The sequence below is a fragment of the Prinia subflava genome, chromosome 4 (assembly GCF_021018805.1).
Source record: "Prinia subflava isolate CZ2003 ecotype Zambia chromosome 4, Cam_Psub_1.2, whole genome shotgun sequence".
Taxonomy (NCBI): Eukaryota; Metazoa; Chordata; class Aves; order Passeriformes; family Cisticolidae; genus Prinia; species Prinia subflava.
In genome coordinates, this window is record NC_086250.1 from 73,321,603 (window position 1) to 73,586,455 (window position 264,853).

General features: G+C 64.4%; 17 protein-coding genes and 2 long non-coding RNA genes across 39 annotated transcripts in view; 9 read left to right on the forward strand and 10 right to left on the reverse strand.

Moving 5' to 3' along the window:
- Positions 1 to 2,503: 2,503 nt before the first annotated feature.
- Positions 2,504 to 5,017, reverse strand: LOC134550462 (uncharacterized). Of its 2 annotated transcripts, none has more exons than XM_063397177.1 (4): positions 4,738 to 5,017; positions 4,529 to 4,631; positions 3,761 to 3,995; positions 2,504 to 2,909 (listed from the first exon to the last, which is right to left on the reverse strand). In XM_063397177.1, exons 1-4 carry the CDS (start codon positions 5,015 to 5,017, stop codon positions 2,643 to 2,645), a joined length of 885 nt encoding a protein of 294 aa, XP_063253247.1. In that variant the 3' UTR covers positions 2,504 to 2,642. The 2 variants fall into 2 exon arrangements, with proteins under 2 accessions (XP_063253247.1, XP_063253248.1); XM_063397178.1 differs by having other exon boundaries at positions 2,510 to 2,909; positions 3,761 to 3,887.
- On the forward strand, positions 4,972 to 18,631 carry CHKB (choline kinase beta). The gene is given in 12 exon segments (XM_063397179.1): positions 4,972 to 5,342; positions 6,932 to 7,040; positions 8,464 to 8,635; positions 8,638 to 8,779; positions 9,707 to 9,811; positions 10,758 to 10,776; positions 10,778 to 10,817; positions 11,438 to 11,522; positions 14,128 to 14,236; positions 16,660 to 16,763; positions 17,411 to 17,492; positions 18,109 to 18,631. Coding segments are annotated over 12 exon segments (1,131 nt in total). The 5' UTR covers positions 4,972 to 5,235; the 3' UTR covers positions 18,166 to 18,631.
- LOC134550464 (uncharacterized) lies at positions 8,433 to 17,509 on the reverse strand. The gene is made up of 4 exons (XR_010080340.1): positions 17,390 to 17,509; positions 16,681 to 16,783; positions 9,711 to 9,785; positions 8,433 to 8,559 (listed from the first exon to the last, which is right to left on the reverse strand). It is a non-coding gene; the product is annotated as an uncharacterized LOC134550464 (long non-coding RNA).
- A 2,529-nt stretch (positions 18,632 to 21,160) lies between the features above and the next one.
- Positions 21,161 to 35,289, forward strand: CPT1B (carnitine palmitoyltransferase 1B). Its single transcript, XM_063397180.1, has 19 exons — positions 21,161 to 21,278; positions 22,608 to 22,770; positions 22,842 to 22,981; positions 23,617 to 23,788; positions 24,780 to 24,881; positions 24,958 to 25,095; positions 26,042 to 26,119; positions 26,205 to 26,312; positions 26,849 to 26,933; positions 27,050 to 27,245; positions 28,370 to 28,555; positions 29,464 to 29,569; positions 30,534 to 30,650; positions 31,079 to 31,243; positions 31,707 to 31,841; positions 33,032 to 33,184; positions 34,143 to 34,256; positions 34,533 to 34,625; positions 35,116 to 35,289. Exons 2-19 carry the CDS (start codon positions 22,630 to 22,632, stop codon positions 35,203 to 35,205), a joined length of 2,319 nt encoding a protein of 772 aa, XP_063253250.1. The 5' UTR covers positions 21,161 to 21,278; positions 22,608 to 22,629; the 3' UTR covers positions 35,206 to 35,289.
- Positions 35,290 to 37,332: 2,043 nt separating this feature from the next.
- On the forward strand, positions 37,333 to 44,368 carry CIMAP1B (ciliary microtubule associated protein 1B). 3 transcript variants are annotated; one of them, XM_063397183.1, is made up of 10 exons: positions 37,333 to 37,411; positions 37,846 to 37,923; positions 38,277 to 38,371; positions 38,449 to 38,628; positions 39,091 to 39,196; positions 41,745 to 41,975; positions 42,053 to 42,358; positions 43,146 to 43,261; positions 44,018 to 44,155; positions 44,234 to 44,368. In XM_063397183.1, the coding sequence occupies exons 2-10, from the start codon at positions 37,857 to 37,859 to the stop codon at positions 44,306 to 44,308; spliced, it is 1,314 nt and encodes a 437-aa protein (XP_063253253.1). In that variant the 5' UTR covers positions 37,333 to 37,411; positions 37,846 to 37,856; the 3' UTR covers positions 44,309 to 44,368. The 3 variants fall into 3 exon arrangements, with proteins under 3 accessions (XP_063253253.1, XP_063253254.1, XP_063253255.1); XM_063397184.1 differs by having other exon boundaries at positions 37,371 to 37,411; positions 37,833 to 37,923; XM_063397185.1 differs by lacking the exon at positions 37,846 to 37,923 and having other exon boundaries at positions 37,388 to 37,411.
- LOC134550469 (uncharacterized) lies at positions 42,282 to 43,139 on the reverse strand. The gene is made up of 3 exons (XR_010080341.1): positions 42,748 to 43,139; positions 42,451 to 42,717; positions 42,282 to 42,395 (listed from the first exon to the last, which is right to left on the reverse strand). It is a non-coding gene; the product is annotated as an uncharacterized LOC134550469 (long non-coding RNA).
- Positions 44,369 to 44,526: 158 nt separating the features above from the next.
- TYMP (thymidine phosphorylase) lies at positions 44,527 to 50,837 on the forward strand. The gene is made up of 10 exons (XM_063397181.1): positions 44,527 to 45,117; positions 45,162 to 45,343; positions 45,919 to 46,121; positions 46,196 to 46,294; positions 46,814 to 46,943; positions 47,055 to 47,173; positions 47,920 to 48,082; positions 49,184 to 49,414; positions 50,087 to 50,227; positions 50,649 to 50,837. The coding sequence occupies exons 1-10, from the start codon at positions 44,756 to 44,758 to the stop codon at positions 50,819 to 50,821; spliced, it is 1,803 nt and encodes a 600-aa protein (XP_063253251.1). The 5' UTR covers positions 44,527 to 44,755; the 3' UTR covers positions 50,822 to 50,837.
- A 282-nt stretch (positions 50,838 to 51,119) lies between these two features.
- LOC134550468 (protein SCO2 homolog, mitochondrial) lies at positions 51,120 to 52,855 on the forward strand. The gene is made up of 2 exons (XM_063397186.1): positions 51,120 to 51,289; positions 52,065 to 52,855. The coding sequence occupies exons 1-2, from the start codon at positions 51,135 to 51,137 to the stop codon at positions 52,834 to 52,836; spliced, it is 927 nt and encodes a 308-aa protein (XP_063253256.1). The 5' UTR covers positions 51,120 to 51,134; the 3' UTR covers positions 52,837 to 52,855.
- A 1,429-nt stretch (positions 52,856 to 54,284) lies between these two features.
- NCAPH2 (non-SMC condensin II complex subunit H2) lies at positions 54,285 to 64,309 on the reverse strand. Of its 4 annotated transcripts, none has more exons than XM_063397192.1 (21): positions 64,181 to 64,309; positions 62,664 to 62,878; positions 62,486 to 62,587; positions 61,762 to 61,817; positions 61,253 to 61,328; positions 61,012 to 61,083; positions 60,185 to 60,264; positions 59,368 to 59,510; positions 59,188 to 59,259; positions 58,596 to 58,690; positions 57,650 to 57,721; positions 57,489 to 57,555; positions 56,653 to 56,760; positions 56,399 to 56,452; positions 55,898 to 55,968; positions 55,735 to 55,795; positions 55,523 to 55,606; positions 55,360 to 55,403; positions 55,151 to 55,252; positions 54,538 to 54,687; positions 54,285 to 54,463 (listed from the first exon to the last, which is right to left on the reverse strand). In XM_063397192.1, exons 2-21 carry the CDS (start codon positions 62,769 to 62,771, stop codon positions 54,314 to 54,316), a joined length of 1,767 nt encoding a protein of 588 aa, XP_063253262.1. In that variant the 5' UTR covers positions 62,772 to 62,878; positions 64,181 to 64,309; the 3' UTR covers positions 54,285 to 54,313. The 4 variants fall into 4 exon arrangements, with proteins under 4 accessions (XP_063253262.1, XP_063253259.1, XP_063253261.1 ...); XM_063397189.1 differs by having other exon boundaries at positions 59,188 to 59,262; XM_063397191.1 differs by lacking the exon at positions 64,181 to 64,309 and adding an exon at positions 63,323 to 63,364 and having other exon boundaries at positions 59,188 to 59,262.
- Positions 64,258 to 75,623, forward strand: LMF2 (lipase maturation factor 2). Of its 2 annotated transcripts, none has more exons than XM_063397187.1 (14): positions 64,258 to 64,405; positions 65,098 to 65,351; positions 66,003 to 66,031; positions 66,643 to 66,839; positions 67,921 to 68,099; positions 68,874 to 69,012; positions 69,861 to 69,995; positions 70,102 to 70,207; positions 70,788 to 70,884; positions 70,990 to 71,172; positions 72,136 to 72,304; positions 72,817 to 72,940; positions 73,021 to 73,129; positions 74,684 to 75,623. In XM_063397187.1, exons 1-14 carry the CDS (start codon positions 64,303 to 64,305, stop codon positions 75,020 to 75,022), a joined length of 2,163 nt encoding a protein of 720 aa, XP_063253257.1. In that variant the 5' UTR covers positions 64,258 to 64,302; the 3' UTR covers positions 75,023 to 75,623. The 2 variants fall into 2 exon arrangements, with proteins under 2 accessions (XP_063253257.1, XP_063253258.1); XM_063397188.1 differs by lacking the exon at positions 74,684 to 75,623 and adding an exon at positions 74,651 to 74,674.
- A 92-nt stretch (positions 75,624 to 75,715) lies between these two features.
- Positions 75,716 to 79,448, reverse strand: MIOX (myo-inositol oxygenase). The gene is made up of 10 exons (XM_063394965.1): positions 78,806 to 79,448; positions 77,864 to 77,926; positions 77,600 to 77,680; positions 77,187 to 77,349; positions 76,911 to 76,978; positions 76,712 to 76,821; positions 76,535 to 76,602; positions 76,228 to 76,277; positions 76,025 to 76,137; positions 75,716 to 75,931 (listed from the first exon to the last, which is right to left on the reverse strand). Exons 1-10 carry the CDS (start codon positions 78,821 to 78,823, stop codon positions 75,823 to 75,825), a joined length of 843 nt encoding a protein of 280 aa, XP_063251035.1. The 5' UTR covers positions 78,824 to 79,448; the 3' UTR covers positions 75,716 to 75,822.
- A 150-nt stretch (positions 79,449 to 79,598) lies between these two features.
- On the reverse strand, positions 79,599 to 83,121 carry ADM2 (adrenomedullin 2). Its single transcript, XM_063397194.1, has 2 exons — positions 82,814 to 83,121; positions 79,599 to 81,576 (listed from the first exon to the last, which is right to left on the reverse strand). The coding sequence occupies exons 1-2, from the start codon at positions 82,903 to 82,905 to the stop codon at positions 81,165 to 81,167; spliced, it is 504 nt and encodes a 167-aa protein (XP_063253264.1). The 5' UTR covers positions 82,906 to 83,121; the 3' UTR covers positions 79,599 to 81,164.
- A 6,184-nt stretch (positions 83,122 to 89,305) lies between these two features.
- On the forward strand, positions 89,306 to 161,793 carry SBF1 (SET binding factor 1). Of its 4 annotated transcripts, XM_063397196.1 has the most exons (42): positions 89,306 to 89,484; positions 118,320 to 118,405; positions 124,190 to 124,327; positions 125,086 to 125,220; positions 126,698 to 126,808; positions 132,587 to 132,692; positions 133,120 to 133,252; positions 133,653 to 133,761; positions 134,560 to 134,673; positions 135,412 to 135,489; positions 136,007 to 136,120; positions 137,058 to 137,186; positions 138,365 to 138,463; positions 139,243 to 139,447; positions 140,076 to 140,188; positions 140,819 to 140,968; positions 141,073 to 141,141; positions 141,663 to 141,821; positions 142,127 to 142,386; positions 143,715 to 143,887; positions 145,434 to 145,507; positions 145,595 to 145,790; positions 146,626 to 146,753; positions 147,533 to 147,708; positions 149,085 to 149,224; positions 149,503 to 149,710; positions 150,952 to 151,148; positions 151,896 to 152,033; positions 153,146 to 153,241; positions 153,866 to 153,943; positions 154,527 to 154,711; positions 155,481 to 155,657; positions 156,070 to 156,171; positions 156,239 to 156,424; positions 157,219 to 157,345; positions 157,418 to 157,548; positions 158,055 to 158,282; positions 158,717 to 158,827; positions 159,212 to 159,423; positions 159,540 to 159,627; positions 159,708 to 159,839; positions 159,951 to 161,793. In XM_063397196.1, the coding sequence occupies exons 1-42, from the start codon at positions 89,430 to 89,432 to the stop codon at positions 160,047 to 160,049; spliced, it is 5,745 nt and encodes a 1,914-aa protein (XP_063253266.1). In that variant the 5' UTR covers positions 89,306 to 89,429; the 3' UTR covers positions 160,050 to 161,793. The 4 variants fall into 4 exon arrangements, with proteins under 4 accessions (XP_063253266.1, XP_063253267.1, XP_063253268.1 ...); XM_063397197.1 differs by lacking the exon at positions 153,866 to 153,943; XM_063397198.1 differs by lacking the exons at positions 153,146 to 153,241; positions 153,866 to 153,943.
- A 3,685-nt stretch (positions 161,794 to 165,478) lies between these two features.
- Positions 165,479 to 167,094, forward strand: LOC134550477 (ribosome-binding protein 1-like). The gene is made up of 2 exons (XM_063397208.1): positions 165,479 to 165,763; positions 165,844 to 167,094. The coding sequence occupies exons 1-2, from the start codon at positions 165,479 to 165,481 to the stop codon at positions 167,092 to 167,094; spliced, it is 1,536 nt and encodes a 511-aa protein (XP_063253278.1).
- A 6,020-nt stretch (positions 167,095 to 173,114) lies between these two features.
- On the reverse strand, positions 173,115 to 233,697 carry PPP6R2 (protein phosphatase 6 regulatory subunit 2). Of its 2 annotated transcripts, none has more exons than XM_063397202.1 (24): positions 233,543 to 233,697; positions 212,068 to 212,200; positions 204,196 to 204,441; positions 201,255 to 201,441; positions 199,540 to 199,677; positions 198,179 to 198,244; positions 197,245 to 197,357; positions 194,556 to 194,669; positions 193,213 to 193,339; positions 192,029 to 192,181; positions 190,926 to 191,297; positions 189,631 to 189,695; positions 187,653 to 187,768; positions 186,585 to 186,670; positions 186,210 to 186,290; positions 185,602 to 185,699; positions 183,726 to 183,783; positions 182,518 to 182,645; positions 181,539 to 181,690; positions 180,169 to 180,322; positions 179,419 to 179,507; positions 178,905 to 179,079; positions 173,929 to 174,078; positions 173,115 to 173,296 (listed from the first exon to the last, which is right to left on the reverse strand). In XM_063397202.1, exons 3-24 carry the CDS (start codon positions 204,420 to 204,422, stop codon positions 173,245 to 173,247), a joined length of 2,901 nt encoding a protein of 966 aa, XP_063253272.1. In that variant the 5' UTR covers positions 204,423 to 204,441; positions 212,068 to 212,200; positions 233,543 to 233,697; the 3' UTR covers positions 173,115 to 173,244. The 2 variants fall into 2 exon arrangements, with proteins under 2 accessions (XP_063253272.1, XP_063253270.1); XM_063397200.1 differs by having other exon boundaries at positions 178,905 to 179,136.
- A 1,567-nt stretch (positions 233,698 to 235,264) lies between these two features.
- Positions 235,265 to 239,581, reverse strand: LOC134550480 (collagen, type I, alpha 1a-like). Of its 3 annotated transcripts, none has more exons than XM_063397215.1 (3): positions 239,442 to 239,581; positions 239,259 to 239,341; positions 235,265 to 238,490 (listed from the first exon to the last, which is right to left on the reverse strand). In XM_063397215.1, exon 3 carries the CDS (start codon positions 238,036 to 238,038, stop codon positions 236,917 to 236,919), a length of 1,122 nt encoding a protein of 373 aa, XP_063253285.1. In that variant the 5' UTR covers positions 238,039 to 238,490; positions 239,259 to 239,341; positions 239,442 to 239,581; the 3' UTR covers positions 235,265 to 236,916. The 3 variants fall into 3 exon arrangements, 2 of the variants coding, with proteins under 2 accessions (XP_063253285.1, XP_063253286.1); XR_010080342.1 differs by lacking the exon at positions 235,265 to 238,490 and adding an exon at positions 238,497 to 238,995; XM_063397216.1 differs by lacking the exon at positions 239,442 to 239,581 and having other exon boundaries at positions 239,259 to 239,434.
- DENND6B (DENN domain containing 6B) lies at positions 239,471 to 257,672 on the forward strand. Of its 3 annotated transcripts, none has more exons than XM_063397205.1 (20): positions 239,471 to 240,077; positions 243,104 to 243,142; positions 243,222 to 243,264; positions 243,998 to 244,110; positions 245,031 to 245,111; positions 246,174 to 246,279; positions 247,131 to 247,210; positions 247,696 to 247,758; positions 248,323 to 248,378; positions 249,216 to 249,338; positions 249,875 to 249,970; positions 250,054 to 250,148; positions 251,349 to 251,414; positions 251,502 to 251,566; positions 252,937 to 253,026; positions 253,248 to 253,301; positions 253,655 to 253,764; positions 254,765 to 254,867; positions 255,727 to 255,801; positions 256,919 to 257,672. In XM_063397205.1, the coding sequence occupies exons 1-20, from the start codon at positions 239,766 to 239,768 to the stop codon at positions 257,039 to 257,041; spliced, it is 1,893 nt and encodes a 630-aa protein (XP_063253275.1). In that variant the 5' UTR covers positions 239,471 to 239,765; the 3' UTR covers positions 257,042 to 257,672. The 3 variants fall into 3 exon arrangements, with proteins under 3 accessions (XP_063253275.1, XP_063253276.1, XP_063253277.1); XM_063397206.1 differs by having other exon boundaries at positions 245,073 to 245,111; XM_063397207.1 differs by lacking the exon at positions 245,031 to 245,111.
- A 1,506-nt stretch (positions 257,673 to 259,178) lies between these two features.
- LOC134550478 (uncharacterized) lies at positions 259,179 to 263,261 on the reverse strand. 5 transcript variants are annotated; one of them, XM_063397210.1, is made up of 12 exons: positions 263,080 to 263,261; positions 261,875 to 261,918; positions 261,717 to 261,780; positions 261,198 to 261,338; positions 260,862 to 260,960; positions 260,580 to 260,635; positions 260,380 to 260,505; positions 260,248 to 260,290; positions 260,082 to 260,162; positions 259,860 to 260,016; positions 259,657 to 259,727; positions 259,179 to 259,373 (listed from the first exon to the last, which is right to left on the reverse strand). In XM_063397210.1, exons 1-12 carry the CDS (start codon positions 263,122 to 263,124, stop codon positions 259,218 to 259,220), a joined length of 1,083 nt encoding a protein of 360 aa, XP_063253280.1. In that variant the 5' UTR covers positions 263,125 to 263,261; the 3' UTR covers positions 259,179 to 259,217. The 5 variants fall into 5 exon arrangements, with proteins under 5 accessions (XP_063253280.1, XP_063253279.1, XP_063253282.1 ...); XM_063397209.1 differs by lacking the exon at positions 260,248 to 260,290 and having other exon boundaries at positions 260,082 to 260,247; XM_063397213.1 differs by lacking the exon at positions 260,248 to 260,290 and having other exon boundaries at positions 259,231 to 259,373.
- Positions 263,262 to 263,544: 283 nt separating this feature from the next.
- The window catches only part of GCC1 (GRIP and coiled-coil domain containing 1), a 6,284-nt gene continuing 4,975 nt past the window's right edge, over positions 263,545 to 264,853 (reverse strand). For both annotated transcript variants that reach the window (XM_063397204.1, XM_063397203.1), the window contains one exon: positions 263,545 to 264,853. This exon is cut by the window's right edge and continues 2,199 nt beyond it. The gene's annotated coding sequence lies outside the window, so the exon portion shown is untranslated.

The following is a 264,853-nucleotide window of genomic DNA, read 5'->3' on the forward strand; positions in this document are numbered from 1 at the left end:
CCACTCCGGGTGTTCCGGGATTCCTTTGGCCCCTGCCAGGGCCTGGCACCCTTCCCATGGAAAACGATCCCAAATGTCCAATCCAAACCTCCCCTGAGGCCGCTCCCTCTTTTCCCAGAGCTCATTCCCTGGATAACCGGGATGTGCTGGGAATTCTCGTGGGGCTGTGGGTACAGAATTCCCAGATTATCGAGGCCGGGAAAGAATTCCAAGGGCACCGAGTCCCAGCTGTGCCCGATGCCCTCCAGAGCCCCGAGTGCCACCTCCAGGAATTCCTTGGATTCCTCCAGGGGTGGCGACTCCAACCCCTCCTGCCAGGCCTGGCGCCCTTTCCATGGAAACGATCCCGAATATCCCAGCGGGGCTCCCCCGGCGGGGCTGAGGCCGCTCCCTCTGTTCCCGGGGCTCGTTCCCTGTGCAGATCCCGATCCCCGCTGGCTCCAGAGGGACATTCCCGATCCTGCCCCGTCCCAGCACAGATCCCGCTTTTCCCGGCCTCTCCCTGCACAGCCCCGGCAGCCCCTGCCCAGCCCGGGGACCCTTCCCGAGGCGCTGCCGGCATTCCATGGGCCGGGATTCCAGAATTCCCAATCCTGCCGTGGTCGGGGTGGGAAGGAGCTCAAAGCCCCCTCCCGAGGATCCCCCAGGATCCAGGAGATCCCATGGGATTACAGCGCAGGAAGTTTTCCAGGCGTTTCCATTCCCAGTGTCCGTCAGTCCCCACCCTGGGTGGATCCCAAACCTTCAGCTCCCGGGATGGATCCAGAGGATCCACCTGGAGCCACGAAAGCTCAGGAAAACGGGAGAAATTCCCGCTGGGACCATCCAGCCTGAGGAAAATTCACCACAAACTCCTTCCTGCCTTCCTTATTCCAAGTTTTCCTCATCCCTCTCCTTTCCAGCCGAGCCCTCCCCCACGGAGCCGCGGGGGTCTCCTCATTCCCAAATCCGCTGCTCCCTCATCCCCACCCAAGCCTGGCTCCCGGAATGGCTGGGGGTGCAGATTCCACGAAAAACAAAAAGGATTTTCCCTTTTGAAAACCAGGAAGAGCCAAACCAGGAAAATCCCTGCATCTGTGTGCCCAGCATGACCCAATCCCAAACCCGGCGTGGAAATCCGGGCAGCAAAGGCGAATCCCATGGGAAGGAGGGAGCCTGGAGCTGTCCCAGGGGCTTCCAGAAGTTTCCCAAGCTCCCGAGAATCCCAGGATGAGCCAGAGCCCAGAGCCCATCCCGAAAGTGCCCCTGGAGCCCCTTCCCAAATCCCTGTAGAATTTTCCAGCCCCTCCCCAAATCCCCCAGGGGTTTTCCAGCCCCTTCCCAAATCCCTCTGGAATTTTCCAGCCCCTGTCCCAAATCCCTCCAGACTTTTCCAGCTCCTTCCCAGCTCTCTCCAGGCTTTTCCAGCCCCTTCCCAAAACCCCCAGGAATTCTCCAGCCCCTTCCCAGCTCCCCCGGGAGTTCTCCAGCCCTTTCCCAAACCCCTCTGGAGTTTTCCAGCCCCTTCCCAACCCTCTCCCATTCTCCAGCCCTTTCCCAAACCCCCTCTGGAGTTTTCCAGCCCCTTTCCAGCTCCCCCAGGAATTTTCCAGCCCTTCCCAGCTCCGTTCCCTTCCCTGGCCCCGCTCCAGCCCCCCCAGGATTCCGGCTCGTAGAAACCTTTGGAAAACTCAGGAAAACCCCTGGGAAACGTTGGGAATGCCCAGCCCTGCGGACGTGACAGGGGGTGGCACCTGGGGACACAGGGGTGGCGCCTGGGGACACAGGGGTGGCCTTGACCGCTTGGATTCCCAGGGATTTTCCAGCCTCAATTCCCCAGTGCCCCCCCGGCAGCTGGCACAGATGCCACCACCCCCCCTGTCACCTCCAGCAGCTGGCACAGATGCCACCACCCCCCTGTCACCCATCTGTCCCCCCCAGGCCCCCCGGCAGCTGGCACAGATGCCACCACCCCCCTGTCACCCATCTGTCACCCCCCGGCACATCCCCAGGCTCCGGCATAATCCGGGCTCAGGGCTGGGCATCGCTGCCACCCCCCCAAACCCCCGGGCACAGGGGGTGGCACGGGGGGGTGACACGGGGGGGTGACACGGGGGGGGTGACACGGGGGGGGTGACACGGGGGGGTGACACGGGGGGGGGTGACACCAAGAGGTGACACCAAGAGGTGACATGGGTGGGTGACATGGAGGAGTGACACAGGGGGTGGTGACAAGGGGAGGTGACACGGGGAGGTGACACCAGGTGACATGGGTGGGTGACATGGGGGTGGGTGACACTGGGAGGTGACACCAGGAGGTGAAATGGGGAGATGACACAGGGAGGTGACACGGGGAGGTGACATGGGGAGGTGACACAGGGTGGGGGGGGTGACACAGGTGGCCCGGGGTGGCCTGAGGCCATCGGGACAGACAGAGCTGGGCACGGACACGGGGTGGGCACTGAGTTTATTGGGGACCGAGGGGGGGCTGGGGGGGACAGGGTGGCCCTGGGGGGGACAGGGTGGCCCTGGGGGGGACAGGGTGGCCCCTGAGGGGGACAGGGTGGCCCTGGGGGGGACAGGGCGGGGGTTTCTGTAGGGATATTTTGGGGCAGGGTGTCTGTGGGGTGGCACAGGTTGTTTATGGGGTGGGCACAGGGTGTTTATAGGGCAGGACAAAGCACAGGGTGTCCCTTAGGCAGGCACAGCCTGTCCCTGTCCCTGTCCCTGTCCCAGCCACCACACCGCCGTGCCCTCAGCCCTGCTGTCCCCGCGGGCTGTCCCCGCTGTCCCCCCCGCTGTCCCTGTGCCAGCAGCAGGTCCAGGTAGGCCCCGCACACGAGGTCCTGCTCGGGGACCCCCAGCGCCCGCAGCAGCTCCTGCGCCACGCGCTGCCCGTCCTGCACGCTCTGCTCCGGCCGCAGCACCACCTGTCACCGCCCAGGGACACCGGGGTCACCAGGGGGACACCCAGGGGACAGCCAGGGACACCCAGGGACACCCAGGGGACACCCAGTCCAGGGACACCCGGGTCACCAGGGGACAGCCAGGGACACCCAGGGGACATCCAGGGGACATCCAGGGGACATCCAGCCCGGGGACACCGGGGACACCCAGGGGACATCCAGGGGACATCCAGGGGTCACACAGCCCGGGGACACCGGGGGTCACCAGGGGACAGCCAGGGGACACTGGGGTCACCCAGGGGACAGCCAGGGATACCCAGGGGACACCCAGGGGGTCACCCAGCCCAGGGACACCGGGGTCACCCAGGGGACAGCCAGGGGACATCCAGGGGACACCCAGGGGACACCCAGGAGACACCCGGGGTCACCCAGGGGACATCAAGGGACATCCAGGGGTCACCCAGCCCAGGGACACCGGGGTCACCCAGGGGACATCCAGGGACATCCAGGGGTCACCCAGCCCAGGGACACCGGGGTCACCCAGGGGACAGCCAGGGGACATCCAGGGACACCCAGTCCAGGGACACCGGGGTCACCAGGGGACACCCAGGGATACCCAGGGACCCCCGGGGGCACCAGGGGACACCCAAGGTACACCCGGGGACACTCAGGGACACCCGGGGGACACTCAGGGGACACCCAAGGAACACCCAGGGGATACCTGAGGTCACCCAGGTCACCCAGGGGACACCCAGAGTGCCACCCCCGCCGTGTCCCCTCACCTCCAGCTCCAGGAAGTCCCCCAGCCCCTGCACCCGGTCCAGGGGGACACCCAGGGGACACCCAAGGGTGCCACCCCCCCCGTCTCCCCTCACCTCCAGCTCCAGGAAGTCCCCCAGCCCCTGCACCCGGTCCAGGTGCAGCCGGGTCTGCCCCAGCAGCAGCAGCAGCCGCTCCTTCCTCACCGTGGCCCAGCACGCCCAGGGACTGTGCCAGCACCTCCTGGGGACACAGGGGTGACACAGGGACCCCCCAGAGCCCAGGGACTGTGGCAGCACCTCCTGGGGGACACAGAGGTGACACAGAGCCCAGGGACCGTGCCAGCACCTCCTGGGGACACAGGGGGGACACAGGGGTGACACAGGGACCCCCCAGAGCCCAGGGACTGTGCCAGCACCTCCTGGGGACACAGGGGGTGACACAGGGGTGACACAGGGACCCTAAAGAGCCCAGGGACTGTGCCAGCACCTCCTGGGGACACAGGGGTGACACAGGGGTGACACAGGGACCCTAAAGAGCCCAGGGACTGTGCCAGCACCTCCTGGGGACACAGGGGTGACACAGGGGTGACACAGGGACCCTAAAGAGCCCAGGGACCGTGCCAGCACCTCCTGAGGGCACGGGGGGGACACAGGGGTAACACAGGGGTGACACAGGGGACAGGGACTGTGCCAGCACCTCCTGGGGGGTGACACAGGGGACAGAGGGTGACACAGGGACCCCCCAGAGCCCAGGGACTCCGCCAGCACCGCCTGGGGGGGACAGGAGGGACAGAGGTTGATAGGGATGGCACAGGGACCCCACAGAGCCCCCCCAGCCCCCAGGACACCCCCCCCAGGACCCCCCAGCCCCGTGCCCCTCACCTGCAGCCCCTCGGGGTCGGCCGTGGGGGGTGATGCTGAACTGGGAGAGTTTGGGGCCGGCGCTGTCGGGGCGCTCGTAGAAAATCAGCTCCCCCCGGCCGTCCTGGGGACAGGGACAGGAGGGGGACAGGGACAGGAGGGACAGGTGAGACCAGGGACAGGCACGGACACGGCCAAGGCCATGCCCAGCCCCTGCAGCCACCCCTCACCTGTGTCCTGCGCAGCTTGAGCCGCCCCCGCGGCACTCGGAAGAACGTGTCGGTCTGGAGGAGCACCTGCCCTGCCGCGGGGGCACACCTGGGGCGGCTCCTGCCCTGTCCCGGGGCAGCCCGGGCACGGTCCCCCGCCCCCTCCCCGGTGCCCTGCGCTGTCCCGGGGCAGTCCCCCGCACGGTCCCCGCAGCCTGAGGGCCGCCGCCAGCGCTTCCGCTCGCGCCCTCAGCCGAGCCTTCACCTCCACGTTCCGCCGCATCCCGCCGAGCGCGCCCATTGGCTACCGCGCGCGCGCCGCCTCCCTTGTGCGTCCTTCTATTGGTCGGTCGAGCCGTCGATCAGCGAGGCGCGCTGTTATTGGTTAGAGGCCGTCCGAGCCCGCCCCGCTGGCGGCCACCGCCCGCCCTGGCCGAGCGGGACGGGGCGGGGGGCGACCATGGCGGCGGCGGCGGCGGGGGGGCCCGGGCGGCGGCGGCGAGGACGGCGAGGACGGCGATGTCCCCCGCCGCCACCCGCCTGCAGGCCTACGCCTGGTGCCGCGAGTTTCTGGCCGGCTCCTGGAAGCTCATCAGCCCGGAGGAGTTCGGGATCTGGCCGGTCAGGTAGGAAGAGGAACCGGCGGGAGGCGCAGCCCCCCCCGCGCGCTCCGCGGTGGTCTCGTCCCGGGGTGCGGCTTTCTCCGGGTGGCTCCCGGTGCCCCAGTTGTGCCCCGGGCCGGTGGCCCTGTCCCCCGGTGGCCCTGTCCCCCCTCCCGGTGGCCCCGTACCCCTCCCGGTTGTCCCCCGGACCGATGTCCCTGTCCTCCACTCAGTGTCCCTCCGAGTGGCCCCGGTTCTTCCCCGGACAGATGTCCCTATTCCCCTCCCGGTGTCCCTGTCCCCTTCCCGGTGTCCCTCCCGGTGTCCCCGGTTGCCCCGCGGACTGGTCTCCCAGTCCCCCGGTGTCCCCGGTTGGCCTCTGCACCAGTCCCCCGGTTCTCCCCGTGACCAGTGTCCCAGTGTCCCGTCCAGTGTCCCCCGTTGTCCCCCGGAGCGGTGTCCCTGTCCTCTTCCCGGTTTCCCTCCCAGTGTCCCCGGTTGTCCTCCGGACCCGTGTCCCTGTCCCCCAGTGTCCCCAGCTGCCCCACCCAGTGTTCCTGTCCCCCAGTGTCCCCAGCTGCCCCCGGCTCCGTGTCCCGGTGTCCCCCCCAGACCAGTGTCCCTGTCCCCGGTGTCCTCAGCTGCCCCACCCAGTGTTCCTGTCCCCCAGTGTCCCCAGCTGCCCCCGGCTCCGTGTCCCGGTGTCCCCCCCAGACCAGTGTCCCTGTCCCCCCAGTTTCCCCCGGTGTCCCTCCCAGACCAATGTCCCTGTCCCCAGTGTCCCCAGCTGCCCCACCCAGTGTCCCTGTCCCCCAGTTTCCCCCGGTTCTCCCCCCGGCCCGGTGTCCCGGTGCCTCTCCCAGTGTCCCCCCACCCTTTGTCCCCATTGTCCCCGTCCCCTGCCAGCCGCCCCAGCACATCCCGAGCGGGGCTGTCGCTGTCCCCGCGGTGTCCCCCCCGGTACCCCGGTACCCCCCCGGTGCCCTCTGACCCCCCAGAATCCCACAGCGAGGGCTCACTACCGAACTGTACAAGTGCGCACTGCCTGTGTCCCCCCGTGTCCCCCAATGTCCCCCGGTGCCCTCCCGGTTCCCGGTGCCCCCCCGGTTCCCGGTGCCCCCCCGGTGCCCTCTGACCCCCCAAATTCCCGCAGCGGGGGGCTCACTACCGAACTGTACAAGTGCTGCCCGGGTGGGTCCCCCCGTGTCCCCCAATGTCCCCCGGTGTCCCCCCGTGTCCCCCCGTGTCCCCGGTGTCCCCCCGGTTCCCGGTGCCCCCCCGGTGCCCGCTGACCCCCCAAATTCCCGCAGCGGGGGGCTCAGTAACCTCCTGTACAAGTGCTGCCCGGGTGGGTCCCCCCGTGTCCCCCAATGTCCCCCGGTGCCCTCCCGGTGCCCCCCCGTGTCCCCCGGTGTCCCCCCGTTCCCGGTGCCCTCTGACCCCCAAATTCCCGCAGCGGGGGGCTCACTACCGTCCTGTACAAGTGCTGCCCGGGTGGGTCCTCCCGTGTCCCCCAATGTCCCCCGGTGTCCCCCTGTGTCCCCCCGTGTCCCCGGTGTCCCCCCGGTTCCCCCGTGCCCCCCCGGTGCCCTCTGACCCCCAAATTCCCGCAGCGGGGGGCTCAGTAACCTCCTGTACAAGTGCGCACTGCCCGAGCACATCCCGAGCGTGGGGGACGAGCCCCGGCAGGTGCTGCTGCGCGTCTACGGGGCCATCCTGCAGGTGAGGGGACACCCCAAACCTGAGATCCCAAACCCCATGGGAACCCCGAGATTGGGGATTTTGGGGTTCATCCTGCTGTGTTTGGGGTGCTGGGGCCATCCTGCAGGTGAGGGGACACCCCACAGCCCGGGGACACCCCGAGATCCCAAACCCCATGGGAACCCCATGGGAACCCCATGGGAACCCCGGGATTGGGGATTTGGGGTGCTGGGGCCATCCTGCGGGTGAGGGGACAAGGACACCCCTGGGATTGGGGATTTGGGGTTCCTCCCGCTGGGTTTGGGGCGCTGGGGCCATTCTGCGGGTGAGGGCACAGGGACACCCCACAGCCTGGGGGACACCCCGAGATCCCAAACCCCAGGGGAACCCCATGGGAACTCCGGGATTGGGGATTCTGGGGTTTCCTCCTGCTGGGGTGGGGGGTGATGGATTTGGGGTGCTGGGGCCATCCTGCAGGTGAGGGCACAGGGACACCCCATGAGAACCTCCCAAGACCCCAAACCCCATGGGAACCCCGGGATTGGGGATTTTGGGGTTCCTCCCTCTGGGATGGGGGCTGCTGGGTTTGGGCTCCTGAGGCTCCTTGGGGTGCTGGGTTTGGGATCCCCGTTTGGGGAGCTGAGTTGGGGTCCCAGTTTTGGGGTCCTGTTTTTGGGGGGTCCCTGTTTATGGTCCTGTTTCTGTAGTCCCATTCTGGTGTCCTGGTTTTGGGGGTCCCTATTTGTGGTCCCATTTTGGGGTCCGGTTTTCAGGGTCCCATTTTCAAAGTGCCATTTTGGGGGTGCCCCTATTTGTGGTCCCGGTTTTGGTGCCCCTATTTAGTGTCCCATTTTCAGTGTCCCCTATTTGTGGTCCCATTTTGGGGTGCCCCTTTTCGGGGTCCCCTTTTTGGTGCCCCATTTCAGTGTCCCGTTTTGGGTGTCCTGTTTTGGGTGCCCAAATTTGTGGTCCCATTTTCAGTGTCTTCTATTTGTGATCCCGTTTTTGGGGGTTCCGTTTTGGGGGGTCCAGTTTTTGGGGTCCCCTTTTCGGGATCCCGTTTTTGGTGCCCCTATTTGGTGTCCCTTTTCGGGGTCCCCTTTCTGGTGTTCCCTATTTGTGGTCCCATTTTCGGTGCCCCCTTTTTGGGGTGCCGTTTTCGGGGTGCCATTTTTGGGGTCCCCTATTTCGATGCCCCCTTTTCCTGTGCCCCGTTTTTGGGGTCCCCTTTTCGGGATCCCGTTTTTGGTGTCCCTTTTCGGGGTCCCCTTTCCGGTGTTCCCTATTTGTGGTCCCGTTTTCAGTGCCCCCTTTTTGGGGTGCCGTTTTCGGGGTGCCGTTTTTGGGGTCCCCTATTTCGATGCCCCCTTTTCCTGTGCCCCGTTTTTGGGGTCCCCTTTTCCTGTGCCCCGTTTTTGGGGCTCCCCTGTCCCTGTCCCCGCAGGGCGTGGACTCGCTGGTGCTGGAGAGCGTCATGTTCGCCATCCTGGCCGAGCGCGCGCTGGGCCCGCGCCTCTTCGGGGTGTTCGCTCAGGGCCGCCTGGAGCAGTACATCCCGGTAGGATCGGGGGTCCCGGGGGTCCCCCGAACCCCCGGGCGCCCCCCGAACCCCCCGTGCCCCCCCAGAGCCGGCGGCTGCGCACCGAGGACCTGCGGGACCCCGCCGTGTCGGCCGAGATCGCCGAGAAGATGTCGCGATTCCACGGGATGGAGATGCCCTTCAACAAGGAGCCCAAGTGGCTCTTCGGGACCATGGAGGGGTGAGGGGGGCCCAAAATCCCACCGGGAATGGGGAGTGGGGATCCAAAATCCCACCAGGACCATGGAGGGGTGAGGGGGGTCCAAAATCCCACCGGGAGCAGAGAATGGGGATCCAAAATCCCACTGGGAACAGAGAATGGGGATCCAAAATCCCACTGGGAACAGAGAATGGGGATCCAAAATCCCACTGGGAACAGAGAATGGGGATCCAAAATCCCACTGGGAACAGAGAATGGGGATCCAAAATCCCACTGGGAACAGAGAATGGGGATCCAAAATCCCACTGGGACCATGGAGGGGTGAGGGGGGTCCAAAATCCCACCGGGAGCAGAGAATGGGGATCCAAAATCCCACTGGGATTACAGAGAGAGGGGCCCAAATCCCACTGGGAGCAGGGAATGGGGATCCAAAATCCCACTGGGAATGGGGAGTGGAAGCTCAAATCCCACTGGGAGAGGAAGGGGGATCCAAAATCCCACTGGGAGCAGGGAAGGGGGTCCTGAAACCTCACTGGGAACAGGGAATGGGGATCCAAAATCCCACTGGGAACAGGGAATGGGGGCCCAAATCCCACTGGGAGCAGAGAGTGGGGATCCAAAATCCCACTGGAGCAGGGAGTGGTGGGGGGATCCAAATCCCACCAGGAGAGGGAGGGTTGGGTCCTGAAATCCCACTGGGAACAGGGAATGGGGATCCAAATCCCACCGGGAGCAGAACCCCGGGGGTTTCCTGGCTGCTCCCAGTGGCTCCCATGGAGTACAGAGGGGACACCTGGGGACATTTGGGGACCAGGGCTGGGCAGGGCGCCTTTGGGGGGGCTGTCCACACTCTGTCCCCATGCTGTCCCCATGTCCCAGGTACCTGCAGCAGATCTCCCAGCTGTCCCTGTGTCCCCTCACTGTCCCCTCACTGTCCCCATGTCCCAGGTACCTGCAGCAGATCTCCCAGCTGACATTCTCGGAGCAGGCACAGCTGGAGCAGCTGGAGCAGCTCCGGGGTTACAACCTGGAGCAGGAGATGAAGAGCCTCAGGTGACTGTCCCCTCCCAGTGTCCCCTCCCAGTGTCCCCTCCCAGTGTCCCCTCCCAGTGTCCCCTCCCACTGTCCCCTCCCGCTGTCCCCTCCTGGCCTTGGGGGTCCCCAGGGCAGGAGGCCGGGGGTGGCCGTGGGTCTGTTCTCCCCTTTGTCCTCCTCTGTCCCTGTGTCCCCTGTGTCACTATTCCCATGTCCCTGTGTCCCCTGTGTCACTACTCCTGTGTCCCTGGTGTCTCTGGTGTCCCCAGTGTCACTATTCCTGTGTCCCCTGTGTCACTATTCCTGTGTCCCCAGTGTCCCCTATGTCCCTATTCCTCTGTCCAGGTGTCCCCTGTGTCCCTATTCCCATGTCCCCTGTGTCACTCTATTCCTGTGTCCCTGGTGTCCCCAGTGTCACTATTCCTGTGTCCCCAGTGTCCCCTGTGTCACTCTATTCCCATGTCTCTGGTGTCCCCTCTGTCTCAGGTCCCCTGTGTCCCCTGTGTCTCTCATGTCCCCCTTGTCCTCATACCCCTGATGTCCCCTGCGTGTCCCCGTGTCCCTGTGTCCCCACGTCCTTGGGGTGTCCCCTGTATCCTCCATATCCTCGTGTCCCCCATTTCCCTGGAGCGTCTCCGTGTCCCTCGATCCCTGGTGTCCTTATGTCCCCATGTCCTTGGGGTGTCCCCATGTCCCTGTACTCCCAATGTCCCCCATGTCCCGTATCCTGGGATCCCCCCTGTCCCCAGCCTGTCCCCAGGCTGTCCCTGTGTCCCCCGGGGCTGTCCCAGGGGCTGTCCCCGGGGCTGTCCCCAGGGCTGTCCCCAGGGCTGTCCCCAGGGCTGTCCCCAGGCTGTCCCTGGGGCTGTCCCCAGGCTGTCCCCCTGTCCCCAGGCTGTCCCTGTGTCCCCAGGCCGTCCCCGTGTCCCCACCCTGGTCACCCCAGCCCCTCCCTGTCCCTCAGGGCCCTGCTGGAGGCCACCCCCGTCCCCGGTGGTTTTCTGTCACAACGACGTGCAGGAGGGTGAGTGGCACCGGGGTGGCCCCGGGACCCCAAACCCCCGGACCCCAAATCCCTTTGAGTCCTGGATCCCCTAAACCCCTCAGATCCCCCAAATTCCCTAAACCCCCTGGACCCCCCAATTCCCAGATCCCCCAAATCTCCTAAACCCCCTTGACACCCCCAAATTCCTGGACCCCTTAAACCCCCCAAATCCCCCAAACTCCTGGATCCCCCAAACCCCAAAAACCCCACGTGTCCCCTCAACTCCCCAAACCCCAAAAAAAACCCCCCTGGACCCCCCAGACCCCCCAAATCCCTCTAAACCCCCATGGATCCCTCAAACCCCCAGATCCCCCAAATCTTCCTAAACCCTTGGATCCCCTAAACCCCCCAAACGCCCCAGACTCCCCAAATTCCTGGATCCCCCAAATCCCCCAAACCTCCCGGTCCCCCAAACCTCCCGGACCCCCCAAACCCCAATAATCCCCCCGGATCCCCCAAACCCCCGGATGCCCCAAATCCCCCTAAAACCCCCTGGATCCCCCAAATCCTCTGGATCCCCCAAACCTCCTGATCCCTCAAACCCCCGGATCCTCTGGATCCCCCCAAACCCCTGGACCCCCCAAACCCCGTTCCCACAGGGAACATCCTGCTCCTGGCGGGGCGCGAGGGCTGCTCCGACCGCCTCATGCTCATCGACTTCGAGTACAGCAGCTACAACTACAGGTGGGGCTGGGGGGCTTTGGGGGTCCCTGGGGGGTTTTGGGGGGTCCCTGGGAGGGTTTAGGGGGTCCCTGAGGGGGTTTGAGGGGTCCCTGGGGGGCTTTGGGGGGTCCCTGGGGGGGTTTAGGGGATCCCTGAGGGGGTTTGGGGGGGTCCCTGGGGGGCTTTGGGGGGTCCCTGGGGGGGTTTAGGGGATCCCTGAGGGGGTTTGGGGGGTCCCTGGGGGGCTTTGGGGAGTCCCTGGGGGGTTTGGGGGATCCCTTGGGGGGTTTGGGGGGTCCCTGGGGGGTTTTGGGGGGTCCCTGGGAGGGTTTGGAGGTCCCTGGGGGGGTTTGGGTGGGCGAGGTTGGGGCTTGAGGGGGTTTGCAGGATCCGTGGGGGTGGTTAGGGGGGTTTGGAGGGTCCTTGAGGGGGTTTGGGGGGAGTTTGGGGGGTCCCTCGAGGGCTTTGGGGGATCCCTGGGGGGGTTTAGGGGATCCCTGGGGGGGTTTGGGGGGTCCCTAGGGGGGTTTGGGGGGTCCCTGGGGGGGTTTGGGGGGTCCCTGGGGGGGTTTAGGGGATCCCTGGGGGGGTTTAGGGGATCCCTGGGGGGGTTTAGGGGATCCCTGAGGGGGTTTGGGGGGTCCCTGGGGGGCTTTGGGGGGTCCCTGGGGGGGTTTAGGGGATCCCTGGGGGGGTTTGGGGGGTCCCTGGGAGGGTTTGGGGGTCCCTGGGGGTCCCTCCTGCCCCTCACGTTCCATAATCCCACTGGGATTTGGGGGTTTCCCGCTCACACTCCGTGACCCCCGGTGGGATTTGGGGGTTCCCGCTCACGTTCTCTGGTCCTGGTGGGATTTAGGGGCTCCCCCCCTCACAAGTCCTGGTGGCATCGGGGGTCCCTTCATCCCTCCATGACCCCGCTGGGATTTTGGGATCTCCTTCTCCCCTCTCCATGCTCCCAGTGGGATTTGGGGTCCCCCTGTCCCCTCTCCCTGATCCCAGTGGGATTTTGGGATCCCCTTCTCCCCTCTCCATGATCCCAGTGGGATTTGGGGCCCTCTTGCCCTCCACACTCCACTCTCCCAGTGAGATTTGGGGCTTTAATCCCCTCTCCCAGTTCCCAATGGGATTTAGGGCCCCGTCTCCCTTCTCCACACTCCCAGTGGGATTTGGGACCCTCTCTCCCCTCTCCCAGTGGGATTTGAGACCCCCTCTCCACACTCCCAGTGGGATTTGGGTGTCCCCTCTCTCCTCTCCCAGTGGGATTTGGGGTCCCCTCTCCCAGTGGGATTTGGGGTCCCCTCTCCCAGTGGGATTTGGGTGTCCCCTCTCCCCTCTCCCAGTGGGATTTGGGGTCCCCTCTCCCAGTGGGATTTGGGGTCCCCTCTCCCCTCTCCCAGTGGGATTTGGGGGTTCCCTCTCCCCTCTCCCAGTGGGATTTGGGGTCCCCTCTCCCCTCTCCCAGTGGGATTTGGGGTCCCCTCTCCCAGTGGGATTTTTGGGGTCCCCTCTCCCAGTGGGATTTGGGGTGCCCTGTGGAGTCTCTGCTGACCTTGCCCCCCCATCCTGAGATTTGGGGTTTTCCATGGGGTTCCCTCTGGGGTTCTCCTTTGGGGTTCTCCTTTGGGGTTCTCCTTTGGGGTTCCCCATGTCCCCCATGTCCCCCCGTGTCCCTGTGGATCCCTTTGGGGTTCCCAGAGGATTCCCCATGGATTCCCTTTGAGGTTCCCTTTGGGGTTCCCCATGGATTCCCTGTGTTCCCTTTGGGATTCCCCGTGGATTCCCCGTGGATTCCCAATGTCCCCCCATGTCCCCCCATGTCCCCCTGTGTCCCTGTGGATCCCTTTGGGCTCCCTTTGGGGCTCTCCATGGGTTCCCTTTGGAGTTCCCCATGGATTCCCTATGTTCCCTTTGGGATTCCCCGTGGATTCCCCATGTCCCCCCATGTCCCCCCATGTTCCCCCCGTGTCCCTGTGGATCCCTTTGGGCTCCCTTTGGGGTTCCCCATGGATTCCCTGTGATCCCTTTGGGATTCCCCGTGGATTTCCCGTGGATTTCCCGTGGATTCCCCGTGGATTCCCCATGTCCCCCCATGTCCCCCCATGTCCCCTCATGTCCCCCCATGTCCCCCCCATGTCCCCTGTGTCCCCCGTGTCCCTGTGTTCCCTTTGGGGTTTCCCTTTGAGGTTCCCTTTGGGGTTCCCCATGGATTCCCTGTGATCCCTTTGGGATTCCCCATGGATTCCCCGTGGATTCCCAATGTCCCCCCGTGTCCCCCCCATGTCCCCCCGTGTCCCTGTGGATCCCTTTGGGCTCCCTTTGGGGCTCTCCATGGGTTCCCTTTGAGGTTCCCCATGGTTCCCTTTGGGGTTTCCCTTTGAGGTTCCCTTTGGGATTCCCCATGGATTCCCCGTGGATTCCCCGTGGATTCCCCGTGTCCCCCCATGTCCCCCCATGTCCCTGTGGATCCCTTTGGGCTCCCTTTGGGGTTCCCCATGGATTTCCTGTGTTCCCTTTTGGATTCCCCGTGGATTCCCCATGTCCCCCCATGTCCCCCCATGTCCCCCCATGTCCCCCCATGTCCCCCCATGTCCCCTCATGTCCCCTCATGTCCCCGGTGTCCCCGCAGGGGCTTTGACCTGGGCAATCACTTCTGTGAGTGGGTTTACAGCTACGGCCACGGGCCCTGGCCCTGCTTCCAGGCACGGCCCGAGCACTACCCCAGCCGCCAGCAGCAGGTGGGGCTGGGGGTCCCGGGGGGTCCCTGAGGGGCTGGGGGGTCCCTGAGGGGCTGGGGGGTCCCTGAGGGGCTGGGGGGAGTCACTGAGGGGCGAGGGAAGGGGTCCCTTGGGAGTCCTGTGGGCCTGGGATGGGTCCCTTGGGGGGCTGGGGGATCTCTTGGGGGATACTTTTGGGGACTGGGTGTCCCTTGGGGGGTCCCTTGGGGGCTGGCGAGGGTCCCTTGGGGGGCCAGGGGATCCCTTGGTGGGTCCCTCGAGGCTGGGGGGGGTCCTTTGGGGGGCTGGGGGAGATCCCTTAGGGGATTGGGGGGTACCTGGGGGTCCTTGGGCAGCTGGGGGGGTCCTTTGGGGCTAGGGAAGGGGTCCCTTGGGAGTCCCTTGGAGCTGGGGTGGGTCCCTTAGGGGGTTGGGGGTGTTTTTGGGGCAGTCCCATCCCTTTTCCCGCCCCTCAACGTTACCTGGGGGGCTCAGGGGGCTCCCTTGGGGCTGGGGGATGTTTTTGGGGCTCTGGGGGTGTTTTTGGGGCACAGGGGGTGTTTTTGGGGTGTGTTTTTGGGGGTCCCAGGCCCTTTTCCCCCCCAGCTCCATTTCATCCGGCATTACCTGGCCTGGGGGTGTTTTTGGGGCTCCGGGAGTGTTTTTGGGGGGTGTTTTTGGCGGTCCCATCCCCTCTCTCTCCCCAGCTCCATTTCATCCGGCATTACCTGGCCGGGGGGTGTTTTGGGGGCTCTGGGGATGTTTTTGGGGCCCAGGGGGTGTTTTTGGGGCACAGGGGGTGTTTTTGGGGCCCAGGGGGTGTTTTGGGGCTCTGGGGGTGTTTTTGGGGCCCAGGGGGTGTTTTGGGGCTCTGGGGATGTTTTTGGGGCTCTGGGGGTGTTTTGGGGGCACAGGGGGTGTTTTTGGGGCCCAGGGGGTGTTTTGGGGTGCAGGAGGTGTTTTTGGGGTGTGTTTTTGGCGGTCCCATCCCCTCTCTCCCCCCAGCTCCATTTCATCTGGCATTACCTGGCCTGGGGGTGTTTTTGGGGTGCAGGAGGGTGCAGGGGGTGTTTTGGGGGCTCTGGGGGTGTTTTGGGGACACAGGGGGTGTTTTGGGGCTCTGGGGGTGTTTTTGGGGTGTGTTTTTGGGGGTCCTATCCCTTTTCCCCCCCAGCTCCATTTCATCCGGCATTACCTGGCCTGGGGGTGTTTTGGGGGCACAGGGGATGTTTTTGGGGCTCTGGGGATGTTTTTGGGGCTCAGGGGGTGTTTTTGGGGCTCTGGGGGTGTTTTTGGGGCTCTGGGGGTGTTTTTGGGGTGTGTTTTTGGGGGTCCCATCCCCTCTCTCCCCCCAGCTCCATTTCATCCGGCATTACCTGGCCGGGGGATGTTTTTAGGGCACAGGGTATGGTTTGGGGGCTCTGGGGGTGTTTTTGGGGCTCCGGGGGTGTTTTTGGGGGGTGTTTTTGGGGGTCCCAGCCCCTCTCTCCCCCCAGCTCCATTTCATCCGGCATTACCTGGCCGGGGGGTGTTTTTGGGGCTCTGGGGATGTTTTTGGGGCTCTGGGGATATTTTTGGGGCTCTGGGGGTGTTTTTGGGGCCCAGGGGATGTTTTTGGGGCTCTGGGGGTGTTTTTGGGGTGTGTTTTTGGGGGGTCCCATCCCCTCTCTCCTCCCAGCTCCATTTCATCCGCCATTACATGGCCTGGGGGTGTTTTTGGGGCTCTGGGGGTGTTTTTGGGGCTCTGGGGATGTTTTTGGGGCACAGGGGGTGTTTTTGGGGCTCTGGGGGTGTTTTTGGGGTGTGTTTTTGGGGGGTCCCAGCCCCTTTTCCCCCCCCAGCTCCATTTCATCCGGCATTACCTGGCCTGGGGGTGTTTTGGGGGCCTGGGGGATGTTTTTAGGGCACAGGGTATGGTTTGGTGGCTCTGGGGATGTTTTTGGGGCTCTGGGGGTGTTTTTGGGGCTCCGGGGGTGTTTTTGGGGTGTGTTTTTGGCGGTCCCATCCCCTCTCTCCCCCCAGCTCCATTTCATCCGGCATTACCTGGCCAGGGCGTGTTTTGGGGCTCTGGGGGTGTTTTTGGGGCTCTGGGGATGTTTTTGGGGCTCTGGGGATGTTTTTGGGGCTCTGGGGGTGTTTTTGGGGCTCTGGGGATGTTTTTGGGGCTCTGGGGGTGTTTTTGGGGCTCTGGGGGTGTTTTTGGGGCTCTGGGGGTGTTTTGGGGTGCAGGGGGTGTTTTTGGGGTGTGTTTTTGGGGGGTCCCAGCCCCTTTCCCCCCCCCAGCTCCATTTCATCCGGCATTACCTGGTCGGGGGATGTTTTTGGGGCTCTGGGGATGTTTTTAGGGCACAGGGTATGGTTTTGGGGCACAGGGGGTGTTTTTGGGACTCTGGGGGTGTTTTTGGGGGGTGTTTTTGGGGGTCCCAGCCCCTTTTCCCCCCCAGCTCCATTTCATCCGGCATTACCTGGCCGGGGCCTCGGCTTTGGGGCCCAGCTCCCCCCGGGAGCAGCAGCGGCTCGAGGAGGAGATGCTGCGGGAGATCGACCGGTACGGGGGGACGGGGGCACCTGGGGGGCTGGGGGGCACCGGGGAGGCTTTGGGGATCACCTGGGGGTCACCTGGGGGTCACCTGGGGGTCACCTGGAGGGGTTAGGGGGGCTGGGTGAGTCACCAGGGGGGCTCAGAGGCCACCTGGGGGGCTGGGGGATCACCTGGAAGGCTTTGGGGGTCACCGGGGGGACTGGGAGTTCACCTGGAAGGCTTTGGGGGGTCACCTGGGGGGCTTAGAGGTCATCTGGAGGACTTTGGGGGTCACCTGGGGGCCTTTTGGAGTCCTCTGGGAGGCTTTGGGGTCAGCTGGGGGGGCTGGGAGGTCACCTGGGGGTCTCGGGGGTTACCTGGGTGTCTTTTGGGGTCACCTGGGGGTCTCAGGGGGTCACCTGGGTGTCTTTTGGGGTCACCTGGGGGGGCTTTAGGGGTGACCTGGGAGCCTTAGGGGTCACCTGGGAGGCTTCTGGGGTGCTCTATGCCCCCATTTGGTGCTTCTGTGCCACTTTTGGGGGTCTCTGTGCCCCCATTTGGGTCCCCTGGGACACCTTTGGGGTCCCCTAGGACACTTTTGGGGTCCCCCTGTGCCCCAATTTGGGGTCCCCGGGACACCTTTGGGGTCTCACCCGCTGTTTTTCTGTGCCCAGCTTTGCCCTGGCCTCACACTTTTTCTGGGGTCTGTGGTCGGTGGTGCAGGCCAAGATCTCCGACATCCACTTCGGGTACCTGGTGAGCCCCGTTCCCTGCTGGGGTGGGGTCTGCAGGGCCCTGACCCCCTTTTCATCCCCTTTTTATTCCCCTTTTTATTCCCCTTTTTATTCCCCTTTTTATTCCCCTTTTTATTCCCCTTTTTATTCCCCTTTTTATTCCCTTTTCATCCCCTTTTCATCCCCTTTTTATTCCCCTTTTTATTCCCCTTTTCATCCCCTTTTCATTCCCTTTTCATTCCCCTTTTTATTCCCCTTTTTATTCCCCTTTTTATTCCCCTTTTCATTCCCTTTTCATTCCCCTTTTCATCCCCTTTTCATCCCCTTTTCATCCCCTTTTCATTCCCTTTTTATTCCCCTTTTTATTCCCCTTTTTATTCCCCTTTTCATCCCCTTTTCCCCCTTTCCCCCCCCCATTTCCCCCCCCATTTTCCCCTCCCATTTCCCCCCCCCAAATTTCCCCCCAAATTTCCTCCAAATTTCCCCCATTTTTTCCGCATTTTTTTCCCCCAATTTCCCCCCCCCATTTTCCCCCCCATTTTTCCCCCCATTTTCCCCCCCTTTCCCCCAAATTTCCTCCAAATTTCCCCCATTTTTCCCCCCAATCTTTCCCCCATTTTTCCCCTTTTTTTCCCCAGGACTACGCCCAGAGCCGTTTCCAGGCCTATTTCCAGCACAAAGCTCGCTGCTCCTGAGGGACCCCCGGATCGGGACCCCCCGAATCCCCCGCAGCGCTTTGGGGGGGCTGTCGGGAGGCTTTGGGGGGGTTAGGACGGTTTGGGGGGGTTTAAAACGGTTTAAAACGGTTTAAAACGGTTTTAAAACGGTTTGGGGGGGCCCCACCACGGCCTGGGGCAGCTGAGACCCCCCAGGACCCGGCAGCAGAGGTGGGTGGGACCCCCGGGTGGGACCCCCCCGGATGGGTGGGATTTGGGGAGGGGGCACCCCCGAATCGCCCCCCAGGCCAGTCACGGGGTTCGGGGCGGTTTGGGGGTCTCGGGGTCTGCGCCCCCCTGTGCCCCCTGCCCGCAGCTCCGGGGCCGGGGGGGTCCCGGGCCCCCCCAGTTCGACCGCAGAATGTAAAACTCAGACCAATAAAGCCGCGCTGGGGCGGGGCTGCCCCAAATTCCCGCCCCGAAATTCCAGCTTTGGATTCCCCCCGCCCCAAATCCCACCCCAAAATCCCGCCCCAAATCCCACCCCAAAATCCCGCCCCAAATCCCACCCCAAATCCCATCCCAAATCCAACCTCTTCAAATTCCCCCTCCCCAAATCCTATCCCCAAATCCAACCTCTCAAATTCCCCCTTCCCAAATCCTATCCCCAAATCCAACCTCTCAAATTCCCCCTTCCCAAATCCCACCCTAAAATCCAACCTCTCAAATCCCCCCCGAATTCCCGCCCCGAAATTCCAGCTTCGGATTCCCCCCGCCCCGAATCCCACCCCAAATCCCATCCCAAATCCAACCTCTTCAAATTCCCCCTCCCCAAATCCTATCCCCAAATCCAACCTGTTCAAATTCCCCCTCCCCAAATCCTATCCCCAAATCCAACCTCTCAAATCACCCCGCCCCGAATCCCGCCCCAAATCAAACCTCTCAAATTCCCGCTTCCCAAATCCTATCCCCAAATCCAACCTCTCAAATTCCCCCTTCCCAAATCCCACCCTAAAATCCAACCTCTCAAATCCCCCCCGAATTCCCGCCCCGAAATTCCAGCTTCGGATTCCCCCCGCCCCGAATCCCACCCCAAATTCCCGCCTCAAATCCCACCCCCAAATCCCCCCCCCAAATCCAACCTGTTCAAATTCCCCCTCCCCAAATCCTATCCCCAAATCCAACCTCTCAAATTCCCCCTTCCCAAATCCTATCCCCAAATCAAACCTCTCAAATTCCCGCTTCCCAAATCCCGCCCCAAAATCTATCCCCAAATCCAACCCCTAAAATTCCCCCCTTCCCAAATCCCACCCCAAATTCTCACCCCCAAAATCCCACCCTTCAAATTCCCCCTTCCCAAAATCCCATCCCAAATTCTCACCCCCAAAATCCCACCCTTCAAATTCCCCCTTCCCAAATGCCACCCCCAAATCCCCTCCCTCGAACTCTTCCCGTCCCCAAATCCCACTCCAAATTCCCTCCTTCCCAAAATCCCATCACCAAAATCCACCCCAAATTCCCACCCCCAAATCCCCCCTCCTCCTTCACCTCCCCAAATCCCACCCCCCAAAACCCCCCTTCTGCAAATCCCAATCCCCTAAAACCTCCCGACGCCTCCTCCCTGCCCCAAAATCCCGCCCCAAAATCCCACCCTCAAATTCCCCCGTCCCCAAATCCCCCCCCTCACATCCCACCCCCAAACCGCCCCCTCCCCAAATTCCGCTCTCTTCCTTCCCCCTCCCCAAATCCCCTCCTCAGATCCAGCCTCCCCAGACCCCGCCGTCACCGTCGGGCTGGGGGGGACAAGGGACACGCGGGGTGACATGGGGGGTGCGGGGGACAAGGGGACAGTCAGGACACTGGGCAGGGGACAAGGGGACAGCCGGGTGACAGCCAGGACAGAGGGCAGGGGACAAGGGGACAGCCAGGTGACAGCCAGGACAGAGGGCAGGGGACAAGGGGACAGCCAGGTGACAGCCAGGACACCCTACAGGGGACAAGGGGACAGTCAGGACACCGGGCAGGGGACAAGGGGACAGCCAGGACAGAGAGCAGGGGACAAGGGCACAGTCAGGACACCGGGCAGGGGACAAGGGGACAGCCAGGACAGAGAGCAGGGGACAAGGGCACAGCCGGGTGACAGCCAGGGCAGAGGGCAGGGCACAGGCAGGTGACAACAGCGACAGGGGCCAGAGGGCGGGCAGGTGACAACCAGGTGCCAGGCAGGTGACAGCCATGGAGCAGGTGACAGGCAGGGCACGGGGACAGGGACAGCAGCCACAGCCGCGCGCACCGACATCCGGAGCCCCCGGAGCCCGTGGCAGAGCCACTGTCCCTGTCCCGTGTGCGGGTCCCTGTCCCGGGATGTGTCCCTGTCCCGGGATGTGTCCCTGTCCCGGGTCCCTGTCCCATGTGGAGGGTCCTTGTCCCATGTCCCTGTCCCCGGTTCGTGTCCCTGTCCTGGAATATGGGTCTCTATCCCGGGATGTGTGTCCCTGTCCTGAGTCCGTGTCCCTGTCCTGGGTGTGTATCCCTGTCCCCGGATGGGTGTCCCTGTCCCGGGATGTGTCCCTGTCCTGGGTCCCGGGTCCCTGTCCCGTGTCCCTGTCCTGGGTTCGTGTCGCTGCCACGGGATTTGGATCCCCCCGAGGATGTCGGGATCCCCGCGGGGATGCCCGTCCTGTCCCGGGATGACGGTGTCCCCGCTGTCCCCGCTGTCCCTCGGTGTCCCTGCTGTCCCTCGGTGTCCCCGCTGTCCCCCCGGGCTGTTGATGACTGCCCATCCCCGGGGATGCCCGTTCTGTCCCGGGATGTCCATCCCTGTCCCGGGACGGGGATCCCGGGGCTGTCCGGGTCCGTGTCCCGGGTGGCCGCTCCTTGTCCCGTCGCTGTCCCCGGCCCGGGATCCCCGTGCTGCCCCGGGATGTCGCTTTCCTCCGGGACACCGGGCCGGATCCCGGGAATCCCGGGGATCCCGGTGCGGGTCCCGGGGTGTGTCGGGGTCCCCCCCGGTGCCGCGGTCCCCCCGGGGGCGGAGCGGCGCCGCTGCCGCTCGGGGCCCGCCCGCCCCGGGCCGGTGTCCGGTTACCGGCAGCCGCGGCCGCAGGAGCCGCCGTCCCGCGGAGCCGCCGCCCCCCGCGCCCCCCACGCAGGTACCGGGCCCCGGGGAGGGGGCTCGCACCGGGACCGGGGCGCGGGGAGCCCCGCGGGGGCGGCGGCGGCGCGGGGGTCCCCCGGTACCGGGCAGCGCCGTCCCTCCCCGTGGCGGCGCGCCCGGGGCCGGGTCCCACGCGTGTCCGTGGGGAGCCGCCCCCGGGGTTCGGGAAGGAGGGTCCCCGCCGGGGGTCCCCTGGCGCTGTCCCCTCCGGGGGTCCCGGCCCCGCCGCCCCCCGCGCAGCCCCGGAGCGGCGCCGGCCCCACGCGGGGCTCGGGGGCGCGGCGGGGCCGCCCCGGGGGCAGCGGGGCCGGGCCCGGGCCCGCCGTGACCTTGGCGGGGACACCGGGGCCGTGTCCGCGGGCACGCGGGCCACCGCCCGAGGGACACGCGGGGGGTGCGGGGACAGCGCCGGGCCGGGCCACCCGGGCCGTGCCGGGGCGCGCCGCGCGGTGCCACCGCGGGTGACACGGGGTGGTGGCACACAGTGGGCGGGCGGTGCCACCGCGCCCGGAGGGGCTGCGGGATGCGGATCCGTGCCCCGGTGAACCGGGCCGGGCCGGGCCGGGCCGTGCCATCGGTGCCGTCGGTGCCGTGCCAGGCCCGGCAGTGCAGCGGGGCCCGGGGGTGCGGGGGGTACGGCAGACCCCGGGGATGGGGTCGTGCCGAGCCGTCCCCGTCACGCTCAGCCCGAGGCCGCCCCCGGGAAAGGCCCCCCGAGGTCCCCGTGGTGGGGACAGGGACAGCGGTGTCACCTCCCCGACGCCGGGGCTGCCTGGGCCTGGCACCGGCTGTGCCCACACCCGGGGGTGCCCGAGCTGTAGGGGCACCCCTGGAGCGGGGGTGGCGGCTGGGGTAGAGGGACTCCCGCGGTGACACAGTGACTTTGTGGCACTCCAGGGACTCCTGGCTGTGCCAGCCCCGTAGTGACACAGTGACATTGTGGCACTCCAGGGACCCCTGGCCGTGTCCGTGCCGCCTGTCCCGCCTTCCCTCAGGGGACAGCGGGCAGGGGACAGCGGGCAGGGGACAGCGTGTGCCGCGTGCGGGTGGCAGGGGCTGGGGTGTCCTCGCCGATGTCCCCTCCGGGGCCGGCGCTGGCCGCGGTGACAGCTCCGACCCTTCCCTCAGTGGGCGCGGGGCCAGCGCCACGTGACGCGGCTGTGACACCGCGGTGACACCGCTGTGACACGGGCTGGGGGGCTCCCGCGGGCCACCGCCGGGCTGGCACCGCCGATGGCACCCACCCGGTGTCACCGTCCCGGTGTCCCCCGTGGGTGCCGGGGGTGGCCGCGCCCGTGCCCACGGCGCCGGTGTCCCCCCGCAGGTGTCCCCCGCAGGTCCCCAGCATGGCGGAGGCTCACCAGGCCGTGGCCTTCCAGTTCACGGTCACCCCCGAGGGCTTGGACTTCCACCTGAGCCGCGAGGCCGTGCGCCAGCTCTACCTGGCCGTGGTCCACTCGTGGAAGAAGCGCCTGGTCCGCGCCAAGGTGGGCCCGGGGCTGGTGCCCCCCATCCCGCGGGAGCCCCCCGGAGCCCCCCTGACCCGCTGTGCCCACAGAACAGCTTCCTGATGGGCGTGTACCCCGCCTCGCCCTCCAGCTGGATGGTGGTGGTGATGGCCACGGCCGGCTCCTGCTACTGCCAGGTGGACCCGTCCCTGGGGCTCATCGCCCGCATCCAGCGCTGCCTGCCCCCCAGGTGAGCGCGGGGACGCGGCCACTGTCACCCCCCCGGGGTGGGGACAGTCCCCGTGGCCCCCTCATGCCGTCCATGGGGAGAGCCCGAGCGCCAGCGCGGCCTTGGGGAGCTGTGACAGCCTGGGGGCCCCGCCCTGTGTGTCCCCACCCCGTGGGCACGGCCGCGTTTGGGGGTGTCCCTCGAGGGGTGCCAGGGGTGCCACCCCACGGGCACAGCCCTGTCCCACAGAGGGACCCCACCCCTGGGACGTGCAGGAGGCGTGTGACACCTCCCTTTGGGGATGTCCCTCGAGGGCACAGCACTGTCCCACAGAGGGACCCCAAACCCCAGAACGTGCAGGAGGCGTGTGACACCCTCCTTTGGGGATGTCACTTGAGGGGTGCCAGGGTGCCACCCCATGGGCACAGCCCTGTCCTACAGAGGGACCCCAAACCCCTGGGACGTGCAGGAGGCGTGTGACACCTCCCTTTGGGGATGTCCCTCGTGGGACCCCTTTAGGGACATCCCCGGGGGGTTCCACCGCACGGGCACAGCCCCTCCTGGGGACACTCCTGGGGTGGCTCCGCCTGTGCGGGGACACCCGGGGGTCCTGGCGCTGCCACCCCGCGGCTCAGGCCGTGTCCCCGTGTCCCCAGCGAGGCGCTGAGCCCCGAGGCGCGGGCGGCCGTGGGCACCGTGGTGTTCTCCACGGGAGCGTGGCTGGCGGCCGTGCTGCTGTTCCGGAGCGTGCTGCGCCTGCTGCTCTCCTACCACGGCTGGATGTTCGAGCCGCACGGGCGCATGAGCCGCAGCACCCGCCTCTGGATCGTGAGAGCCGGGACCACCGGGGGGTGGGGGGGGACAGGGGGATTTGGGGGCTGTGGGAGCCTTGGGTGCTGTGGGAGCTGTGAGAGATTTGGGAGCTGTGGGAGCCTTGGGTGCTGTGGGAGCCTTGGGTGCTGTGGGAGCCTTGGGTGCTGTGGGAGCCGTGGGTGCTGTGGCAGCTGTGGGTGCAGTGGGAGCTGTGGGTGCAGTGGGAGCTGTGAGAGATTTGGGTGCTGTGGGAGCTGTGGGTGCAGTGGGAGATGAGCGAGATTTGGGAGCTGTGGGAGATGGGGGATCTTTGGGAGCTGTGGGAGCCTTGGGAGCTGCGGGAGCTTTGGGTGCTGTGGGTGCTGAGGGAGATTTGGGAGATTTGGGAGATGCAGGAGATTTGGGGGCTGTGGGTGCTGTGGCAGATGAGGGAGTTTGGGATCTTTGGGAGATGCAGGAACTTTGGGAGCTGTGGGAGATTTGAGAGCTGTGGGAGCTGTGGGAACTGTGGGAGCCTTGGATGCTGTGGGAGATGAGGGAGATTTGGGAGTTGTGGGTGCTGTGGGAGCTGCAGGAACTGTGGGAGCCTTGGATGCTGTGGGAGATGAGGGAGATTTGGGAGTTGTGGGTGCTGTGGGAGCTGCAGGAGACGCAGGAACTTTGGGAGCACCAGGAGCTTTGAGATCTTTGGGAGATGCAGGAACTTTGGGAGCTGCAGGAGCTGCGGGAGCTGTGGAAGCTGTGGGATCTTTGGGAGCTGTGGAAATTTTGGGAGCTGTGGGAGATGCAGGAACTGTGGGAGCCGTGGGTGCTGTGTGAGCCGTGGGTGCCTGGAGTTATCTGGGAGCTGTGCGAGTTTTGGGAGCTGTGGGTGCTGTGGGAGCTGTGGGAATTTTGGGTGCTGTGGGAGCTGTGGGTGCTTTGGGTGCTGTGGGTGCCTGGAGTTGTTTGGGAGCCGTGGGTCCTCACCCCACCCCTCCTCCTCCTCCTCCTCCCTCTCCTGCAGGCGCTGATGAAGATCATGTCCATCCGCAAGCCGCTCCTGTACAGCTTCCAGAGCTCGCTGCCCAAGCTGCCCGTGCCCCCCGTGAAGGCCACCATCGCCCGGGTACGCCGTCCCCGGGGCCGGGCGGTGGCGGTGGCGGTGACGGCGGCAGGGTTGTCACCCCTGTCCCCTCCCGCAGTACCTGGAGTCGGTGCGGCCGCTCCTGGACGATGACAAATACGCGGAGATGGCGGCGCTGGCCAAGGAGTTCCAGGAGAAGACGGCACCGCGGCTGCAGCGGTACCTGCGCCTCAAGTCCTGGTGGACAACCAACTACGTGAGCAGGGGACACCGGGGACACTGGGGACATTGGGCACACTGGGGACCCTGCGGCCCTTGGGGACCTGGGGTTGGGGTCTCCCGGGTGTCCTGGCTGGAGCAGAGGGGCAGAGGGTCCTGCACTCTGTCACTGTCCCATTCCTGTCCCTGTTTCCTGTCCCCCATCCCTGTCCCTTCCCCCTGTCTCCTGTCCTTGTCCCTGTCTCCTAACCCTTGTCCCTGCCCCATCTCTCTGTCCCCCATTCCTGTCCCCTATCCCTGTCCCCATCCCTGTTCCTGTCCCCTATGCCTGTCCCTGTTCCTTGTCTCCTGTCCCCATCCCCATCCCTTGGGATGTCCTTGTCCCTGTCCCCTCACCCTTATCTCTGTCCCGTCTCCCTGTCCCCTGTCCCCATTCCTTGTCTCCATTCCTGTTCCTCCCCTGTCCCCTCTCCCTGTCCTTTATCCCTATCCCTGTCCCCCTCCCTGTCCCTTGTCCTTGTCCCTGTCCTTATCCCCTCCCTGTCCCCTATCCCATGTTCCCCTCCCTGTTGCTTTTCCCTGTTCCCTCTCTCCATCCCTGTCCCTGTCCCTGTCCCCTGCCCTCTCTCCCTGTCCCTATCCTTGTCCCCCATCCCTGTCCCCCGTCCCTGTCCCTGTCCCCTGTCCCCTGCCCTCTCTCCTTGTTCCCGTCCCTGTCCCCTGTCCCTGTCCCTATCCCCTGTCCCCTGCCCTCTCTCCCTGTCCCTGTCCCCTGTCCCTGTCCCTGTCCCCTGTCCCCTGCCCTCTCTCCCTGTCCCCTGTCCCTGTCCCTGTCCCTGTCCCTGTCCCCATCCCCTGTCCCTGTCCCCTGTCCCTGTCCCCTGTCCCTCTCTCCCTGCTCTCTGTCCCTGTCCCTGTCCCTGTCCCCATCCCCTGTCCCTGTCCCCTGCCCTCTATCCCTGTCCCCGTCCCCGTCCCCGCAGGTCAGTGACTGGTGGGAGGAGTACATTTACCTGCGCGGCCGCAGCCCCCTCATGGTCAACAGCAACTACTACGCCATGGTAAGAGGGGGTGCTGGGGACCCCCCGGGACCCCCCGGGACCCCCCGGCACCGCCCTCCACGCGCGCCGTGTCCGCTGTCCCCAGGATTTCCTGTACGTGACCCCCAGCACCGTGCAGGCTGCGCGGGCCGCCAACGCCGTGCACTCCATGCTGCTCTACCGGCGGCGGCTGGACCGCGGGGAGATCCCCCCGGTGAGGCCGGGGGGCCCACGGGGCCGAGGGGGGGTCCCACGGGGCTGGGGGGGTCCCATGGGGCTGGGGGATTTGGGAGATCCCAGGGGACTGAGGGACTTGGGGGGGTCCCTTGGGATTGGGGGGTTTTAGGCATCCCATGGGGCTGGGGGGTTTAGGGTATCCCGTGGGGCTGGGGGATTTGGGGTATCCCGTGGGGCTGGGGGTCTGGGGAGATCCCGTGGGACTGGGTCACTCGGGGGGTCCCGTGGGGTTGAGGGAGCCGTGGGGATCCCGTGGATTTGGGGGATCCTGGGAGAGCAGGGAGAGCTCTGTGGAGCACAGGCAGGGCAGTGTCACCACGGGGGGTGGCAGTGACAAGGATGGGGACACAGCCTCACCCTCGGGCCCCCCTGCCCTGTCACACCTCCCTGCCCTGTCACCCCCTGCCCTGTCACACCTCCCTGCCCTGTCACCCCCTGCCCTGTCACCCCCTGCCCTGTCACACCTCCCTGCCCTGTCACCCCCTGCCCTGTCCTCCCCCGTTGTCCCCGCAGATGATGGCGCTGGGCGTGGTGCCCATGTGCTCGTACCAGTCGGAGCGGATGTTCAACACCACCCGCATCCCGGGCAAGGAGACGGGTACGGCCCGGGGCAGGGGGCACGGCCCGGGGCAGGGGGCGGTCCGGGGGTCCCCTCCATGACCCCCCGGTGCCCCCGGTCCGGGGGTCCCCGCCGTGACCCGCCGTGCCCCCCAGACACGCTGCTGCACCTGGCGGACAGCAAGCACCTGGCCGTGTACCACAAGGGCCGCTACTACAAGGTGTGGCTGTACTACGGGGGGCAGCTGCTGCCCCCCGCAGACCTGGAGATGCAATTCCAGAGGATCCTGGAGGATCCCTCGGGCCCGCAGCCCGGCGAGGAGCGGCTGGCGGCGCTCACGGCCGGGGAGAGGTGGGCACGGAGCCGGGAACGGCGGGGATAACGGGAACGGTGGGGATAACCGGGAATAACGGGGATAACCGGGAACGGCGGGGATAACGGGAACGGCGGGGATAACCGGGAATAACGGGGATAACCGGGAACAGCGGGGATAACCGGGAACGGCGGTGATAACCGGGAACGGCGGGGATAACCGGGAACGGCGGGGATAACGGGGATAATGGGAAAATGGACATACTGGGAATGATGGGAATATTTGGGATACTAGAGATACTGGGGATACTGGGGATAATGGGGATAACAGGGATAACGGGGATAAAAGGGATAACGGGGATAACGGGGATACTGGAGACACTGGGCACCTGGGAGCTCTGGGAATAACAGAGATGCTGGGGATGCTGGGAATGCTGGGGATACTGGAGACACTGGGAATAATGGGGATACTGGGAATAATGGGGATACTGGGGATATTGGAGACATTGGGCACCTGGGAGCTCCAGCAATAATGGGGATAGTGGGGATACTGGGAATAGTGGGGACACTGAGAACACTGGGAATAATGGGAATAATGGGGATACCGGAGACACTGGGCACCTGGGAACTCCAGGAACAACAGGGATACTGGGGATACTGGGAGCACCGGGAGCATTGGGAACCCTGGGTCTTCAGCGTGTCCTGTCCCCATCCCTGTTCCCATCCTCATCCCTATCCCATCCCTGTCCCTTGTCCCCATCCCTGTCCCCATCCTCACCCTGCGGGCCGGGCTTGCCGGGGGCACAGTGACACGGGGCACCGCCCATGGGTGGGGGTTCAGCGGGGTCACCGACGGCTCGGGGGGTGCCCGCTCTGGGTTCGGGATGCCTGCTCTGGGTTCGGGGTGCCCGCTCTAGGCTGGGAGTGCCCAGGGTGGGTTCGAGGGGTGCCCACTCTGGGTTCAGGGGTGCCCGCTCTGGGCTCGGAGGGTGCCCGTGGTGGACTCGGGGTTCCCACTCTGGGCTCGGGGGTGCCCACGGTGGGGTCGGGGTGCCCAGGGTGGATTCGGGGGCTGCCCCCTCTGGATTCGGGGGTGCCCGCTCTGAGTTCGGGGGTGCCCCTGCTCTGCCCCCGGGGTGCCCGCGCTGACCGGGGGCGCGCAGGGTGCCGTGGGCCGAGGCGCGGGCGCGGTTCTTCAGCCGCGGCCCCAACAAGGCGGCGCTGGACGCCATCGAGCGCGCGGCCTTCTTCCTCACCCTGGACGAGGAGGAGCACGGCCACGAGCCCGCGCGGCCCGGCTGCATGGACGCCTACGCCAAGTCCCTGCTGCACGGCCGCTGCTACGACCGGTGCGCACCCCGAAATACCCACAGCACCCCAAAAACACCCACAGCACCCCAAAAACACCCACAGCACCCAGGGACACCCACAGACACCCCAAATCCCCACCCAGCCCAGTCCCTGCTGCACGGCCGCTGCTACGACCGGTGCGCACCCCGAAACAGCCTCGGCACCCCAAAAACACCCAGGGACACCCACAGCACCCAGGGACATCCACGGACAGCCCCAATCCCCACCCAGCCCAGTCCCTGCTGCACGGCCGCTGCTACGACCAGTGCCCACCCCAAAAACAGCCAGGGACCCCAAAAATACCCACAGCACCCACAGACACCCCAACACCCCAAATCCCCACCCAGCCCTGTCCCTGCTGCACGGCCGCTGCTACGACTGGTGCGCACCCCGAAACCGCCCCGGACCCCAAAACCTCCCCTCAGCACCCCTGAACACCCCCAGACACCCCCAGACATCCCCAGACTCCCAAGCCCCCGCCCAGTCCAGTCCCTGCTGCACGGCACCCCAAACCCCCCCCAGGACCCCCCCAGCCCCTTTGAGCCCCCCCACATCATCCCCACCCCCCAGACCCGTCACCCAAGTCCCTGCAGCACCGCCCCTGCTGTGGGGCACCCCAAAAGCCTGCTGGCACCCCAAACCTCAGCCCAGCACCCCAAACCTCTCCCCAGCACCCCAATCCTACAATCCCAGACCCCCAGACCCATTCCCGGACCCCCAACACCACCGGGGCCCCACTCAGACCCCCCCAGCACCCAAATCCCTGCTGCTCCCACCCCCTGTGGGCACCCCAAAACCCTCCCGGATCCCCCAAACGCCTCCTCAAACCCCTCACCCTCCCCTGCCACCTCCCCAAATTCCCCCCAGTGCCCCCCAAAGCCCCCCCAAAGCCCCCTGTGCCCCCCAGCTGGTTCGACAAGTCCTTCACGCTGGTGGTCTACAAGAACGGCAAGATCGGGGCCAACGCCGAGCACTCCTGGGCCGACGCCCCCATCGTGGGGCACCTCTGGGAGGTACCGGGGCGGGGACACCCCCAAAGGGACACCCCGGGGCGGGGACACCCCCAAAGGGACACCCCGGGGCGGGGACACCCCCAAAGGGACACCCCAGGGCGGGGACACCCCAAAGGAACACCCTGGGTTGGGCACACCCCCAGTGGGGCACTCCGAGGTGGGCACACCCCACAACGGGACACCCCCGGACCACGGGGACACCCTCGGGGTGGGGACACCCCCAAAGGGGCACCCCCAGCACGAGCAACCCCCCAGCAGGGCACCCTGGGGTGGGGCTCCCCAGCTGGGGACCCTCAATTGGGAACCCCTGTAGAGCACCCCAAGGGCTGGGGACCCCTGGATGGGGACCCTCAGTTGGGGACCCCTGTAGGGCACACCCATTTGGGGACCCCCCCGTGGGGTGCCCCAAGGGCTGGGGACCCCCATTTGGGGGCAGGGAGGGGGGGGAGGTGTGGGGGGTCCGCCTGGGGGGGTGTGGGGTGAGGGTCGGGATTCTGGGGGGCCACGGGGGTTGGAATTGGGGGGCTCAGGGAGTTGGGGTGACAGGAGGTTTGGGGGACAGGGGGGTTCGAGGGGCTTGGGGGGCCTTGGGGATTTGGGGATTGGGGAGCCCAAGGGTTGGGGGGCCATGGAATTGGGGGGCCATGGAATTAGGGGGTCAGGGGATTTGGGGTCCGGGGGGCCACGGAAATGGGGGGCCAGAGGATTTGAGGATTTGGGTGTTGGAGGGTTTGGGAATTGGGGGATCGGGGAAATGGGGGGTTGGGATTTGGGGGGTCAGGGGTTGGGGGCCATGGAACTGGGGGGCTCAGAGTCCCCCTGAGGGGGGGAATTGGGGGGCTCAGGGGATTTGGGCTCTGGGCAGATCGTGGGTTGGGGCTCTGGGGGTTCGGGGAATGGGGCCTGGGGGTTTTGGGGGGCTGGGGGTCGTTGCCCCCCCCCCACTGCCCCCTGTCCCCCCCAGTTCATGCTGGCCACGGACAAGTTCCAGCTGGGGTACACGGAGGGGGGGCACTGCAAGGGGGAGCCCCGGTGGCAGCTGGCGCCCCCCCAGCGCCTGCAGTGGGACATCCCGCCTGAGGTGGGTGACAGGTGGCACAGGGTGGCACAGGGTGGCACAGGGGTGGCACGGGGTGGGGACAGGGACAGGTGAGGGCACAGGTGAGAGTGCTGTGCCATGCTGTGCTGTGTCCCCAGGGCATGGTGGCCATCGAGGGGTGACTGGGGGTGGCACGGTGTGGGCACAGGTTCAGGTGTGGGCACAGCTGAAGGTGCCACCCCGTGCCATGCTGTGCCGTGTCCCCAAGGCATGGTGGCCATCGAAGGGTCACTGGGGGTGGCATTGGTGTGGGCACAGGTACAGCTGAGGGTGTCACCCCATGCCACACCGTGCAATGTCCCCATGGCCTGGCCAGTGATCGAGGGGTCACTGCGGGTGGCACAGGTGTGGGTACAGGTGAGGGCACACCTGAGGGTGCCACCCTTTTCCATGCCATGCGGTGTCCCCAGGGCGTGGCGGCCATCGAGGCGTCCCTGCGGGTGGCGCGGGCGCTGGCCGAGGACGTGGATTTCTGCTGCTTCCCCTTCTCCACCTTCGGCAAGGGCCTCATCAAGCGCTGCCGCACCAGCCCCGACGCCTTCATCCAGATCGCCCTGCAGCTGGCACACTTCAGGGTGAGACACGGGAACGGGGTGGGATGGGATCCATAGGATCCATGGGATCCATGGGATGGGATGGGGTGGGATCCATGGGATGGGATGGGATCCATAGGATCCATGGGATCCATGGGATGGGATGGGTCAGATCCAATGCCCTCATCCAGATCGCCCTGCAGCTGGCACACTTCAGGGTGAGACACGGGAACAGGGTGGGATGGGATGGGATGGGATTGGATCCATGGGATGGGATCCGTGGGATGGGATCCATGGGATGGGATGGGATAATGGGATGGGATGGGATAAGGGGATGGGATAATGGGATGGGATAATGGGATGGGATGGGGCCGGTCCAGGGAAGGACGGGATGTGCATAAGGACCAGGGCAGGGCCATGGCCAGGACAGGTGGGGCGTTCCCAGCGCTGGCACCAGGGTGGCACCAGGGCCACCCCAGCGTCCCCACCCGCTGTCACCCCGCAGGACAAGGGCTCCTTCTGCCTGACGTACGAGGCGTCCATGACGCGGCTGTTCCGCGAGGGCCGCACCGAGACCGTGCGCTCCTGCACCTCCGAGGCCACGGCCTTCGTGCGCAGCATGGCTGACGCCCGGCGCAGCGTGAGTGCCACCGGCGCGGCCACCCACCCTGGCACGGCACTGCCACCGCACCCCGGGGAGCCCTCAGCCCCTGGGACACAGCACTCTGGGGGTTCCCACCCATCCTGGGGGTCCCTGTCCATCCTGGGGGTCCCCATCCCTTGTGGATGTCCCCATCCTTCATAGGAGTTCCCATCCCTCATGGATGGTCCCATCCCTCGTTGGATGTCCTCATCCATCCTGGGGGTCCCCGTCCCTCGTGGGTGTCCCCATCCCTTGTGGGTGTCCCTGTCCCTCATGGATGTCCCCATCCCTCATGTGTGTCCTCGCCCCTCATGGATGTCCCTGTCCCTCATGGATGTCTCCAACCCTCCTGGGGGTTCCCGTCCCTCATGGATGTCCCCGTTACTCGTGGGTGTCCCCATTCCTTGTGGATGTCCCTGTCCCTCGTGAGTGTCCCCGTCCCTCCTGGGTGTCCCAGTCCCTCATGGATGTCCCCATCCCTGGTGGATGTCCCTGTCCCTCCGGGGTGTCCCTGTCCCTTGTGGGTGTCCCCGTCCCTCCTGGGTGTCCCAGTCCCTCGCAGAGGTCCCTGTCCCTCCCGGGGTGCTGGGTGCCTCACTGGGTGCACTTTGGGGTGCACTTTGGGGTTCAGCCCCCCAACCCCTCCCCAGTGTGCAGAGGGGTGGCAGCGGCTGCTCAAGGAGCAGGTTTGGGGTGCGGGTTTGGGTTCAGGTTTGGGGTTCAGTTTTTGGGGGTTCAGTTTTGGGGTGCAGTTTAGGGGTTCACACGTGGTCCCGCAGCGCTCGGAGCAGCAGCGCCTGTTCAAGGAGCAGTTTGGGAGGTGTGTCAGGGTCCGGGTTTGGGTGCAGTTTTTGGGGTGCCGTTTTTGGGGTTCAGTTCGGGGTGCAGTTTTTGGGGTGCAGTTTTGGGTGCCGTTGGGTTCACCCCCCGCCCCGCAGCGCTCAGAGCGGCAGCGCCTGTTCAAGGAACAGGTTTGGGGTGCGGGTTTGGGTGCAGTTCGGGGTGCCGTTTTTGGGGTGCCGTTTTTGGGGTGCAGTTTTGGGGTGCCGTTTTTGGGGTGCGGTTTTGGGGGTGCCGTTTTTGGGGTGCCGTTTTTGGGGTGCGGTTTTGGGGGTGCCGTTTTTGGGGTGCGGTTTTTGGGGTGCAGTTTTGGGGTGCAGTTTTGGGGCTCACCCGCTGCCCCGCAGCGCTCGGAGCGGCAGCGCCTGTTCAAGGCGGCGGCAGAGAAGCACCAGCAGCTCTATCGCCTCGCCATGACCGGCTCGGGCATCGACCGCCACCTCTTCTGCCTCTACCTGATGTCGCGATACCTCGGCGTGCAGAGCCCCTTCCTGGCCAGGGTCAGCGCCAGACTGCGACACCGGGGACAGGGGACACGGGGGACACGAGGGGACACGAGGGGACACAGGACAGGGACAGGGGACAGAGACATAGGACAGGGACAGGGGACACGGGGGGACACGAGGGGACACAGGACAGGGACAGGGGACAGAGACACAGGACAGGGACAGGGGACACGGGGGGACACGGGGGAACACAGGACAGGGGACTCAAGACAGGAACACGAGGGGACACGGGACAGGGGACAGGGCCATGGGGGGACACAGGACACAGAGGGGCACGAGGGGACACGGGGGGTGCAGCACACAGGGCCATGGGGGGACACGGAGGGGACACGGGAGAGCCTGGGGGGAGCAGCACAGGGGACACTGAGGGACACGGGACACGAGGGGGACAGGCAGGGACACGGGGGGAGCACACGGAGCCACCGTGGGATGCGGGCACGGGGGGACGCAGAGTGGAACCGGCAGGACACGGGGGGCACAGGGGACACGGAGGGCACAGGGGACACGAGGGGCACAGGAGGGAGCTGCCACCCCCGCCCTGGCACCACCGCACACAGAGGGAGTCCCGCTCTGGGGCTGGGGGGTGGTGGGGTGCCCCGGGGTGCAGCGGGGTGCTATGGGGCACAGCGGGGACGGTGGGGGGCAATAGGGTGCCATGGAGCACAATGGGGTGCCCCGGGGGGCCATGGGGTGCCATGGGGCCCAGTGGGGTTCTCCGGGGTGCCCGGGGGGGGCAGAGGGGCGCCCCGGGGTGCAATGGGGTGCCATAGGGCACAGTGGGGTGCCCCGAGGGTCCGTGGGGTGCCGTGGGGCACAGCGGGGTGCCCCGGGGGCCATAGGGGTGCCATGGGGCACAGTGGGGTGCCCCGGGGGGCAGTGGGGCACCATGGGGCACAGCGGGGTGCCCCGGGGGGCAGAGGGGCGCCCCGGGGTGCAGCGAGCCGCCCCACAGGTGCTGGCGGAGCCGTGGCGCCTCTCCACCAGCCAGACCCCGCAGCAGCAGCTCCGGATGTTCGACTTCAACGAATTCCCCGACCACGTCTCCAGCGGCGGCGGCTTCGGGCCCGTGAGCGCCGGGGGCACCGGGGGGGCACCGGGGGGCGCTGGGGGGCACCGGGAGGGGGGCAGGGGGGGTGCGGGGGTGGCGGGGGAGGGTCTGCACCGCATCCCCCCCGGCTTTGGGCAGGGCCCCACACCAGGAGCCCCCAGTTCCACACGGGTGACCCGGGTGGCTTCACCCCAACCCAGCAGCCCGGGTGGGTGCCCGGGTGGGTGCCCGGGTGGGTGCCCCGGGTGGGTCCCAGGTGCCCCCAGGTGCCCCACGGCCCCTCGCCCCCCGCAGGTGGCAGACGATGGTTATGGGGTGTCCTACATCATCGCCGGGGAGAACCTCATCACCTTCCACGTGTCCAGCAAGTTCTCCAGCCCCGAGACGGTGAGGGGGGCAGGGGGCGGGGATGGGGGCTCCCCCAGGGCTGCGGTCACTGGCCACGGGGTCACCTGGGGGGTCACCTGGGGGGTCACCTGGGGGGTCACCTGGGGGGTCACCTGGGAGGTCACCTAGGGGGACATCTGGGGGTCTGGGACACCCCCTGACCCTGCTTCACTCCATCCCAGTCCCATCCTGTGGGACCCCCATCCCACTCCCATCCTCTGACACCCCCCATCCCAATCCCTCTGAGACCCCCAACCCCCTGGGCTGCCGGCCGTGCTGGGGGTCTCACAGCTCGGGGGGTGACCAGGGGTGGGGGTGGGGGGATTCGGGTCTCACTTTGGGCATTCAGGTCCCGCTCTGGGGGTCAGGGTCCCACCCCGGGGGGTCGGAGTGTCACTCCGAGGGTCCGGGTCTCACTCCGGGGGTCCGGGTGCCCCCCCGGGGGTCCGGGTGCCCCCCCGGGCCGGGCTCTGAGGGGTGCTGCCCGCAGGACTCGCAGCGTTTCGGCCGCAACATCCGCCAGGCCATGCTGGACATCGCGGGGCTCTTCGACAACCCCCCCCCCGCGGCCGGGAAGTGACCGGGGGGCTCCGGGCGCCCCGGGGCCGCGGGGGGCCGGGGGTCCCTGCCCTGGACCCGCTCCCAATAAAGGCTCTCGGTGTGACCCCTCTGTGCCATGGGGGGGGACCGCCGGGGGGCCGTGGGGGGCTCATCTGTGGGGGGCTGCATCCGTGGGGTGCCAGGGCTGTGTCCATGGGGGGTCCTCAGCGGGGCCCGGGGGGCACCAACCATCGAAAGCACCATCGATCACTGGGGCGGTGATCCTGGGGATCCGTGCCCACCCCTGGCCCCCTCCCGCTGATCCTCACTCATCCCGCTGATCCGTCCCCATCCCGCTGATCCTCACCCGTCCCGGCCCCGTGCCCGTGCCCGGCCCCATCCCGGTGATCCTCACCCGTCCTGCTGATCCTCACCCATCCCGGCCCCGTGCCCATCCCGGCCCCGTGCCCATCCCGGCCCCGTGCCCATCCCGGATCCGTGCCCGTCCCCCCGATCCTCACCGTGCCCGGTCCCGGTGCCGGCGGTGCCGCTCCCCGCCGGTGACGGGGGTGCGCAGCGGGGCACGGCGGCACGGCCGGGCCCTGCGCAGAGCCCCTGGCCCGTGTCCGGCCCGGGGGTCGCCGCGCCCCGGCTGGCACCGCGCTGGCACCGCGCTGGCACCGGCCCGGCCCTCCCCGCCACCCGCCCGGCGCCGCCAGCCCGGAGCCACCGGCGGGCGAGCGGCCAGGCCGGGCACGGGCACCGGGACAGGAGGGGGACAGGAGGGGGACGGGGGGGGACAGGAGGGGGACAGGGACCAGGGACAGCCCTGGAGAGGAGACAGGGGCTGGGGACAGCCCGGGAGAGGGGACAGGGACCGGGGACAGCCCGGGAGAGGGGACAGGGACCGGGGGACAGCCCGGGAGAGGGGACAGGGACCGGGGACAGCCCGGGAGAGGGGACAGGACAGGGACAGGGGCTGGGGACAGCCCGGGAGAGGGCACAGGGACCGGGGAGAGGGGCTGGGGACAGCCCGGGAGAGGGGACAGGGACCGGGGAGAGGGGCTGGTGACAGCCCGGGAGAGGGGACAGGCGTTGGGGACAGCCCAGGAGAGGGGACAGGAGACCATTGGCCACCTGTCAGAGGGGACAGAGCGGGCACAGGGACGGGGGACATCCCCCGGAGAAGAGCCAGGCCGGGGACAGGGACAGAGACCCCGCGCCCGCCTGGGGAGCGTCCCACGGGGTCCCTGTCACCCCCCGCACCGGGGCTGTGTCCCCGCCGGAGCCCCCAGAGCACAGCCCCACGGCCCTCGCTCGGTGTCCCTCTGTCCCTCGGTCCGTGTCCCTCGGTCCGTGTCCGCAGCAAGCCGCGGCCGCTCCCCCTCCCTTATCAGATCCCTCATCAATCCCTTATCAATCCCTTATCAATCCCTTATCAGATCCCTTACCTGGCCTCACCCCAGCCCAGCACCCACCCCCTCCCCGCACTCAGGGCGGGGGGCACCCCCGGGACTGGCCCTGTCCCCCTTGTCCCCCCTGTCCCCCCGTCCCTCCCTGTCCCCTCCTGTCCCCTCCTGTCCCCCCTGTCCCACCCTGTCCCCTCCTGTCCCCCTCCGTCCCCCTTGTCCCTTCCTGCCACCCCCGGCCTCCACTGTCCCCTCCCGCCACCCCCGGCCTCCACTGTCTCCTCCCATCTACTCCTGTCCCCTGCTGTCCCCTCTGTCCCTCTTGTCCCCTCCCATCCCCCCTGTTCCCCTCCTGTCCCCTCCTGTCCCCCCCTGTCCCCATCTCTCCCTCCCTGTCCACTCCTGTCCCCTCCCAGCCCCGGGCTGTCCCGGGGGGCTCACACGGAGCCGTGACCGTGGCCCAGCCCCCACGCCGGTGGGTGCCCCCCATTCCCCCGCGGGGTGACCCCAGAACCAGCCGGGGACCCCCCGGGTGCTGTCACGGTGACCTCGGTGACACCAGGGGGGTGGCACTGCCCGCTCCCCCGGGGGCCCTGCCCCGGCACCCCCAGAGCGGGGGCAGCACCGGGGGCCCGCAGGGGCGCGGGGGTCCCGCGGGGGTCCCGGGGGTGCCGGGGCGTGCCCAGGTGGGTGCCAGCTCACCTGTCCGTCCCTTTGGTGCGGCTCCACCCATGGGTGCTGCCGGCCCGGCCCCCCCGGCCCGCCCCCCTCGGCGCCCATAAAGGGCTCGGGGTGTCCCGGGGCCGCTCAGCCCGGGGGCCGCTGCCGCGCTGCGAGGTACCGGGGGGCTGGGGGGGACGGGGGTGAGGGTACTGGGGGTACTGGGGGGATCCTGGGGGTTCGGGATGTGCTGGGGGTGCTGGGAGCATCCTGGGGTGAGGACACTGGGGGTGCTGGGAGTGTCCTGGGAAGGTGCAGGGGGGGTTGGGGGTGCTGGAGGTGCTGGGGGTGCCCTGGGGTGCGGGTGTTGGGGGTCCTGGGGGGTCCAGGGGGGGGTTGGGGGTGCTGGGGGTGTTCCTGGGGGTGCTGTGAGTGTGCTGGGGGTGCCGTGGAAGGTCCTGGAGGTGCTGGAAGAGGTGGTGGGGTGGGAGGTGCTGGGTGGGGTGGGGTAGCAGTGGGTGCTGCAGGGGTGGGCGCCGGGCCCGGGGTGGGCGCTGGGGCCCAGGGGTGTGTGCCCGGTGCCCCCCGCCCTCTGCAGCCCCCCGTTGCAGGAAGGGTGAGGATGGGTCCCGCTGCCTTCCTGGGGCTCTGCCTGCTGGGGTGCCTGGTGCTGCCCCCCTCCCTGCCGGGTGAGACCCCCAGACTGCCCCCTGAGACCCCCAGACTGCCCCCTGAGACCCCCTGCCCACACCCTGACTCCCCCAAACTGCACCCTGAGACCCCCACTGGACCCTGAGACCCCCCCTGCCCACACCGTGATCCCCCAAACTGCACCCTGAATCCCCCAAATTTCACACAGATCCCCCTCCCACATCCCGAGACCCCCCAAACCGCCCCCTGCCCACCCCCTGCTTCCTGCCCCCTCCCTCTCCCCCAGCCTCAGCCCCCAAACAGGGCCGGAGGTGCCACGACCCCCCAAAGCCGCCCCCGCGGGCCCCAGCTGGGTGTGGGGGGCTCACGGTGACACCGCTGTCCCCCCCAGGGGCTCAGGCCACCAGGTGTCCCCGGGGGTGGCTGTCCTTCGAGGGACACTGCTACGGCTACATCGGGCAGCAGCTGAGCTGGAGGAGGGCTGAGGTGGGTGCTGGGGGCAAGGGGGGGTTCCGGGGGTCCCCCAGACCCCCGGACCCCCCCGGACGTGTCGCTGTCCCCAGGCGTGGTGCCAGGCCACCCGCGGGGGGCACCTGGCGTCGCTGCACAGCCCCGAGGAGCACCGGGCGCTCGCCGCCTTCCTGGCGCGGCGGCCGCGGCGCGGAGAGGACGACGAGGAGGAGAAGGAGAGGGAGAGGGAGAGGGAGAAGGGGGAGAGCGTCTGGATCGGGCTGCACCGGCGGGTCAGCCCTTGTGCCCTGTCCCCTGCGCCCTGTCCCCTGCGCCCGTCCCCTGTGCCTGTCCTCTGTCCCCCGTGTCTGTCTGCCACCCCTTGGTGTCCCACCCTGGAGTCCCCTGTGTGACACCCTGTCCCCTGCCCGCTGTGCTGCCTGTGCTCCCTTCACCCCACCTGCCCTGACCCCTGCCTGCCACCCCTTGGTGTCCCACCCTGGGATCCTGACCCCTCCCTGCAGTGCTACCTGTCTGCTGTGTGTGCTGTCACCTGTCCCCCCTGTCCCCTCTGTCCTCCCATTCCCCTGCCCCACCCATCCCACCTGTCCAAAGTGTCCCCACTCCTCTCTGTCACATCTGTCCCATACACCCCCATGTGTCCCCCTTGTCCCCTGTCCCCCCGTCCCCCCTGTCCCCCCCATCCCCCTGTCCCCCTGTCCCCTGTGTCACCGCGTGTCCCGCCCCTGTCACAGCGCCAGGGCTGGCTCTGGGCTGACGGGTCCCCGCGGCACTACTGGGCCTGGGAGGGGGACGATGGCCCCAAGGGACACCCCTGCATCGCCCTGGAGGACTCGGCAGGTGAGGGGGGCTGGCGTGGGGACAGCGGCCTGGGGACAGCCCTGTCCCTGTGCCACGCTCCAGAGATCACCTGCTGGGGGGCCTGGGGGTCCGGGGGGACCAGGAGGTCCCCGGGTCTGGCAAGGGGACAATGGCCTGGGGACAGCCCTGTGCCTCACTGGGGCACTCAGCTGGTGAGGGGACGGAGGGTTGGGGGGGACAGGGAGGGACAGGGGGGGACAGAGGGTGTCAGGGAGGGACAGGGGGTCGGGAGGTGTCTGGGGGGCTCCGGGGGTGCCAGGGAGGGACAGGGGGTCGGGGGGTGTCCGGGGGACTCCGGGGCTGTCGGGGTGTCCCCCGTGTCCCTGTCCCAGAGGCTCACGGCCGTGTCCCCGCAGGGTTCATGGCCTGGGAGGGCGAGGCCTGTGCGGAGCGCAAACCCTTCATCTGCAAATACCCGGCCTAGGGGGACCCGGCCACCCCCTGTGCTGCCCCCCAGCCTTGGGGACTGACCCCCGCCCTGCACCCTGCCCCGGACCCCAAACCCCTGCCCCAAACCCCAAACCCCTACCCCGGACCCCAATCCCTGCCCCAAATCCCATCTCCTGCTGTGCTGCCCCCAATCCCATCTCCTGCCCCCAAACCTCCACCCCGGACCCCAAACCCCTGCCCCGAACCCCAAACCCCTACCCCGGACCCAAACCCCTGCCCCAAATCCCATCTCCTGCCCACAAACCCCACACCCCTGCCCCTCACTCTGCCCCCCAACCCCGTGTCCTGCCCCCCAAACCCCGGCCCCCCTGTCCCCCCTCCAGCCCCCCCAGCCTCTAGACCCCTGCCCCCATCCCAAACCCTGCCCCCAACCCAAACCCTGCCCCCTCAGCCTCGTCCCCCAAACCCAGGGCCCCAAACCCCCGTCCTGCACCCCAATTCCCATCCCCTGCCCCCCACTGCACCCCCCCACCCCCGGACCACCCCCACCCCGCATGCCCACCCCCCCCCATGGAGACCCCCCCAATAAAGTGACCGAAGCACCGGGACCCCCCCGTGTCCCTTTGTTGTGTCTGCGCCCCACGGGTGTCACCGACAGGGGACAGGGACCCCCAGCCCTGCGTGACCCCCGAGATCCCCACGGGGGGAGGCTGGGGCGGGCACGAACAGGGGTGTCCCCAGGGGAAGGGGTGTCCCCAAGGGATGGGATGTCCCCAAGGGATGGAGTGTCCCCAAGGGATAGTTTGTCCCCAGGACAGAGGTGTCCCCAAGAGAAGGGGTGTCCCCTGGACAGAGGTGTCCCCTGGACAGAGGTGTCCCCTGGACAGAGGTGTCCCCTGGACAGAGGTGTCCCCAAGGGATGGTTTGTCCCCAGGACAGAGGTGTCCCCAAGGCAGCCCCTGGGGGTCTCAGCCAGTTTCTGTGTCCTCGTGTCCCCCCACGTCCTCGTGTCCCCCCACGTCCTCGTGTCCACCTGTCCCTCTGTGTCCCCGTGCCCCCCACATCCCCGTGAGCCCCTCTATGTCCCCCATGTATCCCCCTGTCACCCCCATCTCCCTCTCCCTGTGTCCCCTCCTGTCCCTCTGTCCTTGTGTCCCTGTGTCTCCGTGTCCCTCCTGTCCCCTCCATGGGGTCGGGGGGTCCCAGCTGGGGCTCTGGGGGTCAGATACAGGGCACGGGGGGTGCGCCCATGGGTGCTGGGGGTGCATCTGTGGGGTGCTGGGTGCTGCATCCACGGGGTGCCAGGGCTGTGTCCGTGGGGTGCCGGGGGTCAGTCCATGGGATGTATTTTTGGGGTGTATCCATTGGGATGTATTTTTGGGGTGTATCCATTGGGGTGTATTTTTGGGGTGTATTTTTGGGGTGTATTTTTGGGGTGTATCCGTTACAGTGTACCCCTGGGCTGTATTTTTGGGGTGTATTTTTGGGATGTATCCACTGGGGTGTATCCATTGGGATTTATCCATGGGGTGTATTTTATCCATGGAGTGTATTTTTTGAGATGTATCCCTCGGTGTATTTTTGGGGTGTATCCATGGGGTGCCGGGGTGTATCTCTGGGGTGTATTTTTGGGGTGTATTTTTAGGTTGTATCCCTGGGGTATTTTTTGGGGTGTATTTTTGGGGTGTATTTTTTTGGGGATGTATTTTTGGGATGTATTTTTTGGGGCGTATCCATTGGGGTGTATTTTTTGGGATGTATTTTTTGGGGCGTATTTTTTGGGATGTATTTTTTGGGGCGTATCCATTGGGGTGTATTTTTGGGGGTGTATTTTTGGGGGTGTATTTTTGGGGTGTATTTTTTGGGATGTATTTTTTGGGGTGTATCCATTGGGGTGTATTTTTTGGGGTGTGTTTTGGGGTGTATTTTTGGGGTGTATTTTTTGGCCGTATCCACGGGGTGCCGGGGATCAATCCTCGGGGTCCCAGGGCTTTGGGCCCCCCCGCGCTCGGCACCCCGGGGTGACAACAGAGCCAGCGCCGGGGAGGGAACGCGGGAACCCTGCGGATTGTGACACCACGGCCACCACCGCCCCCGCCGCGGGCGCCCGCGGCCCCGCGGTGTCACTTGTCACCAGGGCGCCGCTGCCACCACCGCCACCGCCACCACCGCCCGCCGGCGCCGCTGCTGCCGCCCCGTCCAGCGCTGGGGACCCCCGAGGGCACCGCCGGGGCGGGGGCGCCGCCAGCAGCGCCCCCCATGTCAAAGGAGCCCTGGGTGGGCCCCTGGAGACCGCACCGGCCCCGAGTGCCCGTGGCGATCCGGCTCCTCACCCCCGGGCCCAAGTACGACATCCCCTCCGGCATGGGTGAGTGCGGGGCGGGGGGCCCGCGGGGGACCGGGCCCGGCGGGCCCGAGCGCCACCGAGCCCCCGCCCGTCCCCAGGCTGCGACCGCCGCGACCCCTGCAGCCGCCGCGCCCCCGCCTACAGCTTCGGCCTGAGGCTGGGCAGCCCCGAGGCGCCGCGCTCGCCCGGCCCGCAGTACCTGGTGCCCCCCGGCTCCACGGCGCGGGGCCGGGACCGCGTCCCCGGCTTCACCATGGGCGGCCGCCCCCGCGAGCGGCGCGCCAGCGACACGCCCGGGCCAGCGCACTACGCCCCGGAGCGGGCCACCAGGGCCACCCTGCCCTCCGCCCCCACCTGCTCCCTGAGGTCCCGCAGCCGCGCCGAGAAAGGCCTGCAGACGCCAGGTGAGACAGGGGAGTGACGGGACCCCCAACATCCAACCTGGGCTGGGACCCCAACATCCAACCTGGGCTGGGCTGGGACCCCAGCATCCAACCTGGGCTGAGACCCCAACATTCAACCTGGGCTGGGACCCCCAACATCCCACCTGGGCTGGGACCCCAACATTCAACCTGGCCTGGGCTGGGACCCCAACATCCCACCTGGGCTGGGACCCCAACATCCCACCTGGGCTGGGACCCCAATATCCAACCTGGGCTGGGCTGGGACCCCAACATCCCACCTGGGCTGGGCTGGGACCCCCAACATCCCACCTGGGCTGGGACCCCATCATCCCACCTGGGCTGGGATCCCATCATCCCACCTGGGCTGGGCTGGGACCCCAACATCCCACCTGGGCTGGGCTGGGACCCCATCATCCCACCTGGGCTGGGACCCCATCATCCCACCTGGGCTGGGACCCCAATATCCAACCTGGGCTGGGACCCCAACATCCCACCTGGGCTGGGCTGGGATCCCATCATCCCACCTGGGCTGGGATCCCAACTTTCCACCTGGGCTGGGATCCCAACTTTCCGGCTGGGCTGGGACCCCAACATCCAACCTGGACTGGGATCCCAACATCCCACCTGGGCTGGGCTGGGACTCCGATATCCCACCTGGACTGGAACACCCCATCCCCCTGGGCCAGACTGGGCTCCCCCCATCCCCTGGCTGGGCCGAGTCCCCCAGCCCCCCGGGGCTGAGCCCCCTCCCCAGCCGTGGGAGGGTGAAGCCCCCGTGTGTCCCCAGGCCCTGCCAGCTACCAGCTGCCGGCCGTGATGGGCCCTCGCCAGGTGACCAAGGCCTCGGCCCCCCAGTACAGCTTCACAGGGCGAGGCGGCAGCATCTTCGACGACAAGAAAAGGGTGGGGGCCGGGGGGCCGGGGGGCCGGGGGGCTGAGGGGCGGGGGGCTGAGGGGCGGGGGGCTGAGGGGCCAGGGGCTGAGGGGCTGGGGGGATCGGGTGCAAAGCGACTGGGATCTGGGGTACCAGGATCCCGGGGGGCTGGGGTGCCAAGGGTGTGGGGTGCCAGGGGTCTGGGGGATTTGGGTGCCAAGGGTGTGGGTGCCAGGGGCCTGGGGGGCTGGGGTGCCAAGGAAACTGGGGTGCAGGAGGTCTGGGGGGCTGGGGTGCCAAGGGTGTGGGGTGCCAGGGGCCTGAGGGTTGGGGTGCCAGGGAGTCTGGGGTGCAGGGGGTCTGGGGGATTAGGGTGCCAAGAGTGTGGGGTGCCAGGGATCCAGGAGGTTGGGGTGCCGGGGTGTTGGGGTACCAAGGGTGTGAGGTGTCAAGGGTCCGGGGGCTTGGGGTGCCAGGGAGTCTGGGGTGCAGGGGGTCTGGGGCGTTGGGGTGCCAAGGGTGTGAGGTGCCAGGGGTCTGGGGGTCGGGGTGCCAAGGGTTTGGGGTGCCAGGGGTCCGGGGGATTGGGGTGCAGGGGGTCCGGGGGGTCGGGGTGCCAGGGATTTGGGGTGCAGGAGGTCTGGGGGATTTGGGTGCCAAGCGTGTGAGGTGCCAGGGGTCCGGGGGTCGGGGTGCCAGGGATCTGGGGTGCAGGGGCTCCGCCTAGCAGGGTGTGGGGTACCGGCGCCCACGGGGGGCTGGCGTCACGCTCCCCCTGCCCGCAGACCCCGGGCCCCAGCAGGTACCGCACCGTGGACACCGACGTGTACATGGTGCGGGCCCCGCGCTGCACCATGGCGGGACGGAGCCGCCCCGCGCCCGCCTCCGACACCCCCGGCCCCAGCGACTACAGCCTCAAGGAGGTGAGCGGGGACCGGGGCGGGGACAGGGGACAGCGACCCGCAGCCCCCGGGCCTGACCCCGCCCGTGTCCCCCCGCAGAGCCAGAAACCAGGACAGACCTTCGGCATACGCTACTCGGAAGCCGTGATCCCCGTGATGGACTGGCGCCTGTAGGCGAGCGGGGACGCGGGTGACACCGCCAGCCTGTGCCAAACACGACCTGCAGCAGCAGCACCCGCTCGCTCTCCTTGTGTCCCGCGGCGTCGCACGGGGGGCGGGGGGCTCCCCTAAAGCCGCCCCCTGCCCATCCCGGGGGAGACCCCGGCCAGGCCACGGAGCGGGGTGGGACGTGCCAGGAGTGAGGGACGTGCCAGGGGTGAGGGACGTGCCAGGGGTGAGGGACGTGCCAGGGGTGAGGGACGTGCCACCAACCCTCTCCCTGCTCCAGTCCCGATTCCCATCACACCCCACCCTCGGGGGCATGGGGGGCTCTGGGGACACCCAACAGGGAGGGGACACACGCCGCGCCTCGGGGGCTCCTCTCGCTCTGTGGGACCTGTGGGATGGGGGGTCCCTGGCAGGGCAGAGCCCCCGGGCACCACCTGCGAGTGTCCGCGGCGAATGGGGGACCCGGGGGGTCGTGTCACCCCCCCGTGCCACGCCCGTGTCACCCCCCCGTGCCACCCCGTGTCACCCCCCGCCGCGGCCTCTCCCGTGCCCCGCTCGTTGCCCCGGGCTCAGAGTCCACGGCCGGGGCGGCCTCGCCGTCCGCGGGCAGCGGGCACGGGGCCAGGCCGGGCACGGGCGCGGGCACGGGCAGATCCCGGCAGCGCCGGGGGAGGCGCGGCCGTGCGGGAACCGGGCGCGGCCGGGCTGGCCCGGGGTGGCGGCGCTGAGCAACCGGGGCGCGGCTGTGCTGGCCCGGACGGGTGCCCTCGGTGCCACCTCGGGCTGTCACCGCGGCCACTTCGGGAGCCGGCCGGCCCAAATCGCGGAGCCGGCTGTCCCAAATCGCGGTGCCGGCTGCCCCAAATCGCGGTGCCGGCTGTCCCAAATCGCGGTGCCGGCTGTCCGGGACGGGGATGGACGCCCCGAGCCCTCTCCCGACCCTGATCCGCAAGAAGCGGGACGGGGAGCGCCTGGAGGACGCCGAGATCCGGAGCTTCGTGCGCGGCGTCACCGAGGGCACCGCGCAGCAGGGGCAGATCGGTGCGGCGGGGAGGGACCGGGACACCCCGGGGGCCAAGGGGGGACACGGGCGGGGACGCGCCAACGGGACCGGGAGGTGGTGGGGAGCGCGGGCAGAGCCGTGGGGACACGGCCGGGGGAGTGACAGGGGCACGGGGGACACCGGGGCACGGTGGGGGGGGGGTCTAACAGGGGGAGGGAAAGCCCGGGATGTCCCGGGGGTCCTGGGCAGGGGACACGGCCAGGGGACCACCCTGGGAGGAAAAGAGAGGGACCCAGGACAGGGCAGGGGGTCATGAGCGGGGGACACAGTTGGGGGGTCCCCTGGGCGGGCGGGAGGGGACCCCAGGACACGGCGGGGCTGTGGCTGGGCGGGGGTCCTGCGGAGGTGGCCCCGCGTGTCCCCAAGGTGCCGTGCTGGCAGGATCTGGCGGCGGTGCACGGGTCAGGCTGGGGACAGGGGAGGGGCCGGGGAGGTGACATGTGGCGGGCTGCTGCCACCGCAGGTGCCATGCTGGCGGGATCTGGCTGCGGTGCCAGGTGGTGACAGAGCAGGGGCCCGGGGGGGTGACATGTGGCCACCGCTGTCACCTCAGGTGCCATGCTGATGGCCATCCGGCTGCGGGGCATGGACGCGGCTGAGACGCTGGCCCTGACCCAGGCCATGGCCAGCTCGGGCCGCACGCTGGCCTGGCCGCCCGCCTGGCACGGGCTGGTGGTGGACAAGCACTCGACCGGCGGCGTTGGGGACAAGGTCAGCCTGGCCCTGGCCCCCGCGCTGGCCGCCTGCGGCTGCAAGGTGAGGGGGACCCGGGGATGGGGAGGGGACAGGGGGGTCCCCGAGTCCCCGTGCCCACCTGTGCCCCCCCGCAGGTGCCCATGATCAGCGGGCGCGGGCTGGGCCACACCGGGGGCACCCTGGACAAGCTGGAGGCCATTCCCGGATTCCGCGTGTCCCAGAGCCCTGAGGAGGTGACGGGACAGGGACGGGGACACCGCGGGCACCCCACGCCCTGCAGGAACCGGGGACACGGGGCACCGGAGGGGTGGGGGGACAATGGGGTCACGGGGACACGGGGCACCGGAGGGCTGGGGGGACAATGGGGTGTCACTGCGGTGTCACTGGGCTGTCGCTAGGGTCCGCAGAGGGGGTGGGTGCCACTGGGGTGCTGGTGGGGTTCAGGTGCTGGTGGGGTTCAGGTGCCAGTGGGTTGTGGGGTCTCATGGGGCCCCAAAAGAAGAAGATGGGGCCCCCTTGGGGTGCCCGTGGGTTGTGTGGGTGTCCATGGGGTGCCAGTGGGGTGCTGGTGGGATGGCAATGGGATGTGGGTGTCTGTGGGGTGTCCATGGGGTGTCAGTGGGTGTCAATGGAGTGTCAATGGGGTATCAGTGGGTGTCAGTGAGGTGTGGATGTCCATGGGGTGTCCATGGGGTGTCCACTGGGTGGCACTGGGGTGTCAGTGGGGTGCCCCCGGGCACCGGCTCCCACAGATGCGGGACATCCTGGCGCGGGTGGGCTGCTGCATCGTGGGGCAGAGCGCGGAGCTGGTGCCTGCGGACCGGGTGCTCTACGGGCTGCGCGACGTCACGGCCACGGTGGACAGCCTGCCGCTCATCACCGGTACGGGGCACGGGACAGGGACACGGGGCACGGGACAGGGACACGGGACAGGGACACGGGACAGGCGGGGCGCGGGGAGGGGGCTCAGCCCTGACCCCCCGCCCGGCGCAGCCTCCATCCTCAGCAAGAAGGCGGCGGAGCGGCTCTCGGCGCTGGTGCTCGACGTGAAGTTCGGGGAGGCGGCTCTGTACCCCACCCAGGAGAGCGCGCGGGAGCTGGCGCAGAGCCTGGTGACACCTCGGGGACCTCGGGACCCCTGTCCCCTCCCACTGCCCCTGTCCTGCCTGCTGTCCCTGCCTGCTGTTCCTGTCCCTGCTTGTCCCCCGTCCCTGCCCTGCCTGTCCCTATCCAATTGTCCCTGTCCCTGCTTGTCCCTCATCCCTGCCCCTGCTTGTCCCCTGTCCCTGCCCTGCCTGTCCCTGCCCAATTGTCCCTGTCCCTGCTTGTCCCCTGTCCCTGCCCAATTGTCCCTGCCCAATTGTCCCTGTCCCTGCTTGTCCCTCATCCCTGTCCCTGCTTGTCCCCTGTCCCTGTCCACTGTCCCTGTCCCTGCTTGTCCAACATCCCTGCCCTGTCCCTGTCCCTGCTCTGTTCCTGTCCGCTGTCCCTGTCCTTGCTTGTCCCCCATCCCTGCCCTGTCCCTGCCCTGCCCGCTGTCCCTGCCTGTCCCTGCCCACTGTCCCTGTCCCTGCCCACTGTCCCTGTCCCTGCCCACTGTCCCTGCCCGCTGTCGCTGTCCCTGCTTGTCCCCTATCCCTGTCCCTGTCCTGCCCACTGTCCCTGTCCCTGTCCCTGCTCTGTCCCTGTCCGCTGTCCCTGTCCTTGCTTGTCCCCCATCCCTGCTCTGTCCCTGTCCTGCCCGCTGTCCCTGCCTGTCCCTGCTTGTCTCCTGTCCCTGCCTGTCCCTGCCCGCTGTCCCTGCCTGTCCCTGCCCGCTGTCCCTGCCTGTCCCTGCCCACTGTCCCTGTCCCCGCAGGTGGCCGTGGGCTCTCAGCTGGGCATCCGCACGGCGGCGCTGCTGACCCGCATGGAGCAGCCGCTGGGCCGCGCCGTGGGCAACGCGCTGGAGGTGCTGGAGGCGCTGGAGTGCCTGGGGGGCGGCGGCCCCGCCGACCTGCGGCACCTGGTCACGGCCCTGGGTCAGTGACACGCGGGGGACACGGGGGGACACGGGGGGACAAGGGAGAGAGGCCCCCCGACCTGTGACACCTGGTCACGGCCCTGGGTCAGTGACACACGGGGGACACGGGGGGACACGGGGGGACAAGGGAGAGAGGCGGCCCCCCCGACCTGTGACACCTGGTCATGGCCCTGGGTCAGTGCAAGGGGGGACACGGGGGGGACACGGGGGGACATGGGGGGACATGGGGGGACAATGGAGAGAGGCGGCCCCCCCCACCTGCGACACCTGGTCATGGCCCTGGGTCAGTGTGACATGGGGGACACTGGGGACACGGGGGACGCGGAGGGACAAGGGAAAGAAGGGATCATCCTGACCCGTGACACCTGGTCACCGCCCTAGATCAGTGCCACATGGTGGGGGACATGAGGGGACACGGGGGGGCTCAGGGCTTGCAGACACAGGTCCTGTGCCCAGCCCCGACCCCCCAATCCCGGGGTCTCCCTGCACCCCCACCCTGGGGTCCCCCTCGCACTCTCTGTCCCCTCCTGGGGTCCTGTCCCCCTCCCCTTCCCCCCGCAGAGCCGAGCACGGGGGGGGGGGTGGGGGCCCAGAGGGGCAGTGGGGCAGGGTTGGGGGAGCTCCTCAGGAGTGGGGGTCCCTGTGGGGGTCCCAGCCCGTGTCCCCGTTCGGGTGCAGGCGGGGTGCTGCTATGGCAGTGTGGGATGGAGCAGGGGGGCTGTGGGGCTGGGGGCTGTGGGGCTGTGGGGCTGTCAGGTGATGTTTGGAGGTGTTTGGGGTGTTTGGGGTGTCTGGGGTGGGGGTCCCAGCCCGTGCCCCCGTTCAGGTGCAGGCGGGGTGCTGCTGTGGCAGTGCGGGATGGAGCAGGGGGGCTGTGGGGCTTTGGGGCAGTGTTTGGGTGTTTGGGGGTGTTTGGGGTGTTTAGGGGTTTTGGGGTGTCTGGGGTGGGGGTCCCAGCCCGTGTCCCGCTCGGGTGCAGGCGGGGTGCTGCTGTGGCACTGCGGGATGGAGCAGGGGGGCTGTGGGGCGGTGTTTGGGGTGTTTGGGGTGTTTGGGGGTTTGGGGTGGGGGTCCCAGCCCGTGTCCCGTTCGGGTGCAGGCGGGATGCTGCTGTGGCAGTGCGGGATGGCCGCGGGGGCCGAGCAGGGCCGTGAGCGCCTGGCCCGGGCTCTGGACGATGGCTCGGCCCTGGGCACGTTCGAGGCCATGCTGGGGGCGCAGGGGGTGCCCCCCGACACCGCCCGGGAGCTCTGTGCCGGGACCCCCGCCCAGCGCCGCCAGCTCCTGGGCGAGGCCAAGGTCTGCGAGGAGCTGCCCGCAATGCAGGAAGGTGAGGGGGGACCCCCACCCCAAACCCCCCACCCCAAACCCCCCAGCCTCCCTTCACCCCGTACCCCTCCAGGGGATGAGGGTCCCCCATTCCCACTGTCCCATCCATCCCCATCCCTCCCTACCCTTCCCACCCCCCGCCTCTCCCCAAAATGCTCAAGGCTCCCCTGGAATGTTCCCCCCACCCTGGGAGCCCTCACCTGCACGCCCCTGCCCCCACCCTCTGTGCTTGGGGTCCCCAATCCCCCTGCCCCTCGAGGGTCCCTGATTCCCAATCGTGTGTTCTGGGGTTCCCCCATCCCCGGGCTGTCCCCCCGTGTCCCTCCGTGTCCCTGATCCCTGGGGGGTGTCCATATCCTGACCTGCCCGGGCTGGGGTCTCCCCGCCGTGTCCCTGCCCCTCCCATTCTCCTCCCAGCTTGGGGGCTCTCCCCCGTGTCCCCCGTGTCCCTGACACCCCCATATTGGGGATCCCTGCGATGTCCCTGCCCTGCCAAGGCTGGGGGCTCCCCTCAGATGTCCCCGTCCCTCCCGACCTCCCCGTGTCCCTGCTGACCCCCGTTTCCCCCCAGGCTGGAGTTACCCCGCATGTCCCCGTCCCCTCATGTCCCTGTCCCCCCCATGTCTCCATGTCCCTGTCCCCCCATGTCCCCGCTGACCCCCGTGTCCCCCAGGCTGGGTGCAGCGGGTGCGGGCGCTGCCCCTGGCGCGGGTCCTGCACCGCCTGGGCGCGGGCCGGTCGCGGGCCGGGGACCCCGTGAACCCCCGAGTGGGCGCCGAGCTGCTGGTGGGCACCGGGGAGCACCTGCGGGCAGGTGAGGGGGCTCCGGGACCCCCGCGTACCCCCTGATCACCCTCGTGTACCCCCTGATCACCCCCGTGTACCCCACAATGACCCCCGTGTGCCCCTCCCCAAAGCGAGCCCCGGCTGGGGCTGCAGCCCGGTTGGGGGGATATTTGAGGGGGTCAGAGTCCCCTGGTGACCCCCGTGTCCCCTTGCACTCCTGTTGGGGGGACACCTGAGGGGATCAGAGACCCCCGTGTCCCCCTGCACTCCTGTAAGGGGGTCCCTGAGGGGACCATTGTCCCCGGTGACCCCCGTGTCCCCCTGCACCCCGGTTAGGGGATCCCTGAGGGGACCATTGCCCCCGGTGACCCCGTGTCCCCCTGCACTCCTGTTGGGGGACACCTGAGGGGACCATTGCCCCCGGTGACCCCCGTGTCCCCCTCCCTCAGGCCAGCCCTGGCTGCGGGTGCACCACGAGGGCACCCTGGGCGCGGAGGGGCGGCTCGAGCTGCAGGACGCGCTGTGCCTCGGCCCGGAGCGCCCCCGGGACCCGCCGCCGCTGGTGGCCGAGACCATCGTGACGTCGGACCCGCTCCCCGGGCCGTGCCGGGACTCACAATAAAGCGCAGCGGTGGCGATGTCGGGGCCATGTCGCGATTCACCCCCCCCGCCGGGTCTGAGGGGAGCGGGGCGCTGGCGCCACCTAGCGGTGGAGGAGGGGAGGGCGCGGGGCCGGCCACGCCCCTCCCGCTGTAACCACGCCCCTCCCGTTGTAACCACGCCCCTCCCGCTGTAACCCCGCCCCTCCGGTTGTAACCACGCCCCTCCGGCTGTAACCACGCCCCTCCGGCTGTAACCACGCCCCTCCTGCTGTAACCACGCCCCTCCTGCTGTAACCACGCCCCTCCCGCTGTAACCACGCCCCTTGTATTAGCATGTTGTGTATAGACCACGCCCCTTGCGCTGTGCCCCGCCCCTTCCCACCGTGGCCCCGCCTCCTCCCGGTACTTCCGGTCCCGGCGGCCGCGGCGCGGGCGCTCCGGGCGGGAGCGGCGGCGGGCGGGGCGCGGGGTCACGGCAAAGGTCAAAGGTCAGCGGGGCCCGGACACCGCCGGGGCGGGGAGGGCGGCGGGCAGCGGAGCTGAGGGGCCGGGGGGCGGTTCAGGGGCAGAGCGGGGACAGGGTGGGAGTCAAGGGTGGGACCCAAAGTGCCGCGGGGGGGGGAGCCAGGGGACATTTGGGGGCCAGGGGCAGCAGGAGGGATGGAATGAGGGGTCGGGGGTATTTGGGGGGCAGGGGCAGCAGGACACGGCGGGAGGGTTACAGGGTATTTGGGGGACAGGGCTGGGGGTCCAAGGGCAGCAGAAGGGGTGGGATGAGGGGTCCCGGGACATTTGGGGGACAGAGCTGGGGGTCCAAGAGGAGTAGAGTACCGGGTGGGGGTCAGAGGATATTTGGGGGACAGCGTGGGGGGTCTGAGGGCATAGGGAGGGGTGGAACGAGCGGTCAGAAGGCGTTTGGAGGAGTGAGGGATCCAAGAGCAGCGGGGTATTGGGTGGGGGACAGAGTTGGGGGTCCGAGGTCATAGGGAGAGATGGGATGAGGGGTCGGGGAACATTTGGGGGACAGGGCTGGGGTCCAAGGGCAGCAGGACACAGGGGGAGGGGTGCAGGGCATTTTGCGGGTCAGAGTGGGGGGTCCAAGAGCAGCCGGGTACCGGGTGGGGGTCAGAGTGCATTTAGGGACGAGGGTGGGGGGTCCGAGGGCATCAGGAGGGGTGGGCTGAGAGTTCAGAGGGCACCCGGGGCACATCCCCCCACCAGGGGAAGGGCACACAGCGGCACTGACCCCCCTGCCCTCCGCAGAGCCCCGGCCATGCTGCGCTCCCTGCGCCCCCTGCAGCAGCTGTGCCCCCCTCGGCCGTGCCCGGTGCCGTGCCCGGTGCCGTGCCGCCGGCTGTCTGCACCCCGCGGGGCCGCCCCGGTGCTGCCGCTGCGGCGGCGCCTGGCGGTGGCGGGCGCGGTGGCGGGCGCGGCGGCGGCGGGCTGGCTGTACCTGCGGCAGCAGAAGGAGCGGCAGCGCCGCGCCCGCCGCCTGCGCCAGCTGCGCGCGCTGCCGCTGGGCCAGGGCAGCTTCGAGCTGCAGGACACGACGGGCCGGGCGCGGCGCTGGGACGACTTCCTGGGCAGCTGGGTGCTGCTCTACTTCGGCTTCACGCACTGCCCCGACGTGTGCCCCGAGGAGCTGCAGAAGCTGAGCCGCGCCCTGGAGCTGCTGGAGCGCGACGCGGCGCTGCCGCCCGTGCAGCCGCTCTTCGTCACCGTGGACCCCGAGCGCGACGACGCGGCGGCGCTGGCGCGGTACCTGCGCGACTTCCACCCGCGCCTGCTGGGGCTGACCGGCACGGCCGAGCAGGTGCGCGCCGCCGCCGCCGCCTTCCGCGTCTACGTCAGCGCCGGGCCCCGCGACGCCGACGGCGACTACGTGGTGGATCACTCGGTGCTGACGTTCCTGCTGGACCCCGACGGAGCCTTCCGCGACTGCTACGGGCGCTCGCGCACGGCCGAGGAGGTGGCGCGCAGCGTCCGGCGGCACATGGACTCCTACGAGCCGCTGCCGCCCGAGGGGCGGGAATAAAGGGCGGGGAACGCGCCTGGAGCAGGGGCCTGCCTCATTCGGGGGGCACGGGGGTGGTACATGGTGGAGGGGACAGCTGAGGGTGCCACCCACTGTGTCCTGGGGAGGGATGGAGCCCAGGGGTGGCACATGGGGGAGAGGGACAGCTGACAGCCCCCAGTGCCCTCCAGGTGCGTGCCATGGGGAGGGACAGAGGTGTGACAGAGCCCACACCCTCCAGGGGTGGCACCTGGAGGGGAGGGACAGCTGACCAGTGACACCCAGGTGTATCTCATGGGGATGGACGGAGCCCACACCCTCCAGGTGTGTCCCAGGGGGAGGGACAGAGTTATGACAGAACTCACACCCTTCAGGGGTGTCACAGGGCAGGAAGGGGACACCTGACAGCCTCCAGTGCCCCCCAGAGCTGTGACAGAGCCCATACCCTCCAGGGGTGGCACATGGGGGTGAGGGACACCTGACAGCCTCCAGTGGTCCCCAGGTGCGTGCCATGGGGAGGGACAGAGCTGTGACAGCGCTCACACGGTTCAGGGGTGTCACAGGGCAGGAAGGGGACACCTGACAGCCTCCAGTGGCCCCCAGGTGTGTCCTGTGGAAGGGACAGAGCCCTGACAGAGCCCACAGCCTCCAGGGGTGTCCCATGGGGAGGGACAGAGCTGTGACAGAGCCCACACCCTTCAGGGGTGTCACATGGGGAAGAGGCCGCCCAGGTGTGTCCTGTGGAAGGAACAGAGCTGTGACAGAGCCCACAGCCTCCAGGGGTGTCCCATGGGGAGGGACAGAGCTGTGACAGCGCTCACACGGTTCAGGGGTGTCACAGGGCAGGAAGGGGACACCTGACAGCCCCCAGTGCCCCCCAGAGGTGTGACAGAGCCCACACCCTCCAGGGGTGTCACATGGGGGAGAGGGACAGCTGACAGTGGCCCCAAGTGTGTCCTGTGGAAGGGACAGAGCCCTGACAGAGCCCACAGCCTCCAGGGGTGTCCCATGGGGAGGGACAGAGCTGTGACAGCGCTCACACGGTTCAGGGGTGTCACAGGGCAGGAAGGGGACACCTGACAGCCCCCAGGAACAGTCTGGGGTGAGGGAGGTTTCGGCTGGGCAGGTGGAGGGACCCCCAGGTGAGTCCTGTGAGGGGCAGAAGGTGGGTGAGTGGAGGGACCCCCACCAGACCGCACTGCCCCCAGCGGGGTGTGCCATGGGGCAGGGGGCTCTGTAGGTGAGTGAAGTCACCTCCCCACCCCTGTAGCCCCCAGACCCCTCCCCAAGGGAAGGGAGACAAGGGGTGGGTGGGCAGAGGGACCCCCCACAGCCTCTCCCAGCCCCTGTACCCCCCCAGGCCCCTCCCCATGGGTGGGGGGGTCCCCGTGCAGGTGACTGCAGTGACCCCCACCCCTGCAGCCCCCCAGGCCCCTCCCCACAAGTGACCCCCACCATCCCCTGGGGAAGAGGCTTTTCCTTAGCAGAGTGGGGGGGTTTATTGGGGGCTGGGCTCGCTCTGCGAGGGCGGCTGAAAGTTCTGGAACCTCTCGTGTGCCGGGCGCGCCGAGAGCCGCCGCAGCCGCGCCGTGTCCAGCGCCGCCTCCAGCCCCGTGTCCTGCGCCAGCTCCACCTCCGCGTCGTTGGCCTGGGGAGGGCACGGGGGCTGCAGGGGGGTCCTGGCACACCCAGAGACCCCCCCGGAGCCCCCCAAGGCCTTACCAGCTGCAGCGAGGCCAGCAGGTAGCGGCACACCTCGAACGGGGGCTGCCCGGCCACCAGGCTGGCCAGGGAGTGCCAGCGGCCCGGCTCGGCACAGCGCTCGGTGAGTGCCAGCCCGTAGGAACGGACACTGAACGGGGCACGGCTCTCCTGGGGACACCGAGGGGACAGGGACAGTCAGGGGGTGACACCGGTCAGTGCCAGCCCGTAGGAGCGGACACTGAACGGGGCACGGCTCTCCTGGGGACACCGAGGGGACAGGGACAGTCAGGGGGTGACACCGGTCAGTGCCAGCCCGTAGGAGCGGACACTGAACGGGGCACGGCTCTCCTGGGGACACCGAGGGGACAGGGACAGTCAGGGGGTGACACTGGGGTGGGCACGGGGTGCTCAGGTGTGGGCAAGGAAGGGCAGAGGGCTTGGGGGGTGGATACAGGTGTTCAGGTGTGAGCAGAGAGGGGCAGAGGGGCTCAGGGGTGACCAGGGCACCGCCAGCCCCCTGCCCACCCCGGGGGTCCCAGGCCACCCCAGGGGTCCCAGCCCACCCCGGGGGTCCCAGCCCACCCCGGGGGTCCCAGCCCACCCCGGGTAACCCCAGCCCCCCGGTCCGTGCCTGCTCCTGCAGCAGCGGCTCCATGCGCTCCTCCCACAGCCGGATGCGCTGGGACAGCTCCGTCTCCTGTGCGAACTTCTGGGAGCTGGCCATGAACAGCTCCTGGGGACACAGGGACAGCAATGGGGACACCCCCGGCACCCCGGGGACACCCCCAAACCCCTGGGGGACACCTGAAGTCACCCCCGCATGCCCACACCGGCACCTACCACGGTCTTGCGCACCAGCTCCTCGTACCTGGGTTCAGGGGGCTCTGTGGGAACAGGGGGTCACCAGAGTGGGGGGACAGCACCCAGGCACCCCATGGCAGGGACAGGGGACCCTCAGGGATGGATGGGATGGGGAATTCGGGAGGAGGGGTCAGCAGCTCACCCAGGGATCCTTCCCCCAGCTCCTCTGGCGCCTCAGGCTCCACGTCCTCCTGCTCCACGTCCTCGTGCTCCACAAAATCATCATCTGCAGGGATGGGGACACCCCTCAGTGTCCCCTGGGACGCCCCCAGTGTCCCCTGGGACCTCCCCGGCCCTGGGGAGGGGAAGAGAGGCTCCCCAGGCAGGGGGAGTTGGGATTTTGGGTTCCAGCACCTGCCCCTTCCTCGTTGTCAGCCCCACGCTCCTGCTCCTGCTCCGGCTCCCACAGCGGCTCCTGGGGGGAGGAACAGCCCTGAGCCCCCCCGAGCACCCCCAGAGCGTGGGAAGGGGGTGCTGGAGCCCCCCGGCCCCCCAGTTTAGCCCCCACCCCACTCACCCCCTGGCTCTGGAGCTTCCTGTGCACCGCCTGCCGCTCCTTGAACTGCCGCCAGTACAGCACCTCCAGGTCTGCAGGGATTGGGAACAGGATCTGGGGTGGCCCCTCTGCGCCCCCCAAAGCACAGACCACCCCCCAGCCCTTCCCAGGCTCCCCTTGCCTGCTTTTGGGGTGCCCTTCCCCTCTGCAGGAGCTGCTGTCCATTCCCCCCAGTTTTGGGGTGTCCCTCCCCTCCATGCCCTCCCCCTGCAGGACCCTGCTGTCCCCAGTTTTGGGGTGTCCCTTCTCTCCTCCCTCCCCCTGCAGGACCCTGCTGTCCCCAGTTTTGGGGTGTCCCTTCTCTCCTCCCTCCCCATGCAGGACCCTGCTGTCCCCAGTTTTGGGGTGTCCCTCTCTCCCCATGCAGGACCCTGCTGTCCCCAGTTTTGGGGTGTCCCTTCTCTCCTCTCTCCCCATGCAGGACCCTGCTGTCCCCAGTTTTGGGGTGCCCGTGCCCCTCACCTGCGAAGGTGGGGCCCCTCCTCCTGCTCTTCCGTCCCTCTGTGGCGTTGTTGTCTGTGGGGAGCAGGTCAGGAATAACCATTGGGTGAAATTCCATGGATTTGTCCGGGCTGAAAAAGCCCTCCAAGCCCACGGAGCACCCCCAGCACTGCCAGGGCCCCCCGGCCGTGTCCCCAAGTGCCACACGGGCAGGGCTGTCCAGTCCCTGTGCTTTAAATCCTTTGGGATTCCACAGCATCCCAGGAATCACTCACAGGCTGCAGAGAACCAGCTCATGAAATCCTGGAGCTTCCTCGGGCCCCTCCTCTTCCTCTTGCCTCCAACCGTGTCCTCCAGGCCGTGTGGCACCAGGAAGGGCCTGCCTGCAGGGGACACGGGTGACACCGGGAGCGCGGCCACCGCCTGGGGCCCAGGAGGGGAGGGGACCCCTCTGGATGGCCGGGGGGACAGGAATGACCCAGCGTGGGGACAGGGACACTCAAGGATGTCCAGGGGGGACAGGAATGACCCAGCATGGGGACAGGGACACTCGAGGATGTCCAGTGGGGCTGGGAGTGACCCAGCATGGGGACAGGGACACTCAAGGATGGCGAGGGGGGCTCGGAGTGACCCAGTGTGGGACAGGGACACTGGAGGGTGTCCAGGGGGGCTGGGAGTGACCCAGCATGGGGACAGGGACACTCAAGGATGTCCAGGGGGGCTGGGAAGGACCCAAGGTGGGGCTGGGAAGGACGTGCCATGGGGATGGGGACATGGGACTGAGAATGACCATCTGTGGGACTGGGAATGTCCCTCCATGAGCTGGGAATGTCCCCCTTTGGCAGCAGGAATGACCCTCTGGGGGACAGGGGACACTGAGGGACACGTGGCCAGGAATGACCCTCTGTGGGATGGGAATGACCTTCTGTGGGGTCAGGAATGACCCTCTGTGGGGCAGGGGACACTGAGTGACATGTGGCCAGGAATGACCCTCTGTGGGGTCAGGAATGACCCTCTGGGGGCTGGGGACACCGAGTGACACACAGCCAGGAATGACCCACCACGGGCCATGCTGTCCCTGCTCCCAGAGCTCCCAGTTTCCCCAGAATACCTTTCCTGAAGGGCTTCTCCTCGGAGTCCCCAAAGGGGTCGAGGCTCTGCCACGCATTGGGCTCCTCCTGGCACAGGGGGGGCATGGGCAGGGCCTCCGGGGTATCCCGGGGGTCCCACCCGCCCGGATTTGGGATCCCCCCAGCTCCAGCCCCCCCTTACCTTGCTGTGGGCTTTGGGGTCCTGGCTGGGGGGTCTCTCCCGCAGGATGTACCCCCGGGCCCGGGGCGTGCTCTGGGGGACAGGGAGGGACAGTGAGGGACTGGGGGGCAGGGAAGGGTGGGGGGATCCAGGGAAGGGGTGGGAGGATCCAGGGAAGGGGTGGGGGGATCCCATGGGTCTGGGAAAGGAGTGAGGGGCTCCAGGGAAGGAGTGGGGGGATCCAGGGAAGGGTGGGGGGATCCAGGGAAGGGGTGGGGGGATCCAGGGAAGGGGTGGGGGGATCCAGGGGTCTGGGAAAGGAGTGAGGGGCTCCAGGGAAGGAACAAGGGGCTCCAGGGATCCAGGGAAGGAGTGAGTGGCTCCAGGGAAGGAACAAGGGGCTCCAGGGACCCAGGGAAGGAGTGAGTGGCTCCAGGGAAGGAACAAGGGGCTCCAGGGACCCAGGGAAGGAGTAGGGGGATCCCAGGGAAGGGGTGGGGGGATCCCATGGGTCTGGGAAAGGAGTGAGGGGCTCCAGGGAAGGAGTGGGGGGCTCCAGGGAAGGAGTGGGGGGATCCAGGGAAGGAGTGAGGGGCTCCAGGGGTCTGGGAAAGGAGTGAGGGGCTCCAGGGAAGGAACAAGGGGCTCCAGGGATCCAGGGAAGGAGTGAGGGGCTCCAGGGATCCAGGGAAGGAGTGAGGGGCTCCAGGGAAGGAGTGAGGGGCTCCAGGGAAGGAACAAGGGGCTCCAGGGACCCAGGGAAGGAGTAGGGGGATCCCAGGGAAGGGGTGGGGGGATCCCAGGGGTCTGGGAAAGGAGTGAGGGGCTCCAGGGAAGGAACAAGGGGCTCCAGGGAAGGAACAAGGGGCTCCAGGGAAGGAACAAGGGGCTCCAGGGATCCAGGGAAGGAGTGAGGGGCTCCAGGGAAGGAGCACAGGCAGCCCCCCAAGGCACTGCCCACACAGACCCTCTGAGCCTCGATGTGTTCGTTGGGGACCGGAGTCACTTCCATGTCATCCCCCAGGGCCCCGGGAATGTCATCGTCGTCAGGTCCTGCAGCATCTGGAGGGGTGGGAACGGGCACAGGCTGGAGAAGCTTCCAGGAGCCTCCACTCCCACCCTGTGTGCCAAGGAATCCCCCCAGGAGCCTCTCCTGCAGGGGCCAAGGGGCAGCAGAGGGCAGGAGCAGGGAATGGTGGAGGTGGTTGGGTTGGGAAATCCCTCAGAGCCCGAATCCAGGCATTCCCAGCACTGCCAGGGCCACCACTGCCCGTGTCCCTGAGTGCCACATCCACAGGGATGTCAGACCCCTCCAGGGACCCCTCCACCCCTGTGCCAGGAGGAAACTCCCCAAAATCCCCCCTGGGCCTGCCCTGGCCCAGCCTGAGGCTGTTCCCTCTCCTCCTGTCCCTGTTCCTGGGCACAGAGCCCGATCCTGGCTGTCCCCTCCTGCCAGGGACGAGTTCCCCCCTCGCTCTCCCGCAGAGCATCCTGCAGGGACACAGCACACCTGGGCACACCTGGGCACACCTGGGCACACCTGGCAGTGCCACCCTCACCTGCCTCCTGCGAGAAGCTCAGCGCCTGCACCGGGGCCACGCCAGGGCTCGGGCACTCCACGGGTCCCGCTGCTGCTGCGGGGACAGGGACAGTGAGCCCCCAGTGGGGACAGGGACGGGGACAGTGAGCCCCCTGCGGGGACAGGGACAGGGACAATGACCCCCAGGGCCCCACGGTACCTGTGGCTGTCCCCAGGAGCTGCTCCTGCGGCAGGTGCGTGGGGGAGAGCCCGGCCAGCTCCAGCAGGAAGGCGCCGCAGGCGTGGGGCGTGGAGGTGTTCATGCGGAAATCCCTGCGGCTGGCCAGGACCTCCCCGCGCCGGCTGCGGGGTCAGGACAGTGTCCCCAATGTCCCCAACGTCCCCTGGGCCGGCCCAGACTCTCCCCTGCCCTCCCTGCAGCACGGGACTGGACTGGATGTCCCCACACATCCCCAGGATCTTCCTGCTCCCAGACAGATCCCAGCAGGAATTGTGTGATTGTCCTGAGGGATCCCGGCTGGAGCAGGGAGGGGACAGGGGACAATCCCACCAGGGACAGGGGACAACCCCACCAAGAACAGGGAGGGGACAGGGGACAATCCCACCCAGGGACAGGGAAGGGACAAGGGACAATCCCACCCAGAGACAGTGAGGGGACAGGGGACAATCCCACCAGGGACAGGGAGGGGACAATCCCACCAGGGACAGGGAGGGGACAGGGACAATCCCACCAGGAACAGGGAGGGGACAATCCCACCCAGGGACAGGGGACAATCCCACCAGGGACAGAGAGGGGACAGGGGACAATCCCACCAGGGACAGGAACAGGGAGGGGACAGGGACAATCCCACCAGGGACAGGGGACAACCCCACCAGGGACAGGAATGGGGACAGGGGACAATCCCACCCAGGGACAGGGACAATCTCACCCTGGGAGAGAGAGGGGACAGAGAGGGAACAGGGGACAATCCCATCAGGGCCAGGGAGGGGACAGGGGACACTCCCAGGGGTGGCACCTCAGGAGGGGATTTTCCTTCTTCTCCCCCTCTTCTGGGGGCACCAGGGACATCGGGGTGAGGGGAACGATGTTCACGGTCTGGGAAGGGACAGCGAGGGGGACAGAGCTTGGGAAAGGTGCCACTGTCCCCAGGGCCACCACCCCGCCGGAGTGGCCCCGGGATTCACCCGGGAAAACGGGTGAGAAAAGGTGGGAAAGGAGGGGGAAAGGGAGAAAATGAGGAAAAAGGGGGGAAAGGAGAGAGAAAAGGGGGGAGAAAAGGGGGGAGAAAAGGGGGGAGACAAAGAGGGAGAGAAAGAGAGAGAAAAAGGAGAAAAGGATAAGACAGAGAGAAAAAAAGTGAAGAAGAGATGAAAGGAGGGAGAAAAAGAAGGAGAAAAGGAGGAATAAGAAGACAGATAAAAGAAAAAGAGATAAAAAAGAAATAAAGATAAAAAGAGATAAAAAAGAGATAAAAAAGAGATAAAAAAGAGATAAAAAAGAGATAAAAAGGGAAGTATAAAATAGGCACAAAAGGGAAAAAAGGAGAGAGAAAAGAAAAGATAAAAAGAGAAAAAAAAGGAGGGATAAAAAGAGAAAAGGGGAAAAAAGGAGAGATAAAAAAGAAAGAAGAGAGGAATTAAAAGAGAAAAAAGGGAAAAAAGGAGAGATAAAAAAAGAAAGGAAGGAATAAAAACAGGCAAAAAGGAAAGTAAGAAGGAGGAACAAGGAATAAATAGAGGAATAAAAGGAAGAAAATGAGTGGTAAACAGAAGAGGAGAAAAAGGAATAAAAGGAGGAAAAGAAGAAATAAAAGGAGGCACAAAACACTCTGGTTGCCCTTACAGCAGGCCGCTGGTCACTCCTCATGTCCACGCTGGCCTGGCTGGCTCCTGGGATGTCATCCAGGGACAGGAACTGCCGGGAGAGCCGCGGGTGTCACCCCCGCAGGGGACACAGGGATCCCCGGGTGGGGCACACAGGGACCCCCGGGCAGGGCACAGGGACCCCCGGGCAGGGCAGGGGCACACAGGGACCCCTGGGCAGGGCAGAGGGACCCCCAGGCAGGGCACAGGGCTCCCCTCACCTCCTCCTCGTGCTCTGTGAAGGTGGCGTCAGCATCCTGGCCCTCGGGGCCCACGGAGGGGGGCAGCTTCTCCTTCCTGGGGGGAAAAACGGGCTCAGGGTCCCTGGGGAAGGGGGGACAGGGCCCCTCCAGCCCTGCTGGGGCTCCCCAGGTGGGAAAATCCCAAAAAAACAGGGGGGGTTTGCCTCTAGCTCATCTCAGTGTGAAACCCCAACAGAGCTGGCAGCACGTTCCAGAGCGATTCTCCTTTTGGAAAAGCTCCCTCGGGCTCCTCTGAGCTCCCAAATCCCCACAACCAGAGGGAAAACCATCCCTGGTTCTGTTTGTTATCCCTGCGGTGTCATTCCTGAGCCTGGGATGGCCCAGGGTGGGGCAGCAGCAGGACAGACCCAGAGCAGGGAGTCTGCAGGACAAACTCCCCTCTGGGAGGGGAAAATTCCCCTCTGGGAAGGGAAAAATCCCCCCAGGGAAGGGAAAAGCCCCCCCTGGGAAGGGAAAATCCCACTCACTTTTTGTTGGAGATGCAGTCCAGCGTCTGGCACACCAGCATGTACAGGTATTCCACCTGGAAAACAGCACCTGGAGCTGGGAAAGGCAGGAGCAGCTCCTGGGAAAGACCCTCCACCCCAGGGATACCCCACTCCCATCATGGAGGGCAGCTCTATGAGGTTTTGTTGCTCTTTTCCCTTTTTTTCAGCTGTTCCAAGGCGAGACTTGGGGAAATCCCTGGAACTCGGAGCAGCCTGGCACAGTGGAAGGTGTCCCTGCCCAGGGTGGCACTGGAGGGGCTTTAAACCTACCCCTAACCCAAACCATTCCAGGAGTTTGTGGTCAAAAACAGCCAACATCCCAGGATTTTATATTTCACTCTCAGGAAAAAGCCTGGGGAACAGCAAAATTCCTGCTCTTCCCCAGGGCTGCCAAAGGGATGAAGTTTAGGATGGAGGAACTGAACCCCCTTCCTTCCCATGGATGGACTGAGGCCAAGGAGGGCTCTGGGGTGACCCTGGGGGCTCAGGGCGGTTCAGGGGGGCTGGGCTGGGGCAGGGGGTGACCCTGGGGGCTCGGGGCGGCTCAGGGGGGCTGGGATGGGGCAGGGGGCCTCTGGGGTGACCCTGGGGACTCGGGATGGCTCAGGGGGGCTGGGCTGGGGCAGGGGGTTCTGGGGTGACCCTGGGGGCTCGGGGCGGTTCAGGGGGGCTGGGCTGGGGCAGGGGTCCCTCACACCCTCACCTTCTTGCTGTAGATGCAGGCGGAGCCCTGGATCAGCAGCGCCGCCTCCATGAAGTTCATGGTGGTTTTGCCGTTGTCGAAGGAGATGCAGATCTGATCCAGCTGCGAGGGGAGAGGGGCAGAGGGGCTGAGCCCTGCGGGTGTGGGGGCGCCCCACGGGGCTGGGGGTGACCCGTACCTCCTCCAGGTACTCCCCGAGCTGCGCGGCCACGTCCACCTCCCAGTTCTTGGTGAGGTCACGGATGGGCTGCAGCAGGTGCAGGAAGCGCGAGTCCACCTCTTCCATGGCGGGGGAGACCCCAGAACCGGCCTGGAGGGGGCACGGGGATCCCACAGGGAGCGGAGATCCGGGGGAGCAGGGCGGGAGGAGGCTCTGCAGGAATCACGGCTCAGCTGGATGGGAACAGGAATTGTTTGGGTTGGAAAATCGCGGCCCTGACCCCATCCCGACAGCAATCCCCTCTCGACACGCAGATCCCAAGCACAGTCCCCAGCCTGCTCCTGATCCTGACCCTGACCCCGATCCTGATCCCGAATTCAGTCCTGACCCTGACCCCGACCTCAAACCTGACCCTGACCCCGACCTCAAACCCGACCCCAGTCTGGAGCCCAATCCCGACCCTGACCATTACCCCGATCCCATCCCCTATCCCGACCCCAATTCCCCTCCCCGGTCCCGATCCCAACCTCAATCCCGATCCCAACCCCAGCTTCAGTTCCGATCTCGATCCCGACCCCAATTCCCACCACAACAATGATCTCAGCCTAAGTCCCGACCGCGATCCCGATCCCCATCCAAACCCCGATCGCGATCCCGATCCCGCTCCCTCCCCTCACCGATCCCTCCTCATCCCCCGGTCCCGCTCCCTCCCCTCACCGATCCCTCCTCATCCCCCGGTCCCGATCCCTCCCCTCACCGATCCTTCCTCATCCCGCGGTCCCGCTCCCTCCCCTCACCGATCCCTCCTCATCCCCCGGTCCCGCTCCCTCCCCTCACCGATCCCTCCTCATCCCCCGGTCCCGATCCCTCCCCTCACCGATCCTTCCTCATCCCGCGGTCCCGCTCCCTCCCCTCACCGATCCCTCCTCATCCCCCGGTCCCGCTCCCTCCCCTCACCGATCCCTCCTCATCCCCCGGTCCCGATCCCTCCCCTCACCGATCCTTCCTCATCCCGCGGTCCCGCTCCCTCCCCTCACCGATCCCTCCTCATCCCCCGGTCCCGCTCCCTCCCCTCACCGATCCCTCCTCATCCCCCGGTCCCGATCCCTCCCCTCACCGATCCCTCCTCATCCCCCGGTCCCGCTCCCTCCCCTCACCGATCCCTCCTCATCCCCCGGTCCCGATCCCTCCCCTCACCGATCCCTCCTCATCCCCCGGTCCCGCTCCCTCCCCTCACCGATCCCTCCTCATCCCCCGGTCCCGATCCCTCCCCTCACCGATCCCTCCTCATCCCCCGGTCCCGATCCCGCCCCTCACCGATCCCTCCTCATCCCCCGGTCCCGGTCCCGCTCCCTCCCCTCACCGATCCCTCCTCATCCCCCGGTCCCGGTCCCGCCCCTCACCGATCCCTCCTCATCCCCCGGTCCCGGTCCCTGTCCCGCCCCTCACCGATCCCTCCTCACCCCCCGGTCCCGATCCCGCCCCTCACCGATCCCTCCTCATCCCCCGGTCCCGGTCCCGCTCCCTCCCCTCACCGATCCCTCCTCATCCCGCGGTCGCCGCCGCCATTTTTGTCCTTCCCGCGCTCCGTGCCGCGCTCCGCGCGCCGGTGGCGTCACGGCGCTGTGACGTCAGCGCCGCGCGCGGCGGGGCCGCCATGGCCGCCATGGGGGAGGCGGCGCGGCCGCGGGCGCTGTTCCTGGCCGGGCTGGCCGCGGTCTACATCGCCGCCTTCGGCTCCCTCTACGTGCAGATCCCCGGTACCGCGGCGGGACTGCCGCCACGGGGCCGGCAGGGAGCCTGGGGGGGCGGGATAGAGCCGGGAGTGGGGCCGGGGGGACCGGGACGGGGCCGGGGGAACCGGGACGGGGCCGGGGGAACCGGGACTGGGCCGGGAGTGGGGCCGGGGGGGGCGGGATAGGACCGGGACTGGGACTGGAAGAGAGACAGGGAAACTCGGAGAGAGGCGGGAGTGGGGCCGGGAGAAGCGGGACTGGGCTGGGAGTGGGGCCCTGGAAACCGGGATAGGACCGGGAGTGGGACTGGGGGAACCGGGACAGGGCCGGGAGAACCGGGATAGCCGCGGGAGTGGGGCCAGGGGAACCGGGACAGGGCCGGGAGAGATTCAGGAGAACCGGGATGGAACCGGGAGTGGGGCCCCTTCCACGTGGCTCGGGCCGCTCCTGGGTCGCACCTGGGCTCTTCCCAGCGGGGTGGAGGCGGGGACAGCCCGGGTCCCATTCCCGGGTCCCGTTCCCGGTGCCCCGGGCTTGTCCCCGCAGCAGCCCCGGCTCCCCGGGGAGGGTTTCCCCGGGTGCGGGGTGTGTTTTATCCCGGGAGCACGGGGGGTGTTTGTGTTTTATCCCGGGGGCACGGGGTGTGTTTGTGTTTTATCCCGGGCAGTGTTTGTGTTTTACCCGGGAGTGCCGCATGCCGGTGCCGTTCCGTGCAGGGCTGTACGGGCGGGAGGGGATCCTGCCGGCGCGCCGGGTGCTGCGGCTCGGCGGGAAGGGGCTGTGGGAGCAGCTGCGGGACTCGCCCACGCTGCTGTGGCTGAGCCCGCGCCTGGGGCTGGACACGGAGCAGGGCATGGAGCTGCTGTGCCTGCTGGGCATCGTGGCCGCCCTGGGAGCGCTGCTCTGCGACGCCCTGAGGGACTGCCTGGTGTTTGCCCTGCTCAGGGTCCTCTACCTGTCGCTGTACCAGGTGCGGGGACAGCAGGGGACAGCGGGGACCCGGGAGGGACCACCTGGCACTGCCCCAGGGCGCTGCAACGCCATCCTGCCTGGCCTGGGGCTGCAGAGGGGCTGGGGACAAGGGACAGAGGGACAGCACACAGGGAATGGCTCCCACTGCCAGAGGGCAGGGCTGGATGGGATCTTGGGCAGGAATTGCTGCCTGGAATGGAATTGCCAGAGCAGCTGTGGCTGCCCCTGCATCCCTGGCAGTGCCCAGGCCAGGCTGGACCCTGGGGCTGGAGCAGCCTGGGGCAGTGGGAGGTGTCCCTGCCATGGCAGGGGTGGCACTGCAGGGGCTCGGGGGTCCCCTCCCACCCAAAACCATTCCCGAATTCCCTGAATCCTCCCTGGTGTTGGGGCTGGGGTTCCAGTGAGTCAGAACCAGGCAGGGGCAGGAGGTTTCAGTTGCTCTGAAATTGGGGAATAACAGAGCAGTAAATGACCCGTGGGAGGCTGTCACCTCCCAGGGCTGCCTGTCACCTCCCACTGCTCCTTGCCTTTGGCCCACACTCCCATGCCAGGGGTGCCCCGGGGGTCTGTGCCCACCCCTCTGCTCCTGGGGAAGGGTCTGGGGGTGTCAGACCCCCGGCTGAGCCCCCACCCCACTCCCTCTCCACAGGTGGGGCAGGTGTTCCTGTACTTCCAGTGGTGAGTGGCACCCCGGGCTCGGGGCTTTTGGGGGGCTCGGGGCTGGGGGGAGCCATCCTGGGCCCCCGGGGGAGGGTCTTCAGTGGGGTGGGGGGCTCTGGGGACCAGGGTGGGGGGCACAGAGGGTTCTGGGGGGTGTGACAGGGGGGCTCAGTGGGGTGGGGGGCTCTGGTGCCTGGGATAGGGGACATGGGGGGCTGTGGGGTCTGGGACAGAGGTCACAGTGGGGTGGGGGCCATGAGGGACTCTGGGGACCAGGACAGGGGACACAGGGGGGTGGGGACCTCTGGGGACCAGAGGGTGGGGAGTGGGGGGCTCTGGGGACTGGGGTGGGGGCACAGTGGGGTTGGAGGCTTTAGAGACCAGGGTGGGTGGCACTGGGGGCTCTGGGGACACAGACAGGGGGTGTGGAGGACTTTGGGGGCTGGGGCACATCAGGGTGGGGGGCTCTGGGGGCCAGAGCACGTCTGGACAGGGGGGGGCTCAGCAGGATGGGGTCCCCAACCCCGCCTGCGGGGTCCGGCCGTGTCCCCAGCCCCGCCTGCGGGGTCCGGCCGTGTCCCCAGCCCCGCGTGCGGCACAGGGAGGGTCCCAGCCGTGTCCCCCCCCAGGGACAGCCTGCTGCTGGAGGCGGGGTTCCTGGCCGTGCTGGTGGCCCCGCTGCGCCTGCTGCGCCGGGGGTCCCCGGGCTGGCGGCCCCACGACGCCGTCACCTTCTGGGCCGTGCGCTGGCTCCTCTTCCGCCTCATGTTCGCCTCGGGCGTGGTGAAGCTCACCAGCCGCTGCCCCACCTGGTGGGGGCTCACAGGTGAGGGGGACTCTGGGGGGCTCACAGGGGAGGGGGGCTCTGGGGGGCTCACAGGGGAGGGGGGCTTTGGGGGGCTCACAGGGGAGGGGGGCTCACAGGGGCTCACAGGTGAGGGGGACTCTGGGGGCTCACAGGTGAGGGGGGCTCACAGGTGAGGGGGACTCTGGGGGCTCACAGGGGAGGGGGGCTCACAGGTGAGGGGGACTCTGGGGGCTCACAGGGGAGGGGGGCTCCCAGGTGAGGATGGCTCTGGGGGCTCAGGTTTTGGGGGGAGTCCTCCAATTTTCAGGGTCATGAAGTTCTCCAACCACTGCCCCACCTGGTGGGGGCTCACAGAGCCAGCATTAGCCCGGGCTTGGGCGGGGGTCTTTGGGGGTGGGGGTCTCTGCTTTGGGGCTGGGCTCTTTTGGGGCTGGGCTCTTTTGGGGCTGGGCTCTTTTGGGGCTGGGCTCTTTTGGGGCTGGGCTCTTTTGGGGTTGGGTCCTTGGGCTGGGTTCTTTGGGCTGGGTTCTTTGGGCTGGGTTCTTTGGGCTGGCCCTTTTGGGCTGGGCTCTTTTGGGGCTGGCGCTTTTGGGGTTGGGTCCTTGGGCTGGGTTCTTTGGGCTGGGCTCTTTAGGGGCTGGGCTCTTTAGGGGCTGGGCTCTTTTGGGGCTGGGGTTTTTGGGGCTGGCGCTTTTGGGGTTGGGTTCTTTGGGCTGGGTTCTTTGGGCTGGCCCTTTTGGGCTGGGCTCTTTTGGGGCTGGGCTCTTTAGGGGCTGGGCTCTTTAGGGGCTGGGCTCTTTAGGGGCTGGGCTCTTTAGGGGCTGGGCTCTTTAGGGGCTGGGCTCTTTAGGGGCTGGGCTCTTTAGGGGCTGGGCTCTTTTGGGGCTGGGCTCTTTTGGGGCTGGGCTCTTTTGGGGCTGGGCTCTTTTGGGGCTGGGCTCTTTTGGGGCCGGGCTCTTTTGGGGCCGGGCTCTTTTGGGGCCGGGCTCTTTGGGGCCGGGCTCTTTTGGGGCCGGGCTCTTTTGGGGCTGGGCTCTTTGGAGCTGGGTTTTTTGGGTGGGTCTTTGGCACGGTGTCAGACCCCTCCGGGTGCCCCCAGCGCTGACGTACCACTACGAGAGCCAGTGCATCCCCACGCCGGGCGCGTGGCTGGCGCACCAGCTGCCCGTGTGGCTGCACAAGCTCAGCGTGGTGGCCACCTACGTCATCGAGGTGGCCGTGCCCGTGCTCTTCTTCGCGCCCCTGCGCCGCCTGCGCCTCTTCGCCTTCTACTGCCAGGTGGGCACGGGGCTGGGGGGCTGCGGGTGTGGGTGTCCTGTGTTCCCTGAGACCCCCTGGGTCATCCCTTTGTGCTCCCCATTGTGTCAGGGGGGTTTCACAGGGCTGGGGGGCCATGGGTGCTGCGTGTCCTGTGTTTCCTGAGACCCCCTGGGTCATCCCTTTGTGCCCCCCATTGTGCCAGGGGAGCTCCTATGGGGGGTTTCACGGGGCTGGGGTGGGCTGTAGGTGCTGGGTGTCCCATGTCCTGTGTTCCCTGTGACCCCACAGTCCCTTTGTGCCCCCCATTGTGCCGGGGGGTTCCCATGGGGGGTTTCACAGGGCTGGGGGGCCATGGGTGCTGCGTGTCCTGTGTTCCCTGAGACCCCCTGGATCCCTTTGTGCCCCCCGTTGTGCCAGGGGGTTCCCATGGGGGGTTTCACACGGCTGGGGTGGGCTCCTCACTCTGGGGGCTGCAGGTGCTGGGTGTCCCATGTCCTGTGTTCCCTATGACCCCCAGGATCCCTTTGTGCCCCCCACTGTGCCAGGGCGTTCCCATGGGAGTTTCACAGGGCTGGACTCCTCGCTCTGTGTGCACTGGGACATCCCATGTCCTCCTGTGTCACCTGTCCCCAGCCCCGTGACCCTCTCTGGGCCCCCTCGTGCCCCCCTTTGTTCTTGGGGGTGTCCCCACGGGGTCCCCCCAGGGCTGGGGGTGGCTCCTGGCTGCGGGCACTGGTGGGTGAGGTGGCCACAGTGGTGACACCCCCCGTGACACCCCCCGTGTCCCCCCAGGTCCTGCTGCAGGTCCTCATCATCCTCACGGGCAACTACAACTTCTTCAACGCGCTGACCATCGTGCTGGCCTTCTCCCTGCTGGACCAGGAGCACGTGGGGCGCTGGCTGGGCCGGCCCCGCAGGCGCCACGGCCCCGGTGAGACCCCCGAGCCCACCCTGGGGGGCTGCTGCAGGTGTGGGGGGCACACAGCCAGCCCAGGGGGGGACTGTGCCCGTGGGGACCCAGGGGAATGGTTGGGGTCGATGGGGCCTGAAATCCCATCCCATTGCAGCCCCCATGGAGTGTCCCAACCCCATCCAGCCTGGCCTGGGGCTGCAGAGGGGCTGGGGACAAGGGACAGAGGGACAGCACACAGGGAATGGCTCCCACTGCCAGAGGGCAGGGCTGGATGGGATCTTGGGCAGGAATTGCTGCCTGGAATGGAATTGCCAGAGCAGCTGTGGCTGCCCCTGCATCCCTGGCAGTGCCCAGGGCCAGGCTGGACCCTGGGGCTGGAGCAGCCTGGGGCAGTGGGAGGTGTCCCTGCCATGGCAGGGGTGGCACTGCAGGGGCTCTGGGGTCCCTTCTGTCCCAAACCATTCCAGATTCCCTGAATCCTCCCTGGTGTTGGGGCTGGAGCTCCAGTGACTCAGAGCTGCATGTGAGGGAAGGAGGAGGAGGAGGATTTCTTTTACCTTTGGAATCAGGGAATTAAGGGAGAATAAATGATCTGTGTGAGGCCCTCCTCCCTGGGGCTGCTGTCACCCCACGAGGGGCTGCCACCCCTGGGCATTCTGTGTCCCCGTGTGTCCCTGCTGCTCCTCTGCCCCCTCATTCCCTTTCTCTGCAGTCCTGGCAGCAGTGGGACCCCCGTGATCCCTGGGTTTGGGCGGGGGTCCTTTCAGGGCAGGGGACAGTGGCACCGTGGGCAGGGCCCTGTGCCCGTGGGTGCCCCCGGGGCTGTGAGGGGGTCCCAGGCAGGCTCTGAGCCCCTCCCTCCGCAGCGTGGCCCCCCAGCCTGGGCTCGGTGCTGGCCTGGCTGCTGGAGCTCAGCACCTACGGCCTGCTGCTCTACGGGACCGCGCGCTGCTTCGGCCTGCGCCTGGACTGGGACAGGAGGCTGCTGGACTCCCGAGTGGGTGCGTGTGGGGCACTGCCCTGAGCCCCCCTGAGCCCCCCAGAGACCCCTGAGACCCCCAGAGACCCCTGAGCCCCTCCTGAGCCCGGCGCTGTCCCTCCCTGCAGCCTTCACCTACCACGAGTTCACCACGTGGCTGCGCACGGTGACACTGCCGCTGGTGGGGGTGGCCTTCCTGTCCCTCAGCTGGGAGATCCTCGTGGCCATGTACCGGTGGGTGAGGGGCACCGGGGTGTCCCCAGGGGTGACAGGGACACTGGGGTGACCCCAGGGGCGTGGGGGGCACCGGGATGACCCCAGGGACGTGGGGGGTACTGGGTTGCCCCCAGGGGTGACAGGGACACCGGGATGACCCCAGGGGTGACAGGGACGCTGGGGTGACCCCAGGGGTGACAGGGACACTGGGGTGACCCCAGGGGCATGGGGGCACAGGGGTGACCCCAGGGGTGTCAGGGACACTGTGGTGTCCCCAGGGGTGACAGGGACACTGTGGTGTCCCCAGGGGTGACAGGGACACTGAGGTGACCCCAGGGGCGTGGGGGGCACAGGGGTGACCCCAGGGGCATGGGGGGCACACGGGTGACCCCAGGGGTGACAGGGACACAGGGGTGACCCCAGGGGTGTGGGGGGCACAGGGGTGCCACACTGGGAGCTGGGAGGGGCTGACCCCGCTGGGATTGGAGCAGTCAGACACAGCGTGGGGGGGTTTTAACCCCTCCCCACACCTGGACACCCCCAAACCGGGGGGGCTGAGCCTCTTTGCCCCCCCCAACACCCCCTTTGTGCCCCCCAGCTGCGCCTGCGTCCGGGGATGCTTCTGGAAGCTCTGGGCCACCCTGCAGTGGGCCATCATGGCCACGGCCACCGTGAGCCTGTTTGCTGTCAGCCTGGTGAGGCACGGGGTCCTGGGGACCCCCGGAGCCCCTCGGGGACCCCCAGAGCCCCTCAGGGACCCCCAGACCCCCCCGGGCCGTGACAGAGCCCCCTGCCCGCAGGTGCCCTTCACGCACATCGAGCACGAGTCCCATGCCAAGCTGTGGCCGGGCATCCAGCGCATGTTCGGGGCCGTGGAGCGCTACCAGGTGGTGAACTCGTACGGGCTCTTCCGCAGGATGACCGGCGTGGGCGGCCGGCCAGAGGTCATCCTGGAGGGCAGCTACGACGGGCACCGCTGGACGGTGAGCCTGGGATGGGCACGGGGTGGGCACTGAGCTATGGGCACAGCTGGACACAACAATGGGCACAGCTGGACAGTGAGGCTGGGCTGGGCACGGAGTGAGCACTGAGCCATGGGCACAGCTGGACGGTGAGGCTGGGCTGGGCACGGAGTGGGCACTGAGCTATGGGCACAGCTGGACACAGCAATGGGCACAGAATGGGCACTGAGCCATGGGCACAGCTGGACACAACAATGGGCACAGCTGGACGGTGAGCCTGGGCTGGGCACGGAGTGGCACAGCTGGGTGGAGAGCCTGGGCTGGGTGTGGGAGTGGGCACTGAGCCATGGGCACAGCTGGACACAGCAATGGGCACAGAATGGGCACTGAGCCATGGGCACAGCTGGACAGTGAGGCTGGGCTGGGCACGGAGTGGGCACTGAGCTATGGGCACAGCTGGACACAGCTGGACGGTGAGGCTGGGCTGGGCACGGAGTGGGCACTGAGCTATGGGCACAGCTGGACACAGCTGGACGGTGAGGCTGGGCTGGGCACGGAGTGGCACAGCTGGGTGGTGAGGCTGGGCATGTGGTTAGATCAGGTTCTGGAGGTGTCCTGCACCAGAAACCCCAAATTTTGGGTGGGAAGGTGTTTCCCTGGGGCTGAGCTCACTCGGGCATTTGGCTGGATCAGGTTCTGGAGGTAACTCTGGGCACTTGGTTGGACTGGGTTCTGGAGATGTCCCGCCCCAGAATCCCAAATTTTGGGTGGGAAGGGACCTTCCAGACCTGTCCCCTCTGGAGTTTGGCAGGGTTTGTGCCCCCCGAGGTCTGGGTGGCCACGCCGGGGTCCTGGTGGCTGTGCAGGGTCCCGGTGGCTGCACCAAGGTCCCGGTGGCCGTGGCAGGGTCCCGGTGGCCATGCCGGGGTCCCGGTGGCCATGCCGGGGTCCCGGTGGCCACACCAGCCGCTCCCAATCCCGCAGGAGATCGAGTTCATGTACAAGCCCGGGAACGTGAGCGCGGCGCCGGCCGTGGTGGCCCCGCACCAGCCCCGCCTGGACTGGCAGCTGTGGTTCGCCGCGCTGGGGCCGCACCAGGGCAGCCCCTGGTTCAGCGCCCTGGTGCTGCGCCTGCTGCAGGGACAGCCCGACGGTCAGCGGGGGGACACGGGGGACGGGGCGGGGGGGAGCCCCAGCATCGGTGCCACCCTGGGGCTGGGGTGTCCCCTGGGTGGGTCTGGGGTGTCCCTGGTTGGGTTTGGGAGTGTCCCTGGTTGGGTTTGGGGTGTTTCCATAGTCCTGAGGGTGTCTCTGGATGGGTTTGAGGTGTCCCCACAGCCCTGGGGGTGTTCTTAGATGGGTTTGGGGTGTCCCTGTTGGGTGTGGGCTGTCCCCCTGGGTGTCTCTGGGCTGTCCCCCGGCTGTGTTTGGGCTGTCCCCGGGTGTCCTTGTGCTGTCCCCATGGCTGTGTTTGGGCTGTCCCCATGGCTGTGTTTGGGCTGTCCCCATGGGTTTCTTTGGGCTGTCCCCCGGCTGTGTTTGGGCTGTCCCCCGGCTGTGTTTGGGCTGTCCCCATGGCTGTGTTTGGGCTGTCCCCGGGTGTCCTTGTGCTGTCCCCGCTGTGTTTGTGCTGTCCCCGGGCCCTGACCCCGCCGTGGCCCGCAGTGATCCGCCTGGTGCAGACCGATGAGTCCCGGTACCCGTTCCACGGCCGCCCGCCCACCTTCCTGCGGGCCCAGCTCTACAAGTACTGGTTCACGGCCCCCAATGAGGCCCCCAGCGAGGGCAGGTGAGCGAGGAGGGGTCCCTGCAGCCCCCCAGCCCGGCCTGGGGGGGCTGCGGGGTCACCTGAGCCCGCTGTGCCCCCAGCCCGGGCCCGGCGCCGTGGTGGCGGCGGCAGCACGTGCAGGAGTTCTTCCCCGCCGTGTCCCTGGGAGACCCCAGGCTGGAGACCCTGCTCAGCCAGCACGGCCTCAAGGTGGGCACGGGGCTGAGACCCTCCCTGGGCCCCGAGACCCTCCCCGGGCCCTGAGACCCTCCCTGGGCCCCGAGGACCCTCCCCGGGCCCCGAGACCCCTCCCCGGGCCCCGAGACCCCTCCCCGGGCCCCGAGACCCCTCCCTGGGCTTGAGACCCCTCCCTGGGGCCCCGAGACCCTCCCTGGGCCTGACTCCCACCCTTCCCCAGCCCTGACCCTGTGCCGTGATCCTGATCCCCCTTCCCTTTTTCCCAGCTCCCTCCCTGATCCTATTCCTTTTCTCTTGACCCCCTCTTCCTTCACCTCTTCACCTTGATCCCTTGTCCTTGAGCCCCCTTCCTTCTCCCCCAGCCCCCCTCCCTGACCCTCTTCCTTCACCCTGACCCCCTTTGCTCCCTCTCCCTCGGCCCCCTTAGCCCCTCTTGTGGCCCCAACTCCCCCTCCCTGAGCCCCCTTCTTAGCCCCCTGACTCTTCCCTCACCCTGTCCCCTTTATTGACCCCTGATCCTCCCTTCCCTTACCTCTGGCCCTCTTCCCTCCCTCTCCATGTCCCCTGACCCTTTTCCCTCAGCCCCAATCCCATTCCCCTCCCTGACCCCATTCCCACATCCCAATCCCATTGCCCTCCCTGACCCTTTTCCCTCCACCCCAATCCCATTCCTCTCCCTGATCGTTTTCCTTAAACCCCAATCCCGTTCCCCTCCCTGACCCCGTTCCCACACCCCAATCCCGTTCCCCTCCTTGACCCTTTTCCCTCAGCCCCAGTCCCATTTCCCTGGCTGACCTTTTTCCTTCAGCCCCAATCCGATTCCTGTCCCTGACCCATTCCCTCAGCCCCAGTCCCATTCCCCTCCCTGATCCTTTTCCTTAAACTCCAGTCCTGTACCCCTCCCTGACCCTTTTCCCACACCCCAACCCCACTCCCGTCCCTGACCTTTTTCCCTCAGCCCCAATCCTGTTCCCCTCCTTGACCCTTTTCCCTAAACCTCAATCCAATTCCCCTCCCTGACCCCATTCCCACACCCCAGTCCCATTCCTCTCCCTGACCCTTTTCCCTCTGCCCCAATCCCATTCCCTTCCCTGATCCTTTTCCTTAAACCCCAGTCCTGTACCTCTCCCTGACCCCATTCCCACACCCCAATCCCGTTCCCACACCCCAATCCCGTTCCCCTCCCTGACCCCATTCCCACATCCCAATCCCATTGCCCTCCCTGACCCTTTACCCTCCACCCCAATCCCATTCCCTTCCCTGACCCTTTTCCTTAAACCCCAGTCCTGTACCCCTCCCTGACCCTTTTCCCACACCCCAATCCCATTGCCCTTGCTGACCCTTTTCCTTAAACCCCAGTCCTGTACCTCTCCCTGACCCCATTCCCACACCCCAATCCCATTCCCCCCACTGACCCCATTCCCACACCCCAATCCCGTTCCCCTCCCTGACCCCAGTCCCGTTCCCCCCACTGACCCCATTCCCACACCCCAATCCCATTCCCCTCCCTGATCCCAGTCCCGTTCCCCCCACTGACCCCGGTCCCGTTCCCCGCTGTCCCCGCAGGACCCTCCCGCGCCGCGGGCCCGCCCTGCCGCTGCCCTGCCGCGCCTGCTGTCGTGGCTGCGCCGCCTGTGCCGGCCCTTCCCGGGCCCCGCCGTGCTCTGGGCGCTCTACCTGGGGGCCGCCACCGCGGCGCTGCTGCCGGCGCTGGCACGGAGGGCGCGGGGGGCACCGGCACCGGGCCCCGGCCGGCACAAAGCGCCGCGGGAGCGGGGAGAGCGCAACGGCACCCGGGGCACCGAGGGGACGCGGGGCGCCGAGGGGACACGGGGCACCGAGGGCACACGGGGCACAGACGGGGCGCGGCCCGAGGGCCGGCACGCCAACAAGAGGAAGAAGTAGCCCCCGCAGCCCCCACCCCAAAACGGGGGGCAGTGAGGGAGCCCCCGGGTGGGGGGCAGCGCTTGTGGGACCCCAGCCCGGGGGGGCCCCGTGTGCCAGTGCCTTCAGCACGGGGGGTGGGGACACTACACGGGCCTTGGGGACACTGCCCACTGCCCGGGGAGCCCTTGGGGACCCCTCCCCAGTGTCCAGGGACTGCTGGGGACCCCTCTCTGCTACCTGGGGACCCCTCCCCAGGGTTCGGGGGCTGCCTGGGGATGTGTCCCAGTGTCTGGGGACCCCTTCCTGGTGTCTGGGGACCCTTTGGGGACCCTGCCCCACTGCCCAGGAACCCCTTGGGGCCCTGGCCCCGCTGCCAGGGGACTGTGCCCCAATGCCCAGGGACCCCCGGACCCCCCTCCCGGCCCCACACGGGGGGCTCAGCACAGGTCAGGGGCTCAGAGCGGGTGGGGGCTCTGTGCCCACGGGCTGGAGCAGTTTGGGCAGTGCCAGCCCTGCGGTTACCCTGCCCAGCCCTCAGGTCACTTTGGGGTCCCATCCCACGGTTCTCCCGAGCCCAGAGGTTTCCTATAATTTTCTAATTAAAGCCTTTGACATTCCAGCAGCTCTCCTGGGGTTTGGGGGGTCCTGGGCTCTGTCCCGCCCATGGTGGGGATGGCACGGGGGGTGCAGCAGAAGCAGATTTATTGTGGAGCCCCAGGGCGGGGGCTGTGGGGGCCCCGGCCGGCTCGGGGGGGGTCCCGGCAGGATTTCGGGGGGTCCTGGCGGGATTTTGGGGGGTCCCAGCAGGATTTGGGGGGTCACCAGCAGAGCTGCCCCGGGCAGTATTTGTCGATGAGGCCCTGGTAGTAGGCGCGGAGCTGCTGCACGTCGGGCAGCTCCTCCTGCTTGGTGTACAGGTCGAACTTGCTGCGGGGGCAGAGGGGGGTCAGGGCGGGGGGCTGGGACCCCCCAGCCCCCCGGGGGGCCCGGCCGAGCCCCCCAGCCCCCCCGGGCACGCACTTGAGCTCGCGGACCCAGGGCAGCATGCGCCGGTCCTCGTCGGAGCACAGGTGCTCGTAGTCGCCGTGGGCGTGCCAGGGGTAGAAGGAGTGGAAGCGGATCATGTAGAAGGCCTGCGGGAGGGGGGCGCGGGGTTAGGGCGCTCCCCCCGCACCCCCAAACCTCCCGGGGGTCGCTGAGACCCCCCCCCAGGGTGAGCTCACCTCCTTGGGCAGGGCGAAGTTGTTGAACTTCATCACTTGGTACATGTACTCTGCAAGGGAGGGGGGCGTGGGGAGGGGCTGGGCCCCCACCGGGGGGACCCCCAGAGGTGCAGACCCCTCCCCTCGAGAGCCAGAGCCCCCCCTGAGTCACAGAGCCCCCCGAATCACAGAGCCCCCCAGCAGCAGCCCCTGCCCCACGCCAGGGGCTGCAGTCCTTGCCAGAGGACAGGGGGGTCAGCTCTGCAGGGCCCCGTTTGGGGGCGGGGGTCCTGCCCCGAGGAGGGACCCCCCAGCCCCCCAGACTCACCATCGTGGCCCCAGGACATGAGGACGTTCTCCAGGCCGCAGCCGGGCTGGTACATCCCGTACTCGGTGCTGGGCATGGGCCGGGGGTGAGGGGCTGGATCCCCCCCAGCCCCCCCCGCAGCCCAGCCGGGCCGGGGGTGCAGCCCCCGCCCCCCAAACCCCGCCGGGCCCGGCTCACCTGTACCGGGGGTCTTTGGTGTCGGGGTTCTCGTGGAAGGTGGAGTCCGCGTAGACCACGGACTTCTGCACCTTGCAGCCCACCGGGAAGGTGTCCCCGACCACGGCCCACTGTGGGGACACGGGGGACACGGCGGTCACACCCCCCCGGGACTCCCCGGCCGGGGTCCCCCGCGCCCCCTGCCCGGCGCCCCGCTCACCTGGGGCTCCCCGAACAGCACCAGCACCTTGCCCAGGTCGTGCAGGAGCCCCACGAGGTGGAACCAGTCTGGGGGGAGCGGGGCCGTGTCACCGCCGTGGGGCCGTGTCACCGCCGCGGGGCCGTGTCACCGCCGGGGGACCGTGTCACCGCCGCGGGGCTGGCACCCGGCGGGACCGTGTCACCGCCGCCGCGGGACCGTGTCACCGCCGCGGGGCTGGCACCCAGCGGGGCCATGTCACCGCCGCGGGGCTGGCACCCGGCGGGGCCGTGTCACCTTTGTCGGGGTGCGCCCGGCGGATGCCCTCGGCCGTCTGGAAGGCGTGGAAGGAGTTGGGGAAATCCACGTCGGGGTCGGACTCGTCCACGAGCTGGTCCAGCAGCTCCAGCGCCTCCATGGCGCTCATCCTCCGCAGCGAGCACGAGCCGTACTGCGCGCTCTGGGGACAGCGTGGGGACAGCGTGGGGACAGCGCCGGCCCCACCGCGCCACCCCCGCGCCGAGGGTCGGTGTCCCCAAACGGGCTGGGAACGGGCAGCGGGGCGGGATTTGGGGTGGGAGGGCTGGGACAGCCCCGCTGGGACACCGCGGGACACGGGGTGGCACCGGGGGACACGGGGTGATCCTGAGGGACACGGGTTGACACTGGGTGACACCAGGGGACACGGGGCGCCCCGGGGCTGCTCGCACCTTCCTGCGGACGAACTCCACGGTCTGGTGGGTGTGCATGAGCAGGTAGGTTTGGTACACGCGGTCAATCAGCTTCCCCTCCTGCAGGGCAGCAGCGGCGGCTGGGGGCGCTCCGGGGGCGACCCCCGTGTCCCCCCCCCCAGCCCGGGGTGCCAGAGCCCCCCGGGGCTCTGCTGGCAGCAGGGCGCTGCTGTGGGGGCAGCCGGACCCCCGGGACCCGCCCGGTTTTGGGGACCCCCCCCGGTTTTGGGGACCCCCACTCACGGTGTAGTTGCGGAGCTCGGCCTTGTCCTTGGTGGGTTTGGGCTCCTCGGAGGAGTCGGGGCCCTGCGGGGGGACGGGGGCTCAGGGGGACCCGGGTGGGCACCGCGGGGCAGGGACAGGGACGGGGGTGGCTCAGGGGTCCCATCGTGCCCCCCCGCCCGGGCACGGCGGGACAGGGACAGGGGACAGGGACAGAGGGGATCGGGGGTCCTGTCCGGCTCCTCTGGCCCGGGCACTGCGGGACAGGGACAGGAGGTTGGGGACAGAGGGACCCTGGCACCGAGGAGAGACCTGGTGAGGGGGGGATCACAGCATCGCGGGGGTCACACCAATGCAGGGGATCACACAGCGTCACACAATGTCACACCTTGTCACACGGTGTCACACGGTGTCACACACTATCACACAATGTCACACTATGCCACACACTATCACACACTGTTATCACACGGTGTCACACAGTGTCACACACTATCACACGCTATCACCCAATGTCACACTATCACACACTATCACACACTGTCTGTCACACGGTGTCACACGGTGTCACACATCACCACACGCTGTCCCCACAGGGCACAGACGGGCCTGGGGATGCTGTCCCCGATCCCTGGGGAGCACAGCTCAGGTGTCCCTGGGTGGGGACAGCAGTCCGGGGGTCTCTAGGGGACAGTGTGAGGGTGCTGTGGGACCCCCCCAGGCCCCGCAGCCCCCCCGGGCTGGCCCTGACCCCCCGACCCCGCCCAGGGTGGGGAGCAGCTCCCCATGGCCTCGGGACCCCCCGGCTGCAGGGGGAACCCCTAGGCTGACACCCTTTGGGATGGGGTCCCCCGTGGGGTGGCACCCCCCAGCAGGGACCGCATGGCCGGGGGTGTCCTGTGTCCCCGGGTTTGGGGTGGCCCGGGTGTGTCTGTCCCCCCCCGAGCCCCGGCCCGCTCTCACCGCCTGGACGCTGCTCATGGTGGCTCCGGAGGCTCCGGGGCAGCCGCGGGACCCCCGCGTTTATGGCGGGGGGTGGCGCGGGGGCCCCGCCCGGCCCGCGGGGACAATCGGTGACAATCGGTGACCAGTTAACCCGCCCCAGTTAATGTTTGACCCCGCGCCCGCCCGGGGGGCTGCGGCTGCCGGGGGGCGCTGGGGGACCCCGGGCTGGGCATCCCCAGCCCCGGTGACACCCGGGTGGGGCCGCGGAGGGACCCCGGGGGACACAGGGAGCGGCCCTGGGGACACGGGGCACCGCGGGGACACCGCGGGGACACCGGGCTGACACCGCCCGGGCGAACGGGCAGCTGCTCGGCCGGAGCGCAGAGACAGCGCCATGGGCAGGGCTGGCACGGGGCACGGACCGGGCTGGCACGGGTGGGCACGGACACGTGTGGGCACGGCCAGGACAGGGCACGGGCATGGCTGGGCATGTCCCCGCTGGCCATGTGGCAGGGGTGACACACACGTGTGTGTGTCTGTGTGTCCCCATGTCTGTCCCCACTGCCCTGTGGACCCCTGCCTGTCACCTCCTGTCCTTGAGGGTGCCTGGACACGGCCTGGAGAACACCCCCTGCTCTATTCCCACAGGATCACCGTGTCCCTCCCCTGTCCCTTCCCTGTGGGATCACCGTGTCCCATCCCCTGTCCCATCCTGTGGGATCACCGTGCCCCATCCCCATTTCCCATCCCTGGGGGATCACCGTGCCCCATCCCTGTCCCATCCCCACAGAACCCCACGCTCCGTCCCGGCTCCTCCTCACACGCTTTCTTTATTCCACACGGACCGGGATTCCCGGGAAGCAGCCGCGCTCCGCCCTGGGGCAGGAGGGGTCGGGCACCCCCCGGCTCAGCGGGGGCACCCGGGGGAGGGGACAACGGCCCGGGGACCCCCCACACCCTTCGGGTCCCCAAGTGCCCCTCGGCAGCTCCGCGGGGGGCTGGGAGGTCCTGGGACACCCAGGGGTGGACACAGCCCCAGGTGGCATCCGTGGGACCCCATCCCAAAACCTGCCGGGACACCCAGGGGACACCCGGAGACATTCCAGGGATATCCTGTCCCAAAACCTGCCGGGACACCCAGAGGGGGGACACCCAGGGGACAGCTCCATCCGCGTGGCACCCAGGGGACATCCTGTCCCAGAACGTCCTGGACACCCCGGGGGCTCTGGGGAATGGGGGGCTGGGGTGCTCCTGGGAGGATTGGGGTGCTCCTGGGAATGGGGGTGCCCTGAAGTGTTTGGGGTGCTCCTGTGGGAATGGGGTGCTCCCAAGAGGACAGGGCTGTTCTGGAGGGAATGGGGGCTGCTGCTCTTGGGGGGTTGTAACAGTGATTTGGGGTCACCCATCCCTGTCCCACCGGGCCATGGGGTGACAGCCCTGCAGGTGACAGCGGCACCCCAGGGTGACAGGGATGTCACACGTGTCCCCTTGTGTCCACGGGCCCGTGTGGGCACCCACTGAGCCTGTGAGGACACGACGTGGGGGTGTCCCCGAGGTGCAGCAGGGGACAGGTCCGGGCTGGGGCAGAAGGGGGGCACAGGGACCCCAAACTTTCCACTGCCCCCCACATTTGGGGACACCTCCCTGTGGCCAGCTCCTGCGGGGCTGTGGGTGACACAGCCTGGGGACACGGGACAAGGTGCCAGGGGAGGGGACAGTGTTCATGCTGAGGAGGGCAGGACCCCCCCCCAGCACCCGGGGAGGTGCCAGCCCCAACCGGGACCCCCCCGTGGGGAAGGTGCTGGGGCTGCCCCGTCCCCGCAGGGCCCCCCAGCCCCAGCGTCACCCTGGGGTGCTGCCGGGGGTGCCCGGGGGGCTCCGGGGGTGCCCCGGCAGGCGCGGGGATGCTGAGTCAGCAGGAGCGCGGCCGCGGGGTCTTGCACAAGGTCCCGGTGCTGCTGCGGTCAGCGGGATTCCCGCCGGCCCTTGGACCCGCCCCGGACACACCGGCCACCCGGGCCACCGCGGGCCACCCGGGCCACCACCAGGGGCCACTCTGAGCCACCAAGAGTCACTACAGGCAGCCTCCCCTCGCCGTGAGTCTCTCCGGGCCGCTGCCGGTCGCTGCGGCCACCGCTGGCCGCCACCACGGATCGCGTTGGGTCGTCACGGGCCCGTCCCCACGATGTCACCGCCGGCTCCCGCGGGACATCCCGGTCCGGCAGCCCGCGGTGCTCCGCGCTCCATCAGGAGGTCCCGGCGGCGGGAGCCCCCCGGGGACGGCCCCGGGCGCGGCGGTGGCCGGGGCGGCGCGGAGGAGCCCGGCCGCGAGTGGCGGCGCTCGGGCGGGTCCCGAGGGGCGGGGGCGCGGCCGCCCTCAGCCGTAGCTGTGGGGGCTGTTGGGGTTCATGGGGGACCAGTCCCGGCGCCCCGCCTGTCCCCGCAGCTGCCACAGGCGGTGGCTCAGGTTCTGCACCTGGCAGGTGCCCAGCACGCAGCCCACCCGCACCAGGTGTGCCCCGAGGTGGCGCCGGCCGCGCCGGGGGTCGCGCCGGGGGTCGCGCCGGGGGTCGCGCCGGGGGTCCCGCCGGGGGTCGCGCCGGGGGTCCCGCCGGGGGTCGCGCCGCAGGACGAGGCGCCGGACGTGCCACGGCGGGGGCCGGGGAGGCACCCACGGGCCGTGCCGGGGGAGCAGCGCTCGGTGCCGCAGGGTCCCGATGGGCTGCGGGGCCGGGGGGGCTCCGGGGGCAGCAGGGATCCGCTCCGGGGGGCTCCGCGCCGGGGGCGGCCTGCGGGACAGAAGGGACAGGTCAGGGGGGCACCGCCTAAGCCCGGAGCCAGCGCCGTGCCCGGGGGGGCGGAGAGGAGGAGGAGGAGGAGGAGGAGGAGGAGGAAGCAGCCAGAGCAGGGGACCAGCCGCTACCTGCAGGCACACACGTACCCGGGCACTCGGACACGTGTCCCGGGCACCGCCGGGCACCGCTGGTGCCCCCCACGCCCACCGCGGCTCCCCCGCCCGCCCAGCCCGTTCCCACGGCCTCTGCCCCACCGGGCCCGGCGGCGGCACCCACGGCCGAGCCCCGGGGTCCGGCCCCAGGGCACCCCCACAGAGCCCCCCAGCGCCCCCCGCCCCGGGGCCACCCTTTCCTCAGGGGACCCCTCCCGAGTTCAAGGAACTTGAGCTTCTGGTCTAATTCTTCATCCCGTCCTTCTCTTTTCCCCTTTTTAAATATTTCCTCCCCATTTTAACCCAGAGGACCCCAGCCCAGCCCACCCCTCAGCCATGGCACGGTCCGGGTGCCCGGGTCCCCCCCACCCTCGGCCGTGCCAGGGCTGCCCCTCCCGCGGCCCCGGAGCCGGGCGGGGATCCCCGGGCGGGGACACGCGCGGGCGGTGTGTGCACGCCCACACGGGGGCTGTGGACACCCCACGGAGCCCCCGGGCACCCCACGGAGCCCCCGGGCACCCCACGGAGCCCCCCGGGCACCCACACCGGGCCCGGGCACCCACGAGATCCTGCACGCACAAAATTTCTGTCCCGGCGTGAGCCAGCCCTCTGGGCTCTTGCACACCCCGCACAGCCCCGCACACAGCCCCGCATCCTCCAGTGCCCCCAGACCCCCACGGCGGGACAGGACCCCGCACCCCCCCGGCCGCAGCGTCCCCCGGGGTGCGGGCCCGGCAGGACACGGTGCCCCGGGACCCCCCAGGGCCCCGTTCCGGGGGGACGGGAGGACGCAGAGATGGGGGGCGGGCAGGGGGTGCAGAGCCGGGCGGGGTGCGGGGCCGGGCAGGGTCGAGGGCGGGGGCGTCGTAGCCGGCAGGGTGCCGGGAGGAGAGTGCGGGCAGGGGGTTCGAGAGGGCTCCGGGCAGGGGGTGCAGGCAGGGATCGGGACAGGGGTGGGGGCAGGATCGGGACAGGGATCGGGGCAGGGGTGCGGGACAGGGATCGGGGCAGGGGTGCGGGCTGGGGGTGCGGGCAGGATCGGGGCAGCATCGGGGCAGGGGGGCGGCAGCGTCTCTCACCTGCGGGGCGGCAGGGCCCGGCCGTGGGGCAGCTCCAGCAGGCACAGCGCGAAGCTGACGCAACCCAGCGCCAGCGGCGCCGGGGCTCGCATGGCCAGGCGGGACGGGCGGAGGCGGCGGCGGCTGCGGGAGACACGGGGCGGGTGGCTCGGGGGCTCGGCGGAGGGGTCGCGCTGGGCTCCGGCTCCAGATCCCAGCCCCGTTCTCGTCCTCCCCCCGCTGAGCTCGCTGTGCGCAGCCCGGGGCAGCTCGGGGTCCCGGAGATGCCTGGCCGGGGTCTCGGTGCGGCGGGCTCGGGGCCGGCTCTGTCCCCGCTCGGCGCTGCCGATATTTAACCTGGGCCGGGCCGGTGGGCGGGAGAGCCCAACGGGACGGGAGGAGCCGCGGGCGGGAGCAGCCCCGCACCGCCCTCGGTTCCGCACCGGCCCGGGACCCCCGGCCGCGCACCGGTCCCGCAGCCCCCCAGCACCAGTCCCGCAGCACCCCGGCCCCGCACTGCCCCTCCCAACCCCTCACTGCCCTCAGCCCCCTCGGCCCCGCACCGGCCCCGCACCTTCCCTGGCCCCTCCCCGGTTCCGCAGCTTCCCAGCCCCGCACCGGTCCCGGTTCCGCAGCGGCCCCGGCCCCGGCCCCGGCCCCGCACCTTCCCTGACACCGCCCCAGCCCCGCACCGCCCCAGGGCCGCGCCGGCCCCCAGCCTCCCCCCGGTCCCCCCCGGGCCCTGCTGCCCCCGGGACCTTCCCGGCTCGGGGCCGGGGCTGGGGGAGCGGCCCCGGGGCTGGGCCGGGCTGGGGGACCCGGCTGGGGGGCAGAGGAACGGGGCTGGGGGGGTTCTGGGAGCTCAGGGCGCCTCCCGCAGCCCCGGTGGCGGGTCCCAGGTGCCCCGTGCCACGTCGCGCCGTGCCGTGCCAAGCCCGGCCGTGCCCTCCGGCCTGGCACCGCCGGGCAGCGGGGGCCCCCCGGGCACCCCGACGTCCCCCCTGCCCCGGCGGGGAGCTCGGGGGGCACTGAGCCCACCCCCTGCAGCCCAGGGCCCCCCCTGCGCCTGATCTGCCAGGGCTGATCCCTGTTTTCCAGCATCACATGGGGCCTTTAAAACAATCAAGGAATGTAAATCCGCAGGGATCAGACCGGTCCCGCTCCTGGCGGGCAGCAGCCCCCCTAAACTGAGGGTGGGGGGTTCCCGAGGGGGGGACAGGGGCTGGGGGCTCCGGGGTTGCTGCTCCTGAGCTGGGCAGCCACAGCTCGGCAGGGGAGGGGTCCCCACAGCCTCCCCTGCTGGGACCCCTGGCCGGGACCCCCAGCCCTGCTCCGGGCCGGTGCTGCCGGTGGGGCCGGGGGAGGACCCCCAGCACCCCCGCTGTCCAAAGCGGAGCCCCGGGCCGGGGGTCCCGTCTCCCCCCGGCGCTGCTCGCCCAGGCCGAGGGGCCCCGCGTGCCCGGCATCGCTGGGATTCTTCCGCATGAGCGGGACACAAAGGCCGCACACACCGCGCCGGGCGGGGGCACCGGGGCAGCGCCGCTGCGGGGCCCGGGGCGGCGGGCGGGGGGCGCGGGGCACACCCCCGGGCCGGGGGCACGGCCGGGCCCCGCTCCCGCACGGCTCCCGGGGAATTCCCGGGCCGTGCCGGGCTCTTCCGCCGCGCTGCCGCAGCCAGTGAGAAAATCCCGGCTCAAAACAACGCCGAGAGTCGCGGGTGGGGCACGGGGGACACCCCGGGCCCCCCGACCCCCGCCCTGCGCCCAGGGCCGCCACCGCGGTGTCCCCACGGCTGTGCCGCGGGGTGTCACCCTGCGGGACGTGGGGAGCGGATCCCGGGGGGTGTCGTGTGTCACCCAGCACGGCCCCGGCACAGCGCCAGCACCCAACAGCGCCCCGGGGCCGTGCCGGGGGTCCTGGCTGGGGCATCCCCCCACCACCCCAGGACCTTGTGTGGGTCCCCGTGTGGGGCAGTGCCAGCCGCTGTCACCCCAGGGGACAAAACCGTGTCACCAGGATCGGTGTCCCCAGAGCACTCCCGGGCACGAGGAGGGGGCTCTGGGGACATGGCAGGGTCCGGCTGAGCCCCGGGCCCGCGGCAGCGGCAGAAGGCGTTTCCCTGCCCTCCTCCTCCTCAGGGGTCACCGTGCCTGGGGCTCAGGGAGGGACCCCGGGGCTGCCTCCCTGCACGGCCACCCCGACAGGGGGGACACGCCGGAGCCACCCCGGGGGCTGCTGTCACCCAGCCACAGCTGGAGCCACCCCAGGGGCTGCTGTCACCCAGCCACAGCTGGAGCCACCCCGGGAGCTGTTGTCACCCAGCCGGGTCACAGCTGGAGCCACGCCGGCAGCTGCCATCCCCGGGTCACCTCATCTGTCCCCGGGTCACCTCATCCGTCCCCGGGGCCCGGCTGCCCTTTCCCTCTCCCTTTTCCTCTCCCGCTTCCTCTCTGCTGGCTCGCGGCCCTGGGAACCCAGGAGAAGTTTTAATTAGCTTAATTGCCTGCTGGCAGAGGCCCCGGGGCAGGGCGGGGGCTGGGAGCGCCCCTGGGTGCTGGGACCCTGCAGGGCCGCCCGCCGTGTCCCGGCAGGGGCGGGGGGCGCTGCCAGGACCCCCAAAGCGAGGGGTCTGAGCCCACCGGAACCCTCTGGCCGCGACCCCAAAGTGACTCGCACGGCCCCGGAGCCGTGTCCCGCCGGGAGCGGTGACAGAGGCGCTCCGGGACAGCGGGCCCGTGTGCGGGCCGGGAACGGCCTCGACTGCAGCGACAGGGAGGGGACCGCGTCCTCCAGCCTGCGGGCACCCGAGTGTCCCCAGGGTCCCCAGCGTCACCAGCATCGCCAGCATCTCCAGCATCCTCAGGATCCCCAGAGCCCTCAGTGTCCCCAGTGCCCTCAGGGTCCCCAGTATCCCCAGTGCCCACAGGGTCTCCAGTGCTCCCAGTGTCCCCAGTGTCACCGGTGGCGGCTCTTGCCCGAGAGGATGGCGGGCACACGGCACGGCCGGGCTCTGCACGTGCCTCGTGTCCCCGTGCGCGCGGCCCCGTTCCTGTCGCCACCTCCTCGCCCCGAGCCGCTGCTCCGTGTCACCGCTGCCACCACGGCCCGCGGGTGGGCGGCACCGCAGCACCGGCAGCCGGCAGCGATCCCTGCCGTGCCAAGCCCTGCGGTGCCGGTGCCGATCCCAGCCGGTGCCAGTGCCGGTGTCGGTCCCTGCCGGTTCCGATCCCAACCGTGCCGGTCCCTGCCGGTTCTGATCCCAGCCGTGCCGGTCCCTGCCGGTTCCCGTCCCAGCCGTGCCGGTCCCTGCCGGTTCCCGTCCCAGACGTGTCCCCCTGTCCCCGTCCCGCCCTGGCGCAGCCCAGCTCCCACCCCACACCCCCGGGCTCTTCCAGGTTTCAGCGCGGTTTTCCCGCTCCCGCCCCGCGGCACCGCTCCGGTCCCACGTCCCCGCTGTCACCCCTTGCCGGGTCCCCGTCCCTTGCGCTGTCCCCTCGCTGTCGCCCTGCTGGCGGTGCGGTGGCAGCCCCAGTGCAGCCCTGGCCCCGTGGGGTCACAGCCACCGGCTGTCCCCTGTCCGTGTGTCCGCACGGAGCCCACCGCGCCCCCTGCAACCGGGATCAGCCGTGCTGCGGCTCCTGCGCGGGGCACGGGGACACGGGGACGTGGGGACACGGGACACGGAACACGGAACACAGGGATGTAGGGACATGGGGACACGGGGATGTGGGGACACGGGGACATAGGGGTGTGGGGACAAGGGGAAGTGGAGATGTGGGGACACGGGGACGTGGGGACACGGAACACGGAACACAGGGATGTGGGGACGTGGGGACACAGGGGTGTGGGGACACGGGGATGTGGGGACACGGGACACGGGGACACGGGGATGTGGGGACACAGGGGTGTGGTGACACGGAACACGGGGATGTGGGGACACGGGACACGAGGACACGGGGATGTGGGGACACGGGGACTACCACCCCGGTGCCAGGCCCCCGCCCATCCCCCCGGAGCGGGCCCCAGCCACGGCCGAGCCGTGCCGGGACGGGCACACGGCACAGGGACACCTGCGGCTCGGTGCCACCGCTCGCCACCGGTCCAGCGCCGTGGGACCTCCCGGTGTCTCCAAGAACCGCCCGCGCTGCGGGACCTCCCCTTTCCCGGGTGGGGGGAGCGGGGTCTCTGTGGGGACCCGCAGCGGTGCCCGCGTGTGGCAGCGGTGCCAGGGGTGGTGACACGGAGCCAGCCGTGTCCCGACGCCGCGCAAGTCCCGACACGGACGGGCCGGGCGGGAGGCGCAAGGTCCGGGCGTGGTTGCATCACCCCCGGCCGGGGTGTGCGGTGCGGGGTCCCCGCTCTGGGGGGCTGCACCCCCGGGGCCCCTCCCGGGCGGGGACGGGCCGGACCCGAGGCCGGGGGTGTGGGTGCCCTGGGCTGTCCGTGCCCCGCGACCCGGGCAGCGCTGCCAGCGCGGGGACCCCGGGGACAGCGCGGTGACCCCGAGGCCGCGGCCGCGGGGATCTCCCGGTGCCGCTGCTGCCCGCGGCCTTGGCACGGCCGGGGCGCCGGGCCCGGACCCCCCGCGCCCCGCGGGGCCGTGCCGGGCCGTGCCGGGCGCCCCCCCATCCCGCACGCACCCCACGTCCCGCTCCCGCATGGGAGTGCCGGCGGGGTTTTCCCGGTGAGTCACCGCGGCTCGGCCCTGCCCCGGCGTGTGCCCGCGACCCCGGGCAGGGGCACCGGGCCGGGCCTGCCAGGGCCCCCCGCGCTGTCCCGGGACTGGCACGGGCGAGCTCCGGGACGGGACGGCACGGGAAGGGATGGAACGGTGTGGAACAGAACGGAACGGTGTGGAATGGTGTGGAACGGGACGGGACGAAACGGGACGAAACGGAATGGAATGGAATGGAATGGAATGGAATGGAATGGAAAGGAATGGAATGGAATGGAAAGGAATGGAATGGAATTGAGTGGAACGGAGTGGAACGGAGTGGAATGAAGTGGGATGCAGTGGGATGGGATGGGATGGGATGGGATGGGATGGGATGGGATGGGATGGGATGGGATGGGATGGGATGGGATGGGATGGGATGGGATGGGATGGAACGGAACGGAATGGAACGGAATGGAACGGAATGGAAAGGGATGGAATGGAATGGGATGGAATGGAATGGAATGGAATGGAATGGAATGGAATGGAATGGAATGGAATGGAATGGAATGGAACGGAACGGAACTTGACGGGATGGCCACACGGGCCGTGCTGCGGGTGCTGCTCCGGGGCGCTGCGGTCTGTGCCGGTGCCCGCTGCCACCTCAGCACCCCGGGGTGCCCCGGCGCTGTGCCCAGGTGTGCCGGGGGGTGAGGCTGCACACGGCGCTGTGTGCCTGGCACGGCTGGGAGCCCTGGGGGCGAGGGACAGCGAGGACAGAGCCCGGTTCCCGGGGGAACCGACACCGGACAGCGGGCAGCGGGCACTGCCGCCCTCGGGGGCAGCGGGGAGGGTCGTGCTGTCCCCGGGTGGGGCCGGCACAGAGCCCCGAGTGCCGGCACCCCGCGGGCTCGGGCACCGCAGGGCCGTGTCCGGGGGGACACCCGTGTGGGGCACACCCCACATCCCCACATCCCCGTGTCCCCGTGTCCTCGTGTCCCCACACCCCCGTGTCCCGGTGTCTCCACCCCACGTGCCCCGCGCAGGAGCCGCAGCACGGCTGATCCCGGTTGCAGGGGGCGCGGTGGGCTCCGTGCGGACACACGGTCCCCCCACAGGGCCAGGGCTGCGCTAGGGCTGCCATGGCACCGCCAGCGGGGCCACAGCGCGGGGACAGCGCAAGGGACGGGGACCCGGCAAGGGGTGACAGCGGGGACGTGGGACCGGAGCGGGAAAACCGCGCTGAAACCTGGAAGCGCCCGGGGGTGTGGGGTGGGAGCTGGGCTGCGCCAGGGCGGGACGGGGCACACGGGGACACGGCCGGGACGGGAACCGGCAGGGACCGGCACGGCTGGGATCAGAACCGGCAGGGACCGGCACGGCTGGGATCAGAACCGGCAGGGACCGGCACGGCTGGGATCGGAACCGGCAGGGACCGACACCGGCACTGACACCAGCTTGGAAGTCCGTGCACCTTCACGGGTGGGGGGCTTCCCGAAGCTTCTCCGCACCCCCGGGGGCGTCCCTGTGTCCCTCACACCCGGAGATGTCCCTCTGTCCCCCCACACCCGGGGGTATCCCCGTGTCCCCCCACACCCGGGATGTCCCCTCACACTCGGAGGTGTCCTCCTGTCCCTCACACCCGGGGGTGTCCCCTTGTCCCCCCCCGGACCCTCCGCCCCCCTGGGGAAGCCCCGCTTCTTGGCCCCGCCCCCTCCAAGGCAGGCCCCGCCCCTCCCTCCACAGCCAATGGAAAGCACGGCCCCTCCCTCCCGCAGCCAATGAGAAGAGCGGCCCTTCGAGCTCTCAGCCAATGGGAGGCGCGGCCCCGCCCCCCTGGGCTCCCGGCGCTGGCGCAGGCGCGGTGCGCGCGGGGCCAAGATGGCGGCGGCGGGCGGTGGGCGCGGGCGGGCGGCGGCGCCCTGAGGAGCCGAGCGCGGCCTCGCGGGGCCCCCGGGGCCGGCCCGGGCCGCCCCCGCCGCCATGGCCCGCCTGGCGGACTACTTCGTGCTCGTGGGATACGACCCCGGCAAGCGCGGTGAGCGGCGCAGGGACGCGGGGGGGCCGGGCCCGCGCGGGGCCGTCGGGCCGGGGGTGCGGGCCGGGGCTGTGGGGTGGGTGCGGGGCCGGGAGCGCGGGGCGAGCCCGGCCCGGGGCTGTCCGCCGGGCCCGGAGCAGGGTCGAGGCTGCGGAGCCGTCCCGGCTGTGCCGGGTGAGCCCGGGCCGGGCAGCGGGGCCGTGCCGGGGCTGCGGGGCCGCGGCCGGTCCCGGGCCGGGCAGCACCGGGCGCCTCCGGGCGGCCCCGGGGAGCTCCCGGCAGCCGGAGCCGCCCCTGCGCGGTTCGGCGCGTTCCCGTCTGGGTGTTTTCAGTCTGTCCCCCTCCCCCGCCGTGCGCGGGCTGTCACCGCTCCGGAAGCAGCGGCCGGGCTGGAGCGGGGCACGGCGGAGCTCGGGCACGGCCCGGGCCCTGCGCGCCCGCAGCGCCGGGGATGGGCTGCGGCACCCCCGGGACTGCTCCCCGGGCACTCACAGCCCCGGGGATGGGCTGCGGTACCCCCAGTCTTGCTTCCAGTGGGCATCCACAGCCCCTGGGGTGGGGTGCAGCACCCCCAGCCCTGCTCCCCCGGGCATCCACAGCCCCTGGGGTGATGTGTTCTGCTCCCAGCCCTGCTCCCCCGGGCATCCACAGCCCCCCTGTGCCCTTCCTGCTCCTAGGGAGCCTCCTGACCCCCAGATCTGTCGATGCCTCGTTCCTCTGCTCTCCCCATCCCTGCTGGCTGTCAGGTGATGCTGTTGGTTGTTTTGGTCGTGGGATGCTCCTTGTTTGGGATTTAGGGTCTCTCCCCGTCGTGTCTCCTTTTCGTGACAGCTTTCGGGGAGCGAGCTGTGGCAGTGTCACAGGAGGCGAAGTGCCCTGAGCCAGGGCTGTGCTGCGGAGCCCCCACGAGCAGCTCTCCCCCCTGGCACGTTCCAGGCTGTGCCTGGAGCTGGCAGCCCTGCCTCTGCCGTGGCTGGGTCCTCAGGGGGGCTCGCTCTGACCCAGGATCCCGGGGAGGATCCGGCCCCATGCGCTGCCTCTGCAGGCCTGGAGCAGCCGGGGTCCCTGCTGGGGGGCAGGAGGAGCGAGGGGAGTGCTGGAGGGCAGAGCACGCTGGATCGGAGTTTGGTGTTTCCTGGGGCTCTGCTGCTCATGTGGAGCTGGTTTGTGTTTGGTTGTTGTTGTTTTTGCTGTTATTGCTGGCGTTTTCCCCCAGTGCCCGTTGTCCTGAGGCGCTGGGATGGGCAGGAGCTGCTCTCCCGCGGGTCAGGCCGTGCCTGGGCTGGGAGGGCTGCAGGAGATGCCCGGGGAATTCCAGGATTCCATCTGGGAGCAGGTTCCACGCTCTCAGGAGTGAGGGAGAGACTGGAGCAACGTCGTCCACCCTTTGTCCTGCTTCCAGGGCCTTCTTCCTCCATCCTCTTCCTCATCTCCTCCCTGCAGCTGGGACCTGCATCTTCAAACTGGTGCTTTGAGCTGGTGGGGACTGGTGGGGATTGGGGACCCGGCGTCCTGTGGGGCTGGGGTTCCTGGAGCCTGGTGTCCCTGGTGTCCCCTGGGGCTGGGCTCTCTCCAGCCTGGTGTCCCTGGTGTCCCTTGGGGCTGGGCTCTCTCCAGCCTGGTGTCCCTGGTGTCCCTTGGGGCTGGGCTCTCTCCAGCCTGGTGTCCCTGGTGTCCCTTGGGGCTGGGCTCTCTCCAGCCTGGTGTCCCTGGTGTCCCTTGGGGCTGGCATTCCTGCAGCCTGGTGTCCCTGGTGTCCCTTGGGGCTGGCATTCCTGCAGCCCGGTGTCCCTTGGGGCTGGCATTCCTGCAGCCCGGTGTCCCTTGGGGCTGGCTCCCTGCAGCCTGGTGTCCCTTGCTGTGACTCCCAGAGCCCGAGTTTCCAAGGGGACAGAAATGTCCCACGTGTGCCTGGGGTTGTTTGGGACTTGTCTGGGGCAGAGGGGGGATGCTGTGAGGGGATGTGGCTGGCTGCAGTGGGGCAGCCAGAAGGAGGAACAGGTTTAGGTGGGATCTTGGGAGGGAATTCCTGCCTGGCAGGGTGGGCAGGCCCTGGCACACAGAGCAGCTGTGGCTGCCCCTGCATCCTTGGCAGTGCCCAGGGCCAGGCTGGACCCTGGGGCTGGAGCAGCCTGGGGCAGTGGGAGGTGTCCCTTCCATGGCAGGGGTGGATGGAGATGAACTTTCTGTTCCCTTCCCGCCCAAATCACTCTGTGATTCTGTGCTGCTGGGAAGGGAAGAGCTCAGTCTTACAAACCATGTTCCTCTGATGTAAATGTTCACTTTATTTTGGGTTTGACCCACCTGTGCAGGGCAGGGATGGGTCCAGGATGCTGCAGAGGGCACAGCTCCGGGATGCCCTGGGAAGGGGCAGGTCCTGCTGGGATGGCCCGTCAGGAGTGACCTGTGCAGGGTGAGGTGCTGGCTGTGCTGGCATCTCTGGCAGCCACAGCAAACCCAGCCCGGCCTGCAGGTGTCTGCACTCTCCTGTGCCTCTCCAGGGATGAGGAGAGGACCAGCACGGGCTCTGTGGGTTTGGGATTGGTCTGGCAGCTCTCCCGGCTCTCAGCTCTGTTTTCCCACCCCCCTCCGTGCTTAGATAACGCTGGAGGAAGGGCAGCGGCGCTCATCTGCCAGTGACTAATTGCTGTACAGGTTGGGTTGCTCTGGCAGAGCCGTGGGCTGTGCCAGGCTGTGCTGTGCCAGGCTGGCACCTTCCCTGTAAGCCTCACCTGTAAACACGGCTGGGCTGAGCCGCACTGGGGCTGGATGGGCCCCTCGGCGCTGCCGGGGCCGTCCCGGTGCTGCTGGGTCCCAGGAGTTCCGTGCCTGGGGGTTTGTGGTCGGGTTTGCAGTTGGGGATGTGAAAGGGAAAGGTCTGGTGGGGTGGTGGGAGCTGGGGTGGCTCTGCAGCATCTCCAGAGGGACAATCCCAGCTGGGTTGGGTGGGAGGGGACCCCCGAGCCCCTGCAGTGCCACCCCTGCCATGGCAGGGACACCTCCCACTGCCCCAGGCTGCTCCAGCCCCAGGGTCCAGCCTGGCCCTGGGCACTGCCAGGGATGCAGGGGCAGCCACAGCTGCTCTGGCAATTCCATTCCAGGCAGCAATTCCTGCCCAAGATCCCACCCAGCCCTGCCCTCTGGCAGTGGGAGCCATTCCCTGTGTGCTGTCCCTCTGTCCCTTGTCCCCAGCCCCTCTGCAGCTCTCCTGGAGCCCCTTCAGGCCCTGCAGGGGCTCTGAGCTCTCCCTGGAGCCTTCCCTTCCCTGCCAGCCTGGCTCCGTGGGATGTTGCCGTGCCTCAGAGCAGTTTGTGGGAACAAAACCGAAAGCAGCTCCGTGCTGGGGTCACTGGAGCCGCCGTGTCCCTGGGGTTTCCTGGAACAGCCCCGTCCCCGTGACCTGGGGCTGCCGTGCAGGGCCTGGGACCACGTCCTGCTCCTCTGGCAGGCAGGAAAGGGCTCTGAACTCTCTGGGGCTGTGCAGCTCTGGCTGCACGGAGTGTCCGGGGTCCAGGCAGGCATCCAGCAGCGTTTCCTGGCTCATGGGGCCACGGGGATGTGTCCAGGAATGCAGAGCAGGGACTCAGCACCTGCCTGGCACAGTGTCCCCGTGTCCCTGCGCTGTGCCAGGCGCCCAGCCCGCTCCGTGGGGCTCCAGGGAAAAGTGTGGAGTGGGAGTCAGATCCTCCCGTGCCAGTGTGTGTTTTACTGTGTGCTGATTGCTCCCGTTGTTCCCTGAAAATGGATAGGTTTGTTCTCCTGGCTCTTCCCATCGCTGCAGACAGATGAGAACTTCCCAGAGCCGGGATTGTCCCTGGTTTTAATGGAATGACAGCTTCCCAGAGCTGGGATTGTGCCTGGTTTTACTGGGAATAACAACTTCCCAGAGCCGGGATTGTGCCTGGTTTTACTGGGAATGACAGCTTCCAGAGCTGGGATTGTGCCTGGTTTTACTGGGAATAACAACTTCCCAGAGCTGGGATTGTGCCTGGTTTTACTGGGAATGAGAGCTTCCAGAGCTGGGATTGTGCCTGGTTTTACTGGGAATGAGAGCTTCCAGAGCTGGGATTGTCCCTGGTTTTACTGGGAATAACAGCTTCCAGAGCTGGGATTATGCCTGGTTTTACTGGGAATGACAGCTTCCCAGAGCTGGGATTGTGCCTGGTTTTACTGGGAATGAGAGCTTCCAGAGCTGGGATTGTGCCTGGTTTTACTGGGAATGAGAGCTTCCAGAGCTGGGATTGTGCCTGGTTTTACTGGGAATGAGAGCTTCCAGAGCTGGGATTGTCCCTGGTTTTACTGGGAATAACAGCTTCCAGAGCTGGGATTATGCCTGGTTTTACTGGGAATGACAGCTTCCCAGAGCTGGGATTGTGCCTGGTTTTACTGGGAATGACAGCTTCCAGAGCTGGGATTGTGCCTGGTTTTACTGGGAATGACAGCTTCCCAGAGCTGGGATTGTGCCTGGTTTTACCTTGGGATCCAAGGGAATGACAGCTTCCTGAGCCGGGATTGTGCCTGGTTTTACTGGGAATGACAGCTTCCCAGAGCTGGGATTGTTCCTGGTTTTACTGGGAATGAGAGCTTCCAGAGCTGGGATTGTCCCTGGTTTTACTGGGAATGACAGCCCCAGAGCTGGGATTGTCCCTGGTTTTAATGGAATGACAGCTTCCCAGAGCTGGGATTGTGCCTGGTTTTACTGGGAATGACAGCCCCAGAGCTGGGATTGTCCCTGGTTTTAATGGAATGACAGCCCCAGAGCTGGGATTGTGCCTGGTGTTAATGGAATGACAGCCCCAGAGCTGGGATTGTGCCTGGTTTTACCTTGGGATCCAAGGGAATGACAGCTTCCCAGAGCTGGGATTGTCCCTGGTTTTAATGGAATGACAGCCCCAGAGCTGGGATTGTGCCTGGTTTTACTGGGAATGACAGCCCCAGAGCTGGGATTATGCCTGGTTTTACCTCGGGATCTGAGGGGTTTTCTCTGTGCATCCCCCATGCCCTGAGAGTCCAGGACAGCTCAGTTCCAAACTGTGTGGCTGAAGGAGTCTGGAAGTTTTGGATAGGGAGCACTGGATGGGCATGGCCTGGATGATGGGAGCCAAAACCCAGCTTGGGATCGATTTGGGGTTTCCCAGGGGGTTTAAGCTGCCAGAGGGCAGGGCTGGGTGGGATCTTGGGCAGGAATTGCTGCCTGGAATGGAATTGCCAGAGCAGCTGTGGCTGCCCCTGCATCCCTGGCAGTGCCCAAGCCAGGCTGGACCCTGGGGCTGGAGCAGCCTGGGGCAGTGGGAGGTGTCCCTGCCATGGCAGGGGTGGCACTGCAGGGGCTCGGGGGTCCCCTCCCACCCAGCCCTTGGTGTCTGGTCCCTGCTGGTGTCCCGTGGGTGTCGGGCTGGCTGTGCAGGGTGTGGAGGGAAGTCACGGTGGTTTCTCTGTTTCCGTGCTCACGGAGCAGCCTCAGCCCACGGCTGGGCCCTCCTCAGACCCCCGGCCTGGGGCTCGGGGGCTCCGTGGGCTGCGGGGGATGGCAGAGGGGGGATGGCAGAGGGGGGATGGCAGGAGGAGATGGCAGAGGGGGGATGGCAGAGGGGGATGGCAGGAGGAGATGGCAGAGGGGGGATGGCAGAGGGGGATGGCAGGAGGAGATGGCAGAGGGGGGATGGCAGAGGGGGATGGCAGGAGGAGATGGCAGAGGGGGGATGGCAGGAGGAGATGGCAGAGGGGGATGGCAGAGGGGGATGGCAGGAGGAGATGGCAGAGGGGGGATGGCAGGAGGGGATGGCAGAGGGGGATGGCAGAGGGGGATGGCAGGAGGAGATGGCAGAGGGGGGATGGCAGGAGGGGATGGCAGAGGGGGATGGCAGGAGGAGATGGCAGAGGGGGATGGCAGAGGGGGATGGCAGAGGGGGATGGCAGAGGGGGATGGCAGAGGGGGGATGGCAGAGGGGAGATGGCAGAGGGGGATGGCAGAGGGGGATGGCAGAGGGGGATGGCAGAGGGGAGATGGCAGAGGGGGGATGGCAGGAGGAGATGGCAGAGGGGGGATGGCAGGAGGAGATGGCAGAGGGGGGATGGCAGAGGGGGGATGGCAGAGGGGGGATGGCAGAGGGGGGATGGCAGAGGGGGGATGGCAGAGGGGGGATGGCAGAGGGGGATGGCAGGAGGGGGGATGGCAGGAGGAAGCTGCTCCATGCCCGGAGCTGCCTCTTTCCATGAGGTGTTTGGGGTGGTTTTTGTGAGGCTGTGTGAGGAGCCAGGGCACAGACAGGACCCATCCCGCCCTTCCCGAGGTGCTCCTGGAGCTGGTTCCTGGTGGGAGAAGCTGAGGTGGATCTGCAGGCCAGGGCAGGGCCCTCAGGGCTGATCCTGCTGCTGTCCCAGCCGTGCTCTGGGTTGGGTTCTGTCCCTCCTGGTGGGACTATCCGTGTCACTCTGTGTGCGTGGCCGTGGCCGAGTGACTCAGGGTGTGACTCAGCGGGGCTCTGGGCCGTGGAGAAGCCCCCGGGGCTGGCAGCAGTGCAGGAGCTGTTTGCTGGGTCAATATTTGCACAGGGAGAGAGGCCGGGAATGGCCCTGCCCCGTGCAGGGCTGCTCCCGGCCACGTGCCCGGGTGGGAAAGGTGGGAATGTGAGAGGGGCAAATCCAGAGGGGCCCCGGAGCTGCTGCAGGGCTGGAGCCCCTCAGCTCCCAGGGATCCAGGCTGGGAGAGCTGGGGGGGGCTCCCCTGGAGAGGGGAAGGGTCCAGGGAGAGCTCAGAGCCCCTGCAGGGCCTGAAGGGGCTCCAGGAGAGCTGGAGAGGGGCTGGGGACAAGGGACAGAGGGACAGCACACAGGGAATGGCTCCCAGTGCCAGAGGGCAGGGCTGGGTGGGATCTTGGGCAGGAATTGCTGCCTGGAATGGAATTGCCAGAGCAGCTGTGGCTGCCCCTGCATCCCTGGCAGTGCCCAGGGCCAGGCTGGACCTTGGGGCTGGAGCAGCCTGGGGCAGTGGGAGGTGTCCCTGCCATGGCAGGGGTGGCACTGGGTGATGTCTAAGGTCCCTTCCCACCCAACCATCCCAGGATTCCCTGATTCCATGTGCTGGCTGCCTCTGGAAGGGGTCTCCTCCTGCTGGCCCCCACAGCTTCAGCTGCCCCCAATGCCCTGGGAGCTGCTGTGACCCAGCTGCTGCTCTAATCCTGTCTCCTTCCCTCGGAACGCCCGCCCGGGAGGAGCAGCTCTGTGGCCCTGGGGTCAGAGCCTGAGCAGTGACAGTGACGGGGTCACAGCTGTCCCCGGGCCCTGCCAGGGCTGGCCCTGAGCTGGCCCTGAGCTCCTGCAGCTCCACCGAGGTGTGTTTGTGCATGGGGAGAGATTCACCTCGGAACCATGGAATTGTGTAGGTTGGAAAACCCCTCAGAGCCTGTCCAGTCCAGCCCTCCCCAGCACTGCCAAGGCCACCACTGACCGTGTCCCCAGGTGCCACAGCCACGTGGGTTTTAAATCCCTCCAGGGATGGAGACTCCACCACTGCCCCGGACAGCTCATTCCAATGTCTGACAACCTTTTCCATGGAAGAATTTTCACTAAAATCCCCCCTGAGCTTCCCCTGGTCCACCCTGAGGCCGTTCCCTCTCCTCCCATCCCTGTTCCTGGGATAAGATCCCAAATCCCTCCTGGCTGTCCCCTCCTGTCAGGAGCTGTTCAGAGCCACAAGGTCCCCCAGGGTCTCCTTTTCTCCCTCTGAGCCCCTTCCCAGCTCCCTCAGCCCCTCCTGGGGCTCCATTCCCTGGACCCCCCTGGCTGCCCCTGCTTTTCCATGTGGGAATGAACATTGTTATTGTCAGTGTGGGATGGGTCAGGCTGGGCCCTGAGCAGCACCTGAGCAGGGATAGCAGAGATGCAGCCCTGGGCTGGGCATTCCTCCCCCTTGGGACACGTTCCCGTGTCCAGCTGGGTGTCCTTGCCAGAATTCCCTGCTGCTGTCACCAGGGAGGGTGTCCGGTGTTCCCTGGAGCGTGGCAGTCCCTGTTTGGGGAGGAGGCTGAAGGTGAGGGGGGCACACAGCCCTAACCCAGGGGTTGTACCAGATCCTTGCCCTGTTTTTGGTGATTCTTGTTTGCTGCCAGTGAGGATTCAGCCCTTTTCTCTCTGCTCTGCCTCACCCCAGCTCGTGCCTTTCCCCGAATCTGAAGCCTTTCCCTGCAGCCAATTCCCTTTTCCTGTTCCTGGCACTGGGCTGGGGCAGCACCGCGGTTTTATGGGTGCCAAAGACACAAACAAACCTCACCTGGAGCGTGCCCTGGAGCTGGGGGAGGAGTTAACCCCAAAACCCCTCTGGTTCAGCTCCTGCATGCCTGGGGACACCGGGGATGATCCTGTGGGGCTGGACGGGACCTCAGGAGCCTCTGTCCCCCCTCGGAGCCTCCAGGGCCACCCTGTCCCTGCTGTGGCTCCAGAGCTCCTGACCACGAACTGCTGCTGCTGTGGGCAGGGTGAGCTGGGAGAGCTGCCGGCCTCGGGGCAGGGAATTCCTGCTCCTGGGAATGAGGGAATGATCCTTCCACACCTGAGTGTGCAGGGAATTCCTGCTCCTGGAATGATCCTTCCACACCCAGAGTGGGCAGGGAATTCCTGCTCCTGGAATGATCCTTCCACACACAGAGCGGGCAGGGAATTCCTGCTCCTGGGATCCTTCCACACCCAGAGTGGGCAGGGAATTCCTGCTCCTGGAATGATCCTTCCACACCCAGAGCGGGCAGGGAATTCCTGCTCCTGGAATGATCCTTCCACACCCAGAGCGGGCAGGGAATTCCTGCTCCTGGAATGATCCTTCCACACCCTGAGTGCCTTTGTCCCTTCTGGAGTGGCAGCTGCTGCCAGGGGAGGCCCGGAGGGTTTGGGGGCTGCTGGGACCCTCTGGGGGAGTTTGGGGACTGGTGGGAGGCTCTGGAAGGGTTTGGGGACTGGTGGGAGGCTCTGGAAGGGTTTGGGGACTGGTGGGAGGCTCTGGAAGGATCTGGGGACTGGTGGGAGGCTCTGGAAGGGTTTGGGGACTGGTGGGAGGCTCTGGAAGGGGCTGGGGTCGGGGCACGTGAGAGCAGCAGTGAGGGCCGTCCCTCTGCCTTCCTCCTGCAGCAATTCCAGAGGTTTTTGTTTATGGAGCAGCTCCCGGTGCCACGTGTCCCCTGGCGGGGAGCAGACGCACGTTTGGTTTGGTGTTTTTGCGTGGCTGAGCTGTCTGGGGGGATGTTTTTGCGTGGCTGAGCTGTTCGATGTTTTTTGCGTGTCTGAGCTCTTTGTGGGGGTGTTTTTGTGTGTTGAGCTGTTCAGTGGGGATGTTTTTGGATGTCTGAGCTGTTCAGTGGGGGTGTTTTTGGATATCTGAGCTGTTCAGTGGGGGTGTTTTGGTGTATCTGAGCTGTTCAGTGGGGATGTTTTTGTGTGTTGAGCTGTTCAGTGGGGATGTTTTTGCGTGTCTGAGCTGTTCAGTGGGGATGTTTTGGTGTATCTGAGCTGTTCAGTGGGGGTGTTTTTGGATATCTGAGCTGTTCAGTGGGGATGTTTTTGGATGTCTGAGCTGTTCAGTGGGGATGTTTTTGTGTGTTGAGCTGTTCAGTGGGGGTGTTTTTGTGTGTTGAGCTGTTCAGTGGGGATGTTTTTGGATGTCTGAGCTGTTCAGTGGGGATGTTTTTGGATATCTGAGCTGTTCAGTGGGGGTGTTTTTGGATGTCTGAGCTGTTCAGTGGGGATGTTTTGGTGTATCTGAGCTGTTCAGTGGGGGTGTTTTTGTGTGTTGAGCTGTTCAGTGGGGGTGTTTTTGTGTGTTGAGCTGTTCAGTGGGGGTGTTTTTGGATGTCTGAGCTGTTCAGTGGGGATGTTTTTGTGTGTCTGAGCTGTTCAGTGGGGGTGTTTTGGTGTATCTGAGCTGTTCAGTGGGGGTGTTTTTGTGTGTTGAGCTGTTCAGTGGGGATGTTTTGGTGTATCTGAGCTGTTCAGTGGGGATGTTTTGGTGTATCTGAGCTGTTTGTGGGGATGTTTTTGTGTGGCTGAGCTGTTCAGTGGGGGTGTTTTTACATGTCTGAGCTGCTCGGTGGGGATGTGGCAGCAGCAGGGGCTTTCTGGGGAGGAGCAGCCCGGGCTGGTGAGCCTGCAGCTGAGGTGTTGCTGCAGGCAGCTGCAGGAAGTGCAGCAAAGCAGCTTCTCCTCAGCCCTGCCGCACCTTCCTGCCCCAGCCCGGCTCTGCTGATGGCACTGATAAGGCCACTTCTGTCTTGTCCCTGCCGCTGTCACTGTCACAGCCTCCCCAGGGCAGGGCTGGGGCCCTGCTGGTCTCATCAGCTTCTGACCCCAGCCCGGATGCTCTGAGGGGCTTGGCCCTGCATCCCTGGGGACAGTGACACCTCCCAGGGCTCCTGTCCAGGGCAGGGAACAGAGCTGGGAAGGGCCTGGAGCCCCAGGAGGGGCTGAGGGAGCTGGGAAGGGGCTCAGAGGGAGCAAAGGAGGCTCAGGGGGACCTTGTGGCTCTGCACAAGTCCCTGACAGGAGGGGACAGCCGGGGGGGCCGGGCTGTGCTCCAGGAACAGGGACAGGAGGAGAGGGAACGGCCTCAGGCTGGGCCAGGAGAGGGGCAGGGGGGACAGCAGCAGGAATTTCCCAAGGAAAGGGTGGCCAGCCCTGGCACAGTGTGGCAGTGCCTCAGCACCATCACAGCCAAGAATTCCTTCCTGAGATCCCATCAATTCCATCTGGCAGTGGGAGCCGCTCCCCTTTATCCCATGTCCCTCTCCAGGGGAGCACAGTGCTGTCCCTGTGACGTGCCAGCAGAGCAGGGGGACAGTGGCACTGCAGACAGCCCTGGCTGTCCCAGAGCCACCAGAGCGGGGGGACAGTGGCACTGCAGACAGCCCTGGCTGTCCCAGAGCCAGCCCTGCCTCCTCTGACCCAGCAGGGCTCTCCTGGGGATTTCTCTGTCCATTAAACCTCTCCTTCCTCCCTCTCCGTCTCCTCTCGGCTCTCCTGACTCAGGGCTGTGTTTTCACTTCACATTTTCTCTCCCCCCATTTGGATGGGCCTGGGTTATGTTTGGAGGCTGCTTTGCTCCTGTCACACACGATCTGCATCCACATTCTTCCCACTCTCCGTGGCATTCCTGTTTTCCCTTTTTTCTCCCAAGTCCCGGCAGTGGAGTCACCTCACCATCACTAACGCACAGGGAGGGAATGGAGATTTTCTTCTGGATTCTCCCTCTGACCCGAGGTTTTCTTGGCAACTCTGGTTTTATACCAGGACCTTTCACAAGTGTTGGATCTCTTGGGAATTCCACCGAGGGTGTTGGATTCTGTACTTTTGTTTAATGCTGGTGCAGAACTCGAGGTTTGCTGTGTTGGGATCCAGGTCTGGTTTCAGGGAGCGGCTCCAAGAGCTGCCGGAGCTCCTTCCTTCATCCCCATCCCTGTGCCCAGGCCAGGCTGGACCCTGGGGCTGGAGCAGCCTGGGGCAGTGGGAGGTGTCCCTGCCATGGCAGGGGTGGCCCTGCAGGGGCTCGGGGGTCCCTCCAACCCAGCCATTCCAGGATTCCCTGGCTGCAATCTTGGCCCTTTCAGGGGAGTTTTTCCCCAGAAAAAGCGGCTCCCTTTTCCCAAGGCCCTTCCCGAGCATCCCTGAGCGTGTGTCAGCCGTTCCTGATGGCCGTGAGGGATGCGGAGGCAGCGGGCAGGCACGGGAATATGATCCGTGCGGGCACGGGATCCGTCCGGGCACGGGCACGGGATCCGTCCGGGCACGGGAGCGCGCTCCGTCCGGGCACGGGCACGGGATCCGTGCGGCCACGGGAGCGCGCTCGGTCGTCCCCGCGGGCCGGCACGCGGCGATGAATCGGCAGCACCGCAAAGCCGGGATGCAGCCTGGAGCCTGCCGGGCCGCAGTCATGAGACAGGCACAGGGCTGGGATCCCATGAGTCATCCCGAGAAAGCTGCTCCCGGCTCCAGAGCCGGAGGAAGCGCGGGGGGAAGCGGCGGGAGCAGCTGGGAGCTGTGGAACGCCGGGGCCGGCCGCGGGGCGTGGGGGGAGCAGGGCCGGGGCAGCCCCCCGGCCGGGATCTGCCGCCTTTCACCATAAAAGGGGAAATTCGCACCTCGTGCGGGTGTCTGTGTCCGCAGGGAGTGCGAGAGGGACAGGCTGGAGAGGGCGTGGGGTGAGGGGGAGGAGGCGGAGGGATGGGGCTGAGGGGATGGGGCTGCAGGGATGTGGGGCTGGAGAGGGGATGGGGCTGCAGGGATGTGGGGCTGGAGAGGGGATGGGGCTGCAGGGATGTGGGGCTGGAGAGGGGATGGGGCTGCAGGGATGTGGGACTGGAGAGGGGATGGGGCTGCAGGGATGTGGGGCTGGAGAGGGGATGGGGCTGCAGGGATGTGGGGCTGGAGAGGGGATGGGGCTGCAGGGATGTGGGGCTGGAGAGGGGATGGGGCTGCAGGGATGTGGGGCTGGAGAGGGGATGGGGCTGGAGAGGGGATGGGGCTGCAGGGATGTGGGGCTGGAGAGGGGATGGGGCTGCAGGGATGTGGGGCTGGGATGGGCCTGCAGGGATGTGGGGCTGATGTCCTGACCAAGGAGGCAGTTCCAGTTTGAGAGGTGAAACTCCAGTGTGGGTCCCAGTGGGAGCACTGGATGCAGCTCCAGGAGGATCCGTGTCCTTGTGAAATTATAAAAACCAACAAAAATCCCCAAACCGAACAGCCCCAGCTGCCCCCCAGTTTCTCATGGGAATTGGACACATCCTTGTTAAGGATGTTGCCCCGGATTCCTGGGAATGCTGCAGGGCAGAGCAGCTGGCAGCACACTGGCACGGCGGGGAACCCCAAACGGGTGGGGAAGGATGGATGGGCACAGACAGAATTCCCAGGCTGGGAGGGAGGGAGGGATCGTGTCCTGCCCCGGAGCCGGGGGTGAGGAGGCACCTGTGGCTCCCTGGGCAGCACTGGGGGCTTGCTCAGGTGTCCTGGGTCCCCCGCCTGGGCCCTGCCCCATCCCGCCAGGGCTGCAGGGGGATTTGCAGCTCTTGTGCCAGATGGAGACTGCCAGGCTCCGAGTAAATCCCGGGATTTACCGGGGTTCCCGCCTGAGACAGGGCTGGAGGTGGGGCTGGGACAGGGGGATGGGCTCAGCCCTGGACAGGACCCCAGGAGGGGACAGGACAGTGACATGAATTCAGGGAATGGTTGGGTGGGAAGGGACCCCCGAGCCCCTGCAGTGCCACCCCTGCCATGGCAGGGACACCTCCCACTGCCCCAGGCTGCTCCAGCCCCAGGGTCCAGCCTGGCCTGGGGCACTGCCAGGGATGCAGGGGCAGCCACAGCTGCTCTGGGCACCTGTGCCAGGGCCTGCCCACCCTGCTCCCCCCAAAAAAGCCAGGTTAAGGGGGACAGAGGACTCGAGGTGTGCTGAGGGCAGGGTGACATTGCTCAGGCACGGGGGAGCTCACCTGGGCGGGTTTCTACCTGTGAGGACCTCACCTGAGGGCAGCTGCTCCACCTGACCCCACGTGCAGCTCTTGTGTTTCTCTACTGTTGGGTGTTTGTAACTGAATCATGGAATTGTTTGGGGTGGAAAATCCCTCAGAGCTCATGGAGTACAGCTGTTCCCCAGCACTGCCAAGGCCACCACTGCCGTGTCCCCAGGTGCCACATCCACATGGGTTTTAAATCCCTCCAGGGATGGGCACTCCAGAGCTCCCTGGGCAGTTCCAGTGCCTGAGCTCCCTTTCCATGGGGAAATTCCTGCTGCTGTCCCCCCTGAGCCTCCCCTGGCCTAGCCTGAGGCCGTTCCCTCTCCTCCTGTCCCTGTTCCTGGCAGCACAGCCCGACCCCCCTGGCTGTCCCCTCCTGTCAGGGACTTGTGCAGAGCCACAGGGTCCCCCTGAGCCTCCTTTTCTCCAGGCTCAGCCCCTTCCTGAGCTCCTTTAGGAATTCTCCAGCCTCTTCCCAGCTCGCTGGCAGTGCCCAGGGGGTTCTGCTCCCTCTCTGGTGCCTCAGACTCAGGAAGGACCCAGCCCCTTGAAGGTGCCAAATTCTGCTTAGGGAACATTCCTGCAGCACCAGGTGCCCGTGCTGGGAGCAGAGCCGAGGCTTTGGCACGCAGGAATTCCCGGGATGACCTGGGATTAGTCCTCCTGAGCCGTTCAAAGCTTGTCTGAGGGACAGTGGCAGCGTCACCAGCCAGGCTGGGAGAGCTGGGGGGGCTCACCTGGAGAGGGGAAGGACCCAGGGAGAGCTCAGAGCCCCTGCAGGGCCTGAAGGGGCTCCAGGAGAGCTGGAGAGGGGCTGGGGACAAGGGACAGAGGGACAGGACACAGGGAATGGCTTCCCTCTTGCAGCCGTCCCGTTCTCTGTCCCTGAAATCATTGCAGTGGGATTATTGCACATTATTTTCCTTGGCTCTGCTGCCTCATCCCGTGAGGGCTTTGGGGTTCATGGAATTTTCCAGGCGCTGGTGTGGCTGGAAGGGAGTGCCAGCAGCAGGGGGACAAGGTGGGAATGTCACTGTGCACCCCCCCAAAAGCAAAATCCCACCTCCTTTACCTTGGGGCAAAGGAGGGTGAGGAAGGAGCTCTGGGGGAGCAGGGAGAGTCAGAATCACAGCTCTTGGAGCTTTTCCCAGAAATGTTTGATGGGAAATGTGGACTCTGCTCGCCGGGTCTGGAGCGAGGGACGGGGACATGGGCTCATCCCAGCTCCTGGTCTGGTTTGGGGTGGGTGGGAAGGAGGGAATGGGGAGGTGCTGGGCTCGTCCAGTGCAGTCCCAGTGCTCCTTGTCTCATTCTGGGCAGATTCAGGTCTAATTTGGGGCATTTTCCCACTCTCCAGCTGAAGCAGGTGCTCCTGTCAGGAGCCTCCTGTGCTCCCTCTCCCAGGACCCCCAGAGCTCGTGGGGCTGTGCCTGGAGCCCTCCTGGCCCCGCTGGTTTTCCCGGAGCCTTTGGGATCAGTGCCGGGTTCCCATTCCCTGTGTGCTCACACCGGGATCCCTCCGTGTTTCCAGCAGTCCTGGGCAGGCCTGGGATGTGTCTGTGGGATTTACCCAGCCCTGGATTGATCCAGCCCTGGACTGATCCCAGCCCCGTGTGCCCACGCAGGGATTATCCCGAGGGCCTGCCTGGCGCTGGGAATGGCGCTCCTGCTCCGGGATGGGGTCCTGCCCTTCCTCCCCCGAGCTCTGTGCCTCCAAAACAGCCTCAGTCCCTAATCCATGTCCAAGTTTGGAATGCTTACGGCGTGCTTGCCCGATTTTCTGGCCGTTAGCCGGTGGTTTTGGGGGTTTGGGGTGTTTTTTGCTGGGCCTGGTGTGTGTGGGACCAGCTGTGCTGCTGGAATCCCCGGGGGATGGGGTCAGCACGGACACCACTCAGTATTCCTGAGAATCCAACTGGGACAGGAAGCTGACGTTGGAGAAAATGTTTGAATTTTCAGTGTTTCTACCGAATTTATCGTTGATTCCCTTTGTTTTTTTTGTATTTTTCAATAGGTTGTTGCTCATTTTTCCCTGACCTTTGCCCCATGTCTGACTTGGTTTTACCGCTCGTGTGTCATCTCGGTGGTTTGGGGTTGTTTGTTTAATTGTTGAACTCTTTCAGGGTTGTTTTTCTGTCCAGCTTGGTAAATCCCAAGATGTTTTCCCTGCGTTTAGCTGAACGGGGGGTCAGTCACTTGTTGAGGGTTTGGAAAAACCTAAACCTACGCCAGAGATGGGATTGATTTGGGTCAAGTTCCAAGTGTTTTTTCTTTTCTGGGAAATCAGGGGTTTGCTGTGGGGGAAGTGAAGCTGTTTGGGGCAGAGGGGTGGCTGTGACCGAGCACCTGGGACACTGGGAGGTGGCCCTGCCATGGCAGGGGTGGCAATGGAGGGCTCTGGGTGGCCCTGCAGGGCTCTGGGTGGCACTGGAGGGCTCTGGGTGGCCCTGGAGGGCTCTGGGTGGCACTGAGGGGCTCTGGGTGGCACTGCAGGGGCTCTGGGTGGCACTGAGGGGCTCTGGGTGGCCCTGCAGGGGCTCTGGGTGGCATTGGAGGGGCTCTGGGTGGCATTGGAGGGGCTCTGGGTGGCACTGCAGGGGCTCTGGGTGGCCCTGCAGGGCTCTGGGTGGCACTGCAGGGGTTCTGGGTGGCCCTGGAGGGCTCTGGGTGGCACTGAGGGGCTCTGGGTGGCCCTGCAGGGGCTCTGGGTGGCACTGAGGGGCTCTGGGTGGCACTGGAGGGCTCTGGGTGGCCCTGGAGGGGCTCTGGGTGGCCCTGGAGGGCTCTGGGTGGCACTGAGGGGCTCTGGGTGACCCTGCAGGGGCTCTGGGTGGCACTGGAGGGCTCTGGGTGGCCCTACAGGGGCTCTGGGTGGCCCTGGAGGGCTCTGGGTGGCCCTGCAGGGGCTCTGGGTGGCACTGGAGGGCTCTGGGTGGCACTGGAGGGGCTCTGGGTGGCACTGCAGGGGCTCTGGGTGGCCCTGCAGGGGCTCTGGGTGGCACTGGAGGGGCTCTGGGTGGCCCTGCAGGGGCTCTGGGTGGCCCTGGAGGGGCTCTGGGTGGCATTGGAGGGGCTCTGGGTGGCATTGGAGGGGCTCTGGGTGGCCCTGCAGGGGCTCTGGGTGGCACTGAGGGGCTCTGGGTGGCCCTGCAGGGGCTCTGGGTGGCCCTGCAGGGGCTCTGGGTGGCCCTGCAGGGGCTCTGGGTGGCACTGAGGGGCTCTGGGTGGCCCTGCAGGGGCTCTGGGTGGCCCTGCAGGGGCTCTGGGTGGCCCTGCAGGGGCTCTGGGCTCCCGTCCCACCCAGCCATCCCAGGATTCCCTGACTCCCAGTTTCTCTGGCACAGCAGCAGCAGAGATGAGTGTTTGCTCTCTCAGTCTGAGCTGCCTCTCCAAGGCTGGCAGCTCCACGTGTGGAGTGTGCCAGGCACATCCCTGAGGAGCGCTCCTGCTCCAGCTGGAGTCTCCTCTGCTCCACACAACGGGGAGTTCATCTTCCTGATCCACTGAGGCTTTCCTGTCCTCCTCAAAGTCAGAGTGATCCAGGGATTTCAGTTCTTTTGGGAAACGGGGAATTTGAGGCTGGTGGAGATGGAGGAGTTCCTCAAGTCCCATGGAGCCCCTTCCAACACTGTCCCACTCCCTTCCCGGGCTGTGACCCTGCCCCTGCCCCTGCCCCGTTCCTGTGGGTGGAGCAGCAGGGCTGTTTCCTTCTGGGAAGGAGCCCATGGAGCCCTTCCCTCCAGCACAGCCTCTGCCCCTGGCCCAGGTGTGGCTGCCTCGGGCTCACGGAATCCTGGCATGGTTTGGGACAGAAGGGACCCCCGAGCCCCTGCAGTGCCACCCCTGCCATGGCAGGGACACCTCCCACTGCCCCAGGCTGCTCCAGCCCCAGGGTCCAGCCTGGCCCTGGGCACTGCCAGGGATGCAGGGGCAGCCACAGCTGCTCTGGCAATTCCATTCCAGGCAGCAATTCCTGCCCCAGATCCCACCCAGCCCTGCCCTCTGGCACTGGGAGCCATTCCCTGTGTGCTGTCCCTCTGTCCCTTGTCCCCAGCCCCTCTCTGCTTGGCAGACTCCAGGAACTTCCACTAAAAGGGGGCATTTCAAGTCATGTTTAGTGTTGATTTCTTCCCAGTATCCATCTAAATCTCCCCTCCTCAGCTCAGAGCCCTGGGATAAGCTGGGGAGGGCCCTGTGTCCCGCTGATCTCCAGGATCCAGCCTGGAATCGCCGGTCCCGGTCCTGGCACAGCCGGACCCGAGCAGTGTCAGCAGCGGGTGGGGCTGGGAGCAGCTCCAGGGACAATGTGCAGGTGGCACCTTCAATCCTGGGACATCCTGAGAGGAAGGACCCCACGGGGATGGTGGATCAGCTGCTGGCCCTGCACAGACCCCCAACAATCCCACCCTGGAGCAGAGCTGTGGCACCTCGGGGCTGTGCCCGTTCCCTGGGGAGCCTGGGCAGTGCCAGCACCTCTGGGGAGGAACCTTCCCTGCTCTCCCACCCGACCTTCCCTGGCACAGCCCCGGCCATTCCCCCATTCCCTGGGGAGCCTGGGCAGTGCCAGCACCTCTGGGGAGGAACCTCTCGTCTCCCTGACCGGGGGCTCAGCCCAGCTGTCCCTGCTGTGAGGGCTGAGGGGGGTTTGGGGGCCTGGCTGCTGGTGGGCTCCGCTGGGAGCAGTGGCAGGAGCTGCTGGGAATGCACAAATCCCGGTACTGCCCCGGCCAGGCTCGGGCTGGCAGCGCTCCCTGGGGCTCCATTCCCATCTCCCTGCTCGTTCCCGAGGATCAGAGGTGAGGAGCTGCTCCAGGTCACTGGGGCAGCACTGGCACCATCCTGGGCGCTCTGGGCTCGCGTGCTGTGGGCTCTGTGGGGAGCAGGGCTCCTCTCCAGGCTGTGGGGTCCGGCTGGGGACAGCTCCGGGCTCCACGGGAGCTTCAGAAAAGTCCCTGCTTCTTTGGGAAACGCTGATGAGGAAGCTGAGGGCTCCAGGGCAGGGTCATTTCCCCATCCCAGAGCAGTCTGTGGTCACTGGGGTTTCAGTTCCCCTTGGCTTCAGCCTCTTCCTCCTCCTGTCCCCTTCTCTTCTCGCTGCCCCAGCAGGGACAGATCTCTGGTGAGGGCCCTCCCTGGTGCAGGGGATTCCCTTCTGCAGCACAGATCCTGTGAGGAGGGGCTGAGGGAGCTGGGAAGGGGCTGAGGGAGCTGGGAAGGGGCTCAGAGGGAGAAAAGGAGGCTCAGGGGGACCTTGTGGCTCTGCACAAGTCCCTGACAGGAGGGGACAGCCAGGGGGGTCGGGCTGTGCTCCAGGAACAGGGACAGGAGGAGAGGGAACGGCCCCAGGCTGGGCCAGGGGAGGGGCAGGGGGGATTTTAGGGAAAATTCCTCCATGGAAAGGCTGTAAAGCCTTGGAATGGGCTGCTCAGGGCAGTGCTGGAGTCCCTGTCCCTGTGGGGATTCCAGAGCCGGGTGCATGTGGCACTTGGGGACACGGTCAGTGGTGTTGTCAGGGAATTCTCAAACTTCCCATATTGGTGGGACATTTCCTCCCGTGTCAGTCCTGGTGGCTCTAACAGTGCTGGGGTCCCTCTGGAACCTGACCCCATTCCCAATTCCCCATCCCTGCCCGCGGGTTGCTGTCACTGTCACTGTCACTGTCCCTCCCTGCAGAGCGTCCCCGCTGTGTGTGCCACACTCCGGCGGCAGCTCCGGCCCGCGTGGGACACAGGGAACAAAAGCTCCTTCTGCCCGTGTGGGAGATGTTGATGCTGGCAGAGGCTGCCTGGAAATGATCCCTGCAGGGTCGAGACAAACTGAGGCGGGCTTGGAGCGTTCCCTGTGCCCTGGCAGGGGGAGCGGGCAGGGACATGGGCACCCACGTGTGCCCCGTGAGGAGCAGCCCTGGCTGGGGCTGGGGCTGGGCTTCCCCTCTGTCCGTGGCTGCTCTGCAGGGAATTGCAGGCACGGCCGGCACCGGGGCTGGCACTGAGGCCTTTTGTCCTGGAGCTGCCCTGTGGCCGTGGCTGGATCCTGTCCCACTGTCCCTCTGCGGCCCTTGGCCAGCTGGGAACAGCTCCGGAGCCAGGCTGGGAGAGCTGGGAATGCCCAGCCTGGAGAGGAGCAGGCTCCAGGCAGAGCTCAGAGCCCCTGCAGGGCCTGAAGGGGCTCCAGGAGAGCTGCAGAGGGGCTGGGGACAAGGGACAGAGGGACAGCACACAGGGAATGGCTCCCACTGCCAGAGGGCAGGGCTGGGTGGGATCTTGGGCAGGAATTGCTGCCTGGAATGGAATTGCCAGAGCAGCTGTGGCTGCCCCTGCATCCCTGGCAGTGCCCAGGGCCGGGCTGGACCCTGGGGCTGGAGCAGCCTGGGGCAGTGGGAGGTGTCCCTGCCATGGCAGGGGTGGCACTGCAGGGGCTCGGGGGTCCCTTCCCATCCAACCATTTTGTAATTCCCACATATTTTTCCCACAGGGAGGAGGGGCCATGGGAGCAGCCGGGGCTGTTTTTAGGCTGTGGGTAAACGTTGGCAGCCCCATAATTATTACCCGGGGTGCCAGTGGAGCTGGGAACGGCTCCCCTGGGAAGCAGCTGGAATTTGGCATCAGGTAAAAATAGCAGAGGTTCGTCCCCAAAACGCTTTTAGCAGCTCTGGCCACGGAACCACGGCACTCCTGACACTGGGATCCTCCTCCCTGGGGAACTGAGCCGCAGAGCCCACCCAGCTCCACCTCATGGAATCGGGGAAGCCTGGAATGGTTTGGGATAGAAGGGACCCCCGAGCCCCTGCAGTGCCACCCCTGCCATGGCAGGGACACCTCCCACTGCCCCAGGCTGCTCCAGCCCCAGGGTCCAGCCTGGCCTGGGCACTGCCAGGGATGCAGGGGCAGCCACAGCTGCTCTGGGAATTTTAGCCCAGCCTCTCCCCACCCTCCCAGCCAGGAATTTATTCCCAAGATCCCACCCCAGTCTCCCCTTTCCCAGTGGGAGCCATTCCCTGTGTCCTGTTCCTCTGTCCCTTGTCCCCAGCCCCTCTGCAGCTCTCCTGGAGCCCCTCCTGGACCCCCAGCCGGGTGTCACTGTCACCTGGCTGCTCTTGGTACAACCCCAGAGCATCTAAGGCCCAAAGGGACCTGCAGAGGTCACCTGGGGTCCCTTAGAGGAACTCGTCATGGCTTCCAGTGTCCCTGGAGGGCTCCTCCGGAGGGACCTGCAGCTCCTGCCCCGTGCGGGCAGTGCTTTGAGGTGCTTTGAGTGGTTTGAATGGCTCGTGGGGCTGTGGGGCCGTGTCCCCAGGGATCTGGGAGGTGTCCCTGCTGCAGCCGTGTCCGTGTGCCGCTGCCGGAGCGCTCGGGCCGCCGGCGCTTCCTGTGCCCGGCGCTCGGAAACAGGCGGGCCCTTCTCGCTTAATGACTTCCTCTTGTGCTTTAATGTTTCCAAAGATAAACACGGCTCTCCCTCGGAGCGGGGTCAGGGAACAGCAGGGCTCTGCCCAGCCCAGCGCTGCCTGGAGATGGTGGGAATCTCCCAGGATCTGGGGGCAGCAGTGATTCCAGGCCGGGCTGCTCCCTCTGCAGCGACCCTTCCCGGATCCCGGGCTCTCCCCTGACCCCTGGGCACGTGCTGAGTGCTGTTCCTGTGTGGGCAGGCTCCCAGTGCATCTCCCTGCAGGATCTGGGGGTTGGGAGAGCGGAGAACCCCACATTCCACAGGCTCCGGGGTTTTCCAGCCGCTCTCTGTGCCGAGGGTTTGCCAGCATCCCTGATTCCTGGCAGTCTGCACCCCCAGGTCCTGGCAGGGCACCTGGCACTGCCCCTGGGCTGCATCCCCCAGGTCCTGGCAGGGCACCTGGCACTGCCCCTGGGCTGCGCCCCCCAGGTCCTGGCAGGCACCTGGCACTGCCCCTGGGCTGTGTCCCCAGGTCCTGGCAGGGCACCTGGCACTGCCCCTGGGCTGCGTCCCCAGGTCCTGGCAGGGCACCTGGCACTGCCCCTGGGCTGCGTCCCCAGGTCCTGGCAGGGCACCTGGCACTGCCCCTGGGCTGCGTCCCCAGGTCCTGGCAGGGCACCTGGCACTGCCCCTGGGCTGCGTCCCCAGGTCCTGGCAGGGCACCTGGCACTGCCCCTGGGCGGTGTCCCCCAGGTCCTGGCAGGGCACCTGGCACTGCCCCTGGGCTGTGTCCCCCAGGTCCTGGCAGGGCACCTGGCACTGCCCCTGGGATGTTCCCAGGGGGAGATGGCTCTCTCCAGCGTTTCTGCTGAATTGAGAGGGGTCAGGGAGAGGTTTGAGCAGTAGTGACATCCCAGGACAGGACTGGTGTGGGGCAGGGTGAGGGGTCAGCACTGGCCCCTCCTTCACCCGCCTCTCCTCAGCCTCCTCCAAACTCCTGGAGGTTACACAGAGCCCCAAAGCTGCTGCTCCCTGAATTCCGTAGGGAATGAGAGCCCTGCTCCGTGGAGGCACTGGCAGCCCTGCTGCTGCTCCAGGGTGCTGTAACTGGGATGAGTGACCCCGGCCTGGGGGGTTTGCCTCCCGAGGGAAGCGTTCCAGGGCTGGGTGGAGCTTTTCCAGCCTGGAATTGCATGCAGACAGTTTGCTTCCTCACCCAGCCCCGTGTCCCAGGCCGTGGGCGATCCTTATCTCCCCCGTGTCCAGCGGGTCAAGCACATCCTCAGACATCCCCGAGCTGACCCTTAACCATGGAATGAGGCTCTTATCCCCAAGTTTTTCCCTTTTTTAGCTGCACTCAGGACAGGAATTGCTGTTCTGGGGTGACTTTGTGGAGACTTTTGCCCTAAATCTCCTCCAAATCCCTTTGGCCGAGCCAGAGGTGTCCCTGTCCCCCTGCTCCTGCAGCCACCTGGGGTCCTGCTGTCTGAGACAGGCTTTGTCATCCCCGGACTCCCTCTCCCCTGGAATTGCACTGAAGTGTGGAGAGAACCACGAGTGGGATGTTATTCCTTGGGATTTTGCATTTCTTATCTCATTCCGGGGGGCACAGCAGCCGTGCCACAAGGGGGGATGTGGCCTTGGGGACAGCTGGAGGGGACACTGGGGGTGCAGCAAGTGCCACTTCAGGCAGAATTTCTCCATGGAAAGGATTGTCCAGCACTGGAGCAGGGATTCCATTGCCCAGGGAGGTTTGGAGTGTCCATCCCTGGAGGCACCCAAGAACTCCTGGAGGTGGCACTTGGGGCTCTGGGCTGGGGACAAGGTGGGCACTGGGCACAGCTGGGATTTGGTGATCCCAGAGGGCTTTTCCAACCTCGGGGATCCCGGGAGTGGCACAGGGAGCTGCCAGCACCCACCCCTGCTGCTGGTGGGGACGGGGCTGTCCCATCCCGTGCTGGTGGCCAGCAGTGGGGACAGGGACCGTGTGCCCGCCCCGGGCCGGGTGGGCTTTCGTGGCCACCCCCAGCCCACAAACGGCCCCTTTGTTCCCTCCATAGAGAGGCCATTCTCCGTGCCCCCGGCGGGGACACGTCACCAAACAGAGGCCCCTTTGTCCCCCACCAGACACTCGGGTCTTGTTCTGGGTGGGCTTGGGGGAGGGCTGCAGGGCCGGGATGGGATCCATGGGATGGGATCCATGGGATGGGATCCATGGGATGGGATCCATGGGATAGGATGGGATCCATGGGATGGGATGGGATCCACGGGATCCATGGGATGGGATGGGATCCATGGGATGGGAACCATGGGATGGGATGGGATCCATGGGATGGGATGGGATCCACGGGATGGGATGGGATGGGATGGGATGGGATGGGATGGGATGGGATGGGATGGGATGGGATGGGATGGGATGGGATCCACGGGATGGGATGGGATGGGATGGGATGGGATGGGATTGGATAATGGGAGAGGATGGGATGGGATGGGATCCATGGGATGGGATGGGATGGGATTGGATAATGGGAGGGGATGGGATGGGATCCATGGGATGGGATCCATGGGATGGGATGGGATCCATGGGATGGGATGGGATGGGATGGGATGGGATCCGTGGGATGGGATGGGATGGGATGGGATAATGGGAGGGGATGGGATGGGATCCATGGGATGGGATGGAATGGATGGGATGGGATGGGATGGGATGGGATGGGATGGGATGGGATGGGATGGGATCCATGGGATGGGATGGGATCCATGGGATGGGATGGGATCCATGGGATGGGATGGGATCCATGGGATGGCTGTCCCTGTCCCAGGCCATCAGCCCCGGTGTGGCTCACAGCCTGTGGCTGAGCCCGTGGGTGCCCTGGGGCTCCCTGCAGCCTCAGGCCGTGTCCCCTCGGGTGTCCCCTGCCCGGTGCCGTGTGGGGCAGGTGCTGCAGCCTGGCCTGGCCCAGGCCCAGCTCTGGGGACGGTGGCGCTCCCGGATCCTGGGGAATTCCAGGGGAGCTGCTGGAGCCCCAGGGCCAGGCTGTGATCCCGGCGTGGCCCCGTTGGTTTGTCCCAGCAGTGAGGGTGGCAGGTTTGGTCCTTGGCCCTGGTCCCGGCCCACCTGGGCTGGCAGCGGTGCTGGGACAGGGCTGTTCTCTTCCCACACCGTGGAGTCATGGGCTCAGTCGGGTTGGAAAAGCCCTCCCAGACCATTGAATCTGTTCCCAGCCCTGCCAAGGCCACCACTGCCCCTGTCCCCAAGTGCCACAAACACACGGTTTGAAATCCCTGCAGGGATGGGGACTCCAACCTGTGCCAGGGCTGGCCACCCTTCCCATGGGGAAATTCCCAAAAATCCCCCCTGAGCCTCCCCTGGCCCAGCCTGAGGCCCTTCCCTCTCCTCCTGTCCCTGTTCCTGGAGCACAGCCCGACCCCCCCGGCTGTCCCCTCCTGTCAGGGACTTGTGCAGAGCCACAAGATCCCCCTGAGCCTCCTTTGCTCCCTCTGAGCCCCTTCCCAGCTCCCTCAGCCCCTTCCCAGCTCCCTCAGCCCCTTCCCAGCTCCCTGCCCTGGACACGCTCCAGCCCCTCCAGGGCTCTCCTGTTGGGAGGGGCCCGGAGCTGCCCCCAGGGTTCCAGGGGGTCCCTCAGCAGGGCCAGCACAGGGGACAGTCCCTGCCCTGGGGCCGTCGCCCTCCTGCCCCCCTGGGCCCACGTTCCAGACTCTGCCAGCCCTGCAGTGCCCCCCCTGCCACTCGTGCACAGGTAGGGCAGAGCGTGGCTGGAGGATCAGGGAACCCTGGAATGGTTGGGTGGGAAGGGACCCCCGAGCCCCTGCAGTGCCACCCCTGCCATGGCAGGGACACCTCCCACTGCCCCAGGCTGCTCCAGCCCCAGGGTCCAGCCTGGCCCTGCTGCCAGGGATGGGGCAGGGGCTGCTGGCACCTCTCCTGCTTGCCTTGCTTGGTTGATGCAGTCGCTCCCAGGGCCTGCGGGGTGTTCCCCAATCCCTGTCTGGTGCTGCTGCAGGGGTTCATGGCTCCTGCCTCCTCCCAGGAGCCCCATCAGCATCCTGCTCCCTGCCTGGGCTGCAGCAGCTCCAGCCTGGGTTGGGGTCAGGGCTCGGCTCCCAGCGCCCCTGGCAGCAGCTCCAGGTCCTGGCAGGTTGTGTGGCCTCGTGCCTGCTCTGTCCCTGCCTTTGCAGGAGCCACCCCGGGGACTCCAGGCACTAAAGATTTCCTGGTGCTGTGAAGCTGCTGAATTTATAAATAATTCCTGAAGCGAGAAGCTTCCAGGCAGGGATGAGGCTGCCCCTGAACCTGGGCAGAGCTGGAGAATTATTAATGGTGTGAAATGAATGTTTCTGGAATAATTGAAGGTATCTGAATAATCTGGAGATTCCACACTCTCTCCTGGCTGGACATCACCTCCAGGTTAGAGCCTGGGGGAAGGAGAGCTGGAACAGCTCTGGCTCCTGTGGGGAGGACTTGGAATTGTGGAGTGCTTTGGGTGGGAAGGACCTTGAGTCTCACCCAGTTCCATGGCAGGGACACCTCCCACTGTCCCAGGCTGCTCCAGCCCCAGTGTCCAGCCTGGCCTTGGGCACTGCCAGGGCCCCAGGGGCTGCTCTGGGCACCCTGTGCCAGCTGCAGCGCTGAGCTGTGTTGTCAGAGCTGTGTGCTCCCCTGGGTGATTTCATCCCGAATTTCCGTGGTTCAGGGATGTGGGAGCCGTGTCAGCCCCTCTGGGTGACCCAATCCCTGTTACCCAGTCCCTGTGGGTGTCTGGTGCCCAGCCGTGTCCCAGCCTGCGGAGGAGCCGCTCCGTGGGGCTGGCCGGAGCCGTGATCCCGGCGCTGGTGGTGAAACACCTTCAGTCACCTGGGAGGGGAGGGAGTGGGGGTGAGGGTGGGACAGGGCTTGTTCCAAACAGCCTCCTTCGCCTCCAGTCCCCGTGAGAATTCCCTTTCCCCTCTCTCCAGCTCCGCAGGAGGGGCTGCAGGGCTGCTTCCCTTCCCGAGCCCTGAGCAGGGGCTGCCCGGGAGTCCCCCGGGCGTGTTCTAGGGGAGGCGGGCCCGTCCTGCAGGGTCTGGGGGACTCAGGGCTGGCTGGTGTCTGTGCAGGGCTGAGGCTCCCTTGTCCCTCGTTCAGGGGACGCTGGCAGCGAGGGACAGCGCTCTGTCCCCGAGCCCTGCCCGCAGCGCCAGCGCTCCCGCCGGGGTCACGCCGTGCCGTGGCTCAGCGCCGTGTTTACCTCGGGGCTTATTTCGGATTTCCTGTAGCACAACAACATCCCGTGACCTCCCCCGGTGCGCCCAGCCCCGCAGGAAGCGCTGTCTGCAGGCCCCGGTCACACCTGTGGCTTTCCTGGGAACCTTGAGCTTTCCCGGGAGCCGCAGCTGGGATGGGGCAGGTCCCGCTCTCCCGGGCAGGAAGGGACGGAGCTGAGTGGTGGAGCTGGGAAAGCTGGGCTCAGGCTGCCCCAGGAGCAGCTGGGGGGAGTGCCAGGGGGTGCCCAGGGTTCCCGAGCCAGGCTGTTGGTGACAGTCCCCAAAATCAGGAGGTACCTGAAGGTGGCAGCTCCTGGCTCTGGGAAAACCCTGGGAGATTCCCATTGTTCTCCACAGCCCTTGGAATGGTTTTTGTTTGTGTTGAGGATGATGAGCCTGAGACCCCCCCAGCCCTGGGCTGAGCCCAGTGGGCAGCAGAGAGGGGCCCCTGCCCCGTGCCCAGGTGAGGCCCCACCTGCAGAGCTGCCCCAGCCCTGGCACACGGCAGCAGGGCCTGGAGCTGCTGCAGAGCCCAGAGGGGCCCCGGAGCTGCTGCAGGGCTGGAGCCCCTCAGCTCCCAGGGATCCAGGCTGGGAGAGCTGGGGGGGCTCCCCTGGAGAGGGGAAGGGTCCAGGGAGAGCTCAGAGCCCCTGCAGGGCCTGGAGGGGCTCCAGGAGAGCTGCAGAGGGGCTGGGGACAAGGGACAGAGGGACAGCACACAGGGAATGGCTCCCACTGCCAGAGGGCAGGGCTGGGTGGGATCTTGGGCAGGAATTGCTGCCTGGAATGGAATTGCCAGAGCAGCTGTGGCTGCCCCTGCATCCCTGGCAGTGCCCAGGGCCAGGCTGGACCCTGGGGCTGGAGCAGCCTGGGGCAGTGGGAGGTGTCCCTGCCATGGCAGGGGTGGCACTGCAGGGACTCGGGGGTCCCTTCCCACCCAAACCATTCCAGGTTTTTGTGATCTTGTATCCGTTTCCCTTTAACTGAGGCTCTCCCAGGGGAGCCGTGCAGGGCTGGATGTGCAGGGCACAGCTCGCAGCCGTCGGAGCCGTAATCCTGACGTGGATCTCAAGGGATTTTCCTGTCTGGAACTTGAGCCGAGCCCTTGGCACCGGGAGCAGGCAGCCTTTGCCCAGGGCTGGGAGCACTCAGAGCCAGGGCTGGTGACAGAGCAGGGATGTGGTGACAGAGCAGGGACGTGGTGACAGAGCAGGGACGTGGTGTGGGAGCACGCAGCCAGGCAGGATCTGGTTGACCCAACCCCTGTGGATGTTTGGTGCCCAGTTTGGCTCCAGCCTTTCCATTTTGGGCCCAGGCTATAAATGGCCCTTTCCCTCTCCCGGTGCTGCTAAATCCAGCTGTGGCTGCCAGCGGTGAGCAGGACCCTGGGGACACGTCTGGGCTCCCAAAATAGCCCTTCCCTGGTGCTCCTCCTGCTTTCCCAGCCCCGCTCCCGGCCAGGACCCGGCTCTGGGATGGGGGAGGCCCCGGCGGTCCCTGGAGTGTGATAATCCCTCAGCAGCTCTGGAAGGGGCTGGAGTGTGGCCCCCTCCCCCTGAGGGGCTGCCTGCCTCGTGGCCGGGCCAGAATCCTCGGGATTTGTGGTTCCCAGCTGGATGCAGGAGCGGCTCTGTCTCTGGAAGGACAGGGGAGCCCTTCCCGGCCTGGCAGGGTCTGTGACAGGAGCAGTCGGTGCCACTGTCACCTCAGGCTGTCCCGGAACGGCGCCTGCCCTGCTGAGCCTTTCCCAGGCAGGCCAGCTCCCTCGGGAAACCGCAGGATTTGGGGTCTGGAGTGGTGTGGGCTGTGGGGCAGGGGAGGGTTTGGGTGCTCCCAGTGCTCCATAAAGCCCCGGGGCAGCAGCAGCTGTCGGAACCCGAAAGCAAATCCCGGGCAGGGATGTTTGGGGCAAGGCCAGCGGGGGATGAGGAGCAGGGAATGCGGCCCAGGGAAGGAAGTTCTGGCCGGAGAGGGGCCGGGGCTGTGCTCCAGTGCCGTTCCCACCTCCAGGGAAGGCTGTGGGAGCCGTTTGCTGTGGGATTCCCTGCGATCTGCACTGCCCCTGCTGCAGCAGGCAGCGCTGCTCGGCTGTGGTGGGGTCTCTGCAGTGCTGCCCGTGCATGGGGAGCTGCAGCATCCCTGTGCTCCAGCCCGGCATTCCCGGCGGGCAGGGGGAGCCGGCTGCCCTCTAACCCTGCCGCCCTCTAACCCTGCTGCCCTCTAACCCTGCCGCCCTCTAACCCTGCTGCCCTCTGACCCTGCCGCCCTCTGACCCTGCTGCCCTCTGACCCTGCTGCCCTCTGACCAACCCTGCTGCCCTCTGACCCTGCTGCCCTCTGACCCTGCTGCCCTCTGACCCTGCTGCCCTCTAACCCTGCTGCCCTCTAACCAACCCTGCCACCCTCTGACCCTGCCGCCCTCTGACCCTGCTGCCCTCTGACCCTGCTGCCCTCTAACCCTGCCACCCTCTAACCCTGCTGCCCTCTAACCAACCCTGCTGCCCTCTGACCCTGCTGCCCTCTGACCCTGCTGCCCTCTAACCAACCCTGCCGCCCTCTAACCCTGCTGTCCTCTAACCCTGCTGCCCTCTAACCCTGCTGCCCTCTAACCCTGCTGCCCTCTAACCCTGCTGCCCTCTGACCCTGCTGCCCTCTGACCCTGCCGCCCTCTGACCCTGCCTTGTCTCTGCAGGGAGCGGGGATGGGCAGGGACAGATCTTGCAGCGCTTCCCGGAGAAGGACTGGGAGGACAACCCCTTCCCACAGGGCATCGAGCTGGTGAGTGGCGGGGTGGCACCGGGGGGTGGCACCAGGGGGCGGCACCGGGGGGGGTGACACTGGGGTGTGGCACCGGGGGGTGACACTGGGGGGTGGCACCGGGGGGTGACACCAGGGGGGGTGGCACTGGGACACGTCCCACGGGGTCAGGCTGGGGCCGTGAGGGAGCGGATCCCACCTGCCCCGGGTGCATCTCCAGCTCCAGGAGTCTCCAGGGGTGGTGGGATGTGGTGTGCTGGTTCCTCTCCAGCCTCTCTGCCCCCTCCTTCTCCGGGATGAGCAGCTGGATGCAGGAATGCCTCCTGGAGGAGCCGTGGGTGCAGCCTGAGTGTCCACAGCCCCCTCAGGCCTTTCCCAGTGCCCTGCCCAGGCTGGATCCTGGGGACAGGGTCTGATGTCCCCAGCCCTCGGGGCAGGGTCAGTGGCTCTGGGAGATCCCGAGGTCTTTGGGATCAGCTGGGAGCTGGGACATTCCTGGGATGTGGTGCTGTGGGCATCCTCCGGACCAGCTCCAGCTGGTCCAGGGCAGTGGATTGTTCCCCTCATTGCTAAACTGGAGGGAGAGCTCTTCCCAATCCCCCCGGAGCTCCAGGGGGAGGAGCTGGAGCTCCATTCCCAGTGAATGGATGGGCTGGGACAGACCCCAGGGCGGAGCCCTCTGAAAGCTGCCCCATTCCCCCTGGAGTTCATGGAATCACGGATTTATTTGGGATGGAAAATCCCTCTGAGCCCATTGAGTGCTGTCAGTGGTGCCAAGGCCAGCACTGCCCATGTCCCCAAGTGCCACATCCACACAGCTTTGAAATCCCTGCAGAGATGGGGACTCCAGCACTGCCCTGGGCAGCTGTGACAGGGCTGGACATCCTTTTAGGTGGGATCTTGGGCAGGAATTGCTGCCTGGAATGGAATTGCCAGAGCAGCTGTGGCTGCCCCTGCATCCCTGGCAGTGCCCAGGGCCAGGCTGGACACTGGAGCAGCCTGGGGCAGTGGGAGGTGTCCCTGCCCATCGTCACTGGGGTCACTGGGGTCGCTGGCTCCTCGTCCCATTGTCACTGGGACTGGCAGTGTCCAGCTCCTCCTCCAATCTTGTGTCCCCTGAAATTCCAGTGCAATTTGGGACCTTTCTGTGCTGTTTTATCCAAGGCAAAAACATTTATTTTCATTTCTCTGCTCCGCGTTTCCTGGTGTCCACAGGGACTTGGGAACTGTCCCAAGCAGGAGCAAAGCTGATTTTTTTTTTCCCCAAGGGTCAAACTGTCCAGCCAAAAAATCCCTGGAATTCAAACAATTGGAGCCCTGTGCTGTTGGGAGCCCGGGGTGGCTCCAGGGCTTCCCACAAGCTCCCCAAGTGTCCTGGGGGAGCAGCTCGGGAAATCTGGGGGGGTTGGGTGGGGGGGGATGCTGTGGGCAGGGCCGGTCCCCCCTGGCAGCTTTTTGGGGAGCCCAGCGTTCCCGGGGGGTGCAGGGAGGGGGGCTGCAGCTCCCGGCCGTGCGCAGCGTCCGGCGGCGATTCCCAACAGGAATATCTCATTTTAATGGATCCAGTTCCGCTGGGGACACGCACAGGGTGCGGATAAATCACCCTGGGAGCTGCTCCCCGCCTGCCCAGAGCTGCTTCGTGCCTGGGGAGGGCATTCCCAGGGTGAGGGCATTCCCGGGGTGAGGGCATTCCTGGGGTGAGGGCATTCCCGGGGTGAGGGCATTCCCGGGGTGAGGGCATTCCCGGGGTGAGGGCATTCCCAGGGAGCAGCTGGAGAGCCTGGTGGGAAGGGAGATTCCTGGAAGCCCAGGGGCTCCCTGTGCTCCAGCAGGGCTCAGGGCCGTGCCCCACTCTCCCTTCTGGATCCTTCCTCAGCACTGGGCTGTAAGGACCTTCCATGCCATGATCCCACAGGTCTGCCGGCCTCAGTTTGGGATTTTCCATGTCCTGAGGCAGCTCTGGGATGGTTTTGGCACCCACTGGGTTTGTCCAGGCCCCCAGACCTGCTCTACCTCAGCATTCCAAGACATCCAGCACATTCCAGGGCCTGAAGGGGCTCCAGGAGAGCTGCAGAGGGGCTGGGGACAAGGGACAGAGGGACAGCACACAGGGAATGGCTCCCACTGCCAGAGGGCAGGGCTGGGTGGGATCTTGGGCAGGAATTGCTGCCTGGAATGGAATTGCCAGAGCAGCTGTGGCTGCCCCTGCATCCCTGGCAGTGCCCAGGGCCAGGCTGGACCCTGGGGCTGGAGCAGCCTGGGGCAGTGGGAGGTGTCCCTGCCATGGCAGGGGTGGCACTGCAGGGGCTCGGGGGTCCTCTCCCACCCCGGCATTCCAGGATTCCATGGTGAGGTGGGCACAGGTGTGTCCCTGGGGCCAGGACAGAGGTGTCTGAAGGGCATTGCTGGGACAGGCTGGGGGTCCCCAACTCCAGGGGTGGGAACGTTGCTGGCAGGAAGCTTCCAGTGCTGGTTGGATTTAGGTGTCATTAGCTGAGCCTCACCCGGTGTGTCCATGGAATCCCAGGCTGGGTTGGGTGGGAAGGGACCCCCGAGCCCCTGCAGTGCCACCCCTGCCATGGCAGGGACACCTCCCACTGCCCCAGGCTGCTCCAGCCCCAGGGTCCAGCCTGGCCGTGCCAATCCCCAGACATTTCCCTCCCTGGTGGGGCAGATCCGGGGTCGCAGCTGAGCCCTTGGAGCCCGCAGCTGTTCTGGGAACCCTGCAGAGGGAGGAGAGGCACCAGCACACCCCCCTGGGGGATCAGCAGGAAAAATAAATGTCCAGGAGCACGGCTTGGGACATCACGGGTGGGATCCTTGCAAAACGAATCCTTGGGAAAGCTGTGGAGTAACTGGGGGAGAGCTGGTGAAGGAGGAGAGTGGAGCCGGGGCGGGGGTCAGGCTGTGCTGACAGGGACAGGAGGAGAGGGAGCGGCCTCAGGCTGGGCCTGGGGAGCCTCAGGAGGGATTTGGGGAATTCCCTGCTGGAAAAGGCTGTGCAGCCCTGGCACAGCTGCCCAGGGCAGGGGTGGAGTCCCCGTCCCTGTTGGGATTCCAAGCCGGGTGCATGTGGCACCTGGGGACAGGGGCAGTGCTGGCCTTGGCAGTGCTGGGGATGGGTGGACTTGGCTGCCTTAGAGGGATTTTCCACCCCGAACAATTCCCTGATCCTGCTCTGTCCGTGGGGATCTGTGGCTTTGCCTCCCCTCACCTGTGGCACCTCAGGGTGGCCGAGCAGCCACTGTGGTGAGGCTGGGGTGACTCTGGTGACACCGGTGCTGTCCCTGCCAGAGCTGTCCCTGCCAGAGCTGTCCCTGCCAGCCCTGCCCTTTCCCGTGCCTGTCCTTCCTGGGCAAGGTGGGGCACTGGGGGTGACATCACGGGGCTCCTGCAGGAGGAATTACCCAGGTGGGACCGGGTGAGCTCAGAGCGGGCTGGGAGTGCCTCGGCATTTCCGTGTGCTCCCGCCGTGTCACCTGAGCCAGGTGTCACCTGCTGCTGTTGGGGGTGACCCATCCTCTCTGCACGTGCTGTTTTTAGGAAGCTGACTCCATATCCCACAGCCTGGGGAGAATTCCCAAGTGGCCTGGTGGGGTTTTGGGCCTCCCACCCCTCCTGTCTCTCAGGGGAGGGTGGCACCATGGTCCTGGAGTGCATCCCTGTCAGGGATGTGGCACTGGGAATGCTGGGGGGGACCCTGGGGGGGACCCAGGACAAGGGGGAGGGGTTGAAAACTAAAAGAGGGGAGATTCAGGTGGGATCTTGGGCAGGAATTGCTGCCTGGAATGGAATTGCCAGAGCAGCTGTGGCTGCCCCTGCATCCCTGGCAGTGCCCAGGGCCAGGCTGGACCCTGGGGCTGGAGCAGCCTGGGGCAGTGGGAGGTGTCCCTGCCATGGCAGGGGTGGCACTGCAGGGGCTCGGGGGTCCCTTCTATCCCAAACCATTCCAGGATTCCCTGATTCCATGATCCTGACCCAGCAGTGCCGGGTGCTCTGGGCTCCTCATTCCTGCAGTGCCAGGAGATTGTGTGTGGGGCTGGGAGCAGTGAGGGGGAATTCCCACATGAGGACAGTGCTATCTGCTCTCCCATGGGAGCCAGCAGAAAGTCCTGGGATGGAGAGAGCAGGGATGGAGAGAGCTGGGATGGAGAGAGAGCCTGGGATGGAGAGAGCTGGGATGGAGAGAGAGCCTGGGATGGAGAGAGAGCCTGGGATGGAGAGAGAGCTGGGATGGAGAGAGCTGGGATGGAGAGAGCTGGGATGGAGAGAGAGCCTGGGATGGAGAGAGCAGGGATGGAGAGGCCCCAGATCCCCCTTTGCAGGGACACAGAGTCTGGGAAGCAGCTCCTGAGGTGTTTTTTCCTCCCGTCCCTCTTGCTGCCATCCCAAGGATCCAGACTAAGCCGAGCTCCTGTCCCGTGGGCTTTTCCCAGGAGGGACAGGAGGATCCGTGGGCACCAGGAGCACGGGGAGTGGTGAGCAGCTGGGAAACTCAGGTGGATCCACCTGGGCTTCCCGAGGGAGCTGCAGCTCGCCAGGCCCTGGTGCCACCCTGTTCTCCTCCCGGGGTTTGCTGAATTCCCGTGTCCCACGCCAGGGAATTTTCCACAGCTCCTCGGCAGCCAAATGCAGCTCTGGGGAAACAAAGAAAACCCCCTGGGACTGGGAACCAACCCGGGGGAGTCCTGGGGCCGCCGGCTGGGATTACCCCGGCCCTGGGAGGGGCTTTGGGAGGTGCCCGGAGCTGCTGCAGTGACAGTGGCACAGCCGGGCCGTGTTTGTGCCAGGGCAGTGGTGCCACCTCCTGGAGCCACTCCAGAGCCCGTGTCCCACCTGTCCCCTGTCCTTCGGGACTCGCTGTGGTGCTGGCGTGGGGTGTCTGTGCCATGGGGGGCTGGGGATGTGCAGAGTTTGGGGTCTCTGTGCCATGGGGTGTGCAGAGTTTGGGGTCTCTGTGCCATGGGGATTTGCACAGTTTGGGGTCCCTGTGCCATGGGGTTTGGGGTCTCTGTGCCGTGGGGTGTGCAGATTTTGGGGTCCCTGTGCCATGGGGTGTGCAGATTTTGGGGTCTCTGTGCCATGGGGATTTGCACAATTTGGGGTCTCTGTGCCGTGGGGTGTGCAGAGTTTGGGGTCTCTGTGCCATGGGGATTTGCACAGTTTGGGGTCCCTGTGCCATGGGGTTTGGGGTCTCTGTGCCGTGGGGTGTGCAGATTTTGGGGTCCCTGTGCCATGGGCTGTGCAGAGTTTGGGGTCTCTGAGCCATGGGGGTCTGGGGTCTCTGTGCCATGGGGATTTGCACAGTTTGGGGTCCCTGTGCCATGGGGTTTGGGGTCTCTGTGCCGTGGGGTGTGCAGATTTTGGGGTCCCTGTGCCATGGGGTGTGCAGATTTTGGGGTCTCTGAGCTTTCCCAGGAGCTGGGGGCTCCTGCCTGGCCGGGCTGTCCCGTCACAGCTCCTCCCAGGGAGGGGTTCTGCGGGTGGCTCCTGCTGTCCCTGTGGCAGGAGGGGACAGCCCTGGCCCCCTCCCCTGCAGAGCGGAATTTGGGAATTCCCAGAGCGGGGCCAGGGGGTTCCAGGAGCCCGGGGGGCTCTGCCCAGGGCTCTCCCTGCTCCCGGCCCGTGGGGCTGCCCTTCCCCAGCGCTCCGTGGGTGATGTGGGACTGGGATCAGGGCTGGGATCAGGTGTGGGTGAGGCTGGCAGCCCCTGAGCCCTGCCCGTGGGCGATGTGGGGTTGGGGTTGGGCTCAGGGCCTGTCTGTGGGTGAGGCTGGCACCCCCTGAGCCCCCCGTGCCCCCCAGTTCTGCCAGCCCAGCGGGTGGCAGCTCTTCCCCGAGAGGAACCCCCCCACCTTCTTCGTGGCCGTGCTGACCGACATCAACTCAGAGCGGCACTACTGCGCCTGCTTCACCTTCTGGGAGGCCGTGGAGAGCCCGCAGGTACGGGACAGGGACAGGGACAGGGACAGGGGACAGGGACAGGGGACAGGGGGCACAGGGACAGGGGACAGGGGACAGGGGACAGGGACAGGGGGCATGGGGACAGGGACAGGGGGACAGGGGACAGGGACAGGGGACAGGGGACAGGGGGACACGGGACAGGGACAGGGGACAGGGGGGCACAGGGGCACGGGGACAGAGGGACATGGGGGCAGGGGGACATGGGGACATGGGGACAGGGGGGCAGGGGGGCATGGGGACAGCGGACATGGGGGCAGGGGGACATGGGGACAGGGGGGCAGGGGGACAGGGGGCATGGGGACAGCGGACATGGGGGCAGGGGGACACGGGGACAGGGGTGCAGGGGAGGCACAGGGATACAGGGACGGGGACACGGGGATATGGGGACACAGGGACTGGGGATATGGCAACATGGGGACACAGGGACATAGGGACAGGGGGAGCACAGGAACACAGGGACATGGGGACACGGAGACACAGGGACAGGCTGACAGTGCTGACAGGGAAAGATCTGGCTCCCCTTGGCACTGGCCAGGGGTTCCTGCCTTCTCTGTGCCACAGGAATGCCTGGATGGATGGGCAGGGTGCTCAGCAGTGCTGCTGGAGCAGCACTTTTGGCTCTGCTCAGGGCTTCCTGCCTTCCCTGTGCCACAGGAATCCGGGCCCTGGCACGGGGAGCTTGGGACAGCCAAGAGCATCCCTTAACCCCCAGGCTGGGCTGGTTTGTGTCTCCACAGCCCCAGAGCCACGCCAGGAACGGTGAGGGCGATGAGGAGGAGGAGGAGGCCTCGTCCCTGGTGCAGCCCGCCCAGCTCTTCGCCCCCAAGAGCCTGGTGCTGGTGTCGCGGCTGGACCACGCCGAGGTGTTCCGGGTGAGTGGGGAGCTGTGCTGGGAAGGGCTCCGTGCCCGCGGGAGCTGGCACGGCCCCGTGGGAGCAGAGCCCTGCCCTTGGCACCCCGGAGCTGCGGGGCTGGCAGCTGGGCCCGGCGGCCGCGGGACACGGAGCAGCTGCCGGGGAAAGCCGTGAGGGACAGCCCGTCCTGGGAGCAGCCTGTGCCAGCTGTGCTGGCTCCAAAGGTGCTGCATTGTGTGCCTGGGAAGGGCTCGGCAGGGCTGGGGGCTGAGCGGGTCGTGTCCGTGGGGATGGGGCTGGGAGCGCCCAGCCTGGAGAGGGGAAGGATCCAGGGAGAGCTCAGAGCCCCTGCAGGGCCTGGAGGGGCTCCAGGAGAGCTGCAGAGGGGCTGGGGACAAGGGACAGAGGGACAGCACACAGGGAATGGCTCCCACTGCCAGAGGGCAGGGCTGGGTGGGATCTTGGGCAGGAATTGCTGCCTGGAATGGAATTGCCAGAGCAGCTGTGGCTGCCCCTGCATCCCTGGCAGTGCCCAGGGCCAGGCTGGACCCTGGGGCTGGAGCAGCCTGGGGCAGTGGGAGGTGTCCCTGGCCTTCTGTGGAGTGGGAATTCTCTGAAATACAGGATCTGTTTTCCCAAGCCTGGGACAGCAGAGCAGGGTCCTGCCAGGCAAAAGCTGGGGCAGCTCCAGGGGACAGGGTCACCTCCCTTGTTCCCAAAGGTGTCCTGCCAGCTGCTCCCCTGGCACTGCACAGAACCAGTTCCAGCTCCTCATTCCACTGCCCAGGACTCTGAGCTTCACCTCCCCTCGTTATCCCAGGGCAGGGGTTTATCCTGCTCTTCCCTCATTGTTCCATTGTGCCAGACTCTGCCTGGGCCTGCTCTCCAAGTCCCAGTATTTCTATTTTCCCTTTTCCTTGATGCCATGGGGAGATGTTGGAGAACAACACCCCGAGGGTGCCTGGAATGCAAATTCCTCCAATCCCTCATTCCCAGCTTGTCCTGAGGGCTGCCCTGTTCTGCTGCCCCAGGCTCCCTCTGAGCTGGGGTTGCTGTTGCTTCCCAGCTGGAATGGGCTGTTTTTGTGGGAAGGGACCCTCAGTGACCACCCGGGGCTGACCAGGGTCCAGGTGTGCTGTCCAGGGCAGCGCCCAAATTTTGGGCATCTCAGCCAGCCCTTGCTGGGAGGGGATCTCCTGCCCTGCCTTCCTGGGGGTTTGTGTGGGACTGGGAGTGCTGGGGGCTGCAGCAGCCCAGCTGCCCCTGCAGCTTTGGAAAGCCCCTCAGTGCTGTCCCCACGGAGCTCTGGCCTTGGGGACACACCTCCTGCTCCTGGGGGTCAGTGCAGGGACGGGGCCGGGCTCCTGGCTGGGATATCCCATCCCTGAGGATGAGGGAGACCTGGAGCTGGCATTCCCAGGGTGTGTCTGTGGCCAGGAACAGGCCCTGGAGTGTCCCCAGCCCCTGCTCACCCGTGCTGTGCTCCCCCCTGCAGAACAGCCTGGGGCTGATCTACACCATCTACGTGGACGGGCTGAGCGTGTCCCTGGAGAACGTCATCGGGAACCTGCTGACCTGCACCATCCCCATCACGGGGGGAGCACAGGTGGGTGTCCCCAGACCCCGGGGCTGAGCCCAGCCTGCTCCCCTGGGTGCTGACCTGCACCTCTGGGTGCTGACCTGCACCATCCCCATCACGGGGGGAGCACAGGTGGGTGTCCCCAGACCCCGGGGCTGAGCCTGGCCTGCTCCCCTGGGTGCTGACCTGCACCATCCCCATCACGGGGGGAGCACAGGTGGGTGTCCTGCACCCCTCGGGGCTCAGCCCGCCCTGCTCCCCTGGGTGCTGACCTGCACCCTCTGGGTGCTGACCTGCACCATCCCCATCACGGGGGGAGCACAGGTGGGTGTCCTGCACCCCTCGGGGCTGAGCCCAGCCTGCTCCCCTGGGCAGGGCCTGGCCCTGTGCCCTGCTGCCTTCCTGGGAGCTTCCAGGCACAAATCCAGCTTGGATCCTCAGTTATCCAAGGAGCTCCTGCTGCAGCCCTGTGTGCTGGCTCTGTGCAGCTCTGTGTGCTGGCTCTGTGCAGCTCTGTGTGCTGCTCTCTGCAGCTCTGTGTGCTGCTCTGTGCAGCTCTCTGTGCTGGCTCTGTGCAGCTCTCTGTGCTGGCTCTGTGCAGCTCTCTGTGCTGGCTCTGTGCAGCTCTGTGTGCTGGCTCTGTGCAGCTCTGTGTGCTGCTCTCTGCAGCTCTGGCTCTCTGCAGCTCTGTGTGCTGCTCTGTGTGCTGCTCTCTGCAGCTCTGTGTGCTGCTCTCTGCAGCTCTGTGTGCTGCTCTCTGCAGCTCTGTGTGCTGCTCTCTGCAGCTCTGTGTGCTGGCTCTGTGCAGCTCTCTGTGCTGCTCTCTGCAGCTCTGGCTCTCTGCAGCTCTGTGTGCTGCTCTGTGTGCTGCTCTCTGCAGCTCTGTGTGCTGCTCTCTGCAGCTCTGTGTGCTGCTCTCTGCAGCTCTGTGTGCTGCTCTCTGCAGCTCTGTGTGCTGGCTCTGTGCAGCTCTGTGTGCTGGCTCTGTGCAGCTCTGTGTGCTGGCTGTGTGCAGCTCTGTGTGCTGCTCTCTCTGCAGCTCTGTGTGCTGCTCTCTGCAGCTCTGTGTGCTGGCTCTGTGCAGCTCTGTGTGCTGGCTGTGTGCAGCTCTGTGTGCTGCTCTCTCTGCAGCTCTGTGTGCTGCTCTCTGCAGCTCTGGCTCTCTGCAGCTCTGGCTCTGTGCAGCTCTGTGTGCTGCTCTCTGCAGCTCTGTGTGCTGCTCTGTGCAGCTCTCTGTGCTGGCTCTGTGCAGCTCTCTGTGCTGGCTCTGTGCAGCTCTCTGTGCTGGCTCTGTGCAGCTCTCTGTGCTGGCTCTGTGCAGCTCTCTGTGCTGGCTCTGTGCAGCTCTGTGTGCTGGCTCTGTGCAGCTCTGTGTGCTGCTCTCTGCAGCTCTGTGTGCTGCTCTCTGCAGCTCTGTGTGCTGCTCTCTGCAGCTCTGTGTGCTGGCTCTGTGCAGCTCTCTGTGCTGGCTCTGTGCAGCTCTCTGTGCTGGCTCTGTGCAGCTCTCTGTGCTGGCTCTGTGCAGCTCTCTGTGCTGGCTCTGTGCAGCTCTCTGTGCTGGCTCTGTGCAGCTCTGTGTGCTGGCTCTGTGCAGCTCTGTGTGCTGCTCTCTGCAGCTCTGTGTGCTGCTCTCTGCAGCTCTGTGTGCTGGCTCTGTGCAGCTCTGTGTGCTGCTCTCTGCAGCTCTGTGTGCTGCTCTCTGCAGCTCTGTGTGCTGGCTCTGTGCAGCTCTGTGTGCTGCTCTCTGCAGCTCTGTGTGCTGGCTCTGTGCAGCTCTGTGTGCTGCTCTGTGCAGCTCTGTGTGCTGCTCTCTGCAGCTCTGTGTGCTGGCTCTGTGCAGCTCTGTGTGCTGCTCTGTGCAGCTCTGTGTGCTGGCTCTCTGCAGCTCTGTGTGCTGGCTCTGTGCAGCTCTGTGTGCTGGCTCTGTGCAGCTCTGTGTGCTGGCTCTGCAGCTCTGTGTGCTGCTCTCTGCAGCTCTGGCTCTGTGCAGCTCTGTGTGCTGGCTCTCTGCAGCTCTGTGTGCTGCTCTCTGCTGCTCTGTGCAGCTCTGTGTGCTGCTCTCTGCAGCTCTGTGTGCTGCTCTCTGCTGCTCTGTGCAGCTCTGGCTCTGTGCAGCTCTGTGTGCTGCTCTCTGCAGCTCTGTGTGCTGCTCTCTGCAGCTCTGTGTGCTGCTCTCTGCAGCTCTGTGTGCTGGCTCTCTGCAGCTCTGTGTGCTGGCTCTCTGCAGCTCTGTGTGCTGGCTCTCTGCAGCTCTGTGTGCTGGCTCTCTGCAGCTCTGTGTGCTGCTCTGTGCAGCTCTGTGTGCTGCTCTCTGCAGCTCTGTGTGCTGGCTCTCTGCAGCTCTGTGTGCTGCTCTGTGCAGCTCTGTGTGCTGGCTCTGTGCAGCTCTGTGTGCTGCTCTGTGCAGCTCTGTGTGCTGCTCTCTGCTGCTCTCTGCAGCTCTGTGTGCTGCTCTCTGCAGCTCTGTGTGCTGCTCTCTGCAGCTCTGTGTGCTGCTCTCTGCAGCTCTGTGTGCTGCTCTCTGCAGCTCTGTGTGCTGCTCTCTGCAGCTCTCTGTGCTGGCTCTGCTGCCTCGCAGCACCGGGGGCTTGGCCAGCAGCTCCTGTGGGTGCTGCCCAGTCCATGCCAGCACTCCCTGGTCCGTGGGCACTCCTGGGGTCTGCGTTCAGCCCTGCGGGCTCTCCCTGTGGAGAGCTGCTCCAGAGCCCAGTGGTCACAGGCTATCTGTGAGAGCAGGGCTGGGACAGCTGCAGGGACACGGGCCAGCAGGGCCAGCAGGGCCAGGACAGCAGCCTGGAGCTCTCCTTCAGGCACTGGCCTGGTGCTGTGCCTGTGTCTGTGCCAGGTCCTGTGTCTGTGTCTGTGCCAGGTCCTGTGTCTGTGTCTGTGCCATGTCCTGTGCCAGTTCCTGTGTCTGTGCCAGGTCCTGTGCCAGTTCCTGTGTCTGTGTCTCTGCTAGGTCCTGTGCCAGGTTCTATGCCAGGCCCTGTGTCTGTGCTGGCTCCTGTGCCATGTCCTGTGCCAGGTCCTGTCTGTGCTGGCTCCTGTGCCTGTGCCTGGGGGCCTGAGGAGCAGCAGCTTCTCCTGGAGCTGAGGCCACCAAGCTGTCCCCTTGGAGCCGTGTGTCCCTGCAGCCTGCCCTGCTCCGGGAGCTGGGGGGCTCCTTGGGGATGGCAGAGAGGGAGAGCCCAGCTGGAGCCCCTGGCAGGAGCTGGGACAGCAGCGTCGTGCCCTGGAGCCCTCCTGCCCTGCTGGCCCCTGGGATGTCCCTGTGGATGTGTGCTTGTGTCCCCATGTGCCTCCCCCTGGCTGAGCTCCACTTCTGCCAGCACAGAGTGCCAGGAGTGACCCCAGAGCCGGGCTGATCCGATGGGGGAGCCTTGGCCAGGCTGGGACAGTGCTGTGGGGCACTGGGACAGATCCGTGGGGCACTGGGACAGCACTGCAGGGCACTGGGACAGCAGCAGGGGACACTGGGACAGCACTGTGGGGCACTGGGACAGCACTGCAGGGCACTGGGACAGCACTGCAGGGCACTGGGACAGCAGCAGGGGACACTGGGACAGCAGCAGAGGCCCCTGGTGCCTCCCCAGGCGTTTCCTCCCCGCTGTGCCGTGGCCCTGAGCTCTCCCTGATCCCGGCTCACGGCAGGATCTGGGGCTGCCCCTGGCCCCCAGAGCCGTGTGGGTGCCGGGAGGAGCTGCAGTGCTCCCGGGTTGGTGGCACAGGGCTGGAGCCAGGCCTGTCCCAGCGCTCGGGGAGCAGAGCGGGCGCTGCCCATGCCGGGGCTGTCCCTTCCCGTGGGATCTGCCCGGATCCGGCTCCTCCCGGCGGGACCAGGAGCTGCTGCCGGGGCAGGACGGCTTCTCCTGCCACCATGGCTGGCTGAGCTTGGCACAGATCCGTCCCCCCAGCTGGGGCAGGATGGCTCCGTGCCGTGGGAACGGGGACTGTGTGACAGGGGGGACAGTTTGGTGGTGGCACTTCCCTTCCCATGGTTTTCCTGCTCTCCTGCCGTGTCCAGCGCTCCTTCCTTGTGCCGTAGGCATTGCTTTCACTCCATGTCTGTGTGTCTGTCTGTGTCTGTGTCCGTGTCCCTGTCTGTGGGCTTCTCTCCTGCTGTCCCTGCTGCTGTCCCTGTGTCTGTGGCTTCTCTTCTGCTGTCCCTGTTGCTGTCCCTGTCCCCACTGTCCCTGTTTGTGTGTCCCTGTCCGTGTCTGTGTCTCCTCTCCCACTGTCCCTGTCCCCGCTGTCCCTGTCTGTCTGTCCTAACTGACTGTGCTCTCTGTCTGTCCCACCTCAGCCTGACGCGGAGGACGAAGCCGTGGTACGAACTCCTTTTCTTTCCCACCTTCTTTTTCCCCCCCTTTCCTCTCGCTGCTCCGGGTCTGTGCCCTCGTTAGCAGCCTCTCTGTTAATTGCTGTGACCCAGCCCGGGTCCGGTGGCCTCAGGGTGCCCTCGGGTGTGTGTCCCTGAGTGTCCCCGGGCTCTGGAGGGGCTGCATTCCGGGCACAGCTCTGGGGTGTGCCCCGGGGCTGTGACAGCCCGGCTCAGGGCTCTGCCTGTGCTCAGGAGTCCCTTTGGGGCTGCTCTGGCAGTGGCTGTGGGGGAACGCTGCTCCTGCAGGAGCCATTCCCTGGAGAGGAGTGGAAGGAGGAGGAGAGGGCCCTGAGGACGTACAGGTGTCCCTGTGTCCCCGGGGGTGAGCTCGGGGCTGGGCATGGTCAGTGGTATCAGGGAGGAGGCACGGATCTGTGCCCGGGGTGTCCCTCCTTCTCCCAGGATATTCCTCAGGGTGTTCCTTCCACTGGGGAGGCCGCAGAGCTGGGGCTGCTGTGGGCACAGCCAGCCTGGCACAGGGGAGCTGCTCCCGGGGCTCCAAGGGCACAGGAGAGGTTCAATTCCCCTCAAATTCTGGGGAGTCCTTGAATCCTGAGGAGCCCTCATGTCCTGGAAAGCTTTTGAATCCTGGAGAGCCCTCAGATCCTGGGGAGCCCTCATGACCTGAAGACTCCTCGGGTTCTGGGGACTCCTCAAATCCTGAGGAGACTTTGAGTCCTGGAGAGCCCTCAGATCCCGGGGAGCCCTCGCATCCCAGAGAGCCGCTGTGTCCCACATCTCCGTGTGGATCTCGGGGCCCTTGGGATGCTGCCAAGGGATGTTGCAGGAGGTGCCCTCCTTCCCCTCAGCCCTGAGGCCCAGACAAGCACCCAGTGAGTGCTGTGGCAGCATCTTCCTCTCTCTTTCCCTCTTTCCTTTTCTCTTTCCCTCTTTCCCTTTCTCTTTCCCTCTTCCCACAGCAGATGGGGGTTGTGCTGGGGCACGGTGGCCCCTGCCCTGTGCCCAGGGTGGCTCTGGCTGCCCCTGCCCAGTGCCCAGGGTGGCTCTGGCTGCCCCTGCCCAGTGCCCAGGGGGCTCTGGCTGCCCCTGCCCTGTGCCCAGGGTGGCTCTGGCTGCCCCTGCCCTGTGCCCAGGGTGGGTCTGGCTGCCCCTGCCCAGTGCCCAGGGGGCTCTGGCTGCCCCTGCCCTGTGCCCAGGGTGGCTCTGGCTGCCCCTGCCCTGTGCCCAGGGTGGCTCTGGCTGCCCCTGCCCAGTGCCCAGGGGGCTCTGGCTGCCCCTGCCCTGTGCCCAGGGTGGCTCTGGCTGCCCCTGCCCTGTGCCCAGGGTGGCTCTGGCTGCCCCTGCCCAGTGCCCAGGGTGGCTCTGGCTGCCCCTGCCCTGTGCCCAGGGTGGCTCTGGCTGTCCCTGCCCAGTGCCGGTCCCTGTGTGGGTGGCCCCGGTGACGGGTGTGTGTTGCCTTGCAGAGGACGATCTCGCTGGGTGCAGGGGACAGGCAGGTGATCCAGACCCCCATCAATGACTCGCTGCCCGTCAGCAGCTGCAGCGTGGCCCTGCTGTTCCGCCAGCTGGGTGAGCCTGTCCCCTCCCTGTCCCCTCCCTGTCCCCTCCCTGTCCCCTCCCTGTCCCCTCCCTGTCCCCTCCCTGTCCCCGTGGCACCCCGGGTCCCTGCGGGACACCTCCCGTGCGTGGCTCTGAGCCTGGCCCGGCTGAGCCCCCTGCCCTGCCCTGCCCTGCCCTGCCCTGCCCTGCCCTGCCCTGCCATCCCTGTTCCAGGAGGGTGGGACTGGGGCTGGCCTCTGGAGGAGCAGCCCGGGGCTGCCCTTGTGCCCCAGGAGGGACGGAGCGGCCCCGGGAAGGGGGGAGCACAGCTGGCAGTGCCCAGGGCCAGGAGGGGCTCCCTGGGGGTGCTGGGCCCCTCTCCTGGCAGGCTGCAGGGGTCTCTGAGGGGTGTCAGAGGGACCCCCCGACCCCTGAGCCCCTGCTGCGCCCTGCCCAGGCATCACCAACGTGCTGTTCCTGTTCTGCGCGGCGCTGACCGAGCACAAGATCCTGTTCCTCTCCAGCAGCTACCAGAGGCTGACCGATGCCTGCCGCGCTCTCCTGGCTCTCATGTTCCCCCTCAAGTACAGGTGAGGGTCCCCGTGCCTCCAGCTGTGCCAGCTGTGCCCCTGTCCCACCCTCGGTGCCCCCCAGGCTCTGGGGAATAGCGGGAATCTCCCAGCCCTGCCTCCCTCTTCTGCCAAGCAGAACGGGCTCTGGCCCTGCAGGCGGTGCTGGAAAATGTTCTCTCCTTCCTGGTGGGTGGGACAGCACCCAGGGAACGGCTGGATCTGTAGCAGGGGAGGGATGGAGATCAGGAAAGGTTCTCCCCCCAGAGGTGCTGGCACTGCCCAGAGCTCCGGGAGCATTGGGACAGTGCTGCCAGGGATCGTGTCTGGCTGTGCCAGGACGGGGTTGGGGTGTGGGGCAGGGCTGGGAGGCTGCAGTGGGGCTGTGCCTGGGCTGGTTTTGAGGCTGTTTCTGTTGCAGTTTCACCTACGTGCCCATCCTGCCCGCCCAGCTCCTGGAGGTGCTGAGCACCCCCACCCCCTTCATCATCGGCGTCCACTCCATCTTCCAGTCGGAGACCCAGGAGCTGGTGAGAGGCCACGTTCCCTGTCCTGGAGCCAGGGACGAGCAGCGTGCGTGTCACATGCTCGTGTGACACCTCGGTCCATCCTCGGGGTGCCCAGGGCCACAGGCTCTGTGGCAGCCAGGTGTCCCACACGAGCCAGGGGGAATGGCTGGGCCCAGAGGGAATGGGAATGGCTGAGTCCAAAGGGAATGGCAGAGTCCAGAGGGAATGGCTGTGTCCAAAGGGAATGGCTGTGTCCAAAGGGAATGGCTGAGTCCAAAGGGAATGGCTGAGTCCAGAGGGAATGGCTGAGTCCAAAGGGAATGGCTGAGTCCAAAGGGAATGGCTGTGTCCAGAGGGAATGGCCAGGCCAGTGGGAATGGCTGTGTCCCTCCCCTGCCAGGTGTCCCCCTGTCCTGCAGTGAGGCGTCCCAGTGTGTCCTTGGGTTTGGGGACAGGATGGGACACAGGGACTGCGAGCGCTCAGGGCAGATGGGGAGGAGGCAGAGCCTTTCCTGAGCCAGCTCACCTGGCAGCTCCCATCCCCTGTGGGGTGGGGTGTGGGGCTGGGAGCGGGGCTGTGTCCTACCCCCGTGCTGTGTCCCCTCCTGTGCTGTGTCCCACCCCGTGCTGTGTCCCACCCCTGCTGTGTCCCCCCCTGTGCTGTGTCCCACCCCTGCTGTGTCCCCCCCTGTGCTGTGTCCCCCCCCGTGCCGTGTCCCACCCCATGCTGTGTCCCCCCCTGTGCTGTGTCCCACCCTGTGCTGTGTCCCACCCCTGTCCCCCCCCGTGCCGTGTCCCACCCCTGCTGTGTCCCTCCAGCTGGACGTGGTGATCGCGGATCTGGACGGTGGCACTGTGACCGTGCCCGAGTGCGTGCACATCTCGCTGCTGCCCGAGCCCCTGCTGCAGCAGACGCGCGAGGCCCTGTCCATGGTGAGCGCCCGGCGTCCCTGGGGACGGGTCTGGGGAGAAGGGGACAGAGCTGGGGTCCTACCTTGGAGTCCTGTCCATGCCTTGGGGTCCTGTCCTTGCCTTGGGGTCCTGTCCAAACCTTGGGATTCTGTCCTTGCCCTGGGATCCTGTCCTTGCCTTGGGGTCCTGTCCAAACCTTGGGATTCTATCCTTACCTTGTGGTCCTGTCCTTGCCTTGGGGTCCTGTCACAGGGCCCATTCCTGGCCCAGTGGCCTCTGTCCAGATCCCTGGGAATGGCACACGTTTCCGTGGGAGCTGGGAGTGGCAGCAGGGATTCCTCTGTGTGGCCCCTGCCTCGGGGTGCTGCTGGCCCTGTCGCAGAGGCCATTCCCAGTCCTGTGCTCTCTGGTGTCCAGCAGTGCCGGGGGGTTCCTTTGGCAAAGGTTTGGGAACAGGGCTCTGCTCCCAGCCTGGGGCAGGAAGCAGCTGTGGCCTGGCTGCTCCCGTGTTCCTGAGGCGCTGCTGGAGCAGCTCCTGCTCCTCCTGGGGCAGGGCAGGAGGGGCTCTCCCTTCCCTGGGATCCCAGTGCCAGCCCTGCTTCCCAAGGCAGGGTCAGGCCCGGCAGAGCATTCCTGACCCCCCATGCGTTGTCTCCAAGCCCCTCAGGCCCTTTCCACAGGGGCTGTGGGGTCTCTGGGGAAATCTCCTTGGCCTCTCCAGCCAGGGTGGGGCCTGAGCTGAGTGTCCTCCCTGGGCAGGTCCTGGACCCGGAGCTGGAGGTGGCCGACCTCGCCTTCCCCCCTTCCACCATTTCTGCCTCTTCCCTCAAGATGCAGGTGAGCGGTGGGAGCACGAGGGTCCCTGGGTGAGGGACCTAAGGACACCCAGGGCAGTGGGCAGAGGGTCCCTGGGTGAGGGACCTAAGGACACCCAGGGCAGTGGGCAGAGGGTCCCTGGGTGAGGGGCTGTTCCTAAGGACACCCAGGGCAGGGGGCAGAGGGTCCCTGGGTGAGGGGCTGTTCCCCAGGACAATCCTGGCTCTCACACACCGTTCCAGCCCTCGCACACCGTTCCAGCCCTGTGTCCATCCCAGGCCACTGCTCCCAGCCGTGGCTGGATCCCGCAGTGCCGTGGGCTCTGGATTCATGGCCGGGCTGGAGCACACAGGGAATGTCTGGGCTTGCAGCACTCCCAGAGCTGCAGGGCTCCCTCTCCTCCTGTGCAGCTGTGGGCCGGGGCAGAGCAGCGAGTCCTGCCTGCCGTGTCCCTTTTCCCGGAGCCCCAGCCGCGTTCCCTGCCCCGGGAGCTGCCCCGTCCGTGCCCCACAGCCCAGGCTGTGCTTCCCCGTTCCAGGACAAGGAGATCCGGGCCGTGTTCCTGCGCCTGTTTGCTCAGCTGCTGCAGGGCTACCGCTGGTGCCTGCACATCATCCGCATCCACCCTGAGCCCGTCATCCGCTTCCACAAGGTGAGGGAGGGCAGGAAGCAGCCCCGGCCTTGCAGCAGTGACCTCCCGGTGTCCCTGCCCTGTGTCTGTGTCCCGTGTTTGTCCTCGAGTGTCCCCGTGTCCCCACAGCAGCGGCGCTCCCCTGCTCGTGCCCGCCGTGCCCAGTGCTCCTGCAGGGCTCAGCCAGGAGTGAGCAGGCCAGAGCTGGGGGTCTGGGGAGATCCTGGCACTGCCCAGGGGACACCTGCAGTCCTCTGGCCCTGTGTCCCTGAGTTCCTCTGGCCCTGTGTCCCTGTCCCTCTGGCCTTGTGTTCCTGTGTCCCTGTGTCTGTGTGTCCCTGAGTCCCTCTGTCCCTGTATTTCATGTGTCCCCATGTCCCTTTGTCCCCTGCATCCCTGGGTCCTCCTGGCTTTGTGTTCCTGTGTCCCTCTGTCCCTGCATTCCTGTGCCACTCTGTCGCTGCATCCCTGTGTCCCTCTGTCCCTGTGTCCCTCTGTCCCTGTATTCCTGTGTCCCAGAGTCCCTGCATCCCTGAATCCTTCTGGCCTTGTGTCCCTCTGTCCCTGTGTCCCTGTACCCCTCTGTCCCTGTGTTCCTGCATCCCTGTACCCCTGCGTCCCTGCGTCCCTCTGGCTCTGTGTCTCTGTGTCCCTGTATCCTTCTGTCCCTGTATTCCCGTACCCCTGTGTCCCAGAGTCCCTCTGTCCCAGTGCCCCCATGTCCCCGTGTTCCCATGTCCCTGTGTCCCTGTGTCCCTGTGTCCTGCCTGTGCATACCAAGGTGACACCAGAGCCCTTCCCCTTACCCCTGCCATGGGTCAGAGGCTCAGGTTTCCTGCCAGCCCTGTCCCTGCACCCAGCTGGCACAGGGGAGGAGGTGGCCCTGTCCCGGTGCCACCCGGGTGCCCGTGCATCTCTCGGTGTCACCACGCTGATGGCAGCGCCGTTCCCTGTGCAGGCGGCGTTCCTGGGCCAGCGGGGGCTCACCGAGGACGATTTCCTCACCAAGGTGCTGGAGGGGATGGCCTTCGCTGGCTTTGTCACCGAGCGCGGGGCGCCCTACCGCCCCATCGACCTCTTTGACGAGGTGAGGCCTCGGGGAGCCCCTGCCCACAGCCCCCGGCTCTGCGGGGCTGAGCGGGCCTGGGCGGGATCTGAGCAGGACCTGTGGGGCTGAGCAGGGCCTGAGTGGGATCTGCAGGGTCTGAGTGGGGCCTGAGCAGGACCTGCGGGGGCTGAGCGGGATCTGTGGGGTCTGAGCAGGACCTGTGGGGTCTGAGCAGGACCTGTGGGGCTGAGCAGGGCCTGAGTGGGATCTGCAGGGTCTGAGCAGGATCTGAGCAGGATCTGCAGGGTCTGAGTGGGATCTGCGGGGTCTGAGCAGGATCTGAGCGGGATCTGCAGGGTCTGAGTGGGATCTGCAGGGTCTGAGCAGGATCTGAGCGGGATCTGCAGGGTCTGAGTGGGATCTGCGGGGTCTGAGTGGGATCTGCAGGGTCTGAGCAGGGTCTGAGCGGGATCTGTGGGGTCTGAGCAGGACCTGCGGGGTCTGAGCAGGGCCTGAGTGGGATCTGCAGGGTCTGAGCAGGATCTGAGCAGGATCTGCAGGGTCTGAGTGGGATCTGCGGGGTCTGAGCAGGATCTGAGCGGGATCTGCAGGGTCTGAGTGGGATCTGCAGGGTCTGAGCAGGATCTGAGCGGGATCTGCAGGGTCTGAGTGGGATCTGCGGGGTCTGAGTGGGATCTGCAGGGTCTGAGCAGGGTCTGAGCGGGATCTGTGGGGTCTGAGCAGGACCTGCGGGGTCTGAGCAGGACCTGAGTGGGATCTGCAGGGTCTGAGTGGGATCTGCAGGGTCTGAGCAGGACCTGTGGGGCTGAGCAGGCCTGGGCGGGACCTGTGGGGTCTGAGCAGGGCCTGAGTGGGATCTGCAGGGTCTGAGCAGGATCTGAGTGGGATCTGCAGGGTCTGAGCGGGATCTGAGCGGGATCTGCAGGGTCTGAGTGGGATCTGCGGGGTCTGAGCAGGACCTGCGGGGTCTGAGCAGGGCCTGAGCAGGATCTGAGTGGGATCTGCAGAGTCTGAGCGGGATCTGCAGGGTCTGAGCAGGACCTGAGTGGGACCTGCGGGACCTGAGCAGAATCTACTGGATCTGCCAGAGCCTGAGCAGGATCTGCGGGGTCTGAGTGGGGCCTGAGTGGGATCCACCATGGCCCCGGGTTTGGGAGAGGCTCTGGAGCTGCTCCTGTCACCGCTGTCCTCCCCAGCTCGTGGCCTACGAGGTGAAGCGCATGAAGGCTGAGGAGGGGAACAAGCAGAAAATCCTGAGGCACATCAAGGAGCTGGCAGAGAAACTCTACAAAAATGTGAGTGCTGGAGCCCTGGGCAGGGGTGGGGATGTGCTGGGGGAGTGGGGCAGGGAGAGCCTGGGCTGCGGTCCTGGTCACTCTGCCCTCCCTCCATGAGCTCCTGGTGATGGATCCTGTCCCTCCTTGCACTGTCACGAGTGCTCAGGCACATCCTCACGTGCCCAGAGCTCCTGGGAGTGGGATTCCCTGGTTTTATAGGATCACAGAATCCCAGAATCACTGAGGCTGGAAAAGACCTCCAGGGCTATCCAGTCCCAGCTGTGCCCAGTGCCCACCTTGAGCCCAGGCCAGAGCTCTGAGTGCCACCTCCAGGAATCCCCTGGACACCTCCAGGGGTGGGGACTGGGCAGCCCCTGCCAAGGCCTGAGCCCCCTTTCCATGGGGACACTCCTGCTGCTGTCCCCGCTGAGCCTGCCCTGGCACAGCTCGAGGTTTCCCGTGGCACCCCGAGGCAGCAGTGCCCCCGGGGAGCCTCGGCCAGCTGGGTGAAGCTGCTGGTGGCCCTTGGCTCGGGCTGTGTCCCAGCCGTGCCTCCCTGGGCTGGGGACAGCAGCTCCTGGGGATTGCAGACTGCAGCTGGGAGCAGGGCAGGGCTGGGGACAGCAGCTCCCGGGGATTGGAGATTGCAGCTGGGAGCAGGGCAGGGCTGAGGGTGCCCATCCCTGGGCTGGGGACAGCAGCTCCCAGAGCTCACAGACTGCAGCTGGGAGCAGGGCAGGGCTGAGGGCGCCTGCCCAGGAGGGGCCGTGGGTCTGAGCTGTCCCTGTCCCCGGCAGGAGAACCCGTACCCTGCAGTGACCATGCACAAGGTGCAGAGGCCCACCGAGGGCTGCCACCTGCGGCTGCACCAGAAGCCCTTCCCACGCCTGGACGAGGGCACCGTGCAGTGGATCATCGACCAGGCCACGGCCAAGCTGCAGAGCGCCCCGCCCGCCGTCAGGGCCGAGAAGAAGTGCATGGTGCCCTCGGGGCCCCCCATCGGTGTGTGGGGCACGGGGGAGCCTGTCCTGGGGGGCTGTGGGAGGGCATGGCACCCTCAGGACCCCCATGGGTACAGGGGGCACAGGGGACCCTGTCCTGGGGGCTGTGGGAGAGCATGGCACCCCCAGGACACCTATTGGTGTGTGGGGCACAGGGGCACCCTGCACCCTGCTCTGAGGGGCTGTGGGAGGGCATGGCACCCTCAGGACCCCCATGGGTACAGGGGGCACAGGGGACCCTGTCCTGGGGGGCTGTGGGAGAGCATGGCACCCCCAGGACACCTATTGGTGTGTGGGGCACAGGGGGGCCCTGTCCTGGGGGGCTGTGGGAGGGCATGGCACCTTTAGGACCCCCATGGGTACACAGGGCACAGAGGAACACTGTCCTGGGGGGCTGCTGGAGGTCATGGCACCCTCAGGACCCCCATGGGTACAGGGGGCACAGGGGGCCCTGTCCTGGGTCACACCACAGGAGTAAAGCACGGAGAAACAGCAGCTCCAACCCCCTTGGGGTCCTCGGCTCCCCAGGGGCTCCCGACACCTCTGAAGGCTCCCTGGTCTCCTGGGGCACCCGTGTCCCCCTCAGGGACACAGGTGCCACCCCTGTCCTGACGGGAATCCCCTCCCAGCTGCCATCCTGGAGCGCAACGGGAACGCCCTGGCCAACAGCGCGCGGCGCCTGGAGGTGGTCAGGAACTGCATCTCCTACGTCTTTGAGAACAAGATGCTGGAGGCCAAAAAGGTAAAGGGGGCTCAGTGGGTGGAGAGGGCGTTCCCTGTGCCCTGCCCACGTCCTGCTGCTTGGCTTAGGGTCAAAAAGCTGTGGAATCACAGAGTCACTGAGGCTGGAAAATCCCTCTGAGCCCATCGAGTCCAACCGTTCCCAGCACTGCCAAGGCCACCACTGCTGTGTCCCCAAGTGTCACATGCACACGGCTTTGAAACCCCTCCAGACCTCCCTGGGCAGCCCCTGCCAAGGCCTGACCGCCCTTTCCAGGAAGGAACTCCTCCTGATGTCCAACCCGAGCCTCTCCTGGCACAGCTTGAACCTGTTCCCTCTCCTGCAGTCCCTGAGCAGAGCCCCACTCCCACCTCAGTAACAGGGGCTGTTTGGGTTGGGAATCCCTCTGGGACCATCACCACCATTCCCTCCTCGTGTTCCCGGGGTTTTGGCTCATATCCTGGTGCCCCTGGGCTCCTGCCCGTCCTCCAGCCGGCCACACCGGGGTCACGGCGTGCGCTCGGACACGGGGACAAAGCAGGGCGAAGCCGTGTCCGAACGCACGCCGTGACCCCGGTGTGGGATCACAGAGCCCTGGGTGTGGGCCAGGACTGCTCAGCCCCATCCCACCCCCCAAACCCTTCCCCACAGCTCTTCCCTGCCGTGCTGCGTGCCATGAAGGGCCGGGCAGCGCGGCACTGCCTGACGCAGGAGCTGCACCTGCACGTGCAGCAGAACCGCGCCGTGCTGGACCACCAGCAGTTCGACTTCGTCATCCGCATGATGAACTGCTGCCTGCAGGTAGGGCAGGGTGGGGGGCTCCTCCTGCTCGTGGTGGGGCTGGGCTGGGCCTGGGGGGCTCCTCCTGCCCGCGGGGACCCCGGTGACCCACGCTGTTTCCACAGGACTGCACGGCCATGGACGAGCACGGCATCGCCGCCGCCCTGCTGCCGCTGGTCACCGCCTTCTGCAGGGTGAGCCCCTGCCCCTGGGCATCCCCCGGGGGTCCCCTCAGGACTGGTCAGCCTGCAGCTCCTGCTCTGAGCCCTGGGCATCCCCCGGGGGTCCCCTCAGGACTGGTCAGCCTGCAGCTCCTGCTCTGAGCCCTGGGCATCCCCCGGGGGTCCCCCCAGGACTGGTCAGCCTGCAGCTCCTGCTCTGAGCCCTGGGCATCCCCCAGGGGTCCCCTCAGGACTGGTCAGCCTGTGGCTCCTGCCCAGAACCTTCCACCCTGCCCAGACTGGCCCCAGGCTCCCAGGGAGGCTGGAAGCGCTGTGGGAAGGGGGTTGCTCTGGAATGCCAGCTTGATGCCGTGGTCAGGATCAGCCTCCGGGCTCTGGGTGGGCTCTGAGCAAGAGAATTTTCAGGCAGTGCTGGAGGGCTCTGTGCAGACATCCCTCCTGCCTGGGCCTTCCCGTGGATACCAGCGATACCCGAGTGGAGAGCTCTGCACAAGGGCTGTGTTCACACGGACCTTTCCCACCTCCGTGCACAGAAACTGAGCCCTGGCATCACGCAGTTCGCCTACAGCTGCGTGCAGGAGCACGTGGTGTGGACCAACATCCAGTTCTGGGAGGCCATGTTCTACTGCGACGTGCAGAACCACATCCGGGCCCTGTACCTGGACAGCGCCGAGGAGAACCACGCTGAGCAGGTGGGGGGGCTCTTCCCGAGGGGCTGGGGCTCATCATGGAGTTACAGAATCATGGAATGGGCGGGAAGGGCCCCTGCAGTGCCACCCCTGCCATGGCAGGGACACCTCCCACTGCCCCAGGCTGCTCCAGCCCCAGGGTCCAGCCTGGCCCTGGGCACTGCCAGGGATGCAGGGGCAGCCACAGCTGCTCTGGGGACCCTGTCCCAGCTGCCTGTTCTGCTCAGATGAGGATGAGGGGCTGCACCCCGTTTCTGGGAGATCCCAGTGGGTCTGTCCGTGCAGCCAAGCCCCTTCCCCTGCTGCAGGAGGGCGCGGAGGAGCCGCAGGAGCCCAAGTCCGCTCTGGAGATCGCGTCGGAGCAGCTGCGGCTGTGGCCCACCATGAGCCGGGAGAAGCAGCAGGAGCTGATCCAGAAGGAGGAGAGCACGGTGTTCAGCCAGGCCATCCACTACGCCAACAGGATGAGCTACCTGCTGCTGCCCCTGGACACCAGCAAGAACCGCCTGCTGCGCAGCTCCGGCCTGGGCGACGTGGAGAGCGTCAGCAACAGCTTTGTCACCAACAGGTGACACCGGGGACACGGCGGGGACACAGCGGGACCCCCTGGGACAGAGCCCCGGGGGCTGGGACAGAGCTCTGGGGGCTGGGACAGAGCCCTGGGGGCTGGGACAGAGCTCCGGGGGCTGGGACAGAGCTCTGGGTGCTGGGACAGAGCTCTGGGGGCTGGGACAGAGCTCTGGGTGCTGGGACAGAGCCCCAGGGGCTGGGACAGAGCTCCGGGGGCTGGGACAGAGCCCCAGGGGCTGGGACAGAGCTCTGGGGGCTGGGACAGAGCCCTGGGGGCTGGGACAGAGCTCTGGGTGCTGGGACAGAGCTCCGGGGGCTGGGACAGAGCCCTGGGGGCTGGGACAGCCTCGGGTGCTGGGACAGAGCTCTGGGCCCGTGCTGGCCTCGGAAAGATCCCTGCTCACTGCTGGGGGCTGGAACAGATGGCCTCTGAGGGCTCTTCCAACCCCAGCTGGGATTCCAGGATGGTGTCAGGGCTGAGGTGCCCACAGGGCAGTTCTGGGAGTGGGAACAGCCTTGGACTCCTGGCAGGAGTGGGAGCTCTCCTGGGATCATGTCAGGAGTAGGAACTCTCCTGTGTTCCTATGGGGAGTGAGAGCTCTCCTGGCTTTTTCCAGGAGTAAAAGCTTTCCTGGGTTTCTGTCACAAGTGGGAGCTCTCCTGGGATCAGATGAGGGACAGGAGCTCTCCTGGGATCAGATGAGGGACAGGAGCTCTCCTGGGATCTGATGAGGAGTGGGAGCTCTCCTAGGATCAGATGAGAAGTGGGAGCTCTCCTGGGATCGGATGAGGGGTGGGAGCTCTCCTGGGATCGGATGAGGGGTGGGAGCTCTCCCGGTCCATGCTGGGAGCAGCCCCTGCCTGGGGCTCTCTGGGGCTGTCCAGCCTGTCCGAGCTCTCCGGGGCTCTCCGGGGCTCTCCGGGTCTCTCCGGGGCTCTCCGGGGCTCTCCGGGGCTCTCCGGGGCTCTCCGGGGCTCTCCGGGGCTGTCCAGGGCTCTCTGGGGCTGTCCAGGGCTCTCCGGGGCTCTCCGGGGCTGTCCAGGGCTCTCCGGGGCTCTCCGGGGCTCTCCAGGGCTCTCCGGGGCTGCCCGGGGCTGCCCGGGGCTGTCCGAGCTCTCTGGGGCTCTCCAGGGCTGCCCGGAGTTGTCCGGGTCTCTCTGGGGCTGTCCGAGCTCTCCGGGGCTGTCCGGGGCTGCCCGGGGCTGTCCAGGCTCTCCGGAGCTGTCCAGGCTCTCCGGGGCTCTCCGGGGCTCTCCGGGGCTGCCCGGGCTCTCCGGGGCTGCCCGGGGCTGCCCGGGGCTGACCCCGGCCCGTCCCCTCGGCAGCATTGCGGGCAGCGTGGCCGAGAGCTACGACACCGAGAGCGGCTTCGAGGACGCCGAGAGCTCGGACGTGGCCAACTCGGTGGTGAGGTTCATCAACCGCTTCGTGGACAAGGTGTGCACCGAGAGCGGCGTCACCAACGAGCACCTCAAGGGGCTGCACGTCATGATCCCGGGTGAGCAGGGGCACGGGGGGTGGGCGGGACAGGTGGGGTTTGGGCAGGGCAGGTGGGATTTGGGAAAGGCAGGGTGGATTTGGGAAAGGCAGGGTGGATTTGGGCAGGGCAGGTGGGATTTGGGCAGGACAGGTGGGGTTTGGATAGGGCAGGTGGGATTTGGGAAAGGCAGGGTGGGATTTGGGAAAGGCAGGGTGGGATTTGGATAGGGCAGGTGGGGTTTGGGCAGGGCAGGTGGGATTTGGGAAAGGCAGGGTGGATTTGGGAAAGGCAGGGTGGGATTTGGGAAAGGCAGGGTGGGATTTGGGAAAGGCAGGGTGGATTTGGGAAAGGCAGGGTGGGATTTGGGAAAGGCAGGGTGGGATTTGGGAAAGGCAGGGTGGGATTTGGATAGGGCAGGTAGGATTTGGGAAAGGTGGGTAAGGGAGGGCAGGATATGGGTAGGATAAAATAGGACTAGGGTGGGATTTGGGCAGGACAGGTGGGGTTCAGGCAGGGTCAGGATGAGATTTGGGCAGGGCAGGATGAGATTTGGGCAGGGCAGGTGGGATTAGGGCAGGGACAGGGTGGGAGTAGAGCAGGGCAGGGTGGGATTGGGGCAGGACAGGGTGGGATTCAGGCAGGTACAGGGTGGGATTGGGGCAGGACAGGGTTGGATTTGAGCAGGACAGGGTGGGATTAGGGCAGGGACAGGTGGGATTCAGGCAGGGACAGGGTGGGATTAGGGCAGGGACAGGGTGGGATTCAGGCAGGGACAGGGTTGGATTTGAGCAGGACAGGATGGGATTCAGGCAGGGACAGGTGGGATTCAGGCAGGGACAGGGTTGGATTTGAGCAGGACACGGTGGGATTAGGGCAGGGACAGGGTGGGATTCAGGCAGGGACAGGTGGGATTCGGGCAGGGACAGGGTTGGATTTGAGCAGGACAGGGTGGGATTAGGGCAGGGACAGGTGGGATTCAGGCAGGGACAGGGTGGGATTAGGGCAGGGACAGGGTTGGATTTGAGCAGGACAGGGTGGGATTGGGGCAGGACAGGATGGGATTCAGGCAGGGACAGGTGGGATTCAGGCAGGGACAGGGTGGGATTAGGGCAGGGACAGGGTGGGATTCAGGCAGGACAGGGTGGGATTAGGGCAGGGACAGGTGGGATTCAGGCAGGACAGGATGGGATTCAGGCAGGGACAGGGTTGGATTTGAGCAGGACAGGGTTGGATTTGAGCAGGACAGGGTGGGATTCAGGCAGGGACAGGGTTGGATTTGAGCAGGACAGGGTGGGATTCAGGCAGGGACAGGGTTGGATTTGAGCAGGACAGGGTGGGATTCGGGCAGGGACAGGTGGGATTAGGGCAGGACAGGGTGGGATTAGGGCAGGGACAGGGTGGGATTCAGGCAGGGACAGGTGGGATTGGGGCAGGACAGGGTGGGATTTGAGCAGGACAGGGTGGGATTAGGGCAGGGACAGGTGGGATTCAGGCAGGGACAGGGTGGGATTAGGGCAGGGACAGGGCAGGATTTGGGCGGGCAGGACTCACCCCTGTGCCACAGACATCGTGCAGATGCACATCGAGACCCTGGACGCCGTGCACAGGGAGAGCAAGAGGCTCCCTCCCATCCAGAAGGTAGGGCCTGCCCTGCTGGGCTGGGAGCAGAGCCTGGGGGGGCTGTGAGCCCCTTCCCACGGGCCTGAGCCCCCGCTGCTCCCCCAGCCCAAGCTGCTGCGGCCCACGCTGCTGCTGGGCGAGGAGTGTGTGATGGAGGGGCTCCGCGTGTACCTGATGCCGGACGGGCGCGAGGAGGCGGCGGGGGGCAGCGTCGGGGGGCCCCCCCTGCTCCCCGCAGAGGGAGCCGTGTTCCTCACCACCTACAGGATCATCTTCAAGGGGACCCCCACCGACCCCCTGGGTGAGGGGTGCCTTGGGAAACCCTGGGGGCCTTGAGGGGGAGGAGCTGGTCAGGGATCCCTGGGGAGCAGGGGGCTGGTCAGGGATCCCTGGGGATCAGGGAGCTGGTCAGGGATCCCTGGGGATCAGGGGGCTGGTCAGGAATCCCTGGGGATTGGGGAGCTGGTCAGGGATCCCTGGGGATCGGGGGGCTGGTCAGGGATCCCTGGGGATCAGGGAGCTGGTCAGGGATCCCTGGGGATCAGGTACTCTGTCAGTGAGGGTTGGTGATCCCCGGGGATCAGGGGTTGGTCAGTGAGGGTTGGTGATCCCCGGGGATCAGGGGTTGGTCAGTGAGGGTTGGTGATCCCCGGGGATCAGGGGTTGGTCAGTGAGGGTTGGTGATCCCCGGGGATCAGGGGTTGGTCAGTGAGGGTTGGTGATCCCCGGGGATCAGGGGTTGGTCAGTGAGGGTTGGTGATCCCTGGGGAGCAGGGGTTGGTCAGTGAGGGTTGGTGATCCCCGGGGATCAGGGGTTGGTCAGTGAGGGTTGGTGATCCCTGGGGAGCAGGGGTTGGTCAGTGAGCGTTGGTGATCCCCGGGGATCAGGGGTTGGCTGTTTCTGGCCACTCTGTGCCGTGGCCCCGTGTCCGTGGTGGGACGGACACCAAGGGTGGCCTGGGGTGGCCTGGCCCTGCCCGGGGCCGAGGCTGGGGTGGAACTGACCCATTCCTGACCCGTTCCTGACCCATTCCTGACCCATTCCTGACCCGTTCCTGACCCGTTCCTGACCCATTCCTGACCCATTCCTGACCCATTCCTGACCCGTTCCTGACCCGTTCCTGTCCCGTGTGCAGTGGGGGAGCAGGTGGTGATCCGGTCCTTCCCCATCGCCTCGCTGACCAAAGAGAAGAAGATCAGCATCCAGGCCCAGGCGGACCAGTTCATCCAGGAGGGACTGCAGCTGCGCTCCTGCACATTCCAGGTGGGAGCCCGGGCTGGGAGAGAGCTCACAGGGCTCCCAGGGACACCCAGGGGCACTGGGACAGCACTGGGACAGCACTGGGACAGCACAGGGGCACAGGGACAGCACTGGGACAGCACTGGGACAGCACTGGGACAGCACTGGGACAGCACTGGGACAGCACAGGGACACCCAGGGGCAGAGGGACAGCACTGGGACAGCACTGGGACAGCACTGGGGCAGCACAGGGACAGCACAGGGGCACAGGGACAGCACTGGGACAGCACAGGGACACCCAGGAGCAGGAGCGGAGACCCCAGGAGCAAAGGGAATGGGCCAGAGGAAATGGAATGGGCCAGAGGAGAGGAAATGGGCCAGAGGAGAGGGAATGGGCCAGAGGAAAGGGAATGGGCCAGAGGAGAGGGAATGGGCCAGAGGAAATGGAATGGGCCAGAGGAAATGGAATGGGCCAGAGGAAAGGGAATGGGCCAGAGGAGAGGAAATGGGCCAGAGGAAATGGAATGGGCCAGAGGAAAGGGAATGGGCCAGAGGAGAGGGAATGGGCCAGAGGAGAGGGAATGGGCCAGAGGAAAGGGAATGGGCCAGAGGAGAGGGAATGGGCCAGAGGAGAGGGAATGGGCCAGAGGAAAGGGAATGGGCCGGAGAAAAGGGAACGGGAGTGCAGGGAGAGGCAGGGCGGTGCCCGTGGTGCTCCTGGCTGGCTCCAGGCTCTGCCCTGACCCACGGGAGGGCTGTGCCCTGGCCTGACCCCGCCGTGCCCCCCTGGCCGTGCCCCCCAGCTGCTGAAGATCGCCTTTGACGAGGAGGTGGCCTCGGACAGCGCCGAGATCTTCCGGAAGCACCTGCACAAGCTGCGCTACCCGCAGCACGTGCGCGGCACCTTCGCCTTCACCGTGGGCCAGTCCCCCAAGCAGGCCATGCAGCCCAAGGCCAAGGAGAAGAACCCCTCGCTCAGGTACACCTGGATGTGCCTCATCCTCCGGGACACGCCCTCCTGTCCCTGCCCCGGCAGAGCCCCCGGGCTGGGGGCGCAGGGAGCTGAGCCCCCCTTGCCCAGACCCGTCCTGGCGCAGAGCAGAGAATCCTTAGGGCTGGAAAAGCCCTGTGGGACTGTGACTCCAGCCACTCCCAAACCACTGCCCCTGTCCCCAAGTGCCACAGCCACAGGGCTTTGAAATCCCCGCAGGGATGGGGACTCCAACCTGTGCCAGGACTGCACAGCCCTTCCCAGGAGGGAATTCCTAAAAATCCCCCCTGAGCCTCCCCTGGCCCAGCCTGAGGCCGTTCCCTCTCCTCCTGTCCCTGTTCCTGGCAGCACAGCCCGACCCCCCCGGCTGTCCCCTCCTGTCAGGAGCTGCAGATGTCCCGTGTCCTGCAGTGTCCCCAGCCCCACAGTCACACTGGGGAGTGGGGGTTTGTGGCAGTGGCATCCCCTGCCCGAGGAGGTGTCCCACAGGAGGGGTTCCAGTGGCCTGGGTGGCTCAGGGACACGGTGCTGCAGTGCTGGGTGACCTGGGGACAGGGTCCTGCAGTGCTGGGTGACTTGGGGACATTGTCCTGCAGTGCTGAGTGACCTGGGGACATGGTCCTGCAGCATTGGGTGACTTGGGGACACAGTCCTTCAGTGCTGAATGACTGAGTGGCATTGTCCTGCAGTGCTGAGTGACTTGGGGACACTGTCCTGCAGCAGTGGCTGCAGCCCTGAGCCCAGGCTTGACTGCCAGTGACCCTGCCATGGATCCCTAGTCCTTGTGCTGGATCCCCTGGTCCCTGCTATGGGTCCCCTGGTCCCTGCCATGGATCCCTGGTCCCTGTGCTGGATCCCCTGATCCCTGCCATGGATCCCCTGATCCCTGCCATGGATCCCCTGGTCCCTGTGTGGATCCCCGGGTCCCTGCCATGGATCCCCTGGTCCCTGCCATGGATCCCTGATCCCTGCCATGGATCCCCTGGTCCCTGCCATGGATCCCCTGGTCCCTGCCATGGATCCCTTGGTCCCTGCCATGGATCCCTGGTCCCTGCCATGGATCCCCTGGTCCCTGCCATGGATCCCTTGGTCCCTGCCATGGATCCCCGGTCCCTGCCATGGGGGATCCTGTCTGCACAGGCCGTGTCCCCTCAGATCCAGGCGTGGGGCACTCCTGGCTGCCCCATCCCACCTCCCCATACCCCAGATCCCCTGGGAATGGCAGGGCCGGGGCTCCTGCAGAGCCAAGGTGCTGGCAGGTGACACGTCCGTCCCCTCGGTGTGACAGCGAGCCCGGGCTGAGGGCTGCTCCTGGCCGTGCCTGCCTGGGTGACAGCGCTGTCCCCGTGTGCCCGTGTCCCCAGGACGCTGTCCAAGAACCTGGTGAAGAACGCCAAGAGGACGATCGGCCGGCAGTACGTGACCCGCAAGAAGTACACGCCGCCGGCCTGGGAGCAGCGGGGCAGCCAGCACTTCCCCGAGGACAACGAGGACGAGATCTCAGGTTGGGGACACCCGGGGAGGCCGGGCAGCCGTGGCCGTGTGGGGCGAGTCCCGGTGTCCCTGCAGGGGAGCAGGGTGGGGGCATCTCCTCCTCCCGGTGCTGCCCTTTGGCTGCTGGTGGGGCCAGGCAGAGCCCGCGGCAGGGAGGGAGGGCTGGGCTGGCCGGGACAGCCCCGGGGCTCTGTGACAGTGACAGCGGCGGGGTCGGGCACCGCTCCATCCCCTCCGCCTGCTGCGAGGCGTCCCCAGCGCCGCCGTGTCCCCGCCGTGTCCCCGCAGTGTCCGAGGAGCTGGACAGGAGCACGCTGACGCCCAGCAGCACCATGAGGCCGTCGGAGAAGATGACGATGACGCACGTGGTGGAGCGCGCGTGCTGCCGGGACTACCAGCGCCTGGGGCTGGGCACGCTGAGCAGCAGCCTGACCCGCTCCAAGAACGAGCCCTTCCGCATCTCCACCGTCAACCGCATGTACGCCATCTGCCGCAGGTGAGCCGGCCCGGCGGGCCCCTGGGTGTCCCTGCGGGTCCCTGCGGGTCCCCGTGGGTCCCTGGGTGTCCCTGTGGGTCCCTGTGTGTCCCTGCGGGTCCCCGTGGGTCCCCGTGGGTCCCTGTGTGTCCCTGTGTGTCCCTGTGTGTCCCCGTGGGTCCCTGCGGGTCCCTGCGCGTCCCTGCGGGTCCCTGTGTGTCCCCGTGGGTCCCTGCGGGTCCCCGTGGGTCTCTGTGTGTCCCTGCGGGTCCCTGTGGGTCCCTGTGGGTCCCTGTGTGTCCCCGTGGGTCCCTGTGTGTCCCTGCGGGTCCCCGTGGGTCCCTGTGGGTCCCTGTGTGTCCCTGTGGGTCCCTGCGGGTCCCCGTGGGTCCCTGTGCATCCCCGTGGGTCCCTGCGTGTCCCTGCGGGTCCCTGGGTGTCCCCGTGGGTCCCCATGGGTCCCCGTGGGTCCATGTGGGTCCCTGCAGGTCCCCGTGGGTCCCTGTGGGTCCCTGCGCGTCCCTGTGTCCTTGGGTGTCCATGAGTCCTGGTCACTCCATTGTGTCCTTGGGTGACCATGAGTCCTGGTCACTCCGTTGTGTCCTTGGGTGTCCATGTGTCCTGGTCACTCCATCGTGTCCTTGGGTGACCATGAGTCCTGGTCACTCCATTGTGTCCTTGGGTGACCATGAGTCCTGGTCACTCCATCGTGTCCTTGGCTGACCATGAGTCCTGGTCACTCCGTTGTGTCCTTGGGTGTCCATGAGTCCTGGTCACTGCACTGTGTCCTTGGGTGTCCATGAGTCCTGGTCACTCCGTTGTGTCCTTGGGTGTCCATGTGTCCTGGTCACTCCATCGTGTCCTTGGGTGACCATGAGTTCTGGTCACTCCGTTGTGTCCTTGGATGACCATGAGTTCTGGTCACTCCGTTGTGTCCTTGGATGACCATGAGTCCTGGTCACTGCACTGTGTCCTTGGGTGTCCATGAGTCCTGGTCACTCCGTTGTGTCCTTGGGTGTCCATGAGTCCTGGTCACTCCGCTCTGTCCCTGGAGGGCCGTGAGTTCCAGCTCCAGGTGTCCAGCCTTTCCCTGGCTCAGGCTGTGTTCAGTGCACCTTCTCAGGGTTGCTTTTGCCCATCTCTGAGTTCTGATTTAATGAACAATCAGCCGGCTGTGTGGAGCAGGTTAATTAGCGCTGGCTCTGGGTGTGCACCGCTCAGGATTAACGAAGCACTAACGAACCCTTGGGTTGTGCCCGCAGCTACCCCGGGCTGCTGATCGTGCCGCAGAGCATCCAGGACAACACGATCCAGCGCATCTCGCGCTGCTACCGGCAGAGCCGCTTCCCGGTGGTGTGCTGGAGGAACTCCCGCACCAAGGCCGTGCTGCTGCGCTCCGGGGGCCTCCACGGCAAGGGCGTCGTCGGCCTCTTCAAATCCCAGAACGCCCCGAGCCCCGGTGAGCGCCCTGCCCCGGCCGGGCCGCGGGGAGGGGCCGCGGGATCGCCCCCGGCTGCGGGCGGTGACACGCAGGGGTCCCCTGGATCTGGGTGGTGACACTGAGGTGTCCCCTGGATCTGGGCGGTGTCACTAGGGGGTCCCCTGGCTCCCAGCAGTGACGCTTGAGGGTCCCCTGGTTCCAGGCAGTGACACTGAGGGGTTCCCTGGCTTTGGGCTGTGACACTCAGAGGTCCCCTGGCTCCAGGTGATGACACTGAGGTGTCCCCTGGCTCCCAACAGGGACACTTGGGGGTCCCCTAGCTCCAGGCAGTGACACTGAGGGGTCCCCTAGCTCTGGGTGTTGTCACTGAGGGGTCCCCTGGCTCCCAACAGTGACACTCAGGGGTCCCTTGGCTCCGGGCGGTGACACTCAGGAGTCCCCTGGTTCCCAACAGTGACACTCAGGGGTCCCCTGGCTCTGGGGTGGTGACACTCGGGGTCTCCCTGGCTTGAGGCAGTGGTACTTGGGGGTCTCCAGGATCCAGGCAGTGACACTTTGGGGTCTCCAGCTCTGCCTGGTGATGTTTGGGAGTCCCCTGGCTCTGGGAGGTGACACTCAGGTGTGTCCCTACCTTGGTGCCTCATACCTGGGGTCCAGGTGGTGACACTCGGGGGTGTCCCAGCTCTGGGTGGTTCCCTCAGAGGTCTGGTTCTGGGCGGTGACAGCCTGGGGGTGGCCCGGTGACATTTGGGGTGTCCCCTGCAGGCCCCTCGCAGGCAGACTCCACCAGCCTGGAGCAGGAGAAGTACCTGCAGGCTGTCATCAACTCCATGCCACACTACTCGGACACCGGCGGGCGCAACACCCTCAGCGGCTTCACCTCGGCACACATGAGCAGCGCAGGTGAGGGACACGGGGAGGGCACGGGGAGGGCACGGGGAGGGCACGGGGAGGGCACGGGGAGGGCACAGGTGGGCTCCTGCCAGCCCTGGGTCCTGCCCTGCAGCCCAAGGGAGCTGCTCTGCGACTGCCACACCCGAGGAGGCAGCGCAGCCTCTCCAGAGCTCCCAGCTGTGGGTGGGGATGGATATGGGGAGTCCCAGTGTCCCTGGAGCTGGGAGTCCTGGGGGTTTTGGGAGTCCCAGTGTCCCTGGAGCTGGGAGTCCTGGGGGTTTTGGGAAGCCCGGTGTCCCTGGAGCACTGGGAGCACTGGGAGCCAAAGCTTATGCTGGGGTCTGGGCACTTTGCGGTGGGGACAGACCCTTCCCACCAGGATCTCAGCACTGCCTGTCCCCTACACAGTGCCGGGGTCAGTCTGGGGACCCCCGGTAAGTCTGTGCCCAGCAGTCCCTTCCTAGCTGGCCCTTCCCAACTGTCCCTTCCCAACTGTCCCTTCCCAGCTGGCCCTTCACTGCAGGGCAGAGCTCATCACGCCCTGCCACACTCTGGTGCCATCCATGGTGTTGCAGTGCCATCTGTCCTGTCCCAGTGCCATCCATCCTGTCCCAGTGCCATCCATGGTGTCGCAGTGCCATCTGTCCTGTCCTGGTGCCTTCCGTTCTGTCCCGGTGCCATCCATCCTGTCCCAGTGCCATCTGTCCTGTTCCAGTGCCATCCATCCTGTCCCAGTGCCATCTGTCCTGTCCCAGTGCCATCCATCCTGTCCCAGTGCCATCCACGCTGTCCCCTCATCCCACCCATCGTCACTGTGGGCGTGCCAGGGGCTGGGGGCTGCGGGGAGCCCGGGGGGGCTCCCTGATCCTGAAGGGGGAGAAGTTCCTGACGGCCCCTCCGGGCCCTTCCCGGCGCGGGGGCCGTGTCCGGAGCTCAGCCTGGCCCCGGCTGGCACGGGTGACCGGCAGGGCTGGCACAGGGTGGCCCCACTGAGGGTTCCGTGGCTCCAGCTGGCGCTGCTCCCGCGCTGGCCCCGCATCCCGGGGTTCCGCTTGCTGCCGCTGGGCTCCGGGGGGCCTGGGATCCCGGGGCTCGGGGCTGACCTTCTCTTGGTGCTGCAGATTTCTCCGACAAGAGGCAGCAGCCTAAGCTGGGATCGCTCATGAAGCAGGTGATGGGAGGGAAGGACGAAGGGCCTGGGACTTTGAGCCGCGGAGGTGAGGACGGGCCGGGGGCGCTGCCTGGGGGCCTCGCCGAGACCCCCAGCCCGGGCAGCTCTCGTAGAGTAGATGCTTCTCTGGGGGGAGCAGGTGAGCCCCGGGGAAGAGCAGGGGATCCCCTGGATCAGATAATTCCCTGGGAAAAGCAGATGATTCCCTGGGAAGAGCAGGTGGTGATTCCCTTGGGAAGTGCAGGTGGTGAGCCCCTGGATCAGATGATTCCCTGGGAAGAGCAGATGATTTCTCAGGAAGAGGAGATTATTCCCTGGGAAGAGCAGGTGATGATTCCCTGGGAAGAGCAGTTGATAGTTCCTTGGGAAGAGCAGATGTTGATTCCCTTGGGAAGAGCAGGTGATCATTCCCTGGGAAGATCAGGGGATCATTCCCTGGGAAGATCAGGGCATCATTCCCTGGGAAGATCAGGGGATCATTCCCTGGGAAGAGCAGGTGATTCCCTGGGAAGAGCTGGTGGTGATCCCTTAGCAGAGCAGGCGCTCCCCTGGGCGCAGCCGCAGGAGGGAGGAGGGAGGGCTGGCCGCAGCCCGGTGCCATCGCCTCCATGCCATCCCGTGTCGTGGCTCCGTGTCCCCTGCTGAGGCCACTCTCGTCCTGTGCCCCCAGGGCTGGGTCACAGAGCCAGGGTCATCACCCTGTCCTCCCCCAAGTGCGCGTCGCCGAAGGGCCGCGAGACGCCCCGAGGTACGGACGCGGCCGAGCCGGCCGGGCGTGACTGACCACTGACCCCCCACTCACCCCCTGCCCCTCACCACTAATGTCCAGTAACCCCAGTAACCCCAGTAACCCCCCGAGCCCCCTCTGCTCCAGCTGTGCCGCGGGCACGGTAAGTACCGGGCAGCCTCGCCAGGTTTGCTTTGGGCTCCTCGGCCTCTGCGGTGCCGGGGCGGGGGTGCAGCTGGTGGCAGGGCCATGGTGCAGGTGACAGGGCCCTGGTGCAGGTGGCAGGGCCATGGTGCAGGTGGCAGGGCCATGGTGCAGGTGACAGGGCCCTGGTGCAGGTGGCAGGGCCATGGTGCAGGTGGCAGGGCCCGGTGACGCCGCAGTGGGGTGTGACAGTGCCAGTGACGAGACACGGAGCCGCCGGGGTCGGACCCGAGGCAGGAATTCCTGCAGCACCCAGAGGGAGAAGGAACCAAAGCAAACCTGGTGCCCAGCACCTCCCTGGCATGTGCCCCCGGGCCTGGCTGCGGGGACAGCCCAGCCCCGGCGGGGACGTGGGGCTGGCACAGCCCCGAGCCCGGCCTGACGCGGCCCCGTCCCGCAGGGAAGTGGGGCAGCATCCGGGCCAGCGGGCGCATGAGCAGCTACGCCCTGAACGTGGAGATCGGGTCCCGGCTGGCGGGGAAGGACCTGCTGGGGACAGCCCACAACGGCACCCCCGCCGAGCCCTCCTTCCTGCGGCAGCACCGCGCCTCGCTCTACATCATCGGGGACAAGTCCCAGCTGAAGGTGACACACCCGGCATGGCCACAGCACAGGGACGGAGCTGGGAAAGGGCTGGAGCCCCGGGAGAGGCTGAGGGAGCTGGGAAGGGGCTCAGAGGGAGAAAAGGAGGCTCAGGGGGGACCTTGTGGCTCTGCACAAGTCCCTGACAGGAGGGGACAGCTGGGGGGGCCGGGCTGTGCTCCAGGAACAGGGACAGGAGGAGAGAGAACGGCCTCAGGCTGGGCCAGGGGAGGCTCAGGGGAGAAAGCAGCAGGAATTTCCCCATGGAAAGGTTTGGAGTGCCCATCCCTGGAGGGGTTTCAAAGCCATGTGGATGTGGCACTTGGGGACACGGCAGTGGTGGCCTTGGCAGTGCTGGGCGTGGTTGGACTCCTTGGGCTCCGAGGGCTTTTCCAGTGCAAAGAACTCCCTGATCCCGAGGGTGGCAGCGGCTCAGGCTGGCCCAGGGCAGCCCAGGCCAGCCCAGGCCAGCCCAGACCAGCCCAGGCCAGCTCAGGGCAGTTCAGGCCAGCCCAGGCCAGCCCAGGGCAGCCCAGGCCAGCCCAGGCCAGCTCAGGGCAGCCCGGGCCAGCCCAGGGCAGCTCAGGGCAGTTCAGGCCAGCCCAGGCCAGCCCAGGCCAGCCCAGGGCAGCTCAGGGCAGCCCAGGCCAGCTCAGGCCAGCCCAGACCAGCCCAGGCCAGCCCAGACCAGCTCAGGCCAGTTCAGGCCAGCCCAGGGCAGCCCAGGCCAGCCCAGGGCAGCCCAGGGCAGCCCGGCCGTGCCGTCCCGCAGGGCGTGAAGCCGGACCCGCTGCAGCACTGGGAGGTGGTGCCCATCGAGGTGTTCGACGTGCGCCAGGTCAAGGCCAGCTTCAAGAAGCTGATGAAGGCCTGCGTGCCCGGCTGCCCCTCCAGCGACCCCAGCGTGGCCTACCTGCGCTCCCTGGAGGAGTCGGAGTGGCTGTCCCAGGTCAGTCACAGCCAGGGCCTGGCCTCTGGGCCTCCAGGGCCCAGAGCTGCACTGGGACACCCTGGGGACACTGAGGGACAAGGGTGGGACAGTCCAGAGCTCAGCCCTGTGGTGCTGGACAGAGCTGGGGAATGCCGGGCAGGACCCGCCCTGTTGGGTGCTCCGGAGGGGCTGGGACTGGGCAGTGCCAGGATGGGGCAGGGCCCGGGGGGACTGGTCAGTGTGGAGCCGTGGGAGGGGTCCCACTGGAGGAGGGAGGGTCCCTGTCCCCTGTCCCTGCTGCCGTGTCTGAGCGTGGGGTGGTGGCCCCTGTGACCGCCGAGTGTGGCCTCCCTCCGGAGAAGGGGACACTGCCCCCATGGCCAGCCCAGGGATCCCCTGTGCCCTGCTCACTGCTGGCCCTGCCCCACAGATCCACAAGATCCTGCAGATCTCGGTGCTGGTGGTGGAGCTGCTGGACACGGGCTCGTCCGTGCTGGTCAGCCTGGAGGACGGCTGGGACATCACCACGCAGGTGAGGCCCGGCGGTGGCGGGGCCCCGCGGCCGTGCCCGCAGCCCCTGCAGCCCCCTGTCCCCGCAGGTGGTGTCCCTGGTGCAGCTGCTCTCCGACCCCTACTACCGCACGCTGGAGGGCTTCCGGCTGCTGGTGGAGAAGGAGTGGCTGTCCTTCGGCCACCGCTTCAGCCACCGCGGCGCACAGACCCTGGCGGGCCAGAGCAGCGGCTTCGCGCCCATCTTCCTGCAGTTCCTGGACTGCGTGCACCAGGTGAGCTGTGCCGGGACCCCCGGGTGCCCCCCAGCTCCACCAGTGGCCAGTGGGACCCCCAGCACCCACAGGAACCCCTGAGTGCCTGCTGGGACCCCCGGGTGCCCCCCAGCTCCACCAGTGGCCAGGGGGAACCCCAGCACCCACAGGGACCCCCGGGTGCCCCCCAGCTCCATCAGTGGCCAGGGGGAACCCCAGCACCCACAGGGACCCCCAAGTGCCCGCTGGGACCCCCGAGTGCCCCCCAGCTCCATCAGTGGCCAGTGGGACCCCCAGCACCCACAGGGACCCCCGAGTGCCCCCCAACTCCATCAGTGTCCAGAGGGACCCCAGCACCTACAGGGACCCCTCCATGCCACTGGGACCCCTGAGTGCACCCTGAGCACCCAGAGGGAACCCCAGCACCCACAGGGACCCCTCTGTGCCCACTGGGACCCCTGAGTGCCCCCCAGCTCCATCAGTGTCCAGGGGGAACCCCAGCACCCACAGGAACCCCCGAGTGCCTGCTGGGACCCCCGAGTGCCCCCCGAGTCCATCAGTGTCCAGGGGGATCCCCAGCACCCACAGGGACCCCTCCATGCCACTGGGACCCCTGAGTGCCCCCTGAGCACCCAGAGGGACCCCCAGCACCCACTGGGACCCCTGAGTGCCCCCTGAGCACCCAGAGGGACCCCCGAGTGCCAGTGGGCCCCCGAGGCTGCGGCAGGCCCTGGAGTGCCCCGGGGCAGGCGCAGGCCCGGCCCGTGTCCGTGCATCCCGGCCATCCCGGGGCTCCCCCGCCGCTGCTCCCGCAGATCCACCTGCAGTTCCCCATGGAGTTCGAGTTCAGCCAGTACTACCTGAAGTTCCTCAGCTACCACTACATTTCCAACCGCTTCCGGACATTCCTGCTCGACTCGGACTACGAGCGCATCGAGCTGGGTGAGCACAGCAGGCACAGCCACGGTGCCACCTGCCCCTGCCCTGTCACACCCGTGTCCCCTCTGTCCCCAGGGCTCCTGTACGAGGAGAAGGGCGAGCGGAAGGGCCAGCAGGTCTCCAAATCCATCTGGGACTACATCGACCGCCTCAACAAGAAGGCTCCCGTCTTCTTCAACTATCTGTACGCACCTGAGGACGGGGAGGTGAGACCTGGGGGCACCTGGAGCGCCTGGAGGGGGCTGGGAGCGCCCCGGGATCCTCCCTGCAGGAGCGGCTGGGGCTGGGACTTGTCCCCCGAGCCCCTGCAGTGCCACCCCTGCCACGGCAGGGACACCTCCCACTGCCCCAGGCTGCTCCAGCCCCAGGGTCCAGCCTGGCCTGGGCACTGCCAGGGATGCAGGGGCAGCCACAGCTGCTCTGGCAATTCCATTCCAGGCAGCAATTCCTGCCCAAGATCCCACCCAGCCCTGCCCTCTGGCAGTGGGAGCCATTCCCTGTGTGCTGTCCCTCTGTCCCTTGTCCCCAGCCCCTCTGCAGCTCTCCTGGAGCCCCTTCAGGCCCTGCAGGGGCTCTGGGCTCTCCCTGGACCCTTCCCCGCTCAGGCTGGACGCTCCCAGGGCCCCGTGTGGACGCGCTGTCCCCTTGGCCTGGCTGCAGTGTCCAGCCCGGCCCCGCTGCCCTCCCTGAGCCGCCCCCGCCGCTCCCGCAGGTGCTGAGGCCGTACAGCAACATCTCCAACCTGAAGGTGTGGGATTACTACACGGAGGAGACGCTGTCCGAGGGCCCCTCGTACGACTGGGAGCTGGCGCAGGGCCCCGAGCCGGAGGAGCCCGAGCGGCAGGAGCCGGCGGCGCCGCAGAGCAAGCGCAGAATCATCTGGCCCTGCTACGACAACCGCGGGCGCGTGGAGCCCGACGCCATCTCCAAACTGCTGGAGGTCTGGGATGGGGACAGGGACAGGGACACCGGGACAGGGACACAGGGACAGGGACAGGGGCACCGGGACAGGGACACAGGGACAGGGACAGGGGCACCGGGACAGGGACAGGGACACCGGGACAGGGACAGGGACACAGGGACAGGGATAAGGACACCGGGACAGGGACAGGGGCACAGGGACAGGGGCACCTGGACAGGGGCACCGGGACAGGGACACAGGGACAGGGATAAGGACACAGGGACAGGGACAGCAGGACAGGGACAGGGACAGAGGCACCGGGACTGGGACAGGGACACAGGGACAGCAGCATCAGGTCAGGGACAGCGGCAAAGGGACAGGGACAGGGACACAGGGACAGGGACAGGGACACAGGCACAGCGGCCCTGGGGGTTTTGTCCCCTCTGGGGCTGATAGCAGAATCACCCCCACAGGAGCTGCAGAACCTGGAGATGGAGCTGGGGCAGGTCCCGGAGCGCTGGAAGGACACGTGGGACAAGGTGAAGGCGTCCCAGCGCACGGAGGGGCGGCAGGAGGGCAGCAGGGTAGGTGACAGGGGGTGACAGGGGCTGTGATGGGGCTGTGACAGAGGTGTGACAGGGTGTGGCAGGCTGGTGCTTCTGGGTGCTGCTGCTGGTTCTGATGGTGGCTGTGGTGCTTCTGCTGGTTTTGGTGCTGGCTCTGGGTGCTGGTGCTGGTTCTGATACTGGTGCTGGTTCTGATGGCGGTTCTGGTGCTGGTTCTGGTGCTGGTGCTGGTTCTGGTGCTGGCTCTGGGTGCTGGTGCTGGTTCTGATGCTGGTGCTGGTTCTGATGCTGGTGCTGGTTCTGATGGCGGTTCTGGTGCTGGCTCTGGGTGCTGGTTCTGGTGCTGGCTCTGGGTGCCGCCGGTGCCCATGCCCGGCCCCCTGACGCCGCCCTGTCCCGCAGACCCCCAGCTCCCTGCTGATGTCGTCGGGGCTGTCCCACCAGCGGCGCTCGCTGGGCGTGTACCTGCAGGAGAGCGGGGTGGGCTCCACGCTCAACCTCAGCCTGGACAGCGACACCAGCAGCACCTCCACGCCCTCCAGCGGGAAGCCGGGCGGGCGCCGCAGCACCTCCACCCTCTACAGCCAGTTCCAGATGTCGGAGAGCGAGAACAGGCAGGCGGCGCTGGGCGGGGCCGGGCGCGCAGGGCAGGAGAGGGATCCTGCCGGGGGAAGGGCCCTGGGGTTCCCATCCCTGACCCCGCCGCTCCCCGCCCCTTCCTGCCCCACAGATCCTACGAGGGGTCTCTATACAAGAAAGGCGCCTTCATGAAACCCTGGAAGTCTCGGTGGTTTGTGCTGGATAAAACAAAACATCAGGTACCGGCTGGGCCCTGGGATCTGTCCCATCCCATCCCATCCCATTATCCCATTATCCCATTATCCCGTCCCCTCCCCAGCTGCGGTACTACGACAGCCGGATGGACACGGAGTGCAAGGGGGTCATCGACCTGGCCGAGGTGGAGTCCATCACGCCGGGGACCCCCACCATGGGGGCGCCCAAGACGGTGGACGAGAAGGCTTTCTTCGACGTGAGTGTCCCGGGGGCGCTGGGCGGCTCCGGTGGCTCCGGCCGCGGCTCCGGGCGCTGCCCCGGGCGCAGCCCTCGGCCCCTCCTCAGCCCCTCCTCTCCGTGCCCACAGCTGAAGACGACGAAACGCGTTTACAATTTCTGCGCCCAGGACGTGCAGCTGGCCCAGCAGTGGATCGACCGCATCCAGAGCTGCCTGTCGGACGCGTGAGCCCGGCTCAGCGGAGCCGCGATTCCAGGCACGGCTGCCGCGCCCGCAGCGGGGCCGGAGGCAGCGCCGGCTCGAGGCCGAGCTCGGGACTGAGGGAGAGGAGGAGCGGCCCTTCCTCCCGCCCGCCGGGCGGGACGGGCGTGTCCCGGCACCCGGAGGGATTCCTCGCGTTGAAGCGGGCGGGGGCCCCGTGCCGCCCCCGGGCCCGTCTGAGCCGTGTCGTGACCCCGTGTCCTCCGTGTGCCCCAGCCCCGGCTCCCGGGGCAGGGGGTCCTGCCCCACGCCCCACCCCACACCGCTGGGAGAGGCAGAGCCGCCCCCTCGTCCTGCCCCTCATCGTGCACCCCTCGCATGTCTGCCAGAGCCCCCCGAACCCGCCCTGCCCCTCCCGGCCTGCGGCGGGTCCTGGGCTCTGCTCCCGTCCCGCCGGAGCCGGGACCTGCAGCTCAGGGGATGGCACAGGGGACAGAGCCCTGCAGCTCAGGGGATGGCACAGGGGACAGAGCCCTGCAGCTCAGGGGATGGCACAGGGGACAGAGCCCTGCAGCTCAGGGGATGGCACAGGACAGAGCCCTGCAGCTCAGGGGATGGCACAGGACAGAGCCCTGCAGCTCAGGGGTGGCACAGGGGACAGAGCCCTGCAGCTCAGGGGATGGCACAGGGGACAGAGCCCTGCAGCTCAGGGGATGGCACAGGGGACAGAGTGGAGCACCGGGACCATCCCGTGTCCTGTCCCGCCCTGGAGCAGCTGGGCAGGAACGGGAGTGCCGGCAGTGCTGGGATGCTGCGGGCGCTGCCTCCCGTGTCCCCGGGGATCGTGGCCGTGGCCGCTGCTCCCAGCGGGCAGGAGACTCCTCGGGCTGTGGCCCGGGGTCCCTGTGCTGCTGGGGTCCCTGTCCTGGCTGGGACAGTCTCTACCTCCAGGCTGGCTGTCCCGGGGGCACATTCCCTGCGGGAGGTGCCAAATGCTGCAGCCTCCTGCGTGCCCTCTGTCCCCTCCTGGGGGTGGGGACCAGCCCAGCCCTGGGGTGAGGGTCCCCTCTGGCTGCAGCCACAGGGGCTGGGACAGGGCTGGGACAGCGGCCCTGCAGCTGCCACCGGTCTCTGCAGGGTCTCCTTTGCACGGGTCACACCCCAAACGCCCTCAGGGCTCTCCTCCCTCCCAAACCACCCCCGCGTGCCCCCTTCGTGCTCTGCCTGTGCCCAGCCCGGGGGGCCCAGGGGAGCACCCCCTGTCCCAGCCCTGTCCCTGACCCTGTCCCTGTCCCAGCCCTGTCCCTGTCCCTGTCCCTGCCCCTGCCCCGCTGTCCCCCGGCTGCTGCTGCCCCTCAGTGCCGGGGGGCTCTCGGTACAGATTCGGCTCCTGCAGCCCCCCTGCCCCGCACTGAATGAATTGGGGGGACCCCGGAAGGCACCGTGGGGTCACTGCGGCCCCGCCGCCGCCCGGGACCCCCCGCACCCCAAACTGACACCCCCAGCCCGCCAGCCCCTCCTCCCGTCTCGTTTTTAAAGTCCAGCGTTTTATTTCAGTGCAGAGCTCTTTGTACAGTCGCCCCGTCCTCGGTTCCTCCTGCCTGTCAGGTGTAACACGGAGGTTTTGTAACTTACCCGAGCAGTTGTAGATTATTGAAGTTTCTGTACATTGTGTCAAACATGCAGAGTCCTTGTATTGTATTTGTGCCTAGAGGAAAAGGTTATTCTATAAAGAGAAAACTAACGGAATTTAATAAAAAAATTAATATGAGAGATGCTCCTTTTGCCTCGCTGGGCACCGGGAGACGCGGCAGAGCCTCGGGGCACAGCCCGGGGCGGGCTCAGCTCTGGCACTGCCTGTCCCCGTGCCACAGGGCAGAGCTCGGGGGCTCCTGGCACGGGGACCCTCGTCCTGCGCTGCTGCTGGGGCTGCCGCCCTTCCAGCCTGGCAGGAACAGGGACAGGAGGAGAGGGAGCGGCCCCAGGCTGGGCCAGGGGGGGCAGCAGCAGGAATTTCCCCATGGAAAGGGAGCTCAGGCCTTGGAAATGCCAAGGGAGCTCTGGAGTGCCCATCCCTGGAGGTGTCCAAGGAGTTCCTGGAGGTGGCACTGAGTGCTCTGGGCTGGGGACAGGGTGGGCCTGGGGCACAGCTGGGACTGGACGGGCTGGGAGGGCTTTTCCAGCCTCAGGGATCCCGGGATTCCCTCGGGGCCCCGCCCGTCCCAAAGCCCCCTCGGGACCCTCGGCGTGTCCTGCAGGACGGAGGAACCCAGCACTGGCACGTGAATTTTGAGCTTTTATTGATAGTTGGAATTTACAGCCTAAAACTGACAACATAGAGAGATGCAGACTTTTTTCCTTTTTCTTATTTTCTTTTTTTTTCTTTTTTTTTTTGTCGCTTTTTTACAAAAAAAAAAACCAAAACCAAACAAAAACCAAAATAACCAAAAAAGCCACCAGCATCAGATTTACAATATAAAAGTTTTGACAGTAGAGAGACTAAAGTACATCTGGAATTACTCAGAAAAATAAACAGGGAAAAGGCAGTAATTTCAAATTTGTCCCTCGTATTTACACATAATACACACATTGCTTACAAAGACCCGGATCCCAGTTTAAGGGCAGTTGGCATCGTGAGAAGGCTCCCCCGGCATCGCCCTCGCTCCCGGGATCCCCCCGCGGCCCCTCCGTGGTTTTATTGCTTTGCGGGGCCGGTGGTTGTGGAGAAAGGCATCGAGTCCCCCCCGCCCGCTGCTCCCGCCGGGACCCCCCGTCCCTCGCGAATCCCCCGGGAAATTCCCGGGGCGGCCCCGGGCGCCAGCGCGGATCGAGAGGGAGACTCAGCTCAGGACACCCCGGCAGGGTTTGGGGAGAGCGGGCAGAGGAGGAGCGGAGCGACGCTGAAAGCCGGGCTGGGAACCCGCCCGCAACATTCCCAATCCATGGACCCGCACCCCACGGCGGCAGCGCCTCCCCGCTCGGGCATTTCTGGGATCCCCCGCGCTCAGGGAAGGCTCCGGCTCCCATCCCACAGCCTGGAATCGGCTCTGCCTCAGCCGGGACGTGGGGATGGCAGAGGTGCCATTCCCAAGGCCTTTTCCCAGAACGAGCCAAGGCGAGGAGCCAGGCACGGCCTGGGGCGGGCACGGAGCCCCCGGGGCGGGCACGGAGCCCCCGGGGCGGGCACGGAGCCCGGGCAGAACCCGCTCCCTCGGGGCGCCTGGATGGCCCTGCCGGGCCCGGGCACCGCTGGGTCCCAGAGCCTCCTGCCCTCCTGGAGATCCGGAATTATTCCCAACAAACAGCCTGGCCTGGGGCATTTTCAGACCAGTTCGGGGTTCTGGGGCCGGAGGACTCCCGGGGGTGAATCCGCCCTTGGTTTGTGCTAACAGTCAGAGCCCAGCGTTCCCAGCGAGCCCTGGAAAAGCGGCTCCGGAGGCTCCAGAGGCTCCAGAGGCTCCGGAGGCTCTGGAGGCTCCAGAGCAAACACGGAATATTCTGGGGGTGACAGCCGGAGCCAAGGAGGATTTGCTGGAGCAAACTCACCCTGCAGGAACCCCGGGGATGGGATGTGCCAGCAGGATCAGCCCCCAGGGCCCGGCACATCCCGGGAGAAAGGAAAGGTTTGGAAAATGTCACATCCAGGAGAATGCCTGGAAAACTCCACTTCTCCACCCGAACTCCCCTCAACTGCCGCTGCAGCCGGGTCAGACATGGAAGGCAAAGACAGAAACAAGGAAAGGGAAAATCTGTGACCTCCGAGAGCACCAGGGACAGCCTGGGCTGGCTCCAGCCTGGAACAGCCTCTCCCACACGGAGAAAACGGAACGGGGGTAAAATGGAGGGAAGGAATCGCTCCATTCCCAGCCCTGGGAGCCCTGGAATTCCCGGCCCTGCCCAGCACCTGGGACTGGGATTGGGATTGGATTGATCTGTACTGATGCCGGAGCCCACTGGAAGGTGACAATCTCCTGCTCCAGGAGATCCCAGCAAAGCCAAAAGCTCTGGGAAAAGAAGGGATTTGGGTGAGTTTAGAAATCTCTGCAATACATTTTTATAAATATTCCCTATTTACAGCAAACGCTGGGGAGGGAAGGAGGAGCCAGGGACACGCTCGGAGCAGCTCCTGCTGCCCCAGCCGGGACGTTCCTCTGCCCCCATCCCATGGATCCATCCTCTGGAATGCTCCTGCCTGTCCTGTGTCCCCTCTGCCCCCATCCCATGGATCCATCCCAACCAGGGAAAGGGGATCCCAACTGGGAAAGGGGATCCCAACTGGGAAAGGGGATCCCAGCCAGGGAAATCCCAGCCCAGCCCAGCGAGTTCCCAATTCCAGCCCCTCCCTCAGTGCCAGCCCAGGTTGGAGGCTGGATCCCAGCACCGTCCCCTCCACACGGGAGGTCGGAGCATTCCCGGTGTTTCCCACCTGGGATCAGCTGCCATGGAAGGGAAGGACAATTTTAAGAGGGAAAAGCTCATCAGGGATTTCTCTGGGGCTTCCTGGCAGAAAATCCCTTTCCATTCCACAAACCCCAGATCCAGCAGGGAATGTTTATGTTCCAAGGCAGGGGAATATTTACAGGCCCGGGAAGTTTTGATTTAAATTCCATTAAATAATAAAATATTTGGGATTAACACTAACTCCATTCCATGAGGAAATCAGGAATGATCCTTTCTCCCTGTCTCTTTGAAGCCCCGTTTGTGTCCCACTCGGCCACAGCTGCCCTGGCCAGGCTGAGCCCGGTTTCCCTTTGGAGCACACAGGGAATGCACACGGCGTTCCCGTTCTGGGATCCCTGGGAGGGATCAGCCTCTCCAAGGGGAGCCCCGGGAGCGGAGCATTCCCAGAGGACACATTCCTGCTGCTCCGTGGGATCCCGACAGGCCCATCCCAACCCCACCCCAGCCCGGGGAACCCAGGGAGGGCCCGGAGAACAAATCCCGGCTGGATCTGCCCCGAGCTGGGAGCACAGCCGGGGACACCGGGGATGGGGACTGGGAGGGACTGGGGGGGACTGGGATGGGTTAACTGGGATACTGGATGGACTGGGATAGAGGATGAACTGGGATATGGGGATGGATGAATTGGGATGCTGGGATGGACTGGGAGACTGGGACAGATGGACTGGGATAAAGGGATGGATGAACTGGGATACTGGGATGAACTGGGACACTGGGATGAACTGGGACACTGGGATGGGTGGACTGGGATAAAGGGATGGACTGGGATACTGGGATGGACTGGAATACAGGGATGAACTGGGATACTGAGATGGATGAACTGGGATACTGGGATGAACTGGGATACTGGGATGAACTGGGATACGGGATGAGCTAACTGGGATACTGGGATGGGCTAACTGGGACAAGGAGCTGTGAGGTGTAGGGGGAAGGGCACAGGGGACAGAACTCCACTGCTGGCACTGGGATGCATTTAAGGCACATGGGAATTGGGAATGTTATCCATGGGCGCGGGCACAGGACGTTCCCCTTCCCCGTTTCCTGTGATCTGGGCTGGAACAGGACTGGATCCAAGCTGGAATGGGCAGAGCTGGCTCCGCCCAGCCCAGCCCAAGGCTCTGCACTGCTCTGAACTCCCAGCGTGGTCCGAGGGGCCTCGGAGCTGGAAGTGCCCGGGGGAGAAAACCTTTCCTGGGAAAGCTGCAGGGTCTGGGATGGGGAGGAGCAGGGATGGGATGAACACACGGGAATTAACTCCAACAGGATCCAGGGAAGGGAAGGTTTGGGAAGGTTTGGGAAGGTTTGGGAAGGTTTGGGAAGGTTTGGGAAGGTTTGGGAAGGTTTGGGAAGGTTTGGGAAGGTTTGGGAAGGGAAGGTTTGGGAAGGGAAGGTTTGGGAAGGGAAGGGAAGGTTTGGGAAGGGAAGGGAAGGTTTGGGAAGGGAAGGTTTGGGAAGGTTTGGGAAGGTTTGGGAAGGTTTGGGAAGGTTTGGGAAGGGAAGGGAAGGGAAGGGAAGGGAAGGGAAGGGAAGGGAAGGGAAGGGAAGGGAAGGGAAGGGAAGGGAAGGGAAGGGAAGGGAAGGGAAGGGAAGGGAAGGGAAGGGAAGGGAAGGGAAGGGAAGGGAAGGGAAGGGAAGGGATTGGGATTTCCCCCAGTTTTCCAGATTCTGCTGTGGCCAATCAGACACAGATTGGAGTTTGAACATTCCTGGGATGAGAGAGAGGGGCAGGGAAAGAGCTGAAGTGTCCATGCAAAGTCACTGCCAGGAGTGGGAACAGGGAGGTGAGGAACAGGGAATGGCTGCAGGAGCAGGGAATGGCTGCAGGAACAGGGAATGGCTGCAGGAGCAGGGAACAGGGAATGGCTGCAGGAACAGGGAATGGCTGCAGGAACAGGGAATGGCTGCAGGAACAGGGAATGGCTGCAGGAACAGGGAATGGCTGCAGGGAACAGGGAATGGCTGCAGGAACAGGGAATGGCTGCAGGAGCAGGGAGTGGCTGCAGGGAACAGGGAATGGCTGCAGGGAACAGGGAATGGCTGCAGGGAATGGCTGCAGGAACAGGGAATGGCTGCAGGAACAGGGATTAACTGCAGGAACAGGGAATGGCTGCAGGAACAGGGAGTGGCTGCAGGAACAGGGAATGGCTGCAGGAACAGGGAATGGCTGCAGGAACAGGGAGTGGCTGCAGGGAATGGCTGCAGGAACAGGGAATGGCTGCAGGAACAGGGAATGGCTGCAGGAACAGGGAATGGCTGCAGGAACAGGGAATGGCTGCAGGGAACAGGGAATGGCTGCAGGAGCAGGGAATGGCTGCAGGAACAGGGATTAACTGCAGGAACAGGGAATGGCTGCAGGAGCAGGGAGTGGCTGCAGGAACAGGGAATGGCTGCAGGAACAGGGAATGGCTGCAGGAGCAGGGAGTGGCTGCAGGAACAGGGAATGGCTGCAGGAACAGGGAATGGCTGCAGGAGCAGGGAATGGCTGCAGGAGCAGGGAATGGCTGCAGGAGCAGGGAATGGCTGCAGGGAACAGGGAATGGCTGCAGGAGCAGGGAATGGCTGCAGGGAACAGGGAATGGCTGCAGGGAATGGCTGCAGGAACAGGGATTAACTGCAGGAACAGGGAATGCAGAGGGCTGGAACAGCTGCAAGGACCAAAGGCAAGGCCATGGAACAGATGTGAGGACCAGGGAACTGCACAGCCCCAGGGATGAGTCCAAGGGCCAGGGAAGGACCCCAGGAATTCACAGGAGGACACGGGAGGCACCCAGGGACACGGAACAAGGGAGCTCCAGGCCCAGATCCAGGCTCTGGAGAAGCACAGCCGGAATTCCCTGTCCCAACCCCAGCTCCCCAAGGGCCACTCGAGGCTCTCCAGCAGCACTTTGGGAAAGTGGAGAGTGGGAGAAGCTTTTCCATGGAGAGAAAGGCTCCAGAAACATTTGCCATGCCTGTGGATAATTCCACTCCACGTTTGGATCCATGAGATCCGGCCAAGGGGATCCTCCAGCAGTGCCCTCACTGCCGAGGGCACCACACCCAGCCCCCAAGGGGAATCCCTACGGCATTCCCAGAACTCTACAAAGCTCTGCAGAACTACCTCTGAGCACTGAAATCACAGAGAAAGGGTTGTTTCCTCCTTTCCATCTGGCCAAGAACTTGAGGGAATCAAAAATAGAAGGGAAGGCTCCAGAAAAGCCCCGAATTCAGGGAGAGAGGAAAACCCCTCTCTTCCCATCAGCATCAAATACAAAAATACACTTTCCATGGGAATATCCCACTGCGGGGAGAGGTGAGCACTGGGAATTCTGTACAAATCCAGGCGGGAGCTGGGACGCCACAAAGCCCTCCTGGATGAGGTAAGAGAGGTTCAGGTGAGTGAAGGCAGCGGGGAGGAGCCAAACTGTTCCTTTGCCATTTGTCTGTCCCCAAGTTCAGCCCTAAACACACCCGGAAACCGCCTGGGTTTGCTGAACTTCCCACCACGGAGGGAAAAGCAGGAGCAAAGATCCCGCTCTCAGCCCAAACACAGCAGCATTCCTGGAAGTCAGGAACGTCACCCAGGGGAAACCTGGGAACTGATCCAACCCATCCTCCAAAGAGCTCACACTGCACTGACCCAGCGCTGGAGCTGCTCCAGCTCCTCCGGGGCACCGCTCCTGCCACACGGCATTAATTAACACAGGTAATTATTCATTAACACTGCCGAGCTCCAGAGCCGATTCCGGACCGGGAATGCCGCAAGCCCAAATCCAACCTGGCAGGGCAAAGGGAAAATCCCGACAGGAATCCAAGGAGAGCAGCCCCAGAGAACCCATGGACACAGCAGCACAGCCCGTTCCAGGGGCAGGGCCCTGCCCGGGGGCTGCAGGGTGGGACACGGGGGGTGGCACACGGGGGTGGGACACGGGGGTGGCACACGGGGGTGGCACACGGGGGTGGCACAGGATGGAGCCAGCAGTGGGAGATGTCTCCCCAGACTGGGACGGAGCCAGGGCGGCGGGAATGGGAAGGGAACAGGGAATGGCAGGAGCAGCTCCCACCCCAGCACCCGCAGGCCGGGGAGGAGGGGGCCAGGAATCCTCCCAGGGCAGCTCCCAGCCCAGTCAGCCCCAGTATGAACCAGTTCAGAGCCAGCCCAAGAGAGACAGACAGCAGGGAGATGGGCACAGCTGGGATACAGCTGGGATACACCAGGGATACACCCAGGATACACCACAGACATACCCTGGACACACCCAGGACACACCCAGGACACACCCTGGATACACCCTGGATACACCCTGAATACACCTGAGCCCTTCTCTAAGCACCACACTTTTCTGATAGATCAATTCTGGTTTTTCCAATAGATCAATTTTGTTTTTTCCAATAGATCAACTCCAGTTTTTCTGATCAATTCAGATTTTTCCAATAGATCAATTTTGGGGTTTCTGATCAAGTCTGTTTTTTTCAATAGATCACTTTTGGTTTTTCTGATCAATTCTGTTCTTTCCAATAGATCAATTCTGGTTTTTCCAATAGATCAATTCCAGTTTTTCCGATAAATCAACTCCGGTTTTTCCAATGGATCAATTCCCAGCCCACCCGGTGGGGCAGGAAGGTCCCTGTGGATGAGGGGGATCTCGAGGGGTTGGGATTTCAAGGCCTGGCACAGGGATGTGCGCCAAGGACGGCCACTGATAAATCAGGATTTTAACGAAAGCTCTCTGGCCAGTGGGAAAAATGACTCTGGGATGCCACTGGAGAGCAAGGAATTTATTAAAATGATATTTCCTTGGGAATGCCCCTGCACCTTCACCCCAAACCTTCCACTGGGGAGTCTGGGAACTGGGGTGCCCAAACCTTTGGAACAGACACGGAGGGCAATGCTGGGGTTTGGTCTTTTTTTGGTGTTTTTTATTCCTTTTTTCCAATCCATGCCTCCCAGGGTTTCCACTCCCTGCCCACCTGCAGCTCTCCGAAGAGATGTTCCTGATGAACCCTCGGGATGAACCCTTGGGATGAACCCTTGGGATTCCATCCCAGGAGCAGCAAAGCCTTGGGACACTTTTGGGAGAATTCTGGGCTTTGCTGAGGGCACAGGATCCCAGCAGAGCCCGGGACTTTGCCTGCCTGTGCTCCAAGGGGAGCAGCAGCTCTGCTCTGGGGCAGGTTTTGGCTGTGCAGTTGCTGAAGGGATGGCTGGAACATCCCCTGCTGGCTGCCTGCCCAGGCCAGGGGGGACAGGATGTCACCCGGGACACGCAGAATTCCGGACACACCTCTGGGGGCCCTGGAATGAGGGGTACGGAACCCCCAGCCTGTCCTGAGCCCCGGGAATGCCCAGTCCCAGCCACTCCCGCTCCATCCACAGCCCCACGCTCTGGGATTTGGCATTCCCAGCCCTCCAGCTCTGCTCCCCTGCCCACACTCTGCTCTGCCCCCGGTGTCACCACAGGACCGGGGACACCGGGACAGGCACCCGATGTGACCAGGGATGGGGACACTCCCAACACCAGATTTTCCCGCCTCTGAGGAGCCCGTTCTGCCCACATCCACAGGGACGGACGTGCCACGATCCAGGAATTACCCGGGACTGGCCACAGGGATGAGTTCAGCTCTAACTGTGCCCAGGACCCCCCTCCCATCCCAGCGTGGAGCAGCGGGCACAGCGCCATCGCCGTGTCCTGGGATGGATGCCCAGGAGGGCAGAGCCCCTGCACGGAACATTCCAGAACCCTCCCCCAGGGGCCTGGCCTGGCTGCTCTTGTCTCGACCCTGGAGCTGTACGGGGATGAAGGCGCAGCTCCCTGTGCTCCCAGAGCCCTTCCCGGGTTTCTCCAGGATCCCAGTGCATGGATAACCACCCAGGGAATGGCAGAGATCTGTGCCCCAGCACCCAGGGACACCAGCACCACGGACACCCCTCATCGCTGGGACACGGAGCCCAGCAGGGCCAGGGGACAGGGGACAGGGGACAGGGAATTCCTCCCTCCGGAGATCCTGCTCCAGCCCTGGGAAGCCTTTTCCTGGAGCACAGGGAGAAGGAGAACCCTCAGTGGGGCACTGCGGGCTCTCCGCACCCGCTGTGCCCCTGCAGGGATGGAAGCTCTGCCTTGGAAGGATTTCCTGTTCCTGGTTCCCCACAGAACCCCTGGAGCCAGGTGAGGCCCTGCCCTGGCTCTGGGGCTGCAAACCCGGCAGCCCGAGCAGCAGGAGCTGGTCTGGATCAGGGAAGAACAGCCCCAGGGGAGGGGAGGGCTGGAATGAACCGAGAGCCTCAGTGCCAGGCACGGGGGGATCATCCACAGGCTCCAACCCCACGGAATTTGTGCATCTCCACAGTCTGACCAAGCTCCAGTGATGTGTCTCAGCACTAAGTAATAAATTAACCCACTAACGAGCCTCAGTAACGAGGTGTGTTCGGATCTGGATATGCCCAAGGATATTATTATTATAACCATTATTATTCATATAATTATTATTATTAAAGCTCTCTCTGCCGCTCAGGGACTCGAAGCCAAAGCTGAGGAACACCAGGCTGGAATTGCAGCGGAAGGCACGGCCAGCCCCATCCTCTGGGAGTCACCCGGGGTTATTGCTGGCCCAAGGCTCGGCACCCCGGGGTGACGCCTGTCCTGTCCCCCACTGAGGGGACCCCGCTGTGGCCCCACCCAGAGCACTGCCCCGAGGGGAGGGGGATCCAGCTGTGCCTGCCGAGGACATTCCCTCGTGTCCCGGTCCCACACGGACCCGGGCACGGCAGAGGCTGGAAGAGCACCCGGCACCCCCGGACCCAGCCAGGCTGGACCTGCACAGGGACCCTTCAGCTTCCACGGGATCTGCTCTGGGGCCCCAAGAGTGCCCGAGGGGAAGCCCACGCCCAGCAGAACTCTAGCACCAATCCTTGGAAAATTAAGACTTTAATGTGTCTCCAATCAGGACCTCAAAGCCACTGATCCTGTCTGAGGGTCCTGGCTGGAGTGGGATTGATCCCTGAACACCAAGCGGGGGAAGCAAAGCACAAAGTGAGATTTTTTTTCCTCCCAGTGCAATTAATTTTAAATTATTAATTTTAAATTACACAGAGCGAGTGAAAACTTCCAGAACAAGAGCCCTGCACCATCTGATTCCCAAGGAAATTGGGCTGGGGGACAGCCCAGCCCTGCCAGCAGCACACAAGTGGCCACAGCCCAAATAACCTCCAGCATCCCAGTGACCTCCAGTACCCCAGTAATCTACAGCACCCCAGTTCCTGGGATCCAGCCCCTTCTCCCTCCAAGCAGAACCGATCTGGACACATGCAGGGCTGCGGGAACGGCCCGTGGCACTGGGACACTGCGGGGCAGCCCCACAGTGGAACACCTCAGTCCCCTCAGTCCCCTCCCAGCCCAGGTGAGGACACTCCAGGAGCAGTGGGAACTGCTCAGGGGAACTCCTCGTTCCCCTCAGTCCAGCACAAGGAAGGGATTTCCAGCAGCCTGGCCAGGTCCTTGCTGGGAATGCCAGGTACTTCCCACCCTCAGGAATGCACCCCACAGCAGCTGTCTGGCTCCCTGTGTGCCAAGCTCCAGCCTCTGCTCCAAAGGGAGCGTTTTCCAGGATTCCATATGCCAGGGGGTTCCAGCTCAGCTGCCCCAGTGCCCCCCGTGTGCCCCCAGGCTGGGCTGGCAGGGAGCTCAGAGCCTGGCACCAGCACAGCATTCCTGGGAGCGGGGCTGCAGCCTGGGCACAGCCGTACCCCACATCCCACACCCCACATCCCACACCCAGCTCCAGGTGCTCCCCTCACCTGGCCCTGCTCTCCCAGCCCCCCGAGGGACCCGGGTGTCCCCCTGGGCTCTCCGTGTCCCCTCCCTGGGTGGGCACGGCCGCAGCCGTGACCCTCACAACGCTGTCATCACCAGGTACAAAGTGCAAAAGTGTTGCTGTTCCTGCATCCATTAAAAACTTTAAAAACAGAACAAAACAAACAGAAAAAGGATTTCCATCATTTGCAAATACATTAATTGAGTCTCCAAAGAGCCAGCAGAGCCCTGGTCACCTCGTGGCGGGCAGGGTCCCCTGCGGCCAGCACGGGCAGGAGAGGCCTCTGTGCGCCACTGCCGACCCTGCCCTGGCCCAGCCCGTGTCCCCGGGCCCTGGCCCAGCCCGCGTCCCCGGGCCCGGAGCAGCGCTGCCTGCAGGGACAGCCCGTTCCCTGCTGCCCCAGCTCCGGCCCTGCCCCGCTCCAAGCCCTCCCCGCCCCTCCCACGGAAGTGTTGGCATTCCTCCTCTCCTGTGAAATGTTTCTGGTAAGGCTTTATTGCTCTACAAAGCGGTGCAAAGGCTGCCCGAGGACAGCTCCATCAGGAACTTTGGTCAGCGGCTGCGGGATTTGTGCGCTGGCCCCGGCCGCCGCTGGACCTGCTACCTTCCCAAGAGAAGCTGAATACTGTGTGCAATAACACTGGGAAAACAGCACTGAACCCCAAATCCAAACAAAAACCAGGGCCACGGGGAAGGGGACAACTCAAATCAGGCAGAAGGCTTGGGAAGAGCCCGTCATTCCCGTGAGGACTGAACTCAATGCTACATTTCGACAATGCCGAGTGTCTTTCCGAACGGATCGGTGCTGTTGGATCTGCGTGTCTGGTCCTGAACGCCAGCTCGCTCTCATCAATGCAGCATTTATTAAAAAATAAAATTAGAATGAAAAAAAAATAATAAAGAATTGACAAATTGCATCACCAGGGAGCAGCCTGGCCTGGCTCACACACGTCCCGGGGCAGCGGCGGCATCAAGCGGGGCCGTTCAACGTGGCTTCGGCGCAGGGCAAGGCCTCGTCACTCCTGCAGGGACAGCGGGGAGCAGCCTTAGGGACACGGGACAGCCCGGGAGAGCTCCCAAAGCCGCCCTCATCCCTCCGGGAACGCCCTCCTGAAGAGACTTGAGCCCCTCCCTCTCCCTGTGTCTGCCCAGTGAAGCGTTCTCAGCTTCCCATGGAGAAACTCCCCCAGTGCCTCAGGGAAAATCAACGTGGAATCAACGTGGAATCGGGGAATGGCCTGGCTGGGATGGGCCCTTGAAGCTGCCTGGTTCCAACCCCTTCCAAGGTGACCAGAGGGACGGGGCATCCCTGCCATGGGGACAGGCAGAGAGCTGGGAGAGCTCAGAGCCCCTGCAGGGCCTGGAGGGGCTCCAGGAGAGCTGCAGAGGGGCTGGGGACAAGGGACAGAGGGACAGCACACAGGGAATGGCTCCCAGTGCCAGAGGGCAGGGCTGGGTGGGATCTTGGGCAGGAATTGCTGCCTGGAATGGAATTCCCAGAGCAGCTGTGGCTGCCCCTGCATCCCTGGCAGTGCCCAGGCCAGGCTGGACCCTGGGGCTGGAGCAGCCTGGGGCAGTGGGAGGTGTCCCTGCCATGGCAGGGGTGGCACTCTGGGGTCCCCTCCCACCCAGCCATGCCAGGCTGTGCCCTCACCTGTCTCTCGTGGCCGTGTCTGAGGCAGCTGTGGCAGCGGTGGCCGCTCTCTGGTGCCCGTCCGTGTGCGTGGCCGCGCTGCTCCGGGCGCGGGGGGCGCCGGCCGTGCCGCCCTCGGGCAGCGCCTGCGGGGCCGCCCGCTCACAGCCACTGCGGACAGGGAGGGACAGGGAGGGACACGGTAACGGGCTGGGAGAGGCACAGCCACACTGCAGGGCTCAGATCCAACGGGAGAACAAACTCCCTGCTGCCCTCCGCACACTCATTATTCCCACTGAGATCCCACAGGGATGAACGGGGATAACACAGCGGGCACGGCCCGGAGGCTGCGGGTGCCAAAGCCAGGGGACACGGCGGGACAGGACAGCTCCTCGAGGGGACACTGCCAGCTCCTGCTGCAAACCAGGCTGAGCCTCCCCAAAGCGCCACTCCCAGTGCCACGGCCGGGATGGCACAGCCTGCTCTGCTCTGCTCTGCCCTGCTCTGCTCTGCTCACACACTGCTCTGCTCACACACTGCTCTGCTCTGCTCACACACTGCTCTGCTCACACACTGCTCTGCTCTGCTCACACACTGCTCTGCTCACACACTGCTCTGCTCTGCTCACACACTGCTCTGCTCACACACTGCTCTGCTCACACACTGCTCACACACTGCTCACACACTGCTCTGCTCACACACTGCTCTGCTCACACACTGCTCTGCTCACACACTGCTCACACACTGCTCACACACTGCTCTGCTCACACACTGCTCTGCTCACACACTGCTCTGCTCTGCTCACACACTGCTCACACACTGCTCACACACTGCTCTGCTCACACACTGCTCACACACTGCTCACACACTGCTCTGCTCACACACTGCTCTGCTCTGCTCACACACTGCTCTGCTCACACACTGCTCTGCTCTGCTCACACACTGCTCTGCTCACACACTGCTCTGCTCACACACTGCTCTGCTCACACACTGCTCACACACTGCTCACACACTGCTCACACACTGCTCTGCTCACACACTGCTCTGCTCACACACTGCTCTGCTCACACACTGCTCACACACTGCTCACACACTGCTCTGCTCACACACTGCTCTGCTCACACACTGCTCTGCTCTGCTCACACACTGCTCACACACTGCTCACACACTGCCCTGCTCACACACTGCTCACACACTGCTCTGCTCACACACTGCTCACACTGCTCACACACTGCTCTGCTCACACACTGCTCTGCTCACACACTGCTCACACACTGCTCTGTTCACACTGCTCTGTTCACACTGCTCTGTTCACACTGCTCTGCTCACACTGCTCTGCTCACACACTGCTCACACACTGCTCTGCTCACACACTGCTCACACACTGCTCTGTTCACACACTGCTCACACACTGCTCACACACTGCTCACACACTGCTCACACACTGCTCACACACTGCTCACACACTGCTCTGCTCACACACTGCTCACACACTGCTCACACACTGCTCTGCTCACACACTGCTCACACACTGCTCACACACTGCTCTGCTCCACGGACCCTGCACAAGGGGCCCCTCAGGCTTCTGGGGCACCCGGAAAATCCTGGATTTAGGGCACATCCTGAAATCCCAGGGACTGGATATCCAGAATCCAAACATGAAGGCACTCCAGGGAAAACATGGGTGACACCTGAGGGACAACCTGAGCCAATGAGGCACCAACAACCACAGCTCAAATCCTGGCAAAGGAGAACTGCAGGAACAAACTCTCCCAATCTCTTGTTTGGAATAAACCCTCCCAGATTTCCAGGGGGAGAAGGGATTTCTGCACACATCCCAATTTTTGGCTTCTAAGGCAGAGGATGAGCTGCCCCAGGAATGATCTTCCTCCCAGTTTCCATCTAGAACAATTCCTTCTCCCAGAGCAAACCTCCACAAAAGGGAGGACAGCTGGAGATGGCTGAGCTGGAATCCTGTCACCAGCTCCGGGGGAGTTTTCATGGAATGAAATAATCCCAGCTGGATAATTGGACATGTGATGGGGATTGGAGACTGAGGTTCTATTTCTGGAGCACTTCTCTTGAAAAAAACCATAAAAATGAGGAATAATGAGATCCAAACATTCCCCTTCCTCCAGGGCTCACAAGCTCCTCAGAAGTACCAAAATACACCTTGGAGAGACAACAGGGATGGAGCTGCTGCTCGACATTTCCATGGCTCTGAGAGAAACTTCTGAAACCCAGCCCCTGAAGTTTCCAGGGCAGGAGGATTCCAGAGTTACCTGAGCACCCACAGGGGCTCAGGAATTTCTCTGTCCTCTGCTGAGGACCCTGGAAGGCTCTGGGTGGAGATCCCCACTGGGGGCCCAGGCCTGGAGCAGCTCCAGTCCCCGCTGTGGCCCTGCTGCTGTCCCCCACAGCTTCCCCTGGGCCCTCTGGCCACGGGCACAGCTCTGGGGAGGCCGTGGGTGCTGCAGGACTTCCTCTCTTTGCCACAACAGAACCAGCTCTGGAGAAGGGCAGGCAGGCAAAGGCAGGGAGGTTTGGGCAGCTTTATCCCTGTGGAATGTGGGACAGACCCTTGTCTGGAGAGGGAAACACTCCCCGTGTGCCAAACCGGGAATGAGCACTTCCCTCCTGCCAGGAGAGCACGGGAGGAGGTGAGAACGTCTCGGGGAGGATGGACACGGGAATGGGACAGCTGGAGGTGGGACAGCAGGAAAGGCTCTTCCCCTCTCAGAGGGTGCCGGGCTCTGGAACAGCTCCCCAGGGAAAGGGCACGGCCCGAGAGCCCCAGAATGCCCGGACAGCGCTGGGCACTGGAACAGCTCCCCAGGGAAAGGGCAGGGCCCCAGAGCCCCCTGGACAGCGCTGGGCACTGGAACAGCTCCCCAGGGAAAGGGCACGGCCCCAGAGCCCCCAGAACAGCGCTGGGCACTGGAACAGCTCCCCAGGGAAAGGGCACGGCCCCAGAGCCCCCAGAACAGCGCTGGGCACTGGAACAGCTCCCCAGGGAATGGGCACGGCCCCAGAGCCCCCAGAACGCCCGGACAGCGCTGGGCACTGGAACAGCTCCCCAGGGAAAGGGCACAGCCCCAGAGCCCCCAGAACAGCGCTGGGCACTGGAACAGCTCCCCAGGGAAAGGGCACGGCCCCAGAGCCCCCAGAACGCCCGGACAGCGCTGGGGCTGTCGGGCTGTCCCGGGCAGATGGACCAAGGGTCCTGTGGGTCCAGCCCAGGACATTCCCTGACCCTGCTGAGCCCAGCCAGCCCCAGGCAGGGCCCTGCTCTGCCCACACCACGATCCAGGGCAGGAAAAGCACCTGGAGCAGGGCCTGGACCAGATCCCAGGGATCCAATTCCACACAGCCCAAGAGGAGGAGAGGCTGCCTGCAGCACCGCTGGAACTGCTCTGCCTTCCCTCACCCTCTGCTGCCCACCAAGCCACAGCCCGGCCATCCCAGGCACAGGGTGCATTTATCAAACTGAAATGTACAAAATTAACTGCATTTATCAAAATTAATGCAGTTATCAGAATTAATGCATTTATCCAAATTAACTGTATTTATCAAAATTAACCGTATTTATCAAAATTAATGAAGTTATCAGAATTAATGCATTTACCCAAATTACCTTCATTGATCAGAATTAATGCAATTATCAGAATTAATGCATTTCTCAGAACGAGCTGCCTCCAACCAAACAGGCCCTGGGATAACTCCTGCCCTAATTCCAGGGAATTCTGCAATCTCAGTGGTTCCCAGCCCCAGGAGCTGCTGCTGGCTGAGGACACCCAGGGATGACCCCAAACTGTCACCAGCCATGGCTGAAGGGAAGCTCCTGATCTGAGTCAGGTGCACAAACCCACAGACTCCGGTAAGAAACACCAGGAAATCCATGGAGGAGTGAGGAAAAACCTCGGACTCTCAGAAGGGGGCACAATCTCTGTGGGTGCAGCAGATGCTGACGGGGTTGGGCAGCAGCTCCCCCGTGACTGGGGCAGGCTGGATTGAGGGTGCAGCTCCCACAGACCTGCCCAGCCCTGGACCTGCTCCAGCCCTGCCTGTGCTTGTATCACTGACTGGCTTTGACAGCCAGGGGAAAACAAAAACCTCAGCGGGTTAAACCTCCCACCATGGCTGCACGGGGATCCCCTGGGAGCCTTGCTCTGCTTTTCTGAGGGATCCCACCCGGATCCCAGCCTGGGCCCGGATCCCAGATCCACACAGACAGAGATCCCCCTGTGACACTGCAGTGACCCAAAGGACAGGGACAGAGATGCCCCTGTGACACTGGGGGGACCAAAGGACAGGGACAGAGATGCCCCTGTGACACTGGAGTGGCCCAAAGGACAGGGACAGAGATGCCCCTGTGACACTGGAGGGACCAAAGGACAGGGACAGAGATGCCCCTGTGACACTGGAGTGGCCCAAAGGACAGGGACAGAGATGCCCCTGTGACACTGGGGGGACCAAAGGACAGGGACAGAGATGCTCCTGTGACACTGGGAGGACCAAAGGACAGGGACAGAGATGCCCCTGTGACACTGGAGTGACCCAAAGGACAGGGACAGAGATGCTCCTGTGACACTGGGGGGGACCAAAGGACAGGGACAGAGATGCCCCTGTGACACTGGAGTGACCCAAAGGACAGGGACAGAGATGCCCCTGTGACACTGGGGGGACCAAAGGACAGGGACAGAGATGCTCCTGTGACACTGGGGGGGACCAAAGGACAGGGACAGAGATGGTCCTGTGACACTGGAGTGGCCCAAAGGACGGGGACAGAGATGCTCCTGTGACACTGGAGTGGCCCAAAGGAGCCCCAGCCCTTCCCTGGAATACCCCTGTGCTGAATGTGTCCCTCAGCACCCCCCGTGCCACGCCAGGAGCAGGACCTGCTCCCAGACACCGGACAGGGAGCCCATGGAGAGGGGACACCGGAACCCCGCGGGGCCACCCCAGGGGCCACCCCAGCCCCGGAGATCCCTTCCCACCTGGCGGGAGGCGGCCTGTCCTTGCCGGGCTCCTGTGCCGTGGGTTCCGTGGCAGCCTTGGCCTTGTCGTCGTCGTCGTCGTCGCTGTCGGAGCTGCCCGAGGAGCTGCTGTCCAGCGCCCCCAGCGGCGCCTTGCGCGTCCCGCAGGCGTTCCAGGCGCAGGGAGAGGCGCTGGCTGCGGGAACGGCCTCACTGCAGCGCCCGGGGCTCACACAGCGCCCCTGCACTCGGGCTGCGGGGAGGAGCTCAAAGCCACCCAGTGCTGCCATGGCCAGGGACACCCCCCGCTGCCCCACAGTGCTCCAGCCCTGCCCAGCCTGGCCTGGGACGCTTCCAGGGATAAATGAAGTGTCCCTGTGACATCAGCTCCAATTCACTGCAGCTCCATCCCCTCCCCGCTGACAGTCCCGACAAACCCTCGGGATTCTCTGCCTTTGTTTCCCTCAGATCCCGCAGGGAGTCCCCAGGTCTGCCCTGCCCCATGCAGAGCTCCCAGGGGTTCTGTGTCACTCACAGTTCTTGTCCTGGCCCTGCGCCGGGGTCCTGTCGGTGCCGCCGCCCTCGGCGTCCACGGGGGAGCTGCAGCGAGGGCCCGACTCGGAGCTGGGGAGGGAAGAGCCCTGAGCACAGAGCCAGGACCAGCCCAGAGCCTCCCCACAGCCCCAGCAGCAGCCACCAGCCCTGAGCACGGAGCAGGACCAGCCCAGAGCCTCCCCACAGCCCCAGCAGCAGCCACCAGCCCTGAGCACAGAGCCAGGACCAGCCCAGAGCCTCCCCATAGCCCCAGCAGCAGCCACCAGCCCTGAGCACAGAGCCAGGACCAGCCCAGAGCCTCCCCATAGCCCCAGCAGCAGCCACCAGCCCTGAGCACAGAGCCAGGACCAGCCCAGAGCCTCCCCACAGCCCCAGAGCAGCCACCAGCCCTGAGCACAGAGCCAGGATCACCCCAGAGCCTCCCCACAGCCCCAGCAGCAGCCACCAGCCCTGCTCCTCCTCCCCATCACTGCATTTCCCCAAGCCTCATTTACCCCAGGGAGGACACAGAAAGCAGGGCTGTGTCCCAGCCCTGGTCAGGAGCACTGGGAAGAGGGGGAAGCACGAAGGAGCCCTGATCCAGGCTCAGCAGACAATACTGAACAATACAAGGGAGGCGATGGGAAGGGAAGGGGAAGAAGAGAGGCGTACGGCCAGCACCCCATCAAAACACACCCCAAACATTCCCCTGTTCCCCAGCCCCACGGAGCGGGCACTCCGTGCCTCTCACCAGCAGAAAGGCTGGAAGTCCGTGAACTTGGCCCAGCCCTTCTCCTCCGGGGCGCTGCTCTGCGGCGCGGCCGAGTCCCACACGCTGGAGCCCACGTCCATGGCCACGGGCGGCGCGGGGCTGGCGGGCTCGAACACGGCCGTCCAGCCCGCCCCTGCACACACACACAGCCTGGGGAGCCAGCCCGGGCACCCGGGGACAGCCGGGGACAGCCCGGGGACAGCCGGGGACAGCCGGGGACAGCCCAGGGACAGCCCGGGGACAGCCCAGGGACAGCCCGGGGACAGCCGGGGACAGCCGGGGACAGCCCGGGGACAGCCGGGGACAGCCCAGGGACAGCCCAGGGACAGCCCGGGGACAGCCCGGGACAGCCGGGGACAGCCGGGGACAGCCCGGGGACAGCCCGGGGACAGCCGGGGACAGCCCAGGGACAGCCCAGGGACAGCCCGGGGACAGCCCAGGGACAGCCCAGGGACACAGCAACCCATCCCAGGGACAGCCCGGGGACAGCCCGGGGACAGCCGGGGACAGCCCGGGGACAGCCCAGGGACAGCCGGGGACAGCCCAGGGACAGCCCGGGACAGCCCGGGACAGCCCAGGGACAGCCCGGGGACAGCACAGGGACAGCCCGGGGACACAGCCATCCAGCCCAGGGACAGCCCGGGGACAGCCGGGGACAGCCGGGGGACAGCCCGGGGACAGCCCAGGGACAGCCCGGGGACAGCCCAGGGACAGCCCAGGGACAGCCCAGGGACAGCCCGGGGACAGCCCGGGGACAGCCGGGGACAGCCCGGGGACAGCCCGGGGACAGCCCAGGGACAGCCCGGGGACAGCCCAGGGACAGCCCGGGGACAGCCCGGGGACAGCCCGGGGACAGCCCAGGGACAGCCCAGGGACACAGCAACCCATCCCAGGGACATCCCAGGGATCCCAGGGACAGCCCAGGGACACAGCCATCCAGCCCAAGGATCACAGGGACATGGCAAGCCAGCCCAGAAACACCCCAGGAATCCCAGGGACACAGCAAGGCATCCCAAGAACATCTCAGGGATCCCAGGGACATCCCAGGGACACAGCAAACCACCACAGGGCCCCTGTTCCACACCCGCCTGTGTCCCATGGAAATCCCTGTGCAGGGCTGCAGCTCCCACAGGCGCAGGGTGAGCCCTGACACTCCTGCTTCCACAGCCAGGAGGGGCCGGGCCCTCTGCAGGGGAGCTGAAAGTGTGGGTGTCCCGGCAGTGTGGGTGCTGCTGTCACTGTGGGTGCTGCTGTCAGTGTGGGTGCTGCTGTCACTGTGGGTGCTGCTCTCCGCTGTGTGGGTGCTGCCCCTGCAGTGGGTGCTGCTGTCCCTGCTCCCGGGCCGGTACCTTGGGCGGGCTCCGGCTCCTTGCGCTCCGGGGCGCCGCCCTTGTGCGGGGAGGGCGGCGGCTCCTCCTCCTCCTCCGAGTCCACGCTGCCGTCGTGGTCCCCGTTCTCCAGGTCACTCTTGGAGCTCTCCGACGTCTGCGAGGCTCCAAACCTGAACGGGAACGGGAATGAGCCACACGCGCATCCTCAGCTGCTCCTCCCTGCCCTGGGCACAGCCCGGAGCCTCTTCCAGGCCCTTTCCCCAGAACGGCATTCCTGAGATTCCCCCAGTGCTCAGGGCAATCCTGAGATTCCCAAGCTCCCGAGGGCTCTGGTGTCAGAATTCCTGGAGGTGCAGGGCAGGGCCAGGGCTGGGGACACCACACAAACCAGCACCAGTGAGGGCACTGGCACTGGAGTGGAGCCCACCCTGTGCCCGGGCAGGGCCTGAGGCTGCTGATGCTTGGCAAGGACACGGCGAGGTCTTGGATGTTTTCCCTGTTTCCTTTGATCACATTTCAGACTGGGAATTATGGAAATAACTTTATTTAATAAGCAGCTCTGTCAAAGGGATGAAAAATGATTTCAAAGCCCGAGATGCCCCTGGGAGGCCTCTTGTTCTCACTTTTCTGATTTGAACGTTCTGAGAAAGAATGTTCTGCCCACTCCCCTCAGTCTCACCTCCTCCTCCTCCTCCTCCTCTCCAAGGATGAGGGAAGGAGCAAATTCCAAGTGTTTCACACTAAGGGTGGGGGTTTCTAAGGGGTTTGATGGAAGACTCGTTAATTGGGTGTTCCCATTGTTAATGAATTCCCTGGAACAGGATCTGTCTCCAGCTCGGGAGAACCCCCAGCACAGTGGCAGGGAAAGCACTCGGGGCTGTGTCAGATAAAACCTCACAGCCCCAAGATGACACAAACCCCAAATTCCTCCTGGCCGGGACTGAAACGTGCAGGTTCCCAGCACTGGGGGAGAATGAGGGTCCTGCTTCCCCCTTACCGTGTCCTGGACTTGACCTGGGCTGCGTAGGAGATGCCCTTCTCCTCCCAGATATCCTCCTCCTCCTCGTTGTCGTCGAACTGCTGGATGCGCTCGTTGCAGCAGGCCTCGAACAGGGAGGCGTTGGGCTGCGGGGCCAAAGGGAAGGCACATTCCAGAGCTGCTCTGCACACACTGCCCTGAGCCCAGGCCTCAGAGTGAAAATCCAGCTTTGCTCAGGAGCTGGGATCCCCTGGGATCACCACAGTCCAGCTGCTGCTTTGCTCTGGGGCAACAAACCAGGAGAGGCCAGAAAGAGCCTGGCAACGTTTGGATCCATGAAAAATCTGTATCTGCCTATGCCTCCCTAACCTGTGACTGGAAAGATGATCTAAAGCTGGGAGAGCTGGGGGGGCTCACCTGGAGAGGGGAAGGATCCAGGGAGAGCTCAGAGCCCCTGCAGGGCCTGAAGGGGCTCCAGAAGAGCTGCAGAGGGGCTGGGGACAAGGGACAGAGGGACAGGACACAGGGAATGGCTCCCACTGCCAGAGGGCAGGGCTGGATGGGATCTTGGGCAGGAATTGCTGCCTGGAATGGAATTGCCAGAGCAGCTGTGGCTGCCCCTGCATCCCTGGCAGTGCCCAGGCCAGGCTGGACCCTGGGGCTGGAGCAGCCTGGGGCAGTGGGAGGTGTCCCTGCCATGGCAGGGGTGGCACTGCAGGGGCTCGGGGGTCCCTCCCCACCCAGCCATCCCAGGATTCTAAGAACAGACTGGCTCTGCAGGGAGGGAGGAAGATTCCCTCCATGCCAGGGGTGCTGCCTCAGAGGGAACAGTTCCTGGGGGGAGCCCTGAGGGGCTGCGCAGCCCCCCGGCTCTCTCAGGCCCCCCTGCCCTGCCCAAAGCCCCCCAGCCCCCTGTGCTGTCAGGATGCAGGCAGCCCCTGTGCAGAGGCACGCCCCCCCAGCAGTACCCACAGCCCCTGTGCTGTCAGGATGCCTCTGCAGAGGCACATCCATCCCAGCAGTACCCCCCAAATTCCTGTGCTGTCAGGATGCAGGCAGCCCCTGTGCAGAGGCACATCCATCCCAGCCCCCTGTTCTGTGATAAAGCAGGCAGCCCCTGTGCAGAGGCACATCCATCCCAGCAGTACCCCCAGCCCCCTGTGCTGTCAGGATGCAGGCAGCCCCTGTGCAGAGGCACGCCCCCCCAGCCCCCCAGCCCCACTCACGCTGTCGTCGTCGGCGTCGATGTTGAAGTTGATCTCGGCGATGCGGTCGAAGGGGGCGCTGCGGGAGGAGCAGGGGAGAGCTCAGCCCCTGCTCCCCACCGGGGCAGGGACACGGGGACTGGGACCCCTGCACTGCCACCCTGCCCCTCAGGGAGGGAAGGGTCACTCCAGCCTGGAATTCCTGCCCAGGGCAGGGGGCACTGCAGGGGCATCCTGGGGACAGCCGGGGGGGCCGGGCTGTGCTCCAGGAACAGGGACAGGAGGAGAGGGAACAGCCCCAGGCTGGGCCAGGGGAGGCTCAGGGGGGACAGCAGCAGGAATTTCCCCATGGAAAGGGAGCTCAGAGATGGGAACTGCCCCAGGAGGTTTGGAGTGCCCATCCCTGGAGGTGTCCAGAGAATTCCTGGAGGTGGCACTGAGTGCTCTGGGCTGGGGACAGGGTGGACACTGGGCACAGCTGGGACTGGATGGGCTGGGAGGGCTTTTCCAGCCTCAGGGATCCCGGGATTCTCTGAATCCCAGTGCAGGAGCAGCTGAAAGCCCAAGGTGTGGCTGTGCCGTGAATATCCCAGCATGACCCAATTCCCAGTCCGAGCCAGAGGAGCCCCTGGTGGGAACAGCAGAGGGTGCTGCAGGCTCAGAAATTCCCAATTCCCAAGGTTTGGATCCAGGAAGAGCTCCCTCTCCCTGCTCATGGATCTGTAGCTTTTCCAGTGTTATTTTCTTTGAAAAACTCTCCTGTTCAACACTCCTGCAACCCCAGGGACACTGACACATGACTGATACTCCTTAAACGTTCTAATTCCCTTCCGGCCCAGTGTCCACCAGCTGGCAGGGAGGACGATGCCCAGAATATTCCAGGTTCTGCAGGACTTTCTCCTTTTCCTGTCACAAACAGAGCCATAACATCCCAGGCACAGACTCTTTCCAGCTTCGTGTTCATTTTACACCAGGCTCGAGGCTCCTGAGGCAGCTCCTCAGAGATTGAACTCCTCCCTGCCCCTCATTCACATGGAGCTGTATTTGCCAGCAGTGAAAAGTCCTTTTTTCATAATTTATTTGTAGAACTGAATAATTTCTGTTCAATTCAACTTTGATTCTATTCAGAATTTTTTGCCTCATGAAGTCTGTAACATCTCTACAGCTCAGGAAGAACCCTGGATGGGAAGGGCAGAGGGGCTGCCTTGGATCCCAAGGAATTCCTGGGACGGAGACAAAGCCAGGAGCACTGGGATCCCCTGGATCCTCTGTCTGTAACTGGTCCCAATTTCAGGCCAGTTCTGGCCACTGGGATAATTCCAGTGGCAGGCACATTTCTAAGAAGAGAAGATGAGCTGCAGCTTAAATGGGATGAAAGGAATTCTGTAAGAGCAGAGAAGTCCAGGCTTTGGATTCTGCAAGATGTGTAACACTGAATCCCCCTCCCTGTCTCCCTGAACTGCCCCTGCTCCTGATTATCCCTGCTTCCTTCCTCAGGAGGGGGAAAATGGCTGCATTTTCCATGGATTCCCTCAGAGCACTGTTCCTTAACTCCTCATTCCAATAAGGATTTAATTTCTTGGAAAAGATCTGTTTAACTGCCCACAGTTTGCCCTCATGCCTTGCCTTTAAACTCATTCCAGACCAGGGCTGGACAACAGTTGCCTGCTTTATTTCAAATATCCCTCTTTAAAATGAAGGAATACTTTTCCTTGCTTCTGCACCTGGCTCTGGAGATTGGGCTGAGCTCCTGGAAAACAAGAAGCTGTTTCCAACCTGAGGAGGGATAACGAGGCTCATTTGTAAACCTGAAGCAGAGGGAGGACGGGATACAAAGAGGATGAAATGCCACAGCCCCAGAGTCGCGTGGTGCTGTCACCAGCAGCCCCAGACTCACTTGATGTTGTCATCCTGGTCTGCAAACTCCTCGTCGTTGAAGCCAAACTGATCCGCAAAATTGGCCGTCATCTGCTGGATCTGGTACTCGGAGAAGGCCTGGGCAGGGATCCCAAAAACCCCACCATTAGGGTGTGCAGAGACATCCCAGAAACGTCAGTGGAGCGGCAGGGGAGCAGCGAAATCCCAGGAGTGTGTGAAATCCCAGCAGTGTGTGAAATCCCAGCAGTGTGTGAAATCCCAGCAGTGTGTGAAATCCCAGCAGTGTGTGAAATCCCAGGAGTGTGTGAAATCCCAGGTGTGTGTGAAATCCCAGGAGTGTGTGAAATCCCAGCAGTGTGTGAAATCCCAGCAGTGTGTGAAATCCCAGCAGTGTGTGAAATCCCAGCAGTGTGTGAAATCCTCCCAGAGCAGGGTCACACAGGGATCCCACCCCGATGCCTTCTGCTGCTCCCAGCGGATCCCAGGCCGTGGAACTGCTCTGGGAAAGCCCAGAGGAGCTGAACATAGAGCTGGGGCAGAGCTCAGGAAGCTGCTCCACACCGGGATGGACTAAGGGCAATGGGAGGAGCGGAATTCCCAGGAACAGTGAAGATGGTCCCAACTGACCTGCTGGAGGGTGAGCTCGTTGGGAAAAGCGCTTTCGATGTCCTCATCCTCGCTGGAGGAGTGCAGGTGGTGGGTGCTCACCTGGGAAGGCACAAACCAGTCAGGGAAAAGCTGGGAAAGCTGGGAAAGCTGGGAAAGCTCCAACGTTTCAGTTCCACCAGAGCCCAAACTCCCGCCCGGGCAGGAGCTGCCCCAAGGAGTCCCCAGCTCAGCACCACAGCTCAGCTCTGTGAAGGGCTGTTAGGGACTGTGTTTATGGAGATGCTTTCTAGCTGCCTTGAAGCGTTCCTCAGCAAAAGAAGGACAATGAGAAACACCAGCACTATCCCTTTCCTCTGTGAGGGGCAGCCCAGGGGCAGGGAGTGACCCACTCACCAGATCCACCGTGTTTCTCCGGTTCGTCTCCGTCAGCGTCTCCTCCACAAAACTCTCCCACCTGCCCCTGCAGTCCTCAGGCAGCTCTGAACGAGAGGGACACACAGACCGTGGGATTTGGGCCTTCTGAACTCCTGGGGACTCACCTGGGCTGAGGATTCCCAGCTTCCCTCCCCTGGCTGGGAACAACTCCAGGCAGGGCTGCAGCTGTGCCTGGGCCCTCCCCTCTCTGCTGGGGACTGGGGGCCCTTCCCTCCCTCCCAGCCCTCCCAGCCCAGCCCAGCACAGCGGCACAGCTGGGAGCCCAAAGGTGAGCACAACTCGAGGGCTGGGGAAAGGGGATGGAGAAATACTAAAAGGAGAAAAGAGGACAAGATTGTGCCCCCAGATTGTCACTGCCTGGCTGTGCCCCCTCCCAGTGGCAGGGGCTGAGCAGCAGGGATGGAAAACGTGGAGAATGGAAAATCTTCCTTCCTCTCACACAAACCCATGGGACAAAGCCAGCTCTCCAAGGGGATCCAGTGAGGGCAGGATGGACACGGCCTGGCCATGGGAGTGTCCCTGAGGAGCACATCTGGGGCCTCTGGGGACATCTAACCTCGTGTCTCTCTCCTCAGAGAGGTGTCATGGAATCCTGGAATGGCCCTCGGAGCCCCTCCAGTGCCACCCCTGCAGGCAGGGAGGTGGCAGGGACCTTGGAGGTGGCATTGACCCTGGAGGTGGCAGGGACCCTGGAGGTGGCACTGACTCCGGAGGTGGCAGGGACCCTGGAGGTGGCAGGGACCCCGGAGGTGGCAGGGACCCCGGAGGTGGCATTGACCCCAGAGGTGGCAGGGACACCTCCCAGTGTCCAATCAGCCTCACTGTGTGAAAACCACGAGCAGCCAAATGGGGTCTCACAGTAATTTAAATGATGGGATACTGTGGGATTTCCCTGGGAATCCTTTCCGAAGGGAAAGGATCTTGAGGAAATGCCTGCAGGGAGTCCTTCCAGGGTTGTTTTTCCCTGGAGAGCAGTGAGGGGAGCTGAAGGAGGAGGAGGAGGAGGCTGAGGAGGAGGAGCAGTACCTTTGATGAAGTCGCTGATCTGGGCCTGCATGGGCCCCTTCTCCATGTTGTGCACCACGGCGTTGGCGATGCGCGTCAGGTGCCCCATGTTCCCTCTCCTCCTGCCGCCCTCGGCCCTGGAACAGAGAGCAGAAGGGATAGCCACGGAGCTGGGATGGGACAGACACAAAACCGGGATAGCCACGGAGAGGGGACAGCCACAGGGCTGGGATAGCCACGGAGCTGGGATGGGACAGACACAAAACCGGGATAGCCACGGAACAGGGACAGACACAGAGCAGGGACAGCCACAGAACTGGGATAGCCACAGGGCTGGGATAGCCACGGAACAGGGATGGGACAGACACAAAACCAGGATAGCCACGGAACAGGGACAGACATGGAGCTGGGATAGCCACGGAACAGGGACAGTCATGGAGAGGGGACAGCCACGGAGAGGGGACAGCCATGGAGAGGGGACAGCCACAGAACCGGGATAGCCATGGAACCGGGACAGCCACGGAGCAGGGACAGAGCCCTGGGAATGGCCCAGGCATTCCAGCCCAAAGGCCACAGAATTCCAGCCCAATGGCACAGAATTCCAACTCCACACATCCCCGAGTTCCCAAAAACTCCCAAAGTTAAGGATCTACAGCACAGCCACTGGCAGAGCTCCAGGGTGGGACTGGGATTGCAGCAGTGACTCCCCCAGAACAGAAGACATTCCCAGGGGATTCCCCGGGATAAAACCAGATCCCAACAGTCCCTTCCCTGGCTCCTCACTGCTCCCCTCCTGGAGAGTGAAGCTGTGCTCAAAACCAGCTCAGGGAACCCTGGAATAGTTGGGTGGGAAGGGACCCCCGAGCCCTCCAGTGCCACCCCTGCCATGGCAGGGACACCTCCCACTGTCCCAGGCTGCTCCAGCCCCAGGGTCCAGCCTGGCCCTGGGCACTGCCAGGGGACAGGGACAGCCCCTGCTGCCCACTGAGAGCAGCCAAGGCCCTTCCTGGAAATTCCAACTCCACCTTCCCAAGGCCCCAGCTGAGATTCCTCTGCTTCAATCTCTGCTTTTTCCCTCCCGTTCAGATTCTTTCCAGTGTGTGGTGACTGGAACCCTCTGGCAGGAAACAGGGATGAGCTCTGCCTCCTTTCTCTTGGTCCTACAGACCAGGGCAAGGCAATGCCCAGCAAAATTCCTCATGTGGACAAGGGGCTGTAAAAAGGACCAAAAACCCAGAAAACCCAAAGCAAACCAACAAAAAATGTTATCCAGACCTCAACCCACCAATTATGGCCTGAACAATTCCAGCAGGGCTCCAAAGTCCCTGGAAGCCACCAGGAGCTCAAAATAGAGCAGGAGGACCAAACACTGGGCTGGACATAGAAAGTGGAGCCTCCAGAATATTTCCACTTTAATGTTTTGTTCTTTTAAAATATTTAGCCCTTATTAGCCCAATCAGCACAAACTCCAAGGGGTTTATAATGCCAAAATAGGAAATCCAGGGCACAAATTCCTGGCCACCCAAACTTCCAACAGTTTCCTACTCCAGGGAGAGTAAAATTGTGCATTTGAAACAAAACAAAACAACAACAAAGACTGAAAAAAGTGACTATTCCATGGGATTGCCTGAGAAAGCAGGAAAGCAGCAGAATGAGTGTTTGGATGGGGTGTTGGAAGCATCCATAAACCCATCCATAAACCCATCACGCCTTCAAATCCTGCCTGTTCCCCAATTTGGGAATTTGGCTTGTCAGCATGGGAACCACCCCAGTCCCAAACCCCAACCAAAATCCAAGTCTGTGTGGACACCCCTGCACTGGGAACTCTGCAGGAACATTCCAAAGGCACCGTGCCCTGCACTGGGAACTCTGCAGGAACATTCCAAAGGCACCGTGCCCTGCACTGGGAACCCTGCAGGAACATTCCAAAGGCACCGTGCCCTGCACTGGGAACTCTGCAGGAACATTCCAAAGGCACCGTGCAGCCCCAGTTCCTTACTGGATTTTGTCATTGGCCTCCCAGGCGTCCAGTATCCTCTGCAGCAGGCAGCACTTCTGGAACAGCTGCAGGGAAAGGGGGAGCAGTCAGGATTTTCCAGGGGACAGCTGTGGGTCCTGGGCCCTCCCTCGCTGCTCCTCACAGCCCCTGCCCTGCCCAAGAGCCCCAATTCCTTCCAGGCTGTTTCCCAGGGGATCCCAGAGAGCAGCACCCGGAGCCCCCCGGCTGCTCCTGGGCTCCCAGCAGGAGTTAAAGCTCCGCTGGCATTTTCCACACACCTCTAACAGCTGGAATGTTCCTGGTCAGCTTTTTGGCCAAAATTTATAGCAATTTTTATTAAAATAACCCAAATTAACAATAAATGGGGATAATTTTAATGCTAAATAGGGATGATTTTAATAAATTCCAAGGGTTTCACAGGGCCATTAAATGAGGGGAGTTTTAATAGGAGGCTGCAAATGAAGTCACAAAGGCAACCACAGCTCCACAAGAACCACTACAAATCATAATAAATAATAAAAAGGCCACTAAAAATAGATAATAAATAATAATAAAACCCACTACAAATGACAATAAATAATAATAAAATCCACTAAAAATAGATAATAAATACTAAAAAAGCCCAGTAAAAATTGATAATAAATAATAAAAATCACTAAAAAAAGGCAATAAATTATAACAAAACCAACTAAAAATTACATCTAAAAATCAATAGTAACAAATCCACACTGAGCCAAGTGCCTGCTCTGGAACAGCCCATCCCAGGGATCCCCTGGTGATCCCAGCCCCACCCCAGGGATCCCCAGTGACCCCAGCCCAGGGATCCCCAGTGACCCCAGCCCAGGGATCCCCAGTGACCCCAGCCCAGGGATCCCCAGTGACCCCAGCCCAGGGATCCCCAGTGACTCCAGCCCAGGGATCCCCAGTGACCCCAGCCCAGGGATCCCCAGTGACTCCAGCCCAGGGATCCCCAGTGGCCCCAGCCCAGGGATCCCCAGTGACCCCAGCCCCACCCCAGGGATCCCCAGTGACCCCAGCCCAGGGATCCCCAGTGACCCCAGCCCCACCCCAGGGATCCCCAGTGACCCCAGCCCCACCCCAGGGATCCCCAGTGACCCCAGCCCAGGGATCCCCAGTGACCCCAGCCCCACCCCAGGGATCCCCAGTGACCCCAGCCCCACCCCAGGGATCCCCAGTGACCCCAGCCCAGGGATCCCCAGTGACCCTGGCCCTATCTCAGGGCTCCCCCAGCAGCCCCACCCCAGGGCTCCCCTGCGCCCTGGCCCGGCTCTCACGTGTGTGACCATGACGTTCTCGGTGGCTCCGGCCGGGGTCTCTGGGGGCTGCGGGGTGTCCGGGGGCTGCAGGGGCTGCGGGGGCCCCGCGGGCTCCGCCGGCTGCGGTGCCACGCTGCCGATCCCGCTCCCGCTGCCGCTCCCAATCTCGCTCCCGCTGCCGCTCCCGATCCCGCTGCCGCTGCCGCTGCCGCTCCCGCTCTCATTGCTGCTCCCGCTGCCGCTGCCGCTGCCGCTCGCTGCCTCCTCTTTGCTGCCCGGCTCCCCCGGGCTGGCCTTCCCCTCGTGCACCGAGTGCGACAGGATGGCTGCTATGGACAGCTCCACTTGGAAATGCAAAAAGTTATTCCACGTGTATTTAAAAAATAAATCCTGGGGGAGAAACGAGAGACGGGAGGGTTTACTTGGGATACATTTTCCTGGTTTTAGTGATAGTGGTATCAGGGGATTTTCTAATGATTCTGATATCAGGGATCTTTAAGGATCTTCCCAACTCAACCCACCCCAGCATTCTGGGACTCTGGGATATTAAATCGTTGCCCAAGTTGTTTGATCAGCAATTCCACTCAGTTTTCCTGCTACATGCCAGCACCCACTGGAGCCTGGGCTCTGCACTCCCAGGGTGCTCAGTCTGTCAGGAAATCAGTGAATATTCCCAATAAATGGAGCACTTGGGAATCCTCTCACACACTGACAGCACTCACAGCACAGACACACTGAATAGGACAACCTAACTCTGCTGGGGCTGAATGAATCCTAGGAAAAACAGGAACTCAATCATTGCTAAGGACAGAATTAATTTTCTTAAGGCTGCCCAGGTTCTGGGAGGTCTTTTCCAGCCTCAGGAACCCTGGGAGAAGACTGATCTGCCAGCACTGCAGGAGCTCACACACAGAGCACAGGGGGTTTCACACCTTCTCCACTGAACTGACACAGAGCTGGAGGGTGAGGCTCAGTCCAGAGCCCAAACAGTCGCTCTGGATCACAGCAGCTCCTCGGGGTCTCTGCTCCTCGCTGGAGCAGGGAAGGGAACAGCAGGACTGGCCATGGCACAAACCCTTCCCGAAGGATCGCAGGCGGAGGCGCAGTGCCCCGGTACTCACAAGTAACAAGTCCATGGTGCCGAGGCGGCAGAGCTCCTGGTTGATGCTGGGGGTGTTGGTGTGCAGCAGCGCCGCGATCAGCCGCGAGCCGTGCAGCCGCGCGTTCCCCAGCGGCTCCTCCAGCACGCCCAGCGTGGTCAGGATGGCCGGTTTCTGAGGGGCAGGGTGGCACTCAGGGGGGGACAGGGCACACCAGGGCTGTCCCTCCCACCGTGCCCAGTGAAGGGACACAGAGCCCTGGCTGTAAATTCAGCTGTGGGAATTCCACCTCACCATGGGAAGAGCTCTCCATGGAGGGGGCAGAGCCCTGGAACCGCTGCCCAGGAAAGGGCTGAGTCCCCTCTGCAGACACCCCACACCCAGCTGGAGCCTGTGGCCCTGTGTCACCTGCCCCAGGTGACCCTGCCCTGCAGGGGGAACCACATCCCTGGCTGTTCTGGGATTCTTGGCTTTAACAGAACCCGCTCATTTCAGGAATGCTCTCAGCAGGGAAACCTAATCCACCTTCCCAAGAAGACGGTTCTGGGGTCACTGGGAGACTTGAATTCCAAATCAAAAGATCAAAATCCAGGTATCCACTGGAAGTTCCTTCCTCTCCATCCCTTCCCATCTCCACTCAACACCCCCGTCCCAAAGATTTCCCTGAACACAACCCCCAGACTCCTGCTGCAGACTCCAGCTGCAGCTCTCTGCAGCCCCAGCTCCAGCTGCACTCCCTGCAGCCCCAGCCCCAGCCCCAGCTGCACTCCCTGCAGCCGCAGCCCCAGATCCAGCTGCAGCTCCCTGCAGTCCCAGCCCCAGCTCCAGCTGCACTCCCTGCAGTCCCAGCCCCAGCCCCAGCTGCACTCCCTGCAGTCCCAGCCCCAGCTCCAGCTGCACTCCCTGCAGTCCCAGCCCCAGCCCCAGCTGCACTCCCTGCAGCCCCAGCCCCAGCTGCACTCCCTGCACTCCCTGCAGCCCCAGCCCCAGCTCCCTGCAGCCCCAGCTGCACTCCCTGCAGCCCCAGCCCCAGCTGCACTCTCTGCAGTCCCAGCCCCAGCCCCAGCCCCAGCTGCAGCTCCCTGCAGCCCCAGCCCCAGCTCCCTGCACTCCCTGCAGCCCCAGCTGCACTCCCTGCAGCCCCAGCCCGGCTGCCCCAGCGTTTCCCGGCCTGTGCCCGCCCCGGCCCCGGGGTGTGGCCGTACCTTGGGCGGGCGCAGCAGCAGCTGGTGGAAGTCCTTGAGCCGGGGCTCGATGCCGTGCAAGATGCTGCTGTTGACAGCGTAAGACCTCTCGAATCCCTGAGTGTACGAGTCCATCAGGCCTTCCACCCTGAGGGAACAGCGCCGTTCACTCGGGTTCACCCACAGCTCCTCTTCCCAAGTGACACCAGGCTCCTCAAGGGCCCTCCCAGCCCAGAACATGCTGGCAGTCTGGGACTTTATGACATTAAACCATTGCCCAACTCGGTGTTTAATCAGTAATTCCACTAAAACCATTTTCCTTCTACACTTCCCACAGTCCATCTTCCCTGTTCTTGGGCTCACAGCTGCCCCCAGTATCCAGGGGTGGAGATTTTGTTAAAGAACCTCCAGTGACACTGCCCACGTCAGTGGTTTTGTCTTCAAAAAGGAGGATGAAAAATAATAATGTTCAGCTCCTGAACACGTTCCCACACCTGCGTGATATTGATTCTATTATATGAATTATTTCTATTATTTATTATACTGTATTATTTAATATCTGTATCATTTCCCAGGTGCTGCTCACACAACCAAACCCGTGCTGAGCTCAGAGGGAGCTGACCAGAAATAACCTTCCAGAACAACATTCCCAAAGCACTTCCTGGGGTTCCAAACTCCCAAACTCTCCCAAAGGAAACGGCTCAGCAGGAGTTCCCCAACAAAAGTTTGTTCCTCCCACTGTCCCAGGCTGCTCCAGCCTGGCCTTGGGCACTGCCAGGGCTCCAGGGGCAGCCACAGCTGCTCTGGGCACCCTCCCAGGCAGGCGTTCCCCCCCAGGATCCCATCAGGAGCTCCCCTCTTCCCGCCTGAGGCGTTCCCCGTGCCCCGGCACCAGCTGTCCCGGTGGTCCCGGTGATCCCGGGGGTCCCAGCTGTCCCAGTGGTCCCGGTGATCCCGGGGGTCCCAGCTGTCCCGGTGGTCCCAGGGGTCCCGGGTGGTCCAAGGGGTCCCAGTGATCCCGGGGGGTCCCAGCTGTCCCAGTGGTCCCGGGCGTCCCGGCTGTCCCGGGGGTCCCAGCTGTCCCGGTGGTCCCAGGGGTCCCGGGTGGTCCCAGGGGTCCCAGTGATCCCGGGGGTCCCAGCTGTCCCGGTGGTTCCAGGGGTCCCGGGTGGTCCAAGGGGTCCCAGTGATCCCGGGGGGTCCCAGCTGTCCCAGTGGTCCCAGGCGTCCCGGCTGTCCCGGGGGTCCCAGCTGTCCCGGTGGTCCCAGGGGTCCCGGGTGGTCCCAGGGGTCCCAGTGATCCCGGGGGTCCCAGCTGTCCCGGCTGTCCCAGCTGTCCCGGGGGTCCCGGGGTCCCGGCTCACCCGGAGCGCCGCGTCTCCAGCAGCGTCAGGAGCACCTGGGTGCCGTTGACGATGCAGGCCTCGCTCTGCTCGCCGTCGAACATGTTCCTGAGGAGCTGCTCCACGCACTCCTGCCTGGGGACACACGGGGCACCCTCAGGGCCAGGCTGCTCCCAGGCTGCTGCGCCTTGGTCTGGGAGCAGGGAAGGCAAGGAGAGATCCTGCTCCCCCCGTGGCTGTGCCAGGCCAAGAACGGTTCTGTGCCAGGCCAAGGAACGGCTCTGTGCCAGGCCAGGGAATGGTTCTGTGCCAGGCCAAGGAACAGCTCTGTGCCAGGATCAAGGAACGGTTCTGTGCCAGGCCAAGGAACGGCTCTGTGCCAGGACCCAGGAATGGCTCTGTGCCAGGATCAAGGAACGGTTCTGTGCCAGGCCAGGGAACGGTTCTGTGCCAGGATCAAGGAACGGTTCTGTGCCAGGATCAAGGAACAGTTCTGTGCCAGGCCAAGGAACGGTTCTGTGCCAGGCCAGGTGTCGTGGTTTGAAGGGAAGTGAGTTTTTTTGGAAGTAGTGGTCAAACCAATCAGTCTTTAGATCTGAACGGTTCTGTGCCAGGCCAGGGAACGGAACAGCAGGTGGGAGAACAGAGGCTGCGGCCAGCCCTGCTCCCCAGCCCCAGCTCCTGCAGCTCCTGCAGCTCCTGCAGCCCCTGCAGCTCCTGCAGCCCCTGCAGCTCCTGCAGCTCCTGCAGCCCCTGCAGCTCCTGCAGCTCCTGCAGCCTCTGCAGCCCCTGCAGCTCCTGCAGCTCCTGCAGCTCCTGCAGCTCCTGCAGCTCCTGCTCCCCACCACATCCCAGCTCCATCCCAAAATCCAGCCCTCAGGGAGCCCCTCGCTGCCCTCCCCAGTCCCACGTCCAGCCAAACCCAGCGGCCCTGGAGTTCACAGCCCAGTCCTGGCTGTTTCCTAACATTCAAAAAAGTCTCCTTTCCGTGGGTATAAATAAAATATGGGACAAAAATGCAAACACAGCTGAATAATTCATGAGGGAGGATTATTTGAATAAGGAACATCTAAATACCCTCTGTCAGCAGAGCAGGGGAGGCAGAGGCAGGAAAAGCAGTCCACTTTCTGTAATGAATCAAATCCCTTTGCTGCACCCAGGCAGCAGCTCCTGAACCTGGCTTTGGATCATTCCCTGATCCCACCTCCTCACGCTGATCGTTCACTCCTGACTCAGGGACGATGGAATTTAACCAAAACCCAAAAGGTCACTAATGCTGGGAGAATGGGCCAGGGAGGGCGATGAGCTTCGTGACCTTCAGCAGAAACAGAAGAGGAGCAAAAGAATCCCTTTGCCTAAAATGCTCCCTTATTTTGAGCAGGAACTCTGGAGATGGTTCCTGTCAGTGCAGGGTCCCACTGCCCTCTCCAAAACTACCAGGAAAACCTAAAATTACCAAAAAGGTCTGGAAGTGCCACATCTTCCATGGCCAGGCTGGACCCTGGGGCTGGAGCAGCCTGGGGCAGTGGGAGATGTCCCTGCCATGGCAGGGGTGGCACTGCAGGGGCTCGGGGGTCCCTTCTATCCCAAATCATTCCAGGATTCCACAAAAGGCAACGCTCCCCTAGCACAGGATCCTGTCAGGCCATGGCACCAAGGCTGGATCTACCTCATTCCTGCAGGAGCAGTGAGGGAAATGAAGCATTTAAGGAGGAGCAGCAGGTCCTGGCAGGGACAGAGCTCCATGGCAGGCCCAGGATGGTCCCAGTGGCTTCCCAGGGCTGGGATGCCCCATCCCCATTCCCAGCTGCACACACTGGCTCCTGTCCCAGGAATTATCCCACAGTCACGGAGGAACTGACAGCCCTGGATCAGGAGAAAGATCCCCAAAGCCACCTAAACTCAGAGCTCTGGGTGGACAGAAATATCTCAGGGCAACTGGGAGTCCCTTCCACGGCTCCTTCCAGCCCTTTCCTGATGAAATGCTGCCTGCAGGCCTAAAAGAGCCTTTTTTAGTTTCAGTCTCCTGGAGAATCTCCCAGAGATTTTTAGGTTTGAAGAAATGATAAGAAGCAGAAAACACAAGACATAAATAATTGAATGTTCACTGCAAAGGGCAAATGAACAACAGCAGGAATGGAGCAAAACTGGGAAAATCAACGTTTCTGGTACTGAATGTTATCTGGGAAATCAGGGAGTCAGGGAATGGTTTGGGATAGAAGGGACCCCAGAGCCCCTCCGTGCAGGCAGGGACACCTCCCACTGCCCCAGGCTGCTCCAGCCCCAGGGTCCAGCCTGGCCCTGGGCACTGCCAGGGATGCAGGGGCAGCCACAGCTGCTCTGGCAATTCCATTCCAGGCAGCAATTCCTGCCCAAGATCCCATCCAGCCCTGCCCTGTCACTCCCCTTGTCCTGGCACTCCAGTTCTGGATGAACAATCCCCCTCTGGCTTCCCCTGGGATCCTCTCAGACCCTGAAGGTGCTGTGGGGTCCCCACACCACCCTCCCTTCTCCAGGCTGGAATTCCTTGGGTTTTGCCTCAGCCTGGATCAGGCTGGGGCTCCCTGCCCCCCTCCTGCCCTGGACAGAGCCCCAAACCCCTGGAGAGGCCGTTCAGTGCTGCTGCAGCTCCAGAGGAACATCCCTGCTCTGTCTGCTCCTGCAGAGCCATGTAGGCACCCCCAGTGCCCCCAGTGCCCCCAGTACTCACGATTCCAGTGCTGTGAGAAGGGGATCCGGCTCTGGGACGTCCTGGAGCTGCGTGCTCTGGTCCCTGCTCAGCCTGATGATGTCGCACAGGGTCTGGGACGCGTTGGATTGCCTCTGCACACAGGGACAGCAGCAGGGTCAGTGCGGGGCCAGGCTGGGATCAGCCCACCCCTGCTGCCCTGCAGTTACTCAGGGCTGCACACTCCTGGAGCTGCAGCATCCCCAGGCCCTGCACTGCCAGGAGAGCGGCCCACACGAGGCATCAGGGGCAGCTCAGGGAGGAGGGCTCCTTTTTCTGCCCTCACTCCTGCTAACCTGCACACCCACAACACAAACACTCCGTCCTTGCTCGCACTGCTCAGCTCTCCTGCCTGAGAAAACCCCTCACCAGCTCATCCCTGGGATTAAAGGGCTTTCCAGGGCTGTGTGAGGAATTCATCCTCCGGTTCTGCCATCAGTCAAAGCCTCCCTGGAGCTGCTGTAGCTCAGCATCTGCTCCAACACAAACCCATGGGGATGTTCCCAGTTTTCCTCTCACAGAGGGAAGTTGGCCTGGGATGAGCTGAGAGAATTGGGCTCAGAGAATTGCATTTTCTGGACTTCACAGCTGAATTCCTACTCGGGGCTAAAAAGATTTGAAAATGGCATGAAGTGGCTGATCTGAAAGGATCTTCCAGGAACAGCAGGTTCCTCCCTAATCCCAGGAAGTTCCCACTGTTTGTAGGTTTGAGATGAACTGAGGCAGCAGGACCAAGAAATGGGGAGTAAAATAAGTCAAAAGCAGATGAAACCACTCCAAACCCCCTCATTTGGAGCTGAGCAGAGGATGGGACATCCCAGGGCCATCCACACAGGTCACCAGGACAAGGAAAACAGAAATGTGCAGGACCCAGCAGGACCCAGCAGCCCAAATCCCCAGCCCTGGTGCCACTCACATCCTCGTCCTGGCTCGAATGGATCAGCTCCACCAGCCTCTGGATAATCCTGGCTTCATTCAGCCACTGCAGGGGAGAGCAGGAGAGAAAACCCTCATTGGATGTGCAGGAACTCAGAACAGGAGGAGCTCTGGAAGCTCTGTGGGAATGGGAAGCTCCTCCTTCCCTCCCCTAATCCCATCCCTGAGGCAGGGACAGGGGTGGATTTGGATTTGCATCCTGCCGTGGGTGTGACACGGAGAGCCCTCTGGAGAACAGGGAATGCTCCAGGGACAAACAGCCCCATCTGAGCAGCAGAACCCCACCACGCTCTCCCAGCAGCTCCTGCTCCTGCTGCTCACACTCAGCAATTCCTGCTCCTGCCAGATGTTGGCACAGCTGGCACTGCACCTTCACCTTGCTCCTGCTCTCCATGCAAACCATTCCCTACCTTCCCTTCCAGCCCAGGCAAAGCAGGAATGTCCTCTCCAAAGGTTCCCTCCCAGCCCCACCTGCAGGCTCAGCCCCTCATCTCCACCCATTTCCATCCACATCCCTGCTCCAGGAAAACCTTTGATGTGTGACACCCCACAAACTGATCCCAACAATGCCCAACCTCAGCTGCTCGGGAAAAGAGCAAACTTCCACTACAAGGGAGAACACTTCCAGGGAAGGCTGGAGCCCCTCAGCTCCCAGGGATCCAGGCTGGGAGAGCTGGGAATGTTCCCCTGGAGAGGGGAAGGGTCCAGGGAGAGCTCAGAGCCCCTGCAGGGCCTGAAGGGGCTCCAGGAGAGCTGCAGAGGGGCTGGGGACAAGGGACAGAGGGGCAGCACACAGGGAATGGCTCCCACTGCCAGAGGGCAGGGCTGGATGGGATGTTGGGCAGGAATTGCTGCCTGGAATGGAATTGCCAGAGCAGCTGTGGCTGCCCCTGCATCCCTGGCAGTGCCCCAGGCCAGGCTGGACCCTGGGGCTGGAGCAGCCTGGGGCAGTGGGAGGTGTCCCTGCCATGGCAGGGGTGGCACTGCAGGGGCTCGGGGGTCCCTTCCCACCCAAACCATTCCAGGACTCCTTGATTCTATGATTCCTAAACATGGTAAGGAATTACTCTAATTACTGTCCCAATCAATATCTGAATTTCTGAGCACTGGGGAGAACACAGATCCCCTTTCTCCAAGCTCTCCAGCTGGACTGAAGAGAGGTTGCTCCACAGGGAAATGAGTGGGAGCCCCTTTGCTGCCTAGACTGGCCCAGGCTGCTGCCCCGGAGCCCCAGGGGGCTGAGGGACCCCGGGGAGCAGCTCCAGCGCTGGAAACAGGAGCTGGCAGAGGGGAGGCTCTCCCCTGGGGACCCCAGACCCCTCCCAGGCAGGGGGGGCTCACGTTGAGCACGTCCTGGCGCAGCGCCGTGGGCTCCACGCAGCTGATGAGGCGCAGCAGCAGGTCCATCATGGCAGAGGTGTCGATGTGCTTTAGCACCAGGCTCAGGAACTTGTCCTTTTTCCTCAGAAACGAGATCACCTGTGGGAACAGGAGCTGGGTCAGCTGCCAGCGGGACACAAAACTCCATCACAGCCCCTCATAATCCCCTCACAGCCCTGACAGCCCCTCACAGCCCCTCACAGCCCCTCACATCCCCTCACAGCCCCTCACATCCCCTCACAGCCCTCACAGCCCTCACAGCCCTCACAGCCCCTCATAACCCTCACAGCCCCTCACATCCCTCACAGCCCCTCACAGCCCTCACAGCCCCTCACAGCCCCTCACAGCCCCTCACAGCCCCTCACAGCCCCTCACATCCCCTCACAGCCCTCACATCCCCTCACAGCCCCTCACAGCCCTCATGGCCCCTCACAGCCCCTCACATCCCCTCACAGCCCCTCACAGCCCCTCACAGCCCTCACAGCCCCTCACAGCCCTCACAGCCCTCACAGCCCCTCACAGCCCCTCACAGCCCCTCACAGCCCCTCACAGCCCCTCACAGCCCCTCACATCCCCTCACAGCCCCTCACAGCCCCTCATAACCCTCACAGCCCCTCACATCCCTCACAGCCCCTCACAGCCCCTCACAGCCCCTCACAGCCCCTCACAGCCCTCACAGCCCCTCACAGCCCCTCATAACCCTCACAGCCCCTCACAGCCCTCACAGCCCTCACAGCCCCTCATAACCCTCACAGCCCCTCACATCCCTCACAGCCCCTCACAGCCCTCACAGCCCCTCACAGCCCTCACAGCCCCTCACAGCCCCTCACAGCCCCTCACAGCCCCTCACAGCCCCTCACAGCCCTCACAGCCCCTCACACCCCTCACAGCCCCTCACAGCCCCTCACAGCCCCTCACAGCCCCTCACAGCCCTCACAGCCCCTCACAGCCCTGACAGCCCCTGACAGCCCCTGACAGCCCCTGACAGCCCCTCACAGCCCTCACAGCCCCTCACAGCCCCTCATAACCCCCTCACACTCTTCACAGCCCCTCACATCCCCTCTCTATTCCCTCTCTACCCCCTCACAACTCCCCCATAGTTCCCTCATGGCTCCCTCACAGCTCCTGGAGCTTCTCCTTTGTGTCTCAACCACTGACCTTGGGTTGGGAACTCTCCAGGGAACAAGAGAGTAATTTTTATTCTAAGGCAACATCAAATCAGATCTTTTCAGCCAACCTTTCTCCCCTCTGTGCCACAGAGAAACCCAAGGCCACAGAAGTAAGTGAAGCTGGAGAACTTTCTTTTCCTCTCCAGCTCCCTGTCAGGCAGCATTAAAAACCCCAGTACTTAGTGGGATGTGAGAATTCCTGAATCCCTGCTCAGCCCTTCCATAAGGATGAGCCTGAGGCCTTTTTTATGGATTGGGATAACTCTGATGATCCCAAAATGCTCAAATTGCTATGAAAAGTGCCATGGGGATATCCCAGCTGTGGCAGATCCCAACCCTAAACTCTGGGAAGAGCCTGTCCACACCAGCATCTCCCTGCACTGAGGAATCCCGAGAACTTTCCAGGGACTGTGTTTCACCTCCAGCCTTAAACCCATCTCCAGCCATACCAGGAGGTCACCAGCAGTGGCGGGGAATTGTCTGGCTCGGGACAGAGCCCAGCCCCACCTGCTCTGTCTTGCGTGCAATGAGGTTCCCGATGGTCTTGCTGAAGAAGCTGGCCAGGAGGGGGTTCAGGGGGGGCTCGTGCTCCAGGAACTCGTAGAGGATGTTGAGCAGGCTCTCGTCCCCGCCCAGCTTGTCGTTGATCTGCGGCACGTCCGAGGTGAGCAGCTCGCAGGCCGTGTTGGGATACCTGCAGGGACACGGTGACACGGGGGCTCTGAGAGCTGTCCCCTGCAAAGGCTCAGGGAATGACAGAACTCCTGCCTGGCAGGGTGGGCAGCCCTGGCACAGCGTGCCAGAGCAGCTGTGGCTGTCCCTGTCCCCTGGCAGTGCCCAGGCCAGGCTGGAGCAGCCTGGGGCAGTGGGAGGTGTCCCTGCCATGGCAGGGGGGCACTGCAGGGGCTCCCCAAGCCCAGGCTGTGACTGATTCCCTGTGGTGAGGACACTTTTCCCCCAGTGGGTTATTATTGATCAGTGACCAAACCAGGTTTCTGCACCAGGACCTTTCCCAATCTCTGCAATCCAAGCCCTGCACTCCCAACAAGCCACTAAAACACGTCCAGGCCAGCTGGGAGCTTTCCCTGCACCTTTCCCTTCCCCAGCAGCCTCCTCCTGTTCAGGCAGTTGTAGCCCTGAAGCCCCTCAGGCCCCTCTGCTGCTGTTCCAGGCTTGGTGCTGCCCAAGGAGCTGAGGCTGAGGATGTCACTGTCACCACCCCAGAGGGACCTTCCAGCCCCTCCATCCCCACAGGGACAGCAGGACTCATTTCCCCTTTTCCTGGCTCATTCCATGCAAAAAGCATCCACAGTTCCTACAGATCTGCGTGTGGAGCCTCCCTGGGATCCACCTCCCATGGGCAGGGGGGAAATGGGAGCTGCCCCTGCCCCAGCAGCTCCTGCAGTCCCACAGCCCAGGTCTGATCCAACCCTCAGCACTCCCGTTCTGGCACCACAGCCAGGCCTGGCAGGAACCCAAACTCCTCTGTCCCAGGCCCTGGGAGCTGAGCTGCCCTCAGCCCTGGGCCCAGCAGTTCACTGGCACATCCAGGATGCACACTCTGCTCTCCTGCTCCAGCCTCTTGTCTGGTGTTTAATTCCACAAGTTCTGCTTGGATGGGGATTTACTGGGGACTTTTCCTCTTTGCAGTTTCCCCTCTGACCTTTCTGAGCCTCCACCCCACTGTGTCAGGGATAAAGTCCTTGGATGATCCCCTCTCCACACATCCCGAGCCCCAGACCCTTCCAAAGCTACAGAGTTTCTCCCTGTTCCACTTGACAAACTTTCAGAAACTTTCCTCAAGAGCCAAAAGTGGGATTCCATCGGGATTTATGTGGAGTCCATTCTTCCTGCTCAGCCTTTATTTACCCCAACACTCCCCTGGTTTCTAACGAGCTCAAACCCTCCTTCCCCTCTCCAGGCTTTGGAGACACTTCTGGGCCTGCTCTGCCTGGGAGTGCCAAGTGCAGCCAAGAAAATGCCCCAGGAGCACCAGCCCTGGGTGTGCCAGTGGGAATTTCCTTCTTGAAACCTCTGTCCTTGTCCCCTCCTTCCCTCACTCTTCACCTGTTTGGTTACAATCAGGGAATCTGGAATGGTTTGGGATAGAAGGGACCCCGAGCCCCTGCAGTGCCACCCCTGCCATGGCAGGGACACCTCCCACTGCCCCAGGCTGCTCCAGCCCCAGGGTCCAGCCTGGCCTGGGCACTGCCAGGGATGCAGGGGCAGCCACAGCTGCTCTGGCAATTCCATTCCAGGCAGCAATTCCTGCCCAAGATCCCACCCAGCCCTGCCCTCTGGCAGTGGGAGCCATTCCCTGTGTGCTGTCCCTCTGTCCCTTGTCCCCAGCCCCTCTGCAGCTCTCCTGGAGCCCCTCCAGGCCCTGCAGGGGCTCTGAGCTCTCCCTGGACCCTTCCCCTCTCCAGGTGAGCCCCCCCAGCTCTCCCAGCCCGGCTCCAGAGCAACTCCAGCCTTAGGAGCAGCTCCTCTGGACTTGCTCCAGGTCCTGCTGCTGCTGTCCCCAGGGCAGCTCTGCAGGTGGGTCCCAGCCCCACCTTTCAAAGCAGGATCCTGCACAGCAGCCACAGGATATTCCAGGTTATTACCCCACAATTCCCAGGCATTCACTCACCTGGGGACAGCCACCTCACACTGCTGCCAGCTCTTACCCAAACCCACACCTGGACGTGGCATTTCTGTGCCTTTCCATCACCACCAACCCCAGCCCTGATCCATCCCCACCAGAAAAAACCTGCCCAGTTTTATTTATAGTCAGAGCAGCCTTTTATTTTTATATAAACTTCACAAGGGCAAACAATCTCCCCAAACCCAATGTAGGTATTTTTGAGCATTCATTGGGTTAAAAATGCATAAACACAACTTTGGTGAGAAGCAAACCCCTGAGGAGCTCAGTGTGGTCTGAGCAGAGGCAGGGCCTGCCCGGAGCTGTGATCCCTGAAATCAGCAGCATCTGGACGTGCAGCACACTGAACACATCCCAGATTTTATTCACTTTCCATCTCACTCTGTTCTGTGGGATTGGAAACCCATCCAGTTCAGAGATGTCTACCTCTTATGCTTCCCTTTCCTATAAAAACCTACTCAAGGAGCTTTGGATTTTGAGGGAACAGCAGGATTAGATTTTTTGGAGACATCATCTGAGATTTTTTTTTACATTATTTTAGAAATGATTATTTGAGGCATTACTTGAGCTATCTTTTTTCGCAGACATTATATGAAACAGGAAATTTTCTTGGAGACCTACTCCACATAAAACCACCAAAACCAAAGCAACAAACCCTGACAGCTGCCTCCAAAACCCCAAATGTGAGACACCCCAGCGCCAAGGCCTGCGTGCCCCCAGGAGGTGGCAGTGGGGACAGAACCCGGGTGGAGGCTCCGTTGGCAGCCCCTGGGGTGTCCTGGGGAGCAGGGCTCCAATACCTACTTGAATCGGACCTTCTCGTCCATGTCCACGGGGGGCTCGTGGGTGATGAGGGTGACCAGCTGCTCCATGCACTGCTGCTGGCACAGGAAGTCCAGCAGGCGCCGGTTCTGCGCCTTGCATTCCTGCAGGACGTCATCCTCGTCCATCAGCTCCTCCAGGCTCACATCCTCCTTGTCCAGCAGCTTGTCCACGTGCGACGTCGTGTTCAGATCGAACTTCCAGAACATGGTGATGGCACAGGGCTGCCTGGGGGGAGACACCGGTTACTGCTGCAAACCCACCACAGATCAGCACTGCTGGGCTGGAGAGAGCCCTGGGATCAGCCAGCCCCGGGATCAGCCAGCCCCTCCATCAACCCGCCCGGGACCACCCCGGGTCCTCACGTGCCACACACACAGGTTTGGAACACTTCCATCCCTGCCCTCAGCAGCCCCTTCCAGTGCTCTCCAACCCTCCTGGGGAAGGAACTTCCCCTAAATCCCCCCTGAGCCTCCCCTGGCCCAGCCTGGGGCCGTTCCTCTCCTGTCCCTGTTCCCTGGGATAAGATCCCAAATCCCCCCGGCTGTCCCCTCCTGTCAGGGACTTGTGCAGAGCCACAAGGTCCCCCTGAGCCTCCTTTTCTCCCTCTGAGCCCCTTCCCAGCTCCCTCAGCCCCTCCTGGGGCTCCATTCCCTTTCCTGGACACGCTCCAGCCCCCCAGGGTCTTTCCTGGGGCACTGCACTTTGATTCTCCCATTTCCATCTAATCCTACCCCAGCCCTTGTATGCTCTTTGGTTATCCTGATTTTTCTCTGTGGAGTTCCATTGATGATGTTTTTCCACTTTGCTTTCCTAATACCTGGAATTTTGGAAAAGCTGTGAGCTACACCAAACCAAGGCATGTTCAGACCACCCCTAGGAGACCCTTCTGGGGCTCTCCCATTTGCTTAACATTTCCTCTTGCAATTCCTTCACCATCTCACCTCAGTTCCTCAACAACCCTTCACAGTCCTGTTCTGGCCACAGTACCAGGAACAGAATTCAGGGAACCCTGGAATGGTTTGGGACAGAAGGGACCCCAGAGCCCCTGCAGTGCCACCCCTGCCATGGCAGGGACACCTCCCACTGCCCCAGGCTGCTCCAGCCCCAGGGTCCAGCCTGGCCCTGGGCACTGCCAGGGATGCAGGGGCAGCCACAGCTGCTCTGGCAATTCCATTCCAGGCAGCAATTCCTGCCCAAGATCCCATCCAGCCCTGCCCTCTGGCACTGGGAGCCATTCCCTGTGTCCTGTCCCTCTGCAGCCATTAGCACCATCCCCAGGCAGTGGCTGTCGCTCCCTGGGGACGCAGGTGACACGTCCTGGGCAGTGCCAGCCCTGCTGCCACACTCTGCACAGAGCCCCTGTGTCCCTGTGCCTCATTCCCAGATGATCCAGCAGCACCGTGTGATTCCATGCCAGGATCACAAAGCTGTTTTTAACCTAACCCACATCCCCATTCTGCACACAGAACTCTCTCCATCCATTCCTTTGGCTTTTTGCAGCATCCAAAAATGCTCCTGTGCCTGATCCTCCACCAGTGCCACCCTGCACAACCTCAGCTACAGGACAGCCTGGACACTGTCCTCTTAAAAACCCATTTTCCCTGCAGGAATGGCACTGAGGGGGCTCTGCCTTCCAGTCACCTGAGCAGGGCCCTGCAAAAGGCTGAAGAACCCATTTTTGTCATTAGATTTTAAATCTCTCGGTCCCTCATGGTGTAACTTCCACACTGAAGCTCTGAGTGAAGCATTCCCAAAACCAGGACATGGAACACAAGAAAAACTGAGTTTATTTTACACATCAGGATTTTCCCACCCAGAATCCTGGAGGGGCTGGAGCGTGTCCAGGGCAGGGAGCTGGGAAGGGGCTGAGGGAGCTGGGAAGGGGCTCAGAGGGAGAAAAGGAGGCTCAGGGGGACCTTGTGGCTCTGCACAAGTCCCTGCCAGGAGGGGACAGCAGGGGGGTCGGGCTGTGCTCCAGGAACAGGGACAGGAGGAGAGGGAACGGCCTCAGGCTGGGCCAGGGGAGGCTCAGGGGGGACAGCAGCAGGAATTTCCCCATGGAAAGGGAGCTCAGGGATGGGAACTGCCCAGGGAGGTTTGGAGTGCCCATCCCTGGAGGTGTCCAAGCACTCCTGGAGGTGGCACTGAGGGCTCTGGGCTGAGGACAAGATGGGGTTCAAGAACAGCTGGGACTGGATGGGCTGGGAGGGCTTTTCCAGCCCCAGGGATTTTGGGATTCTGGGATTTCAGCACTGAATTTTGGAGTTGGGAGCAGCCATCTGAATGTTCAACCTACATGACACCGCAGTGACAGCACTGCTGGGCTCGGTGTGTTCCTCACAAACTGTTCTTTGGGTATTTTTAACCATCTCTGCTTGGTTATAAATTCACCGAGGGAAAATCTGGCACCAAAGGCCTTCAGTGAAGGAGGTTTGGGGGCTCAGTCAACCCAAATGCAGAAATATTCCCTCCACTGGTGTGGAATCCACACGGGATTCTCTCCTTCCAAACTGACAACCATTGTAATCCTGGCAGTTCCACAGCTCTCCTGAATTTTTTATACATGTCTAGGAAACATGTCTGACCTTCCCTGGGAGGGTGGGCAGGGGCTGGGCTGGGACTGCCAGAGCAGCTGTGGCTGCCCCTGTCCCCTGGCAGTGCCCAGGCCAGGCTGGACCCTGGGGCTGGAGCAGCCTGGGGCAGTGGGAGGTGTCCCTGCCATGGCAGGGGTGGCACTGCAGGGGCTCGGGGGTCCCTTCCCACCCCGGCATTCCAGGGCTCTGTGACTTCACTGAGATCTGCCACTTCTCCCATCTCAGTTGTTTATTTTAGGCCACTTTTGCCACCCATAACGCAGAGATGTTTTCCCTTTTCCAGGTGGACTCTCAAAGCCCTCCCCAGCTGATTTTGCTTCTGGAACATCCAATGAGAGCAAATCCCCGAGGGCTCCAGGAGAGCAGCTCTGTGCCAGTGCCTGCTGGGGGCTGGAGCTGGGATGTTTTCCAGGGAGCATCTCCAAACCCAACCAGGGAAATTCCCGTGCCAGCCCAAGCCCTGCTCGGCACCGAGGCTCTGCAGGAGCCCTGCGGGCACCACGCTCTGCGACTGCTCATTAACAACAGCAATTAGAGACCCTCTGGGGGGGCACCACAGGCTCAGGGAACCCTGGAATGGTTTGGGACAGAAGGGACCCCAGAGCCCCTGCAGTGCCACCCCTGCCATGGCAGGGACACCTCCCACTGCCCCAGGCTGCTCCAGCCCCAGGGTCCAGCCTGGCCCTGGGCACTGCCAGGGATGCAGGGGCAGCCACAGCTGCTCTGGCAATTCCATTCCAGGCAGCAATTCCTGCCAAAGATCCCACCCAGCCCTGCCCTCCCTCAGCCTGGGGCCACCAGGGAAGGGATTTCCATGGATGTGTGTGTGGGCCTGTCTGGATTAACGCCCCCTGTCCCAGCACAGCAGCCCCAGTTCCCAACCCACAAACTGATTCCTATTAATGATAAAAAGCAGTGCTGGGGTGTTTGAATTGCTTGGGACAATGCAGGAGATATTTCATCTCCCTGTTCCAAGGGTAACTCAGGGCTGGGAATATTCAATTCCCTGCCAACAAAATTCCAGGAGCTGATGAGAAGTTCCAACAAGTAATGCACTTGCTGCTAAAGACCCCAAACAAAGGACCCCTTCTGCCACCTCTGCTCTGTTCAGTTCTTGTGCTCCTTCTCCGTCTGCTCAGGAGCTGGGAGGAGTGGGCATTTTTTATTTTATCTGTTGTTTTGTATGGTATTTCGTATGATACTTCGTATGGTATTTTACATGGTATTTTATTTAATTTAATTTTATTTAATTTCCTTTTCCACTCTCCCCAGAGCCACGTTCTGGACAGAACCTGCCCCAGAGCTGCTCATTTGCCTGATCCATTCCCACCAGAAAAAACCTGCTCAGTTCTATTTATTTATAACCAGAGCAGCCTTTTATTTTTATATAAACTTCACAAAGGCAAACAAACTCCCCTAACCCAATGTCAGTATTTTTGAGTAATCATTGGGTTAAAAAATGGACAAAATCAATGTTTTACACAAAATGTCCTGAGCCCGAGGAGTTCCTGGCTGGGAATTCCAGTGGGGAATTTGTCCTTTAATTATTTATCTTTCATGGATGATCTCCCAGCCTCCTCCTGCCGGCAGCCCCAGGGAACGGCTGGTTCAGCACAGCCCAGAGCTCGCTCTGGGAACTGCACTGGGAGCAGCAGGGAAGAGACCCGGGGCTGGTGACAGGGACAGTCCCAGGTGACCCCAAAGGGACACAGGGACCTGGGGCTGGTGACAGGGACAGTCCCAGGTGACCCCCAAGGGACCCCGGGCTGGTGACAGGGACAGTCCCAGGTGACCCCAAAGGGACACAGGGACCTGGGGCTGGTGACAGGGACAGTCCCAGGTGACCCCAAAGGGACCCCGGGCTGGTGACAGGGACAGTCCCAGGTGACCCCAAAGGGACACAGGGCGTGGTGCTGGTGACAGGGACAGTCCCAGGTCACTCCCAAGGGACACAGGGGCGTGATGCTGGTGACAGGGACAGTCCCAGGTGACCCCAAAGGGACCCGGGGCAGGGTGCTGGTGACAGGGTCACCTCAGGTGACCCCAAAGGGACCCAGGGCATGGTGCTGGTGACAGGGACAGTCCCAGATGACCCCAAAGGGACCCAGGGCGTGGTGCTGGTGACAGGGACAGTCCCAGGTGACCCCAAAGGGACACAGGGGCAGGGTGCTGGTGACAGGGACAGTCCCAGGTGACCCCAAAGGGACACAGGGGCAGGGTGCTGGTGACAGGGACAGTCCCAGGTGACCCCAAAGGGACACAGGGGCAGGGTGCTGGTGACAGGGACAGTCCCAGGTGACCCCAAAGGGACACAGGGGCAGGGTGCTGGTGACAGGGACAGTCCCAGGTGACCCCAAAGGGACCCAGGTCGTGGTGCTGGTGACAGGGACAGCCCCAGGTGACCCCAAAGGGACCCCGGGCTGGTGACAGGGACAGTCCCAGGTGACCCCAAAGGGACCCCGGGCTGGTGACAGGGACAGTCCCAGGTGACCCCAAAGGGACCCCGGGCTGGTGACAGGGACAGTCCCAGGTGACCCCCTGGCCCCAGAGCCTTTCCCAGCCCCCCATCCCAGGGCTCCAGGAGTATCCAGGCCCTGCTGTGGTTTCTCCCAGGGTTGTTCCCAGTCAGTTCTGTGTCCCCAGGGGCTCCCTGAGCCTCAGCAAACACAGGCACAGACAAAGCATCCCCAGCATTTCCAGCCTTTCCGAAATGCTCTCTGCACTCCAACGCCAGGAAAAGCGAACTGGGAGGGGCAGGAACCCCCCAGGCAATTCCTCCTGGAAATTGGACAGAATTCCCAAGATTTACTGATTTTTCAGGCCCAGTTAAGACCATTCCTGCTGAAACAAAACACTGAATGTTTTCACTAGGTGGGAGCCATGGAAGTGCTGAGGGAAGAACATTCCCAAAAAGAGTTTTGGGATCCTCCTGCCACCCCGGTGACATCCAGTACAAAATCCAAACCCCAACTCCAGCAGCTCTGGCCCAGCTGAACAGGTCCCAGTTCCACCCAGGGTGGATTTTAGCTTGGACAGACACAGATTCCTGATGGGAATTTCAAGCTTATTCTTTTTTTTTTTGCCAAGTTTTAATACAAAATCTCCCCATTTTCCTCCATAAGAATAATTAATTTTACACTTTGCTACACAAAGCAACAAAAAATACCCTAAAACATAGGGAATTCCCTCCATTTCCAGTGTGGGAAGAAGTCTGAGCACACCAGGACCACATCCAAGAGGTTTCCATCTTTAATCCCAGTTATCCCAGCTCCAAGGAATAAAATCTCACTTTACTGAACGTGCTGAATGTGAAGCCCCAAACCAGCTTTTCCAGCAAACTGTTCCACTACTGGAAAATCCCCCTGGAAAACACAGCTGGACAGGGCCAGGCTGCTCAATGGCTCAGCTGAACTGCCAGGGAAGAGTGAGCAGGGAATTCCCAAACACTGGAGAGCAGAGCTCTCCTTTTGGTGAAAGGTAACAAATGAATGAGCACTAATTGCAAATAGGAAAAGGCACAGGCACATCCCAAACCAGGGCCAGGGCATTTGGGAGTAATCCCAGAAAGAGGAGGAACAGCAGGGAACTGACATCTGCTTGGGACACAAAAATAATTAGGCTCAGCCTACCAAAGCTGTCACAAGGACCAGGCTGCTCCAAGCCCCACCCAGCCTGGCCTGGGACATTTCCAGGGATCCAGGGGCAGCCACAGCTCCTCTGGGAATTCCATCCCAGGCCACACCACGCTCCCAGCAGGAACTGCTTCCCAATATCCCACCTAACCATTCCAATCTGTGCATCTTTAACTCATCACCCATTTCCACGGGAGAACCGTTTTACATAAAATCTCTCCCTTTGGAGCATTAGGGAAGCTTTTCCCAGCTCTATTCTCAACAGGAAAATGCCCGAGTCAGCCACTGCACTGCTGGCACCGGGAAGGAGCCGCTGCTCCCACAGCTCCAGGAACGCAGGGCCGTGACTGCGCAGTGGAATCGCTGCTGCACAGAGGGCAGCTCCTCCTGCGTGCCCTGAGCTGCCCTGCTGGATGGGTCACTCCCCGGGGAGCTCTGGTGACACAGCCCGGCCTGCTGCCCTTCCCTGCCCCACACAGAGTGCACAGTGATGGAGCAGCCACAGAGAGCTGCAGCAGCCACAGCAGCGCCGGGAGAACGGGCAAGGAGCAGCTGCACGCCCCTCCCAGCACCACGGCCCTGAGCCCAGGCTCTGAGGCACTGCCCAGCTGAACCTGGCACCACACCAGGAATCCCGGGATCCCTGGGGCTGGGAAAGCCCTCCCAGCCCGTCCAGCCCCAGCTGTGCCTACACCCACCCTGTCCCCAGCCCTGAGTGCCACCTCCAGGAGTGCTTGGACGCCTCCAGGGATGGGCACTCCAAACCTCCCTGGGCACTTCCAAGGCCTGAGCCCCTTCCCATGGGGATAAAGCCAGGCCAGGCTCAAGGATGGCACAGGGACACAGGGACACAGGGACTGCGCTCCTCAGCAGGGACTCCATCCCCAGGAACACCCCTGGGACACCACAGTCCCCTCTCAGGTGACTCCAGGCATTAAATATCAGCATCAACCCCAGAAGAAGCCACCAGAACTGAGCCCCAGCACCACAGAGCTCATCCTCATTACTGGGAATTAATTGATCCCTTCATGAGGAACCTCACAGGCCCTGGCCAGAAATCCTCCAGCCCTGGGCTGATCCCACAGGGCAGGAGGGCCCCTGCCCCGTGCCCAGGTGAGGCCCCACCTGCAGAGCTGCCCCAGCCCTGGCACACGGCAGCAGGGCCTGGAGCTGCTGCAGAGCCCAGAGGGGCCCCGGAGCTGCTGCAGGGCTGGAGCCCCTCAGCTCCCAGGGATCCAGGCTGGGAGAGCTGGGGGGGCTCACCTGGAGAGGGGAAGGCTCCAGGGAGAGCTCAGAGCCCCTGCAGGGCCTGAAGGGGCTCCAGGAGAGCTGCAGAGGGGCTGGGGACAAGGGACAGAGGGACAGCACACAGGGAATGGCTCCCACTGCCAGAGGGCAGGGCTGGGTGGGATCTTGGGCAGGAATTCCTGCCTGGAATGGAATTGCCAGAGCAGCTGTGGCTGCCCCTGCATCCCTGGCAGTGCCCAGGCCGGGCTGGACCCTGGGGCTGGAGCAGCCTGGGGCAGTGGGAGGTGTCCCTGCCATGGCAGGGGTGGCACTGCAGGGGCTCTGGGTCCCTTCTATCCCAAACCATTCCAAGACAAAGGACAGGGAGATTTTCCTACCTTCAGTAGAAGTTTCTTCAAACGTGAAATCTCCTCCACGGACAGAGAAACATTTGGGTTACAGTTCCTGGAATAGATCCAGCTTCAGGAAATGGTTTTCATCCAGTGTGAATTCCTTTGCAGGCCTCCAATCCTGGAAAGATTTTGAAAAGTTACAAATAACCAAAGGTACCTGAGGGCAAAAGGTTTTTATTTTGTTCCCTAAATGAACTTCCACAGAACCTTTCAGCACCAAGGAGGATCGTAGGGACTGACAGCCCCTACCCAGCCATCACCACCAGGCCACGGGATCCTCCCAGTTCCCCTGTCCTGCAGCACTGGGCAAACGGGAACTGCCCAGCCCGGGAGGCGCCCAAGGCCAGGCTGGATGAGGTCAGAGCAACTGGGGATACTGGAAGGGACCACAGAGGAGGAACCAAGCCTGGCTCAGCCCAGGAGCTACCCCACAGCCCCAGGGCTGGGCTTTAACCAATTCCTGAAATCCAGGAATTCCTGGTGTGCTGTGGGATACACCCAAACAGAGACCAATCAGCATGAGGTCCCTGCATCAAATGGAAATTAAATTTAATGTGAAAATAAATGTATTTCGTCATCTTCCAATCAGTGATTACTTAACTGGAGGTACAACATTCACCCAAACCAAGGGCACTGATCAGAACAAAAACTGTTCGGGATTTTATTTCTAAACTTTGACGCCTTTTCCCCCAGAATTTGAGCCCAAAAGTCCCTGACAGAGTTCCAGATTCAGGGAGGCTGGAAAAGCCCTCCCAGCCCATCCAGTCCCAGCTGTGCCCAGTGCCCACCCTGTGCCCAGCCCAGAGCACTCAGTGCCACCTCCAGGAGTTCTTGGACACCTCCAGGATGGGCACTCCAAACCTCCCTGGGCATTTCCAAGGCCTGAGCTCCCTTTCCATGGGGAAATTCCTGCTGCTGTCCCCCCTGAGCCTCCCCTGGCCCAGCCTGAGGCCGTTCCCTCTCCTCCTGTCCCTGTTCCTGGCAGCACAGCCCCTCCTGCCATGAGCAGGGACACCTCCAAGAAGAACCTCCCCAGCAATTCTCTGCTGGGCCACAAACGCCAGGAGTTCTGTAAAACTCTGCCTTAAATGGACACGGGAGCTTTGGAGAGGACAAGGCTGGAAGAGCCATGGAAGCACACATGGAATTCTCCCAGTGCACAGAAGAAGCTGCTCCAGGGACAGGCAGCAGTGGAGAGGGCTGGAAGGGAGAACTTGGTCTCAGTTGGCTTTGCATTCCACAGCCATGGAATCCTGGAATGGTTGGGTGGGAAGGGACCCCAGGGCCCCTGCAGTGCCACCCCTGCCATGGCAGGGACACCTCCCACTGCCCCAGGCTGCTCCAGCCCCAGGGTCCAGCCTGGCCCTGGGCACTGCCAGGGATGCAGGGGCAGCCACAGCTGCTCTGGCACCTGTGCCAGGGCCTGCCCACCCTGCCAGGCAGGAATTTGTTCCCAGTCTCCACCCTGTCCCCCTCCGTCAGTTCTCACAGGCTGCAGAGCAGGACACCAGGGGACAGGACACCAGGGGACAGGACACCAGGGGACAGGACACCAGGGGACAGGACACCAGGGGACACAGCCTGGCTGAGCCCGGCACGCGCCGAGCGCCAGGACAACCACAGGGGAACCGCTGCAGAGCCTGCGGGGACACCGGGCACAGCCAGCGCTCCTGCCACCACCCTGTCACCACAGCCAGCGCTCCTGCCACCACCCTGTGTCACTGCCCTGTCACCACAGCCAGCGCTCCTGCCACCACCCTGTCACCACAGCCAGCGCTCCTGCCACCACCCTGTGTCACTGCCCTGTCACCACAGCCACTGCTCCTGCCACTGCCCTGTCACCACAGCCAGCGCTCCTGCCACCACCCTGTCACCACAGCCAGCGCTCCTGCCACCACCCTGTGTCACTGCCGTGTCACCACAGCCAGCGCTCCTGCCACCACCCTGTGTCACTGCCCTGTCACCACAGCCAGCGCTCCTGCCACCACCCTGTGTCACTGCTGTGTCACCACAGCCAGCGCTCCTGCCACCACCCTGTGTCACTGCCCTGTCACCACAGCCAGCACTCCTGCCACTGCCCTGCCACAGTGTCACTGCCCTGTCACCACAGCCAGCGCTCCTGCCACCGTCCTGCCACAGTGTCACTGCCCTGTCACCACAGCCAGCGCTCCTGCCACCACCCTGTGTCACTGCTGTCACCACAGCCACCACTCCCTGTCACTGCCATGTCACCACAGCCACCACTCCCTGTCACTGCCATGTCACCACAGCCAGCACTCCTGACACCACCCCATGTCACTGCTGTGTCACCACAGCCAGCAGTCACTGTCACTGCCATGTCACTGCCATGTTACTGCTGCGTCACCACAGGCAGCACTCCTGTCACCACCCGGTGTCAGTGCTTTGTCACCAAGACACATCTGCTGGCCAAGGGACACAGCTGGTGACACCAGCAGCTGCTGGCACAGCTCCTGATGATCACAATTCCCTCACCTGCAGCCTCACTGCCACAGCAGCCAAACCCTGCGGGTGTCAGGAGCCGCCTGCCCTGCGGGAAAGGAGCGCTGGCCAAACGCCCAAAGAACTCACCCCAAATTTAGTGGGAGCAAAACACAAAGGAGTTCAAGAGGCCGCTGATCTGCAGCTCCTGCTGAGGCAGCAGCTGCTCCCAAATATCCCAAATACACACAAAGAGCTGTGGCTGACATTGGAAAGACACTGTCCCAAAAATATGAACAAATTAAAAACAGCAATCAAGAGTGGAAGTCCATTTTGTATAAATCAGGGAATCCTGGAATGGTTTGAGTGGGAAGGACCTTAAAGCCCACCCAGTGTCACCCCTGCCGTGGCAGGGACACCTCCCACTGTCCCAGGGTGCCCCAAGCCCCAGCGCCCAGCGGCCTGGGACACTGCCAGGGATGGTTCAGCTCCAAGCACAATGAAATCAAAGTGTCTTGCAGCTTCTCCACACATTTGTGTGCCAATACCCCCTGAACAGAGCCCGGCTTCCCCACCTTGGCTACACCTTCCACACCTTAGGGCAGATGGCCCCAAGATACTCCACAGCCTTTCCATGGAATCCACTCAGACAGTAAGGAGAGCTCGTTACTGAGCAGACTGGAACCCACTATAAACCTCTGCAGTGCCTTTGGAGAAGCTTTTACACATTACAAGTCATGAACAACTGCTCAATGTACCCCAGCTCCTCTCCCGAGCTCTCCTCAGGGAGCTTCCAGCTGGAGCAGCCTGCTGGAGGATCAGCAGAGGCCAGGAGGAGCAGATCTGCTGTTCCTGGGGACAGCCCTGTGTGCCAGGTGCTGTGTGTGTAACACATCCCTGCTGGACACGGGGCAGAGCCCAGCCCAGAGCCTGGGAGGATCCCTGAGCCCAGCCTGGATCCCTGAGCCCATCCCAGAGCCTGGGAGGATCCCTGAGCCCAGCCCAGAGCCTGGGCAGATCCCTGAGCCCATCCCAGAGCCTGGGAGGATCCCTGAGCCCAGCCTGGATCCCTGAGCCCATCCCAGAGCCTGGGCAGATCCCTGAGCCCATCCCAGAGCCTGGGAGGATGCCTGAGCCCAGCCTGGATCCCTGAGCCCATCCCAGAGTCTGGATCTCTGAGCCCATCCCAGAGCCGGGGTCCAGCCTGAGCCCAGCCCGCAGGGAGAGGCTCCAGCAGAGCTGGGGTCCCTCCCTGTGCCCCCTGCCCAAGGGGGCCGGCAGTGAAATACCCAGCACACGGATGGAAGCAGAGAACCGTCCGTGCCCTCCCGGAGTCAGGAACACCCTGAGCTGGAGGGCACCCCAGGGATCCCCTGCACCCCTGGCTTCCCTGGCAGCCCCGGGGCCATGCCCGGTGCCCAGCAGCCGTGGGGAAGGGAGAGCCCGTTCAGAGATGGCACCTGATCCTCCCTGCGGGGCTGCTCCGCTCTGTGCCCGCTGCTCGGGGAAGCGGGGGCAGGATCCACAGGGGCTGGCACGGCCCTTCCCAGGAGAATCCATACCCGCCACTGCCCTGAGACAGCTGCCAGGAAAGGCCTCCTCAGCTGCAACAGGCACTGCAAGAGGATGAGAGAATCGGGAATCCCTCAACAAAGACAATCAAAGGGTCCATTTAACCCTTAAACAGGAGCCTCACAAGAGCATCAGGATTCCTGCCTTTCCCATACATCCCATGGCACATCCCAGGAGGCAGCAGTGGGATGGGAGCTTTTGGAAAAGGACAGGCATGTACAAAACTCAGCTATTTTTAACCAAATTTAAAGTCTTCCCACTGCCTCAGTTACTTTATCATGGTTGATCAGAAATATCAACCCAGATGAGCTAAATTCAACCTTTTATATAAGTTAGAACTTCCCTCAAGACTTCACTGATAAAGGAAGAGTTGGAGCTGTTGGAATTAAGGAGCATTTCCCAGGGTACCTGCACTGCTGACAGGAAAATGGAACAACCACAAAACATCCCCTAATCAATGTCCACTCACATCAATTTTGGGATTTATTCAGCCTCTTCCCACCTGCTTTAAGAGCAATCCCTACAAAATCTCAGAATCCCTGAGGCTGGAAAAGCCCTCCCAGCCCATCCAGTCCCAGCTGTGCCCAGTGCCCACCCTGTCCCCAGCCCAGAGCACTCAGTGCCACCTCCAGGAATTCTCTGGACACCTCCAGGGATGGGCACTCCAAACCTCCCTGAGCAGCTCCTGCCATGGCTAAATACAGTCAAAGCAAAAAAAATAATCCCAGCCTAAACCACTTGGACTTCCCAGCTTCTTCTCTGCAGGAGAAGTGAGCCATGCCAAGACTGGGGAAAGGCTCCAGAGGTTTTCCCATTCTGGGGGTTTACACCACCAACACCTGCACCGACTTCCTGAAGTTGGGGTTTTGTGACACCTTTGGCTCTTCCCTATCCCTCCTTGCCTCTGCCAGGAATTCAGGGATTATGGGGTGGGAGAGCTGTAAAACCATCCGGGTGACCACAAACATCAACTGGCCGAGATGGTCAGTCCAGATAGTCCTGGTTAATTCAACCCACAAACTCCTGCAGCCCATTCCTGACTCACAGCCCGGAGCTCACCGGGATGGGCTCTGGGCTCTGCTGCTTCCTCATTCCCAGGAAATAAATAAATAAACACAGACAGATCCTTCACCAACTCTTCTGAACCTCAGCTGGAACAGGGGAATTGAAATATTCCCCGAGCCACTGCGTCTAACAGTAAATAAACAACAGCACAGATAAACTGCTGGGCAGAGTGCAGAGACCACGGGGCTGCAGCCAGGCTGGGAGAGCTGGGGGGGCTCCCCTGGACAGGGGAAGGGTCCAGGGAGAGCTCAGAGCCCCTGCAGGGCCTGGAGGGGCTCCAGGAGAGCTGCAGAGGGGCTGGGGACAAGGGACAGAGGGACATGGCAGGGGACACCCATGGCAGGGACACCTCCCACTGCCCCAGGCTGCTCCAGCCCCAGTGTCCAGCCTGGCCTTGGCACTGCCAGGGGACAGGGACAGTCACAGCTGCTCTGGCAATTCCAGCCCAGCCCCTCCCCACACTCACAGCCAGGAGTTCCTTCCCGATATCCCACCCATCCCTGCCCTCTGGCGGTTTTCTGGAGTCCCTTCTCTATCCCCGTGGAGGAGCAGCCAGCCCACCCCTCTCTGCCCAAACGCTGCCGGCTGCTCCCAGCCCTGCCTCATCCCTAAATCCACTCCTGGCAAACCTCATTTCAACTCTTCCTTCATCAGCTCAGGGTCAGAGCAACAGCAAATTTCTTTTCCTTGCATGTGGACATTTGGAAAACGATATGCAAATCATGAGATCCCTGGAATGCTCCTGGTAATTGGAGAAGCCACCACGACCAGTTACTATTTTAAACTCTTGGCCAAGCTCTGGGAATCTTCCACAGGAGCTGATCCAGCACACAACCAGCACCTCGTGGTGCCAGAGCCTGCTCCAAATCTTTTGAAATCTCCATGGAGCTGTGCCAGAGAGGCTCAGGCTGGATAGCAGGAAAGGTTCTTCCCCCAGAGGGTGCTGGCACTGCCCAGGCTCCCCAGAGCTCCGGGAGCCTTTGGACAGCGCTGCCAGGGATGCAGGGTGGGATTGTTGGGGGCCTGTGCTGGATCCAGGATCCCCGTGGGGCCCTTCCCCTCAGGAGATCCAGGACTGTGATTCCAGGTACACCACAGGATGATGCAGCTGCTGTGGTTTTCCTGTCAGACACTCAAACCACAGCAGGTCCCTCCCCAAGGTGGGGCAGCCCGGGATGAGGAAACGCAGCGCAGGAGTTCCCAGTGCAGTTAGTGACAGCAATGGACTGTCCCACCTGCAGCAGAGGGGCTGTTGTTGTCATTATTATTATTACGATGATGATGATGGTTACCCAGCCCAGCGGTGCCTGGGAAGAAGCTGGAGCCCGCAGTGTGTCACAGCAGGGACAGGGAGGGTGCCCAGTGTCCCCCTGGTGCCTCCCGGGGCAGGGACAGGGCCGTTCCCAGCCCCTCCCCAGCCCTGCTGCACAGCTCTCCCTCCCTGCCCAGCCGGACGCCAGCCCTGATCCATCCCCAGGCCTGTCAAGCACTCGCAGGAATCAGGCGAGGAGCGGTGCCAGGCTCATGCACAACACCCCACTGCCCCTCACAACAATTTACACTCACCAGTGCTTTTATCCCCAAGCTCTTCCCAGGAAATTGGATCATTTGGGTTATCAGCATTCCCCGACTGCACAATTTCACTTCCCTGAAAAGGACCCAAGTTTCCTTGAGAAAGAAGCAATCAGAACTCAGAGCACCCTGGAAATGTCTCTGTCAGCCCTGCAGGCACATCCCAGTCCTCCTGTGAGTGCTGGAGAAGGGGACACAAAGTCAGCATCCTGCAGGAACTCAGCAGGGATTTTCCCATGGAAAGGGGGCTCAGGCCTTGGCAGGGGCTCCCGGGGAGCTCTGGAGTCCCTGTCCCTGGAGGTGGCACTCAGGGCTCTGGGCTGGGGACAGGGTGGGCACTGGGCACAGCTGGGACTGGTGACCCCAGAGGGCTTTTCCAGCCTCAGAATTTCTGGGATTCTGATATTCAGTCTGCCAGGGGAAGAGAATCATGAGCGACTCAGTTATTTCACAGCGCTCTCAAGCTCCTCAGGCTCCTGTGGAACACACTCGGTCTCTGCTTCCAAGATGGAACAATTCCCATATCCACCTTTAAACAGCAAAAAGTGAATCCAAGCCCTTTGGGACTTCTCTTCAGAGGAATGATGGAGGCATAAAGGATGGTGAGAAGCTCCACAGGAGGAAAGGAAATGCTTCCTATGTAAGCCCTGGAGCTCAAGGCCAGGCTGGCTGGGGGCTGGAGCACCCTGGGACAGGGGAAGGTGTCCCTGCCATGGCAGGGGTGATGCTCTGAGGTCCCTTCCCACCCACAGCAGCCTGGGATTCCATGATTCCAGGATTCCAGGATTCCAGGATTCCATGAAGCCCGCCCCTCTGTTCCCAAATTACACCGTGCCAGGAGCCCATCCCGTGGCAGCCACCAGGAACAGCCCAGGCACAGGACCTGTGCAAGGTTCTCCACCAAGGGGCAGCTCTGGGACCCCCTCCCAAGTGGCAGCACAGAAACAAAACAGCTCCTTTGACACTGGGATTTTACATAACTCCATTCTCATTCAGCACCGCTCCCTCTGCTCCCTGCCTCCTGCATTTGCTCGACTCTTTTTGGAATCCCTGACTAAAGGCACAGCAGGACACAGCAGAGGCCTCGGGGCAGTGATCCCACCTCACTGGGGGTTCATCACTGCCACACACCACCAAGAGCCACTTCAGCTCCCGGACACATCCCCTGGCCCAAGCTGCTTATTGAAAACCACTTGGATACACTTAAAATTCACAGATAAAATTTATTCTCAACCAAAATATTTCAGCAGTTTGCCAAGAATTTCCTTTTGTTTTCCCCTTGTGGGCTATGAAGATGAATTTCTTCATTATTCCTTAACATCTGACAAATTAAAGAGATCTCTGCATTTGCATTACAAAATCCTGGCACCATTTAGGCTGGAAAAGCCCTCCCAGCCCGTCCAGTCCCAGTGCCCACCCTGTCCCCAGCCCTGAGTGCCACCTCCAGGAGTGCTTGGACACCTCCAGGGATGGGCACTCCAAACCTCCCTGGGCAGTTCCCATCCCTGAGCTCCCTTTCCATGGGGAAATTCCTGCTGCTGTCCCCCCTGCCCCTCCCCTGGCCCAGCCTGAGGCCGCTCCCTCTCCTCCTGTCCCTGTTCCTGGAGCACAGCCTGACCCCCCCGGCTGTCCCCTCCTGTCAGGAGCTGTGCAGAGCCACAAGGTCCCCCTGAGCCTCCTTTTCTCCCTCTGAGCCCCTTCCCAGCTCCCTCAGCCCCTTCCCAGCTCCCTGCCCTGGACACGCTCCAGCCCCTCCAGGGCTCTCCTGTTGGGAGGGGCCCGGAGCTGCCCCCAGGGTTCCAGGGGGTCCCTCAGCAGGGCCAGCACAGGGGACAGTCCCTGCCCTGGGCTGTGCCCACCTGGGGCTGTGCCCACCTGGGGCTGTGCCCACCCTGGGCTGTGCCCACCCTGGGCTGTGCCCGCCCTGGGGCTGTGCCCACCCTGGGGCTGTGCCCACCCTGGGCTGTGCCCACCCTGGGCTGTGCCCAGCCACTGGCTCAGCCCCCCCAGGACCCCTCCCAGCTCTGCAGCCCCTCTGCCCCAGCCTGGGGTGCTCCAAAGGCAGCCCTGGCACCCGGCCTGGCTGTCCCTCACCCACGGTCCAGCCTGTCCCCAGTCCCTGCAGGGCTCCCAGTGCCCTCCCAGCGCAGTGCCAGGGCACGGTGCAATGCTGCTCTGCATGGCAAGGGCTGTGCTGGGTTTCTTCTTTAACAAAAAACTGCCCCTGGCAATAAACCCTTGAAGGCCTCTGTGTTGGACAAATGTGCACCCGAAATCAAGAGCTCCTTCTAATCCTTCAGTGGAGAGCTCCTTCTAATCCTTCCTGGCCTCTGAAGCTCCCAAAGAAAGAGATGATATCGGGAGCATTTTGTTTTGATCATCAACCTTATCCTCACCCAGTATCTCGTTAAGCAGCCTCCTAATTGCTGCCCTACCCCATGCTAAGGACAGAATTTGCACAGCTTCTTGATTTAAATGTTACTTGTTTAATTAACTGCTCCACACCCAGACACGACAAAACCGCAGCGCTTCAAAAGCTGCAGGAAAAAGCTGCAGAAAAGGATCCCAAGTGCCCTGGGAACAGCACAAAAAAGGCCTTTTTTAACAGCTCAGTCAGCGCACATGGAGCTCAACACATCCCAAAAATCCACCTCTAAGGGCTGCTGGGCTCACGGCAGCTCTGAGGGCAGAGCAATCTCCAGTTTGTGATCTGTATTTCAGCAATAATTCAGCAGGATTGGAGTTTCCAGCTGCTCCTCTGTGCTGAGGCCCCACAGAAGCAGCACCAGCCCCAAGGAACCCCGGGGGGACTCTGGGCTTCCCATTAAACATTAACCTTTGAGTGTGAGATTTGCAACTGCATTTGAGTATTAAACCAGCAAAACAAAGTCCCGGGTGCTTGAAGTGCTGATTTCCATCCCTTGCAGGACTCCAGGCCCTCCCTCTCGGCCCTCCTGCATCTCTTTGATGCCGCTCAGGGCTGGTTACTCTGTTACTCTCTCTGCTCGCAGCAACAAGTGACATTTTCTGCCGGGTCACCACAGCTGAATCTCACAGAAATCCCTGCCAATGACCAGACTGGGATCTCTGAGCAGATCTCAGTGTTGGTTTTTACTGGGGTGTACGTGAAGCATTTCCCAGAAACCCCACTCAGTCCAAGTCCTTCCTTGGACCTTGGACATTTCCATCTTTGCTGCCCACACAGACTGAGGCAAGGTTACAAGCGACACCTCTTTGTCCCCAGACTGAGGCCAGCATTTGCAAACTGAGATTTCCTGCTGCACCCCACGGGGAGATCAAGGCTGCCCGTTCCACAGACACCTATTTGATCAGCACGGCCTCAAGTGAGCCAGCAGAACTGCTGTGCTCCTCTCCTGGCCCTTCATCCCAGTTCAAAGCTCCCAGGTGAGTTTGTGGCTGTCCCTGCCCCACAGCAGCCCAGCCCGTCACACGCTGCAGCTCCCAGCAGAATATTCCAACGCTCCTCCACGCCACGGAGCCAGAACAGGGGCCCCAGCAAAGCCCAGCCCTCAGACAGGACACCAAATAACTGCATGTTCACTTCCTCAAGCTTTCAGGGCATTACACACACAGTCACAGAATCACAGAATCACAGAACAGTTTTACAGTTAAAAGAAATAAAGACACTTCAGGAGGAGCTCAGAATGGCTGAGGCTGGAAAAGAGCATCCAGTCCCAGCTGTGCCCAGTGCCCACCTCGTCCCCAGCCCAGGCCCTGAGTGCCACCTCCAGGGATGGGCACTCCAAAGCTCCCTGGGCAGCCTCTGCCAGTGCCTGAGCCCCTTTCCCATGGGGAAATTCCTCCCTCGGAATTGGGTAAAACATCTTTTCCAGGACAAGGCCCCACCAGCCTGTTCTCCCTGAATGGCACCACTTAACCTCTATTTACGAGCCAGGCTTCATCCATCATAAAACATCCTGAAAGGAAAACAATCCCTGGGAACTCTCAGACCCACTCTTGCAGCGCCATGGGTTTCACTGGACACGGAAACATCAAAGCTCAACCTGCTCTGGCAATCCCAAACCGGCAGGACACACTCCTGATCTGAGGGCACGGCTCACTGGGAATCAAACCTGCACTGCTGGGAAAAAATGGGTTTCTTTTGCCATGCAGCATTAGCAGGGAAAAAAATCATCAGCTGGATCATTCCCCCAAAGCGGCTTCCAGCATTGCTTCAGGAATGTCTGAGCAGGGAGGGAGAGCAGGGAGGTGGGGAAGGACGGAGCAGCAGGAAGGGGACAGTGTTCCAGCTGAAACGTCCATCCAACTCAGCCTTGGAGCACTAATCCAAGGAGACACTCACGCTGTGACTGAATTCCCGCAATGATAAGCTCACAAAACCCACGGAATCTGAAGGGAGACCGTTTCAGAAGCCTGAAAAGGATGGCATTTATTTCTCCAAGCTTAGTAAAGAATCCTAGGGCTTGGACCAGCACTGGGAGAATACCTGACCCTCCACCTTGCACACAGGATTGTCAGTAGCTCTCCTATCATGGACACATGGAATGGCTGGGGGGGTCTGCAGTCCCTGGGACAGTGAAGGTGTCCCTGCTTTGGCAGGGGTGGAGCGAGCGGGGCTTTCAGTCCCAAACCATCCCGGGGTTCCACAATTCCCCCAGCAGTCTGAACGGGCCAATCCCAGGAACTGCAGCCATGTCCCCAGCAGGAACTGCCCCTCAGGCACTGAACCCCAAGCCCAGCAGGGCCCGCTGCTGTCAGCCAGGCCCTGCAGAGCCTCCTCTTGCCCCAGCACCGGCCCTGCTGGTTGGCTGCGGGGATCCCACCTGCCTTTCCCAAAATAACACCCTCCTGACCAGGGCACAGTCCACACTCCACACACACTGCCATTACACAACAGGACTTTCCCCACACGGCCAAAGTCTCCCGTGCCCACCGGCTGATCCCGTCTCACTCCACTGCTCCCTGGAAAGCTCCAGCACAGATCCAAAGCCCAAGGATTCACTCAATTCTTCACCTTGCTTTTCTCTTTTGAAACTGAAACTAACTCAACAGTTCTGTTCTTGGGAACTGCACTGCTTCATTCCAGCACTTGCCTCCAGGTGTCTGAGAGAACAGCACAGAGGAGCTCTAAGAACCCCGGGATCACAGGGGCTGGAAAAGCCCTCCCAGCCCGTCCAGTCCCAGCTGTGCCCAGTGCCCACCCTGTCCCCAGCCCTGAGTGCCACCTCCAGGAGTGCTTGGGCACCTCCAGGGATGGGCACTCCAAACCTCCCTGGCCAGTTCCAAGGCCTGAGCTCCCTTTCCATAAAGAAATTTCTGCTGATGCCCAAAATTCATCTGTGAAAAATGAAGCTGAAGTGGCCATTTTTTTCCTGCAAGACACAACATTCCTCAGCAGAGCTGCTGTTGGAAACAGAGGGAAAAGCGGGAGCAGGCAGGCCATGGACACACCTGGAAGAGCCCCCCCATTAACATCACTGCCCTGTACCAGTTATTTCATGTGTCAGAACAAAGGTGACAGAGGGGAAGGAAAAACAGAAGGCCTGAAACTGCCTCTTTTGCAAGAGGAAGTTACGGTGCAACAGCCATGAACCGGGCGAGCAGTCACTGCTGGCACCACATCCCAAACCCCCCACCAACCTCTGGCACCCCAAAGCCCCCTACAGCTTCTGGAAACTCCTCTGCTGCCTCATCCTTGAGTTTTCACAGCCCTCAGTCACACACAGCAGTTGGGGACCAGCCATAATTAAACAAACTTTCTCTAAAGCAGAAGGAAAAAAACCGTAAAACACTGATAAACTTCTTCTGAGCTTTGGTCCTCCCCATGCCAGGCACTGAGGGAGGTGGGGAAACTCTGTCCTCTGCCTTAAGGACCCCCGAGCCCCTGCAGTGCCACCCCTGCCATGGCAGGGACACCTCCCACTGCCCCAGGCTGCTCCAGCCCCAGGGTCCAGCCTGGCCTGGGCACTGCCAGGGATGCAGGGGCAGCCACAGCTGCTCTGGGCACCTGTGCCAGGGCATGCCCACCCTCCCAGGCAGGAATCTTCTCCTAAAATCCAATGTAAACCAATCTGTCCCTGCCCTCTGGCAGTGGGAAGCCATTCCCTGTGTCCTGGCACTCCTGTGCTGATTCAGGGTCCCTCTCTGGCTCTCTCAGATGCCCTCAGGTCCTGGAAGGCGCTGTGAGGTCTCCACAGGACCTCCCCTTCCCCAGGCTCAACATTCCCAACTCCCAGGCTGTCTCTGTGTGAACGTTCTGGGCTCCTCTGGACCTGCTCCAGCAGCTCCATGTCCTGCTGATGGCAGGAGCAGCAGAGCCGTGCCCCATGCCCCTCACTGAACTGAAATCAGCTTCAGCGTGGCTCAGTGCTCTGGCCTCAGAGAGATCTCCGTGGTTCTGAACCCCTCCTGCTCCCAGCAGCAGACGCACCCACCCGCTGTGGCAGAGGAGAAGGTTCCCGGGCAGAGCCCAGGTCTGCACGTGGTGAAACATCAGCGCCACAAGCACCGAATGGTCCAGGCTGGAAAAGCCCTTGGGGAGCACCACTCCAATCCCCTGTGTCCAACGGCTCCCAGGCTGCCTGGCCCGGGTGAGGAGGTCTGTCCCATCCCTGTCCCTGTCCCTGTCCCATCCCTGTCCCAGTCCCATCCCTGTCCCTGTCCCTGCCCCTGTCCCTGTCCCCATCCCTGTCCCTGTCCCAGCCCTGTCCCTGTCCCTGTCCCCGTCCCTGCCCCTGTCCCATCCCTGTCCCTGTCCCCGTCCCTGGCCCTGTCCCTGGCCCTGGCCCTGGCCCTGGCCCTGTCCCAGCCCTGTCCCTGTCCCAGCCCTGTCCCTGTCCCTGTCCCATCCCTGTCCCTGTCCCTGTCCCAGCCCTCTCCCTGTCCCAGCCCTGTCCCTGTCCCTGTCCCAGCCCTGTCCCTGTCCCTGTCCCAGCCCTGTCCCTGTCCCCGTCCCAGCCCTGTCCCTGTCCCTGTCCCTGTCCCAGCCCTGTCCCTGTCCCTGTCCCAGCCCTGTCCCTGCCCCTGTCCCATCCCTGTCCCTGTCCCAGCCCTGTCCCTGTCCCTGTCCCAGCCCTGTCCCTGTCCCTGTCCCAGCCCTGTCCCTGTCCCAGCCCTGCAGGGTCCCCTGCCCAGCCCTGTCCCTGTCCCAGCCCTGTCCCAGCCCTGTCCATGTCCCAGCCCTGCAGGGTCCCCTGCCCAGCCCTGTCCCACCCACGGTGCAGGTATTTCCCCGGAGGATGAGTGACCCCACTCGGTGACCCGGACTCCCCGGGCAGGAGGGGAACGAGCGCCTCCCCAGCACAGCTCAGCTGCTTCAGAGCCCTGCAGGGACAGGGAATGGGCACCAGCTCCTCACCGACTGAAAAAGGAACCCTGAAACCTCAGAAGGAGGGATTTACATCACAGAGGTGAGAACTTCGGGAGAGGTTCCAGCCCCTGGAAAGCCAAGGCAGAGTATGAAACACATTGTTGGGGGTAGGGGAAATACTTAGGAAGTCGCTGAAGAAAATTTAGGATATACCACGGAGAGGGGATCATTAAAGAATGATATAGTAAATGGGGGAGTCAGGGAGTGGTTTGGGTGGGAAGGGACTTTAAAGACCATCTCACTCCAGCCATGGAAAGGGAAAAAGGACAAGGAGAATGCAGAAGCAGTAAATAACAACTGAGCACAAAGAAAAACAACCTTCTAACTGAAAAACAAAAAGGAAACAGAGCTAAGGCTGCAGAGCTAAGCTAAAAAAACATCCTTTGGTATTTTCCAAAATGCTAAATGGTGCAGCCTGAGCACCTGCTCAGCAGGAATGGGGTGTCCTGGCTCAGGGGCTGAGGGCTCCCAGGGTAAGCTGGATACTCCATTCCCTGGGCTGAGCCTGACTTAACCTGCCATGGAACCATGGCTGTTGTCAACACCACTGCAGCCCCACTGCTGCAACCCCCTCAACTTCCAGCCCGTATTCCAACTGCCCGGCAGAGCTTCCAGCAGAGGGACTCACGTTCAGTGGAACAGAGGCACAGAGCCCTGGAGTGGCTGGGTGGGAAGGGATCCCCGAGCCCCTGCAGTGCCACCCCTGCCATGGCAGGGACACCTCCCACTGCCCCAGGCTGCTCCAGCCCCAGGGTCCAGCCTGGCCCTGGGCACTGCCAGGGATGCAGGGGCAGCCACAGCTGCTCTGGCAATTCCATTCCAGGCAGGAATTCCTGCCCAAGATCCCACCCAGCCCTGCCCTCTGGCAGTGGGAGCCATTCCCTGTGTGCTGTCCCTCTGTCCCTTGTCCCCAGCCCCTCTGCAGCTCTCCTGGAGCCCCTTCAGGCCCTGCAGGGGCTCTGAGCTCTCCCTGGACCCTTCCCCTCTCCAGGGGAACATTCCCAGCTCTCCCGGCCTGGCTGCAGAGCAGAGGGGCTCCAGCACCCACTGGCCTCTCTGGGCTCCCTCCAGCAGCTCCCTCTGCTGCTGGGGGCTGCAGCTCTCAGAAGCAGCAGCAGAAGCTCCCAAGGAGGGGAGGTGTCTGTGCCCTGCTCCCTGTGAGCCCGGCACCGGCACACCAGGAACACGCTGCACCCCGGCCCTGCCAGTGCCACCCAGCCACGCCCTGCTTCAGTCCCCGGACAGCCCTGGCCCTGTCACTGGGCTCCTTCCCGGGTCCCCCGTGCCCGTGCCCTGCCTGGTGCCGGGGCGGCCCAGCTGCGGAGCTCCGGCGCCGGCCCCGCGGCTCTGCACGGACACGGTGCCAGCACGGGGCAGCCTGGCCTCGCGCCCGCTCCTGGCGCCGTGCAACCCTGCCCTTCGTCCCCCGCCCCGGGGACACGGGGACAGCTTTCAACCTGTGCGCTCACAGGCTCAATTATCCCTCTCAAAGAAAAGAAATCCATCTTAACATAAAAGAATTCAATTAAACGGCGTCCCGGGGGATCTGCCGAGGGAAGAAAACACAAATAAACAGCTAAGGAAACACAGCCACCTCATCCAGCCCGCTGTACAGCCAAGCAAGGAGCTGGAACGGGCTGCAGGCTGGGCAAGGCTACGAGGAACGGAAGGAAAGGAAGGAAAGGAAGAAACTGCCACACAGGAGAAAACCCCAAATGTCACAGCAGAGCCACCAGCGCCTTCTCTGAGGTGTGACAGAACTCAGGAGTCCTCACAAGGAATCCAAGGCAAAACTGAAACTGAAGCAGCTTCTTGTGTTCTATTTCCTTCTTCCTTCCTGTGCCTGCAGCAGCCAGACCATCCCCACTCCTGCAGGTCTGTGCCTCTCCCAGTGCCAGGCTCTGCTCTGCTGCTCCAAGAGCTGCCCAGGGAGATCAGAATCAAAGTGACTCCAGAGCCATCCCTGTCACTCCAGGCCACAGAGCGAGCAGCAGCAAACTGCAGGACTGAAATCCCACTGCAGCCCCGGGTTCCAGCACAGGCCCCCTGCAGGTGCGGCAGGGGCACCGCCAGCCCCGCACAAACCCTGGGCTGAGCAATCCCCGTGTCTGGGAAGCTCCCCTGCAAAGCCAAAGTTCCACAGGGCTCCAGCCCGGGCCCAGCTCCCTTCAGCACCTTCACAGCCGACCTGGACGTGGCTGGTACAGACCTGGGAGCAGCTGCTGCCTCCCCAAAGGCAGAGAGGGCCTGCAGAGAGACCCAGACAAACCCAAGGGCTGGGAATCACCAACCATGTGAGCTTTGACACAGGATTCTGCACCTGGGCTGGGGCAGCCCTGCATGCACCCACGGGCTGGGATGGAGGGGCTGGGGAGCAGCTCTGGGAAGGGACGTGGTCCTGGCGGATGGCACAGCCCCGAGGTGCCACAGCTCTGCTCCAGGGTGGGATTGCTGGGGGTCTGTGCAGGGCCAGCAGCTGATCCACCATCCCTGTGGGGCCCTACAGCTCTGGAGACTCTTGGAAAGCTGTGCTGGAGACGTTTTTCACTCTGCCCTGGCCAGGGATCAGCTCTGAGCTCTGCCTGCCCCCAGTGACTCCCTGCCCTTTGCCATTTCACCAGAAGGTTTTTTCCTCACGCCTTCCGGCTTCCCCTCCTGTCCAGCTGAGGCCAGTGTCCTCAGGCAGCCCGGGCTGACTCCAGGGGAAGGAATGGGGTGTGTGGGTGCTGTGACACTGGGGACAGCCACCCCCAGAGCGCTCCTGGCTCTCAGGTAACAGGGGGACACAGGAAAGAGAGACTGAGAGGCACAAGGAGGAGCCAGCCCAGCCAGCAGCTGCAGAGCTGCCAGCTCAGGCTGAGGAGCTGCACTTCCTCCTGACATCACCTCACCCCGGCTGTGGTGACAGTCCCCGGTCACGGCTCCGCACCACGTGGGCTTCGGTTTAGAGGCGCCCCTGACAAAAACGACAATCCTGCTCAGGCCTCAGGCCCTGCAGATGTTTATTCCTGTCACTCCCGAGGTGCCTCTGCTCCACCTGAGACTAGAAGGCACTAAGAAACACAAAGATGGAACTTCTCACTTCCACACCTCATCCAACAGCAACATGTGTGGCACTCAAATTCCACCGAAATCCCAGCCTTTTTTGTCTGGGATTCTCCAGCTTGGCCACGAAAGCTTCGTTTCCTGAGATAACTGATATTTATTTGCCCAAGTTTCCCTCCAAACCAGAGTTAAGGTGCAGGTAAAAATAGTCCAGGCGGTGATAAAAATGTCAATATTGGTTATTGCAGTGCTGGCAGCTGGGGAGGATCAAAACAAGGAGCAGGGAAGTCCATCAGGAGCGAGGGGAGGATGGTGGGAGGAACAGGGAGCAGAGAGGGAAAAAGAAAAGCTCAAGTAGAGAAACACAGCAGCAGCCAGGAAAGACAACACACTCCCGCTTCCAATAATATTGAATCAAAGGAGACACTTAAGAGCCTTTGTTGCTACTCCTGGTCACACAGAGGCCACATTCCTTCCCTGAGCCTTCCACAAACCCCGGACATCTGCGGATTTTCCATGAAAAGGAGGTAAAACCACTGCAGCCCAGAAGTGTAACTGGGAGCAGGGCTGTGTTCCCCATGAACAGGGCCAGCAGTGGGGGACTGCTGCTCCGGCTGAGGTTCCGTGTCTGACAGCCCGGCCCCAGCGCTGCCGTCACTCATTAACTCACTCTATTAATGCCTCAATTAGTTCTTCGGGAATTCTGCACCCAGCAAAACAAGACCTCCCACAAACCCTCCTCCCTGCAAAGTTCTCTGGAGTTCTGTCATCCTGGCACAGGCTCCTCCGGAACGGTCCCGGCCCGAGGCTGCCGCAGCTCCGGGAGCGCTCGGACACCATTCCCGGGATGCCCGGGGTGGGATGTGGGGGTCTCCAGCAGGGCCAGGGGCTGCACTGGATGATCCCTGTCAGTCCCTTCCAACTCAGGATATTCCTTGATCCTACGACTGGAGCACCCAGCTCCTCCTTTGCCCTCAGCTCACCGACCTCACCTGTTTCTCCTGCACCATTTGCACACAAATTTCCCAGTTATTCTTGTTCTACTCCTGTTCCAAACCCAAGGCTTACCCCACCAAGGCTCTCCTGTTTCCTGGCATTCCAGTTTGCCCATTTTACGGCTGAGCTGCAGCTCCTGCCCTTCAGGCACTGCAGCCCCTGTTAAACCCTGCTGGGGTGACATCCACAGAGCCACCACCGAGCACAGAAGTGGCGGCTGCTCCAGCTGCAGCTGCACACCTGGCTGGCAGTGAGGACAGCGGGACAGCTCCGAGCTCTGCGCCCAGCCCCGAGCCCTCCCTGGCTCTGGTGGGCACAGACAGCACCCAGGGAACGGCTGGATCTGTTAGAGATCAGGAAAGGTTCTTCTGTGTGCCCAGCCCCGAGCCCTCCCTGGCTCTGGTGGGCACAGACAGCACCCAGGGAACGGCTGGATCTGTTGGAGATCAGGAAAGGTTCTCCCCGTGTGCCCAGCCCCAGGCTCTCCCTGGCTCTGGTGGGCACAGACAGCACCCAGGGAACGGCTGGATCTGTTAGAGATCAGGAAAGGTTCTCCCCCAGAGGTCCTGGCACTGCCCAGGCTCCCCAGGGAATGGGCACTGCCCAGAGCTCCGGGAGCCTTTGGACAGCGCTGCCAGGGATGCAGGGTGGGATTGCTGGGGGGTCTGTGCTGGATCCATGATCCCTGGGGGCCCTACAGCTCAGGAGATTCCATGGTTCTGTGATGATGGAATTCCTCTGTACCCCTGCTGGGCTCAGGGAAGACAAGTTTTGGGTCCCCTTCACTACCAGAAAACTCAGGGGAGACCTCAAACGAAGCATTCCCTGCACAGAGGACGGAAAAGCACCACGGGAAAACACTGGCCTATCTTCCTAGCAAAGAGGGGAAGCATTAAGGAGCCAACGCCCCCTTCTTGCTCAGGATCTCACTGTGGGGACATCAGGGATGGGATTCCCTCCAGCTGCCTCCCAGTCCCACCAGGACGCTGTGAGCAGGACTGGGGGATCCCACTCTGAACACAGCCGGGCCCCTCAGCCCATTCCCAGGGAAGCTCTGCCAGCCGTGGCCTGGAGCTTCCCAAAAATCCTGTGAGCCCACAGAGCGCTCTTCCCCTGGTAACAAACCCCCGAGCAGCAGCTCGCACACAGCGCTGCCTCGGCGTTATTATTTTTGACAGTTTCCAATTTGTGAAGTCAGAAATCCACCCTGTCCCTCCCACAGCACACACAGAGCTCCTGGAACACCAGGCTGAGCAGGAGATGCTCCACAGCTCCTGCATCCCACAACAAGCCTTCCCCCAGTGTGAGGTTCTGCAGGAACCTTGCCTGCACCACCTGCCTGACAAGCACCTGCTGCTGCACCACCAATCTGTCCCCGCTGCCAGCCAGGTTAATCCACAGCAAGTACAAAAATCACCAGGAGTATCAGCGTGCAGAAGGAGAACAAGCCTTGGTTTCAGAGCAGTTTGCTCCCACCCAGCCCTCATCACCTTCTGCCGAGCAAATGTCACCCAGGCCCGTCCAGGCCATAATGTGCTCCCACTGACAGCCCAAAATTTAACTTTGCTTCCCATGAGATCACCATTGGTTGCCATGGAAATCCATATACTACCATCCACCAAGGGGTTTTTTTTACCACTGAAGTATTTTGGCAGCATGTTCGCTTTTAAGTGTCAGAGTAATAAGAGAAAACATAAATGTTTCTTCTCTCATCAGGCTTTAAACAGAGCTTTATAACCTAAATCTGCTCCTAAGAGCTTGGTTCAAACCTGTGGGGCTGGGCAGGGCTAGAATCGCTACTTTCTCCTTTCTGAGACACAAAATAAACAATGAAAACAACCTTCAAGTTTTTAAAACATGAATTTCCAAGCAGGGGATCAAGCAAGGAAAAACTCTCAGGCCCCTCCAAGTTCTCTCAGTTTCTCTTTTTCACTTCCTAGTTTTGTTTTTTTTTTTTTTTAGCTGGTGCAAAACAAGGCCCTCAAATTCAGCAGGGCCCTCCCAGCCTCTGCCAGGAGCCGCTTTCCTGTCAGATCAATCCCGTGGTGATTCCAGAGGGGCCTCCCCTCCTACCCCCGTGTCTGATCGTTAATAAAACCAGCACGGTGACATTTACGGCCACATTCTGCACCCTGAGGTGGGCAGGTCCCCAGGAAGGTGACACCCGTGGGAGGCTGATCCCCCTCCGGTCACCCCCGGGAGGGACCTGACCCCGGGAATGGTGACCTGACCCCGGGAGGGGACCCTGACCGCTGATCCCCCTCCTGTCACCCCCGGGAGGGACCTGACCCCGGGAACAGGACCAGACCCCCGGGAACAGGACCAGACCCTCGGGAACAGGACCAGACCCTCGGGAACGGGATCAGAACCTCCAGAAGGGGATCAGACCCCTGGGAAGGGGATCAGACTCCCAGGAACAGGATCAGACCCTCCAGAAGGGGACCTGACCCCCGGGAACAGGACCAGACCCCCGGGAGGGACCTGACCCCGGGAACAGGACCAGACCCTCGGGAACGGGATCAGAACCTCCAGAAGGGGATCAGACCCTCCAGAAGGGGACCTGACCCCCGGGAACAGGATCAGACCCTCCAGAAGGGGACCTGACCCCCGGGAACAGGATCAGACCCTCCAGAAGGGGACCTGACCCCCGGGAACAGGATCAGACCCTCCAGAAGGGGACCTGACCCCCGGGAACAGGATCAGACCCTCCAGAAGGGGACCAGACAGCCGAGAGGGACTTGACCCACAGGAGGGGAACCAGACCCCCAGGAAGGGGCACCCTCCGAAGGGTGATCTGACTCCCAGGAGGGGGAGCTGACCCTGAAGGAACCTGACCTCGGGACTGACCCGACCCCAGGAGGGGGCCAAGAACCTCGAGAGGGGGAGCTGACCCTCGGGAAAGGGACCGCAGGCCGGGGGCTGATGTGACCCCCGGGCAGGGGACCCCCGGAAGGCGATCGGACCCTCGGGAGTGCGCGCTGAGCCCTGAGAGGGGGATCGGAGCCTCGGGAAGGGTGACCTGACCCCTGACCTTGTCACCGCCGCCACTCCCGACAGCTCCAGCCACTCCCGGCCGGCCAGGTGCGATCCAGGAGCACCTGGAGCCCGCAGCCCCAGCCCCCAGCCCCGCCAGCCCGCCCTGCACGCACCAAAACACGGCAAAAGGAAACTGTCACGCGCAGAGCTGTCGGATTTAACCCAGATCCGCACGGAACGAGGCGGCGGGACCACGGCCCAGCCCCGGACAGCGGCTCGGCGGGGGAGGTTTTTAACCCCTCAAACGGTGCCGAACCCCCGGAGCGCGGGGGGCGGCTCCGGGAGGCCAGAACGGAGCCGGGGGAGCGGCGGGGCCCAGCCCGCGGCGCCGGGCCCAGCCCCGACCCCGGCCCCGCGAGGGCGGCGGTGACAGCCGGGTCTCACCTGCGGGTGCCGGGCTGCCCTCGGGCGCTGCCGGGCCGGGCTGCGGGCCGGGCCCGCGGGCTGGGCCGGCCGGGGCTGCGCGGGCAGCGGCGGCGGAGCGGCGGCGGCGGCGGCTCCAAAATGGCGGCGGCGCCGCGGCTCCCTCAGGGCGGGGGGAGAGGGGCGGGGCCGAGGGCCAGGGGCGGGGCCCGGGCGGGGCGGGGCCCTGGTGGGCGGGGCCGTGTGAGGTGGGCGGGGCCGTGTGAGGTGGGCGTGGCCGGGGTGCGGCCCGGGGACACGGGGACAGGGATGGACACGGGGACAGGGATGGACACGGGGACAGGGATGGACACAGGGACAGGGATGGACACGGGGACAGGGATGGACACGGGGACAGGGATGGACACGGGGACGGGGATGGACACGGGGACAGGGATGGACACGGGGACGGGGATGGACACAGGGACAGGGATGGACACGGGGACAGGGATGGACACGGGGACAGGGATGGACACGGGGACGGGGATGGACACGGGGACAGGGATGGACACGGGGACGGGGATGGACACGGGGACGGGGATGGACACGGGGACAGGGATGGACGCGGGGACAGGGATGGACACGGGGACGGGGATGGACACGGGGACAGGGGACGGGAATGAGCGCGTGGAGATGGGACACAGGGACATACGGACATGGGGACTGGGGCAGGGATGGACACGGGGAAGAGGATCGGGACACGGACACCGCGGGACCGGGATGGGGATGAGGATGGTGGGGCGGGGATAGGGGAGACAGGGACGGGAATGGGGCAACAGGGACGGGGATGGGAATTGGCTTGGCATGGCACGGCACGGCACGGCACGGCACGGCACGGCACGGCATGGCATGGGCATGGTGTCAAACATGGGGATGGGGGCCAGGAACAGGGAGATGGGGACACAAGGATGGGAACAGGAACAAGGGGACAGAGATGGGACAGGGATGGAGATACGGGTGCAGGGACTGGGGACAGGGAGGTGGTGGGACGGGGATGTGACAGGGACAGAGACACTGGGACAGGGCTGTGGGGACACAGGGGAGCAGGGATGGTGGAGTGATGGTGGGGACAGGGGAACGGTGGGGCAGCCCCAGGGACAGGGGCAAGGGGACAGCGGTGAGGGGATAGTGACAACCCTCAGGACCCTGGGGTGGGTGACTGCAGCCACCAGGGGTGGTCACGGCCTCAGGGGGAGCAGGAAGAGCTCGAGGACAGGACCTCATGGCTGGGGGGACATGGGGACAGCAGGAGCCCTTCCGTGGCCACAGCCTGCAGGTGGCCCCTGTGTCACTGCAAGGGTGGATCCCCAGAGATGGGGTCAGGGGACTGGTGTGGGGACAGGGTCCGCTGTGCTCAGGGAGGTGGGGATGAGCACGGAGAAGGGAGGGAAGAGAGGAGCCAGAGGGAGCAGGGAGCCGGGCTGGGAGCAGGGAGGCACGGCTGGGAGCAGAGAGCCGGGCTGGGAGCAGAGAGCCGGGCTGGGAGCCGGGCTGGGAGCAGGGAGCCAGAGGGAGCAGGGAGCCGGGCTGGGAGCAGGGAGCCGGGCTGGGAGCCGGGCTGGGAGCAGGGAGCCGGGCTGGGAGCAGGGAGCCAGAGGGAGCAGGGAGCCGGGCTGGGAGCAGGGAGACGGGGCTGGGAGCAGGGAGCCGGGCTGGGAGCAGGGAGCCGGGCTGGGAGCAGGGAGCCGGGCTGGGAGCCGGGCTGGGAGCAGGGAGCCGGGCTGGGAGCAGGGAGCTGGGCTGGGAGCAGGGAGCCGGGCTGGGAGCAGGGAGGCAGGGCTGGGAGCAGGGAGCCGGGCTGGGAGCAGGGAGCTGGGCTGGGAGCAGGGAGCCAGAGGGAGCAGGGAGCCGGGCTGGGAGCCGGGCTGGGAGCAGGGAGCCAGGGCTGGGAGCCGGGCTGGGAGCCGGGCTGGGAGCAGAGAGCCAGGCTGGGAGCAGGGAGCCGGGCTGGGAGCAGAGAGCCGGGCTGGGAGCAGAGAGCCGGGCTGGGAGCCGGGCTGGGAGCAGGGAGCCGGGCTGGGAGCAGGGATCTCTGAGTCATGCTGGCAGCCTGGGCTCCTGGATCCGCTGTCACCGTGCCCGGATTTGTCTTTGTCTCGTGGATAAACTGCTTTCCAAGTGCCAGCATCCTCCAGGAACCAGCAGGAAGCCATCCAATCCTTCATTCCAAAGTGAATTCCTGCCATGAGATTTACCACTAAGCTGCTCTCGCCGAGGCCTTGACCCTGCAAAGATTCCTGCACGTGGTTAAAGTTTACAAGAAAACGTGGCCCTTGCCACGGGCAGAGAGGGCCGGTTCTGCCCTGCTGGCAGGGCCACGGGACCACGGCACCGTGGAGCAGCCGGGGCTGGCAGGGACACAAGGCTCATCCCGTGTCACCCTGCCACCGGCCGGGGTCTGGCCATGGCAGTGCTGCCACAGAAATGCTGCTGGAAGTGTCCCCCAGGACTGAGGGGGGAAATTCCTCATTTATGGATGCTTTTCCAGTGTGAGGGCTGCAAGACTTCATACAGCACGCAGTGTGGTAATTCGCATTTTGGTGGCCATTAATGCGGGAAAAAATAGCACAACCTCTGGAGTTTCGCTTCCCTGTTTTGTGTGTTGGAGGGAAATGGGCTTATAAAGCATTTTTTGTGGCTTATTGTGGCTTCTGGGGACAGGACGAAACCATCCAAGCAGATTCCCAAATCTTCCAGCCGCCCCCAGAGCCTTTTCCCACCCCCAGGAGGGCCGGGGTTGTACAGCCTGACTCCTCCAGCTGATTTCTAGAGTTCCAACCTTGGAACAGCTTCCCTCTTCTCTGCTCCGGCCCTTTGGAACACGCTAAAATACAGCTGAACTCTGGGCTTGGCAGCGGCAGGGCCAGGAGCTGCCAGCTCCCCTCTCCTGCCAGGGACAGGGACAGGGACAGGGAGCCCAGCCCATGGTTCCAAGCCCTGGTTGTGACACAGGACAGCTGGATCCCACTGCTGGAATCTCTCCAGCACGGACACGAGGGGCTGAGCCCGGGCTGGCCGGGGCTGGGAGCAGCTGGACTCGCGGGAGGTGTCTCTGTCCCTCTCTGTCCCTGGCAGGGGTGGCACTGGGTGGCTTCAGGGACCCCTCCGATCCACACCGTTCCAGGATTCCCTGTTCCCTGCATGTGCAGCCCCTCAGCACAGGGAGCGCTCTGGCTGCAGAGCCCCCAGCTCCGGAGCAGGGGGGAGCTGAGCCCCAGCAGGATTCCCAGCTGGAGTGGGAGCTGGCACACGTTGGGTGGGAGGCTGCAGGCCCAGAATAGGCTGTGGATGATGAAGAATTCTGGGATCTATTCTTGGCTCAGGATTGAGGCGTGATCTGGTGCCTCCAGCAGGCATCAGAACAGGATCTCCCAGCGCCAGTTTGACATTAATCTGAGTGGCCCCGCAGGGAGGAGGGGACGAGCTATCCTCCCTTCTCCAGCTGCCACAGACTCTCCCGAGCACCCAGCGCTACTCCGGGAGCTCTTCCAAACCCAGCGCTGCTCTCTGGCTGCCTCTGGGGCCGGGGGACCAGGCCTGCTCCAAAGCCCACGCTCTGAGTGCCCGAGCACAACAGCCCGAGGAGCAGCTCGCATTCTCGGCCCGCGGCAGTTCCCGGGCCCGCAGGGAATGTTCCCCCCGGCTCGGGGAGCATTCCCCGGCCCGGCAGTGCGGGAGCGCGGCCCAGGGCTCCTGCGGGGCCGGGCACAGTTAATTATAGCCGCAGGGTTGGGCAATGTTGTGTTTGCGGGGTTGCTGGGGAGATGAGAGCGGCCCCGGCGCTGCCCCGGCAGCTCCGAGCTCGGCCCCAGCGCCAACCTTCCCAAATATGGTCCAGCAGCAGCCGGGAGCGCCCGGGCTCGGCGCGGGCGCCGGGATCCGCCGGGCCCCGGGATCGGAGCCTCGGCAGCCGCTCCTGAGCGCGATACACTCCGGGAAAACCCCGCTCTGCAGCCTCCCCTGCCCGCACCGGCACCCCCGGCGGGGCAGAGCCCGACCCCGGCAGGGCGTGCAGCAGAGGAACTGAGCAAAGGAGTCCCGAGATCCCCGGGCTTTAACAACAGGAGAACAAAAATACTCCGGGCAGGTCCTCTGCTCATGGAAACCTCCTGTGGAGCCAGGCTGGGAGAGCTGGGAATGTTCCCCTGGAGAGGGGAAGGGTCCAGGGAGAGCTCAGAGCCCCTGCAGGGCCTGAAGGGGCTCCAGGAGAGCTGCAGAGGGGCTGGGGACAAGGGACAGAGGGACAGGACACAGGGAATGGCTCCCACTGCCAGAGGGCAGGGCTGGGTGGGATCTTGGGCAGGAATTGCTGCCTGGAATGGAATTGCCAGAGCAGCTGTGGCTGCCCCTGCATCCCTGGCAGTGCCCAGGGCCAGGCTGGACCCTGGGGCTGGAGCAGCCTGGGGCAGTGGGAGGTGTCCCTGCCATGGCAGGGGTGGCACTGCAGGGGCCCCGGGGTCCTTTCTATCCCAGCCCATTCCAGGATTCCCTGATTCTGAGATTCCAACACTTGCCTGTCCTGCCCCGTGGCTCTGGGAAATTCTCTGTGAAGGAATGCGGATGCTTCTGCCCGTGACAGTTCCCTGCTCAGGGACAGAGCTTTGCTTCCATCCTGATGGAAACCCTCCAGCCCTCACTTTTATACTTCTCAGATGTTTTAAACACTTTTGTTGCCTTTTTTATCCACAGTTAATTTTCTTCTGCTTGGCCAGGTGGGAGTCTTCATGAGGCTGCAGCGAAATCAGCCATGGGAGACCCCTGGGACAAGATTAAAACTGATTTTTATTGCAGGACAAGGAGTTACTGAGGAGAAAATGTCCAATATTTTTTATTCATATTTTTCTCATGTTTTCCTCCCGTCCCTTGTCTGGCAAGAATCAGCTCCAAGTGTGGCAAGTGCAAATGTAGTGTCGCAGGCTTTGTTACTAGCCTGTAATAAATCATAATCAGCATTAATTAGCAGTTCACGGGACAGGGCAGTGCTGAAGTGCAGCTCCTCTGCTCCCTGAGCAGGGGAGCTTGAAAGGGGCGGGACAGGCTGGGCAAGGACACTGAAGGGCTGAAAGGGAACAAACAGCACCGGGGGCACCGAAGAAGTGCCAAAAATAAATAACCAAACCCACGGGGGTGACAGTGGGTGCTGGGCAGCCTGGCCATGGAATTCCCGTGGGAAGCAGCTCCTACCAGGAGCTGTCACTGCACACTCGGGGCACCCGGGGGGACCCTCGGTGTCACTGGGGCTGCTCTGGAGTCACGGAATGGTTTAGCCAAAGGGAACTCAAAGCCCATCCAGTCCCGTGGGCAGGGACACCTCCCCCTGTCAGGGGTGCTCCAAGCCTGTCCAGCCTGGCCCTGGGCACTGCTGGGGTGGAACTGCTCCTTCTCTCGCTTCCCTTTCACAGTGCTCCTCCTCCTCCTCTGCTCCGGGACCGACCCTGCCAATAAACAGCCCCGAAGTGCCCGTGTGTTCCTCAGCAAACCCGTGATCTACCCCCGGTAATTCCCATCTGCAGGAAGCAGCTCGCACACTGCACTCACGGGCCCGGAACCCCACAGAAATCACCGCGTCAAACACCCGGGAGAGCCTTTGCCCTGTGCCCGGGAACGGCCCCGCCTCACCCGGGACAGCCCCGGGACAGCCCCGGTGACCCCTGAGCCGGGACAGCTCCTCCAGGAGGAACTGGTGCCATTGTCTCACCTTTATAAACGTAACTGAGCCTCAGGTAACTTCTACAGCAGAAAGCGCTTAACAAGCGAAAGTCAACTTTCGGCTGGGTCAGGCTAGGTTACACAATTAATTGTGCGTTAGGCAGGTGGAGAGTGTGAGTTACAGCGGGGCGGGTTTGTGTCAATTCTGTAGAAAAGATGACATTTTTTTTACCCCTTCGTGAGCTTGCTTTGTGGAAATCTCCTCCTCACGCCCGGCAGGGAATAAACGGCGTCTTTCTTCTAAAACGGTGTTTGGAGCGCTCCTAAAATCGGCCCTGCGGGACGGACCAGACGGGCTGCGAACGGGGGCTGGGGGAGGCACAGCCGGGGGCCGGACAAGTCCCGGCCGGCACACCGGGAAGCCGGACGGGCCCCGGCCGGGCACAGTCGGGGGTCGGACGGGCCCCGGCCGGCGCACGGGGGGCCGGGCGCCGAGCGGTGAAGCTGCCGTGCCGTTTAATAGACCCCAGCCCCGCGGAGCCCTCACGCCGCCGCCATGACACCTCCACAGCCCCGCCCGCGCCGCTCTGCGCGCCCGCTCCCGTCTCGATGGTGCGGGCGGCGCTCGGGACCTCCCGGCCGCCAGGGGGCGCGCGGGGCGGGCGCGGCGCGGGGTCCTCCCCGCCGGCAGGGGGCGCTGCGCGGGGCGGGCCGCGCGGGCCGCGCCGCCATGGACGCGCTGAGCCGGGCCGGGCCGCGGGCCCGCCGCGCCGCCGCCGCCTCCCCGCTGCCCTGGGGCCGCTTCGCCGCCTGGATCGACTGCGTGTGTGTGGTGACCTTCGACCTGGAGCTGGGACAGGCCATGGAGGTGCGCCACGGCCGCACGGGGAGCCGCGCACCGCGGCACGGAGCGGGGTGTGAGGGGAGCGGGGTGTGAGGGGAGCGGGGTGTGAGGGGAGCGGGGTGTGAGGGGAGCGGGGTGTGAGGGGAGCGGGGTGTGAGGGGAGCGGGGATGGGCACGGGGCAGCGGGGATGGAGAGAGGGGAGCGAGGTGTGCGGAGATCGGGGATGAAGAGAAGGGATCGGGAGTGTAAGGGAATCGGGGATGGACACGGGATCGGGGATGGAGAGAGGGGTCAGGGGTGTGAGGGGATCTGGAGTGGACACAGGGGATCGGGGATGGAGACAGGAGAGCGGGGATGGAGAGTGGGAATCGGGGTTGGACACAGGGGATCGGAGATGGACACGGGATCGGGAGTGGAGAGAGGGAATCGGGGATTTGAGGGGATCGGGGGTGTGAGGGGATCGAGGATGGAGACAGGAGAGCGGGGATTGAGAGAGGGGATCGGGAATGAAGAGAAGGGATCGGGGCTGTGCGGAGTTCGGGGATGGAGAGAAGGGATCTGGGATGGAGAGAGGGGATCGGGAACAGGGAGGTGGAAAGGGGAGTCAGGGACTGGGGGTGTGGAGGGATCAGGGATGGGGAGAGAGGGAATCGGGGATGGCGGGGTGAAACGGGAATTAAGGACAGGGACGGAGGGGATTAGGGATGGAGTGGCTGAAAGGCGGGATTAGGGATGGAGAGTGGAAAGCGGGATCAGGGTTGGGGATGTGGAAAGGGGGATCAGGGTTGGGATGGGGAGGAGGCTTCGAGCAGAGATTCGGGGTGAGGGCAGTGGGGATCTCTGTGGGGTGGGCAGTGCACGGGGCAGGGAGGGGCCGGGGCAGCATCCAAGAGACCTTTATGAATCCTCTTCGTGGGATAAAACCTTCCCAGAGTGACACATCCTGTGGAGCCAGGCTGGGAGAGCTGGGAATGCCCAGCCTGGAGAGGAGAAGGATCCAGGGAGAGCTCAGAGCCCCTGCAGGGCCTGGAGGGGCTCCAGGAGAGCTGCAGAAGGGCTGGGGACAAGGGACAGAGGGACAGCACACAGGGAATGGCTCCCACTGCCAGAGGGCAGGGCTGGGTGGGATCTTGGGCAGGAATTGCTGCCTGGAATGGAATTGCCAGAGCAGCTGTGGCTGCCCCTGCATCCCTGGCAGTGCCCAGGGCCAGGCTGGACCCTGGGGCTGGAGCAGCCTGGGGCAGTGGGAGGTGTCCCTGCCATGGCAGGGGTGGCACTGCAGGGGCTCGGGGGTCCCATTCCAGGATTCCCTGGCTCTGTGATTGCTGTGGTATCCATGGATTTTGGGAACCACAGAGTCAGGCTGGAGATGCTCTCCCAGGTTCCCAGGTCCAGCACTGATGAATTCCTCCCTGCTGGGGCCTTGTCCCAGCTGTGGCTGTTGGGCCCTCTCGGGGCCTCCCTGCAGTGCTGCTCTCCCCACCCCTCACCCCTCACCTGCTCCTTTCCAGCTCCATCCCCTCCCTGCCCCTCCTGTCCTGTCCTGCTCCTGACAGAGCAGATTTTTGCACATCTGGAAAGGTTCTGGAGGATTTGGGGCTGTTCATTTGCTCGCCCATCAGCTCTCAAAATTCAATCTAAACCAGGAGCTGTCACCCTGGTTTTGAAGACTTCTAAGCCTTCTGTAATGTTCTTCATATTGGAGTCAGAAATTTTACTTCATCACACCTTGTACTATAAACAATGGCCATGTTTTGCTGTCTTTCATTATTTACATATTTCTAGGTGGAAGGAGAAAGTTGATTAACAGTGGGCTCAACCAATGTGGATTGAGAGGTGGAATCCCATTTTGCAATCCACAGGCCCCATAGGAAATGTATAAAATTGAGTTTTGTAAATAAACTCATTCCTTTCCCCGTTTCCCTCACCAGCGTGTCCTCGTGTGGTTCTTTTTGTGTCATCTGTGACAAGGAGCCTTTGGGTCTGTCCCCAAATCCAAATAAACCCGGGTTCAGTGACAGGTTCAGGGTTTAACTCGTCCCGGGTGCTTTCCTGTGGGGTCTGTTGGGTCGGGGAGGAGCTGCTGTGTGGGCACAGGGGCTGACAGGCTCTGCTCTCTCACAGCTGGGTACAGGGGCTGACAGGCTCTGCTCTCTCTGGGCACAGGGGCTGACAGGCTCTGCTCTCTCTGGGCACAGGGGCTGACAGGCTCTGCTCTCTCACAGCTGGGCACAGGCTCTGCTCTCTCCCAGCTGGGCACAGGCTCTGCTCTCTCACAGCTGGCACAGGCTCTGCTCTCTCACAGCTGGGCACAGGGGCTGACAGGCTCTGCTCTCTCACAGCTGGGCACAGGCTCTGCTCTCTCCACAGCTGGGCACAGGGGCTGACAGGCTCTGCTCTCACAGCTGGGCACAGGGGCTGACAGGCTCTGCTCTCTCACAGCTGGGCACAGGCTCTGCTCTCTCTGGGCACAGGGGCTGACAGGCTCTGCTCTCTCACAGCTGGGCACAGGCTCTGCTCTCTCCCAGCTGGGCACAGGCTCTGCTCTCTCACAGCTGGCACAGGCTCTGCTCTCTCACAGCTGGGCACAGGGGCTGACAGGCTCTGCTCTCTCACAGCTGGGCACAGGCTCTGCTCTCTCCACAGCTGGGCACAGGGGCTGACAGGCTCTGCTCTCACAGCTGGGCACAGGGGCTGACAGGCTCTGCTCTCTCACAGCTGGGCACAGGCTCTGCTCTCTCTGGGCACAGGGGCTGACAGGCTCTGCTCTCTCACAGCTGGGCACAGGCTCTGCTCTCTCACAGCTGGGCACAGGCTCTGCTCTCTCCCAGCTGGGCACAGGCTCTGCTCTCTCACAGCTGGGCACAGGCTCTGCTCTCTCACAGCTGGGCACAGGCTCTGCTCTCTCACAGCTGGGCACAGGGGCTGACAGGCTCTGCTCTCTCACAGCTGGGCACAGGGGCTGACAGGCTCTGCTCTCTCACAGCTGGGCACAGGCTCTGCTCTCACAGCTGGGCACAGGGGCTGACAGGCTCTGCTCTCTCCACAGCTGGTGTATCCCCACGACTTCAGGCTCACCGAGAAGGAGGTAACCCCCCGTCACTCCCGATTTTCCCTCCTTTGGGAGCAGCCCTGCGGGCTCTCACTGGGCACTGGCTGTCTTGCAGAAAACCAGCATCTGCTACCTGTCCTTCCCAGACTCCTACTCAGGTGGGTGGCTCGGGGTGACAGAGGTGTCCCTGGTGGAGGGACGGTCCCTGGGGTGCAGCAGGGCTGAGGGGGCTGCGGGGAGCGCCCCGGGCTGAGCCGGAGCCTCCTGTGCTGATTGTGCTCTCCCCGTGCTCCAGGGAAATTCCCGGGGTGGTAGCTGTGACATTCCCGTGTTTGGGAGCTGGGGAGGGGACACTTCCCACAGAACTGTCCCCAGACCTGTGTTCGTACATCACAAAGGGACAGTGAGAAATAACTCTGCTCATCCAGCCAAGCCCTGGCGGCTTTGAGGGTTGGGTTTCTGCATTTTCAGGGAATCCTGGAATGGCTGGGTGGGAGGGGACCCCCGAGCCCCCGCAGTGCCACCCCTGCCATGGCAGGGACACCTCCCACTGCCCCAGGCTGCTCCAGCCCCAGGGTCCAGCCTGGCCCTGGGCACTGCCAGGGATGCAGGGGCAGCCACAGCTGCTCTGGCAATTCCATTCCAGGCAGCAATTCCTGCCCACCCTCTCAGGAAAAGGCTTTTTCCTGTAGTTCCCTTTCTCTTTCCCTTCCCATTTCGCTTCCTTTCCCTTCCTTTTCTCCTGTCCCTTTCCTCTCCCTCTGGGATTTCTCCCCCGTGGTTTCTGCCCTCTGTCCCTCCCAGTCCCGCTGCATTCCCGCAGCCCCTCCCGCCCCGCTGGCGCCGTCCCAGCGGGCTGTCCCCGTGTCCCCTGTGCTGTCTGTGTCGCAGGTGGCCTCGGGGACACCCAATTCAGCTTCCGGCTGCGCCAGGCCGGGGGCTCCCGCGCCTCCCCGTTCCAGGATGACGGCAGCTACAACCGGGAGGCCCCGGTGACGCTGCAGGTGGGTCCTGCCCTGCTCACCTGCCGGGGAAAGCCCGGGATTCCCTGGATTCGGGGTCCCTGTGGGAAACCCCCCTTTGGCTGGGGGGAAAATGAGACAAGAACGACTCAGCACAGGGATTTCCCTCTGAGAGCCGCACAGGGAACTGCTGGGAGAGGGAGTTGGGTCAGGGGGAGCAAAGATGGGCCTGGATCGAGGGAGAGGGACCTGAACTGAGTCAGGGGAGCCCCGGCTATTTTGGGAGATGGAGCAGAATCAGGGAGACCCCAGTTCCACTGAGAGGGAACTGAATTCAGGACACCCCCGTTATTTTGGGAGAGGGAACTGAATCAGGGGAGCCTGGCAATGCTGGGAGGGGGAACTGAACACCTCCCACTGGCCCAGGCTGCTCCAACCTTTCCTTGGACATTCCAGGGATGCAGGGGCAGCCACAGCTGCTCTGGGAATTCCATCCAGCCCTGCCCTCTGGTAGTGGGAGCCATTCCCTGTGTCCTGTCCCTCTGTCCCTTGTCCCCAGTCCCTCTGCAGCTCTCCTGGAGCCCCTTCAGGCCGTGCAGGGGCTCTGAGCTCTCCCTGGAGCCTTCCCCTCTCCAGGTGAACATTCCCAGCCCTCCCAGTTGTGTCTCTCCCTCTTGTGTGCCCGTGCCTGTTGGAGGGCTGGGATGGATGCTGGGATGTGTCAGAGCAGGGCTCAGGAGGGGTTAGTGACAGTGGGGCTGGGCTGTCCCTCACTGTCTTTCTCTGTCCCTCTGTCTCTCCCTGTCACTCTGTCCCTCTGTCCCTTTCTGTCCTTCTCTGCCCCTTTCTGTCCCTTTGTTCCTCTGTCTCTCCTTGTCCCTCTGTCCCCTCTGTCCCCTCTGTCCCCTCTGTCCCCTCTGTCCCCTGTCCCTGTCCCCTGTCCCTGTCCCCTGCCCCTGCAGCGAGAGGCCGCTCACTATTTCGGGTACGTGTACTTCCGGCAGGTCAAGGACAGCTCCATGAGGAGGGGCTACTTCCAGAAGGTCAGTGCTGAGTCTGGGATCCCGGGATCACAGGGGCTGGAAAAGCCTGAAAAGGGGATCCTGGGATCTCTGGAATCCCAGGATTCCTGAGGCTGGAAAAGCCCTCCCAGCCCATCCAGTCCCAGCTGTGCCCAGTGCCCACCCTGTGCCCAGCCCAGAGCACTCAGTGCCACCTCCAGGAATTCCTGGGACACTCCAGGGATGGGCACTCCAAACCTCCCTGGGCAGTTCCCATTCCTGAGCTCCCTTTCCATGGGGAAATTCCTGCTGCTGTCCCCCCTGAGCCTCCCCTGGCCCAGCCTGAGGCTGTTCCCTCTTGTCCTGTGCTGGTCCATGGGGACATCTCCGTGCCCTCCACCTCCAGGAGTTCCTTTCAGACTCCTGCCAATGCAGAAATCAGTTCTTCCATCCCCACTAAACCAGTGGGGTTTCCCCTGGAACAGTGGGAATGCTCAGGGGAGGAATTGTCACGCCTGGATGAGGTCTGAATTCAAATGGCCAAGTTTGGTGTTGGACAGGAGGTGTTTAAATGACTCCTACTGTCCTAATTAATGCACTCATTAACGGTTAGAGGAAGAGGAGAGTCACTGTAACAATGACACCCCCCAGCAGGGCTGGGTTGGGACAGTTGTAAAAAACGTGGATTTATTTCACAAGGAAGCCCCAGTTAGAACAAAAAAGGCTTTGCTGGACATGGTTCATTATTCCAAGTTCCTTTGTCCTTCCCCAGCTTTCCTTGACTTTGTTTATCTGCCCAATTCCCACTTCAGGAGTGGCTCCTTTGTGCTTCTCCACCTGAAATGATTTTGGGGAGTTTTAAACCCACCAGCAATTGCTTTTTATTCCCTCTCCGGCTGCTCTTTTGCCAGGCCATGCTCCCACCCCTTTGCCCTCCCAAATCCCGGCTCACGAGCCAGTGGGCACCGAGAATCCCACCCAGGGCTGCTGGGGAGCTGCTGCCTGGGTTCTGTGTTGGGTTTTTGAGTTCACCCCTCTGTAAGCAGTAGGGAAAGGTGCAGTGCTGGGCTCAGGGGGCCCTGACCCCGCGTGTGCCATTCCCAGTCCCTGGTGCTGGTGTCCCGCCTGCCCTACGTGAACCTGTTCCAGTGCCTGCTGCAGCTGATTGCTCCCGAGTACTTCGACAAGCTGGAGCCCTGCCTGGAGGCAGGTGAGCTGGGGACTGGGAATTCCACTGGGCGGCATCAGGAGGTTCCTGAAAAACAGCTGGAATGCTCCAAATGGCTTCATTGGGGAGCAAATTCCAGCAGGGAGAACTTTCTCCTGCTTGTCCAAGTGGATAACCAGGTGTAAAGGAGGGATTGTGGGGAGGGAGGGGTGGTGCTGTCAGTTTGGATGCAGGGAGTTCCTGGGGAATGTAGAATGTTCCCGAGGGGTGCAGGGTGTTCCTGGGAGATGCAGGGAGTTCCTGAGGGGTGCAGGGTGTTCCCAAGGAATGCAGGGTGTTCCTGGGAGATGCAGGGTGTTCCTGGGAGATGCAGGGAGTTCCTGAGGGGTGCAGGGTGTTCCCAAGGAATGCAGGGTGTTCCTGGGAGATGCAGGGTGTTCCTGGGAGATGCAGGGAGTTCCTGAGGGGTGCAGGGTGTTCCCAAGGAATGCAGGGTGTTCCTGGGAGATGCAGGGTGTTCCTGAGGGGTGCAGGGTGTTCCTGGGAGATGCAGGGTGTTCCTGGGGGGTGCAGGGTGTTCCTGGGGGGTGCAGGGTGTTCCTGGGGGGTGCAGGGTGTTCCTGAGGGGTGCAGGGTGTTCCTGAGGGGGGCAGGGTGTTCCTGGGGAATGCAGGATGTTCCCGAGGGGTGCAGGGTGTTCCCAAAGACTGCAGTGTGTTCCCAAAGCCAGGAATCTGCCGCAGCTCCATCAGGCCTTTCTGTCCTGGGTCATTTCATCCCGGTTTATCAGCTCTGGGTTTGCCTCAGGCCAGGGGGTGGGAGCAGGGGGTAATTCCCTGTCAGAATTCCAGCAGGAGCTGGGTTTTCCCTCTTCTCCTCCCTGTGTCCCTCAGTGTGCAACGAGATCGACCAGTGGCCACCGCCAGTGCCTGGCCAGACGCTGAACCTGCCCGTGATGGGAGTGGTGATCCAGGTACCCGCTGTGCCAGGGGAGGGAGCTCTGCCCCAGGGCCTGCACGCCCTGCACGCCCTGCACGCCCTGCAAGCCCTGCAAGCCCTGCACGCCCTGCAAGCCCACCTTCCCCACAGCCCCTCCAGCGGGGACTGGTGGGGCTGCAGGGGCTCCTCCCATCCCATCCCATCCCATCCCATCCCATCCCATCCCATCCCATCCCATCCCATCCCATCCCATCCCATCCCATCCCATCCCATCCCATCCCATCCCATCCCATCCCATCCCATCCCATCCCATCCCATCCCATTATCCCATCCCATTATCCCATCCCATCCCATCCCATCCCATCCCATTATCCCATCCCATCCCATTATCCCATCCCATCCCATCCCATTATCCCATCCCATTATCCCATCCCATTATCCCATCCCATTATCCCATCCCATTATCCCATTCTCCCATTATCCCATTCTCCCATTCTCCCATTCCTGCCCCCCCTGCAGGTGAGGATCCCGTCGCGGGTGGACAAGCCGGGCTCCAGCCCAGTCAAGCAGTGCAATCAGGAGGTGAGAGGGGCTGCAGGGGGAGCTGCCCCTGCGTCCTCCTGGGAACCCTTGGCCTGGGATCAGCCCACTGCAGGCTCTGCTGCCTGGGCTCTCTGCCCCCAGTGCTTCACTCACTGCTCCCTTTGCTTTTCCTGGGAATTCCGGCCCTGCTGGCTCTCCTGCCCTCACCCTTGAGTTGTTTGGAATTTGCTTCAGTTTTGGTTCAGCTCTGGTTTGGATTCCTCGCCCTTTCCCTTTTCACTAACACTGGTTTGGTGCCACATCTCCAACCCCGCCCGGCTCTGCTGTGTCTCAAACGCTCTCCCACCAGAGGAGACCCTGGACATAAAGGAGCAGACGTGGGCAGCCTTTCCCATCTGGAAAGGGAGGGAATCTTCCTCAGTTTGCAGGCACAGAAGTGAATTTAGGATTGAGTGCTGCACCAGCTCTGCGCTGCGCACACCTGAGGGTGTGAGCTGGTTCCCTGTGCTCTGTGGCTGTGTCAGTGGAATTCCAGCCAGGCTGCTCCCGTCTCCTCACAGGCACTAACAGGCACTGACAGCCTTTTCTCCCTTCCCCATGCAGAATCTGTTACCGGCCCCCCTGGTTCTCCCCAGCGTCCATGAGCTGGATCTGTTCAGGTGAGAGGCTCCTCCCAGCCCTCTCCATGCCCCAGGGATGGTGCAGAATCAAACACTGCCATGTTCCAGGGACTCCTGCGGGACTCTGGGCAGGCTTTGAGCTGAGGGTTGTGCCCTGCACAGCCCCGGGGCAGGGGAAGGGCTCTGTGCCCCTGCGCTGGGGAGCAGCTCCTGCCCAGAGCTCCCCGGGGAGTGTCCCAGGCAGATCCAGCACTGGAGGGGCATTCCCGTGTCCCTCCTGTGGAACCCGGGGCTGTCCTGCTCCCGCAGACACCCTGAGCGCCACATCTGTCCCTGGCAGCCTCCCGAGGTTCAGCAGGGCGGGTCCAAGGTGCTGCACCGGGCCAGGGCAGCCCCTGGGCTGGATCCAGGCTGGGCTGAGCAGCTGGGGCAGCCCTGGGAGAGGACCTGGGAGTGCTGGGGCTGAGAGCTGCCCCTGCTCCAGCCCTGGGAGGGAGGGGGACCCTGCCCTGTGCCCAGGTGAGGCCCCACCTGCAGAGCTGCCCCAGCCCTGGCACACGGCAGCAGGGCCTGGAGCTGCTGCAGAGCCCAGAGGGGCCCCGGAGTGGCAGGGGTGGCACTGGGTGGCTTTGAGGTCCCTTCCCACCCAAACCATCCCATGACTGATCACAGGTTGTTTGACTCTGCTTAGAGCATTTCCTTTAAACTTGTGTAAAACAACTGAGTGACAGCCCAGGTGAGGACACCCTGTGGGATGCTGAAAGTCCATCCTAGATCCCGAATTCCCAGATGGGAGCACCCTGGGGGCCTGCAGGCCACAGCAGTGCCTGGTCCCTGCTGGGCTGACCCCGTGCCCCCCTGGTTCCCTCGCCCCAGGTGCTTCCAGCCCGTGCTGATCCACATCCAGATGCTGTGGGAGCTGATGCTGCTGGGGGAGCCCATGGTGGTGATGGCACCGTCCCCAACCGTGTCCTCAGAGATGGTCCTGGCCCTCACCAGGTAACGCCCCCGGGTCTGGGGCTGGAACTGTGACAGAAATTCCACATCCACGCCGTGCTGCTCACCTGCCCGGGGTGGGTTTGCTCGTGGGAGCTTTGCAAGACAGACTGCAAATCCTCCACGCTCATTTCCCAGCAAGGCCAGAGAGGAGCACAGAGGACTCTCCCCTGATGCTTCCAGCCCTGAGGAACGTTCTGTGCCAGCTCAGAGCTCTGCCTTAGCACAAAACCCCAAATCCTGGAGCTTCCCCAGAGAGCCTCAGCCAGGCCAAATGCCAGGGCTGCCCCTGGAGTGCCCCGGGCTGGGGCAGAGGGGCTGCAGAGCTGGGAGGGGCCCTGGGGGGGCTGAGCCAGCGGCTGGGCACAGCCCCAGGGTGGGCACAGCCCCAGGGTGGGCACAGCCCCAGGGCAGGGACTGTCCCCTGTGCTGGCCCTGGCTGACTGCCATGCCCAGGGTGACCGTGCCATGCCCGGTGTGACAGTGCCATGCCCGGTGTGACCGTGCCATGCCCGGGGTGACCGTGCCTGTCCCTGCAGCTGCCTGGCCCCGCTGCGTTACTGCTGTGACTTCCGGCCCTACTTCACCATCCACGACAGCGAGTTCAAGGAGTACACGACGCGCACCCAGGCCCCGTGAGTGCCCCTGCCCCGTGTCCCCTGTGCCCCCGGGCACCCAGGGCACCCAGGGCACAGCGCTCACTGTCCCCTCCTCCCAGGCCCAACATCGTCGTGGGCGTCACCAACCCCTTCTTCATCAAGACCCTGCAGCACTGGCCACACATCCTGCGGGTGGGAGAGCCCCGCATGTCGGGTGAGCTCGGGGACAGGGGGAGCTTGGGGTGAGGGGGAGCTCAGGGTGAAGGGGAGCTCACAGTGTCAGGGCAGCTCAGGGTGCCAGGGGGCTCAGGGTGCCAGGGGGGCTCAGGATGAGGGGGAGCTCAGGGTGGCTCAGGGTGCCAGGGGGGCTCAGGGTGCCAGGGTGGCTCAGGGTGAAGGGGGGGCTCAGGGTGCCAGGGCAGCTCAGGGTGCCAGGGCAGCTCAGGGTGGCTCAGGGTGTCAGCGTGGCTCAGGGTGCCAGGGGGGCTCAGGGGGGCTCAGGGTGCCAGGGGGGCTCAGGGTGCCAGGGTGGCTCAGGGTGCCAGGGCAGCTCAGCGTGGCTCAGGTTGCCAGGGGGACTCAGGGTGCCAGGGCAGCTCAGGGGGGCTCAGGGTGCCAGGGGGGCTCAGGGTGGCTCAGGGTGCCAGGGCAGCTCAGCGTGGCTCAGGGTGCCAGGGGGGCTCAGGATGAGGGTGAGCTCAGGGTGAGCTCAGGGTGCCAGGGGGGCTCAGGGTGCCAGGGTGGCTCAGGGTGCCAGGGCAGCTCAGGGGGGCTCAGGGTGCCAGGGGGGCTCAGGGTGGCTCAGGGTGCCAGGGCAGCTCAGCGTGGCTCAGGGTGCCAGGGGGGCTCAGGATGAGGGTGAGCTCAGGGTGAGCTCAGGGTGCCAGGGGGGCTCAGGGTGCCAGGGGGGCTCAGCGTGGCTCAGGGTGCCAGGGCAGCTCAGGAGCCGTGGGGAGCTCAGGATGGAAGGTGAGCCGGGCCCGGGGCTCTGTGGGCTGGGGCAGCAGCTGCAGGCTGCTCTGTAGGAGCTGCCTGGGCAGGGATTTCCTCGCTGCATTCCTGGGAGAGCCCAGCAGGAACAGGAGCTCGGCCTCGGGCCGTGGCTGTGGGCAGGATGGGGCTGGGGCAGGGTGAGGGCAGCAGGAATTGCTGTCCTGGACGAGCCCTCCCTGGGCAGGAAACTGAGAAAGGAGAGAGGTGGGGAGACAGAGAAACTCCTTTACTGAGCACCTTTGGTAACTAGGGAGCCAAGGAAACCCTGGGGATGAGGAGCTGCTTTTAGCACGTCCTCATTCCAGAATTCCAGCAGGGAAAGGAGCTGGGATTGCTCTGAGGGTGGAGGGAGGGTGGACACGGGCAGGGCTGGGTGTCCCCACAGGAGGGGACAGAGCCTGAACTGTCCCCTGTGCCACAGGAGACCTGCCCAAGCAGGTGAAGGTGAAGAAGCTGGCCAAGCTGAAAACCCTGGACACCAAACCGGGTGGGTGCAGCCCCGGGCACCCCTGGAGCCCACGGTGGAGCTGTGTCTGTGCCTGACTCCTGCTTTTCCCCGTGTTCTCCTGTCCAGGAATCTACACTTCCTATAAAACATTCCTGCACAAAGACAAAGGCCTGATAAAAAGGCTGCTGAAGGTGAGCACCTCCCACTCTGTCCTGGGTGGGAAAAGTGCCCAGAGCCCGGGCTGAGCACGCAGAACCCTCCAAGGAGCAGAATTTGCAGTTTGGGATGATTTATCCACACTGGGACACGTTCATCGTGCCAGGGTTAGGATTTTCCACTTGATACTAAGGATTAAATCCTGGTGCTAACAATAAATTGAGCAGGAAGAATTGATATCAAAAAAAGAGCCTGAGGAAAAACAGGTTTTATATAGTGAAACTTGAAATTTTAATGTATTTGAGTAGAGGGTGGGATCTGTGCTTTGGGATCTGGATTTGGGGATCCAGATTTTGGGATCTGGAATTTGGATTTGGAGATCTGGGTTTGGAATTTGGATTTTGGGACCTGGAATTTGGCTTTGGGGATCTGGACTTGAGGATCTAGCTGTCAAATTTGGCTTTGGTGATCTGGATTTTGGGCAGCACTTCAGGCTCCCCTGGCTACAGAGCTGCAGGTTGTGTGTGACAGTGAGGGACACCTGAGTGACACCTGGCTGTGCCATGGGTGACACCCAGCTGTGCCATGGGGGGTGACACTGTGCCCCGCTGTGCCATGGTGACCCTGTGTGACCCCGTGTGACCCCGTGTGCCCCCGTGTGACCCTGTGTGACACTGTGTGACCCCGTGTGACACCGTGTGACCCTGTTTGACACTGTGTGACCCCGTGTGACCCCATGTGACCCCGTGTGACCCTGTGTGACCCTGTGTGACCCCGTGTGACCCCGTGTGACACTGTGTGACCCCGTGTGACCCCGTGTGACCCCGTGTGACCCCGTGTGACACTGTGTGACCCTGTGTGACCCCGTGTGACCCTGTGTGACCCTGTGTGACCCCGTGTGACCCCGTGTGACCCTGTGTGACCCTGTGTGACCCCGTGTGACCCTGTGTGACCCCGTGTGACCCCGTGTGACCCTGTGTGACCCCGTGTGACACTGTGTGACACTGTGTGACCCCGTGTGACCCCGTGTGACCCCGTGTGACCCCGTGTGACACTGTGTGACACTGTGTGACACTGTGTGACCCCGTGTGACCCCGTGTGACCCCGTGTGCCCCCGTGTGACCCCATGTGACACCGTGTGACCCCGTGTGACCCCGTGTGACCCCGTGTGACCCCGTGTGACCCCGTGTGACACTGTGTGACACTGTGTGACACTGTGTGACACTGTGTGACCCCGTGTGACCCCGTGTGACCCCGTGTGACCCCATGTGACACCGTGTGACCCCGTGTGACCCCGTGTGACACCGTGTGACCCCGTGTGACCCCGTGTGACCCTGTGTGACCCCGTGTGACCCCGTGTGACCCCGTGTGACCCCGTGTGACCCCGTGTCCCCTGTGCTGGCAGGGCATGCAGCGGAAGCGCCCCTCGGAGGTGCAGAGCGCTCTGCTGCGGAGGCACCTGCTGGAGCTGACCCAGAGCTTCATCATCCCCCTGGTGAGTGCCGGGGGCTCCAGGGGCACATCCCGGAGCTGGGAACCCTGGAGTGCTGGGGAGGAGGGATCTGAGCCTCTGCCAGCCCCTGCTGTGACAGGGACACTGCCACTGCCACTGCCCTGGGCACTGCCAGGAGCCAGGGGCACCCACGGCTGCTCGGGCACCACCAGAGGCCCCTCAGTGTAAGTTTGTATTTTTATTTTTATCTTTCCGGGGTTCAGGAGCACTACATGGCCAGCCTGATGCCTCTGCAGAGGGCCATCACTCCGTGGAAGGTAGGATGCACTTCCCAGTGTCCCTCCCTCTGGGACTGGCAGTGGTTCCAGGGTGCTGGGCACACTCCTGGGAACCTCCCCTGCTGAAGGAAGAGGGGTTTCACTCCTTTAAAAATTCACTGAAAACTTGAAAGCTCTTGGCACAGACATTCCCAGTTTTGCCAGGAGCTGAGTTACTGGGAATCTCACGTGAGGCTCAGCCTTGGGGTGTTCCTGTCCTCAGTGCCCTGAGCCCCTGTCCCGGTGGCAGCACAGCCCTCCTGTCCCGGTGGCAGCACAGCCCTCGTTCCCCCGGTGTCACTGGGGGTCTGTGGTGTGGATTCCTGGGCTAACGTGGATTTATTTCTGTGCAGAACCCCCCCCAGATCCGCCCGTTCTGCCAGGAGGATTTCCTGCGGAGCCTGGAGCACGCGGGCCCCCAGCTCACCTGTGTGCTCAAGGGGGACTGGCTGGGGCTGTACAGGTGAGACCTGCAGGGGCTGTACAGGTGAGACCTGCAGGGCCTGGCTGGGCTGTACAGGTGAGACCTGCAGGGCTGTACAGGTGAGACCTGCAGGGCTGTACAGGTGAGACCTGCAGGGGCTGTACAGGTGAGACCTGCAGGGGCTCTACAGGTGAGACCTGCAGGCCTGGCTGGGGCTGTACAGGTGAGACCTGCAGGGCCTGGCTGGGGCTGTACAGGTGAGACCTGCCGGGTGCTGAGCCCAAGGGTGCACACCTGCACAGGCACCCAGGGGAGCTGTGGGGCCTGTGGGACTCACCCTGGGCTGGGCAGGGCCGGGAGGAGCAAACCCAGGGAAGGTCGGCCCGGGGGTTCAGAGCTGTGCAGGGGCTGCAGGGAGGCTCATCCAGGGTTTTCCTGGATAACGGTTCTGAATGGATGGAGAGGACACTTGGGCAACACGAGTGGGAAAACGCACAAGCTGGGTACCCAGGGAGGGAAAATGGGAAATGCAGAGATGGAGAACAAAAAAAAAATCCCAGAAAGGGATCACAAACAATAATTACAAAATATAGGAATGGTTTGGGTGGGAAGGGACGCCCGAGCCCCTGCAGTGCCACCCCTGCCATGGCAGGGACACCTCCCACTGCCCCAGGCTGCTCCAGCCCCAGGGTCCAGCCTGGCCCTGGGCACTGCCAGGGATGCAGGGGCAGCCACAGCTGCTCTGGGAATGTGTCCCCATGTCCTTCTGTGTCCCCGTGTCCTGCTGTGTCCCCGTGTCCTGCTGTGTCCCCGTGTCCTGCTGTGTCCCCGTGTCCTGCTGTGTCCCCATGTCCTGCTGTGTCCCCGTGTCCTGCTGTGTCCTGAGCCAGCCCCGGGTCCCCCTGGCCCCTTCCCAGGGTCCCCTCAGGGGCCATGGGGCACAGGCTGGGGTCGTGGGGTGGGATTGTCCCTGTGGGTCTCCCCCAGCTCTGGGACCCCTCAGTTCCACAGTTCCACCATTCCTGGCCTCTCTCCACAGGAGATTCTTCAAGTCCCCCAATTTCGACGGGTGGTTCCGGCAGCGGCACCGTGAGATGACCCAGAAGCTTGAGGCCCTGCACCTGGAGGCCATCTGTGAGGCGGTGGGTGACAGGGACAGGGAGAGGGACAGGGACAGGGAGAGGGCAGGGACAGGGACAGGGACAGGGACAGGGCTGGGACAGGGACAGGGCTGGGACAGGGACAGGGACAGGGACAGGGACAGGGACAGGGCTGGGACAGGGACAGGGACAGGGACAGGGACAGGGCTGGGACAGGGCTGGGACAGGGACTGGGCTGGGACAGGGCTGGGACAGGGACAGGGACAGGGACAGGGACAGGGCTGGGACAGGGACAGGGCTGGGACAGGGCTGGGACAGGGCTGGGACAGGGACAGGGACAGGGACAGGGCTGGGACAGGGACAGGGCTGGGACAGGGACAGCAATCCCTGACACCCATGTGCCATCCCTCTGGCACTTCCTCAACCCAGGCTGGAAGCACCAAGGGCTTTCAGTTTATTTATCCCAAGTAATCAGGAGAAATTCTTTAATTAGACAGGGGAAGGCTCCAGGGAGAGCTCAGAGCCCCTGCAGGGCCTGAAGGGGCTCCAGGAGAGCTGCAGAGGGGCTGGGGACAAGGGACAGAGGGACAGGACACAGGGAATGGCTCCCACTGCCAGAGGGCAGGGCTGTGGGATCTTGGGCAGGAATTGCTGCCTGGAATGGAATTGCCAGAGCAGCTGTGGCTGCCCCTGCATCCCTGGCAGTGCCCCAGGCCAGGCTGGACCCTGGGGCTGGAGCAGCCTGGGGCAGTGGGAGGTGTCCCTGCCATGGTGGCACTGCAGGGGCTCTGTCACTGTTTCAGGAAGGGGGGTGAGAACCCCCCTGCTCATCTTCACTTCAGGCTTTCCTTAGGGGAATCCCTTGGGAGGCATCCCTGAGGGAAGGCCGCTCTCTCCTTAGGACATTGTGGCCTGGATGAAGGACAAGTCCGAGGTGGAGATCGTGGACCTGGTGCTGAAGCTTCGGGAGAAGCTGGTGGGTCCCTCCCTGTCCCTGCACTCCTTCCTCTCAGGGTGGACAGAAATCCAGGACACAGATTACTCCTGTGCCTTGGAAAACCTTGTTCTCCTCCTGGAGAGCTGGGAAACTCCAGGAAGTTCAGTGTTTGTGTGAAATCCTCAGAGCTGGGAGGATCCAGGGGAGTTCTCCCCTGCCGAGGCCCAGGTGGCATTTCCTGCCCGGTTTTATCGTGAACTGCAGCAGCCAGAGCCCAGGGCAGAGGGGAAAGGCCCCTGGCCCGTGTCCATTCCCATTCCTGTTTCCCCTGGCCCATGCCCATTCCCATTTCCCCTGTCCATTCCCATTCCCATTTCCTCTGGAATGTGTCCATTCCTATTTCCCCTAACCCATGTCCATTCCCATTCCCATTCCCGTTTCCCCTGGAATGTGTCCATTGCCATTACCATTTCCCTGGCCCATGCCCATTCCCATTTCCCTGGCCCGTGCCCATTCCCATTTCCCCCAGCCCATTCCCATTCCTATTCCCATTCCCATTCCCATTCCCATTCCCATTTCCCCTGTCCATTCCCATTCCCATTCCCATTCCCATTCCCATTCCCATTCCCATTCCCATTCCCATTTCCCCTGTCCATTCCCATTCCCATTCCCATTCCCATTCCCATTTCCCCTGTCCATTCCCATTCCCATTCCCATTCCCATTCCCATTCCCATTCCCATTCCCATTCCCATTCCCATTTCCCCTGTCCATTCCCATTCCCATTCCCATTCCCATTCCCATTCCCATTCCCATTCCCATTCCCATTCCCATTCCCATTCCCATTTCCCCTGTCCATTCCCATTCCCATTTCCCCTGGCCCATTCCCATTCCCATTCCCATTTCCCCTGGCCCATTCCCATTCCCATTTCCCCTGGCCCATTCCCATTCCCATTTCCCCTGGCCCATTCCCATTCCCATTCCCATTCCCATTCCCATTCCTATTCCCATTTCCCCTGTCCATTCCCATTCCCGTTTCCCATTCCCATTCCCATTCCCGTTCCCATTCCCGTTTCCCTGGCCCATTCCCATTCCCGTTCCCATTCCCATTTCCCCTGGCCCATTCCCATTCCCATTCCCGTTCCCGTTTCCCCGCAGGTGAGGGCTCGGTGCCAGCACCTGCCCGTGAAGGAGGAGACGCTGCAGCGGGTGGGTCTCTACATCGACACCATCATCGGCTCCCTGCCCGAGGACCTGCAGGCCGTGCTGCACCACCCCTGAGCCGGGGGCTCCTGGAGACCCTCCCGGCCCGCCCGGCCCGCTCCCCCCGCGGGGCAGCAGCTCCCGAGCCCGCCGGGATCCCCGGGGCGCGGGCGGAGCCGGGGCTGGCCCTGCGGGGCTCCGGGCGGCCCCAGCGGGGCTCCGGGCGGCCCCAGCGGGGCTCCGGGCGGCCCCAGCGGGGCCCCGGGCAGCTCCGGGGCAGCCCTTCCTCCTTGCCCGCGCTTGGATCCTCGGCGTTCCCACAGCCCGGTCCCGCCCGGAGCAGCGGGAGCAGCCCTGCGGGGGCTGTGCTCAGGACGGCTCCCGAGGACGATGAGGAGGTGACAGTGTCATCCCTGTCCCTGCACGGCCGCTGGGAGCAGGAGGAGGAGCTGCTGGGCGTGGAACGCTGCTCTGTTTGTGCAGGGCAGAGCAGAGGAGGGGCCGGAGCATCCGCAGGGATCAGAGCTCCCCGGAGCGCCTGGGGATGGCTCTGGGAGGAGCTGGCCCCAAATCCCGTTTATTCTGCTTGGATACCCGGCCCGAGCTCCGGGGACACGGCGGGGCTGGGGCTCTGCCCGAGGCACTGCGAGAGCTCCTGCCAGCCCTTCCCAATAAAACCTGGAGAAGCTGCGGCTGCAGCCTGTGCCGAGCGGGAGTGCCCGGGAACGCTGCTCTGCCCCTGCCTCCAGAGGCAGCTCCGGGGCTGGGATCCCCTTCCTGCCTCGGAATGGATTTGCTGGGACCGCCTGGGCATGGGCACCCTAAACTGCATTGCAGCACCAGGGGCTCCAGCCAGGGACGGAATATTAGCTAAAGGAAGGGTTTGGGAGGGATGTGACAGCCTGGAGGGGGCAAACCCAGCACCTCTGCACATGGTGGGATTGTGGATGGTTCCTGCCCTGAGCTGGGGCAGCTCCCAGTGCTCCCAGTGAAGCTGCCCCGTTTCCTTCGGTCCCTGCCTGTTCTTGGGGCTGGGGAGGGGTTGGGGGGCTCAGAGGGGCTGAACTCCTCCTGAATTTCCCCTCTGGAGCCAGGCAGGAGCAGCAGGAGGCTGTCTCAGTGCCCCTGGCCCTGCCCGAGTGAGGAATTGTGAGCGATGTCCTTCAGGGTGGTGTAAACCCTGCACATATCCCGGGTGTGTCCATGCAGGCCCCAAACCCTTCTGGAGAGGAGGAAATCTTGGTTTAAAAACACCCCGGAGCCAAGCTGGGTCCTGGTTTGGAGGCTGGGGACGTTTATTGGGGTGGGAATGGCTGTCCCTGCTCTTGGTCACATCCATCCTGCTTTTCCGGAGGGTTCACAGCCCCAGCCCAGCACCTGTGGGTGGCTCTGTGTCCCTCTGCCCTTCCCAAGGCACAGAATCACGGAGGCATTTGGGCTGGAAAAAACACCCCCAGCACTGCCAAGGCCACTACTGGCCCTGTCCCCAAGTGCCACATCCAGAGGGCTTTGAAATCCCCCTGCATTGGGGACTCCAACTCTGCTCCTCAGCAGCCCAAACTTCCTCCCTCAGGAATTCTCCCTCAGGGATGTAATTTTAGCTTTGCATTCCTCCCAAGGAGGCCAGGCCCCATCTCCTGCAACCCCAATATCCCAAAATCCTGGGATGGTTTGGGATAGAAGGGACCCCCGAGCCCCTGCAGTGCCACCCCTGCCATGGCAGGGACACCTCCCACTGCCCCAGGCTGCTCCAGCCCCAGGGTCCAGCCTGGCCTGGGGCACTGCCAGGGATGCAGGGGCAGCCACGGCTTTTCCAGCCTCAGTGGTTCCGGGATTCCACATTCCATCCCTGCGGATCTGCACGGAGCAGGGGCTGGAAGCTGGGGCGTCTCCAGCAGGGAGGGGCTGCAGGTGCCCCCAGTGCTGGGACCTGCCCAGCCCCACCTGGGCCCTCCCCGAACCGCTCCAGGCACGGGGGCCGCACCCAGGGGATCCCACCGGGACACCGGGAGCCGGGATAGAGTCCCTGCCGTGGGGGAGTGGCACTGGAGGGGCTTGGAGGTCCCTGCCCACCCAAACATTCCAGGATTCCCTGAGCCGGGAATGTGCAAATCCCACCGGGAGGTGGGAGCAGCCCCCGGGGGTGGGATGAGGTGGGAGCAGCCCCCGGGGTGGGATGAGGTGGGAGCAGCCCCCGGGGTGGGATGAGGTGGGAGCTCAGGGAGCAGCCCCGGGGGTGGGATGAGGTGGGAGCTCAGGGAGCAGCCCCCAGGGAGTCATCGTAGAAAGCCTTGAGCGCCCCGGGGCTGTGCAGGGAGCGGCTCGGGGCCAGCACGTCCCGGCGAAAGTTCTCCCTCCTCCAGCCGTAGACCAGACTGTGCAGGAAGCCCTGCAGGGACACGCTCAGGGCCTGGGGGACGCGGGGACAGAGCGTCAGGGCCCCTGCGGGCACAGCCCAGGCAGGGTGACACAGGACACGGGGATTTTCCTCTTGGTGTGGCCAATTAAAGCACATCCAGCCCCCGGGAAGAGCCAAGGGCTGAAATCCCAACCCAAAACCAGCGGGAAGAGCCAGGCTGGGCCCAGGGCAGGGCGGGCCCGTGCCCGGGGTGTCCCCAGGGGATGTCACAGCTCCCACGTGGAATGGGGACAAATGTCCAGCCTGGGAGCCCTGGAAAAGGGACTTTACTCACTGTGGACACGTAGAGGACAAAGAGTGAGGCAGGGCTGATGCTGGTGAAGGAGAGGATGGTGAGGAGGAAGGCTGTGGGTGGGACACAGAAGGACATTCCTTGGTGGGACACTCCCAGTGTGACCCTGCAGGGATGGAGGAGCTGGGGACACCCCCAGGGTGACCCTGCAGGGCTGGGGGCTTGGGGACACCCCCCGGCCTTGCCTGGCGTCCAGCAGAGCAGGAAGACGAGCTGGAAGTGCAGCGAGGCTCTGCTGACGCTGCGGCCGCTCCCGGCCCCGAAGCCGCCGTCCCCGTCCAGGCCCAGCAGCGGCAGCGCCGCGCTTCCCCGGCAGCGGAGCCGCACCCGCCGGTACAGGAGCTGCGGGTGTCGGGGCTCAGCGGGGCCCTGGGGACCCCCAGTTCCCCCCCGAGCCGGGACCTCACCGAGCAGCAGCCGAGCACCAGCAGCAGGCACAGCAGGAAGGTGATTTTCTCCTCCAGCGCCGCGTTCTTACCCCCGCCGGACTGGGGGCAACGGGGAATGAGCGGGGCTGGGCCAGAGACCCCCGCGGCCCCGGAGCCCCCGGCCCCAGGCAAGGGCAGCGCCCACCTGCGAGCAGATGTCCCGCGTGGGGCGGATCAGGAGGAGGCAGCTGCAGGGACAGAGCGGTGCCGGTGGCCCCAGAGCCCCGCCAGGGGTCCCGGGGCTGCAGCGGTGCCCGGGGGCGGGCGGGGGCCCTACCTGGAGCAGTAAAGGCCGAAGGTGGCGTTGGAGCCGCGGCCGTCCCAGGGCCCCACGGGCGCGATGTCGGTGGCGGGGGCGCCGCGGACGAGCAGCCGCGCCAGGAGCGTCAGCGCCGGCAGCAGCCTCGGGAAGGGAGAGAGGTGAGAGCCCCGGGACCCCCGGCACTGCCGGGGGCTCCCAGCGGGGCCGGCACCTACCAGGCCAGGGCGTAGGGAATTCCCCGCCAGGCGCTCTCCAGGCAGCGGCTCCGCTCCTGCGGGAAAACCGGGGCTGGAGCGGCGGCCGCAGAGCGGGGTCCGCCCCGCTCCGCCGGACGGGGGAGCCCCGAACTCCCGGCAAGGGGAACCCCGAACTTCCGGCAGGGGAGCCCCGAACGGCCGGCAGAAGGGGCTGCCCTGGATCCCCGCGCTGCTTCCCCGCCCTGACAGCGCCGTGTGCGGCCAGGACGGTTCCCGGCTGTGCCCGGGCCAGGCACGGACCTGCAGCGCTGCCGGGGGCCGCGCTCGCCCCCCGAGGACGGTGCGGTGCGACTCGTACGCGTAAACAACGACCATGAGCAACGAGACGGCGTAGGCGGTCTGGGAGAGAGAGGGAGGGGAGAGGGGAAGGGACGGGGGACCCCGCTGTGCCCAGCGCCGCAGGACACCCCGCACCGTCCCTCTGCCCCCGACACCCCCGTGCCCCCGTCCGTGCCCTCCTGGAGCTCCACACCCCGCCGGCCGCCGGCAGAGCTGTCCCGGCGCCCACCCCGAGGAGGGGACCCCGGGACAGCGTCCCCAGGACACCCCAGCCAGGTCCCAGCAGCGTCCCCTTACCGCGGTCAGCATCCGCCCGTAGGGACAGGCGGCGTAGGCGGGCACGGAGAGCGGCGCCGGCAGCAGCGGGATCGTTCCCGTGCCCAGCAGCGCGGCGGCCCCCAGTAAATCCGCCAGGGCCAGCAGGAACAGCGGGCGCAGCTGGGGACGGGGCACCGCGTTAGCTCCGCCGGCAGCAGCCCCGGGAGCTCCCGCGGCCACTCCCGGGCTGCTGTCGGGCATCCCGCACCTCCCTCCCTCCGCCCGCCCGGGGCGTTAAACCGGGTTAAACCAGCCCGGCTTTGACTCGAGTTTAGCTGGGGCCAGACCCAGCCCTGTGTCCCTGGGAGCCGGTGGCGCTCACCTGGATGTGGCAGCGGTGACACTGCCACCAGCCGGGCACACACCTGGATGTGGCAGCGGTGACACTGCCACCAGCCGGTGGCACTCACCTGGATGTGGCAGCGGTGACACTGCCACCAGCCGGGCACACACCTGGATGTGGCAGCGGTGACACTGCCACCAGCCGGTGGCACTCACCTGGATGTGGCAGCAGCGCCCCTGCCAGGAGGTGACGGCGAGGACGGACCCGCTGCCCAGGAGGCTGCAGGGGACGGGGCGGGTGATGAAGATCCCGGCAGAGCCGCTGCCCCGCCAGGTGCCAGCCCCAGGGGACTGGGGACAGGGACGGAACCCACCTGAGCAGCGCGGCCGGGACGGTGACACCCGCCAGCACCAGGACCTGCGGGAGGCACGGAGGGAGCGCGGGCTCGGCCGGCCGGGAGCGGGGCCACCACGAGCCCCCCACGGGGCGGGACGTGGGGCTCGGCACGGGGGATTGGGGCTCGGCACGGGGGACGTGGGGCTCGGCACGGGGGATTGGGGCTCGGCACGGGGGATTGGGGCTCGGCACGGGGGATGCGGGGCTCGGCACGGGGGATGCGGGGCTCGGCACGGGGGATGCGGGGCTCGGCACGGGGGATTGGGGCTCGGCACGGGGGATTTGGGCTCGGCACGGGGGATGCGGGGCTCGGCACGGGGGATGCGGGGCTCGGCACGGGGGATGCGGGGCTCGGCACGGGGGATGTGGGCTCGGCACGGGGGATGCGGGGCTCGGCACGGGGGATTGGGGCTCGGCACGGGAGATTTGGGCTCGGCACGGGGGATTGGGGCTCGGCACGGGGGATGCGGGGCTCGGCACGGGGGATGTGGGCTCGGCACGGGGGATGTGGGCTCGGCACGGGGGATGTGGGCTCGGCACGGGGGATGTGGGCTCGGCACGGGGGATGCGGGGCTCGGCACGGGGGATGTGGGCTCGGCACGGGGGATGTGGGCTCGGCACGGGGGATTGGGGCTCGGCACGGGGCATGCGGGACCCTGGACTCCCTCGGCCATCCCTGCCCGGAGCCGTGCGCAGGAACCGCAGCAAAGGCGTTTCCCGTCGCTGGTGAGGGATGGAGGAGCCAGGGCCGGCTCCTCAGCAGCCCCTCGGCGGTGCCTGCACTTGGTGGGGCTTCCCCGCTTCTTCCTCCCGAGTTCCTGCTCTCCTCCTGCCTTTCCCTCGCCCCGGGCCGGGGAGGGCCGAGAAGCCGCGTCCCGCCCGGGAGCGGCTCCCGACGGCGCCTCTGGAGCGGCCGAGGAACCGGGCGGGTCCCGGGCCCGGGAGACAGCGGGGAACAGCGGGGAACAGCGGGGCCGGAGCCCGCCAAGAGCCGCCCCGGCCCCGGCGAGAGCCCTGCCCCGCTGTCACCCCTCCTTGCTGGTGGCCGCGGCCACCCTGGGCCTGTCCCCAAACCCCAAATCCCGCGTGGGGGGAGCTCCCCCGGGCGGGATTTGTTGGAACGGGACCGCAGCGCTCAGCCGAGCCTCTCCCGGCGCTCCCGAGCCCCCCGCACGCCTTTACCTGGGCATCCGAGAGGCCCGGGGGCCGCTCCTGCGCCGCGGCCATGCCCGGGATGGATCGGTGCGAGCGGCTCCCGCCGCCGCCGCCGCCCGCTCGCCCCACGCCCCCCGTGGGACACGGGCACGGCGCGGCCCGAGGAACCTGCCCGGCCTGGGAGGCGGGAGCTTCCCAAGGGAGCGGCGGGAGCTTCCCGGGACTGCGGGAGCTTCCCGGGAAGCAGCAGGATATTCCCAAGGGAGCAGGCGGCGCCGTGCCAGCCCCGGGAGCGGGGAGGGATCAGCCCCCGGCATGGGAGAGCCCAAATGAGCGCTCGGGTGCCCCTGGGCACATCAGGAATGTGGGAACAGCCCCGGGAGAGCAGCTGGGAGTTCCTTGTGCTGCTGGAGAGCCCAGAGGAGGCTGGAACCTCAGGAAATCACAGGATTTAGCAATTTTGTGACAATTTTGAGCCACCAGAGTCCCCTCAAACAGGAATTTTACCTTTATTTCAGGGATATGGACTGAAGGGAGAGGGGGAAGAGGGAGGGATGTGGGGGAGGGACTGAGGGAGGGAGGCAGCAGGAGGGAGAGGGGCTGGAGCAGAGGAAGGAATGGCACCGGGAGCTGCAGGAGGGTGACAGTGACACAGTTGGGCACTCCTGGAAAAGCTCCCCTGCAGCAGCTTCCTCATCTTCCTCTGCCAGGGACAGACAGAGGGCACCGGGACGGATCTGTGCCCTCCCAGCCAGATCCTGCCTTGTCCCTGTCCCAGCCGGATCCTGCCTTGTCCCTGTCCCAGCCGGATCCTGCCTTGTCCCTGTCCCAGCCGGATCCTGCCTCATCCCTCCTGTCCCAGCTGTGTCCCCACGCTGTCCCCTGCTCCCAGCTGTGTCCCCTGCTCCCAGCTGTGTCCCCTGCTCCCAGCTGTGTCCCACCCCACTCCTCCACCCCGCTGGCCCCACACGGGTCCCCACCTCCCCTGGGACACACTCCAGGTCCCCCCATCCTGCGGGAGCAGAGGAGAACAGGGATCCATCCCTCAGCCTGGGCAGGAGGAGGCTCCACCTCCCCCTGGAGCTGTGGGAATGGCTCCAGGGAAAGCGCTGGAGCCTCCCTGCCTTTCCTGAGGCACCCCTCGATTTCACACTGGGGGCAGGGACTGGGCTCTCCCAGCCCTTTCCTCCTTCAGGAGCGTTTCAAACATTCCCAGGACAAACCCTCCCATCCCATCCAGTGCCCCATCCGGGCAGTACCTGGAACATCCCTGCACAGAGCCCAGGAGGGGCTCAGCCCTGTCCCCCTCCCAGCAGGGACAGCCTCTGCCCGGGGAGATTTCCCTGAGGATTTTTTGGAGGAGAAATTGGCACCTAGGGCTGCACTGGCCAGACTGGAATCCCGGGAATTTGGCTGCTGAGAGGACCGGGACAGCCAAGGAGGAAAGCAGGGAACTTGCAGTCCCTGTCCTTGTCCCTGGCAGTGCCAGGCTGGCTGCAGCATTCCAGGGTCCCTGTCCTTGTCCCTGGCAGTGCCAGGCTGGCAGTGGCAGGAGGGATGCTCATCCCAGGGTCCCTGTCCTTGTCCCTGGCAGTGCCAGCTGCTGCCTCCCGGGCTCCCTGTCCCGGGATCCTTCCCAAGGCTCTCCTGCAGCACCAGGAGCTGCTCCCAAACCGGCTCCAGGACCCTCTGGGGTGTTAATCCAGACCTAGCCCTGTCTCTGGACTGGGAAAGCCAAGCTTTAGCAGCCAGGATTTAATTCCAAACACGGGGCAGGAGAAAAATGCCCGGAGAGGCTTTG

Bases quoted from the DNA above. Each gene is read 5' to 3' on its own strand.
- LOC134550462 (XM_063397177.1), bottom strand. From the start codon at position 5,017: ATGGGCGCGCTCGGCGGGATGCGGCGGAACGTGGAGGTGAAGGCTCGG. The intron at 4,632-4,737 runs GTGAGGGGTGGC...CCCTGTCCCCAG, and splicing joins TCAAGCTGCGCAGGACACAG to GACGGCCGGGGGGAGCTGAT. The intron at 3,996-4,528 runs GTGAGGGGCACG...CTGTGTCCCCAG, and splicing joins CCGACCCCGAGGGGCTGCAG to GAGGTGCTGGCACGGTCCCT.
- NCAPH2 (XM_063397189.1), bottom strand. From the start codon at position 62,771: ATGGAAGAGGTGGACTCGCGCTTCCTGCACCTGCTGCAGCCCATCCGT. The intron at 56,761-57,488 runs GTATTCTGGGGA...TGTCCCCTGCAG, and splicing joins GGAGAAGCCCTTCAGGAAAG to GCAGGCCCTTCCTGGTGCCA. The intron at 55,796-55,897 runs GTGAGTGGGGTG...TCCTCCCCCCAG, and splicing joins GGAAGCTCCAGAGCCAGGGG to GAGCCGCTGTGGGAGCCGGA.
- LOC134550480 (XM_063397215.1), bottom strand. From the start codon at position 238,038: ATGGGCTGGGATAGAAAGGACCCCGGGGCCCCTGCAGTGCCACCCCTG.
- SBF1 (XM_063397196.1), top strand. From the start codon at position 89,430: ATGGCCCGCCTGGCGGACTACTTCGTGCTCGTGGGATACGACCCCGGC. The intron at 149,225-149,502 runs GTTGGGGACACC...GTGTCCCCGCAG, and splicing joins CAACGAGGACGAGATCTCAG to TGTCCGAGGAGCTGGACAGG. The intron at 159,628-159,707 runs GTACCGGCTGGG...TCCCCTCCCCAG, and splicing joins TGGATAAAACAAAACATCAG to CTGCGGTACTACGACAGCCG.
- CIMAP1B (XM_063397183.1), top strand. From the start codon at position 37,857: ATGGGTCCCGCTGCCTTCCTGGGGCTCTGCCTGCTGGGGTGCCTGGTG. The intron at 38,629-39,090 runs GTCAGCCCTTGT...CCCCTGTCACAG, and splicing joins GGATCGGGCTGCACCGGCGG to CGCCAGGGCTGGCTCTGGGC. The intron at 39,197-41,744 runs GTGAGGGGGGCT...ACTTGTCACCAG, and splicing joins CGCCCTGGAGGACTCGGCAG to GGCGCCGCTGCCACCACCGC.
- ADM2 (XM_063397194.1), bottom strand. From the start codon at position 82,905: ATGCGAGCCCCGGCGCCGCTGGCGCTGGGTTGCGTCAGCTTCGCGCTG. The intron at 81,577-82,813 runs GTGAGAGACGCT...TCTGTCCCGCAG, and splicing joins CGGGCCCTGCCGCCCCGCAG to GCCGCCCCCGGCGCGGAGCC.
- MIOX (XM_063394965.1), bottom strand. The intron at 77,350-77,599 runs GTGCGAGCAGCC...CGCTGTCCCCAG, and splicing joins TGGAGTTCGTCCGCAGGAAG to AGCGCGCAGTACGGCTCGTG. The intron at 76,979-77,186 runs GTGACACGGCCC...CGCTCCCCCCAG, and splicing joins CCGGGCGCACCCCGACAAAG to ACTGGTTCCACCTCGTGGGG.
- DENND6B (XM_063397205.1), top strand. From the start codon at position 239,766: ATGACACCTCCACAGCCCCGCCCGCGCCGCTCTGCGCGCCCGCTCCCG. The intron at 244,111-245,030 runs GTGGGTCCTGCC...CTGCCCCTGCAG, and splicing joins AGGCCCCGGTGACGCTGCAG to CGAGAGGCCGCTCACTATTT. The intron at 251,415-251,501 runs GTGGGTGCAGCC...TCTCCTGTCCAG, and splicing joins AACCCTGGACACCAAACCGG to GAATCTACACTTCCTATAAA.
- LOC134550468 (XM_063397186.1), top strand. From the start codon at position 51,135: ATGTTGTGTATAGACCACGCCCCTTGCGCTGTGCCCCGCCCCTTCCCA. The intron at 51,290-52,064 runs GTCAGCGGGGCC...TGCCCTCCGCAG, and splicing joins GGTCACGGCAAAGGTCAAAG to AGCCCCGGCCATGCTGCGCT.
- LOC134550478 (XM_063397209.1), bottom strand. From the start codon at position 263,124: ATGGCCGCGGCGCAGGAGCGGCCCCCGGGCCTCTCGGATGCCCAG. The intron at 260,636-260,861 runs GTCCGTGCCTGG...GTTTTCCCGCAG, and splicing joins GGCCCCCGGCAGCGCTGCAG to GAGCGGAGCCGCTGCCTGGA. The intron at 260,248-260,379 runs GTAGGGCCCCCG...ATCTGCTCGCAG, and splicing joins TTCGGCCTTTACTGCTCCAG to GTGGGCGCTGCCCTTGCCTG.
- CPT1B (XM_063397180.1), top strand. From the start codon at position 22,630: ATGGCGGAGGCTCACCAGGCCGTGGCCTTCCAGTTCACGGTCACCCCC. The intron at 31,842-33,031 runs GTGAGTGCCACC...GCTGCCCCGCAG, and splicing joins TGGCTGACGCCCGGCGCAGC to CGCTCGGAGCGGCAGCGCCT. The intron at 34,257-34,532 runs GTGAGCGCCGGG...CGCCCCCCGCAG, and splicing joins GCGGCGGCGGCTTCGGGCCC to GTGGCAGACGATGGTTATGG.
- PPP6R2 (XM_063397200.1), bottom strand. From the start codon at position 204,422: ATGTTCTGGAAGTTCGATCTGAACACGACGTCGCACGTGGACAAGCTG. The intron at 191,298-192,028 runs GTGAGTACCGGG...TTTCTCCCCCAG, and splicing joins GCACCATGGACTTGTTACTT to GATTTATTTTTTAAATACAC. The intron at 185,700-186,209 runs GTCAGTTGGGAC...ATCCCTGCCCAG, and splicing joins ACGAGCTCACCCTCCAGCAG to GCCTTCTCCGAGTACCAGAT.
- TYMP (XM_063397181.1), top strand. From the start codon at position 44,756: ATGGGGGACCCGGGGGGTCGTGTCACCCCCCCGTGCCACGCCCGTGTC. The intron at 46,122-46,195 runs GTGAGGGGGACC...GCCCCCCCGCAG, and splicing joins TGGCCGCCTGCGGCTGCAAG to GTGCCCATGATCAGCGGGCG. The intron at 49,415-50,086 runs GTGAGGGGGGAC...CGTGTCCCCCAG, and splicing joins GCTGCCCGCAATGCAGGAAG to GCTGGGTGCAGCGGGTGCGG.
- LMF2 (XM_063397187.1), top strand. From the start codon at position 64,303: ATGGCCGCCATGGGGGAGGCGGCGCGGCCGCGGGCGCTGTTCCTGGCC. The intron at 69,996-70,101 runs GTGCGTGTGGGG...CCCTCCCTGCAG, and splicing joins GCTGCTGGACTCCCGAGTGG to CCTTCACCTACCACGAGTTC. The intron at 72,941-73,020 runs GTGAGCGAGGAG...CTGTGCCCCCAG, and splicing joins GAGGCCCCCAGCGAGGGCAG to CCCGGGCCCGGCGCCGTGGT.
- LOC134550477 (XM_063397208.1), top strand. From the start codon at position 165,479: ATGTTATCCATGGGCGCGGGCACAGGACGTTCCCCTTCCCCGTTTCCT. The intron at 165,764-165,843 runs GTTTGGGAAGGT...AGGTTTGGGAAG, and splicing joins CAGGATCCAGGGAAGGGAAG to GTTTGGGAAGGGAAGGTTTG.